At 37.9% G+C, this 282,698-nt stretch overlaps 1 protein-coding gene across 1 annotated transcript; it reads left to right on the top strand.

The window, feature by feature from the left end:
• Positions 1–110,209: 110,209 nt before the first annotated feature.
• skap2 (src kinase associated phosphoprotein 2) lies at positions 110,210–258,919 on the top strand. Its single transcript, NM_001114212.1, is given in 13 exon segments — positions 110,210–110,327; positions 122,234–122,339; positions 126,239–126,258; positions 147,267–147,368; positions 189,951–190,025; positions 190,580–190,663; positions 194,013–194,137; positions 194,949–195,009; positions 196,929–197,021; positions 220,673–220,744; positions 231,485–231,597; positions 257,597–257,698; positions 258,032–258,919. Coding segments are annotated over 12 exon segments (987 nt in total). The 5' UTR covers positions 110,210–110,284; the 3' UTR covers positions 257,690–257,698; positions 258,032–258,919.
• Positions 258,920–282,698: the final 23,779 nt, after the last annotated feature.

Genomic DNA, 282,698 nt, shown 5'->3' with positions numbered 1-282,698 from the left:
CAGCAGTAAAGTGAATTGCTGGTGGAAAGGCCTACGCATTGCTTTGGTTTTCTGAAGACGTGCAAAGTTTCCTCCTGCAGGCAACTTTGTGCGACTTCGGAAAACCAAAGCAATTCATAGGCCTTTCCACCAGTGATTCACTTTATTGCTAGTAGAAAGACTTTTTGGGGAGATAAGTCGCTTGCTGTAATCTCCCCATGGGGACATTAGGTCAGTGGCACACGGGGAGATTAGTTGCCCACGATATATCTTTGCTATTGTGGGCGACTAATCTCTCCGACATGCCATTCCACCGGCAAGAACATAAATCGTTGGTGGGATGGCATACGCCTCGCTTTGGTTTCCTGAAGTCCCCCGTATGACATCCCACCTGCGATTTGCATTCTTCTTGGTGGGATAGCATGTTGGGGAGATTAAAAAAAAGTCATGTTACAAACACGGTTTGCAGATTTTTTACCATATTTCAAATTTTATTGTTGTTCGCAAATTTTATGGAGAAACGGGACATATTATCACTAGCTAAAAGTAGTGATAACAAGTCACATGAAACATTATCCAGTCTGAAACATGCATCTGTGCATCTGTTTTTGCGTTTTTAGGCTACTGTTGAGCAGGCATGCTATACTTTTTGGATTCCTAGTTACTAAAGATAATTCTGAATGTTGGCCACCTCAACATTTTCAGAGAAAAGCCACATTCACAAAATGTTGACAAATCCCCTGATACATTCTTAATGCCTGTATTTGCTGTAATACTGAGCTATGAACCTAGATAGTCCAATTCTGCATTAACTATACCCTGATACTTTGCTGCCTTGTGAGAATAACTGCAAAAAAGGTCTGTATATAGTCTAAATATGTGGGCTGTGCTTTATACAATTCTGAATGTTATCGTATATACATCATGCAATGATGCTAAAAAGTTAAATTGTGCTCCATGCACCTTTAAACTCTCAGATCACAGGGCAAGGGGACTCCTCAATTGACCCTTTGCCCTGAGCCATCCCACTGAGCCCCCATTGTTACAAACCTTAATGAAACACCAGGAGACAAAAATGGGATAAAATGGCCACAGCATTTAACTCAAGGCAATATTCTAAAGCCAGAATTTCATTAGAAATTACTACTGTGCTCTGTTGTTCTTCACTGAAGACTTAACTTTCACTTCTATACTGCCCATTTGAGATCAGCACTATGTCATTATATCCACCACTGAGTATTAGGCTGCTTCTACCTATAGAGAGGATGGCCCCAAACCCCAAACAGGAGCTGCATGTCCCACCATAAGAGATGTTCAGCAGCCCTGCTGCTGCTCCTGAATCTGCAGTGTCTTGATGATAAAAAAAAATCCAAGCAGGCTGTCACCTAGCACAAGCAGTATTAGCATCTGTATCAATTAATCCACTGTGCAGTGACATGACAGAAGCATTGTTGGGACTTGCCCCGCCCCTGCGAACCAATCTCCCACCCCTCCCATTCTTCCAAAAACACACAGACACCAGTTTTGGGATGAAAAGGCCACAGAACATTTATTATCAACTGAAGTTTTAATTTAAAACATACCATAAGGAACAAATGGCATATCATAAACATATCATAAATATAGCCAATGTAACATAAATGTTTGTATAACAAACAATTAACTCTTGAACAACCATGTAACTGAGCAATGCAACTAGTACCACCAGCTGCCATTCTAATGATGTCCCTTTCCCTGCAACTTCCGAAACAACCAATCCCCCACCAACTAGGAGTGGCTTCACAACCCCCCATGACTTTGCCATGCCCCTGCTTCCCTACACTTCATTACGGTCATTGGGTTACTGGAGTGAACCTCCTTTCTCCCCTAAAATTTCGTGTGCAGTACTCTAGCAAGGTAATACCATTGCTATGACAAATTAAACTTAAAAAACATTATCATATATCCAATGTTTTTGTTTCAGAGAAAGTAAAAAAACCCAGCCTAAAGCCAATTCCAATTATGCCTCAAGAGGGAAAAATTTCCTTCCCTACCCCAATGATGATCGGAAACATTCCCTGGATCAGGCCTTCAGAATTAACATGACTGAATACAATACAGATACAAAAACCACAATGTAACAAGTGCATACAAGAAAACATCCACATTCAGTTATTATTAGATAAAATGAGAACATAAAAAAGAAAACTCCTGACATTTTTGAAAATGAAAACATCTGTATAGCACATGTAAGCCAATGATACAGGGGGTCTGAGTTTAAGCACAGTTGTGATCGAGAACTTTTACCACATCAGTGGTAGTGTATGGCACATTATGTGAAGTACCTGAAAAAGGAGAGGAAAAATATTGGGGAGCAATTTGAATTGACCTCTGCATGTAAAAATCCTGTCTGGGTTACTTTTCATGGTTGCTACATTTTGAATATGCATATTGAATAGTACAAAATTTCAGAGCATCCCACATGGGAACAAAGTTAAATCAATAAGCAGATGCATAATTCTCACTGGTTCACATACTGTATTCCTATGTGGGTTCCCTGAGAAAATGCATAGGGTGAAACTGAGGACAGGCTTTGGAACCATGAAAGCACTGTGCTTACTGCCTGGTTAACGGTAGGAGTAAACTACAGGGGTTTTTTGACCCTCTGTAAGTTGTGCCTTGTACCTCATTCTCTTTAATAGGTGTAACCAGACCTTGCTTTCATATACTTTCTTTTAAAAACTCAAATATTAGTTTAAGTATTTGAGCTGGGTGTTTTAAAAAATATCGTCAACACATATACAGTACATGTGCATATGATACATATAAAAGGTCTGGTCTCGACTGGGATTAAAAATAGATCCTGGGATTTCAAGTACACAGAGGCCCAAACAGCCTCCCACCAGCCCAACAAATGATTGCCTATGGCATCTAACAACAACCTCTCTGACATTTACCAGAACCACAGATTGCCAGTCTAGATGCAGCGCCTGCCATATGGCAGGCAGTGAGTTCAGGGCCCCACTGTAGCCTGCATTTGCCACCACTACTTAATTTGCATGTTCAAGTAATTTGCAAGTTAGGGGACATGTATAGGGCAGGCGGGGTGAAACCTATGTGCCCCCTACCCTCCTGCCCCCCATCAGTACAGTGCTGCCAATCATAGACAGTGATGTATTCATAGGGGAGGCCACAGAGTCCTGTACTAATTGATTGTGCTTGCAGGGCAGGTTGTGCCAATTTGTGCACCCTGCCTTGTACGTCATATATAACCCTGGTTTTTTTATGTTCCATTTATTTTGCCTTTACCTTCTTTTCTCTTTCACTTGAATTTTTAAACAACAAGATACAGACATCTTTAAGCAGCACTGTAGAAAATGTTAATGAATCTTTTGGATACACAGCAATGTTCCTTTTCAAGCCAAGAAATAGCGTTACCAGGGATGCTAATTAGTTCTTCTTGAAGGCATTGGCAAGCAGCATGGGTAGTTTCAGTTGCTTTGTAAAATGTAAGCATAAGCTTATTTAAAATGAAAATTATTGACTTTGTAAGTAAACAAAGCATATATTTTGATAAAATATTACTGGGGATAAAGCCTAATGCTTTTTTTTTTGGAAAGAGCTAGTAATCCACAGTATTGAATCAGTTATTTGATTTCTAACAGGTAAGTAGTAATTCTTACCCACTGTTTGGTTGTTATGCATTACTAGACTTTGTGCAAACATTGCAGCTTTTATAGCATAAATTCTTGTGAATCTATTATACAACTGGTGTAAATATAAAACAAATGTGTATTTTCCCAGCTAAACAGGTACACGTTTAGGGGTACCTACACATGGCTTAATAATCAGAATTAAGGCCTCCTTACTTACCATAACACAAATCTACACTTTGGTGCTCTCCAGCCTTGATTAATTAAACAAAGGCATGGGGTTAAACTACATTACACCTAATTCCCTCAGCAAGGATTCTGCAAACAATGGTGCAGGAGCAAGACAGCTTTACACTGAACTGTAGGTAGCAAAACTGCCAGGTAGGAAAGACTTTCTTTGTAATTGAGACCTTTAAATACAATGGTATAATCAAGGTATACTAGTTGGGCCTTTTGCTGTTTTCATCTAAAACAACTGTATTCCAGATACCATAATGGGTAGCAGATGTTGCACATCACTGCTATGCATGCTGGTTTAAAGAAGCAACATGAGGCCCAGTGGACCCCATCCCATTCCCCGACCAGTGGGAAATGCATACTGATAGAGAGCAGAGGTGGCGGAAGATGTGTGCACGCTTTATTATTTGCATAGTTTAAATCACATTGTCTGTTCTTTCACTGCAAGTGCTTTATCTTTATACATGTAGTTCATGGGCAGTAATGCATTTCTCTGTGGCTCATGGGCATCCATATGCATACCCTATTCATGTATCCTCCTTGCATGCCATTATTAATGTTAAAGTCCAAGTGCCTGAAAGCATATTTTAAACCCTGTACTTAACACTAGTTCAACTTCAGGGACCCCTTTTCTTTCTTCCTACCACTCTAAGGCCAATGGCACACAGGTTGTGTTTCCTTTACTAGCATATACATGCCAGCAGAAAAAAGCTGACCCACTACCTCTGCACCTTAGCAGGGCACAGGATCAGCTTGTTAATGCACACAGTGAGGATTTTGGTGCAAAAATGCATACTTTTACATTTCCACACCAAAATCTGTTCTGTGTGCACGCTAACAGGCTGATCATGTGCCTGTCAGTGCACACACTTAAAAGGTACAGAGGGCAGAGGATTGGTCCATGTGCCATAATCGATTGCTAGCAGAGTAATTCAACCTCTCCTTTACCTTCAATAGCAAAGCTCAAATGAAAAACTTAGTGATGCACCAAATCCAGGATTTGGTTTGGGACTTGTCAAAGAATCAAGCTTTTTCAGCAGGATTCAGATTTGGCCAAATCCATGGCCCTGGCCAAACAGAGTTCGAATCTTTAAACTTTCCCCACATAAACGCGTACATTAGTTTGCATAAAGAAATTAGGATTAGGTTCAGTATTTGGCTGAAGGATTCGGGGTTCAGCCAAATTCCAAAATAGTGGATTCTGTTTATCCCTAGTAAAATCTAACTAAACAATATAGAAAACATCTCAAAAGGACAAGCCTTACATATTTCTAAGCGTTGATGGGCTGGAACTATTATTAAGTGCCCTTCAAGGCAAGAAACATGCTAGGCTTGCCTTTTTGAGATATATATATATATGTATATATAATTGCTGATACACACCAGGACATAAACACTGATTTGTTGGATCAGTGTTTATGTCCTAGTGTGCATCAGCATTTTTTCAATATTTACATTTATTTTCTAATTTGCACCCGGGTGTTTGCCTTAGTAAAGTTGGCCATACACGAGCAGATCCGCTCGCTTGGCGATGTCGCCAAGCGAGCGGATCTTCCCCCGATATCCCCACCTACGGGTGGGCGATATCGGGGACCATTTAGGTAAAAAAAATAATAATCCGATCGTTTGGCCCTGGGGCCAGACGATCGGATTATGTGGGCGGCTATGGGGCAGTCGGATCGGGGACCGCATCAACGAGCCGATGCGGTCCCCGATCCGACCAGATTTTCTAACCTGGCCGATCGAGATCTGGCCAATTTCAGGCCAGATATCGGTCGGCCAGGCCGATCTGCTCTCCCCATACACGGGCCGATTAGCTGCCGAATCGGTCCAAGGGACCGATATCGGCAGCTATAGTCGGCCCGTGTATGGCCACCTTTAGCCTTATGTTGTTTCTTAGCTTGGGCACTCAGGTAAAGCAACTGTTTATGGTGTGCAACTTACTTCTATGTCTCTGTATGTATATATATATATATGTGTATAATTCCAATTATTATTTTTTAAAGTACTATTTTATTTCTCCTACTTTTTTTCCCATCTCACATGAAAACAAGGGTTTTTACCTCGTGTGTTTGTTCTGTGGAGATTGTCTGGTGACAGCCATCTTAGAAGAGCATGACCTGGGTATGACCCTGAGCTCAGCTGGTGGTGACATACTTCAGGCAATTGATGGACGTGAGATGAAGGAGCCTATGTAATGTATCCTGGGGATTTTAGGGGGAAAAAGCTGTGCATTATTCTTTACAGTTGTTCACAGTGCTGAAAGGCAATATTTGTTATATAAGTTTGCATGTGTTCACAGAGATTAAAGAGGCACAGTACAATACATCTCATGTTCCTTGCTGTATGTAACAATTCCCTTATTAGTCTTTTTGACAGTCATCAGGTGTAAGCTAATGGGCACAGGATACTGAGTGGATCAAAGTGCATTTAAAACCAATATAACTAATCAACTAAAAACAACTAAATTAGTAATTCCCACAGGAACCCCTCTTTTTGAACTATAGTTGAAGAAGAGATCCCTTGCCCCACATTTATATAAATTATAAATTATAAAAAATGTACTTCTATTTATATATTTCAGGTTTGCTTCTCGTCAAACTGGAGATACCAATACCATGACTGCTGACATCACATCCCTTCACAAATGCTATTGATGACAAGGAATTTAATACAAATAAATAATTACTAATACAGGGGAAAGTGAGACTAAAATACATGTAGAATATATGTATGTAAGTATAACTTTATTTATAAAGCGATACAAAGATACACAGTGCTGTACAATCTTACAATATACACACAGGAAGGACACGTGTTATAATAAATACAATCAATTAATAAATACACAGGAATACACCTGAGGAAGACACCCCACTGTGGTGTTGAAACATTGATATAATACAGAAAATGTTTTTACAATTTTGATGCAAAAAATCCTGAGTGCATCAGAATATTTTTTGGACTGTAAATACACAGAAATTAAGTGCCATATTTAAGTGCATATTTTGTTTTTTCATTTTTTTTTTAATCAAGTATGTCTAAAAAGTCAGAAAATTCTAAAGGACTAAACCATTTGGAGCAGAGGGTATTTGAGCAATACACATACAGATACAGGCAGGAAAATGCCCTGCCAACATGATCTTACATTGTACAATAGAGACATAACCAATGTAATGTAGAATTTTGAGATGCGCTTATTGTGGGGGAAATTAAGGACATACACTTTAATGTTCCTTTACAAATCATCAATTTTGACTGCAAATTTTATAGCACCAAAATGAATACAGCAAATTTAACTTTATTTTAACAAACTTATTATTTTTTGTAGGCAAGTGATGACAAAATGTAACGTTTGTAAAGCAACTACTACAGTAGAACCCCCCCTCCATTTTACATTTTTCAGAGGACCAGAAAAAAATGGTGTAAAATCTGGGAAATTGTAAAGTCCGGGAAACTCATTACACATCATATATTTGAGGGACCACAAAAACAGTGTAAAGTACGGGAAAACATAAAATCAGGGGATGTAAAATGAGGTTTCACTGTAAACAGTTATAAATAATAAAAAATAGTTTAAATAAAGTAATGACCATCATATATTGCCAAATTAAATATAACAAATCAAGATCAGTTTTTTCCTTTTCTATTAATGTCAGTCAATTCACTAATAATAAATTGAATATGGATCCTTCTTTTCCAGTTTAGACTAATGAACACTAATCATGTTAAATACTGCCATCACTTCTCACCCACAAGACAATTTTTAAAAAATTATTTACATAAAGCCACCCTCTGGGCGGTGATAACATTTGGTGGAAATGTAGGCATGGTTAGGAGCAAATCTAAATAAAAATGGATATGTGTGCCAAAAATAGTGGTGGTAGTTTAGTAAACTGGCAATATTCTTTTTGGCATTATTGTTGGCAGAAGTCATTTACCTAATTTATGCACTGTAGTAAATGGACACAATAGTCCTCTGGGATCTTCTGCTTAGATTTTTGTTGAACCAATTCCTTTCTGGAATGATGTGCGTGTCTATAACTGGAGCAGTGACAATGTGACTTTTTTGATTCACTGGTAATTCCACAGAATTTGCACATCCGGAATCACAAACATGGGGGTTGAGCTTTGTTCCTTTTTGACCTTCACATTCTTGATGGCACAAAGGACATGGCTATTTACCTGACTACCAAGGTCTAATATAGAATAGGTATCAGTGTACAGCAGCATACAGCAATATAAAAGATTACATTTGGAATTAGATGCAGAGCCAATTCATCCTAATGGTATAAAAGATCTAGAACTGTTTTAAATGGTCTTAGTTTACATAAAGGAACAATGTACTATAACCCCCCCAAGTCTATCATTATTGGAGCATCTGGCGACAAGATCCTACAATGTAGGATGGAGACATTTATGCTGATTTATTCCACTTACCCGTTCTTAGTCTAGGCATGTGTCATGAATCTGCATATGACAAAGACACAGATAAATCAATAAGTGGATCTGATAGATCATCTGATTGATCCACTGCAAATAGTCTGTGGATATTAAAAATATATATTGTTGGGGTGGAAAAGCTGAGCAAACCAATACTTCCATGTATATTCCCTATGGTCTTGAGAACAAGTCAGAGTTTGATTTCCTTTCTGCACAAATGGATAAAAGATAGCAGAAGCAATTTGTGATTTTACCCCAGTAACTATATATTTTCTAGTTCAATAGATAAGCAATACAAGGCAATATCTATCTTTGAAAATATGTGATAACAATTTGGGAGGCATCAAAGGGACAAAAAAGAAAAAAAAACAGTGAAATGTTCTGTGTGGCTCCAGAAACAATTTGGAAACCTAGAATACAAGGTTCTCTCTGGAGGAGCCACCTTCTTTACTAAGTCTCTACCAGGAGGAAGTATTTTTTTTTCTGTCGTTCTGTGACAAAGTGGAGCTCAAATCAATCTGGGAGTACAAATAATCTGTATTTCTTCAGCCCTGGACCCCGATAAGCAACAATATTTGCAAAGAACCAATGTTGTGTTTCACCCTTACTATTATATATAATACATTGATTGTACAAAACAAAAACAGAGTGTATTTTTGGCTGCTTAACAAAAGTATTTTTATTTGTATGGTGTTTACTATGTTTTTTTCTATAAACATCATAGAGAACAGAACAAAAGAAGAGCTCAGATATAAGTACATGATCTTCAAAAATGTTTATACTATACTACTCATCTAGAAACATAACCAATGGTTGGTGAAAACAATTAACTACAATATTGTAGCAATTCTCAGATTAGGTAATAAAAGAAATCGCGGAAGTTTCCTCTCAAGGCAACTTCCGCGATTTCACTGAAATCGCGCCGCCGCGAATGCCATCCCATCGGCGATTTACATTTTCGCCGATGGGATGGCATTTCGGGGAGATTAGTCGCCCGCGAACAGGGAGATTTGACGGGGGCGACTAATCTCCCCGTGTGCCAGAGCCCTTAGGTACATTATTTACTTATTCTGCAAAAACGCCCAGTCTCTTGGACTGATACTTTTTTTTCTTGCAGGCCAAACCCATTACCAAAATCCCATATTTATATTTATATTCAACCTGGGAAAAAGGCAATTGCATGTAAAACATCTTGGATCAAGTTGGATGCAGCCAATACCCTAGGTGTGCTCATTCTTTGATACATGGCATTTAACATAGCATGTTGAATTGTTAAAGTAATCTTTTCTTCCAGTGGAGTTTACAACAGAATTTATCTATTACATATGCTGAATGTTCTTCATGAGTTTAAAGGGGTATTAAACCCTGAACTGCTCCAGCTGTTGCTGGACTACAAATCCCAGAATAATGTAACATATAATAAAGTTGTAGCATGCAGGGCTAGTGGGTGCATTAAAATGTCAGTCAGTAGAATGCTCATTGGGGAATCTTCTTACATCTATAATTACATTTTTGCCAACTTCTATAGTAAAACTAGGAGGCACAGGGCAACAGTGTTATGACCAGGTGTACAACCCCTTGCATATATTGCAACCACAAAATATCTGTTCTACTTGTTTTTTTGTTTCTTTATTTAACAGGACAAAAAGGTACTATGAATGTACTTCATATCAGGTCCTCGCAGAGTAGTTAATCTAATAATAATAATAGATAGAATAATAGATAGATTACCAGTATATAAACTTCTCCTTTCACCCTAGAAAAAAAACTAACTAAATGAAATACACAGTGGTTATTTGAAGCACTGCATAAATATTTCTCTTCAGGGTTAGTTCATCAGAAAGATTTACTTACAAAAATACGTGCAAGTAGTCATTAAATGAATTCTGTCAAGAATTTTATAGTGTACTTTTATATCTAAAATCTGTTACATAGCAAATAATTCTGAGCTTTCAGAAGCAACCAGCACTACACATTAGAATTGCTTTCAGGTAAGCTATTGTTTCTCCTTCTCCCATAAAACTTGAGGAGTCCCAAGCTAGACTTGGATTTCTTTCTATTGAGTGGTATTCTAATATTTCTAATATCTACTGGGAGCTGCTATCTTGCTACCTTCCCATTATTCTGCTGATCAGCATATCTGTAGTAATAATTCAAATCAACATGGCTTGCTGTCCAGTTGATTTGACTTATTACTACAGATATACCATGACCTGGATGAATGAAAATCTTCACAAACACTCCAACATGCAGCTCAGCAGTAAAGTGTGACTGAAGTTTATCAGAGCACAATTATAGTGAAAATCCATGTGAAATTTCAAAATTAAATATAAAAAAAAAAATCTGTGGTTTTGAAAAATGAATTTCAATAAAGAATTATGTTGGAGAAGCTGTATTAACTAATCTTAAAAAACAAAACATGTTTCCCATTACAGTATTCCTTTAAAGCATTTGGGGAAGTATTTTGTAAATTCACAACTGCTAGACACATCACCAGAAATGTTTAAATCACCAAAGATCTTAATCCCAAGCTTGCTTTGAGGTCCTTTAATGAAGATATAGAATTTAATATTCTGATGCTTGGGACCTGCACCTTACTTAATGTCTGCTAAAAATCATTTAACCATGAAATATACCTGAATAACCTGCTAATCCGACATGGATTCATGCAGTTTAGTTACCACCAAGTACAAGTACTATTTTATCATGACATAGAAAAAAAAAATCTAATTTTTAAAAATTAGTTGTATTTTCTTAAAATAGACTTTATAGGAGATGGCCTTCCTGTAATTTAGAGTTTTGTAGATAACAGGTTTCCTGATATAAGATCTACCCATTGCTCAGGCTGATTTAGGTGTCAGTCATAATCTTCCCTTAATCAGCATTTGTTGTTCATTGGTCCCCAGGCATAAAGACTTTGAATCCTTTCTACCCAAGCACATGGACCCCCAGATCTGCCCCCTGTGTCCACTATAATTCCTAAATCCCCACATATGGCATAGATATATATGGCCCCTTCAGACCACAGGGCTCAACAGTCTAATGTTTTCTGATCCCTGAATATGCTGTGAATCAGGATTCTGTCATTTGGCACTGTACTACTCTACCATTGATCCAGAAGAGCATCAGCAGTTGCTATATTGGCTTGACTCTTCTGGGACTATCTGTAAAACTTGTCCCACAGGGGACAACTAGTCACATTTTAGTAGGGACTCTGCAATGCAATATTCTGCACAAAAACCACCTGTGTGACTTCAAGTATTTATTGTACAATATCCTTCAACACAAAGATGGTATCAGATCTACACAGTGACTAATAACAAGGCATTCTTTGACAAACTTTAGAACAAAATAACAGGACAAACATATTAAAGAATGTTTTTGTTTCAGACAGAGTTTTGTTTTTACAGTTCAGGTTATATTATATGAAGGTTTATTTTTCTCTTCAAAAACACCTTTTACTAGGATTTGGCAGAAATAGCAAGAAAAGGTCTTTTCTCTTTTGGAGTTGGTGCTAAGTGAAAATAATACTGTCAGTTGTGCTGTTGCTATGGTAATGAAAGTGAAATAACTGACCCTGTAAGGAACCTAATGGCTTTCACAGAAACTGCCTCTCATTCAGTATTATGACACCTTGGTACAGTATGTGCTAACTTTTGTTCATGGCAGGAACCGTGAGAAAAGGGAATTAAAAAAGAAAACAGGTGTTAAAAAGAATTTGCAAGAATTACGTCAAGGCAGGAAAATATTTGGTTTCTCCAGGTCCCAGATATATGTTCACTTTAATGTGACGTTTTATTATGGGTAAGATGAAAAGCCATTTTGTTTTTGTTCTAACTACTCTGCTGTCTACTAACTCTGCTGTCTGAAACGTTAAATGTAAGTAAAAAAAAAAGTACTTTAAAGCATATCACTTAGGTGTAATGAGGATTCTTACAAACAAGCAAATTTGCATGATATTACACATTAAAACAACCCTCTTGAACAGCCAGAGGTACTGGACTTTCATACAGCCCATTTCATCTGAAGTCTTGCATTCTCCTTGCTGCATGAAACACTGTCCTACTCTGCCTTGCTTATTAGATATGTGTTGTGTCGCTACTGGTTGCAGCATCTAAATGGGTGCATTAACTTCTCTATAACTGACCTGGCTATTGCTTGATATTATTATAGCTTCCATATACAGGACCAGGCACTTGCTTGGTCATACAGTAGCTTCTCTATACCAGAGCTGGCTATAGCTTGATCTTACTGTAGCGTCTCTATACAGGACCTGCATATTGCTTGGTGATATAGTAGCTTCTCTATACTGCACCTGTACTGCCCCTTAAAGGACCTGGTTATTGGTTAATTTTATTCTAGCTTTCCTAAACAGAACCTTGTCATTGTCACTGTAGCTTCTCTATAATGGCCCTGTCATAGACTGATCTTATTATAACTTGCTTCTTAAGCAATTCTTGTTCCATTTCATTTACCTCTGTCCAACCATTTAATTTTTCCACTGACAAAACTCTGCTGGAGGATTAAACACACATGTTGGGCAGTTAAATAATTTACATTTATTTTTGCTTTTTAATTCAATAGAAGAACACGGAGGTTGGTTTTGTGTATGTATGTTTTACACTTTTGTACAACATTCAAAAATCTAATTGTTCACATTAATAGAACAAGATTTGCCATATAGATTGTTAACAAAAAATGTGCAGCTGAGAGATATTCACCTCAGAATCATCCCTTGTTGTTCCTTCACTTCTGCACAGACACTGTGCTGGGGTGGGGTTTAGTGGTCCCTATAAACACTACAGTTGCTTTTTTACTTCACTATATGATGTCACACATAGGGGCCCATTTACTTACTCACGAACGGGCCGAATGCGTCCGATTGCATTTTTTTCGTAATGATCGGTATTTTGCAATTTTTTCGGAAAATTATCGCGACTTTTTCGTTACCAATACGATTTTTGCGGAAAAATGCGAGTTTTTCGTAGCCATTCCGAAAGTTGCGATTTTTTAGTAGTGTTAAAACTTGCGCAAAACGTCGCGCCTTTTAAGTTTTAACGCTACGAAAAAAGCGCAACTTTTCACGCAAGTTTTAACGCTACGAAAAAATCGCAACTTTTGGAATGGCTACGAAAAACTCGCGTTTTTTCACGCAAATCGTATTGGTAACGAAAAAGTCGCGATAATTTCCGAAAAGTCGTAAAGGCGCCGAAAAAATCGCAAAAAATACGAAAAAGTCGCAAAATGTTCGTTTTCCAATCGGAATTTTTCCAATTCGGTCGGAATTCGTGTCTTAGTAAATCAGCCCCATAGTATTGGCAGCAGACAGCCTATTGCCAGTCTGACACTGCTTCCTGTGCCTCTGACAGAGTGCATAACACTATGTTATATTTGTGCTATGCTAAGTCTGTTTGCCTATGCCATTGCACGGGAGAAATAGGCTACTCCCAGTCCTTCATAAAACTGATCAGAGAGACTGATTTAACAGGTATAAAAAATAGCTTTTACAGTGGCCTTTTAACTTTTTTTTATGGAAAATGGATTTTCTAACACTCTGAGAGCATTGTTGGTGTTTTAATAAGATTTAAACATTGAAAGTGAACAACCCCTTTAAGATCAACATCAAAAAATGAAGGATTCAGCATGGGCAAACATGGCAATATATAAACCTCACCCCTTTAAGATGATTGCTCTAACTTTGTTTAGTAACAAACAAAATGTCTTATTAATTTACCATAATATCGCACATACAATGTACTAAAACGTGACTTAAGATGGCCATACACATAGCACTTCTGATCTTTCCTGCGACAAGGAAAGAAACAAGGTTTCATACGATATCATGGCCAGCTTAAAAGGAGACGGAAAGTGAAAAAATGCTATATGTATATTTGTTTAGGGCATCAGCCCTCCTCCTGAACCGCCGCTTTACCAACTCACCCGCTGCTTGTGGATCGGTGCACCATCCAGCCGAAGAATCTCCTGTCTTCATTCCTTGGCGCCGACATTTTAAAACTGCTTACGTCAGTTCCCTCTTGCTTGCTTCTAATGTGCATGCGCCGTTTCATGACCCTGGTCCGGGCTGGCTCAGAGGGAGATGAATGGGGATCATAGACATGCGCATGCGCCGCCTCAGTTCCTAAGTCCTTAAATCTGCGCAGGAGCGAGGCATCATGGGAACTTTCTTCACACAGCTCAGCGCTTTTTTTTCCTGTTTGGCTTCTGAACTTCTAAACCATCGCTATATGGGGAGACTTAAGGGCACTATTTAGACAACGGATGGTAAGCCTGTAGATTGAGATTAACTCTTCCCTAGCCTTTCCTTCTCCTTTAAAGCAATATCACTTCTTTATTAGAAAACTCTTATCTAAAAAGATTATTAGAAATGAAAGTGATAGGTTGTCATTATCCTAGATCACATAGAAAACACTGAAACTCATTACTTATAAATGGGCATTTGATTTCCATACTAAAGGAAGAGCTTACAGGCCAGAGAAGAGATGAAACCGAAGCAGGCATTCAGAGCTATATTTTAGTGAGTGACACTGCTGCTTTAAGAAAAAGAGAATTGCATGAAATTAGAAAGGAAGAGCAGCACTGTGCGTAGTTCAGAAGCTATCTAGGACAGGCACTATTCAGGGAACAGGCATAGTTACAGTGGATATAATTGGGTCTCGGGTCATAAGGTTTAGCTGGAAAGCTATTTCTAATTTAGAAAACTATTCCACTGGGAGGGATTACAGCATCTTAGTATGTGGTGGGAAACAATGGTAAGATCGTGTTTTTATGTGATATTCCAAGCTGATCATAATATCATTAAACCCACACACAGCATTCTAAGCCACACAGAATATGGAATCCTGTTTATGAAAATAAGCAAGATGCCTACATATTACCATAAATCTGCTCCCACTTTGGCTGTCTATAAACGATAGGAATGCTAACTGGGAAACTAATGTACTAGAACTCCCATTAAGGTTAATAGCTGTAAAATTTCCCCCAACTTAAAACAAAACTCTGCGGCTTCACAACCAGATATTTTGTTCAGTCTATTAGGAATTTTTATTACTCTTTGACTTTTTATATAGTGCAGACTTTTTTTTCATGTTAAAAATTATATTGTTAAATAATATATTATTGGATATATATTTGAATAATTGAATTAATGAATAAACCAACAATATATATATATAGGAATATCAATAAATACAGGACATCCAGAGACTTCTGGGAAGCCAGGATTATAGAAGATCTAGGGGGAATCCTGACTAAAAGGCAAAATTAATATCTGTGTACAAATCAGATCAACCCAAGGTTTCAAGGTAGAGGCTTGTGCTAGAGCCAGTTACTTCAGTTACTCCATGCAACAAACAAACCTTTGATCAGAAAAGTAGATACAATTAATTATGAATGGTGGCCTGTATGATTGTTGCTCCTACTTTAATACTTTTAAGAAAACAAGCAGGTAGCAGGAAGAGTATATACTGTATACGCCATATACCCCTGCTTCTCCTGTATCTACTTTTTAAGTTAAAAAGTGTAGTTGATTCCATCCCTTAAAGTACTACCTATGTATAAAATCTTCTGTAGTATAAAGCCCTGCACAGACCACGTTAGACCAGAGTCAGATGTGTGACATTCTCACAGTGATTTATTTGTGAGAGGCAACGGCCTTATAGTGTGTCCAATAGAAACCACTGGGATTAGGAGCAAGAAATGTCATTAACATTGCAACGTTGATGGAAAGATGCAGTTAGCTCAGTGTAACAAGTGAGATACAAGTCTGAAATAATGCCTTCTGCTGCTATGCACTGATAATTTGATTTCACTGGGCAGGCATAGAGATATCTAGCTTTGGTCCAATAATGAGCTCCTTCTAGAACTGTTTTGCTTCTGTTTGCCCTAAGCTTCAAAGTAAATGTATTGTTTTGTCACACCTAATTTGTCCTATATATAATTCTTAAAGGGGATGTAAACCCTGCTGCTCCCAGCATGCCTTTGCCTTTACTATATGTTACATTATTCTGGGATATGTAGTCCAGCAACAACTGAGTAAAGTCTGGTTGAATAGTAAAATTTGGTTGAGCAGTGAGAGTTTACATCCCCTTTAAAACATTGGTGGTAAGGAAAACATCATAGCATCCATTTTAAATATAACTATGCATTTTTTACACATTTCTTGCTGTGTTTAAAGGACAACTAATGCCTATTTATTTTCCACTGTGTTATTGACTTATTGACTGCACAAAGAGCATGAGTGATGTATATGATGCTTAAAATGTATATGATTTAATTCCTCTGTGATATGGAATCATATACTATATAAAATCCGAGTGTCTGTGTCATATTTTAAAATTCTGCTTTAATTTCTACTGCACAGATGATTTTTATGTTTTAGTGCTTTTATCTTGCATCATATTAATGTAATAGCCTGCAGTTCACATACATGGCACACATTTGTTGATTTAAACAGAATATTTTATTTTCTCTCCCATCTGCAACTGCTGCAGGTGTTGATGTCAATTAATTTCTTCTTCTTAGAATGTTGGAATGTCATCTACTGGCCTCATAGTAGACAAGCACTGTCAAGTATCCTTCTTCATAAGAGCTTTTACTCTTGCTCAAGGCACTCAGCACATGTTAAATTTTTCAGGTAACTCTTTAGCATCTTCTGCAAATTATATTTAGTCTATCTATCTATCTATCTATCTATCTATCTATCTATCTATCTATCTATCTATCTATCTATCATCTATCTATCTTCTATCTATCTATCTACAGAAGCTTCACAAAGAAATAATCATCAAACCTTATAAACAGAGAGACCCTTAACTAGGTTTTTAATGGATAAATGCAGGGAGATGTTTCTTGGCAAGTGCCTCTGCTCTTGAAAACTGTCAACTGTGAAAGCACAGGACTATCGAGGTTAAAGTGATTCTGTCATGAGTATTATGGTGTACTTTATATTTCTCAATTACAGTGTTTACATAGCAAATAATTAATAACATTTAAAATGTTATTCTTGAACCAACAAACTGATTCTGAGCATTCAGAAAGCTACAAATTATAACTACTCTTCAGCTCCTAATTTGGAGCATTTGTAATTTTTCAGTCAGATTTACATTTTAGTTTTTGTGTAACATTGATCACTAATTGCATTCCATGTGTGCCACTTATTTACCGGTTTATTTGTTTTACTTTCCAGTCCATAACTGTTCTGCATTCTCTGAACATTCTTAACTGTCAGTACGACTGACAGATCACAACTTTCATTAGCTTGCCAGAAACCTGGCATATACTTTATGGCCAAAGTTATCTGGACATCTGTGTTTTTAAAATCTCATTTCTAAACCAGTGGTATTAATAAAGGGCCAGGTTGTTATTATAGCCTTCCACTTCCACTAGATTTTGGTACATTGTTGGTGGGATTTAGTTTCTGTTCAGCTAGAAGAGCATTAGTGAGGTTGGGCACTAATGTTGGGGATCAGGCCAGACTTGCATTCAGATTTCAATATATCCTACTCGTGTTCAGTTGTTGAGGTAAAGGTTTTGTACAGGCCCCATTTATCCACACCCATCTCAGCAAACCATGCTGTATGGACCTTGCTATTTATAATTTTTATTATGCTAGAACAGGAATGAGCCTACCCCAAGCTGTTGCTATAAAGTAAGAAGAACAGCTTTATCAAGAATGTCATTGTATGGTATATTTAAGTTTAACATTCATGGAAAACAGCCCCAGACCATTATTCCTCCACCATTTTACCATTGGTTTTATGCACTTAGGCAGGTAGCATTCTCCTACCATCTGTCAAACCCTAGACTTTTCTGTCAGACTGCAAGATAGTGACATTCCATTTATCATTCCAGAGGAAACATTTCCACAGCTCTGGGTGTGATTATCCTCTTCCTTTTAAATATGTATTTAAGGAAGATGGTGTGCCTATTAGGTGTTGATGTATATTGAGATTTTTTTGGGGGTGGGAATTTCTACAGTAGTATAGTGGCATAGTCTCTGACAATGTAGCAAAAGATTGCTTTAACTTCTGCTTTGAATCATGTGTTTTTAATATGAAGTAATGAAGTGTTATGTTAATAAAGAAGTGAGAGCATATTTTTTCTATGAAGCTTGATATTACATAAGCACACGATTTGGGTGGTATAGCTAAGACCTGTTTTAGTCTGGGGTCGATCCACAGTTCGCTCTACTGTAGTTTTTCAGCAAAGTAGAATTTGCTGTTTTTGATTTTGTCATTGAGGTAATATCTATACTGTATTAGTCAATTGCATTTGATGCAATTATAACATTTAAAATTGTCACATTTAAAATAAACGTTTGCTATTGTTTAATGTCTTGAATCCTGAAAATCATTTGACTAGAAACATACAGCAAATACACTATACATAAAATTGCTTTCTGTTCTGTATTATTGAATACAAATGGTGGCATTTGTACATTTATTAATGCCTTCAGAATGGCTCTGAGACTTTTTAATAGGACAGACAATAAATTTGATTGCATGTAAAACATGGAATTTTTCTTGTGTGTTACAGTTCAATGTATGTGTTTTCAAAAACCGACGTATTGTATTTTCTTTATGAGCAATCCCTTCCTCTATTGGACATTTCCTATTTTTAACTTTCCTATATGGCACTATCAGTTTTAAGTCCTTTGTGATATACTATGGTTGGTCAAAATAATCAAGTTTTCTTTCTGGGGAGCTTCAAAGGAGCATTATTATTATTATTATTATTATTATTATTATTATTATTATTATTACTACCAAAATATCCCCCCCTGCTAATTTTAGTTTACATTAAATTAACAATAATTAATAATAAAGCTTATATATTTTTTCTCAGTGTATCCAGTATAACACAGATTTGTAGAAAGAATGATATTAAAAATGACTATGTCAGGCAAGGAGAGAAGGTTGTGGGGGATAAGTATTTCCTGGAGGACAACATTCAGCCTATGAGCCTCTAGTTTGACATCTGTACTTTACCACAGTACATCTGTACTTTACCACACAGTGGAACATTGTGCATTTTAGTATTGTTATCCTTTATATGTATCAGTTCCAAGGGGGCTAGTATACTTATAGGCATGCATTTCACCTTCCTAAGCAGTCCTAAAGTTCCTCCATCCCTGCCCAACTGGAGTACACTGTTTAAGCTGTAAACAAGGCGCTAGTATCTGTTAAGAAACACATCACATTTTCAAAGGATACCACAGCAAAACTCCCTGGCATTTGGAGAAGACTGCTTGTTAAATACATTTACAAGGCAATTTTATAGGTGCCATCTCCTATCTTCATACCATCTCTTAGGGGAATATAAAGGGATCCTGACCTAAGACTGAATGCTTCACTAAGCCATTAGTCTGTCTCATATGCTCCACTGCAGCCTTTTACCTCTGCCATTTATTTGCTGGGTACAGACAGACTGCAGAAGTAAAATATTGTAAAAAGCATGGGAAACAATAGAGTCTCTCAAGTTGTGAGACAGAGCTCTCCCTGTAAAATCAAGGGAAGACACTGGGGGAAGGAGAAGTAAAAACTCTGGTATTCGAGTGAAATAAAAGCAGGGAAAGGAAAGGAAAATTTTGCCATACTAGGAAAAGGACAATTTTGCCATACTAGGAAAAGGAAACTAAACATAATAAGGTGCAAACTCAAACCATTAAATACATAGTAGGAAGGAGGATCCATCCAAAGTATACATATAGATGAGGCGACTAAATCACTCATTCAGACATTAGTCTAGGCAAACTCCAGCAAGTATTTAAAGATGTGACTAATGAATGCAGTCTGAAATGGGGATCTTAAGGTGTTTATTTTGAATTTTAAAATCAGATTTAGACTCTCACAAATAAAAAATCAACGCCTTTCACAATGCGAGACACTTAACCATAGGATAATAAAGTAGGGTAATAAATGTTGATAGTATTCTTTGGTTTTATCAGTCATATCTGAACACATACCCCACTGACTTCTTTAAAAGCAAAGTCAATTCTATCCGCAAACAATTTTCACAACCTTCAGATACCGGTAATCTTAAACTTCCTAAATCTCCTCTCTCCGTATTCAGCTCCTTCAATCTCGTAACAGAGTCTGAAGTCTCTCAGCTTCTCCGATCCTCTCCGCCTACTACCTGCTCACTGGATCCTATGCCCTCATCCCTACTAAAACAGTGTGCCCCTGCCCTTACTCCAGCTCTTACCCACTTATTCAATTCCTCTCTGGCTTCTGGTACTTTTCCCTCTCCCTTCAAACAAGCATGTGTCAAACCCATTCTTAAAAAGGCTACACTGGACTCGTCCTGCCTTTTTAACTACCGTCCCATCTCTCTCCTGCCCCTAGCCTCTAAACTCCTGGAACGTCTTGTCTTTTCTCGTGTAACTAACTTCCTCTGCACCCATAATCTGCTGGACCCTATGCAGTCTGGTTTTCGGCCTGCGCACTCCACTGAGGCGGCCTTATGTGGAGTGGCAAATGATCTCCAGACTGCCAAGGCCAAAGTACACTACTCAGTCCTCATTCTCCTAGACCTTTCCTCTGCTTCTGATACTGTCGACCATTCTATTCTTATGCAAATTCTTTATTCTCTCGGTATCCGGGATCAAGCTGCATCCTGGTTCTCTTCCTATCTCTCTAACCACTCCTTCTCTGTCGCTCTTACTAACAAATCCTCTACCCCGGTTCCGCTTAGTGTGGGGGTGCCTCAGGGCTCTGTGCTTGGTCCTTTGCTGTTCTCCCTGTACACTCTCTCTTTAGGAGACCTTATTTCTTCTTTGGTCTTAAATATCAATTATACGCAGATGACATCCACATATATTTATACACCCCTGCACTAACTGCTGATGTTCAAACCCAGATTGGTAACTGCCTCCTGGCTATCTCTGATGCCACCTCAAACTTAACCTAGCTAAAACAGAGCTCATGGCCTTCCCTCCCAAACCTGGCCCTCCTCCTCCTTTTACCATTACTATTGATGGCATGACCATCAACCCTGTAAATTCTGCACGCTGTCTTGGGGTTATCTTTGACCAGTCACTCTCCTTCTCTAACCATACTAATAACACTGCCAAAACCTGCCGTTTTTTCCTCCGCAATATTGCCAAGATAGTCCCCTTTCTTTCACAAGTAACAGCTAAAACACTAATCTATGCCCTTATCCTTTCCCACTTAGATTACTGCAATCTCCTACTAACCGGCCTCCCAGACTCCCACCTCTCTCCCCTGCAATCAATTTTAAACTCTGCTGCCAGGATCCTCATGTTCTCTCCGAGGGAACCTGTTCAGCCTCACTTAAGCTCTCTTGCATGGTTACCTGTAAAGCAAAGAATAGCTTACAAAATCCTTCTGCTAACATTCAAAGCCCTTCACTCCTCTGCTCCTCACTACATTTCTGCACTGGTCTCCCTGCATGTTCCTGGTCGTCTCCTCCGCTCCTCTCAGAGCCTCCGTCTGTTTACACCATCCACACCCACTGCGCTCTCTCGTCTTAAACCTTTCTATCTCGCTGCTCCTTACCTCTGGAACTCTATCCCTGAATCCCTCCGTAGGGAAAACTCACCCACTCTCTTTAAGTGAAAGCTCAGCTGTTACCTTCTGGAGCACTAAAACATTTTTTGCCCAGTCCTGCGCTTAAGGGCAAATACCCATGCCTGATGCACTCTTACCTTCCAGTTTGTGCCTCTATGTTACCCAACCACTTAGATTGTAAGCTCTACGGGGAAGGGACCTCCTTCCTACTGTGTCTCATACCACATGGCACTTTATATATATATATATATATATTGTATTTATTTATTGTATCACTTGTCCTCCCTGTGTGTAATTTTGTATTCTGTAAGATTGTACAGCTGCCACCCATATCCTGCATGCAAATTGTGTACTAATAAACTGTTTCTTTTGTTATACCATACCATGACTGTCTGATCAGAGACATAGACAAAGTACTTGTACACAACAATGTGAATGCAGATATCCACAGCATGAGCAGTTACCAAAAAAAGCCAAACCATTATATAAGATATCCATATTTTATGTCCTTGTGCTTGCAGGCTATGGGGAATTTCTCTTTGGTGTTATTTATTTTAAGATTTGACAGTTAAAGACTCAAAGATTTGCAACAATTAATTACTTAGCCATGATATGGCATCTGATACGTTTTGCAAAGAAAGAGATGGGAGGCATATGTGTAGTATGAATTTACAGAAAATCTATACTTTGATGGGATTATTTTATTGCTCTGGGGCAGGTAAGTCTTGTACACTGCATTTTGCACATTTTGTTTGAAGGCATGAAAAATGAAAAATGACAACTGTTATCCGCTGTCATTACCTCCTGTCAACAATGCATGGGAAAACACCAATAAGAGTGACTATACAAGGATTAGCAATGACAAAAAGCGTGAGGGGAATTACATCCTGTAATTTAAAAAATATCATTTAAGGCAATATGCAAAAAGAGGAGTAATTATTGCAAACTAGACATGGAGAGAGTATGTATGTATGTATGTATGTATATCTTTATTTATAAAGCTCTACTTATGTACGCAGCGCTGTACAGTAGAAAACATTAATACAAACAGGGTGTTAAGATAATAGATAAATACAAAGTATAATAATAAATACAGATAAAAAGGGCAGCAATAAGTTAAGAATCGAGGACACAAGAGGAAGGAGGTCCCTGCCCCGTAGAGCTTACAATCTATATGGGAGGGTAACTAACAGACACAAATAGGCAAATATAAGTGCTGTAGGACACAGTGGGTGACACTGCAATATAAGTGCCTGTTCCCAGATCAGGTGCTGGGCGAGTGCTCCAAAAGGTAGTCTTTAACCTTAGTTTTAAAAAGACTGGGGGAGGATTCTCTCTGGAGGAAATCAGGGAGGGCATTCCAAATGTAGGGGGCAGCCAGGCAGAAAGGTTTAAGACGGGAAACCGCAGTAGTAGTGGGGGGCGCAACCAAACGATTGCTCTGCGAGGAACGAAGGAGTCGGCCAGGAACATACGGAGACACAAGGGAAGAGATGTAGTGAGGGGCAGAGGAATGGGGGGCTTTAAAGGTTAGGAGAAGAAGTTTGTAGGATATTCTTTGTTTGATAGGAAGCCACGATAAGGACTTTAGCAGGGGAAGGGCCTGAACTCTCCTGGATGAGAGGAGAAGAATTCTGGCAGCAGTGTTTAATATAGACTGTAGGGGGGAAAGATGGGAGTTAGGGAGGCCGGTTAATAGAAGGTTGCAGTAATCCAGTCGTGACAGGATGAGAGCATGCATGAAAGGGACGGATTTTGGCAATATTGCGTAAGAAAAAGTGACCGGTTTTGACAGTGGAGTTAATGTGGTTAGAAAAGGAGAGACTGGAGTCAAAGATCACCCCCAAACAATGCGCCGAATCAACGGGGTTGATAAGGGTGCCATCAATAGAGATAGAAAAGGGGGGGGGTAGGACCAGGCTTAGGCGGAAAAATCATTAGTTCAGTTTTTAGAGATGATAAAATAAACAAATGTAATCTCAGTAACAACCTTTAGTGGAGGAGCAATGGCTGATAGCTAGTGATGGGCGAAATGTTTCGCCAGGCCGCGGAAAAATTCGCCGAACGTCCAAAAATTGTTGCCGGCGTCAAAAAAGAATAGTCGCGGGCGTCAAAAGAATAGCTGCGCGACAAAATAATAGCTGTGCGACGAAACAATAGCCGCGCGACAAAATAATAGCCGCGGGCGACGAAACAATAGCCGCACGACAAAATAATAGCCGCTTGACAAAATAATAGCCGCGGGCGACGAAACAATAGCTGCATGACGAAATAATAGCCGCGGGCGACGAAACAATAGCCGCGTGACAAAATAATAGCCGCTTGACAAAATAATAGCCGCGGGCGACGAAATAATAGCTGCATGACGAAATAATAGCCGCGGGCGACGAAACAATAGCCGCGTGACAAAATAATAGCCGCGGGCACAACATTTTCGCCGTTTAGCGGATCTTTGAAAGATTCGCGAATTTTTCGGAGAAGCGAAACGGAACAGATTCGCTCATCACTACTGATAGCATCTTAGTGTCCATAAAGAGGGGAATAGGGTCAAGTGAAGCAGTTTCCACTTATAGGCTTGGCCACACCATGATTTTCGAGGACACTTTTACACATCCTTCTATAGCAAATATGGATAGGAGACATTGAAAAAGAATCAGGGATGACAATAGGTAATTATATTTACACAGATAGGTAAATATATTTGAATAGTTTTATTTGAATAGTTTTGCACTTTTCCCCCTAGAATAGTGCCAGTCACAAAAGGACATCTCTTGAGATTGCAGAAGGGAAGCTTTACTATTACATACCATAAATGATTTCTCAAGCAAAACTGAGAAGGGATTTCACAGTTGAATTTAAGAATTAATTGACTGGATTTCTATTTCTTCAAATAAATATATGAAATAGAATAATTTGGTGTGCGGTAATAGAGTTCACTGAAAAAAAAATCTTATCTATACTGGCCATTTTAAACAAAGTAGGGCTCATTCATAAACAAGTTTATAATTACATCCATATAAATGCTATTAACAATTGTTATTATGTCTATCCACACTCTTTTTCACCTGCGTCTTACACCAATATACTGGCTGCTTATGAATTCTCCAGTGGAGGAAAAAAAATAATTTACAACCTACAACCACAGTTGTGATTGTGCTGTCATTGCTCCAATTATTGCCATTCATTAAAGGTATTTGAATACCTTTACCTAATGCGATTTGTCCTTTCTCCGGTTTTCTGTGCAACTGCATTCAATTTACATCTAAGTACAACTGAGCGTGTTTTGAGGCACAGCACTGGTTGTATATTCTTGCACAAACATAATTCTTGCACTTTCTGACATATCTACCTCTGCAAACGCTGGATTTTTTATAGGAAAAAATGCTTTATGGGCAAAAAACATTGCAACTTTTGTCCAATATTACATGTTGCACACTACACTTTTGTTGGTAAATGTTTTTCTATTGGCTACAGTGCAATCAAAGGTAAATGTTTAGAAGAAAAGTTGTATATAACTCCACAGTAGTCTGCATCATATTTATATTAATCCCATAAATCTCTTAAGCACATAAATATACATTAATACAGAGGCATATGTACACAGTCTAAGCAATAGGAAGCCTTTGCAGTAGTAGGAAAGATTTAGCTTTAAGAATTGTACAGTCTGGAGAGGTAGATCAGGGACAAGGAAACATGATAAAAGGTAGAGAAGTATTTCATACCTCTAACACACCTAGATGTAGTTTACAGCAAATACTCAGAAGTGAGGACAGATTGACAGCACCGATGTAAGCAGCCAGGAGGTGAGTTTGCTTGTACAGAAAGACAGCGTGTCAGATTGGAGATAAGCGTTTAGTGTTTGTCCTTAGGTAAAGATATTTCAACATACTGCAAGAAACCTTACTCTTTTATGAAAGGAGGAAAACTTTATTTTAACAAAAACAATAAACTGCTTAACTTCTCATCATGCTCTTCATTGACATTTTATCAGCAAGTGAGATCTACCCTATATCTAGGCCAAACGTCACATAGAGAAACTCTGCAGGAGATAAAAGAATGTTAAACGTTAATGGGCATACCTTTAAAAATGGTTTGATATGTTGCAGAAGTATCCTGACTACATTGTAGGAGAGATCTTGATTTTGTTATTTTAAAAAGAGCATTATCATGTTTAGGCAACTTAAATTCACTTTACAGTTAAAGTGAGGTGACATTTCAACACACAGTTCTTGATTTGTTGTTCATGTTCACTCTTGTTCAACTAATAAAAATAATAAAATGAGGATTCCAAATTATATAACATAATTGTTTTTTATCATAGAAGCTGTAAAATAGGCAGAAACTTAAAATGCTGATCGCATGCCTATGCACAAGAGAGAAGCAAATAATGATTCCTAATGATCTGCAAAGGAATTGCAGGTGGCCATATCACCGAAAATGATTTGTTCTCAGGAAACTGGGTACTGGGAATGAAACAGGTATGGACTTTTATAATGTGTCAGTATCCCTTTTAAATAATTTATAGGCACAGGGCAAATATACCAGTTGAACTTCCTCACCCTGCAAGAAAACATATTTGTTGGCATTGACCCCACATTACTAAATGAATATACCTCAGGCATTCAAATGCAAAAAAGTTGTGCCTTTTGTAAAATTCAGTACATAGGTTAGCACTGCTGCTTGGGTGTCTTGGGTTTGATTAAGTGGTGGGAGACCATTTGTTTGGTTTTTGTATTGTTTCCTCGGGTTATTGTGGATTTCCACATTTTATGTGCACAGTTAGAACAATTTGTTTTTAGTGAAACTGATTCTAGTGTGAGGAGGTTTTCTAGCATGAATTCAAACCAAAATTGTATAATTTGGCAGAAAATAACCAGTTGGTCCATATTATCTACCCACTAAGTGCTTAGCTTTAATTTTGATTTTATCATTTTAATACCTGCGCCTAGTATGTTTGCATTCCATGACTGTGTTCTTTAACATGTGCATACATGTTTATTACACAATAGATAGAAGTTGCAACACAAAAATCAAAGGTGGTGCTACTTTTTGGACACCCAGCCATGTCTTTATAATTACAGAAATGAAGCTGCATTCAGTGCTTAAGTGCTTAACTTATTTATCCAGTCTATACTTCTACAACATTTCCTGGGTCTCCTGTTCCCTTCATGGTTATCATCCATTCTGTTAAGAAGTGTTTTCCACTGTCCAACTTCATGCCGCATTCACAAGCTCTAGCCATGTCTCACCACTATAATATTATTTTATAATATTTATTTTCCTAAACTCTGCTGATCCCAATGATGGAATGTATGTATAATATGACTTATGATCCCTTTCACTTGTAATATGTACATGTTAAGCCTTAAAGCCATTCTTTAGTTATTTAGACCACAAGTCATTGTAGTTGCCCTCCTCTGAAGAGTTTCTATTTGAACCCTGAGCCCCAAACCTAAATGTGAGCTTTCACTAGTGGCCTATCAAGTGGGTTTGCCACTACTGTTACCTATTTCTGTACAGCATAGTATTTAATTGATACTCCACATTGTGCTGCACCCAGCCCTCTTCTTCTTTCTGGTTGAGCGTTAGCATAACTTTATTGTACATTTAGCCTAATATTATACACTATTATATTATACTTTTATTTTTATATTCAGAGCTCTATGGGGCAGAGAATCCCTTCTTACTGCATCTCTTACCAGGTGCACTTAATCTCTGTATATTTATATTTTTTATTTCTATTTATTTATTTAACATTATTATCATAATGCTTATTCTCCATGTGGTCTTTTTTATATCTTATAGAATTGTGCTACATATCCTATTAGCACTATATAAAGAAAAGTTATACATAAATATATTCCTGTAAGGACAATAATTGTTCCATCCTCATAGTAGATGTAACTTGGCATTGTACTTTGTCTTAGTTTTTGTGGAACAAATCAAACAACATTGTAACGGGCACAGTGTTCATTTTCCTCTATGGTGAAACTGATGTTGGTATAATCTTTATGAAGTATCACTGAAGGTACTTCTTCTATTTTAGAAGGTAAAGCAAAGGGATGTAATGTGTGCATTCTGTACATCTGACAGTGAAGGCCTGCTCCAGACCACCCAGGGGGGCAAGCCCACAGTTTGGAGGCATATATTACAAGTACAATACAAAAACACCAGTATACACATGCTTAAGATATCAACTGAAATGTTATTCTGGTCAGGTTATAATCAATTACTGTATATAGAATCTAAATCTTCCTGAGAGTGATACTTTACAGTATGACACAAATATTAGGCATTGCTGTGTAAGCAACTTGAAGAGAAATAAAAAAAAAATAAGTTTCAAACAACAATAACAAATGTTAATGGTTATAATTGTGGAGCAGTGATGGACACAAAAGTGATATAAATAGGACACCCTTACCTTAAGTATTTGCCAGCATCTCAAGTACCTGCTGCAGTACATAGGAAAGTTATACGGTAATATTGTTAAAATGACTCATGAATATATAATGTATGTATGTAATGATGCATGGAAGTGCAGGGTGTTGTAGTGCTTTGAAGAAAAAGCAACCTATGCTGGATACAGTAAGTAGTGGGAACCAAGTGAGAAATGAAGGGGTACAGGTACATGAGTATGGAAGAGGTTATATCTTTGGACTATAGGTTCTCAAACTGTAGGAAACTGTAGAACTGTAGAAAAGTGACAGGAAAGACAACATTTAGTGAGATAACTTATTTAAAGCTAATAGGGACAGAGACCTCTCCAACTCAGAATAGTCAATTAATCTGATTATGTTTAAGTGTTTAGTAGATCTGCAGATTCTCAAATTGGTATTGGTAGGCAGGGCAGGGAGCCCTGTACATAACATGCAACCCACTTAATGCCCACTTTGTATCTGGTGCTGCTGCATACAGAGTGAGACATCACACTTTGTACTCCATTCAAGGAACGCAAACAGTTGTGCCTCAGGGTCATACTTTGTAAATGAGGTCCAAGTTCTTTAAATAAACATTGCCCTTAGGCAGTCCATCTGTTCCCCATGCACCTTGCATAACACACCTTTTCACCAGATATCTTTCTATATTATAACAGCAAATATACCGCCTGCTGTTAAATATATGGTCATGTAGATGTCCCATTTTAATTTCAAGGCCTTATACCTTTAAAGGGTCACTGATCTACATCGTTTTTTTCTCCAACATATGCTCATAAAAACACTGCTGCTTTTTCTGGAATTTTATCCATTTAAAGCAGGGAGCAAAGGGTGACTTTGCTGAAGTTCTTTGCACACTCACATACAGTATATACTGTGAATGTATATATGTGAGCATATTTAAAGTTTAGAATTACAAAGTAAATATGAACTAGCACTCCCATTTGGAATTGGGATGCACAATATATATATATGTATATATATCTATATATACAGTATATATATATATATATTTTTATAATCTGTTGTTTTAATCTCCTTATGTTAAGCATCCAACAAAATCAGATGCTATAAAAAGCAATATTTTGACCCAGCAACTACATATATCTGCAGTATATATAGTTCCCTGGGTGGATAAATAGTTAATTTATCTAGAAGGTTTTAAATAACAAGTAGGTAGTTAAGGACTATGTACAGTTGTTTTCCTAAAACCTATTACTAAACTCCATGCCGCTTATCCTGATATACATTTAGCAAGTTGTTCTCAACATAAAAAGCTCCTTTATAAGTAATTGCTTTCCTATTATGGAGATCCATTGAGCTATTGATGTTCTTGACTTCAGCCAGTGGGGATGGGGCCTGTGTCTCTTGCATGAGTGAGATGCTCATTGATCAGGGAAGCTAGATCGATGACATAAAGAGGCTTATTGCTCAAATGACAGTATGTTCATCTTTTGCATTTCTTAACAAAACAATGTAAAGGACAACACAGAGCAGTGGTTTTCAGAGTTTCTGCAGCATCCCCTTAGCTTATAATGAGGTTACAATAGGGGTCATTTACATCACAAGTGCAGTGAGCAAAGTGCAATTTTGAATGCAATTGCCATATTTTTTTCCCCACAATGCAACATTATTTGCCAGAATTCTAGCATCATTGCAGTCACAAAGGAGCATTTGTGTCTGATCCAATTAGGCTAATTTTTCAAAAATGATCACAAATCAGACACAACTGAACAGAGGTTGGGCATAATTTTTAATGTTTGGCATGCGACTGACGCCAGTGCCCAATCCTTTTGGTGTAAGTGTGATAGCCTATTGGTGCTGGGCACAAAGGAATCCCTGGAGCTAGCACTTAATCAGGAGATAGCAGTACAGTACAAAGTACAAAGGACACATTTTGACAAAAGTAACTTTAAAAAAATGGAGTTTAACACTCATTGTGGGGAAAAGTATGTGAGTGCATCAGCTGTTGTGGTCATAATTGACTCCTATGTGAAAACCTTCCGGTTTCTTTGCTTTTCTGGCAAGCAGCCATTAAAAGGAAGGCCCCTAGTTCAAATCCTAGTGAAGAATGTAATGATTAACAATGGAAGTTGAAGTACCATGAACATATGCCATTTTGGTGAGTCATTTGGCTCATCAAGGTTTTGGCACTATACATACAGTATTGGAGGGATTTTAGTACTTACTGTATCTGTATATCACTTAACTCTTTGGCGAAGGATTATACGTGTATGTATTCCATCATCACAACACATACTACATTATTTATAATTTAGGGAAACATATGTGTTATCTATTATCTGTACTGCAAACCATGCTCTAGCGCTGACTGATATTTTCATCCTTAGATTGTAAGATGCACTGAAAATGATGTCAGCGATGAACAGTCTTTGTAAAGTGCTATTTAAACATTTTGTGGTAAATAAAGCCTGTTTTACGATGCACAGGATTTTAGTTGGGATGGAGAGGTGGGAATTTTAATAACCCTGATGCAGGCAACAGAGCATATTTTAAAGTGATTGTTACGACAAACAATCGTTTTACAGTTATGCAATAGTACATATCTCTATCATCAGTTTGTACTGTGGTTGCCAAACTGTGGGGCTTGAAGCCATGGCAGTTGGGGCTCAGCCTCAAGGTGGCTATTTGCTCTACTACAGTGCTGTCCAACTGGCGGCCCCTCTGTGTGGCCCCCCACCTGTCTGGCTGCTTTGATGGTTTACCTTTGAGTAAGCATTAAATGGTATCAGTACTGAGATTAACTGGCCCCCTGCATGGTTCTCACCTCAGATTCAGGCTGTAATCCCTCTGTATTGTTTAAATATGTAATCCCCTGTGTTGTTCACACCTTTTAATCTCTGCATTGTTCACCCCCTGCAGTGTTCACACCTCAGGCTCATACTGTAATCACTCCCATTGTTCACTTCTTCACACCTCAGACATACGTACTGTAGGCAGAGTATGGCACATACAGCCAGCATAGGGCAGGTAGAGTATGGCACATACAGCCAGCATAGGGCAGGTAGAGTATGGCACATACAGCCAGCATAGGGCAGGTAGAGTATGGCACACACAGGCAGCATAGGTCAGGGAGGGTATGGCACACACAGGAAGGGTAGGGCAGGCAGAGTATGGCACACAGGCAGGGTAGGGCAGGCAAAGTATGGCACACAGAGGCAGCATAGGGAAGGCAGAGTATGGCACACACAGGCATGGTAGGACAGGCAGAGTATGGCACACACAGACAGCATAGGACAGGCAGAGTGCTGCCTGTGTGTGCCATACTCTGCCTGCCCTATGCTGCTTGTGGAAGGTGAACCTGGCAGGGGTTTGTTGTGGGAGTTTGTTAGCAGTTGGAAATAGCCATTAAATGGTCCCAAAGGTGTGTAATTATGTGCTGGGGGTTGCTCTGCTATCCACAGGGGAGGAAGAGGCATATGGAATTTAAGGGTATATCTTAATATGACATAATTCTTTCACATATGAATGATGGTTGATATCCCCACAGTAAGGACTAAGTATTTGGGATTTTGCTGTGCTACCACCATTGTGAAAAAATAGGTGTGGTTTGAAGTGGGTGTGGTTTCAAAAAGGGGAGTGGTAAAAACTGGCTTCCATTAGCGGCCCTCCACCATGTATGCTAGAGAAATTCAGGCCCTCGGCACCGTAGAAGTTGGACAGCACTGCTCTACTAGATACACTTGAAAGCCCAGCTTAAAGATTAGATAGGGTGAGATTAGGGATGACTGTGTATTTGCTGCCCTAAATATCTCTTAGGGCTCTGGCACACGGGGGAGATTAGTCGCCCGCGACAAAACTCCCTGTTCGCGGGCAACTAATCTCCCCGAGTTGCCGAAAAAGACTCGCGAGTCTTTTCCGCCGATTTCGGGAAATCGCACCGCCGCGTGTGCCATCCCGCCGGCGACTTACATGTTCGCTGGCGGGATGGCGGGTCATGGCAACTCGGGGAGATTAGTCTTAACATGTATGGCCACTTTAACAGAAGGAGGAATTTTCAACTATCAAGTACACTGGTGTATTAGAGACCACTTGGAGAGTATATGTATATATGATATGCAATCATGTTTTAACATAATAGTATGTACTAGCTGAAAATATTTGTACTCCTTGAAATAAAATCATATTTAATGTTAAATAGCCTGAGGTACCTTCCCTTACACTAAGAACCTCCTCTGTAAAATGAGCGACATCCCTGGCAACAGGTGTAGCTGACATGTAGGTAAATTATACTAAAAGTAGTTTGCCTCAGCCCTTCTAAGTCAAATGATATCTGTATTGGTAGCACAAATATTTGGCAGTGATCCACTGACTACAGTAATGAACTACAGGAAACAGCCTCTGGCATTTTCTATTTTCCTATGAACTTGGATAGCAGATCTTGAATGTAAGTGAAGGTTTGAATTCCCCACAGCATCTACTAATCTTTGAAATCTCAGTGACAACTCACAGATGTCCTGGTATTCCCAGCATTATGGGAAAAACCATAAAAGGAACAGTATTTATTTATTTTTAAAGGGATACTATCATGATTTTTATGGTATACTTTTTATTTCTAAATCACACTTTTTACATAGCAAATAATTTACTCTACCATTTAAAAATGTTATTCTTGGACCACAAAATGTAGTTTTTTTTAGTTGTAATGTTGGTGTGTAGGAGTCATCTTAGTGCATTGTGCATTCTGAGTCTGAGCTTTCAGAAGGAGCCAGTGCTACACATTAGAACAGCTTTTAGGTAACTTATTGTTCCTCCTACTCCCATGTAACTGGAGGAGTCCCAAGCCGGACTTGGATTTCTTACAATTGAGTGTTATTCTGATATCTACTGGGAGTTGCTATCTTGCTACCATCCCATTGTTCTGCTGATCGGCTGCTGGGAGGGGGGTGATATCACTCCAACTTGCAGCTCAGTAGTAAAGTGTGACTGAAGTTTATCAGAGCACAGGTCACATGACTGTGGCACCGTGGGATATGAAGAATATGGCTAGCCCCATGTTGAATTTCATAATTAAATATAAAAAAATCTGTTTGTGTTTTTGAAAAACAGATTTCTATGCAGGATTCTGCCGGAGAAGTTTTTAAAAAAAACATGTTTTCCCATGACAGTATTAAAATTCAATAATAGATCTTCCCAGTTGAGATGTAGACTTACCTTGTGATTAAAAAGAACGTGGTCTCAACCTGGTACAAAATGAGTAGTAAAGTTCACTCTCTTGAAAGACAACTAGTTGGTGTCGCCTGGCTTTTTATCAAGTCAGATACAAGACTTTTAACTTATTGGTGTGTGCTGATTCTCAAAGGTCTGGTTCAGCTGTCATCTCGTAGACTAGAAATACTTAATTCATCCCTTCATTCATCCCATTGGGGCAAATTAGAAGCTACTTTCATTGGGCTTTCTTACCTCAGTTGCATCAACTAAAAGAACAAAATAGATTTTATGCAAGTGAAGGGTTGAACGCCATTATTATACTGACACGTATTCAGATAACAACAACATGTACTTTAAGGTAACTGTGTACAATGAGGGTAACCCTGAATCTAAAAAAAGATTGCTTCGAAGGTTTTGCTTGGCAAATCTGAGCAAATATTGGCACATTTTAAACGGGGTCGTTGAAAGTGACAGGCATCATTGCGTTTTTTCACAAGTCCTTGTAATGAGTAACTAGTAGGGCTGCTCACACTTATAAAAAAATGATAAATGTAAAGAATAGCACATGCAAGTATTAGTGGTGAACAATTATATGGAGAATTATGTATCTGCAAAGCGCTGAAATGCTTAACGAGAACGCGGAGGGACTGTGGAGCAAATTAATTATTTCATTCCCTCCGTGCATAAAGGGTTAACTTACCCAGGCTGATTTCCCGCGGAAACGCAGCCCCTCCTCACCCCTCCTCTTCCTGCATCGGCCGCACTGCGCCCCCCCCCCCCGCTGCTGCCAGTGTGCCCTGAGCCGCATCTCCCTCCCTCCCGCCCTCCCCTTTTTTAGGCATATTTACCTTATAAAATTTTAAATTCTGTCAACCACATATAAATTTCGGTAAAGCATTGTTTATTCTGATTGTTAAACTGTGTTAATGTTTTGTCACAGCATATGGCGGGTGATAGTCCTTGACCATTTAATCTATGGTGGTATTTGATGTCTTCCACATGTCCACTGCGTTCACAGTGACTGGCATTCGGATATAAAACAGTTATACGGTTTGTTAAATGTTGGGTAAAGGTGAATTGCATGATATATCCTATAATAAAGCTGTGGCTGAACTCCACCCCACCTAACTGTCTCCATGCAGTCCTCTATTGTTTTTATGATATTAGCAGGCACCTCATAGTTTCATGACCATATAAATAAATGAGGCTGCAGGTTATCCAGGTCATGCAGGAACCCACCTGTGCATACATTTTACTGGCCTCTGTCTTTATGTGCTGGGGTTTCCTACATCAGCACAGGTACAATGCAGGCATGTTCTCCAACTCCCTAACTCACAATGGTGCAAAAGCTCATGGCCTCTGTGACTAAAAGCATGAAATTAAGGGAAAGTAAACGGCTTACTGAATGATCATTTAGAGCTCAGCTTCATGAGTGCTATAGCTTTTACCAGCCTCCCACTCTGCTATTTGTACCTACATTGGGTGCCTGGATGATTCCTTTGGTAACATCAGCACAATGGAGTGCTGAATCTCACTGAATGTGGTTCCTATGCCAGGAGAAGCAAGATCTGGCATGCAGCACTTTTATGCATCTGGCATCACCCTTCCCTAGATTTTGGAGACTTGGTTAGGTGGTTGGGAAAGGCTATAACGCCCTTAATGTTTTAGTAAACACTGTGTTATACATACATAAATAGTGAGTGAACAGTGGAACGGTTTGCTTAGTAATGCATAGCTATCAAACATTTGCTTTAATCCCTTGAACTACACCAGACCAAGAAATGAAAAAATTTGGTTTTGAAAGAAAATCAGTAGATAGAGGTCATTAAAGTGATTCTTTAAAAGTAACTGCAGTTGAAAGTACTTACAGCGATGCACTTACTTGCAAGATCACACAGAACAGTGACACTACTATGATTTGTGTGGTGGAAAACAAAATAACTGTTTGAAACAATAGAGGTAATTTACATTGTGAAAGCCAGGGTGCAACATACATCAAACACGCACAATTCACTATTTTTTTTAACACTTAAAGGTGGCCATACACGAGCAGATCCGCTCGCTTGGCGATGTCGCCAAACGAGCGGATCTTCCCCCGATATCCCCACCTACGGGTGGGCGATATCGGGGAGCATTTAGGTAAAAAAAAAAATAATCCGATCGTTTGGCCCTGGGGCCAAACGATCGGATTATGTGGGCGGCAATGGGGCAGTCAGATCGGGGACCGCATCAACGAGCCGATGCGGTCCCCGATCCGACCGGATTTTCTAACCTGGCCGATCGAGATCTGGCCAATTTCAGGCCAGATATCGGTCGGCCAGGCCGCTGTGCTCTCCCCATACACGGGCCGATTAGCTGCCAAATCGGTCCAAGGGACCGATATCGGCAGCTATAGTCGGCCCGTGTATGGGGACCTTAACACCCTGTTTTACACTCTGCTGGTCTCTGTGCATCTCCATTTTGCAGGGACCTGAGGTCACCTTCATGAATACAGTGTTACCAGACGTAAGGGCCAGGAGGGAGGAGGCACTAATGCAGCAACAGACAAGCAAGTTAGGGAGTGGTAGGGGATGCAGGTCACAACAGGGTCCTGTTTTTTGTAATCTCTCAAAAAGGACTAATAAGGGTGCTCTTGTACTTCTCCTTGGGGTCTTAGCAAATAACTCCTAAAATAAGCATAAAAAGCATCTTCCTGCCGTGACAGATCATCGTGTCATAATGTATTGGGGGTTCTATGATGCATCTTTCTTTTTTAGCTCTCATTTTAAAGGCAAATTAAGTTTCAGTCTAACACTGACATGTTACATTTGTATTTTAGAATAGGGCTGCTGTGGAGCTTGTCTCAGCCTGCAGCTCTATGCCTTTTATGATACAGTCCCCTATTCCCCTGTGCAACGGTTCATCCAATGCAACTATCCTCCATAACTGGTGCATGATGGTATATTTTAAAACAAGGTCAAACAGGGCTGATTTATCCGCAGGCCAGGAATCAGTCATTATGCTCCAAACAGCCTTCTCATGTGCCTGCACCTGGAGCCACTGTGTGGGCCCCTGTGCAAGCACATGGAGCAGATTTTTGTGCTGAAATTTGCTTTAGGTGCCTGCAGCAGGCCAGCACTGTAGCTCCAGTTGCAGACTTATCCAAAAGCTAATTGTACCATAGGGGCTTATTCTCAGCCTGTGTTGATTTGTGTGGCTTAGGCCTAAGGGTGAAGACACACGCAGCGATTACTAGGCACTACTTTTTAAAAAGTTGCTGCAACTAATCCACGTCGGCAATTCATCAACTTATATTCAAACCTATGGTGGGAAATGCCCTGTGAAAAATCTTTGTTATCGCAGGTGACTAATCTCCCCTCAACGCCATCCTACTGGCAAGAATTTAAGTCGCCGGTGGGATGGCATACGCGTCGCTACGATTTCCCAAAGTCGCCTCTCAAGGGTTTACATTGTTGCTGGTGGGATGCCATTGCAGGGAGATTCATCGCCTGTGGTAACGAAGATTTGTTGCGAGGTGACTAATCTCCCCATGTGCCACTGCCCTTAGGGTGAATACACACGGAGCTACTAGTAGCCAGGGCCGCACGGGGGGACAATCTTCCTGGGCCCTGGCATTTTTAGCTTTAAAGGGGGCCCGGCCGTGCTAGAGTTTTCTTAGCTCGGGCCCCCTTTAATCAAGTCTGGGCCCTGCTTTCTCCAGCTCCGGTAGTGTCCTCCGCTATGTGCCGCGGCTCCCTGCTACTTCTGCGCTTTTATAAGGTTCACTTAGGGGTGGGAACTGGAAGATGCTTGGGGGGGGGGCCCTGGGGGAAGTTGAAGGATGCTTGGGGGGCCATGGGGAAGCTGAAGGATGCTTGGGGAGGGACCTGGGGGAAGCTGAAAGATGCTTGGGGGGGGCCCTGGGGGAAGCAAGAGGATGCTGGGGGTGCCCTGGGGGAAGCAGGAGGTTGCTGGGGGGGAACCGAAGGATGCTTGGGGGGGCCCTGGAGGAAGCAGCAGGAAGATGCTTGGGGGGGCCTGGGCGGAGCCGGAGGATGCTTTGGGGGGCCTGGGAAGAAACAGGAGGATGCTGGGGGGGAGCCAAAGGATGCGGAAGGAAGCAGCAGGGAGCAGGCCATAGTATGAGTAATTTGGGGAGGACCACCAATGTTTTAGGGGGCCCTGGGCTAGCTAGCAATGATTTAGGGGGGTACCTGCCCAGGCACCAATGCAAAACATAACCCCTGGCCACCAATGTTTTAAGGGGGCCCTGGCTACTAAAGTTTTAGGGGGCCTGGGCTGGCTAGCAATGATTTAGGGGGTACCTGCCGTGGCACCAATGCAAAACGTAACTCTTGGGCACCAATGTTTTAGGGGGGCCCTGGCTACCAATGTCTGTATGTCCTTTGTATTGATGGGAGGGGTCACTGGGGGAGGGGTCATTGGGGGTGTGGGAGGCGGGGGAGGCCCAGAAAACGTTGTTGTGAGGGGCCCCGTGATTTCTGATGGCGGCCCTGCTAGTAGCAGCTACTTATTGTGCCTACTAAAATAGACAATGCTGATCATTTACTAATAGCTGTCTCTACGTGTGTTTTAGCAGAGGCAATTCTCCATATTGTCTATGGCAGGGTATTTTCTGGAAAAAGGCATTTTTATAGCATGCAGATCTGGTGCCATATTTAAGGCTCTGGCACACGGGGAGATTAGTCGCCCGCGACAAAACTCCCTGTTCGCGGGCGACTAATCTCCCCGAGTTTCCTTCACCTGCCATCCCACCGGCGAAAATGTAAGTCACCGGTGGGATGGCACATGCAGCGGCGCGATTTAGCGCAAATCACCAAAGTTGCCTCGCGAGGCTTTTTCGGCGATTTGCGCGAAATCGCGCCGCCGCATGTGCCATCCCACCGGCGACTTACATTTTCACCGGTGGGATGGCAGGTGAAGGCAACTCGGGGAGATTAGTCGCCCGCAAACAGGGAGTTTTGTCACGGGCGACTAATATCCCCGTGTGCCAGAGCCCTTAAGCAATAAGCAAGCTTCATTGTTCAAAAATGGGAAGCCCTGAGCAAATAATGTATTTGTTGAGGTGGGGAACAAAACAAAGCATTGCAATCAGATTAGCTATTTCCTTATCTTGACAAATAGAAGCAGCTACGTCTCCACTGCTTATACTAAGCACACCAACCTTAAAAAAAAAGAAATAAAAATCATGGGGTTGTGCCACTGAACCTCTCTTCATCCCATTTTATAGGCTTTTGGGGTTTAATTACAATTCTAACACAGTGCAACTGTGCACACACCGTATAGACTTATATATACATAACCATGAAACATACATGTAGTTTGATTTTTTGCCGTTATGCAATCACTGCATCATAAAAAAAATAAAAAGGTTTAGTATATGGATCAAATAGCAACAAAGACGTTTCTATTGTTTACTAACTGGAGCCCGCAATTAGATAAATTCATCAATCATCACTAAGTCAGGCAGCAAAATGTACATCACACATTAAAGTAGAACTAAACCCTAAAAACAATATGGGGTAAAAATACCGCATTTCATATACTCCACTTATTACGCCAGCCTAAAGTTTAAGAATCTCTATAACAGTAATGGTTCAGGCCTTCAAAATTATGCACAGAGAGTAGGGATGTAGCGAACCTCAAAAAAAAATTTTGCAAACCCGTTCGCAATGTTCACGCGAATTAGTTCGCTGGCGAACAGTTTGCTACATCTCTAACAGGGAGTCACAATTTTGGATTTTGTTAGGAGTGTCAGTGACACTGCACTGCAGCTCTGGGCAGCTTTTAAGAATCTAATAGGGGTCATGAAACAGAAAATAAGGTTGACACCAGGGCTGATAATTCTGATCCAAATTGCAATGGTTTCTGAGCTGTAATGTAAAGAGAATCTAAATTAATATATATAGATTGTAAGCTCTATGGGGCAGGGACCTCCTTCCTCTTGTGTCCTCGACTCTTAACATTGCAGCTGTATTTATCTTGTATTTATTGTTATACTTTGTATTTATCTATTATTATCTTATTAACACCATGTTTGTATTAATGTACATAAGTACATAAGTAGCGCTTTATAAATAAAGATATACATACATACATACAATTTCTAAGTAGCCTTGTATTGTGACTATAAAGTCCCTAAACTGAGGTAAGTGTCAGCAGCACAGAGCATGTGCAGTAAATCAGCAGAAATAGTAATGGGGAACTACTTGGGACATATTGGATTGCTAAAATCTTTATTGCTAAAAGGCTGTAGTCTCCTTGGGCTTATACAGAATCTCAAAACATAATGGGCAGCAATTCTATGCTACTTCTTTCTTTAGTTTTAATTTAAGGCATATATGCAACAGGTTACACTGGTGAATGTTGTAGATATTTATACATCAATAAAAGTTAAACCACAGGAGTAGAGTATATCGAACTAGAAATATGTCCACCTTTTAGGGCTCTGGCACACGGGGAGATTAATCGCCCGCTACAAGGGAGATTTGCCGCAGGCGACTAATCTCCCCATGTGCCAGAGCCCTTAGATGAGGAGTTTAAAGGGGATGTAAACTCTGCTGCACTGCACTGCTCAACCAAACTTTACTCAGTTGTTGCTGGACCACAAATCCCAGAAAAATGTAAAATATAATGAAGGTAAAGGCATGCTGGGAGCTCTAGTCTCGCAACATCAGGGTTATATTTTTAAAGAAATATTACATAATAAAACTTGAAATATGTCCTCTGTGTCTGATTCCAGTGTCATATAATGAAGGAAAAAAATTACATAATTATCTCTATAAGTAAGATAAAGGCTAGATACCTGACATAGTGCTGGGAATCAGCATACTCACTGGTCTATTCTTTAGCATGTATAATTAAGTTTTTTATCAGTATAATTCTCATTGGTGAATTTTCTTGCATCTATAATTATGTTTTTGGCAATTTCTGTAACAAAACTAGGGGTACAGGGGGTCAGCATCATGGCGGGGTTTACAATCTCTTTATAGGGGTACTAAACCCTGGTGTACTGCAATGCTCAATCAAACTTGATTTAGCTGTTGCTGGACTACAAATCCCAGAATAATGTAACATATAATAAGGTTGTGGCATGCTGGGAGCGGTACACCAGCAACATATAGGGTTTCTCGTTCTGTGGGAGATTAGTGCAAAATAAAGTGTTATGCAGAAACACAGAGAAACTCTCCCCTTAGAAACATATGAAGTTTTGTCTTATCTGAAGTCTGATTGGAGCAAACATCTCATAAATTGCAATGGGTTAATGGACAGGGGAAATATTGTTTCAGCATTACCCTTTAGAACTTGTACTAGTTGAAACCCAAAGTCCATTAACTCCTCAATTCCATGTGGCAGGGCTTACATTTTAATGCACATTTTTGCTGTTTCATTGAGATGACTGAATTAGCTGGGGAAAGCAGCCTTTCTCTCTCCAGATGTTACAAACAACACCCCACTGTCAAGCAGAGCTAAGTACCATATGTTGACTATCCATGGATTTAACTAGTTAATGACTAACTCTAAAAGATAGAAGGTATTGGGCTATTATATTGATTATTATTTATTTGTATTATTATTGATTTCTTCCATTGTTAATGCCATAATCTGTCCTAAATCTGGTAAAATATTCGGCAGTGTAAGAACCACTAAAAAGAAATTGTTCCTTTATAAAGTTTCTTAAAGTAGAATTAATTTATCCTTCTTCCTCATGTATGGGAAAGTACCAGAATTATTTTCATACTAAGCCACTGGGTGTAATAATTTGCCTGCCAGCAAGAAACCAACACGCGTATTCAAGTACAGTTTACCTTTAAATTCCACCTATAAAATGTATAACAGTAATTGATAGCAAAACCAGCACAACTTGTTTCCCTAAGTTCCCTGGTAACTTATTGTTGTAGTCAACAGAAAATTGTTATTATACACAGCACAACCAACTACAGTTGTGTTTTCACCTACTTACAAAATGTCTTCTATATAACAGCAAACATATCAATAACAAATCAACATCTGCCCATAATAAATATTTATTGGCACATGCACCATCAAATAAAAAACACAGTTTCTATGGAAAGGCTCTAAAGTGCAGCTACTCAGCAAACACCATCTTGGATGCTAGTTGTCATTAAAATCAAAAGCTACATTTGAAGCAGCACCATAAGTGGAATTAAATATGGGCTCTTTGAGCATAGCCCAGAATCGTGGTGCCAAAGGGTCTGAAAGGGCCCCCACAGACTTACATTAAAATTGCCTGCGCAAGCTTATGCCAGCTTAAAGTGCCTAAAAGTGGCAATTACCCAAAAGGTAATGTAGCTTTTATTCTAATGACAGCATGCACCCAAGGTGGTGTTTACTGATAGGTGAACAATAACACAGTACAAATATTTGCCTTTGTGGTGAAACTGTGCTTCTAAACTGTGGTGGATGTGCAAATGGCTAGAACTACTTGCTCCCTTAAATCTGCAACACCTATATATTTTGCACTTTCAGCAGCCTCACAAAGTTTAGTTTGTGTATTTTCTTTTGGTGTATAACTTACTAAAGAACTAAGTGTGGTGTTTTTATAGTCACCCTTCCCAATTTCTGGCTTAATTGAGAAATAAGTGTTTTTAATGGTTTCATATCTTATTCTGTGCATTCTTTGCAACATAAGGTATGTCTCAGAATAGACTACTCCTTTATGGTCTTCTAATGCAATTGCTAGAGCTGTGTGATCCACGTGCTCCTGATAATGGATTTGTGTTCAGCTCAGCTGCGTCTAATGACCAATTCCCTTGATCCTCCAGCACCATTATTTTGGTAATTGGAATATAGCTCATGAGTAAAATTCATTGCTTTATTATTATAAATGACTGCAGTTGCTAGAATTATACATAAAAATCCAACCCCATTTTTAATATCTTGTACTTTAGAAATAGGACATTGCATGGGAAAATAGAGTTTTATAAAGTATGATTTTAGGGACCCAAATTCATCCAAAAATATCTTTATGCTAGAAGGACATTGGAGAAGCTTGGAAGTGAAGTGGATCCCCATTCTACAGATGGACCTACAAGTTAAAATTAAATCTATACAAATTTGGTAGCAGTGGTTTTTATTGCATCATCATTCATTCCAAACACCATATGCCATAACCCTTAGGGCTATTACAGACTTTTTTTGCTGAGTGTGTAAAAGCGCATATGTTCGTTTTTTTTTTTCAAACAAAACTAAGTGCAGTTTTGTGAGTTTAAAAGGCATCTCTCTATTCTATTGTTTAACAAATGCGTGGGAAGTGTGCAAAAAATACTGGATGTTGCGCTTAAAAGAAGGCATTGAAACTTGGCTGCAATAAAATGTAACTCTAAATGAACAGCAATCCCATCTCATGAGGGAGATAATAATCCTGTCCTGTTTTTTAGTCCTAAATTCCTCATCATGATAAATGATGAAATGAAAAAAAGGCCTCAAAAAGGCCTGGAGTGGATTGTTATCTCCCTCATCACATGGGGTTGGTTGATGGCTCTAGAACAGGAGCAAAATGTCTCAACCAAAGCCTGCCAAGAAATCCATGTTGGCTGTAAAATCAGAGTTGACGTGCATACAATATTGGAGGTTTGTAAATGCTATGTGTGCAAGTAATATAAAGGTACCTTTTCCTTATTGGCTGTAAAAAAAGTGCTGTGTGCCTAAGATTTGTCGTATATATTTTTTCTCTTTAATAAAAAGGAAAATTAAAGCATGGCTTACTTAACACAAACTATCCTATTATTATAATTTAAATTTAGTGGAAACTGTTATATTGCTTCATTGATTCATTGATAGGCAGTGTGGTTGCAATGTGCAAAGGCAAGTGAAAAGTATGGGTTTACATTATTGTTCAGTCTTAAGCACTTTCTGCATGCCATTTTAATGTGCTAATCTGGGCACATTTTTGCAGTTTTGCAGTGTAACATCATTAAGCACTGTTTACAGGCTATGGCATTGTTCTAAATTCAGTATTTATTATTTTATCTATTTTCTGTTATTTATATACAGTATTTACATTTCTACAGCACATTACAGAGATTATACATCATTCACATCAATCCTTGCCCAGAAGAGCTAACAATCTAAGGTCGCTATCAAATTTATATACACTGTGGTCAATTTAATCAGACGCCAATTAACCTGCCTATATGCTTTTAGAGTGTGGGAGGAACCTGGAATACCCAGAGGAAACCCCTGCAGACACCAGAAGAACATAATAACTACTGTGAACTTTAGGTAACCTTAGTGGAGTAGGTCACTGGTCTTCAGCCCTTGATGGCTACACAGATACAGAAGGATATCTAAAGGCAATGTATGCTGATGGCAAGGTGTCACAAAGCTACTGATAGCAATGATAGTAGCTTTCCCAGGCCATTGTACTTTATGTGAGGTTGTAGACCAGTCAGCAAAATGTAGACCTAAAAAATTCCTGGTACATTCTCTAGAACAAAATGTATGAAATACGCACAATTATTGGTCCATGTTTGGGGGTTCCATGAATTGTGAAAAACTGAAGGCTGTGTCAATAGGCACAGAAGAGTTGCCCCTAAATAATCCCATACAAATGCCATTTTAAGACTGAAACAATTACATTGGAAATTTGCGAAAATTGCATTATGGGTAAAAAAACCCCAAAACAATTAGGATTTCATCTGAAATTGCACTGTGTAAATTGTGGTTGCAGTTGTAAATTAACACTAACAGCACAACATGTTTTATTTTCACATTGCAGGCTGACTAGATGTACCACACTTTTAAAATATGAAAACACTAAAAGACACTTTATTGTTGCATTACCAGTATAAAAGCATTTGCCCTGTGACCTTGCGTTTTAATAATCATGGTGGAACTCTCAGCAACTTCACTATGGTGCTTTATTTATAGCGTGTATTGACATAATTCAAAATTACTCTACAAACAAAACATATATGTAATGGCAGTAATTGCCATACCTGAAACTTAAGCTGGCCATACATGCACCGATACTATCGTACGAAACCTCGTTTCGTACGATATTCGGTGCGTGTATGGCATGTCGGCGAGTCGACCGATATCGCAGGAAGCTGCTGAAATCAGACGACTCGCCAATCGGCCAGGTTAGAAAATTTTGATCGGGTGCCATAGAAGGCGCCTGACCAAAATCTGCCGTCAGGGCTGAATCGGCAGAAGGAGGTAGAAATCCTATTGTTTCTACCTCCTTATCTGCTGTTTCAGCCCTGGCGGTGTGTGGCAGATCTGACGATGTTTCATGCGACCGATGGTCGCACAAAACATTGTCAGATCAATTCGCAACGTGTATGGCCAGCTTAAAGGAACAGTAACACCAAAAAATGAAAGAGCTTTAAAGTAATAAAAATATAATGCACTGTTGCCCTGCACAGGTAAAACTGGTGTGTTTGCTACAGTAACACTACTATAATTTATATAATAAGCTGCTGTGTAGCCACGGGGGCAGCCATTCAAGCTGAAAAAAAGGAGAAAAGGCACAGATTACATAGCAGATAACAGATAAGTTCTGTAGAATACAATAGTGTTTTATCTGTTATCTGCTATGTGCCTGTGCCTTTTCTCCTTTGAATGGCTGCTTCCATGGCTACATAGCAGCTTATTTATATAAATTATAGTAGGGTTTCTGAAGTAAACACACTTCTTTTACCAGTGCAGGGCAGCAGCACATTATATTTTAGTTACTTTTATACACTTTCATTTTTTGGTGTTACTGTTCCTTTAAGGCAGAACTGAACAAAGAAGGTCAAGAAAAAATGAACTTGCATGGGAGAGATAGGGGGAGCACATGGATAACAGGAGGGGAGAATGAGATGCAACTGCATGTTGCTAATAATGCTAACCAGATGGCCAAGGGGTTTGGAACAGAAACATTAAGCATCCTAGGGTTTTTAGTTCTGAAACAGCTCCATTCTATTTGTTCTATTAGACATTAGAAATTGTATTTCCCTTTATTTTTCCATTCATGTATTATGAAGACCAGTGTACCATGAAATGAGTATTCTAATGGATATTAGAGGTCATCTTAGAGTTCTTCCACCTACATGAAGTCAGCTGCAATGTGTGACTATATGATCCCTTACCTTATGGTCCAAGGTCGTCTCATTCTGGGACACTCTGTAACGTTGTAATAGGAAGATGGCTCAGAGGGGCAAAGGAGTAGCTAAAAACATTGACAGGGGATGTACCCAGCCCTCTTATTAGCACATGGAGCGAGGGGTAATGCAGACGCAGTAAGCACTGCCATACATGTATGGGACCTGTTATCCATAATGGTTGGGACCTGGGGTTTTCCAGATAAGCGATCTTTCTGTAATTTACTTACCTTACCTTAAGTTTACTAAATGATCTTTTAAACATTAAATAAACCCAATAGGATTGTTTTGCCTCCAGTAAAGCTGGCCATACACGCACCGATACTATCGTACGCACGATATTCGGTGCGCGTATGGCATGTCGGCGAGTCGACCAATATCGCAGGAAGCTGCTGATATTGGACGACTCGCCGATCGGCCAGGTTAAAAGATTTTGATCGGGTGCCATAGAAGGCGCCTGACCGAAATCTGCCATCAGGGCTAAATCGGCAGAAGGAGGTAGAAATCCTATTGTTTCTACCTCCTTATCTGCTGTTTCAGCCCTGACTGTGTGTGGCGGATCTGCCGATGTTTCGTGCGACCGATGGTCGCACGAAACATCGTCAGATCGTCACGTGTATGGCCAGCTTAAGGATTAATTATATCTTAGTTGGGATCAAGTACAAGGTATGATGAGTTTCCAGATAACGGATCCCATACCTGTACATGTATAGGGTTTTATAGACCCAGATAGACAGAGGCTTCATTGTCTAAACCAGTGCTGTCCAACTGGAGCATGCGGCCTGCGACCCCCCTCTGTGTGGCCCCCCACCTGTCTGGCTGATTTGATGGCTTACCTTTGAGTAAGCATTAAATGGTATCAGTACTGAGATTAAATGGCCCCCTGCATGGTTCTCACCTCAGATTCAGGCTGTAATCCCTCTGTATTGTTTAAAAATGTAATCCCCTGTGTTTTTCACACCTTTTAATACCTGCATTGTTCAACCCCTGCAGTGTTCACACCTCAGGTTCAGACTGTAATCACTCCCATTGTTCACTTATTCACACCTCAGACATAGGTACTGTAGGCAGAGTATGGCACATACAGCCAGCATAGGGCAGGTAGAGTGGCACACACAGGCAGCATAGGTCAGGGAGGGTATGGCACACACAGGAAGGGTAGGGCAGGCAGAGTATGGCACACACAGTCAGGGTAGGGCAGGCAGAGTATGGCACACACAGGCAGAGTATGGCACACAGAGGCAGCATAGGGAAGGCAGAGTATGGCACACACAGGCAGGGTAGGACAGGCAGAGTATGGCACACACAGACAGCATAGGACAGGCAGAGTACTGCCTGGGTGCGCCATACTCTGCCTGCCCTATGCTGCTTGTGGGAGGTGAACCTGGCAGGGGTTTGTTGTGGGAGTTTGTTAGCAGTTGGAAATAGCCATTAAATGGTCCCAAAGGTGTGTAATTATGTACTGGGGGTTGCTCTGCTATCCACAGGGGAGGAGGAGGCATATGGAATTTAAGGGTATATCTTAATATGACATAATTCTTTCACATATGAATGATGGTTGATATCCCCACAGTAAGGACCAAGCATTTGGGATTTTGCTGTGCTACCACCATTGTGATAAAATAGGTGTGGTTTGAAGTGGGTGTGGTTTTAAAAAGGAGAGTGGTCAAAACTGGCTTCCATTAGCGGCCCTCCACTATGTCTGCTAGAGAAATTCCAGCCCTCGGCACCGTAGAAGTTGGACAGCACTGGTCTAAACAGTTAACAAATCTGTTACTCCTTAATTAAATTCATAATGGAGCTAAGTAGACACTTTGACAAACAACTGCTGTCCTTTTAACACCATCATTTGTATGAAAGCATCAATATACCTTTAACAACTACATTGTTAATTTAGGTTAGTGTCATTTATTGCATTCTAAGCCCTGTTTTTTTTTTTATATATAATTAGCTGCTAATAAAAATTAAGATTTATTCATTTACTTATTTTTCCACCAATTCAACATTCTCTGCTCCTGGCATAAGTCATGGTAAAGTACTGTGATCTATTAGGTCTAACAGTAACAGTGTGTGAAACACATTAAAGCCTGAAAATGCAGGGCAAATTGCAGTTGAATCATTAAGGCTGACACATAGCCAGGGCATGGGTGTTTGCTTACACACGTTTTAAATCTGTGCAGTTTTACAATGCGCAATGGGAGTCCTGTTAGCCCCTATTAAAGGCAGATGTAAAGGACAGGGCTCCCTTATCCTTCTGCATGTGCACCTTATTCACAGTACAAGCAGACATATTGCTTCTTGGTAAAAGAAAATTAGCAATTAGCTTTGTTTGGTATACTGCAGGAAGTATGTTGGTAGCAAATAGGTTACTGTGGTATACATGTAAAATAGCTATGTATGTTTAATTAAATTTATATAACGTTACTTCTTCACGCAGTGCTGCCCAGTATAGAAATGATAGTCAGTAAGCCCCACAATATAGTATAGTATAATATTACTTCAAATGGCCTTTTTGTAAACGCTTATCATAGTTTTCAGATTCAAAGAGAGAAGAATTCTAATTTATGGATCGGGCATTAACATATACTCTTTCACAGTAAGTGAAACACGTGAATAAAAGATGCATGAGCCAATTAATAAAAAGGTGTAATGCTTTTGGGATCTACACTGGCATTATCATTGTGACTTTGTATGCATTTGGCATTTCTATAAACAGCTGCCACTTGCATTTCATTTCACCAGAATTGCTGTTGATGGTGGATCTATGACTAATAAATTGGTTATGAACCAAAATTCAATAACAGCAAACTTAATTACATGTTTGGAATAACATAAAATTACAGCTAAATCAATATGTTAATACTGACCTTCAATGGTCTTTTTGGATTTTTTTTCATTATGGTTTGCAGTCCTGTAAATGAATTTTATATGCCTAAATAATACTCACTCAAAACATGTAGTAACAAAGTGTTAAGGTTAACCCATTAAGGTCAGGTGCCTTAAGATGTCTACATATCAAAGAAGTTGGCAGTGAGTCTGACTATGGGTGTGATTTACTAAAGCAGGTTCGGTTACTTATGGCAAGCAATGAGTAATTCATTTTGATCATACCATTACAATGTAGAATTTAAAGTAACTGAGGGCAAATTGATGCCATTCACAAAGCTATTTGTGGCGATAAATTCTCCTAGCATCTTGCGTCCTACAACCCTGCTATGATTAATCCAAGGTGAACCAGGCCCTGACTGGCAATCTGTGGATTCTGGCAAAAGCCAGAGGGGCTGCTGTAAGATGCCATAGACAGTCACTATTTATAGGAACTGTGGGGGGCTGTTTGGGCCTCTGTGTACTTAAAATACCAGGGCCTATTTTAAATCCCATTCCAGACCTGAAGGGTACCCAGATATAACCACTACTCTGGACATGGTGGTAGTTCTAGGATTCCACTAATGGGTTGCACCAATAACTGGCTTACAGCAAGCAAACTGGACACTAATGCTATTTTAAGTGTCTGCATTGTAGAGCTGGAAGTGACGCCATACCAGTAATGTACACATGATTTACATAGCGTGTTCTACTTTCTCAATAACTCTCCCCTTGAGATCTTTTGTGAATCAGTTCTGCCCTTGCTGCTACAGTAATTCCTTAAATGCAGTTATGTCTGCAGGTTTATGCTACTTCTAGTCCATTTTAACGTTTTCATTCCCTGCTCCAGTTTAGCACATTCTACATATCTCTTATAGATACTTGTTTTTGTTCAATAAATATATGAAAACTGCAGTGTTCTATCTGATTCCCATAGACAGGAAAGGGAGCAAACTGGGACATTTTGATGCTATGTTTTTAGTGATAAAAAAGAGTGGGCAAATTGCCTGAAACCTTTCCATGTGCCATTGCCCTTACTTTTTATAGTCTACATGGGACTCTGCTGAGGTTTTTTTATAATAATATCCTAAATATTTTGGAAGACATGACTGAACACATAGAAGTTTCCTACTTACTCTAGTTTACACAAGGTTATGATAACTATCAAACAAAAGATAGAATCTAAAGTGGATCAGTGATTAGGGATTACATCTCATTATTTATTTAAGATATATATCTCTTCTGCATTACCTAACCTATAAATGTTAATTGCTGTGACACCATATTGTAAGTATAAATTGTGAAAAAACAGCCTAACATAAAGGCTGTTGTATAACTTGAACTTCCTGGACAACCCCTGCAAAACTATGGGTTCCATGATTTCGACCATGCAGTTCAGCTTCCACCTTAACCTGTGAATACTATAAGATGAACGTGCATCTGGGAGAAAAGAGAACTGATGTTGTATTTTGATCTTTTGAGGTTCTCCCAGGGCTCCATCTTTTCCATGGCCCTCTGTGGCCTTGGGATCTGCACCACATATTATTAAGCTACTGTCAACACATAATTACCTTCATGTATTATAATACTATGTCATTTTTTACACAAGCATTGAGGATGATGGCACACATGACATATTCTCTACCTCTTTACTTTCTGCTGTTATGGCTGTCAACTCGAATGAATGTAACAATGGCCCACCTTATGGTTTCTACTTGTTTGGCCAACGGAACAGTTGATTTGATACTTTATGGAGTCACAGTATAATGCTTCCACCAAAATATCTCACTGTAGGTAAGGTAAGGTCATGTCAGGAGCACTGCATAGCACAAACCAATAAAAGAGTTTCGCACAAAAGAAACCACCAAAAAAAGTAAACGCATCATTCAGTTTCCCAAAAAGCATAAGAATATCATGTGTGGGGCTGCTTTTTATCCTTAGTAAGGGGACATGTTACAACAAAAAGAAGGCAGAAATAATGCAACAACAACAGGAGATTGGATACATTTCTTCTTTTACTAGGATATTTGTTAAGGCAAAGTTACAAAGGAGTGGCCCAAGTAAATAAAAGTGAAAGTACTACAATGGCCCATTCAAAACCCTTGTCAATCCATCTGAGAATCTGAAGTGGTGCATAATTGTCATCCTACTAAAGCTGGCTATACACTTGAAGATCTACTTGTTTCACAACATCATAAAACAAGCTGATCTTTCTTTTATATGGCCACCTTGAGGGCCCCAAACATGGTCCAATAAGCTGCTGACTTGGTTTGGAAGGACTAAATTGACAGCTATTATTAGTATGGCCACCTTTGATAAAGCACCCAAAGCTTCAGTGTTAAGGTGGTCATACACGTTGCAATCCACTCATTTGGAGGGGTTGCCCAATACCCACTTAAGGGCCATAGGGCTAAACAATCAAATGAAAATGGTAAGCATAGGTGCCATCCAACTGAGGACCACATCAATGAGCCAATGTGGCCCTCAATCTGATGGGAAAATCAAACCTGCCTGATCGAGTTGTGGACAATTTTAGACCAGATGTTGGTTGTGTAGGCCCATCCGTGGTGCCCATACATGAGCAGATAAGCTGACGAATTGGTCTGAAGGACGCAAATCATCAGTTGAAATCTGCCCGTGTTTGGCCACCTTTACTTTTCCTAGCAGTGCTAATGAGAGTACAGCATATGGAAATCTGTTATTTAAATAGCCCCAACATATTTCACAGCATTGTACAAAGCATGATTCTTGCCTTTTTTAAGATAAAAGTGCTGCCAAAGTCACATGGGCTACTGAAGCTGGGCATATACAGGAAGATCCATTTATTTGGCTAGGTCTTTAAATGATTGTATCTTTGCCTGATTTGGTTCCCTATGCCCATGGTGGTATCAGCCTTAGTCACACAGCATGCCTTTATCTGCTATAGCTGGTGAATAAAGGTGGCCATACACGTAGCATTGGTTGCATGAAAGATCGTTCCTACCCTCCACTGATGTTCAGGGCTGAATCTTCAGATATAGAGGTAGAAATTCTACCTCCACCTGCTGATTAAGCCCTGAACGTAGATTTCGCCTGGCTGGTTAATGAAACGACTGATATCCGCAGCCTTTTGTGATATCGGTCACCTCTATACCTCTATCCGCAGCTGCCATACACGCACCAAATATCTTATATCTATATTGGTGCGTGTATGGCCAGCTTAAGACCTATAGGCCCTTTAAACAGCACACTGATCCTGGGATCAACCAGTGATCTGCAGGGATATTAGTTACACTATCTCTACCAGAGGGTCTGCTGTAAAATGCAATAAATAGTCTCTATTTAGTGGTCTGATGGGGGATATTTGGGCCTCTGTGTAATTGAAATGCCTGGGTCTATTTTGAATCCCAGTCATTGCTGATATTGTGGGAAAGCTCAATGCCATCGGTAATCACAAGTCATTCTGAGTGTGGATTTAGGGTTCCCATGTTCAATAAGAGAGATCCTCGCAAGCAAGCACAATAGTGATTATAAATGTCAGTAAATCACCCTTGCCACCATTCCACACTATTTCCCTTATTTAACTGGGCACGTCCAATACATTTTCAAAGCTGCCCTTTAGCTCTGAAATGATGCCCACTGCAGTTCTTGCACAGGCAATGGCATCTACTGTACATAAGCACAGAACCTACAGCCAAGGGGGACAGAAATATTAAACTGTGAGTTGATGTTTGCTGGAAAGATGGGATGCCTCAAAGAAGGACTGTAAATCATCACTATGGAATTTGTTTTCTTCTCTCTGCTTTAATTTGTTTTTTCTGACTCAAGATTTTTTTGCAAATCCTTCTTTTAAATTGTTTGCAGCCTGGATGAAGTCATGAATATTATTTATAATTAGCATTCATATAGCATTCATATAAATAATGTATTTAGTACCAAAAATCTGCCTGATAATACTAGTCAGTGATCAACAGTGCTGCATAAATTATGAAATTATATGGACATTTATCTGAGCTGCCTTCAGATTCCTTAAAACCCCAACATGGCTTGAAAACAAAACAAAAAATCTCTGTAATATATTACATTACAAAATTCATCTTTGCTAAGCCCCTCCTGGTCGACTCGCCGATATGGCATACACGCACCGAATATCGTACGAAACGAGGTTTCGTACGATATTATCAGTGCGTGTATGGCCAGCTTAATGTTCCATGAGAGATTATTCGCCTGCAATAAATCTCTGCCACCATGGGCGGCTAATCTCCCCAAAATGCCTTAAAAAATTGCAATAAAGCAATCGGCCGGTGGGAAGGCATATGCATTGCTAAATTGCCAAAAGTTTCCTTCGCAAGTGTAATTTAGAATTTAGAAATAAAAAGTACACCATGAAAATCATGACAGAATCCCTTTAAATTTATCAACACTGAATCTCTTTTGCTACTTAGCTGCCCTGAATACCATTAACAAGGTACCCCTGCAATCCTAATGGATTCAATTCTTCTGCATAGTTATGTATTATCTGCAAACACAGATACATTGCTTACAATGCTCTCCCCAAGACATTAAATAACAGATTAAATAAAACTGGTCCCAGTTGAGATACAAATAAATGTATTTTGAAATGATCTGTACTTCCCAAAGCCATGATGATTACTACTTATAATTTCATTCTCTATTAAATATATATGAATATAATATATTTTTTTTTTCCCTGAGGAAGAGCACAGTTAGTGCTCGAAACGTTGGATCTCTTTTCTTAAATAAACTTATTATATTTTTGCCAAGTCCTGGTGTGTGCAGCTCATTCTCTTGCTGAATATAATATAATATATATAATCTAATATAAAATCAAATGTACCAGTGAGAAGAGATTGAGATAGTATATTTGAAAAAAGGGGACATATAAACAAAACAGGATGGAAATCTGTTATTTTCTACCTTATGTACAAGAAATATGTGCAGATTGGTACATATGCCTGATTTTTTGGATAACACCCATGATATTTCATAGCATACCTCATTTGAGTCCTATGTACAGACTTGTCTAAAATAACAATCCTAGACTGCAATCTGTAAGTACTGTAATTACAGGTAATTAACTGCATTACATTTAGACAACAAATTTATATCCCTAGCATTCAGCAATCATTAATTCAGTTCTGGATGCTTGGTTGACTACAGCAGATAAAGGAGAAATTAGTATGTCTGCAGCCATAATTCCTTAAATGGGGGCTTAGCGGGCTATAATTGTAACTTAAGGTGTTATTTTTCTATCCTGAGCCATAGGAACACCTTCTGTGTTAAGAAGGGCTTTACTGTATTTAATGTAGAGTGGTGACTAGCGATGAGCGAATCTGTGAAAATGGTGAAAAACTCACAAAATATGACTACCACCTGGCTTTTTTGACGTGACTGCATCTTTTTCCTCACTCAAGAATTTTTGGTGTGGCAAATTTTTTACAACAGGTTTGTGGAAAGATTTGCCAATGGCGAAATGTAGAATTTCGCAGCGAATCCGTGACTGGCGAAAAAGATCGCTCATCACTAGTGGTGACTTTTTGCCTCCTTTTAGCCTACATTATCATAGGCTAAAATTGAAGGCAGTGTGCAGCCCTTACAGCCCATAGAAGTAACCCTACAGTAACTCCTGCAATTGCTGACACTAATTAATACCTGCAATGGGCAGGACACTGCGCATAGAGAATAGGTTACCAGACATGATGTCATCACTGAACTATGGTATGTAACAACATCACACTGATGAGTAGAACTGGGCATCACTAGAACCAAGTATTAATAAGGGTTATTGTGAGACACAAGAAGTGGAAGCTGCAGTGATCGCTCCAGACACCCTATTACAGTAGGTAATTAGTACTTTGATCTAAAGAGCAAAAATATACAACTTAACCACAGACAAACAAGCTGACAATAGATTTTTTTGCATTGTGAAAGAAAATGTAATTCTAACTTTCAACTCTCCAATATATATTCATTACAAATTCTCAGTGGTTTTTAAGGCATGTGTAAAAGTAATGCCTATTGACAGCAGTATCTGTCTGGCTGTTTATATTCTCTGCACTTCTGGCTCTGAATCCTGAAACAATGTTGCAAGCCAGATGATTAAAAGATCTGGAGGAAACCTGGCTCCTGTTATGTTGTTTTAAGGGTAAGGCGCAATGAAGCATATTTTCAGCCTGCATATAAACCACAGAAATTGAGTATAACCCACATAAATGACCTACATTATTCCTATATACAAACTTAAGAAAGGGAAAGAATGGAAAAATACTACCACAACAGGTATCACATTTTCAGTACAGACTACCTGAGATAAAACTCACCAATGAAAACATAAATGTTGCTTCAGTGATGCTATTACCAATCTGCCTACATACATAACATGAAAGTGCATTATATAAGAAATATTTCATTATTTTCATGAAGTATTACCAATCTGCCAAAACAAATTCCTAAAGGTGTAGAGTGCATTTTGAGCATGTTAGCAACTCCGCCCCTGCCCCCACTAAAATCTGTACAAATGTTTTTTTGGGGGGGGGGAATGGAAGATACATCTGAACATTCCCCTACGTGTAAAAAAAAGGCACTGTTTGCCCAGTCACAGTTACCCATAATAACCAATTAACTAAATTCTACCTGCTTATTGGTTGCTGTTAGTTACTGCCCCTGGGCCTTTTATTACATAACCCTAAGACTGGAATGTTCATGTATGTACTGGTATATGTATCCTGTAACTGGAACAAATGGAAATATAAAACACAGTGATCTCCCATCTCCAAGAGAGGTATAGTTCTATCTTGATATTAATCAAATGCTGTATTCAGCACATCTTGAGAGATCACCAAACAAATCTATAAATTTACAGCAGTATTACAATACCAGTTTTGCCCCACAGGCATAGAGTGGGGTGTACATTAGCACAATACTACTCAACCACACAGTTGTTAAACCTACTTTGTGTCAGCATTTATTGCAAATACGTTTTTTTTGTTGGTAGAAGTAACAAGCCAAACTTGATTAAGTGCATATTGCCACAAATCGTATAATAAACTTTTAATTTTGTTTTATTGCTCATCCAAAACAATATGGTTGTTGGCAGGGGCACCATCAAGGGAAAATGCAGTCAGGGGCCCCTAGATGGTAAGGTGCAATTAATTGGAAAAAAGGTCAGTACTTGTGGGGGGTGGGTAGGGTTTGGTTGGATTATGGGTATAGTTTTATCATATCATTGGGGCATAGGTGGGTGGATCAGGGGCATTACCTTTCATGCAAGGGGCATTTTATTAATTGAGACTCCATTTTACTTGTTGGAATGGCCCATCATCCATAGGGCCCAGGTGTGCTAATTAGGGCCCCCTGGGGGGGGGGGGGGGCTTGCTAACTAAGCAGTATGGGGCCCAATGATTATTGATGGTGGTCCTGGTTATTGGTGTCAGATAATGCAGAAGAAACATTTTCATTTTAGGGTGGCTGGTTTGTCTATATTGTGGCTATTTGCAATTCGTTCACTACTACATTGGTATTCAGCTGTTTAATAGTTTTTATGTCACTCTTATTAGTGACATAAAGCCTGTTCATTGGAAGACTTTTGTATCATTTACATTTCATACCATGTTTGCTTCTGGTATTTCAAACAAGTTGTAAGCTTAGCATAATCTTCTTTAGAACAACATACGTTAATCCCTGTGCCTGGGAGCTAAACAGTCAGGCCTGCGACATGAGCAAAACATATTCACTAAATCAGTGTACAGTACACATTGCACTTTGCTTCTCTGAGGGTTTTTCATACTGTGTATTGGCTGCCTTGCCTATTTTTTTTTTGGACCAGTTGTGTGGAATTTGCAGCGATTTAAGAAAATTGCAATTTTGAATATTTTTTTCAATTGTAATTTTCATATTTTTAAGATTTATCAATTGAATAAAATCTCGATACTCTGAATGTAAAAAATTGCCAACAAAAACCTGGCAAGCTTTTTTAGAATTTAAAAGGAGGTGTTTTTGTCATTCAAACTATTTTATATTTTGAGTTTTTTTCAGTAACATTTTAGAAAATAACATAATAACATGGTGATCAGGTTTTTCTGTGAATCTAGTTTTTCCTATTTGAATTTTTTAGTAACTATGGCAGGGGGAAACACACCCAATTGGGAAAAAAAAACCTGATCTAGGTAATACAACATTTTTTTTATGATTGGGTTTTGGAAAAATTGGCCTCCCCATGTAGTTTTTAAAGAATTTGCAGATAAACACTTTGTTTTTAATACTGGTCTATTAAAAGATACATACATGTGCCCATTATGTACATTATTAGTCCCCTAATACACTAAACTTTTTAGGACCCTCTTGCAACAAAGTGAGTTAGAGGTAAAGTAAGTTCCAGCTTATATGCATAGAGTATTACAGTATAGACTTGTCTTGGAAAAATGAATTACCCCAGGTCCACTTAGTGTTTGGTATACAGGTATGAGACCCGTTATCTAGAATGCTTGGCATCTGGGGTTTTCTGGATAAGGGGTCTTTCAGTTATTAATTACAGTTTATATTGGTAAGGATCAAGTGCAAGTTACTGTTTTATTAGTACAGCGAAAAAGGAAATATGTTTTGAATTATTTAATTAAAATGGAGTCTATGGGAGATGGACTTCCTGTAATTCAGAGCTTTCTGGATAATGGGTTTCCAGATAAGGGGTCCCATTTTGAGGTGGGGGTTAATATTTTCAGTATGGAGTTATTTGATAAAATCTATGGTATGGTGCAATATGATCATTTTAATTTGATAGCAGTAAAATAAGAGTAAATAAATTAGAGAGTTTTTGCTTACAAACATAGCCATGATTATTTTGGTTAGAGGGTTCATATTATCCCCTGCCAAACAGACAGCTCCGGTTGGCATACATAAAGCTATTTTAACTAGTTCTTACAGCAGCAAAATGGTTAATTATCACTCATACTGTCAATAGAACCAACCGCATAGTGCAACCAATTGATTGGGTCAGTGTTCTTGAAAAAGGTCATAGGCAATGCACAATATGAAAGGATATGTCTAGGTTGCTCAGGCTCCATATGCTAATGCACAATCTGCATAAATCTAAAGCAAAACACTGAGGGTTGGCTTAACAGCACAGATTAAAACATAGCAAACATTAACAGAATAACAACAAGCTGTGGTGTTACATTCCATTTCTACTGTATCTTAGTGTAAAAGCAGAGAGCCTGATCATTGGGCTTACCTATAATGTTTGCGCTATAAATGTAATGTGAAGTCCCTGTGGGCTTTGTAATGACACTGCTGTCTATAACAGTATCATCAAGTCAGACATTGGCATAAATCATTGGCACTTTGCAAAGTGTCACTTCTGTCAACCTCTTAGTGATGTGATCTTTAGTCTTTCAAATCTATAGACTGGCATTTGGATCAGCTAAACACCCAACACCTTGCCTTGCATATTAAAACCTTTTAGCCAATATCAGCACGCTGAAGCGTTGTCTTTTGGAAAAGATTTTCAAATACTTTTTGAAACTCTGTTTAAGGTGTTAACACTAATTGTACTTCCCTGTATGGTCTTTATTGGGTAGAGCTGCAAGTATAATTCTGTTTGTGGGGCTAACAAACTCTTATTGGTGACTGTCACACTAGGAGATGATATGACCTGCCTCTGATTGTAAAGGGACTAATAAAGAAAAAGAAACCTCTTTCTGGTTCGTAGTTCTTCCTTTCACTGACAAGCTAATGACTGACGTTTACAAGAAGATTAGAGGTATTATGACTTCCCTTTCAGCTGTCAATCCTAAAGGGCAACAATGGCTTCAACAAAACTGCAATATTTTTTAGGTTTGGCGTCACAAGGCAGCAATACATGGGCCAATAAAAGCTGCAGACACTGCAGCTTCAGACCAAGTAGGCACCTTATGAGGCTTTGTATAGGCTGTGCCAGTTGACTTGTCCAATTATGTAGCTACAGTGGCTGGACGGAAATAATTCACTGACCTAGGGGTAGGCAGAAGAGGTATGTGCCTCAAGTTCAGCTGGAGTGGGGTACAATTTCAGGGGGAGAAAGTGGAAGCTGTGCATACAGTGTGGCAGGGGGTGGGATTTGTCCTGCAGAAAGGGCGCCAAGGGGTATGTCATAATGACTGAGCGGAGGCTGGAAGGTGGGGGAGCTCAAGCATGGTGCTAGGTAGTATTACCATGGGTGCCAATACTACTTGGCTCTGATCTAATATTTTATTTTTACAAAAACTTCCAGTGACAGAACACAGCAATGGCACTGGGCAATGCTATTTGGGCCCATTAAGGGCACTGATAATGGGCTTTAATTTAATGAGAAACCAACACCTACTGCAATATAATTTTCATGTGATTAACAATGAAAAATATTTCCTCCTCTAATTTTATCTGTGTGTAAGATTCAAACTGACTCATGAAAAATAATTTAAAACATAATAAATATTCAGCCAAGTGCATAACAATTCTACCCAGTTGTTAAAGTATAGCAGCTCTCTCACTCAAATAAAGCCAAATATGCTACGCAAATAAATCGTCCTGAGCAGATTAACCTTAGGCAACATGTTGTATTTAACATTTATTGAAAATTAAACACACACACAAAGAGATTGCACATGATTGCTTGTCCTGAAGCTTCATGAATCACAGGGTGCAGACAGGAAAACTGATATAATTCTATATATTATTTGCTTTAAACCAATTATTCCCTACTTAAAGTGATTACGAACTGTAGGTATAGTACATTATCTGTTGCCTCCAGCAAACTGGCTTCTTCTACTGCCTGCCTGCTCTAGTGATGTTTGGTCTTGATGTGGTAGCAATGAAGCTTGATGGTTTAGCCATAGTCCCCACATCCAATGTGCAATGTCCTGCTGCACAGCCATAGTTACCTTCAAAAGGAGGCAAGTTACATTTCAAAGATAGTAAAGTAAAAAAGTAAATTTTGCCTTGAAATACCTTTAAATCCCAAAGTATGTAGATTGCCACATATAAAACACTTAAGTTTGGATTTTTTCATTGAACTTTTTTTCAATGTGAAGTAAACAGTTTATAGGTAGTAATAGGTAATATACACACTCAGTAGAGGAAATAAAATGCCGAAATGATAAAATCTAATTTGTATTAAAACTAGTGAAAGGTGACATTTTTCACCAGGCTTGGTTTTGTGGCAAATTTCTGTGTCTTGCCATTGGTGGATTGTTTTCATAAAACAGGCGTCAAAATTTTGGTGCGGAAAAATTAGAAAAAAAAAATTAAAAACTAGAATTTAAAATTATAGTCTCTTTAAAAGTTGAAGCAAAAATGCCAACTGATGCACAATCTTCTGTATTTAGCCTACTGTCACATCCACTTATTGGGAAGGTACAGTATAGGTTTGGCTGCAAGGAATCTTAATGAACCTGCCTATAGAACCCATGCTTTTTCACCTGTAGGTTCATAAAGTTAAACTTGAACTATAATTATGCCCTGCTTGACTAGCTTGGGTATAGTAGAACAGTAAAACAAGCTAAAAAAGTGTCATAGCTTCACATGATTTAATTTAGATAAGTTTAGAAACCTAAGCACTAGCATATGTTTATATTTGTATCTGTAGTTAGGATTCATGTGCAGGCACACACCCACAATGCCTTGCAGCAGAGGTTAGCATGCTGCATGCTGTATAGGGTTAGGGCTAATTTTCCTAGTACCATTAATTGGTATTGAACTATGGCCATAGTTAGATATTTAAAGAGGCTTAAAGCTCCACCAAGAATAGTAAGTGGAGCTAATAACCCTGGTGAGGGCAAGGCCTGGTCACCCAGACTGCATCATTTGTGCTGATTCTCCATTAAGTAGCTACATCAACTCTGAAAGTAACTACACATGAAAGAGTTACCTGATTGGTGCCGGGCCGGCTGAAGGATTACCTACTCTTCCGCTCAGAATATACATAGGAAATATAATATCTAATAAAATCTTTGCACGTGGTAGTATCTTTTTATTTATAATACAGATTACAAGACAGCAGCAGATGATAATAAGACAATCCCATGCCAAAAATGTATCAAAAACTAGAAATTACAGAAGCCCTAAATATATTAGATAAGTAAAAGTTTTTTTGGTAAATTGACAAGGATGGTTTTGCTAGATGTTATCAAGTTCCTGCCAGATATTATTGTTAGTGTACCTGCCAAATATGATATTCATGCACCTTGCCAGATGTTACATTTGCTTTAAGGTATACTGTACGTCCTACAAGCCTCAAGGGGCTAAACGTTGTGCTATAGAATGCCTAAATAGTGTAGGTTTTTAGCATGTCAGCTCTAGTGAAGCTTGCAAGTGGTCTCACAGTTGGAGTGCCTAAGGGCCTCTCAGATCTCCAGAATCATTTTCTACACTATCATCTCTATATCTCATTTGTTTTAAACCAATGTACATAACTTAAAGTTTTGTTAATGTAAATCAACAACCTTAAAGGCTTTGCTTGATAAATATGCTTTATATTCAAGGCTACTCCTTGTCAAAGGATCTGAAGGAATTTACAATAAATAGGTGGTCTGCTACAAATACAAATTCAGCTTTTTTTAATAGTCCTGATTACTAAAATATTAACAAATTGGATTCAGTGTTAAACTCTATGTACTTTGTAACATTAGATACTTTGTAAGTTTAGATACCCTCAGCATTATTTCTCCTTCCTGTTTATAATGGTCCAACTTTGACTACCACATGTTACAGCAGTGATCCCCAACCAGTGGCTCAGGAACACCATATTGCTAACCACCCCCTTTGATGTTGCTCCCAGATGCCTCAAAGTAGGTGCCCATTTTTAAATTTCTGGCTTTGAGACAAGTTTTGGCTGTTTGGCTGTTGTAAAATTCCATAGACAGTCACTATTTATAGGGCTGGTAGGGAGCTGTTTGGGCCTCTGTGTACTTGAAATGCCAGGATCTATTTTAAATGTCAGTCCTGACCAGGCTGCAATGATGATAGAAAACTACTTAAATTCTTGCATTTCTTGTGTCTTTATACTTGTTTGTTCCCTTATTTCTTCTTACTGTTCTCTATAATCCAACATTAAGCAAAATTTTCAGCACCACATCTGCAAATCAACATTCATGCATGATAATCTGACTTTGATGCTGACATACATGTGCAATTGGGCAGTATAATTACATAGTTAATCTGGATTGAGAAAAGACCAAAATCCACCAGGTTCAACCCTTTCAAACGCTCCCTGATGCACATCTATGCACATACTTATACAGACCTACATAAAATATATGCCAATACCTTTACTAAATAACTGTACATCTTAAGATCCCAATTACCTTGGCCACAATGCTTGAAAGTTAGGAAATGTTTGCATGTTCCCCACAAACGACTGCTTTCTAAGCTAAGGTCTATTGGTCTTAGTGAAGTCATTTGCACATGGATAGAAAACTGGTTACAGGATCAGGTACAGAGTGTGGTTGTTAATGGCACATTCTCTACTTGGAATAAGGTTCTCAGTGGGGTCCCTCAGGGTTCTGTACTGGGTCCACTTTTGTTTAATTTGTTCATAAATGACTTAGGGGTGGGTATTATGAGTAATGTATTAGTGTTTGCAGATGATACAAAACTCTGCAGGCCAGTCAATTCTATCCAGGATGTGACATCCCTGCAGCAGGATCTTGACCAACTGGCAATCTGGGCAGCTAAGTGGCAGATGAGATTTAATGTGGATAAATGTAAGGTCATGCACCTGGGATGTAAAAATATGCAAGCCACTTATACCCTTAATGGGACTGCACTAGGCAAATCCATAATGGAGAAGGACCTTGGAGTCCTTGTAGATAATAAACTTGGCTGTAGCAAGCAATGCCAGGCAGCAGCTGTAAGGGCAAACAAGGTTTTGAGCTGTATTAAAAGGGGTATAGATTCACGGGAGGAGGGGGTTATTCTTCCCCTTTACAGAGCACTGGTAAGGCCCCATCTAGAATATGCTGTTCAGTTTTGGTCTCCAGTGCTCAAACGGGACATTATTGAGTTAGAGAGGGTCCAGAGAAGGGCAACTAAGCTGGTAAAGGGTATGGAAAGTCTCAGTTATGAAGAAAGACTGGCCAAGTTGGGTCTGTTTACACTGGAGAAGAGGCGCTTAAGAGGTGACATGATAACTATGTATAAATATATAAGGGGATCATATAATAACCTTTCTAATGCTTTATTTACCAGTAGGTCCTTCCAACGGACACGAGGGCACCCACTCCGTTTAGAAGAAGGGAGGTTCCATTTAAATATTCGGAAAGGATTTTTTACTGTGAGAGCTGTGAAGTTGTGGAATTCCCTCCCCGAATCAGTCGTACTGGCTGATACATTATATAACTTTAAGAAGGGGCTGGATGGATTCTTAGCAAGTGAGGAAATACAGGGTTATGGGAGATAGCTCTTAGTACTAGTTGATCCAGGGACTGGTCCGATTGCCATCTTGGAGTCAGGAAGGAATTTTTTCCCCTCTGCGGCAAATTAGAGAGGCTTCAGATGGGGTTTTTTGCCTTCCTCTGGATCAACTAGTAGTTAGGCAGGTTATATATAGGCATTATGGTTGAACTTGATGGACGTATGTCTTTTTTCAACCCAACTTACTATGTTTGCCTAATTTTAATGATCTTAAAATTGTGCATGTCGCCTTTTGTGTTTATTTTTGTTTATTCATTGTTAGTACATTTATTCAGTTTTTTCTTGGTTTATTGTTCTTTTGGAACAAGCTTGCTTGTTTGTGCATTATGAATGAGAACTTATTACAAATTCCAGAAAGGATATAGCATCATTTCATTAATCACACTGGGTGTTATATGCAAGGGTTAAACCAAGTAGAACCTTAGTGCATTGGAAATTTTATGCATGGCTAATTGCCACCATTGATGCTTGACCTTTAGCAAATGTTGATTTGTTGATAAAAGAAATTGACCAGAATGCATATCATCTTGGATGTTGTTTATAAGTCTATGCATTCATTACCAGCATTATATGAGCCAAAAAGTACTGCTAGTATAAGAACAGTCTTTAAAATGATATTTTCTGCTGTGTGTGGCTATTCAAACAATGTGCTACTGTTACTGATTTTCTCTGTGCCACTGAAGTCCTGTGAAACAAGTCTGGATGGAGGGTGAATCTGAAAGAGAAGAAGGTGAAACAAGAAGTAGATAGGTTTATACAGGCAATCAGGTTATTCATTTACATCAGTGATGCCAAACTGGAGGCTTTACATCAGTTGTGAAATATAAGTCCCAGATGTTGGGAGGCTTAGATCCCAACAGCTGGAGTGGCGTGAGATTGACATCCCAGATTTACATCATGTAACAATATAAGCACTGCACCCAAATAAGCTACAGTAATGCTAGAATAGTTGCAGTGGTATGCAATTTTTATAAATGAACATTCAACCATTACTTGAAATTCTTGTCTAAGACATTGTCTGCGTCTGTTCAGTTCAGACAATGGGAAAGTGGGCAGTCAATGCCCCCATTCCCCTCTCCCCCCGCTCTCCCCCAGGATCGTGCGCATGTGCATCCATTTAGCTCACATACAGGGGGTGGATGTGCTGGAGAGCCTAAGGTAGGTAGTACTCAGTAAGGAGAAGCCAGGACCCTAATTTATGGCCCAACCAATATAAACATCCTTAGTTAGAAATCTATTGGGCAGGATTAAAATATTTCCCATTTAAATTGTACTCAGGGCATAGTGCTGAATCTTGGGCACATGGGGCATTTTGTTGTCCATTCTAAATTGGCCAATCCTGAAATATAGCAAAAAAGGGAACTCCCAAAATACCTCTTTGCTCTGATCAATTACAAGTGTCTGTATTATTGCAAGCAAAACCTGGAACTACTATATCCCCGGTTCCAATAGTGAGTTCCAATTACCCCCATGCACTATTTATGGAAATACAGTGGTGTGAAAAACTATTTGCCCCCTTCCTGATTTCTTATTCTTTTGCATGTTTGTCACACTTAAATGTTTCTGCTCATCAAAAACCGTTAACTATTAGTCAAAGATAACATAATTGAACACAAAATGCAGTTTTAAAATGAAGGTTTACGTTATTAAAGGAGAAAAAAAACTCCAAATCTACATGGCCCTGTGTGAAAAAGTTATTGCCCCCCTTGTTAAAAAATAACTTTGGTTTATCAATTTCAATTTTCAATTTCAATATCAATTTCAATCAAGAAATCACTTAAATAGGAGCTACCTGACACAGAGAAGTAGACCAAAAGCACCTCAAAAGCTAGACATCATGCCAAGATCCAAAGAAATTCAGGAACAAATGAGAACAAAAGTAATTGAGATCTATCAGTCTGGTAAAGGTTATAAAGCCATTTCTAAAGCTTTGGGACTCCAGCGAACCACAGTGAGAGCCATTATCCACAAATGGCAAAAACATGGAACAGTGGTGAACCTTCCCAGGAGTGGCCGGCCGACCAAAATTACCCCAAGAGCGCAGAGACAACTCATCCGAGAGGCCACAAAAGACCCCAGGACAACATCTAAAGAACTGCAGGCCTCACTTGCCTCAATTAAGGTCAGTGTTCACGACTCCACCATAAGAAAGAGACTGGGCAAAAACGGCCTGCATGGCAGATTTCCAAGGCGCAAACCACTTTTAAGCAAAAAGAACATTATGGCTCGTCTCAATTTTGCTAAAAATCATCTCAATGATTGCCAAGACTTTTGAGAAAATACCTTGTGGACCGACGAGACAAAAGTTGAACTTTTTGGAAGGTGCGTGTCCCGTTACATCTGGCGTAAAAGTAACACAGCATTTCAGAAAAAGAACATCATACCAACAGTAAAATATGGTGGTGGTAGTGTGATGGTCTGGGGTTGTTTTGCTGCTTCAGGACCTGGAAGGCTTGCTGTGATAGATGGAACCATGAATTCTACTGTCTACCAAAAAATCCTGAAGGAGAATGTCCGGCCATCTGTTTGTCAACTCAAGCTGAAGCGATCTTGGGTGCTGCAGCAGGACAATGACCCCAAAAACACACCAGCAAATCCACCTCTGAATGGCTGAAGAAAAACAAAATGAAGACTTTGGAGTGGCCTAGTCAAAGTCCTGACCTGAATCCTATTGAGATGTTGTGGCATGACCTTAAAAAGGCGGTTCATGCAAGAAAACCCTCAAATAAAGCTGAATTACAACAATTCTGCAAAGATGAGTGGGCCAAAATTCCTCCAGAGCGCTGGAAAAGACTCGTTGCAAGTTATCGCAAACGCTTGATTGCAGTTATTACCATTGTTTAATGCTAGCTATTTTAATGGAGACATTTTATGAGCCACGTACCATGAATACTGTACCATATTTATTTGTAATATTTTAAAACATACCCTCATTTATCCATTTTGCATTTCGATTCATTGTGCCATAAGGAAAGAGAACAAGGATTATGTCAAATGCTGTTTCTCTTTGGAACAATGTGAAATGACATGTCAGCTCTGGCAATATAAAGTCTGCCAAAGCACTTCTTTATTTCTTGCATCAGCAAACAGCAAATATATACCTCTCACCACTTCTTTCCTCACCAGCAGCCATTGAAGGTCGGAAGCCCAACGCTAACCTTAACAGCAAAGGGCAACAGGAAATACAAGTTAAAGGCAGTGATGAAGGCTGAGTGTATTTTCATGAAAAGGTTTGAACCGAGAGGAAAGGGTATCAGAAGGGCATCTGGAGACTTGAAAGGCTTTGTCACCTAGAAATTTACTAAACACTAACTCAACCAGTGCTTAGATGGGATATTATCTTTTTTTCGGTCTAAGGATCTGACATTATAAACAGCACCTTTTGGTGCTTTTGTATTTGGTTATGAAAAGTACTTTTTATCCACCAAGCCATGCTTAAAGTTATATTAATGATAAAGCTCAGGAAGACCCTATGCATTAGAGCTTACTATTATTAACGTTATCATAAAGCTGAACAAGTCACTGTGACATAGAGATTACAATAACCATTCTTATTCATGTAATACATGCATATACATATATAAATATAATACACAAGAAGCATGAATATCTTATATCCCTATAAACTGAGCTTAGTGATGTTATCAGTTATAATCAGTGCTTAGTGATGTCATTTGATGACACATTACTCCACACTGAAACTCATGTATTATAATAAGTAATGTACCCCGTGTTGTAAAATATAAGGATATCAGAAGTCACCTCAGAGTTCCATCACCTGTGGAAAAGAACTTGGCCTTCAGCCTCCTGCTTTTATGAGGTCATGGAACTTCTCTGTGTCTTATAATATCCCTATACTTTACAACACGCGGTACAATATTCACTATATTGTATATATCATTGGGGTAATCTACAACCTGGAAGCGCAGTGTCCAAACATTGTCGGACTGGGGGTATCCAGGCCCCCCCCCGAGTTCAGAGCTGCTACACCCCCACTGCATACTGCACTTCTTCCTTGTGGCTGCAATAGAAGGGGGAGCGCTGGCACCCACAGTTATTGGCAGTGGAAGTGGGCTTTCGTCGACAGGAGCCACAGGGCCCATGAGGTCTGGGGCCCACTGGGTTTTTTCCCAGTGTCCCGCTGGCCCAGTCCAAACCTGTGTGCAAAGTGCAATTTTAGAGGCCAACACCATGTGTTACTCCCAATGCAGCATATATTCCCATTCCAACTTTTTATGCTGGAACAAATCAGATGCTATTGCACTGAAAGATTATTATAGTGCGGTTGCCATTATTTTATCAAAATTGCATACTAAGCTCAGTTTAGAACAGAAAGCAGGATGGACCAAGTGCCACTAAGTGCACTATGCATAAGTGCAAGGAGCACCTGTAGTGAACGGGATTGGGATAAATGGGACTGTGGTGAAATTTGTGGGACCACAACTGCACTTGCAGTCTTAAATAACCTCTTTTGAACATATTAGCCGACTGTGTGTGTATAAATACAAACAAAAAGTATGTGCTTTACAGTGTCCCAAACAAATTCAGTTCATATCTAATAACACAGGTAAGTGCAATGCACCACCCGCAAACACTGCCCAGTGGTGCAGCATGGGTTAACTGGGCTCTGCCACCAAGGGGAAGGCAAGGACCCAGATACATTTTTAAAATGTACATATTCATGTAATTTTTTTTAAAACAAAAGTCAAAAGCTTTCTCAGACTACCAAGTCAATGGCTGGGGATGTACAGTATATAGGAAATGTGCTCTACTCAAACACACTGCATGGTCAGTGTTTAAAAATACATTGCATACAGTATGTGAGGAAAACATTTCAGGCTCTGAGTATTTTTTATTACTATAGTTACTTTATTTGCAAAATAATGCTTATATGTTGTTTTTAATTTTACTCAATAGCAATATCAATATTTTCTTTTATTCAATTTTCTTTCAATCAATAATGGGTATTTTGCCAATAGTTGCTATATTAGTAGCATGGGAACTGTAGCAAACATGTTATAACAATCATGGGGCCACTCCTTCAGGCATAAAAGGCAGAGTTTATTGAAACGAAGCACAAATTCTTTGCAAGACAGTTTCTGCTCTCATTCCAAGGCACGTTCTGAAAGTGTTCGCCTTAAATGTCACAAGTGTGGGGCTGATTTAAAGCATATGCTACCGCACTGGGGAAATACTGTGGTTATAGATCCTAATTTATTAGCTTCCTGAGAAAATTTTGAAAGTGAATGGTGTACTCAGTTGTATGTATGTACAGTTTGGCTTGTACTACGATAAATATTCATTCATCTTATAGGCAAAACATTTCTTGTGTTAAAAAAACCCAATCTGTTGCATATGAAATATAGGCAAGTGATAAAACAATTCATAAAATTATTATTATTTGTTGCTGAGACCTTGAAAAATATTGTAAAGTACACCATCACATCTTGACTAAATATTGCCTAAAATGCACATTTCTTGTATTTATAATACATTATTTACATTGTTTTTCTTAGTTCTGCTATACACTAATACTGCTATATTCAGCTCTCTCTTATGCTAGACATTTACAACTATCCATAGAATGGGAGTGTTCAATATAGATTGCTGTAGAATGGGAAATCAATTTTCTGCATAATTTTTAGTGTATTTATATTTGATTTCATCTACCAGAAGAATGAGCCCTCTCTACAAAGCAGGCACCTTCCAGTCATAATAAGGTACCACCCTTTAACTTGTAATATTCCAAAACATATTATTTATTATTTACTGTGTATGAAACATCTCTGCTTCTCCAATGTATGTATATTGTTTCGAAAACTTTGAAAAACCCTAGTTTTATCTCTATCACCTGGACTTTGCAATTAACTGAACTCCGTAGAGTTCCTTGGTTATTCTTGAAGGGTTCTATATGACTGGCTACATAATTTCTGGAACAAAACTAAATTACTGTTTCTAGCATACTAATATTGTACACAAGTATACAAGTGATGCTGTTGCATCTTTTTTAGAAATCTAAAAGAAATAGAACATTTAGAAAAAACAGGACAGTAGACATATGTCCTTCAAGGCTATAAATGGTACATCCCCTTAGATTGTAAAATGTAACAGTGTTTGGTGCTACATGTTCTTTATATAAAGGATTCGCACTGAAATAAAAACTTTTAAAGAATAGGCCAAAGACTGGCTAAAGAAACTGGGCAAAGTAACTGTACTGGATGGTCAATAAAGTTGTGCATTGCAAAAGAATTTACGAAGAGCCTCATTTTGTGAATTTTTCTCTGTTTTGCTAAATTGTTGGCAGTTTCATGAATTTTTTGCTATATATATTTTTACAAGGATCTATGTTATGACATATTCATGCAAAAAAGGCATATCATAAAGAATATTTTGAAGTGAATACAACAAACCAACAAGTTCCAACTGCTGTCATCTTTTACATCACAGGGGAGAACTACAGGCCCTCTTGTACACTTAGGGGCTGATTTACTAAGACACGATTTCGAATCCGAATTGGAAAAATTCCGATTGGAAACGAACATTTTGCGACTTTTTCGTATTTTTTGCGATTTTTTCGGCGTCTTTACGATTTTTGCGTAAAAACGCGAGTTTTTCGGCGTCTTTACGATTTTTGCGTAAAAACGCGAGTTTTTCGGCGTCTTTACGATTTTTGTGTAAAAACGCAAGTTTTTCGTAGCCATTACGAAAGTTGCGCAAAGTTGCGATTTTTTCGTAGCGTTAACACTTGCGCGCAAAGTCACGCCTTTTTCGTAGCGTTAAAACTTAAAAGGCGCGACGTTTTGCGCAAGTTTTAACGGTACGAAAAAATCGCGACTTTGCGCAACTTTCGTAATGGCTACGAAAAACTCGCGCAAAAATCGTAAAGACGCCGAAAAAAATCACAAAATTACCGATCATTACGAAAAAAACGCAATCGGACGCATTCGGCCCGTTCGTGGGTTAATAAATGTGCCCCTTAGTTGTAGCCCTAAAACATATATCTATACATTGTATTACAAAGTAATCATTAATAGCAATTGAATTATTATTAAATCTGAAACAGCATTCTTTAGCTCTTTTGTATGCAAGAAACTTTTAATGGCATTATAGGCAAATCTCATTTATTATACATATTTAGCATGGTAGCATGTACTTTTGCTGTTTGTTTTTATTGATTCTGGTTTTCACTTGATTTGCTTATCCCTATTGATTAGGTTGCAAGTGTGAATACTTGCAGGTTCCAGTGGTCATCAGATCATCCAGAAAAGTCATGCATTAGTTATCTGGGTTAGTATAAAACTATTGTAATCCGGGATATTAATGCAAGCATGCAGAGGGAATTAAAGCTGAGAATGGCAGGAGCCTAAGTGGATATCTTGTAAAGAGGATTTCACTGGTTTTGTTCTACAGTTTTCTGTTTCTATTAGACTGAATTGTAATTCATAGTAATTAAAAATTCAAAGACTATAGGTCAAGGCACAATAACACTATTTATGGCACAGACAAAAAATATTTATTTATAATACAGTATAGAAAAATTAACTATGTAGGCACAATGGATTTATACACACACTCACATTAACACATATACCATCTATCTATCTATCTATCTATCTATCTATCTATCTATCTATCTATCTATCTATCTATCTATCTATATGTCTGTATACAACCCCCCCCCACACACACACAATTTGCAGCATTTTGATGAATATTATCAAGGGTTAAAGCATGATGGGAGCTGCAGTCCAGCAACAGCAAGTCCTCTGACTAGTGGCTCGGTGGCAAAAGCATGCAGATGAGAGCCATGCATACTATGTTTGCATTTGGCATGTTCTTGGTTTTAGGGCTGTAGCACACGCTAAGATCACATTCTCGCCAGTGGGATGTCATATCAGGGAGATTAGTTGCCTGCGACAAGGGAGATTTGTCGCAGGCGACTAATCTCCCTGATATGACATCCCACTGGCAAGAATGTAAATCGACGGTGGGATGGCATATGCCTAGAGAGGCAACTTCCGCGATCGCGGTGCCGCGTATGCCATCCCCCTGGTGATTTACATTCTTGCTGGTGGGATGTCATATCGGGGAGATTAGCTGCGGGTGACTAATGTTAGCGTGTGCCACAGCCCTAACAGGGTGGTCACCAATGGCATTAAACAGAATTTTTTTACTGGGCACACCTACAAAGCAATATATCTCCCCTTCTGAAGTTGAATTACAGTGTAATATTGGCAAGAAAAAGATGTTAGATAACAACAGGATAACTGACATTACCCTTTCCAAATCCATGTAAACCTGTAGTAGATTCTCATTACTGTGTTTAGTTTAGGTGCCAAGCCCCAAGCCATCAGCCAAGGGGAGCAGAATACCATAGAAACATTATAGGGCTGATACTCGACAAAAACTGCTGGAGCTGGAGGCATCCATTTTCTAAAAGGGGTGGGTCATTTTCAGGTAAATAAATGTAATAGAATAACCTGTTCTTTGCAATTTTTAATATGGTCCTCATTTTGTATAGCTTTCAAATGGGGGTCACTGACTCCCTCATTCAAAAAAAACAACATCATTTTATTGTTATTGCTACTTTTTATACTTAGCTTTTCATTCAGGCCTATTCATCTTCCAGTCTCTCTTTTAAATTCCTGCCTGGTTGCTAGGGTAAATTGGATCCCAGAAACCAGAGAGTTGCTGAAATTCCAAACTGGTGACAGTGGGGTTGCTGCCATGAGGTGAGTTGGGAAGCTTGCCTCAGGTGGCAGCAGCTCTCAAGTTACCGGGGTGGCAAAAAGCCGCTCCTGGTAACTTCAAGATCTAAAATTCTATTTTTTCAATTAAAATTTTGACTCTACTAAGAGAGCACAGCAAGGGTCCCTGGAATTCCCCTGACTAGCGAACTGCTAATCAAAACTTGTGTGGTGGGCACCTATATAGCACTACCTGCATTTGGAAACTCTGTATTCACAAGCAGTGGGATGTTGGTGGCACATAGGTGTCAGGTACAGTCAAAAGACTACTGGCAAACGGTGGCCTTCATGGGAGAGTAACAGTTTCCAGATCACTTCTTCCATAACAAAATAAGTGTAAATATATAGCATGGGCAAAAAAACAAAGTACATTCCCTGAGGACTGGAAGAAAGTCTTGTGTACAGATCAATCAAAGTTTTGTGGTTCAGTGGGAGAGCTTAGGTGAGGGAACGGACACATGACAGGTTCAAGCAACAGTGCATAAACTTATAGTCAAACATTGTGGTGGAAATATTCAGGTGTGGGGATTTCACCATTCAATCCATGGGACTGCTGCTTATCTACAAGGGAGCAATAAGAATTCTGAGGGGGGGGGGGGGGGTTCTTTCCTGTCTGCAATCTTTGCAGCAATGCAAAGATTTTAAGAAGAAAGTTTTAGATCTATGTCTAAAGAGAGAGAGAGAACTGCCTGTGTAAAAATATCTTGTAAACATTGTAAATAGAGACTTGTAGAGCTCCTTTGCAGAATATTAATTGAGGGAGGGAACTGGATATCAATTTGCTATCCAATATATGATTCACAAATATTATTTTAATGAATGGTCCTGAGATTCCAGTGGCTGTTCCCTTCAGCCTATGAGATTTGGCATTTCAGGCTAGTGAGAAGGGTCGAAGGTGCTCCCTGGGAAAATGTATACAGGACAGGGTGAAACACAGGAACAAACAGTGGGAGCAAGCACTGGAAGGTTTTTTTTCCTAGTGTCAAGCTATTTGTATGACATGCTTTTAGAGCTGCCCTTCTGCTCTCATATATTTACAATGTTCCTGCTTTTTAGCAGCCTGCTTACTTTAGTAGGGACCTGGAAACTGGAAAACGGTCCCTGAACCATGCTCATTCCCACCCTCCCAGGATCCTATAGAACAGAAAAAAAAGACATTTTAGGTGCTCAAGAGGGGAAGTCGGGCTTCTGCAGCACCTTAACATTCATTATGTGCAGCTCTTGTTTTTCCTCTGCCCTGCTATTCTATACTGTGATGGAGAAAGTGCTACCTCTATCAATTTATTGACATAGGAGGAAGGAGAGAGTTGAGACCCCTTTCAGATCTGAGGACAACCAATCTCCCAATGTATTTCAATAGCGAATAGAAGGCAGGGCAAACCACCAGATGGATCTCTGCAGGTGACTCTATATGAACTAACTTTCATTTAATAGGTTGCCCTTAGGTCAAACCTGTTAAGCTAGCCTATTACTACCAATACATATTAGACTGTAAATTGACATAAAAACATACTTGATAAATAATAAATAACATGCATGTCAATCAAAAATATTTGTCTTTACTGAGTTTTGCAATAACTTATTGTTTGGTAATGCTGTATACTGATTTGAATTATATCCCTTGGTGTCATTTTTGTAGCTTTGCACTCATCATTATTCCAGTGGCTTGGTAGGGTAACAGGAGAAATGTCTGCACAAAGAATCACAAGTATTACTCCTATAGCTACCAAATGGGACTAGCTAAGTAACTTTTATCTTAAGTAATGTTGTGTATCTAATACAGAGGGAAGGTTACAACACTGAGCATTGAGTACCTCAAATGGGATAAGAAGGAGATGGTGTTTTGTGCTTCTGCATTTTTTTAGTAAAGTTCCAATTTATGATGTAGTAACATGTTTTTTAGTTACTAAATTGTGCCATTCCTATTCCATTCCTTCAGTTTCTTGGCTGTACTTTCAGTTTATTGCCTTTGCCATGTGAATTTAGAACATTCCTTCTGCTTCTCTGCCACTTGTGCATATACAGTATATGCTTGGCTGGGTTATTCTTGATACTTTGAGGAAGAGAGGAAGAATCTTGAGAATATACAGAAGTGTTTTCTATATCTGTATTATTTTATTTTTGTACAATTATACTACATTTTTAGATTTTTCTAACAGTAGCTCACAAAGCCTATACAGTGCTGCTATACTCTCTGCTCATGCTGCCTAGTTTAACTTGGGGCAGTCACTGGCCATATTTCTCCCCCCTATAAATGCTATATACCCCTATTAATGCTGCCCAGCCTGATGCCTTCTAACTCACAGGTCTAAACATATTGCTTTGATCTTATTCCATTTTATTCTCTGGTCTGCTTGGATTTGCCTGAGGGGTTCAATAGAAAAAAACCCATGTCTAACACATAAATCATAATACTTTAATTACATCTGCTTTGCACCTCCTATTTCTTAATCATTGTTCAACCTGTGAAGAACAAAATGTCTTGCTTTTTACTGATGTGAAAGGGACCCCACTAATGAGTGATTATTGCTTGAAAAGGCAGCAATGTTTATTTTGTGGCAATGCCGTCCAATCTTCCTATTCGAGTAGACAGAGAGTGATCAATGGCAGGTAGCAGGTGTGCTGCTACAAAGCACACTATGTGCTACTGCCATCAGAGCAATTTCATGGCATCTTTATAAATGGATATGCTCCAGCACTTAATATAGATATCCAAAAAAGACACATATATACAAAGATGCACCCATAAAATGCATAGGAGGAGGATAAGGAAACTCTGGCTTTATCCAAATAAATCAGAAAAATTTGAAGTTACATATAATTACCCCTATAATAACACAAATGGAGGTCAGCCACTTTTAAGAACCACATGTTGAGTTATTGCAAAAGCAAACCATATTGTTTTATAATGTGCCAATGTGAGCGACGTCTACTTTTCATTGACACAGACATCGCAACAAAATGTACGTCTAAAAAAGTTAAACCTATTTTGTGTAATGTGAAGAAAACTGCTTGAATTGCAAGCTGATAACAAAAGCTTTGCCATAGTTACAGCTGACATGTATGCCTCCCCAAAAAATTAAATAATAATAACGGTAATGGCATCTGGATTTCAATAGCCCAGAGGCTTACAAAATGGCAAAATAAGTGGGAACCACCATCCAATGAAAGGGGCAGAAAAAGGAAAAACAAAAATCCGCATCGGCTTTGATGTTAAAATCCCAGAGTTGCTGGTGTTTGCATCAGGCTGCTGCTGAAATGCTACCGTGTTTATATCAGTCCTCGCTGTGTTAGTGTTTGGCATTTTAAGCCCAGGATGTTGCCTTTGATGGGGTTTTAAGCAGAGCAGTTAGTAGATGAATTCTAGGATGTTTAATAAACATTACATTACAGTCCAGGACAAGCACTTAGAACATTGGAAGCAGTGGAAGCAGTTACCGGTCTTAAAACTGTGTGGGGCATTATTAGGGAAATCAAAACATAAGTATTTCTTATTAGTATTAATATACAGGGACACATAAGGACATAGCTTTCTTTGTGCACAAACCATTCCCAGACCTGTCAACCCCCCCAAATTTCTGGTTTTCCTTTCTGCATGTGCAGAAACAGCAAGGGAGCAATGTCGCATGTGCAGTGGCTGACTATCGGCTCCAGAGGAGTTTGTGCACATGCGCAGTGACGTCACTTGCAGCTTATGGAATTTTGCAGCGGCATGCACATGTGCGCCACGAGTCCCCTGGTTGTAAACTACAGAAAGACAGCTCTGCATTCCTCCTTTGCTTAATTATTTCTGTATATATATACAGATGCACTGTATCATTTATTCACATCTTAATGAAAAGCAATTACACCACCATATTGTTGCTGTCTTTGAAAAAAGCTAGAATTTATTTAGAACAAATGTTATATACACAAGGTCGTTAACGCTTAACGCAAAGTTTTTTGCATTAAAAAGTGTTTGATAATTAAGTACCGATTCACCAAGTCATTTCGCATGCGTTACTACTCAAAAAAAACGCATTATCGCAAAGTGTTATTTGCATTGCATTGCAGTAATTATCGAATAGAAATAATACCAACGCATAATTCACAAACACATATGAAGTGTTAAACGCGTGAAATAATCTGTGCTAATATTAACACCTACTTGGAGTAGGTGGTATTTAAAAAACATTGCGGTTCGTGAGCGTTTGGCAAGACAAGATGGAGTTAGCAGTCAGATTTTTGTTGGCTTGTGAAGAAGAAGATTAAGTATGTGATCGCCCTAGAGTGCTGCATCCTAGAGTTTTTTAGAGGGAAATGGTAATTTTCAGAACAGTAGTTTTCAGAAAGTAATGGTTACGTGTGTAATAGTGTGCATTAATATTGCGTGCTATGAAATAACGCATAAATATATCGCATGGTTTAAAATATTGCTTAAAAAAAAATGTCATCGCCAGATAAATAACGACAATAACATCGCTTTTTAATTCAGACAAGTGTCCTTTTAGTGAATCGATCGTTAATTCGTAAAATATAAAAAGTGATAATATTTTCAACGCATGCTATAAATATCACTTGTTTTTTCGGACTTTAGTGAATCAGCCCCAAGGTGTGTTATGTCCTCATGTTGTCCATTATCTGTCTAGTAGATATAAGCACCTAATCACCCTTTTGAATAGGGTATATTTCATTGGAAATGGTCAAACTGTGAGATTACCTTTCCAAACCAGCTCAATAGCATAATTGCATGAATATGCACACTATTATTACACAAACCAACAGGAACAGGGGATTTCAAGATTTCTTGTTCAAAGGTATGCTGGAAATCTAGATCCCCTTGGCTGGCCAAATGCTTAAATATCAACGAATAGAAAAATGAATTAATTTCAGCAGAAGTTATATTTATTTTCATACTTTAGTTTTTAAAATGACTCTGTACACCCCCCAGAATAACACACCTTTCTCCCTGCATTGAGATTTATTTTAATTTTCTATTACAGCCAGTTCAACTACAGTTATTTTACTGACCCTGTCTAGCATGAAGCTCCACCCTCTTTTGCTTTCTAAACACTCCTTCTTTCTCCAATTATGATGACCTCAAAGAGGTGCCTATTGTGGAAGCCTGGTTTATTTTAATTGGAGCAAAGGCAGTGAGCATGCCCAGTAGGCACCTCTTTGGGGTCATCATAGTTGGAGGAATGCTCACAAAGCAAAAGGGGGTGGAGCTTCACTCTAGACAAGGAAGTAACAAAAAGAACTATAGTTAAACTGGCTGTAATAAAGAACAAAATAAATCTGAATGCAGAGAGAAAGGTATGTTATTTGGGGGCAGTTTAGAGTAATTTTAAAAACTAAAGTATGAAAACTTTGTGTACTTAGCATAAGCAAAATATATATAACTTTTGCTGAAATTAATTCATTTTTCTATTCAGGGACATTTAAGCATTTGGCCAGCCATGGGGATCTAGATTCTTACTTATCCTTTAAATTCACTTGCAGTGGGTACATGGGTGTTATGGCATTTTACAGCGACTATTATAAGCACACTTGCCTGACAATATATATATCATTGAGGTATGGAATATAACAGATTTGTGCAGAGAAATCAAGTACACCCATATTAGAAGGGTGCCATGGACATAAACTCAAAAGTGCTCATACACCAAATCTAAATATTCATATGCAAAAAGCCAGTCCCACTGGAAATGAAGGATTTTGCCTCGTTGCAGCTGAAATAAAACAAGCATGCATTTATGATTGATGTTGGAATTAACTTTGATTTTTGCTTAGTAAATTCTCTGGAGATGTCCATGTATTAAAGATAATTCCCAAGAGAAAGGTGATGCTTTAGTGATTTGCACACGGGCCATTTACTGCAATTTTAACTCATTTGAGTAAATGGAAATTTAAGTAAAAAGGCTGCATTTCGTGGCAGGGAGAGAAGCAAAATAAAAAAAATACATCAAGAGGCCTTGCATGTTATTTGACTGCAATTTTAGTTTCTTATGTAAAACTGTATCACCCCAAACTAAAAAAAGGAATTATGTACATTGCTACTTACAGTATATGCTCCAAGCTGATTTGATTACTTAACTTACGTGTGTAGCTCCACCTGAGTTCCATGACATTGATGGCCCTGGGGATTCCTGCTTGCGTTTCCTCTCATCTCTCAGCACACCTACTGTACTCCTAATCATTAATATTCTATGGGATTGCACGCTCATTGCATTTGCTCAACGCTTTTGATAGGTTACATTGGGAACACTATCAGTTCCTTTGGAAACTAGTTTGTACAATGAACAGAACATGTTTTGTAAATCAGTTTCTTATATAAAGGTTATATTTTCCATGTAATACCAGCTGCAGCATGCAACCTACCTGTCATTGGCATCATTGGTTAGTATATCCATCTTATAGTGTTTTTAAGAAGTTGTCACATTGGCTTTATATGGTTTATGAAATTTACCAAGGGGGTGATTTATCAATGTTCCAATTCAAATTTTTCACGATTCAAATATTTTTGTGCTTAATCTCCCCATATTCAAATTATGGTTCAAAATGTTTGAAAGTTATTAAAAAAAAACTCGAATGTAAAATTTCACCATTTAAAAGCTTGTCTATTTAAGTAGAAAAACACTGGGAAGGGGAGAAGGAGAGAAATCAGTTTTGTTTTTTTATTTGATTTGAGTTTTTCATATTCGAATATTTTCATAAATAAGCAAACATTCAAGTTTTTTAAAACGCAAATTTATTTGAAGTAGAAAAAAACTCTCAAATTCACAAAAATTGATAAATAAGCCCATTAAGCATATTGCAGGGTTCACTAACGCAGCCATGTAGATAAAAGTAAAGGGGAACACAGGATCAAACTTATGGAATATACACCCTTACTTGGTACAAGTGTGCTTTGAAGATCTCCAGAAAAGATCATGAAACCTAAATTTGTTAAAACTAGTTTTTCCACATACATCAGAGGGCCTAATAACTTTAGCGCTGGTGGATTTTTGTCTGCCTAGGAATAGGAATGTGTCTTCAGGCCATTGAATGGTGAGAGGTATTGGGCTTTAACAAACAAAACTCTTTTGATCATGGGGACTTACAGAAGTGCTCTGTACAAGGTGAACAATTACATGAAAAAGCAAATCTCCCAATTGTTGTTGTTAACCCACATAATACCAAAGATACCCAACCCTGTAATTATTATCTGTGTGTATATCTGGTTTTATGTGCAGGTGGATAAAGAAAAAAGCTGACATTGAGCAGAGAAGTTGGCCATTTGCATGTTCCTCTCTATAATCCTTCATTGCTGTGAAGCTGCTGTTTTTTTGTGGGATTCTGTAATGGAAAATGTGGATTTATCCCATAGAGGGGATTTTATTCTTTAAGGTGAATTAGCAAAAGAGTCTACGACAGATGATGTTCTTTGAAATATAAAGAGACTCAGCACAGTGATTTTATGCAATATAATCAATTTTTTCCTTGATCCAGGCACGTTTTGTCCTAATGTATTGAAATAAAAGAAGGGAGCAAATGTCATCTGGATTAGGCCTCCAAGCTCCCTTAGGAAGACACACAAGGTTGGATGTGTGTACTTGCCTGTGAGTAAGGAAAATGCATTCATTTTTCCTTTAGTTTTCAAGGCAAAGAAACCAAATATTGTACATGAAGCATTAGTTTGATGTATTCTGTTTTTAAAATATACATATTGATGTACAATTTCTACTTTGAGAATCTTTGGAAAAAGTCATTAAAGTTACCAAGGCTGCATTAGGTCTTTGCAACTGTGTAATCATCCATTTAGACACAAGGGTGAAAGCAACCTGTACAGTAATATTATTGCAATAACCACACACAGATTGATTGATTTTTATGGCATACTTTTTATTTCTAAATCACACTGTTAACATAGCAAATAGTTAACGCTACCATTTAAAATGTTATTCTTGAACCATCAAATGTATTTTTTTAAATTATAATACTGTGAGCCACATGTAAATGGAAAAAGTGTTGGGGAGCAACACAAGCATGGAAAAGGTTCCTGGAGGTTCCAATAAGAGCTATAATTGGCTACTTAATAGACCTTATGTGGACTGGCAGCCTACAGAAGGCTCTGTTTGGCATTATACTTGGGTTTTATGCAACTAAAACTTGTCTCCAATCCAGAATTTCAAAAATGAGAATCTTCTTTGAGGCCATGGGGAGCAACATCCAAGGGGCTGGTGAGCAACATATTGATCACAAGCCAGTGGTTGGGGAACACTGACCTAGATAGTGTTTGTTCAGACTATGTTTTTTCAGACTATAATTTCCAAGAGAATCACACTGGGACAATTCAATCTAAATGGATACTGGGGTTATAAATAATTGGCCATGAGGATCATATGATCTATTGTGAGAGAGATGGATGTGGTCTGATTTAGTTATTCAGAATCCTGAAAATGGACCTCAGTATGTGAGACCCAGCACCATGTCCATCTGTTTTCAGTTGAAATTATTAAACATAGGGCATGATTCACTAAAGGGCGATAAAAATTATCGCACGCTTTTTCGCGTTAAAAAACGCAAAATAACTTGCGCGCGGTTCACCATAGTATTATCGCGTGCGAAAAATCGCCATTTTCCCATGGGGTATTTCTCGCACTAGTTTTACCGTTTTGCGTTAATTTCCGCGCTGAAAAGAATACGATCGCATGATTCACTATAACTTTTGCGCGCTAAATATCGCATTCAGCTATACGAAAATTAACACCTACTACAGGCAGGCGAAAAATTATACAAAAGTACAGTAAATGATTTTTTGCAATAAAATATTGTCTGTGTTTCCCCCAGAGTGACGCAGCCGCCAGTTTGCAGCGAAATGTTCATTTTTAATACAGTAATTTTCCGCAAGTATTGGCGTGTATGGCTAACATGGCGTGCGTTCATTTGCGCAACTATTTATATTTGGCTACAAGTGATGAAATGTTTCGCCAGGCATGGATTCGCAGGGAATTTTTGGACGTGCGTTGAATTTTTTCGCGGCGGATTTTTTCATGCGTTTCGCAAAACAATCCGCCAATGGCAAAACGCATGAACAAATTCGCCACGCAAAAATTCACCGCACATCCACAAATTGATACAAGTGTCAAAAAATAATAGTCACAGCAACAATTTTTTTGCCCGCACAACATTTTTGCCGTTTCGTGGATCTTTCGAAAGATTTGCTAATTTTTCACTAAAGAAACCAGAACACATTTGCTCATCACTAGTGGCTACTATTTATAAGCATCTACTATTTATATGTGGCTAATTTTTATATACACCATTTATATGCTTCGACAATTTTTATACACTATTTCTATGCTACCATTCATATTCAGCGATTGTTCGCGTAATTTAGTGCATGTACAGGCAAATACCGCATTGAAATAGTCTTTCGCGAGTTAAATAACGCTTGCAATATCGCGCGTAAAAGAGTGCGAGTATGCTTATAGTGAATCGTGCGAAAAATCGCAAAAATTTAGCGGCGGTAAAAATTTTACCGCACAATAAGAATAGCGCACGTTTTATCGCCCTTTAGTGAATCAGGCCCATAAACCCCTATATGTAATAAAAGGCACTAAGTTTGGCCAGGAGCAGTAACACATAGCAACCAATACGATGTTTGCCTTTAAACAAGTGACCAGAAAATGCTACCTGATAATTGGTTGCTATGGGTTACTGCGTTTATTACATAACCCCTTAGAGCTGAGACTCTCAAGTGGTTACATCTACAGTGTAGTCCATCTAGTCAATATTTTTGCAAATGATCTGATTAAGTAAAAACTGATTGGTGATTTAATGAGTTTGGTTATTTTTATATACAAATATGAGAGTGTCAATACCTTGATCAAAATTGTTAAAGGTCAATTTGTCTTTTTCAAAAGTTAGCTCAGTCTATAATCCTACAGTATTAAAATATTTGTTAAAATGGGATTTCTAGAGAATTGATTTCATCTGTAGAAAGCAAGAGAAACAGGTTAGACCAAGACTTTATATAAGCAACTAGGGCATTTTTAGCCTTGGGGTGAATCTCTGGGTAAGCTCCTAGTTGCCCTGCCCTTGAAGAAGGTATAAAGCTTGATGCACTATTTATTTTTTGGTTGTCGAGAATACTTTGCTGAGCTATGAGAGAAATAAAAAGTAAAAATCTCTTGACTGGTGGGAGGATATTTGAGTAGATTCCTTGTTAAATGTTTGCAGACATTTTAATGCTCTATATAAACATATATGAATGATATATACTGAGAGGGAAAAATACAAGGGCAATATGGAAAGCAGGTTGTACGGTTGCTTTTAAATATAAGGGCATAACATTTTGTGAGTAAAGAACTGTCCACATAATTGTTTTCCCGTGTGCAGTTATTTGTATTGCCATGAGTGGGAATGGGTATAATGTATACGTTGGCGAGTGATCAGCTTTTGATGTGGGATCTCATGCTAGGGACCCTGATGAAGTGCTTTGAGCTCCACAGAAGCTCTATATAAATTATACCCATACACTTTTTTTTTCTCTACTTCAATTAATCATCACTTTCTGTTTATGACCACTAGTTGACGCTGTTTAGAATATGGAGAAAGGAACAGTGGGGGGGGGGGGGGGTATAAACGCAACTTAGAAGAATGTTATATCCATTAAATGTAGTATTTACATGGTACAGAAAGCATTGTAGACAGAACTCATTATTATTTTGCCCTGGAAAGTAGCATGCACGCATTCTGTCAGCGAAGGTTGCTTTGTGTATTGTAGCTGAAACATAAATCTTCACAGTAACATACCAATAACTTTTAATGAGTAAATCTGGCCTGTTTTGCTTCCTTCACAGGAAAATGCACAAAATGGTGAAAATTCACAAAATGCATTGAAGTTAATGGGTTTTTTTTCCATGGCATTTTTGTCACAAAATTCATTAAGTTCAAAGGGGGCTTTATTTGCAGCAACTAATTGTTTACTAAATTCACTGGATCAATGGGCATTTTTGGTGTAATTTTTTGGGCTATTTTGGAAAAGTTTTTTTCTGTGCAAAATACACTAATATCAATGGGCGCTGTGTCTTTTCAAGGCTTATCCATGCCTTGTGAAAATTCATTCAACACTTGCAATTATAAAAAGGTCTCAATTGAGGTTGTGCATACATCTCACGAACTATCCCAAGTGTCCTGTATTTTGCACTTTTAAGCAAAGAAAGAATTAGTTATATTACTGCTAACTCCTTTTAAAAACCCATAAATTCATTAATTTAAAACCAAAATGTAAAGCTGTCCCACTGCACCCCCTAGTTCTTTTTAGAAGTTGATGAAAAGCACATTACATAAGGAAAACAGTTCACCGGTGACAATTCTACTGACCAAACATGTTAAAGTTTCAGCCCTCTTAATATACAGAAATTATTGTTACAGCCACTGCTCAGAAAAATATGTATGGGAGTATATTCCAGTGACAGTAACCTCAATATACCTAACTCAGACAGGTTCTTTCCTTCTATTCTGTTTACATGATCTCCTGTGTCAGACTTTATTCTCTCAGTAAAATCCTTCAATGTACAGGCACAAGCCTGATCAGTTTGCTCCTCTCTCTCTCTCTTGTTCTCTCCCACCCCTGCTGTAATCTGAGCTGAGAGCTGTTCCAGGGAGCAGTGTGCAGACAGGGAAGTGATATCAGACCAAGCTAAAATGGCAACTGCCATCTTAAACAAACATATAAAGCTTCAATTGCTGTTTACTCAGGTATAGTAAAGCATTCTGCAGAATAAATATAGCATTCTAGCTTGCACAATTGTGACTAATTTATTGCAATAAATTGCCTCAGTAGCTTTCCTTCTCCTTTAATCATCATATTGTATATGGATTTTTCTTCATATTGTGCATGCAAGAGAATTTAGAGTGTATGTTGTTTAGATCTATTTAAAACTCTCTCATTCAAGTTTTAGGTAAAGGGCAAAAATTGATCACCCACAGGGAGCACTAAGGGATTACTCCAAGTCTGAACTGAGATTCAAAATAGACCCTGGCATTTCAAATACATAGAAGCCCAAACAGCCTACTACAGGCCCAATAGTGACAGTGTATGGCATCTGACAGCAGCATTTGTCAAAATATATAAAAAACAACCTACGGATTGCCAGTATGGGCCTGGATTACTCTGCTCCCATGATAGGATTCCTCTGGCACTTTATGGGCAAGTTGCCAAACTGTACTAGCTCAGTATTTGTAATTGTGTGCAAATCTCAGCATATTAGCTGGCTAATAAATTAATGTTGGCACCTAATAAATACTTTGCGATAAGTGAAGGAAAGTGTATCTAACTTTAAGTTTAACATAGTAAATGTAGCTCTTGTGCTATAGTGTGAACTACAGTGTAATAATACAGTGTACAGAGGCACAGGCAAGGGGCAGAAACACAGATAAATTATCCAAGACATCTTTACCTCTTTTAAACTCCTTTGTCATGTTCTGTTTGAAAGTCATGCTTTGTCTGCCAGGCCATGTTCTAGAGTACTGTCTGACTGGCCTTGTTCTAGATTACTGCCGGACTGGCCATGTTCAAGAGTACTGTCTGACTTTGTTTCGAATTTTAAATAGTAGTAGTATCCACTAACCTGTGTGTATCTTTTTGCCTATGAACATTTTTGTGGTATGTATTATCTTTCAACTGTATGGGGCTGATTTACTTACCCACGAACGGGTCGAATGGAGTCCGATTGCGTTTTTTTCGTAATGATCGGTATTTTGCGATTTTTTCGTATGTTTTGCGATTTTTTTGTATTCTTTACGAATTTTTCGTTACCAATACGATTTTTGCGTAAAAACGCGAGTTTTCCTATCCATTACGAAAGTTGCGTAAAAAGTTGCGCATTTTTCGTAGCGTTAAAACTTACGCGAAAAATGCGCAACTTTTCGCGTAAGTTTTAACGCTACGAAAAATGCGCAACTTTTTACGCAACTTTCGTAATGGATACGAAAAACTCGCGTTTTTACGCAAAAATCGTATTGGTAACGAAAAATTCGTACAGAATCCGAAAAAATCGCAAAACATACGAAAAAGTCGCAAAATGTTCGTTTTCAAGTCGGAACTTTTCCAATTCGGGTCGGATTCGTGGGTTAGTAAATCAGCCCCTATGTGTTATTTTCTGTAATTTTGTAAAATTGATTGTTGTTAAACCCTCTGTATATATAAAGGATTACTACTTTTTTAATACTACCACTGTGCTTGTGTTTTCTGTGTGCAAACCCTTATTCCATTTAAAATTATTGGCTTGGGTACCCTATATGGGGGTACAATTTTTGGGTTTTTTGCACCAAACACCTATATTGTTTTTTTGACTGTGAAGTGAGTGCCCTCCATTTATCTATATTTATTACTTGTTCCGAATTTTGCCTGGTTATGTTTCCAACCTGTCTGGTCTTACTGCACAGTCTGGCCAATCTGATTTTAGAATCTTGATAACCATGTTCCTGTAGCGATCTGCCAGTCAGCAGATCTGCAAGCTGTTTCTCATAAACTTTCCTGGTACCAGTTTCAAGAAATCTTTGTAAAGTACTCAACTTCAACTGTATCTTGCAACCTTGTTGTAGTACTAATACTGCCTCTAGTTTCTTCCCAATTTCTCTGTTCTTATTTTCACTCCTCGGACTTTGTGCCTGCCACCTGTTGCAGTGTGGAGGTCATCCTGTAGTACCTGTTGACAAAAGATTTTTCCCAGCCTTATGCCACTTAAGCCACTATCCAAATACCAGAGACTTTCCCTTCCATGTCTGAACCTGCCTAACTGTCTACATAAAGTTTTGTTTCTTCTTTTCTCCTACTTTGAAGAAGTACTAGCCGGCTCCACTAAAATAGAAAGGAGGCTGCTAAAGGCAAACAAACCCGCCGATTCTGAGGCTAACATTAAACCATTAAGTACTGGCTAGGGTTTTGTCCCTTTTAAGAGACTTCAAACAACTAATTAAGGCTGACAATGATATGTCTTCTGGCTGGTATTTACATGCTAAGGAATATTCAGGGCCTCTGCCATATGGAGGTTTGAAGGACTGGTATATATATATATATACTAAATATATTTTTACAATTTAATATAATATCCCAGCAAATTAGAACTATAACAGTCACAGTACAGCAGGGATCCCCAACCGTTTTTATCCGTGAGCCACACTCTAATGTAAAATGAGTTGGGGAGCAACACAAGCATAAAAAATGTTTATGAGGGTGCCAAGTAAGGACTATGATTGCCTATTTGGTAGCCCCTATGTGGGCTGGCAGCCTACAGGAGGCTCTGCTTGGCAGTACAACTGGGTTTTATGCAACCAAAACTTGCCTCCAATCCAGAAATTCAAAAATAATCACCTGTTTTGAGGCCACTGGGAGCAACATCCAAGGGGTTGGGGAGCAACATGTTGCTCATAAACCACTGGTTGGGGATCACTGCAGTACAGCCATAGAATATATCACATACCACAGTTTAGAAACAGAAACCATGCAGAAATTAGGTTCCCATTGTTTCTGAAAAAATACAACCCTTTATCTGTTATTAACAAATAATAATAACATGTAATACATAGTAAATAGGGAATATATGAATGATTATGTTGGCTTTAACCCATAGTAAATACAGTATATAGTATGATGGTACCATGGTGCCAAGTAAAATAAAACAGATCCAAAATAGCTAATAGCTGCACATTAAAGGTACCTAATACCTTAATAATATAGCCTGCTATAATGCTGAGGCCATGCATTGTAGAACAAGAGAATGTCTGCTATATAAAGCCCTGTCCTTGTAAAGTCATTGCATGTATCAGCTTAATCAGAAATAATGCCCCAATGGTCCATTTTAAAAATGCAGAACACTCCATGTACTTAGCACAGGTGTTCATTACAACCTGTAGGTATCATATGATACGGTATTGCTCAGTACTAGTTTCCATCCAAAGGTGAATAATAATTCACATATATGTGTTCCCTGCAACCTACCAACCACATTTGTGCAGACTTGTACTAATAAAAGGTTGTATGTACAACTGGGGTCACTCAAGACAAGATTTGTGACTCTAGTTTAAGAGACCATGAAGTACATGTGAGTGAAGTAGGAAATTCAGCAAGGAATAACATGAATTGGGTTGATTAGGAATGCAAAAAAAAAGGCAATTACAGCAAAAGTAGGAAAGCGTGTGACATGCATTGTTTAGAATGTCCTCAGAGTGAGTACTCTCATGTGGGAATATTGCTCTAACATGTTATATGAGAATTCACAGAATAGCCCCCAGGGAGCGCTAGGAGTAGGGCATACATTTTGACTAGTGTATTGCATGTACTAATCTTGCCTGGGGCTCATGCTTCAGGAACAAGCACATTGTTCAGTTTGCTCCCAAACCCAGAGAATTATGGGAATGAATGTGTCACACTTATGGAGATAAAATGGCGAATATAAACGTATTAAGTGATTTTTAATCTCTAGCATAACACACATAAATCTGTGTGTATTGTATGCAGACAGGAGAGCATATATTAAGGCCACATACATTTGGTACTATCATTTGGTTGTAATGATACAAATGCATTTTGAGTTTGGATAATTCCATTTCCCATTGTCTATTATTAAAGCATAGAATGAGGATAGTATGTGAAAATCAAAGGGCAGTATTCTAAGACAAAAAGGAACATTTACATTCACAAGTGCAGTGAGCAAACTGCAATTCATTATCACCACGTTTTCCCCAAAATTCTTGCGTAATTGCGTACCTTTAGTGAAAGTTATTTTAAATGCAACTGACTGGGGTAGGGGCAGAGGTGTGTTCTTTACTGCTGCAGTCCTCTCAAAAGAAATGGTGGGGATCACTACAGCCTTTCCTACTTCTATTCACTTTATAGTTTCCTTTATTTGGTAAAAACGAAATGTCTGCCATACAGCATGCTAAATTCCTGCTGAGCACAACGGTGGCTTAGTGGTTAGCATTGCTGCCTTGCACTGCTGGTCTCATTTGTATCATTGCAGCCAATGAGAAATGTGTATGTCCTCCCTGTTTTTGTGTGCGACATACAAAAAACAAATTGTGGTGCACACAAAAAATGTTCTACTTATTCTTGTCTACCACCTCAAAAATGTTTTTTTTTCACACACAGCCTAGAAAAAACTAGAGGGGACATTGCTTCTAATAAATTAGACCACTATGTTTGTCAGTGATAGGAGCCTTAAATTGTAAGCTCCACTGGGGGCAGGGATGGATGTGAATAATGTATAATCTCCGTGAAGTGCTGTGGAAGGTATTGGCACTATATAAATAGAGCAGTGAATAATGAGTGAAGGCACAGCCACAGTAGCTACTCAGGTGCCCAGAAATATAGTGGCCCTTGCAGGAGCACAATTTCAGTATTTCCATGAGAAACAAATAATCCTTTTGAAGGTTTTTAGAGACTGGAGCAGTAAAATTAATTTGTTGTGGGGCCTTATAAATTCTAGTTCCACCACTGTAAGATTATGTTGCTTGGGCGCACTCAATTCTGTGCTTCCATACTATATTCACTTAATGCCAATGCCATATGCTAAATAGCAATCATTTTTCCTATAGCTGAATAGAAAGTGGCTGTTGTTCTGGTTGCCTCCATTCTTCCTGAGTGGTATTTTGTGTGAAGAAGCACTGCACCACGTCTGTATTATGAACCAAAACCCCTCAGCGGTTGTCGTTATGTTTACCCATATGGAAGCAGGTAGGGTCTCCTCTTGTGTACCAGAGCAATGTCATAGTTTGTCTATGATACCTATAGTATAGTATTACACTGATATTTTAATGATGCAAAGGAGAAATAAAGGTAATGTATGTTTAATTTTATAAATAGTAAGTTCCTGTGCTAAATGATACAATTCCAGCAAAGGTGGTGTGACAGTATTAAGGCAAAGACAGATAGAATTCTGTCATCGTAGGTAAATTGCATGAAAATGTCAGGTGAATTGTAACCTGCAGCAGAGAAAATTTCCTGTGGGCGACAAGGCATCCAATCACATTTTCCTATTAAAGGGGAGACAGGAAAGTTGTTGTCAATCATCAGCATCTGCATTATTAGGGGTGCCAAATATGTACATTCTGTAAAGAGAATTAAGATATGTTAAAGGGACACTAAACCCAACCATAAAGCAGTCCCACTGCGCCCCCTAGTTCTTTATAGAAGTTGATGAAAAACATAATTATACATGGAAACCAATTCCCCAATAAGAATTCTACTGACTGAAAACTTAATTAAAGATGCAAGAGAATTGACCAGTGAGAATGAGATTCACAGCACTATGCCAGGCATCTTACTCTTATTTTACATATAGAGATAATTATGTCATTTTTCCCTTCATTATATGACACAGGAATCAGACATGGGGATAAAGGACAGACTTGTTCAGTGCTGGGAAACTGTGCTTAAAGCTCCCAACTCCAATTGCAGGAACAAAGAACAGGGAGCCAGAATTACACACATCAGCTGGGATTCTCATTGGAGGATATATTTGTATTTCAGTGCTGCCGTGGGCACTACAGAGCCTGAAAGGTTTTATTGTGCAATATTGCTTTAAGACTACAACCCTAATGTTGCTGGACTACAGCTCCCAGAATGCCACAACCTTATTATATGTTACATTATTCTGGAATTTATAGTCGAGCAACAGGTGAGTAAAGTTTGGTTGAGCAGCGCATAAGCAGCAGAATGGCTTCTGGAATGTAATGCTTAGAAACCAAAAAGAGATAGCCAGTGCTTATAAATAAATACCATGAGGGGCTATGAAAGACATAAGGTGGGGTCTGTTTTTTTATATTATGGCTTAAATACATTTTTCATTTTTAATTAAGTAATTGTTGAGAAGCAGGTCTCCATTGTTTTCTGCAATATATAACCCGAATAGCTACTGGGGGCTATGTGCAATGCATTTTTACAGTGCTTTTTGTACTCCCCTGTAGCACCATTTCTCTGGAATCAAATGATCAGGAGCGCTTTGATCTGGGGTGAGCAGGACATTATCCAGATCATTAGTGCGGTCTCCCTGGAATGTGGGGAGTGAAGTACAGAAGAGAATGTGAGGTGAGAAAACAACTCAGATCAGACACTATGAAGCCTGGAGCTATGCTAGTTATTAAAATACCTTATTTTGTTTAACATTTCTGAAAGACATTGACTGGAGTAGGCAATAAACTCACAACAGGAAATGTGAATTTTAGCAAAACTATAATACCATTTTGCACAAAAGAGAATACATGAATTCTTGTCTAGCAGAATGAACAGGTTTCTTAGTGCACAGTTATTTGTACCTCTATGTCTTGAACTAAAGGGTTTGTAAACCCAGCTATGATGCTGTCCCACTGCGCCCCTTAGTTTTGCTATAGAAGTTGTTAAAAAACATAATTATAGATACAAGAAAATTCACCAATGAGCATTCTACTGAATAAACCCTCATTATAAGTGCAAGAAAAGACACCAATAAGAACACTGATTCCCAGCACTATGTCAGGCATCTTGCTGTTATCTTACATATAGAGATAATTATGTCATTTTTTTTGTCTTCATTATATGACACAGGAATCAGACATGGGGATAAAGGACAGACTTGTTCAGTGCTGGGAAACTGTGCTTAATGCTCCCAACTCCAATTGCAGGAACAAAGAACAGGGAGCCAGATTTATACAGATCAGCTGGGATTCTTATTGGAGGATTTTTTGCATTTTAATGCAGCTGCTGGCCCTGGAGATTTGGGAAAGAGTTTAGGAAAAGTTCTATTCTGCAATATTGCTTTAAAGGGGTACTAAGTCCTAAATTTTGCACTTATAAATGAGGTTTTTATTCAGTAGAATGCTCATTGGTGAATTTTCTTGCATCTATAACAGCAGTTCTCAACCTAGGGGTCGAATGACCCTTTCACAGGGGTCGCCTAAGACCATTGGAAAACACATATTTAAATTACAGTTATGAAGAATTTTATGGTTGGGGTCACCACAGCATGAGGAACTGTATTAAAGGGTCGTGGCATTAGGAAGGTTGAGAACCACTGATATATAATGACGTTTTTTGACAACTTCTATAGCAAAACTAGGTGGGGCAGTGGGACAGCGTCATGCCTGGCTTTATAACCCCTTTAAGAATACAACCCTGATGTTGCTGGACTACAGCTCCCAGCATGCCACAACCTTATTATATGTTACATTATTCTGGGATTTGTAGTCCAGCAACAACTGAGCAAAGTTCGGTTGAACAGTGCAGTGCAGCAGGGCTTAGTACCTCTTTAAGTGTAATGCAGTGCAGACAGTACAGTAGGCACCTCATTGCACTGGGCCCCTAGGCTATAACCTAGGTATGTCTAGGCATTAATCTTACCCCACAATTATGCACCATGAGCCAAAAAGATTACCCCGCATACCAAATATTTGCAGAATGGGAATAACTTCACTTACAAAAAATGTAACCCTATCAAAATGTTTTAATGGATATATATGTTGGAAATTTGCATGCTTTTTTATGCAGAAAACTGTTTTTTGGTTAAGATCACCTTGAAAACATAGCAATTTTATTGCTCTTCATGGCAATGTATTTCCCTGTGGGGAAGCCAACACACCTTGTTCTCAGCAGAGAGATTGTCATCCCAGGTGCTAGAATCCTGAATTGGCAAACACATGGGTGTTCTGGCTCTGTCCCAGAGCAAAACCATTTTTGCAATAGAATGTATAACAAAAAGGATTTGTACAGGTGCTATGATGCCCCGGGGAGATTTTCGAAATAGTTTCCCATAGCAATAGTGAGGTCAGGTAGGGAATGTTGAAGACAGAGTCATAACTAAAACTTTAAAGGGGTTGTAAACCCAGCCATAATGCTGTCCCACTGCGCCCCCTAGTTTTGCTATGGAAGATGCCAAAAAGCATAAATTTAGATGCAAGAAAATTTATCAATGAGAATTCTACTGATAAAAAACTTCATTATAAATACAAAAGAATTGACCAGTGAGAATGCTGATTCCCAGCACTATATCAGGCATCTTGCTGTTATCTTACATATAGAGATAATAATGTCATTTTTTCCCTTCATCATATGACGCTAAAATCAGACATGGGGATAAAGGACAGACTTGTTCAGTGCTGGGAAACTGTGCTTAATGCTCCCAACTCCAATTGCAGGAACAAAGAACGGGTTTATACATCAGCTGGGATTCTTAATGGAGGATTTGGGGGGAAAGTTTAAAGTGGTACTTTACTTTACTCAGCTGTTGCTGGACTACAAATCCCAGAATAACATACAATAACATTGTGGCATGCTGGGAGCTGTAGTTGAGCAACATCAGGTTTGTATTCTTAAAAGCAATATTGCACAATAAAACTTTTCCTAAACTTTTCCTCAAATTTCCTGTGGCTGCATTGAAATGCATAAAATCCTCCAATAAGAATCCCAGCTGATCTGTATAAATCTGGCTCCCTGTTCTTTGTTCCTGCAATTGGAGTTGGGAGCATTAAGCACAGTTTCCCAGCACTGAACAAGTCTGTCCTTTATCCCCATGTCTGATTCCTGTGTCATATATAAAGGAAAAAAAATGACATAATTATTAGTGATGAGCGATTCTGTTTCGTTTTGCTTTGGTGAAAAATTCCAGAATCTTTTAAAAGATTCAGGAAATGACGAACATGTTGTGCGGGAAAAAAAATTGTTGCGGGCAAAATTTTCCAACAACAACAACAATTTTTTTTTTGCAACAATTGTTGCGCAACAAACTTTTCCGCGGCTGTTTCACAAAAAAATCCGACAATGACAAGACGCAGAAATTTGCTGCAAATCCATGACTGGTGAAAGATTTCACCAATCACTAATAATTAATTCTATATGTAGGATGTAATGAGGTTTTTAGTCAGTAGAATGCTCATTGGAGAATTTTCTTGCATCTATAATTATGTTTTTCACAACTTCTATAGCACAACTAGGGGGCGCAGCGGGACAGTTTTATGACTGGGTTTAAAACCCCTTTAAGAAAAGGTTTTTTTGTGCAATATTGCTTTAAGAATACAACGCTGATGTTGCTGGACTACAGCTCCCAGCATGCCTCTACCATTATTATATGTTACATTATTCTGGGATTTGTAGTCCAACAACAACTGAGTAACTGTGCAGTGGTGTTGGTGGAAGCGCATAAAAATGAAAGTAAAATAAAAATATAGTGCAAATCAATGTAATAAAAGGATCAAAAAGTTTTTCAACGTGAGTGCTTAGTCAAAACACCAATGCTAGGTAAAGTGACCCCAACTCTGTATATATACTAATAAAGATTCTGTATCTAATCTTTATTAGTATATATACAGAGTTGGGGTCACTTTACCTAGCATTGGTGTTTTGACTAAGCACTCACGTTGAAAAACTTTTTGATCCTTTTATTACATTGATTTGCACTATATTTTTATTTTACTTTCATTTTTATGCGCTTCCACCAACACCACTGCACAGTTACTTTGAGGCTCATCTAAAGGGGAGCTGACATCAGGAGGAAGCAGCATTTCATCCACATTGATTTCTACCACATCGAAGATTTACACACACGGATTTCTCATCAAGAAGCGCTGGGTTTAGGAGTGTTCATTCACTCCACAAATACAACTGAGTAACATTTGGTTGAGCAGTGTAGTGCAGTGAAGTTTACATCCTCTTTAAACCCTCTGCTAGTTGAGGCTCATGCTTCTTGTCCTGCATGTGGCACCAGTTCCAGCACAGGTCACTACATTGCATTATTATCTGATTTACTTGGTTCAAATCAGTAGCAGTTATTGATTCTAGTCACTACAGAAACGCTAAACTTATTGGCAGGACCAGGTGTACGGTAATTCCAGGCATCTGTAGCATTAAATCCTTGTACTTTGTAAGAGAAAACTAAAGGGTTCATTGATGCTTACAACAAGTTTAAAGTTTGGCAGAAGAACATTTCTAAGTAGCATCAATGTGCCCTCAATTTTATGTCATAACTAGTGCCCTATGCTTGCATTCATTAATTCTGACCGCTTATTTTATTCAACAGAATCAAAAATAAAAACAACTGCAGAAATGTCGCTTAAATGGGCAAATGCAATGTGCAATGGGAGGTTACAATATTTTATTATCATTATTATTGTTATTATTATTATTATTATTATTATTATTGTGCACATCAATAAATATTAAATAGAAATCAAATACATGTAACATTGCAGATGTTTACATTTTAGTTTCAGAAATTCTTGTAGTATTTATTTCTCAAAGACTAAATAGAATATATTTAATCCAGTATGTATATTTTAAAAGAGTATTACAAATATTTTTAAAGGGGATGTCAGACAGCCTGGCCTCATTAAGGTTTATTAGAAGAAACGCCCAAGGTCAACTGATCAGATCACGACTAGAACATCAACTGCAATGTTTGTCCAGCAGTAGTATCAGGTCAGTGAAAAGATGTTCTTCAGACCAGATGAAGCATCTGATTGTGCAATACTCAAATCAGTGTCATTGATTATTCACAATGCTGCACCGTTTAAAGCAGGGGAAGTAATTAGAGCTTTTTGTGTGGATTATCCACTAAGAAAAGGTCAAATAACTACAAACAGTGCCAGAAAAGAGGAGCCACTGAGGACCGATGTATCCGTGATCAGCTAAGAAATGCTAAGGCAGGCCTTGATAATGATGTGCTTATGCCAGGTTCTACAGAATTTGATTGTTCTGTCATAGAAATCCAATGAAGCATGAGTGATTACCACATTTTTCCTTGAAGCCTGCTGCAGGTCCCTGATGCCTGTCAAATAAACTAGTTTGTCAGAGAAACCAGACTAAGAGACTTGAAAGTTCAATTCTGGTTCTAACGGCAAGAAGTGTTTGCATATTGCACAGTGCAACAAATTGTCACTGGATTATCATTACATGTCCTTTTGATAAGCATTTAAGTGCAAATCTTGCCTTTCAGCAATGAGCACAACAAATGGTGGATTTTCTAATTTTTGTGTGTATATATTTATTGGAGCAACCTGAGCCAAAAAACCCCAAAACATGTGGCCTTGCATCCAACAATATTTACAAAACTTGATATTAAGGGATATCTGGGAAAGATAATATAACCAAATAAGCATTTCTACCCAAATTTCCCTTAAAATTATAAGCTGGGCTCGCTTTGCCACTGCTCCAGATCTCCCAAAGGAAGCCAGCCCCACAATTTTAAAACCACTGCTCCAGCCAGTTGACATATAATGAAGGCCATACTATTTACTCATCAGAGCTAGGACCCAAAAGTTTCAGCAAGTGGACTCTCACTTGCAAGACCTGACAGAGAATGCAGTGCTGTTTTCCATAACTTGGAAAGAGTGCAGAGACGTGTAACTAAACTAGTAAAAAGAAGGAACGATAAGAAATTAAGAATTAAACTATAAGGAAAGTCTGTCAAGGTTGAAGTTGTATTCTCTAAAGAAAAGGCACTTGTGAGGGGATGTGATTACTCTGTACAAGATTATAGACAGATAGTGGGGGATCTTTTTCCACATGTTGTAGAAAAGTGCAAAGAGGCCAGTACTTTAAATACTGAATGCTTTTTAACTGAATTTTCACTTGAAGCAGCATAGGTGGTTCTTTACAATGAGGGCACTGAGGTTGGGGAATGTCTTTGCCTGTGATGTTGTGATTGGATTCTATCACACTCTGATTAATACTCCCCTGGATTTTACGTTTTCCCTTAATTGACTGAATTCTGTTTTTGGGTACTGGCACACGAGGAGATTAGTCACCCCGATGGGTGCCTAATCTCCCACAAATGCTTTCCCACCAGCAAAGTGAGAAAATATACATCGTGGGAAAACAGACACGGCGCTTTGTTTTTCCAAAGTCACCAAAAGTTACCTTTCCAGGCAAAAATAGGCACCATGTATGTTTTTCCAAATTTAATAGCCGGTGGGAAAGCATTTGCAGGGCATTAAATCACCCACCATAGAAGAGATTTATTGCAGGCGATTCCTTGGGTGCCAGCAGCCATAGATGCATTTCTGCTTCACCTCTGCAGAAAAGTGCATGTTTTATCACATTTTCAAAGAATTGCACAGTAAATGATTCTGTTTATTTCCGTTTCATGACTATATTATCCTATTGTCAGCCTCAGCTAAATGAAGAATAAATCAATCCTTAAACAATTGAACCTTTGCAATGAACGCATGAATAAAACATTGCTAAAGGAGTATGTTACATTATCAGCGGTTAATCCTCATATATAATTAGAAAAGCAGTAAGCAAGGCAAGCTATTAGAAATGATAAAACGGTTAATATTCCTATGTTAACATTGTTGTCAGGCATTGTTATTTGGAATGGTAAATATCAAGGAAAACCAAAAAAATTAATTAATTAAATTATAATTCATATTTTAATTATTTGTATAAAAGACAATTAATGAATAATTAGCATTATCAGTGCAGGGCAATCATTATTAGTAATATATTACATAGGGATGATTTGCTTAGTCAATATAGTAAGGGATAGTTTGTTTTAACACTAATTCCAGCCTATTGATCATTTTAATTGGGGATTAACCTGCTATTCTTCCTCTTCAATGACTGATTTATTGAAGACTTTTTCCTTCAAGTACATTCTAAGTACAATGTACATCAACAGGTTCCTCTCCCTGGTGATAGCTGTGTTTGCCTTCTTTGTATTAATATTGACTAAAAAGATTAGTAGAAATACAGATTTCTGTCATAGGGTTAAAAATTAAAGGCACACTATCAGTTTCAACCTTTTTTTTAAAACATCCTACTCCTTGCAACAAATACCAGGATGATCATACAAGAGCTAAAACTGACCCCACATAATTTCTGACTGACCTTTATGAACAACTGATACCTGTGATGTTACACCTTTTTGGGCAGATTTACTAATGTAGGTCCAAAATAAAACACATGTAGCAATAATCAATTCTTTCATTTTCTGATATTCTGCCAAAACTAATTGCTAATTGGTTGCTGTAATGACAATGTTTTTTTTTTTCACAAAATAGCGTTTTTCCACCAGAATTTAAATATCATAAATGTCCTAAAGGGGTGATACATTTGGCGCAATTGAGCTGTGCCTACTTCAATTGTGTCTGATGGAGCCAAATTAAAGCACTTCCATGTGCATTTCGTCACAAATTGGACACAATCCTTCTGGTATAATTTCTGGTGAGTAATGTCTGCACCCAATTTCTTAGGCACAAGTGTGCTGCACCTTTGGACAGTGGGTGCGAAGGAAACCCTGGAACTACTGCCTGGTCAGGAGGTGTCGGTAACTCAATTGATACAGCAGCACTCAATTCGGAACGGAAGGCAGAAATTTCTTAGTGGAGCCAAGTGAAACTAAACAACTATACAAGGAGCACATTTTGACACAAGCACCTTTAATGAAAGTAGTTTTACATGCAACTGACTGCAGAGAAATTGGGTGGACCGCAACTACACATGCGGATGTAATTGAGCTCTATGTTAGAAAAGAGCCCTTGTAATTATTGGGCCAATGTAATGCAATTGGCTAAAACAAGGGGAAACATGTTGTACTGAGACATTCATACATAATCACCTAGTCCTTCAGTTGCACAAACCGGCACCTCTGCATTACAATTAGACTGTTCACTTAAGAGATGAGAACAGTTTGCGCATTGTTGGTGTATTTGTGAATGTATTTAGTTGGCCTGTTTTGCTAAATTTAGTGCTGTGGAACAGGCATTTGTCACTACTGAGTAGCTGCAATGAAAACATAATAAGGTTGTTTATTCCCTTTGACAGCAATCAGTGTTGGACTGGTCCACCAGGATACCAGGAAAACTCCCGGTGGGCCCAGGTGTCAGGGGCCCTCTTGCTTCTAACTATTTAGCCCACTTCATAGGCATTCCCTATTTCTGTATGGTACCAAGGAAGCTTGATAGATGGAAGAATAGAGTACAGGTATGGGATCCGTTATCTGAAAACCCGTTATCCAGAAAGCTCCGAATTACGGAAAAGTCATCTCCCATAGACTCCATTTTAATCAAATAATTTCGATTTTTAATATTGATTTCCTTTTTCTCTTTAATAATAAAATTGTTCCTTATATTTGTATATATATATATATATATATATATACTGTATATATATATAATGTTTTAGTGATTTTTTGGTAGACTTAAGGTATGAAGATCCAAATTACGGAAAAAACCCTTATCCGGAATACCCTTGGTCCCGAGCATTCTGGATAATGGGTCCTATACCTGTATAGTATGTAGAGAAACAAGACTAGGAAAATAAAGAGTTTAAGGGATGAGGGGAGGAATTAAAGTTTTGGGAGTGGGCCCATGGTCCAGGGTTTTCTGGGGGGCACCTGCTTTTTGATTGCCCGCCCCTGGTAAGTTTGGACAAACTGACTCCAAAACAATTTGTAGGCCACTTCACTGAAACCTACATTTTTGGAGCTCAATCACATAGCAATGGGCAATGAAGATAACAAACACTCAAAAATTCCAACATATTTCTACATATAGTTTATCAACAGACAACATAGATGAAACCCACAAAAACCAGAACTGCCGACTCCTACTCACTAAATAATCACTCACTGAACCATAAAGCCATAGGAAGATATAATCAAGAACAAATACTTAGAATATGAATAGAGAGTAACATGCCCCAGCACTAGAGCAGTAATGGCACACAGGGATATAGATAAAGAAGAAAAGGGAGAAGGAGGAAAGAATGGCTAATAGGGAGAAGAACAAAGTGGCAGATAGAGAGGGGTCAGGAATAGGTGAAAGGGCAGGATAAAATACAAGTGATGAAGGGTGTAAAAGATATGATTGAGCACATTGTAAAGATTATAAGTAAAAGAGAAGAAATATATAGAAATTAAGAGGAGGGGATAAGGAAGAAAAGGAGGACGAAGAAGATAATATGGAAAAAAATGGAGGAGAGATTGAAAAGTAAGATTATTCTAAGATTTGCCACTTAGTTCCTGCACTGCCTGCAAGGCAAAGTATGGTATAAGGGTAATGTCCCAAGGGGAGATTTAGCTGCGTTTTTTAAAAAGAGAGTTCTAGCAACAAGTAGCTCATCTTTTCCTAAAGAACAAGCGATTACTAGAGATTTCCACAACGGAGCGATTCTATTTCCCACAAATCCAGGTGTCGTATTCCCCGCCCACAATTAGAAATTACATTCGGTGCAATGGGGAAATTGCTCAGTGGGTTTTACTTTCGGCAATTCCAATATTTTTGAATGACAACACTTTCTTTGTAAAATCGCTCAAAATAGGGTCTCATTGCGATTCAGAGCGATAAGCGATTTCGTTTATATTCGTCTCTATGTAGAGACAAAATGACTAATCTCTCCATGGGACATTAGCCTTAAAGTGACTTGCCTTTATTTAGAGGCCAAAAACACAGGCAGTTGCCTTTATAAATTCCTTTACAGATGTTTCTTCATTTGCCTTTTTAAGAGATTATACTTTATGGTGAACTTGGACCCATGGGCAAGAGGTGTGTATGCGTGTATATTGCCTTTAACTTTAGAGAGATAATTATGTCATTTTTTCCTTCATTATATGACACTGGAATCAGACACTGGAGGGGATCAAGGACAGACTTCTTTAGTAATGGTAAACTGTGCTTAAAGCTCCCAACTCCAATTGCAGGAACAAAGAACAGGGAGTCAGGTTTACACAGATCAGCTGGGATTCTTATTGGAGGATTTTTTTGCATTTTAATGCAGCCTCTGGCCCTGGAGATTTAGGTTAGGAAAAGTTTTATTGTGCAATATTGCTTTAAGAATGCAACCCTGATGTTGCTGGACTACATCTCCCAGTATGCCTCAGCCTTGTAATATGTTACATTATCCTAGGATTTGTAGTCCAGCAACAGCTGAGTAAAGTTTGGTTGAGCAGTGCAGTTCAGCAGGGTTTAGTACCCCTTTTATTAATTAGCCTCTTCTAAGCAATTTATTTAACATCTGGTGTTAAAGAGACTGCTTAGAAGAGGCATGAGTGCACAGCACATTGAAGCATATAAATTAGCTGGAAAATTAATGCGTTGGTCACTTATTAAAATAAATCTTCATGGAACCAAACCACATTAAATGTGTACAAAGGAAATGCCAATTGTCAGTGCAGCAGAACAGCCCCATTTTGTGAAGGATACAGGAACTGATGGAGGTTTCAGCAACCCTTGATAAAGGTCCTATCACCACCAGTGTACAAATTAGAAAGGCATGGCTCTCGTGACTAATAATGCCTCCTGGGAAAACCCATGCAACCATATTTTGTTTTATGATTACTTGATTAATTTTTAAAGGAAAGAGGAGAGTAATACCAGAAGTAACTGAAACCATGTGTGAATTTACAGAAGGTAGCTGGAATTTAAATCTAAAGAGACAGTTTGTAATTTTTCTGTCAACATATGTTAGGCAACTTAATTGCCTAGCTTAAAAAATGATCCAAATAAGGCTGCAATATATAAGGAGCAATAAAAACACATTTACACCTACTTGTTAGTAGCCCACTTATTAACAAGCTAAATACCCTCGTACGTCAATTCCAATTGCTGTGTTTGTGTAACTGCTGCTTCCTGTGCGTGACACTTGGACAGATGCATTTATAAGAAAAGCTTAGGAAACACATTATAGGTGAATTTTGTGCAGAGTTCATGTTACCTCAGTGTAAAGAAAGAAACCTTTTGCATGCAGGTGGCATGTGACCAAAAAACAACCTTTAGGCACATAGTAGACTTTTACCTTCTGTGGGCCCATATTTCCAGTGTCATATAATGAATGAAAAAATGACATAATTATTTCTATATGTAAGATAACACCAAGATGCGTGATATAGTGCCGGGAATCAGCATTCTCACTGGTCAATTTCTTTGCATTTGGAATTAATTTTTTTTTTCAGTAGAATTCCCATTGGTAATTTTTTTTCCATCTATAATTATATTTTTTGGCAACTTCTACAGCAAAACTAGGAGATACAGTGGGACAGCATCATGGCTGGGTTTAGAGCCCCTTTAACACCCACATAGGTAATATATCTATTTAAGATTAAGATTTGTAAATATTAGGCCAGTTTCATAGAAATTCCATCTTTGGTACGGAATAACAATTGGATTAAAAAAAAAATCCAACATTCTTTTAAGAAACTGTTTGATAGAAACCGTGCTCTTTCAGTTAGTTTAGCCCTGCTATGCTATTAAAACAATAATGTATCCCTATCTGTTAAAATGCTGCTGATTACTAGGTAAATTGCAAGCCCTAGTCCTAGTCCTTCACATTTTCCCCTATTTATTAAATTACTCCCCGGTTATAATTTTTTCTCAGTGAATAGAGAATGTTTAGAATAAGAAACAACTGTGAGGTCAGCCTGGTAAGTACACTTTTTAGACTGATGGTAACATTAAAGATAATAAGTCAGGTGTTTCCACCCATTGGATAATAAAGCATCTGAATACATTTATGTGCCCATGAAGCCAATATGGACTGCACATGCTTTTATAGAAACCTGGTGACTGTGAAAGTGTGTGCATTGCAGCTGTGTAGCTACTTTATTTCTTAAGCTATACTGCCACCATCTCTGAATAGGCCTCAGTAACGGTATGGGGAGACAACTGCTAGTCTTGAGATACAACCAAATATACTGTTACCTTTTTCTCTTCACCTTTCCTTAAACCATTTCAGATTTATATTTACAGTAAGAGAGACCCAAACACACTGATAAAATTCAGGCAGAAATAATTTTGATTAAGAGATTAACTACACAAAAGATATTGTAAGATGGTGTTGGATCAATGCATCACATGCTAAAATTTGGATATAGTCACAGATCTAGTCACAAGGGTCAAAAAATAATGCAACTGGCTCGTAGCGTAACAGTTGTAGATTAAATAAAGTCTTACCCACAACACACAAACCCACAAACTCTCCAGTGTAGGTTAGCTCTAACTGTCATTAGACATTTGTCTGCATCTCAATCTAGTTAAATACTCCTAATTAATTAACAGCAGTAAAGCAGAATGCACCTATATTTATATACCTTGGTGTCCGTGTATTTCTTCGGGGAGTGGAGGGAGAGAAGGGACGGTGTTAGATTGGCAAAGGGTGGAGCAAGTCCCAACGTTGCAGCTGTCAAGCAGAATGCACCTATATTTATATACCTTGGCCTAGACAGATGTTGTATGCACACTCACATTGATATTAATTTATATTATATTAATAATATGATTCTTCCTGTCTTGTGATTACCCTGTGCCAGGCTCAGGAGCCTGTGTTTTTAAAAACTACAGCTCCATCCACCATATTATTATTCCGGCCGTGATGATGACAAAATGTATAAATATATTACCTGCATTTTGAAAGTGATGCATTATTGAGGCTGTTTTTTTAACCAACCTGTGACCTTTGTAATCACATGGGGTACCATATGATCATTTAGTGTAAACACTAGAAATACACAGATTAGAGTAACTGGGACTGGGCCAGTGGGACACCAGGAAAAGTCCCAGTGGACCAAGACCTAATCCCCACCTCCCTGCCCTCCGTTCTTCAGTTGCTCCAAAAGTAAGTATAAGTTGCATGCACAGGGGGGAAGGGGCTTGAGGTTGGTGAGTGAACAGGCGGCGGGGGCTACAGAGTGGGTGTGGGGTAGTAGTCCCATTGGGCCTTGCACACTACAGTCTGACCCTTGCCGATTTGGGCCCTTCAAACTGATTAAGCAGCTTATTTGCCCACATATGTGGCCCTCTGATGGGCCTACCAGACCGATATCTGGATGAATATTGGCTCACTGATGCGGTCCATGCTCTTTTGACTCTTATTCCCATCATAGTAATCCGATTGTTTGGCACTTGGCATAATGGGGAAAAGATTTTCTCATTTGACTAACTTGCCAAACGAGTGGATCTTATAGTGTATGGCCAGCTTAATTGGGTTGTAAACCAGTTATAACACTGTCCCCTTGTGCCCCCTAGTTTTGCTATAGAAGTTGTCAAAAAGCGTAATTATAAGTGCAAGAGAAGTGACCAGGGCAATTCAGAGTGGTTAGCTGCCCCTGGTAGCAGACACCTATCGCAGGCAACTAACTTACTCCATAGGACATTAGCCCAAGCCTGGTTTGCTGTTCTTATATAATTGAATGGATTAGTACTGTAAAAGGCCTGAAGACAGAAATATAAATCAAGTTCTGACACTATTTACATTTAGATGTTCTTTGGTAACTATGAAATATTTAATTACCTTTACATTTTACTGTGGTAAGTCCACTTTTGGAGGTGAAATACACATAAACAATGCTGATGTTTCTCCAGTGATCAAAACAAGAACCATACCAGTCAGCCAACATTTGAAAATATCATAATATGAAAACAGAATGAACACTGTGTACAGAGTGTGCTTTGGCAAATGCTAAACCACAGCTCCTATTTTGACCACAACCCTCTTCCAAATGTTTTCCTAGCAGCACAGAAACCATAGTAAGACAAAGGTAAGATTTCCCACGATGCACAGATGCAGGTGGAACTGGTTCAGTGCAAATGTAAATAAGTAGCTTTATTCATTATAATTCCACCCAATCAATCAGTTGTTTTTTTCAGTGTCATTTTAGGTTTTGGCAGAAGCCTGGGAAGCAGCTTCCCAATGTAATTACTGCTAGCAGTGAAAGCCATCAGTCCCTGACTCACTGCGGTCAAAAATTTTCTATCAACACTAGAAAGCAAAATGATCCCAAAAGGGCAGTTATCAGGTTATAGTCAATTAAATATTTAAATTGTAATGTATATTAAAGGGGTACTAAACTCTGGTCCTAGAAAGTACTAAAGTGAAACTGGCAGGCATTCTCTGGCTTGTTTAGTGCCAGAAATATAAAAAAACCAAACATATTTCTTAATTAAAACAATAGGCAAAAAGTATGTTTAGTATATGCCTTATTCATTGAGCACATCTTGAAAAGGGGTGTATACTGTCTCTTTAACGCTTTTTATTGATGCTTCTTGCATCAATTATTACCTTTTTTGACAACTTCTATAGGAAAACCTTGGTGGTGCAGGGGGCAGCGTTATGACTGTGTTTACAACCCCTTTAACTCATATAGATTAATGTACACACAGTTCCCCAACAGTGTAGAACACTGACACATTACTTACAGTCTGTGCCCCTAAATCACTGGATCACTTTGAGCACCCCAGCTGAAAGAAAAGGATTCGACAGCTCTGTCCAGCAGCAGGTGCAATCACCTGGGCCTCTGTGCAGCCTTCCAGCCTGGGACTTTCCTGCCAAACAGCCAGACAGCTTTCATACCTCCTAACATTTAAAACATGCAGAGATACAAAAACAAATGTAGTGCAGAGAATTTTTTAGCATGCCTAATTTGTGACCACACCCCTGAATTTGGTGAAATTGCCCTTTCAAGGAGCAGTTCAATATAGTTAGTTAAGCAAAAATGTTATCTATAAATGCTGGAGTGAGCAGATGTCTAACATAATGGGCAGAACACTACTTCCTCCTTTACAGCTCTGTAAGCAGTCAGTAACCGATCAGTGACTTGAAGGGGGGGGGCACAAACTAACTGGACAGTCATGTCCCATGTGCCCCCCCAAAGTCACTGACTAACTAAGAGTTTAGAGAGCTGAAAGCAGGAAGTTCTGGCCATTATGTTAGACATCTGTCCACTCCAGCCTTTATAGATTACATTTTTGCCTAACTAACTATATTACAAATATTTTTTATTTTATGCAGTCTGTCCATTTTACCCAGTTTAATTTTTGCACTGAACTGTCCCTTTAAGATGCAAGTCTCAGTTCCCCCTAGAGACCTGTTTATTTTATTAGTTACAATTGTATCTCAGTGCAGGTGTTGAGTATTCTGGGCTCTGCCAAAATCCTACTTATCTAATTAAGTCTGAGAAACTGTATATTTTTTTGACGTTCAGTGCAGGAGATCAAAGGAAAATGAGGGACTTTTTAAAAAGAATCCGGGACTGTGGGTTGAGTTGCTAAACTCAGAACTGTCCCACTAAAATCAGGACAGTTGGGACGTATCTTCCCTCTGAGGGAGCTCTTTGGCTAGCACTAATAGCAGCTCTTTTACAGGTGCTGTGATGATCAGCTTCTCTCCAGACTCCTTCTCTATAGCAGGCTTCCCTTGGGCCAGGATCTCTGCAGGCAGGGTCGGACTGGGGGGTGCAGGTGCAGGGGCCCTGCAGGTGCCCCAGCCAGCCGTGTCCCCTACCCCCCACAGGGCCCCCCTACCCCCCACAGAGCCCCCACCTGACGTCCTCCCTGAGCACGTATAAAAGGAACAGTCAGAAGGGGGTGTCCCGGTGACCCAGTCCGACTCTGTCTGCAGGTAGTACTCTCTCCTATAATTCACAAGTTGGATGAGGAGCCTGCAGTTTTAGGTTGCAGGCAGGAAGGGCAAGGAAGAGCTCAACCTGAACCTTCCCACGACCCGCAAGTGATGTGCCGAGGTCGACCCGCTGGTCCCCCAGGTATTGGGCCGGTGTGCACATCACTAATACACAGCTCTCTCTTTTTATACAGTAGTCAGAGAGGGCAGTCCTCCACAAACATTTTGAGCCATTTTTTGATGATTGGTAGTACCAGAATCCCAGCAGGGTCCTTAGCTCTGATGCATGCTGGGAAATGTAGTCCTGTTAACTCTCCATATAAACTTTGTTGCTGCATGTATTTTTGCCTAAATTGCTTGGTGAAAAAATGAAACTAGGTAAGTGAATAGACTGTGCAAAAATGTTTTCAATATAGTTGAAATAGTGAATTTTTTTGCCAGGCATGGATTTGCAGTGAAGTTCCGCATTCCGGCGTTGGCGAATTGTTTCGTGAAACTCCCGTAAAATTTTGCTGTGAAAAATTAGTGGTTGCTTCAAAAATAGGCATGGTCGTATCAAAAAGGGGGTGTAAAAAGAACCCTGCATGTGTCAAGAAGTCACGTTTCCCAAATTTTTGCGCTTTTTTGCAATTTTTTGGAAAATGGGACAGATTCACTCATCACTATTACAGTTATTATGGAGTGAATAAACCCTCCTGAACCCAGCGCTTCTTGATGGGAAATCCGTGTGTGTGAATCTTCAATGTAGTAAAAGGTCAATGCTGCTTCCTCCTGGTGTCAGCTCCCCTTAAGATGAGCCTCAGAGTATATGTGCAGTAGTGTTGGTGGAAGCGCATAAAAATAAAAAGAAATATATAGTGCAGATCAATATAATAAAGAAATCCAAAGATTGATAAAGGAGGTGTGTGCTTAATTAAAACACCAATGCTTAGGTAAAGTGGCCCCAATACCATAGGCTAATGTAGAATCTATATCTGCTCACCAGATCAACTTATAAAAAAGCATGTAGAATCATCCCAACCGGGCATTGATAGAAGAGGGATCCAATCCACAATATATATAGGATGGAGAACAAGGCAAGATATAGTGTAAAAACGTTTATTATATTAAAATCCTGAACAGTGCAGGCTACTTACAATGTAGTAGACATGTAAAAACATGGAACAGAAGAAGAGTCAATGGTAGCTCAACGCGTTTCGCGTGCTGACTGCACGCTTCCTCAGGAGCAAACAGGAAATGTCCCAACAATGGCCATATAAACTGTGTTATAAACGAGGTTAATCAACCCTAAACGGCAGCACCGGTATGAAACCGGAAGTGTATGTATCAGGTGGTAATAGTGACGATTATGTCGCACCTAAAGTGGGGGTGGTCACTCGCCCAAGAAGGTATACGTCACCTAGGAGACGCGTTGAACCCGGAACCCGGAAGTGTGACTCGCTGAAGCGAAGACACGTAGTCATAGCAACACTGACACGTGCACTACGTAGGGAGCCACTAATAAAGTAACGGACGCGTAACCCAGGAGACGCTTGGGCTGCAATAGTTGAGCGAGCTATCTATAGAGAGGGCCGCTCACTAGATAAGGAACGCGTAACCTAGGAAACGCTAGGACCGCAACTGTTAGAAGCGCTATCTGTAAGATAAAATACATGCGTAAAAATGACTTTAACATAGAACTAAAAATGCAAGTGTTGCATAAGAGAATAAGCATAAATGTGTGTCAGACCCATAACTAAATAGTGTAAATAATGTAAATAATGTAAATAAAGTACATTGAGAGTACTTCAAGATTAGTAAATAAGAAACCCGTAACATGGACCAATAATATATCAGAATTCACTATTGGTATTAAAATACTGCTAAAAAAGTATTATACAAGTCTAACCATACAAAAACAAAGGGACATGGGAAATAGTTGAACTAGGACATGTAATGGGACAGTGACAAGAATGAAAGTTATCTCTCTCTCTCTCTGTATTTAGAAAGCCGCCAGATCTAAGTCAATATTAAGACCCGAGGGTTGTAACGTGTTCAACTTGAAGATCCAATAAGGAACCGCCAGGAACATAAGAGGCACTTGAATCCATTTGGTCTAAAGGGCACATACAAGTGTGGAAAGAAAAAGTGTGCATCTTGCACCTTTGTTGCCCCCAAGAATTTTAGCATTACAGATATACCCCCAATCAAAATTTTTATTAATTGCCGTTCCATATATGTGATATACTTATTAATTTGTCCATGTAAAAAACTATACGTTGGGAGAACAATCAGGTCAGTAGGCACTAGGATTGGGGAACATGTACGTAATATTAGGGCAGGCAGAATTAATCATAGTGTTCCCCGACACTTTAAGTCAACACACAATTGTGATCCAAAGGGTTTGATTTTCATTGGTTTAGAACAAATACCGGCCAATATTAGGGGTGGGGATCGTTTCATCAAACTCAGACAACGTGAGACTTATTGGATCTTCAAGTTGAACACGTTACAACCCTCGGGTCTTAATATTGACTTAGATCTGGCGGCTTTCTAAATACAGAGAGAGAGAGAGATAACTTTCATTCTTGTCACTGTCCCATTACATGTCCTAGTTCAACTATTTCCCATGTCCCTTTGTTTTTGTATGGTTAGACTTGTATAATACTTTTTTAGCAGTATTTTAATACCAATAGTGAATTCTGATATATTATTGGTCCATGTTACGGGTTTCTTATTTACTAATCTTGAAGTACTCTCAATGTACTTTATTTACATTATTTACATTATTTACACTATTTAGTTATGGGTCTGACACACATTTATGCTTATTCTCTTATGCAACACTTGCATTTTTAGTTCTATGTTAAAGTCATTTTTACGCATGTATTTTATCTTACAGATAGCGCTTCTAACAGTTGCGGTCCTAGCGTTTCCTAGGTTACGCGTTCCTTATCTAGTGAGCGGCCCTCTCTATAGATAGCTCGCTCAACTATTGCAGCCCAAGCGTCTCCTGGGTTACGCGTCCGTTACTTTATTAGTGGCTCCCTACGTAGTGCACGTGTCAGTGTTGCTATGACTACGTGTCTTCGCTTCAGCGAGTCACACTTCCGGGTTCCGGGTTCAACGCGTCTCCTAGGTGACGTATACCTTCTTGGGCGAGTGACCACCCCCACTTTAGGTGCGACATAATCGTCACTATTACCACCTGATACATACACTTCCGGTTTCATACCGGTGCTGCCGTTTAGGGTTGATTAACCTCGTTTATAACACAGTTTATATGGCCATTGTTGGGACATTTCCTGTTTGCTCCTGAGGAAGCGTGCAGTCAGCACGCGAAACGCGTTGAGCTACCATTGACTCTTCTTCTGTTCCATGTTTTTACATGTCTACTACATTGTAAGTAGCCTGCACTGTTCAGGATTTTAATATAATAAACGTTTTTACACTATATCTTGCCTTGTTCTCCATCCTATATATATTGTGGATTGGATCCCTCTTCTATCAATGCCCGGTTGGGATGATTCTACATGCTTTTTTATAAGTTGATCTGGTGAGCAGATATAGATTCTACATTAGCCTATGGTATTGGGGCCACTTTACCTAAGCATTGGTGTTTTAATTAAGCACACACCTCCTTTATCAATCTTTGGATTTCTTTATTATATTGATCTGCACTATATATTTCTTTTTATTTTTATGCGCTTCCACCAACACTACTGCACATATACTCATCACTATTAGTTAGCCAAAATGTAATCTATGATGCCTGAAGTGAATGGATGCCTAACAAACTAGCCAGCTAGCCAGCCAGCTTCCTCCTTTGCAGCTTCCTAAAGCTGGCCCTATACGCACTGATAGTTTAATACGAAAACTCGTTTCAAATGATATTCAGTGCGTGTATTGGTGAGGCGCCATAAAACCACCTGTCAACTCGTCAATCAGGCGGTTAAAAAGGTTTTTTAGATTTTTTTTTAGTAAAATCTACGTTAAGGGCTAAATCAGCTGGTGGAGGTAGAATTCCTATTGTTTCTACCACCATTTCTGACGATTCAGCCAAGAACGTCAGTGGGAGAAACGAACGACCAATGCTTGCAGAAAAGATTGTAATTGCTACGTGTATGGCCACTTTAAACTGGTTAAAGTCAGTAACCAATTAGTCACTTCAGGGGGGTCATATCTTGGTCATAACTGTTTTGGCGACCTATGCACTGGACCAAATCATGCTGACTCCTTCATTTGGCCAACGATCAGATGATATCTGAGAGGCCTATGTAAGCACATTAGGAGAGGAACACATCAAAGCACAGAGAGGGTTTTAAATTTGTCTGTGTATAGGAAACTTAATTTAATTTAATTGACTGGTTAAAAAGGGTAAAGCTGGCCATACACGCACCGATAATATCATACGAAACCTCGTTTCATACGATATTCGGTGCGTGTATGGCAAGTTGGCGAGTCGACCGATATCGCAGGAGGCTGCTGATATCGATCGACTCGCTGATCGGGCCAGTTAAAAGATTTTGATCAGGCGCCATAGAAGGCGCCTGACCAAAATCTGCCTTCAGCGCTGAATCGGCAGAAGGAGGTAGAAATCCTATTGTTTCTACCTCCTTATCTGCTGTTTCAGCCCTGAATGGTTTGTGGCTGATTGTACAATCTTTTGCAAATCGCCTCATGTGTGGCCACCTTAACTGTACAATTTTTACTACTGAATAAGGGCTGGTTTTGTACAGAGGTCCTTAAAGAATTCCTAGGATAAAGCATGCAGCAGGATAGGTCCTACTTATATGTGATAATATATTAATATTTATTAATGTATGTTACTGCGTGGTAAAAGTAAAACAACAGTTAACACAACAATTATTACTGTAAATAGGGTACATAAATATTAAAAAAAGTCTTTTACTGTATGCAGTCTCTCAATAATTACACATACCTATCATACAGTTAAATGCATATATAGGTAAATAAATTGCCCAAGGTGACACAAAAAGCTGCCAGTTAACAACATAGTTATCCTGAGCAGCCCTCTGCCTAGTTATTGGTGCAAGCACTCTGCCAGAGACTCATTAAACAATACATCCTTTGTGAAAATACAGTTGTAAATATGTGTTCTTTAGCAGGTCAGTTGTGCTTTCAGCACTATGAAAAATGCATTTAAGTGTGCGGTATGACTGTATGCTTGTGGTGGGGGAGGGGGGAAGCTTAAACAGGGTGCTTTGTCCGGTCACTTCCTTAAACACTGCAAGCGCACAAGCTTTTTGTTCCCCTTTTGATAACTTCCCTGTTTTTATGAGCACTGAGAAACAGCAGAGCTACTGTGCAGCGGCTAGCTCAGTGCACCTGTCATCTGACTTTTTATAGGAATACTCCAGTCCTTTACAATGAATCCTGCTCTCCCCGAGGATGTGAAAACCTTGCTGACAGGTAACATTTGGGCTGGGTTTTCAGTACAGTAAAAGTCTCCTGAATCAACAGGTTTTCTGGCTGTAGAATATGATATTCATGGCTATATAGCAGCATTATCTCATGACAGAAGCTATACATAGGCTAGTAGGATTTTTAAAATCCAGTTTGGAGCTTGAATAGGTGGTGATAACATTTCTTGGATGGTGTATTATGTACCTATACAGAATTTAAAAGGATGTTTTCATCTCTAAGGAGCAGACTTATCAAAATGTGAGAAAAGAGCTCATCACAGAAAAAAAACACCCCTTTCTATTCATCCCTATGAAATTTTTAGAAGTGTATTTATCATATGATGAACTCTTTCATCCATTGACAAATACGTTCCAAAAATCCCATAGGGATGAATTGAAAGTGGGTAAGTATTTTTGTTGTGTGCTTTCATATTTTGATCAATCTACCCCAATTAGTACTGGTACAGCATTTTGCTGGAAACAAGGGCTCTTGGTACCCACTAATAACTGGGACCCTAAAGTGACTACTGAAGATGTATGTCCTGAATGCTGTCACTCTCGCTGTAATGGTTAATGAGGCAAGCTACAGGTGCAGGGGGGCTACTGCATACAGTGGGGCTATTTATTGAAATACAAGATTGTTTTAATGAAAAACAGATCATTTCCCCCATATTTTGTGGGCTTTTAAATACTTTGCTGTTGCGGGCCCAATACAGTAGCTTCTAGTTATGTCTTCGCCCAGGGATGCTGATGGCTTAAGGCAAGTTAAGAAACTCACCTCAGGCGGCAGCAGCCCATAACTTCCGGGAGCAGAAAAAGCTGCTGAAGAGCCACAATTCCGATTTTTAAATTGGAATTTTGGCTTTTCTAGTGCAGAGAGCGATCTCCTACAGAAACAATTTGTGAAATGTTTGATTTTGTAAAATGTGAAGCTATGCTACGTTTTGTCTCTCTTTCACAGTGAAGGGGTTTTACATATTGGCTCATTTGTGGGAAATGACATCTAGGGCACTGAACGTTGCGTAATGAAAATGTTAAGCAACAGGAAATGATCTGAGTGGTACTAAAGTATTTAACTTATTGAGAACATCAATTTCAAATCACATCTGCCACCCTAGCAGCTATGACATCTCTCATTGTGCCTGAAACTTAGCCCATATTTTAACATGGTCTAAATACGGGCCTGTGCAGTAGCCAATCAGCAAAATGTATTATATCACATCTTGACTTAAGAATTGTGTTAGTATCCCTTAGGGCCGTGACGCGGTGCCACGATTTGCCAAAGTCGCTGAAGTTTCCTCTCAAGGCAACTTCGGCAAATCACGGCGCCGCATATGCCATCCCACTGGCGATTTACATTCTAGCCGGTGGGATGGCATTGCTAAGTGACACCTCTTAGCTTTTTTTTAAAAAACGCACAAAACTTTTTCACCAGTGTTTGGATTATAAGCTTTGAGCGCATGGATTTCCCTTGATTGAATGTTATGGAGTATTAAAATGATCTGTTTTTGTAGGGTGGCATGGTGGTCAGTGTTCCATGCTGTTCCCTAGAAGCACTGGGGATCTTGACTTGATTCTTTACTGGACACAATATAAAAGAAGTTCTTCCTGTGTCCATGTTTGTTCCCTTTGGGTGTTCCGCACCCTACAAAAACATTAGGCAAGATAACATGAAACTTACTACTGCTGGCTACTAAGTTTCTTGCCTTACAGTCAGGTCATATACACCTTCACAAGCAAGGTGATGGGACAAGGTGGGACCTGAGATCACTGGGGTAAAAAAAAAGCTGGTGGTGGAGAGGCAAAATGAACAATGTTCAAAACCTGTAATTATTTGACTTTTACAATTTCATCCTGCCTATTATGAGGTGCTATTAGTTACTGCATGTCTTGCAATATAGAAGCATTTGATGAAAATCAAAGAGAAATTATTTTTCTCAGTGAACCTGGTACTTTACAATAAATGCCATGTATTAAAGGGCAAAGCTATGGCGAGAGACACATAGATATATGTTATTGTGAATATTTTGTGGACCAATTTACTATGCCTAGAATGTGACAATGACACTGTACACAAAAAATATTGTGCTACAAATAATACTACATTACTAAATTAAGTGTTGTAAGATGGATTTTGTAGTGATGGATTTTTTCTTAAACTCTCTTTACACACTTACATATTCTGTGGGATAAATTTGTCTGTGCCAAAACAATTAGTCCCCTAACCACAACTCTTTCTGTTTGACAGGACAGCACTCATGTTTTGCACATTTCTTGTATTGCCCCCTCCACATCTGAAAGACAACACTGCTTTCTACTGACAGAGACAAAAGTTTATTTTTAACTGAGTGCAAATGTTTAAGTGTCAGTGGCAGATTCTAGACTACATGACTGATGCTTGCTAAAAAGATGCAGAATGCTCTTGTTTGAAATACATGCTAAAACATATTTACTCTTTAACACGCTTTGATGGATAAAAGGTAACATCGTAACAAATACTGACACCGAGAAAAGATAAATGCTCATCAAATTCAAAATTTCGAAGGGGATCTCCAATGTGTCTAAAAGAGTAATTGTGCTGATATCTGCATTTAAATGCTACAAGATGTAATAATTGAAGTTTATAAATGTATTTTCTAATTTTGATAAATTGGTAACTAACTGTCTCCGGAAACTATCTGCTTCGGCTCTGCACAAGTACTTTAATATAACTGATGAGTTATTTGATATACTACATGATACTAGACCAACTAATACTGAAATCATGATGTCACACACATTTACTAGCATTGCTGAATATGCTTATTATCAGTGCCGGGCCAAGCCATCTGGGCGCTCTAGGCAACCTGGTCGGCTTGGCCCCCCCAACCTGCCCCCACCCCTCTCTCCGTGTGTACGCATGCGCAAACAAGGCAGGTGCCTCTTCTGCCTACCCCTAGTTCTGGTCCTGCTTATTATACACAAAATACATGGAAATACTATAAAATACTTTTTTATAATCCATATTAATATTTATGCTTTAATTTACAGTTCAGTCTATTGTTTTATGGTATTCATACACTAATGCCAGTTTTATCGGAAGCCAGCTAACCAGTCTGTATGTTTTTTCATGTGGTAGGAAACCTGCATAGATACAAAATTCTTGTAGATAGTGTCTAGGTCAGGACTAAATTTAGAAACCTAGATCTCTTAAGACAGCAGTGCTATCAACGCTAGCAATACTTATTTTCTTGGTAGAATTTTGATGCAGGGATTAGTCCATTTGACTTTTTGTCAGAAAGGAATTAAAAACTCCAAGTCATCATAGAGTATTTAAACCAATAGGAATATAACAGTGAAATTAAAGGGGATGTAAACCCTGCAGCACCGCACTGCTCAAGCAAACTTTACTCAGTTGTTGCTGCACTACAAATCCTAGAATATGTACAGTAACATATAATAAAGGTAAAGGCATGCCGGGAGCTGTAGTCCAGCAACATCAGGGTTGTATTCTTAAAGCAATATTGCACAATAAAACTTGTTCTAAACTTTTCCCCAAATGTCCAGGACCAGCGACTGCATTAAAATGCAAAAAATCCTCCAATAGGAATCCCAGCTGATCTGTATAAACCTGACTACCTGTTCTTTGTTCCTGCAATTGGAGTTGGGAGCAATAAGCACAGTTTCCCAGCACTGAACAACTCTGTCCTTTATCCCCATGTCTGATTCCTGTGTCATATAATGAAAGAAAAAAATGATATAATTATCTCTATATGTAAGATAACAAGATACCTGACTGGGAATCAGTGTTCTCATTGGTCTAATCTTTTGCATTTATAGTTATGTTTTTAGCAACTTTTATAGCAAAACTAAGGGGCGAAGTGGGACAGCATCATGGCTGAGTTTACAACCCCTTTAAAAAACCTGCATTGCTAGAGATAGCAACCAATTTTAACTTCAGAATTGAGTAAGGTAATACAATAAGAAAATGCTGGGTTTTCTATAATGACATTTATTAAAATCAATTTCACCTTTTAAACTGCGGCTGACTAACCTACTAATTAAGAAACTTAAACTAGCCATACACTGAAACATTGTTTGGCGAGATTGCCTTGAGTTAGGCTATCAGACCATCAGGGCAAGGACCACATCAATGAGCCCTTGTGCTTCTTGTGCTGATGGTATTTTTAAACCTGCCAGATATCGATCGGTTAGGCTTATCTGAGGGCCCCACATATGGGCCAATAAGCTGCCATCTCTGTGTGTCGGTAAATACCCACCTAAAATATCACCTAATTTATCTAATTATACAGTTTATTGCTAAAAAACAATTCAACACAACTCACCACATACAGAATCAAAAAATACCAATTAAAAAATAAAAAATCTGTATAAAAACATGTATGTAAAAATTCAGTTCAGTGTAAAAATTAAACTGGGTAAAATAGATAGACTAAATAAAAAATGTTTTCAATATAGTTAGTTAGCCAAAAATGAAATCTATAAGGGCAGATGAGCAGATGTCTAACATAATAGCCAGAACACTACTTCCTTCTTTACAGCTTGTTAACTTGAGGGGGGTCATATGGGGCATAACTGTTACGTTAGTTCATATTTTAATCTGACCTCTGTGCTCACAAACTAGCTGAAAGGTTTTGTCCCATTTGCCCCCCAAAGTTACTAAGAGTTTACAGAAGAGGAAGTAGTGTTCTGACTATTATGTTAGACATCTTCTCACTCAGTTTTATTGATCTAATTTTTACCTAACTAACTAAATTAGAAATATTTTTTATTTTGTGCAGTCTGTCTATTTTATCCAGTTTCATTTTTACACTGAACTGTTCCTTTAAAATGATGGCATTCTTAGCGGCAATGGAAGTTGATATGTAAAACTATATAGGCCAAAGTCACTTGATAGCATCAACTTGGATAGGTAGAAAATATCAATTCAACAATGTTACTAAGCAGCATCAATTTAAATACATTAAAACATACTAGCTCAGCAGCATACATTTATATAGATGAAGATTAAGAGACTGATAGTTCAGCAACCTCACTTTTAAGCTTCATTTATAGCCACTTGAAGTTTCTTGTAAGCAATGGCAGGTAGTTGGTTAGGGGTTTTGCATACTGAAAACATGAATCAATTAAACATTCACCCTTTTTATCACCTAGGGGCCCATTTACTTACTCACGAACGGGCCGAATGCGTCCGATTGCGTTTTTTTCGTAATGATCGGTAGTTTGCGTTTTTTTCGGAAAATTATCGCGACTTTTTCGTTACCAATACAATTTTTGCGGAAAAACGCGAGTTTTTCGTAGCCATTCCGAAAGTTGCGAAAAGTCGCAAAATGTTCGTTTTCCAATCTGAATTTTTCCAATTCGGTCGGAATTCGTGTCTTAGTAAATCAGCCCCTTAGGCTAACAGTAGGTACTGTTTATATCTGTATGACCCTGTAATGCTTAGAAACTGCTTGTCGTCACCCAAGTACCTCCATACAAAGGAGAGATTGATCCCACCCAATATTGGCACTCAGAGACTAATCTATTGCACAGTTCTCCCCCTCGGCACCACTCCTCTTTGTCCTTTGCTCAAGCTAGCCTCTCCACCACAGTGGCTGTGTGTTCCACCGTGCGCTCCAACACTGTGTGTATAAACAGACAGTGCAATCATTTCCAATTACTTTATGATAACCATATGATATAAAAAATATATACCATGCATTCACCCACATCTTTGGGCTTGTTTACCCACAACATTGGCACTAAAAAAAACATACACAACATTTCTATACATTACTTTCTTTATTCTGATTGGGCCATATTTACATACAAACAGAACCCACTCTTTTACTAACCCTAAGAGGAAGGGCACACAGGGTAGAACTACTGGGGGGTGCACCCCCTCGGGGCCTGCCGAGCGCTAATGTGAATAAGCCACAAAAAAACAATCACACCCCCCCCTGCTTCCCCGGTCTTTACACCACTGTCCTAGAGTTTATATAATTATGGAATTCATAAAGGGTATAATAGGGAGTATTATATACTCTGTGTATGGTCTCTAATGTTTTCTCAATATTCCATAATAAAGAGGAAAAAGTCATACATCTTTAGTTATAGTTCAAGGTTATCAGCAGTTCTAGTGGTTATTAATGAGTCTACTAACAAAGTCTTTCTTATATAAACAATCTCACTTTTCTATTTGCCTTTGTCCATTGTGTAAAAGAGACACACCCTGTCTTATTCTGAGCAGTTAGAAGTGCTCCCTTCAGACTTGGGCAAAAAATGTACCAGTATTTAAAGGAGAACTAGCGCACAATAATAAATATGGTTGGAAGTGCCATATTTTATATAACTTATTGCACTGCCCTAAAGGTTCAGTATCTCTATAGTAGGAATGATCAAGTTGTGATAAGCTCCCCATCTTGGGTTTTGTTAGAGATGTCAGTGACACAAACACACTCACTTGCTCTGGGCAGCTTTTGAGAATTTAAGCTTAGGGGTTGTCGCAAATTATGAAGTAGAAAATGAGGTTCATTTGCCAAAGAATTAATACTACAGGACTGATTATTAAATTATGGTGCTTATTGCACTGGTTTCTGAGCTGCCATGTACTAATACATTGTTTGCTAATCATACTTATATTGTGACATTTATGTTATATATATATATTTAGTATTTGTGTTGGTCCCTAAGAATCTGTTCATAGCTTGTGTACATGACGCCATGACAATGTACAGTAGGATGGGTTCACAGAGCTAGACTTTCCTGGTTAATGATGTACCCTGGACAATATTTGGGAAAACTGAATACCTACATAACAATAACAATGGTATTTATACTCCTGCAGATACAATACTTATATGATTGGCTTGTTTGTCTCATTTTGCAGTAAACAGCATAACAGAATTATTTGAATATACTGAATTTGATAGGGGCAAAGGCTGAAGCACAAGCTTCTGTAGATAACCTTGTAGTATTCTGCAATGTTACAAAACTTAAACATGATTTTCCTGCTTACTAAAAAATGCAGAATTACAAGTTTTTCATATACAGATATTTATGTTATGTCAGAGAAGCACCTCCCCCAAAATATCCACCCATGTGCTGGATACATACACAGTTACATTGAATACATCAACATTCGGATGAAAGACACATATCCGTCATGTTCATCCCTATATCCAAGTAAATCTGCCGAACTAGCTGAACTAGAGGAAGAAAAAATAAAACATTTGAAGCAGACTCAAATTTGTCTCAAGTGGGCCAAAGTCCAAACAGCCCCCCACCAGCCCAATAAATAGTGACTGTCAATGGCATCTTATAGCAGCCCCTCTGGCATTTGTCAGTATCTACAGTCTTCCCTGGTTTAATATTTTAATAAGGATATTATTAGCGGTCTTATATTTTCTCCCATTGCTTAAAAGGTATCCAGTTCCTCTAAACTATCCAATGTATCTGTTACTTCTACTACTCTGACGTTAGTTGTAATGGCTACTTGTTCATGTAATCAGAAACAGGTATATACATGGCACAAGGGTTTTTAGATTGATATAAACAGGGGTCCCCAAACTTTCTTACTCGTGAGCCACAGCCAAATGTAAAAAGACTTGGAGAGCAACACAAGCATCATAAAAAGTCATGGAGGTGCCAAATAAGGGCTTAGATTGGCTATTAGGCAACCTCTATGCACACTATCAGCTTACAGGGGGCTTTATTTAGTAGTAAATCTTGTTTTTATTCACCTAAAACTTGCCACCAAGTCAGAAATTCAAAAATAACTACCTGGTTTGGGGGCACTGAGAGCAACATCCAAGGGGTTGGTGAGCAACATGTTGTTCATGAGCCACTGGTTGGGGATCACTGATATAAACAGTATACCCCCTTCTTCAACAGGAGTTCACTTAATAGGGCTGATCATACTTTACGCCTATTGTTTTAAAACCAATGGCCTTTATTACTTCTTGAGCAAAGCAGAGAAAAGTTCTTGCAAGCAGCTATAGGAGGAGAAGGTAGTTAATTAGGTAAACAGTGCACAAATAAAGCTACTTTATGAACTTCTGAAAAAGGCCAAAACGGTCAGAACAACCGGGGCTTGTTATCTCATTTAACCTCATTTAGTTGATTACAGGAAGAGACAGCAGGAAGTGGTAGGTTTAAAATAAAACAAAGCAATTATCTGTAGGTGTTTTATGATGATATTTATTCTTTATATTTTATTAAATCATTGCCCTCACCGCGTAATGACAACTGGTGGGGGGAAATTACAAGGCAGCCCCCCAATGGTTGCGCCCTAGGCAGGTGCCTCTTCTGCCTACCCTAGTTCTGGCTCTGCTACACAGAGTGGAGATCAGCCCAAAAAATGGGCCAATCTCCACTCCATGCAGCCTCTCTCAGGCCAACGCTGTGCCTGTCAGTACCGCTACACAGAGCTGCGGATGAGAGGAGATCCTAGGCAGGCGTTTTGTAGACAGGGAGAGAAGTGTGACTGTGGCCTAAATTTGAAGTGGCGATAACATAAAGTCCTCAAAGGGAAACTGCTTTCCCCTAATAAAGCAAAAGTCCTTATGTCATTTTTAGATGTATGTGTTTTGCCATGATGTGTTATGGTGTACATATAAATGAGCCATTGCAAATTAACATAAAATATATTTTATTAATAAGTTTTCTTTAACTTTTAGTGCTACAGCAGCTTTAAAGCGCCAAATCCAGTCACCAAGAAAGCAAGGTATCTTGGGATTTGTAGTCTTGGCACAGAGGCAGTGCCAGTGGCTGTCCATTCCTGCTTTAAATCGCATGTTAAACAAAAGCAGCTTATCTGGTCTGTTTAATTCATCATCCACATCCTATTTCATTTTAAAGCATTTTTCCCCTGCTCTACTTTACCCAAGTGCTTGCGGTACATTTTATCTGTCTTTTCACAAATCATTTCTCTCTGTAATTGACACTAAGTAATTTGTAAATGGCGCATTATCACTTATCTCTGGTTGGATCCTCCACTGTGCATATTAACTGTTGCTTTAAGCACATGAGCACTTTTCTCTCTGGAGGGAACTTAAAGGCAGCTGAGCCTGTTAATGTAAACAGTAGCTAAATAAATATTGCTATCTATTTTAGGAAGGAATGTTTGTGTTAACATTTTTGATACCGTTTCCCCCTTATCGAAGCTAGACTTTCCTGGCTAACTTGATTCCTGTGCTAATTTTTCAGTTAATTGTTGAAATTAGCAGACTGATAGCTTTCCAACTGTTTTTTAAAAAAGGGGGACTAAAAAAAGCCTTATCAATTTTAAGACTGTAGTTCTGCTATTTATACAGTTATACAGAGCTGCTGTCAGTAATAGTGGGCCCTATACTACTAAGTTAGCAAGCCCTTCCACCCAAATGGACCACAGTTATTAGCAAAATTCACAAGCCACATAGTGTGAACGCTGAAGGGTTAACATATGTATGTATAACCCTATCAAACGCCACATAGTGTAAACTCCATATTTATTAGGTTGATGTCCCATGGATAGATTTAGTTGCCTATGATAGATCTCTGCTAATGTGGGAGACTAAACACTCCAAAATACCTTTCCACCAGCAACAATATGAATCAGGGATGGAAAGGCCTACGCATCGCTTCGGTTTTCCAATACAGGAGGAAACTTTGCACAACTTAGGAAAACCATAGGTCTTTTCACCTGCAATCCTTATTATTGCTGATTAAAAGGCATTTTGGTGTGATTAGTGGTGAATTATGCAGATTTTTTTCACTTTGCATTACTGTAGTAAACAAACCCTGACATATTTGTGTAGAATGATGCCTCCATTCAATGAGCAAGCAAGCAGCTTACACACATAGCCAGAATAGCACCTGTAGGGAGCAGTACAGCAAAATGTGCTCATCAACACATACCTCAGGTGACAAATCTTTCCTTATGCCATCATTTGCAAGGATGTTAATCCTCCATAAATCCGTGTTACCCCTTTCTCTAAGGCTAATGTCCCATGGGGACATTTAGTCACCTGCACTACCGCACTACCTTACTGTAGTGTTTTCAGACTACAGCGAATCCTCCCATTGTAATTATCTAAAGTATATACAGGTATGGGACCTGTTACCCAGAATGCTAGGGACATGGGGTTTCTGTATAAAATATCTTTCCATAATTTGGATCTCTGTACCTTAAGTATGAAATAATTTAAACATTAAATAAACCCAATGGAATTGTTTGACCACCAACATGAATTTATGCAGCTTAGTTACTGTTTTGGGTAATGTTTTATAATTTCAGAGAAAAGGTAAAAAACTTTAACAAATTTGATTTATTTGATTCAGTGGAATTTGTGGGAGTTGACCTTCCTATAATTTGAAGCTTTCTGGATAACGGGTTATTCAGATAACAGATCCCATACCAGTAAAATATATATTTTTCCTTGTCCTGTCCCATCTCTTCTCACTTACTCCTTACTCCTCTCCTTACTACTTATATTAAGTTTTAAGTTGTCTGTAAGCACAGTTATACTCCTGTACACTTCCCTGCGTTAGCTAAAGCGTTCCCTTGGTGCCCAGCATCAATAGGTGCAGCACAGTTGGGCCAAAAGTATCATGCACAGACATCCCTCACATGGCAAACACCAGAAAATATGCCAGGCATCTGATTTGCAAAGAAATGTGTGAGCAGTTGTGTTCATTTTGGGGAATTTGAATTCTGAGGAAAAACACTACACTGTGAGAAGAAAAATAGTGATTGCACTCAAAATTGCATTTTGCTCACTGCACTTGTGGATGTAAACTCCCTTCCTTGGACCCTCCCATAGCCTATTGTATTATAATCAACATTTTAATATCATTATTATTACTAGTAGTAGTAGTATTATTAGTATTATTATGAGCTCTGTTTAAGCAAATCCTTCCCTTCCCTAAGCTGCAGCCTGGGGCTTTGAGATACTAAGTAGATCACTATACAGTGGGCTTAGTTTTGAATTGCCAATTTTTTTCCAACTTTCGCTCTGATCAGCAGGACTAGTGACAGACAGTCAGAAAGTGAAAGTGGTTTCATTTTCTTGTCTAGTGCAAGGCATAACAAAAACCACAGTATTTAGAATACACAAAAAGTATGTTTAGCAATATTTATTGAGCTTATGTTGAAATAAAGGTGTATCAAGCTCCTTTAAAGGTCAAAACCCCCTAGGATCATAATGGATTATCTAGTCAACCTTATGGTACATAGGACTTTACCAATTACCAGCAACAGGAATGCCAAACTGGTTCTGGCTCTGGTTCTCAACACACCTTCTGTAACCAGCGAACAGAGTTTGTAGTGCAGGCAATGAGTGAGGATACACTAATCACAGAGCAGATCTTTTGCTGACTTGACTATAACAGCTGCCAGTGATAAATGTTGCTTCAACAGCTGTTATTTTTGCTGAAGCAGAGCAGCATTAAAAAAATAATAGAATGTGACAATATACTTTTAACTTGATAGTATTGAGCCTAAACCATTTCCATACATACTGCAGTAACGGTGCCTCTAGTGGTCGCAAGCAGATGTTGCTATTACCCTAAATTCATGTACAGGTATGGGACCCATTATCCAGAATGCTCGGGACCTGGGGTTTTCCGGATAAGGGGTCTTTCCGTAATTCGGATCTCCTACCTAAAGTTGGCTAAAAACATTATTTAAACTGTAATTAAACCCAATAGAATTGTTTTGCCTCCAATAAGGATTAATTATATCTTAGTTGGGATCAAGTACAAGGTTCTGTTTTATTATTACAGAGAAAAAGGAAATCATTTTTAAAATTTGAATTATTTGATTAAAATGGAGCCCATGGGAGATCGCCTTACCATAATTTGGAACTTTCTGGATAATGGGTTTCCAGATAAGGGGTCCAATACCTGTAATACCAGTTTCTGATTTGCTTGTTTTCTGCTATTTCTCCTTAGACTTGGAAACCTTTATATCAGATGTTCTAAAGGGGGAGACTTTATCAAAGAAAGCCAAAGAGAAGAAAGAAGTTCTGATAAAGAGGTTAAAGGACATCAAACACAGGTATGTTTGCATTCATAGCATATCCTATTCCATGAATAAAGGGCTTACTTGCTGGCTTTTCTATACGGAATGTTTCCTTTGGTAATTCCTGAGCAAATGTACAGATACCCACAAAGTAGATGAATGTAGAGGGGTTTCCTGTTCAGGCTGGTAAAGAATGTGTTTTGTGACTTCTAAGCATTATTATGAGCCTTGATATCACATTTCTTGAAACGTGGAATACGATTCATATACAGGTATGGCATCCATGATCCAGAAAATCCCCACAGGGCATGAAATGCATAGGGCCTTTGGAGATGTATTAATGTAACTTTGAATAAAGTCTTTTTTACTTTTAAAATGTTTTGATCCCTGTGGAGTATCCTGAGTACCTATATGCCCATGGCGGTTGTTGTTTTATGCACCTCATGCTGAGGGGCGGGGGCTGGTGCACCTGGACCACCACTTCTACTTGGTGAGAGTTTTGTTTACTATTGGTCATTTTGTGCCTTTATTTTTGGGTTTTGTATTATCCGTGATCCAGAAACCCATTATCCGGAAAGCTCTGAATAACAGGAAGGCCATCTGCCATAGAGCCCATTTTAACCACATAATTTTAATATTTCCTTTTTCTTTGTAGAAATAAAATAGTACCTGGTAACTAAGCTGCATGAATTCATATTGGAGGCAAACAATCCTGTTGGGTTTATCTAATGTTTAAATAATTTTATCAGAAATTTGACATATGGTAAGGTATGGTGATGGTGGTCCAAATTACAGAAAAATCCCTTGTCAGGAAAACCCCAAGTCCCAACACTGCAATAATAGATTTTATGGTATACTATAAAGCACTGTCCAGATTGAATTAAAAATGTATCCCTTGGTAGTTTATATTATGAAAAATTCAGTGAAGTCTATGGAGAACTTCAGAATCGAATTAGAAATATTTCTCATAAAATCGAAGCTGGCCCAATCTCATTTCTGGGTGAATTGTTCTCCCTTTACTTTGCTTTTTCCCCCTTTACATTCTTTTTTTTGCTGTCAATAAATGTTACAGATAGCAAATGTTACAGCGGGTTCTTTCAGATAAAAGCAAGCTGTAACTTTTTAACACCCAGCAAATACAGTCTCTGTTTACATCTGAAAGAGCAAGTTGTAACATTTCCATTTTGCAACACTCGACTGAGTCACCCACTGAGCAGAAAGAATAGAGAGTTGAAAGCGTTCCCTGCTGGAAGGTTTTATAGATATATTTCTCAGAATGCCACTAGATCTGCTCTGCCTAATAACATTTCTTTGCCATGGCACACAGCTAAGTGAGGTACAAACACCAGCAGTTTCACAAACACTCACATAGTGGCACGCATATTCACACACACAAGTGCTTTCTGTCACACCCACAAACACACACACACACACTCTGTTTTTGCTTTGGTTAATAAAGTGCCAGTGAGGCTCAGCCAGACCTACCACAGTGCCAGAAACCTTTAAACCTAGGAAAAATGTAATTAACCCTTTCTTATATGTACCATAGACCCATACAACTCCAATATCGTTAATCACTTGCTGCATATAACCTACATGGTTAATTTTGTCTTTTGGGATCTGTTTGATATTGGCAGTTGACTTGGCACCGACATATTTCACACTGCTGTAAAATGTTTGCAGTAATGGGATTCAAATGGGTTGTTTACCTTCAAATGAACGTTTAGTGTAGACAATTATATTTTAAGACAATTTGCATTTAGTTTTCATTTTTTAGTTATATAGCTTTTTAATCAGAATTTCGACAGATATCTGGTTGCTAGGGTCTTGTTTACCTTACCAAACAGGCAGTTGTTTGGGTGAGACTGGGATATGAATAAGGGATCAAAAGGAAAAGGTGCCACTAGTATCCAATGTAGATTGACTCACCAAATCCAATAAGTGGTCAAGGGCTTCCAGGCACTCTAGGAAATCCACAGAGCCTGTGTAGATGTACATTTTTTAATATTACTTCAATAGAGAAGATTTTTTAACTTTTAATTTTGTGGCCCATTGGATTTCTTAGACTGCTTGAAAGCCCTTTATTTATGAATGGAAGTGGGTCTGAATAGACTGAGAAGGAAAAAAAAGTAACAATAATAATAAAATTGTAATCTCACAGAGCAATAGTGTTTTAGGTGCTGGGGTCAGTGATTTATTTTTAAAATCTGAAAACATGTAGAAGAGGAGGGCAAATAATTCAAAAACTAACAATAATAATAAATAAAAAAAACAAATAGAAAAAAAACAAAGACCAACTGCGCACACACATGTACACGCACATACTCACACACTTCATATAAATATTTTGATTTATCCAGATATATTATTGCCTATAGATAACCCTACTGAGTGCAGGGGGACAAGAATGCTCGGGACCCTGGGTTTTCTGGATAAGGGTTTTTTGCATAATTTGGATCTCTATACCATAAGTCTACTCAAAAATAAATTAAACATGAAATAAACCCAATAGGATTATTTTGCATCCAATAAGGATTAATTATATCTTAGTACATCAAGTACAAGGTACTGTTTTATTATTACAGAGAAAAAGGAAATGTTTTTTTAAATTTAGAATTATTTATTTATAATGGAGTATATGGGAGATGGCCTTCCTGTAATTCAGAACTTTCTGGACAACAGGTTTCCGGATAACGGATCCCATACCTGTAAAAAGAAAATGATACAATTATACTCAGTTTTGCTAATGCATCTAATCTTTTGGCACAGTTTTCCTTTTAAACAATATTTGCTAGTGCACCCACAGCAGAATATGAGCCAATTGAAAGTTAGTAACATTCCTGTTATAATATTATTCAGCTGTAACCGGCCAAATCATTTGAGATCCCCCACCTGAATATAGTTCAAATCCAATAAATGATTGAATAGATATAAAAGTACATGGTGTTCACTTTAAAATTTTCTAAAATATCACCATAAGGACTGTTTGGTGTTTATTCAGATAATTTGGTTTGAGTCAGCCCACTACCCATCCAACTGCATATCCTTTGAGCTCTATAGGCTGACATGTATTTACATGCTCTCAGCAGAGACAGTAAATCTTGAATGCAATATGTGCTGTGACAGCGCCAGAGTGTGCAATGCTGAGCCGACTGCTGGGGGGCAGCCTCTCTCTATAACCTCAAGAAATTTGGCTCAGGGCTCCACAAGGCTGCATAATGCGGCCCCAGGCTTGTCTTTTTGCAAAGGAGTCCAAAGAGATTTATGTGTTCTGGTAATGACAAGCTTCTTTTAAATCACCAAGGAGAAACCAATCTGACATATCAGTAGAATTAGTTTTTGTCCTTTAAGTTTCAAACTTTTTCTACAAGGCAAAACAAGAAAAATTGACATTTTTCAGTGCATGCTGAATATATAGTGGAAGGCAGCAAAAAACGCAACACGCGACACTAGCCTTAAGTATTTAAAGTTGCTTATCTAAAAACTGCCCACATCCATAGTAAAATACCAACTGGCTTGCTTCTAAGGTTTACAAATTGTCCAAGCCATAATGCTATGCCCCTTGGTAGAGACAGACACCCATGGATCAAGATCTATTGCAGCATTAAGTTTTTTGGGGAATGCTGGGTTTGAAGGAACAAAAGGTTTTAAATTGCTGCACTGAAGGTTGCCTCTGTTGCTGACTATGTGGGAGACAATGAGGAACTGGCAAAAATCATCTTGGAAAAGCTACAACTAAAGACAGATGTTTATAACAGAGAACTGCTGCCCTGGATTGTACTTCTTACATTAGAGCTGAGGACACACACTGGTTATTGCCATGACATTAACTGTATTTCTTATGGGAATTACTATCTTAACCGTTAATGCATAATATGTAATGTTTGTTTTCCAAACTCATTTCATGTGATGATTTTTACTTTTCTATTTTTCAGCCATTCTCTAGAATTTCAAGGTAAGTGATGTGTGTGTATGTGTTTACTTGTGAATGTAAAGTCTATACCATGAATTATTCTTTCTAGCTCACTGCTCAACGTGGTCTTAGGATATATAAAAGGCAGAAATGTGGGATATAGCTACCCCTGCTGGAAAGAGAATAACTGACTAGACAGCTGCATTGTTCAGTTAGGGTTTTTTTCTGCCTGTATTAACCCTACATTTTTTGTTAGCATAGCTAAATGCAACATTTGAATGTAACTGGAGAAAGGGAAATTGAAGGTAAGTTAGACTTTAAAGGGAGAAATAAAAAAAAAACATACTAGAAACAGTATTTAGTAAATCACAATCATTTACTTAGTTTAACTTAGTTTATTCCCAATCAGTTTACTGGTAATAATTAAACTTGTAATAGTGACCCACGGGAGGGGAAGGAGTTAACTATAAGTTGCTTCCAGCTGTTGTCACACTACAAGTCACAAAACTCCCTCTTACATCAGATCTGTAGTTCTCTGGCTGTGATAATTAATGCTGGGACATCATCTTTAATTTATGAGGTGCCAACAAGTTATTCAAAGCGATACAACAATATTGAAATAGACAACACCCTTATTAAAAAAAAAACCCAGGCTATAAAAGGGCTCTGATTTAAAAGCTTACAATTTAAAGACACTTTCTGTTTCAGTTTGTTTTGTATGCACAGTTTTATGTGTGTAACTGCGCACAGATACCCACAATCCGTGGCTACCATTTTGGCCACAGCGCTATGACAAAATGATGAACAGTATACAAACTATGTTAATTAACTTAGATTTGGTGCCGGTGGGGGGAATAGTTGTGAAAAAAAAGTGAAAATATAAAAAAGGTGAATAGGATACACAGTATGTTACTTAGCATAGAACTGCTGCCTGGTATCTTTAGTTTGCAAAGTTTCTTTTCTGTTCCTGACTTATCTCCTAGCAACCTACATTTAACTGAATGTTGGCCTCTTTCATATTGTTTTGACTACTTGACCATCAGCGTCTCTATGGACTACCTTCTTAGGAAGCTTTATGACCACTGGCCTCTGTATTGAGTCTCCTACTAAGCAAACTGTATGATAGATTGCCTGTGTAGGCCCCCTATTAAGCAAACTTTTAGAACACTGCTCTTTGTTGACCTGACCAACCAGGCAGTCAACTGAGGTGCAATTAAATAGTGGTATTGGCAGAAAGGCATTGAATCCAGCCACCTTGTTAGCCTGAGACTTCATAGGCTGCACAAGAAATGTACTTTGTACATTTAGAATGGAATTACTGAAAAATTAACATATGCTGGTATATGTACAGTATAACAACCATTAAATATCCCCCAGACAGGGCTACTTTAGGTACTTTAACCCCTTTCAGGTAGCCCAAGAAAACAGTGCACAATTGCCTAAAACTGTCCCTTAGTAAGAGCACTTGTCAGGCGATTTTAATGTTAGCCTATGGGGGATAGTTTCAGGAGCTTTAGCAAATTTATTTCATGCAACTATGACCAGACAAGTGCTGGCATGAGCCTTTGTTAAAGGAACAGTAACACTAAAAAATAAAAATGTTTTAAAATAATTAAAATATAATGTACTGTTGCCCTGCACTGGTAAAAGTTGTGTGTTTGCTTCAGAAAGACTACTGTAGTTAATAGAAATAGCTGTTGTGTAGCCATGGGGGCAGCCATTTAAATTGAAAAAAGGAGAAAAGGCACAGGTTACATAAGAAGATAACAGATAAACTGTGTAGAATACAATGGGAATCTGCTACTTATCTGTTATCTGCTTGGTAACCTGTGCCTTTTCTCCTTTTTTCAATTTAAATGGCTGCCCCCATGGCTACACAGCAGGGTATTTATGAAAACTGTAGTAGTGTTTAAGAAGCAAACACACAACTTTTACCAGTGCAGGGCAATAGTACATAATATATTAATTATTTTTATACACTTTCATTTTTTTGGTGTTACTGTTCCTTTAAGCATTCTATGTTAGTTTAGTGGGGAAGGGGCTGTTTATGGTGCTTAGCATTACATTTTCAGGCTATTTAAAAACATGGTGCTTAAGGGCCTGAAGCAACCCTGGCACTATCACCACAATATGAAGGTGGCAATATCTTTCTAAAGTTGTGTAGTGTGGGGAAGTTTGCTTAGTTCAACTTTATCCTCATTCTTATATTGAGCCATGCTGGTACAAAAGTTGCAAGTGAATTAAACAACTAGGGATTTACTTTTTAATAATCATAGTTCCTTCTGGGTTTTGCAGGGGTTGTCATATTTCCCTCTACTCATGGCAAAAAGTGGCAAAAAGGTTTTGCACTTCAAATGTTGGGACTACCTGCACATGTATGTTTCCTGTAGGCATCAGCAGCACCAGTCCATTTTAGTTTGGCCTTAATTAGGGATGAGGGGAGCACATGGCTATTGATTAAATGCTTCAAAGGAGCCAGACTGTCCAGTTCATAACAACAATAAATAAGATTTTATGACTCTCAGCTTATATTAGAGTGCTACTGAACTTTGTATGGTATTGAAAATCCAGTATAAACGCAATAAGTTGGACAGTACTGTAATAAGGCAAACTGTAACTATTTTAGTCAGAAACCTACATTTTGAACCTACAGCATCCCCTTGAAAGCTATGAGCTACCATGGGGCACTTGCCGCAGGTTTCAGTTTCTTAAACAATATACGTAGATGACATTAGAAATGTGTAAGCCCCACGCACTGTAAGAAATAGAAATTATGATTCAGTTTCCAGTTTTTTTTACCTAGAATGCTAGACGTTGTAGTTTGTTAGGATAGTGGCTATTTACAACCTGCAAGCATGTGTGCAAACTGCAAAAAAATGGGGGCCCATTTTTGATATTTATTTGCAGACTGCCTTGCTTTCTTGCAGAATGGCCACAGGTTTCTGTGTTGTGTTTCAGAGTGCGGAGACTTGAGGTTATCCTAAAGGATAGAAACTGCCTGGAGGCATATGGACATCCCCCCTACCCACCTCCTAACAGATATGCGTTTTAGGGAGCAACAGATAATGCTTCCCTGCACCCGCTGATGTGAGATTGTTCCCCTTAATGCTCTTGCATGTCTTGTGTTTAACTGAAATGGATGGTACACTGAAATCAAGAGGGCTGTTATAATTCTTGTATAGCCACACGTCTCCTTTCCTTTTCCCCACTGTACAGAACTACAGAGCCCTTCATAAGTAAAGAGCGGTACTAATAGATTCACCAGAGCACAATTCCTCCTTCTCACTAAGCCAGTTTAAAGATGTTAGGATGCAATATTAGAAGTTACAAATTTGCAGCTATCAGGCAGAAATGTGTAGTTTATATTTCTATTAATCCAAGGAACAAAACTACATTGCTGTTGCAGGCATCAGCTCACCATTTGTGGATCAAAGAATCTAGCAACATGAAGCCATATTCAGCGCCTCTAGCTCTGGATTCCAGACACACTAATGCAAGGAATTCCAGCACAACCTGATAACATTAGAGAGTACTGACAGTTCAGTCACCTCCATATAAACAGTGGGATATCTTTTAAGTTTTGAGTTCTCTGAAGCTAAGTGGAAAAGGTGTCCTTTGTTGAAAAGAAGCGGCAAAGTCAGACATATGAAAAGTATATAAATATACATTGCCCTTTCCTTTTCTTCAGTGCCCTGAAGGTTTCTGATTTGTGGGATAACAGCTGTTGGGCTAGCGAGTTTGCTATTTAGTAGGAACATCACCTAAAAGGGCAAGTGAAACACTGCATGCAATTAAATACTATTCATAGAAGTACTTGCACTCATACATGTTTCTTCCAACTTGCCCCTAGCACCAGTGTGCCATGTCATCCTGCTTTGATAAACTGCACACAATTGCATACAAGCTGCAAAGTACAGGCCACACAGATGCAAAGTAGGATCAAAATTGCTGAGCCTAATGAATTGCATGCTAACGTCATTTTGATGCACTGTTACTCAGGCTGGTGCATTGGAAGTGGCACCATTCAACACCATTATGACTTGTGTGTGATCAAGCACATGAGCAGTAATTTTAGCTGCGAATGTTATTTTGCAACTGAACGATATAATGCTGGGAAAAAAACGCTATAAGTCTGGCAAAAATGCTGCTAAAAATATGGTGGTCTATATTCAGTTGGTCCCTGTCTTGTAGAGTTTACACTTGTTTTAGTAAATCAGCACTTTTGAGAAGACGAATATCAGTACAATATTGCAAATAAACTCATTTTCAGTTTCAACTTGCTGCTGAAATGTTAATCTTTCTGTACAGTGATGCATATAATTAGATATGATATATAAAAGCACAGTTATTTGTATTTCTCCATATGGCACAGGAATATTATACAGAGATTATTCATCCATTCAAAACAGATCCTGTCTCAGCACAGCATGTAATTTAATTTCCTTACCATGAGCAACATGATGATTGCTTAGGCCAGGACTCACAACCTTTGGGTTATGAGTTGAGTGAAGCTTACAATTTAAGGTTTACACCATAAACTATGGTCAATTTTATTAGGAGTCATATCCTCCCTGTGTGTTTTAGGAGTGTGGGAAGAAAACAGGCCTGGACTGGACTTCAAAATAGGATTGAAGTCCAGGACTGGTCTTTCAAGTGCACAGAGGCCCAAACAGCCTTCCACCAGCCCAATAAATAGTGACTGTCTATGGCATCTAACAGCAACCCCTCTGGTATTTGTCAGAACCCACAGATTGCCAGTTTGGGCCTGGAGGAATTCCATGGGCAGCACAGTGGCTCATTGAGTAACACTTCTGCCTTGCAGAACTGGGGTCCCAAGTTCAACCTCAGCAAGGGTGCTCTCTGCAAGGAGTTTGTATGTCTGCATGGGGTTCCCCTGGTACTGAGGTTTCCTCCCACACTCCAAAAACATATAGGCAGGTTAACTGGCTTCTGACTAAAATTACCATAGTGAGTGTGAATGTGATAGGCACTAGTCATGAGCAAATTTTTTCGTCAGGCATGGATTTGCATTTCCACATTTCGCCATTGAAGAACTGTTTAGCGAAACTTCAGTCGAGTCAAAAAAGGCACGATTGTGTCAAAATAGGCACGATCGCATCAAAAAGGTCCTGGTTGCGTCATAAAAGGCTCAGTCACGTCAAACAAGGGCATGGTTTCGTTAAACAAGGGCAAGGTCACTTTAAAAAACTTGCATGCATAAAAAAAAATCACTCAGCAACTGCATTTTGCAAATTTTGCGCCATTTCGCTAATTTTTCAGCAAAGTGAAATGGAACAGATTCGCTCATCACTAATAGGGACCTTAGAGTATATGCTCCTCTGGGGCAGGGACTAATGTGAATAATAAGTAATCCCTGTAAAGCACTGCGGAAATGTGTCACCGCTATAAAAATAGCAGAAAATAAATAAATAAAAATGCAGACATGGAGTGAACATACAAACTTCTTGCAGAAGTGCCCTGGCTGGAACTGAACCAAGAACCTCAGTGATGCAAGGCAACAATGCTAATGGCTCTTCTCATGCTGTATTAGATGTAATGAATTTGTAGTTATTACACAGACTGTGTTTGTTATATACTATGATGAAAAATCTGGGTCTAATTTGACCTAGAGAAGCCAGCAGAACCTTCTGTAACCAGTTATAAACAGCTCAAATGTTACAGGTTTCTATTATTATTGTGCTGAACTTTTTATGTAGATGAATTTTAGAACATTAATTTGCAGCATCTTCACACAGCACTTACTGCAGTATTATTCCAATAGTAAGTAAAATGAGGTTCCATGTGTTTCGGCTGGTGAGACATGCTGGAACTTTGAAGCATTTGAAGCAACAGCGCCACCTACATGGCTAATATTTATGCAGTAGGGACAGCTTTCTAAAAGCTTATTGTCATAATGAAGCTGATGGTTTTCAGGCTCAGATATCACTGGCAAAAGTTTGGCCCATCTATAGAGGGCTTGCATTACTTATTGGTTACTCTGAAATAATTAATTTGTTCTGCTGGCGTTCAGAAGGGCTGCAAATGGTTCTCAGGCTAGTAAGTGCGACAGGAGGATTTGTGCAAGTATCATGCACTTATACACATGAGCAGGCTTGTCTTTCATCTGGCACAGAGCTATACATACTGTTTAAATACCACATTTCAGGAAAACAAATCAAATCACAATTCCTATTTGGAAGAAAACATGTTATTTCAGTTCTGCCCTGATTCTTGTAGCCGTTACGACTGTGAACTGTAAATACTGTGTAGCAAAGTTCTGGTGAAATGTGTCAGTACTTGTTTAGCAGGCAGCAGCTGCTGGTATCAAAGGCAAAATGTAACGTCAGTGCTCAGCTTTTGAGCATGTAGTGTGAAATGCAAACAAGCTGCTACGTACATTGCATATGTCTTCGTTTGCAAAGAGGCCTGCAGAGTAATACTGACCCGAGCAGGAGAGCCACAGAAGTGTTAAAAACACATTTTCCTTTATGTCGTAACATCAATTAATATCATTGATGTATTTAACATAATTAAAATGATAATTTTAGCAACTTCAGTTGCATAATTATTATTTTTATGAAAAAAAGAACACACATATCTGCACACAGATTAATGTATATGTGTTAATATTTGATTTAAGTTGATAGAAAACTCAACTCCTTATGCAATTCTGAATGTTTCCATAGACTTCAAGTGAATATTTCAATGATAAGTTAAAGGGGTAGTTTATCTTTAAACTAACTTTTAATATAATGTTAACATTGATATTCTAAGACAATTTGCAACTGGTCTTCCCTTTTTATTTTTTAAGGGTTTTCAGGGTTGTTCAGCAGCTCTCCATTTGTTATTTTAGCAGATATTTGGTTACTAGGGTCTTGTTTACCCTAGCAACCAAGCACTGGTTTAAACTAGAGATAGGGATATGAATAGTAGAGGGTCTGCATAGAAAGATAAGTAATAAAAAGTAAGAATAATAATAAAATTGCAGCCTTACAGAGCAATAGTTTTTGGCTGCAAAGGCAAATAATTCAAAAACTATATAAAATTAATAATGAAAACCAATTTAGACAAAGTAGCTCTGACCCACCAGTTTGTAACTGAGGAACAAAATGCAGTTAGGAAAGCTCATCGTTCTGTGAGGTTCACAATCCCTGCAGACATACATAAGTTGATAAAGAGGTTGGGATTAAGCTGGGATTCATTTGGGGCATAGGGTAGAGGAAAGAGTTAGGAAAACTGAATGTTATTCAGTCTTTTGGACTGTGGGATAAAACCCACGCAAACACAGGGAGCACTTGGAAGCTCTATACAGACTGGTTGATGCCCAACCCTGCACCCCAGCTCTGCACCCAAGCGCTGCACCCAAGCTCTGCAAGGCAACAATGCTAAGTATAATAATACCAGCCCAATGTACAGAACAGAATCTCATATTCACAACAGAGTACATATATATACATACAGTGCCATATGAGAATTCAGACACATGAGATGTCACCCATATTTGCATATTCAGGCACTATAATTAAGATTTAAATGCATGCAGTTACACACACATTCACTGTAACAAAAAGCACACTATCCTCTGTAGCAGATGGTTGCCATTACTGAGCTAAGCAATGATAAATCAGCATGTCGGAGGCAACCTAGCTATGTTCTAGCATTTACTGTATGCATAGGACATGCTTTCTAGATGGTTCAAGAGGCTGTTGAAATGAGACTACTTGTTAACAAGGAAGAAGATAAGTGGGTGTGAGACTGACAGTGGAGAGGGTGATAGTCAGTTCAGCTTTAGATATTTTGCCTTTCAGACGTCTGGAAAGAAAAGGGCAATGGAAATATATTACCATGCGTCACTGTAAAGGAAAGAGGGGCAATTTATAGAGCATTTCTCTAATTAATAGTGCACAATAATCATGTTGCTACCATCTCTGGCCTTGCACTGCTAGTCCTTTGTAAAATCCACCATGATTTTTGCTTAAAGGGACAGTATACACCCTGTTTCAAAATTAGCTGAATGGCACTAAACATGAATATGGAGTTAGTTTCACTTTAGTGCTTCCTGTAACTTCTGGTCACAAAAGGAGTGGATAACACTAATTACTAGTCCACTGAAAGGCCCCCGATGATGAGCTGCTCAAAGGCTGCTGCTTAGGTTAGAGACAGGTTTGTTTGTTTAAAGGTAGATAGGGAGTTCTGAACATATTGCCCTGTTTATAATGGAGGGGGAGGGGAGTTCAGTGAAAATAGCCCAACTATTAACTTTTTTTAAAAAAATTAAAGCAATAGGCATAATGTAATTTCAACACAAATTATATTTAATGTGCTAATTTTTAGCCAAGGTGTTTTTAGGCGTACACGGTCCCTTTAATCTAGTCACCATCAGATATTAAGCAGAGAATTTAACCTTTTTTGTTCCACAGTCCAGGCCAATAAACTGTCAACATGGGCGATGCAGCCAATACCTCATGTGTATCTTGATTTAAAAAAAAAAATCTATAGTGTATCTGTAAACATTTGTACAATTACGCTGATATTTGCTTGGGTACCTTTGGTGAGGTTAGAGGAACACTACTGTATGTTCTGCTTTATTCTTTGGCAAGAGATGTAAGCAGAAGAATATGCTACACGTGTGCATGTTAACATATATCATAGCAATTAAAAGCAAGTATTTTGTGTTTGTTTTGCATTAGCCGGTCATGTTGCTGTGCTACATTCTTAATAGGGTTTGAAGAGGAAGTATAAGCATGTTTACTTTAGAGTAAAATTAAATGTCATTGAACTTTGCATTTTTAAAATGCTTCTTGTTATTCATCTTGCACTGAGTGACAGCTCAGCGAACATACAGTACCTAGCTCTCCTGTATAGCCAGAAAGGTACAGCTTTTAACTGAAATCATTCTGACCAATTTAATCACACAGCCAATTTGTATTGAACTGTGTGATTGCTCTTCTGTGTCTGAGACCACTGTCATTACAGTCATATAAGCGCCTTTCATTATTTGCATTAATGAGAGTAGTTTGGCATTAAAATATATTTTATTTATAAAAGGGTTCTTACTCTCTACTGTAAATGTTCAGTAATAGACTAGAGCTTATCTGCATAAATTCCTATGCTGTATTTAAACATTAACTAATAATAGAGGGAGCTGCAACATTGCTTCCTCTGCAAAATGAAACATCCTCTATATCCTCCATTAAACCACAAGCTTCAGCAGTCTGATGATGCAGGCAGTTTTATCAAAAGCTGGAAACTGCAAGTTGGACAGCCCTGACATCAACTTACTTTACTATACCCAGTATCCCTCAGTAGCAACCCCTTCTCATAATAAAGATAAATCTCTGAGACACAGTGATGTTTTTTGACTTGATCGTCATACAGTTTCAGCTCTGAAGAGCCCTATAAAGTGCGGTGCCTGGGGCAGTTGCCTGAGCTTGCACCTTCCATAAGACAGCACTCTAAAGGGGACATTGATTCCTTCTGATCTGTTTGGAAGCCTGTACAGTTATTGAAAATCAAATTTACTCATACTTAAAGAGAAAAATAAAATATATTTCTGCAGATAGCACACTAAACGGTACACAAAGGAATGGGATTCCCTTTTGCTAACTCTCTGCTTTATTTAGCTGACTACAGATAGTTTCATATTTGTTTCTGGCAAGCCCTTAGGATGGCAATACACTAGCTGACCTGCCAGGTGCCTGCATAACTGACAAGCTAAAGGGATGGATTTTGTATGTATGTATATATTTATTTATAACGCGCTACTTATGTGATTGTGTGTGATTTTGCCATCCATAAGCCTGGCCAAATAATATTGCTGCGTCAACGGCACACCCAAGTGTTTTAATTCCATGAAATCACAAAACATTGAGGTCACAATGCCCAATACTCAATGTGCCATAGGCCCAAGAAGAGATAAATGGATTAAAGCAATTTGATTGAGTTTTTGGTCTTTTTTCAGCCCAACTTATCTATGTAACTATGTGAAGCGCTGTGCAATATTTTACCTATGAAATGTTATTATCCTGTACATTAAGGCATGCACTCCATTGGTGCAGCTACCACTACCTGGCAAGACCATATCTTGATATCTGTCCAACCAACTATATCAGTTGTACCTAACCTGCCCCCAGGCACTGACACATGCTTAAAATTACTCCCCTGCTTAATAATACATGAGCTGCTGCCTTCCAATTTTAAAAACATGACACTGCTTTAGGCAAGAAGGACAGGTTTGAAACTGTTGTTTTAAAGTCTTCTCAGGTGGAAAAAAACAAACGGATCCTGGGTTAACATTTGGGTCTGTAACCTCTGCATTCCTATGGCAACATAGAGAAAGCAGAAGAGAAACATGGCAATTTCTATAAAGTCTATAAAGATGACCTAAAAGCATTAATAATATAAAACAGATCTGCAGGCTGATATGTGCTAAATGCAGATTCTTTTTTTTACTTGTCGCACATAATTTTGATCCTTCCCTAATAAACTTAAGACAAAGGCAACCAGTGCCATGCATTCTAGTGAGAACCAGCCTCACAGGACTGTGTACGGTTTTTGCACTGACAGTGATTTCAGTGTAAATAGATATAGCACTGAAAATACCTGTCTCAAACAGGTAATGAAATCTAGTGCCCTGTGCATAAGGCCAGGGGCATATGCACTAAGTTTTCAAGTATCTCACTAATTTCTGCAGGAACTGGAACTGCTTATGTACCCTATAACCCCACACAACCCAATCATATTCTTGCCCCAATGTCCATATAGGAAGACCAATAGCTGGATAAAAATAGACTTCATAGCTTTTTGTGGATCAGGTAGTGTTAGTGAGATGTCTGGAGTTATAGCCATTAAAAGGTGGAGGGCTAAAGATTTGACATACCATATACACACAATCTAATATGTACTTTACATTTTTTCAATTTTACCTCAAGGTGCCCTCTGCACAACCCTAGGGCACAGGTAATGGCATAATTGGGGCACTCCTGGCAACTTTTTTTAAGAGCATTTGCCACCAAACCTTCAGTAAACACTGAAGCTTTAATATGGTAAATGGAGAGAAGTCCCATGCTTGTATATAATATGCTGCAAGGGCACAAACTCTGTTTCTGTGATCACTTTCCCATAAATAGCCTATGCCACTTTAGAAATGTCTCCAAACCATCTAGTGCATTTGGTAAAGGCAAAAGACATTTAATTAGTGCTGAAGTTTAATTATCCTTCTGTGCCCACAGCAGAGATTCTAGCATTTCTTTTGTGCCATAACTGTTGCAAAGAAGTATTTTTAAACTGATCATTAATTTTATGAGCACAGAAATGAGATGCAGAATTTATGGTGTTGTCATTGGCACAGGCTCAAGGCACCACTGACAATATTTCCGATTGTATTGGAATGACTGTGAACTAATGGGGCTATAAACATTCTTTCGAACATACATTTCATTTCAACGTCTGATTAGTGTGTAATGTTCTTAATTATAATGCTCATAAACTTCAATCACAGCATAGATCTGCAAAATGCAAGAAACAGCTATAAGGGGCTTGGAGCTGATTTTCTGTTCATATTTACCTCCAAATACTAATACTAAAACAGGGGCTGCAATCAATTTGAAATGACACAAAATAGTGTGATTTAGACAAACAAATCTGTCTATTTAGTCTTGCATTTTTCTACTTTAATGTAATATAGATGTGAAATATTCTTTGTTTAAAGGGGAAGTGTAGGCTCTAATTTGATTCTGTAAATAGTATACTTGGTGTAAATGCATTTTATTTTAGCAGTTGGCTCTATATAAAAAATAATAATAACATTTCTCTGTATTGTTTCTGCCTGACACATGATCAGGCAGGTGATAGGTCTTACATCAGTCATTATCAGTCTAAAGAAATGAGCCTCAGAACTTTAAGGGAAGCTTTACTTACCCATTTAGACACAAATAAATGCTTACTTTTGTCATATTACAGCTCTGGAAAGTGAGTTTCATTCACTACTTTGTCCTGTGCAAGTTGGTCTAAAATTGCCTTTACCTTCTTTAGACTTAATGGATTTTTTTACTATATTAAAAAAAATAACAAGAGGAATACCACACAATATTTTTTTCGGTTAAAAGAAAACAGTATAAAAAAAAAAAATGCTTTCTTATTGTGTGAGTCTTTTCTATTTATTTTGTGCCACATTTTTGTTCAGTGATTCAAATCCTCTTACCACTAGGTACACTTGGAGGTAGTGACATCATTCAGACTCTGTTAGCACCTGTTATTCCGAGAGACACTGAGCAACCTTATTGTGCACGACAGGCCTCCGTCAAAGGCTCATAAATCAAGTTCTTGCATCAACAGAGCAACAATGCCAGGCGGCATTTAAAAACATTATAAGAACACCCAGCACAATGCAAAGGCACCAAGCACATTAAGGGCCTCACAGGTTGGGAGTTAAAAAACGAAGCTGGAACTAAATTGCTAAAAAAAAGTTTTAATACAATAGTTACTTATCTTTCCACTAAGGACTAGCTCATAGCTCCCACTTAGCTGGTGTAGAGCACCGATTACATTAGACTCTCAGTCTCTGCTGAGCCCTCCCATACATGGGCACAATTAGGATTTGTGGATTCTAGAAGTTTTTGAACCAAAAACAAATGTTTATTTAGCACACAAAATACCCGCATAGTTCAGTGAGTGATCTGAGGTAAAGTGGTCACAGGAATATACAATTGCTGAACAGATCACACCAACACACTTTCTAGTTCAACCTGTCTGCCTTACAAACTTTAGATTGTACTATGACAGGAGCTCACCTACCTCTACCTATATACCTCATTCACAGGGTCCCTGACTTCATTAAGGGCTCACCTCCCTTTCATTATTCGGGCCTTGCAGTCCCAGGCTCTCCAGCAGACATCCACCTTCCTCAGCAGCTGGAAGGCAAAGAGTAAGACTTTAAGACAGTATATTAAATTACCTGGGCCCACATCCGGAACACATCCCGCCCAGGTATCAAGGTTACAGGCACCAGGACTTCCTTTAGAAAATAGAGGGAAATATACCAGTAGGGGATTTCCCAAGCCAGTAGGGGATTTAACCCTAAGTGTCTCTACAGATTGTTTTGGCTGATCTTAAGAAATGATATTATCTGCACTGCACAGACATTAGGCAAACATTACTACTAACTTTAGTTTAAATGGCACGTATACTTAATACATACATCATGCCACCCTTAATATGCTACATCAATACTTACATTACATTGTACTTCTTTAACCACTGCTGAAAAAAGTAAAATGTGTTTTAAGCGTACCATTTCCTGGGACTATGGTGACATCAGATAGCTTTTTTTATTTGCACCTTTCCCAGCATCTTTGGATTAGAACATGTCTAGTTTTACTACTAAGTCCACTGATTCCCCATGGTGCTGTGTGTAAAGTTCATGCATCATCATCAACCTTCCAATGAAGAGAGATGAAGTTCAAAGGAGACAGATCTGATGAGACCTGTAGATGGAGCATCATCAGATGTTTTTTTTCAACACCCATGGTTTCTGGGGTTTGGAGAGAAAAAAATCAGACGCTCTATTAGAAAAAAGTATTTTATTAAATGTGTTAAAAGACTGATAACATATGGATTGGATCTGCTTTGTCTACTGACAGTACTAGTGCATGTGTTTGGCACACAAAGTATTTTGATCGCTGCTTATTGTTGGGGTAATCAAAATGTTGCTACATGCCCCCTTCTCTTTTTAGATTGTAAACTATAATGAGCAGGGTCCTGCACTCAGGTGCAATAACCCATACTGTGACCAGTAAATGCTAGATGCTGATTGGTTGCTATAGGTAATTAAACCTGAAGCAAAGTTTGCCCCTTTTATTACAAAACTCACAGTAGTAAAATAGTAAGGGCTATGACAATAATGCTTTATCCTATATACTGGGTACAGCAGCCCAATAACATTAATGATACATGACTTCAAAGCTGTCTGCAGCAGCTCCCCATATACCCATATTCTGCACATTCTCAGAGTGCTTGTGGCTGCTGTTGAGATGCTAAGCCTAGGGGTCAGATATTTTATGTTAAGCATTAACATAAAATAAGGTTACATATGTCATAGAAGCTAATGTTACAAGGCTAATCATTAATCAATTGTGATGCACAATACACTGGTATCTATGTTGCTATGTAATGTGAATCTTACGTAATTACTAATCACCCTTGTATTGGGAATTCTCATGTCCACAGTAACATGTCAACCAAGAAAGAGGTGATGATCCTAGTGTATGGTCATTAATGTATCAAGCTAGATGTCCAGGTAGGCTGGCCCACACTAACATAGGCTGGTTGGGTTAGGTAGGAGAGACATGATTGTTTCCATCTGTATATGACACAACTTGAACTTCTTTCAGAAATTTCAGAATAATAATAGATACAGCAGAGCTTGCTGTTAGCCCACTGTGGCCATCATTTCATTATTACTTTATTTTTATTTAAAACACAGGCCCACTGCAGTAATGCTAACAAATAATTAGGCTTTTTTTATTCATTGTGCTGTTTCTGCTAGACAGATTAAAGTTAATTGCTTATTGATTGCTATGTGTTACTGCACGAGTGCAATATTGCACCTGTGTTAGTAAATGAGTTAAAATGTAGTATATCAGTTCATGGAAAAAAGCAAGCTTGTCTCTCTCCTATGTAATAAACCCAGTGACATCTTCCCAGAAATAATGGAGAAAAAGACAAAGCAGTGGAGTCTCTACAGGATATAATCATATCCCCTAGCATGACCTTCCAGAAATGCACCCCAGTTCTTCTCACAAAAGGTTTATATAGACTACAACAGTAATTTGCATTACTGCAGATATCTTTAACAACAAGTAAACAATTAGCTTTGGTATTGTTGCATAACATTAAGCACAGATGCTATCACTGATTCTATGTCTTACAAATTCAGCCCTAAGGGGTTGTCCAATTGGGGTTAAACTGTATGCTTTATTGTTAGGTCCACATGGGCAACATGCTGTCCTCCGTCCTTTATGATTACCATCTGATTTAGCTAGCTAATTCACTTGGGTATGGTGCCATAGTAGCATGGAAGTTACACTGCTGTGCAGGCAAGTACTCCCCCCATAAGGTCACTGCAGATCGCCCTATCTGGGCTAAGTGCCATAGACTGCACTATGAACTCACTCAGTACATTCGGTCATTTGTTTGGCAAATATCCATTGCTGGAGCATGGCAATGGCATCACAGTGTTTCCTTGGAGACAAGTCAGCATCACTAAGGACATGTCTACTGTAGAATACACAAACAAATTCTTTTTCTAAGACCCTGGCAGATCATAGTGTCTGGCTCCACTATCGCTTGGTATGTTTTGACCTGGGAGTAAAATAAATGAAGATATACAGTATTGTATATATACAACCCGGATTCCAAAAAAGTTGGGACACTAAACAAATTGTGAATAAAAACTGAATGCAATGATGTGGAGGTGCCAACTTATAATATTTTATTCAGAATAGAACATAAATCACGGAACAAAAGTTTAAACTGAGAAAATGTACTATTTTAAGGGAAAAATATGTTGATTCAGAATTTCATGGTGTCAACAAATCCCAAAAAAGTTGGGACAAGGCCATTTTCACCACTGTGTGGCATCTCCCCTTCTTCTTACAACACTCAACAGACGTCTGGGGACCGAGGAGACCAGTTTCTCAAGTTTAGGAATAGGAATGCTCTCCCATTCTTGTCTAATACAGGCCTCTAACTGTTCAATCGTCTTGGGCCTTCTTTGTCGCACCTTCCTCTTTATGATGCGCCAAATGTTCTCTATAGGTGAAAGATCTGGACTGCAGACTGGCCATTTCAGTACCCGGATCCTTCTCCTACGCAGCCATGATGTTGTGATTGATGCAGAATGTGGTCTGGCATTATCTTGTTGAAAAATGCAGGGTCTTCCCTGAAAGAGATGACGTCTGGATGGGAACATATGTTGTTCTAGAACCTGAATATATTTTTCTGCATTGATGCTGCCTTTCCAGACATGCAAGCTGCCCATGCCACACACGCTCATGCAACCCCATACCATCAGAAATGCAGGCTTCTGAACTGAGCGTTGATAACAACTTGGGTTGTCCTTATCCTCTTTGGTCCGGATGACATGGCGTCCCAGATTTCCAAAAAGAACTTCGAATCATGACTCGTCTGACCACAGAACAGTCTTCCATTTTGCCACGCTCCATTTTAAATGATCCCTGGCCCAGTGAAAACGCCTGAGCTTGTGGATCTTTCTTAGAAATGGCTTCTTCTTTGCACTGTAGAGTTTCAGCTGGCAACGGCGGATGGCACGGTGGATTGTGTTCACTGACAATGGTTTCTGGAAGTATTCCTGAGCCCATTCTGTGATTTCCTTTACAGTAGCATTCCTGTTTGTGGTGCAGTGTCGTTTTAAGGGCCCGGAGATCACGGGCATCCAGTATGGTTTTACGGCCTTGACCCTTACGCACAGAGATTGTTCCAGATTCTCTGAATCTTCGGATGATTTATGCACAGTTGATGATGATAGATGCAAAATCTTTGCAATTTTTCGCTGGGTAACACCTTTCTGATATTGCTCCACTATCTTTCTGCACAACATTGTGGGAATTGGTGATCCTCTACCCATCTTGGCTTCTGAGAGACACTGCCACTCTGAGAAGCTCTTTTTATACCCAATCATGTTGCCAATTGACCTAATTAGTGTTATTTGGTCTTCCAGCTCTTCGTTATACTCAAATTTACTTTTTCCAGCCTCTTATTGCTACTTGTCCCAACTTTTTTGGGATTTGTTGACACCATGAAATTCTGAATCAACATATTTTTCCCTTAAAATGGTACATTTTCTCAGTTTAAACTTTTGTTCTGTGATTTATGTTCTATTCTGAATAAAATAATAGAAGTTGGCACCTCCACGTCATTGCATTCAGTTTTTATTCACAATTTGTTTAGTGTCCCAACTTTTTTGGAATCCGGTTTGTATATATATATATATATATATATATAAAATACACCTTTTAATGAAAAATAATAATACAGTTTACACTTTATTTGGTCATTTCCTCTTTACAAGACAGGCAGTAATACAAAGACAACCTGTTTCACCGTTATTGCTGTTCCAATTATTAACCAGATGTTTCAGGTTAGGAACAAGATGTGGCACAATGTGGCACAATGCCCTAATGCAATTTGAAGAGCTAGACGACAAGTGCAGGTGGATTCAGTTGTTGCAGCAATCAATAGCATGTCTAGTCTTTGGAGCTGTCAGGCACATTTCATGCACTCCCTTTATATTTCCCATTAAAGATATCTCAGGACTATTTTTTATCAGTTAATACATTTTTGGAATGAATGGGAACTGGTTTAAAAAAATAAACTTTATATTCCAAAAAAACAAAATTAAAATATATGAAAAAGCAAGGGTAGTGACAGTTATGGATAGGTTAGGGCAGGGATCCCCAAACTTTTATACCAGTGAGCCACGTTCACATAAAAAAAGTTTTGGAGATCAACACAAGCATGAAAAATGTTTGTGGAGGTGCCAATGAGAGCTATAATTGGCTATTTGATAACCCCTATGTTGACTGGAAGCCTACAGGAGGCTCTGTTTGGCAATTACACTGGGTTTTTATGCTATCAAAGCTTGCACCCTGACCAGAAATTCAAAAATAAGCACCTGCTTTGAGGCTACTGAGAGCAACATCCAAGGGGTTCATGTTGCTCATGAACCACTGGTTGGGGATCACTGGGTTATGGGAAGGCAAGCTACCATGGCAACCAATGAAACCAGTCAAACTGCACCTATGGTATCTATTGCCATTCTCTCTCAGTGTATATTGTGAGTTTCACTCATGTGGTCCATTAGTGTTCTCAGTTGGCCATTATGTCGATTGACAAAATCATATGAACCAAAGGAAAAAAGTGCAAACAATATTGGGGTGAATGAGAGAAAGGCAACTCCACAAGTAAATGCAATGATCAAACTTTTTCTCTCAGGCTGATGCTACTTTTACGGAACAAAAAATTCCCTATATTAAAGCACAGAAACCTGTGGCTGCCTCCATGAATACAGTGTGCCCTGTGTTTGGTAACACTGTATTCATGAGGGGCATTTGGGGCCCCTAATTTGTGCATCATTCAGACATGCAAGTTAGGGAGTGGTGGCAGATACAGGTACATGGTACCTAAACCATGTACTTCCCACCTGCAACAGACAAGGCTGTCCAGCACCCGAGGATGCCATGCTCTGCACCTCTGCCCCTTAGTGCTCTCGCACTTCTGACAGAGGTCTTTGTAAATGACCCCTAAAGTCTGAGCCAGGAATAACTGGAAAAGCTAAGATGGAGGCATGGAAATAAATTTAGCAACTGGAATCACCAATTTATTAGTAGCTGCAGAATTTTGCCTTTAAGGTGTTGGCTTCACACTATATCAAACAAAAACAATGTTACATTGTTGCTTTTAAATATCACAGAGAACAAAATTTAATAAAGGCACTGTATATATATATATATATATATATATTTAGAATTATTTTTTTTACGTCTATTGCTTTTTAGATTTTAACACAGGTGCTAAAATGTACATGCGAACTTGCAAATAGCAACCAGTGAGGCAATTGGTCTCGATTACCAGCTTGTAGACAACTGTTGCTATTGGCAACTGCATTAGTACTTGGCTTCTGGTAAGCATTTTGTCTGCAACCTCTCTAATTGCAAGCCCATAACTATTCTATATCTCACAGTCACATACAGGCAAACTATTTTTTTATAAGTAACACCCTGGATCCCATTGGAAAAAATAATTCTTAACAGACCTGTTGCAACTAAAAACAAAACTCTCTGATTATAGTACAGACAGGGGAGACAGGGGAACAAAAATAAAACTAAAAATCATTGTTAAAGTGCAACTGACTGTGCTTCTAAAGACTAACTGATGAATTTGTCACACTCCTCTAGCAGCCAGAAACCTAGCAGCTTGTTACCAAGATACTGCTGGGATCCTAATAGCCAAATGGGAGCAGTGTTACACTAAAATTCATATGTCACTGAAATAAATATGAAGTAGAAAGTAGAAAGTTAGCTTTGCATTACATACATTACCGTCTAATGTATTAGAATATTAATGCTGCACAACATGTTTCAGGTTAAGAATCCTTTTGCATATGATACACAGCTGCATGATATGTAGCATTTGACTATAAAAGAAGAAGTATACCTTTTTCTTCTCTTTAAAATTAATCTAAATAACCCCCAGAATAACATACCTTAGTCTGATCTGGTTTCTGATTTATAAGTTGAAATCTCCAGCTCCTTTCCTCTTGTTCCTGTAACAGCATGGAGCCCCGCCCCCTCTTCTTGTTCAGCTCTCCTCATTTCGCCATTGGCAAATTGCTTCGTAAAACTTCAGCGAAAATCCACCGCGGACAAATTTGCACAAATTCCCAGAAAGCTTCTTCTCTGTCAGGCATGCACAGAAGGCTCAATTCAAGATAAAAAAAGATAATTCGGATTATTTCCTTAAATATTTTCTTTGTTAAAAACCACAAACATTCTAGATTTATAAAACGTTATATGACTTTTTTTGACTGACAAAAAGTATGCCAGGTTTAAGCTGATGAGAACCATTGCGTCCTATTGAAACCTAGTATAGTAGAGAAGTAGAATAGTCAGTGACAGCCTGTCCTTGACACATTTTCAAGGGAAAGTTAATTCCATAACTGTTTTCTACACCCAGTTTCAAGGGAAAATTAATTCCATCATTGTTTTCTATTTCATCTAGTTTCAAGTGAAACGTAAAAACATTATTGTTTTCCAAGAATGAGCACCAATATGCTCCTAAAATGGCTGCTGGAGCAATTCTTGTTTGGGAAAAATAAAGAGGATTCATGGAAATGAACTGCCATTTAAATTTCACAGATTTCTTGATTTTTTTGTTCAACCCTACCAACATTATTGTGACAATTAATAAATTCAAGAATGATCGTGTTTTATTTGAAAAAATACCAAGTCAAGTTTATGCGCATTTCAAGGCCAGAAAAAATCTAGTTTTAGTAAACCTGCCCCAAAGAATTAGCATTCTCACTGGTCAGTCTTTTATCAGTAGAATTCTCACTGGTGAATTTTCTTGCATCTATGTTATTTGCCAGCTTCTATAGCAAAACTAGGAGGGGCAGTGGGACAGCATCATGGCTGGGTTTACAACCAGTTGAAATAGCTTTAGATGGCTAATAGCAAGATTGGCTCAACAGCTATTTTTGAAGGCCAAGAGGTTCAGCTTTCTTTGCAGTTTCCTGTTTTTGGTTACTCCTCAGATTGCTGACTATCTTTTGGGTCAAAATCCTGCTATTAGCATTTTTAAAATGCAAATATGCCGAAACCCCTAAAAAAAGTGCTCAGTGAAGAACTCCTAGTACCATCATTGTCTGTCAGAAAGCAAGTTCAGGATTCTTGACAACCTCTAGGAATTTGATTTGTAGTGAGCAGTTCTCTGAAATGATCTCATCGGATGGATGAACTAGCTTGTGATTTGGAGGTAAACTTAAGCAGCAATCTGCCAACTGTTTACCAATATGCACATGTTGTTATTTACCCTATGGCTGTTGTGGGTAGGTGAACAATATTTTGTCCTAGATCTGCTCCCAGATGAGAGGATGGTCCCTTAAAAGTTTGATTGCATTCCGTATCCAAATGGATAACATGTGGTAACATGAAATGACACTGCAGGAGGGTGTAATTTTATGGAAAACACACAAAATTGCCGGCAATCACATTGGGTGCAGTTCATCAAAGAGGAGTAATACTGAAGCAGGAATCTGCACTTCGCAGGTCTTATAGCTTTTCTGTATAAGACCTGTGACGTTCAGATTTCTGCTTCAGCATGTATATATATATATATATATATATATATATATATATATATATATATATATATAAGATCACTAACTATAGTAGCAGAATATTTTCTAAAGTTATTGCATTCTTTTATACAAATAGTGGAGCCATTTGTCATTCATTTATTTGGTTATTTTGCAGCAGAGACCGATGATCTAGAGGAGAATGATGGGTTTCCCCTTCCTCCTGATGCTGTGTCTATTGCCTCTGATCGTGATAAAGATGAAGAGTTGCCATATGATGGTAAGTTTGTATTTATGCGTCATTATATTGCTCCATCTCACAAATGAGTGCATTGGGATTGGCGGGAAAGTAGTGATGGAGATGAGAGACAGGACAAAAACAAAGGGCATCAGATGACATTCAGCTCATTTTGGTACTTTCAGCTGAATCTTACAGGAACCAAACAGCTCTCTCTAGTGGTTCCTACATAGTACAGAAATATTTCTTTGTACTTTATCCTAGGCTGCATTGTCTGTACTCTTCTCAAGTTTCTTTCATGCCACCAACAATTAAAACATCCTAGAAAATTAGAACAAACATCTATAATCTATTTTTATAATTTATCATTTTATAATAATGATACTTCATCCAAAGGTCTACTCGTAGGACACAGGTAACAAAAATGCAGTCTTTTATAGCAATAAAACATTAGTTGTCACTAAAATGAAAACAACATAACATTGATGTTAATCAGGAGGTGTCCATTCAGGGCAGAGATGTCATTTATGACACAATAGGTTATATAAAATGGCTATATGCATATATTTAATGTACAAATGCATTTTCTCTGTAACACATTTACAGACTTTTATACTGTAGCAATATCATCATTTGTATATTTACATTTCCATTACCCTAGCTCACTCACTCACTTGCCTTTTAATCATAAAGACATTATTTTTTCATTTTGTTTTACTTTTATATAAAAACTACTTTAAATGTGGTATTCACATCATTAGAGACCTGATTTATTTCAAAAGAATACACATAGGGCTTTATCCAAATATTTTGTAAGGAGTTTTTTCCCTTGCTTTATGTAAATACCATAAAAGTAATTGCTGAAAGAGCTCTATAATGAAGCCCTGCGAGTGGGCCGGCAAGTTGAATAGCAATACCCACTTGCATGCAGCAGAAACCCTGAGTTATCACTGTGCTGAATATACTTGCTTGCACTTTGTACTAAATATTTGCAGAATGGTTTTATGGACACAAAGCAGAAAGGTGATATTTTCGAAAGTAGCAATAATTCATGATTTATATGAGGAACCATTTAGGTAAATTTTGCAAATTATATTTTGCAGTACCTTCTCTGGGTTTTGTATGTGCATTCCTGTTATTTAATTACAATCATTGACTGAAAGCATTAGTAAGTTGGTTATAAAGTTATGAATGAGTAATGCTTTCTGACACAATATGATGATCAAGCAGTGCCTCTCTGTCTCTGAGTACAATTGCACAACTAAAATATGTTTCCTGCAACATAGCACTCAAGGTTTTATGTTATCTAGATCATTCCCGTTGGATTCATAAATTGCCTTTATGGGGTATAAAATTATGCCTATTGCAGAACAGGGATAAGTGAGATGCATACAGGCATAATAAATTTTCTAGGCAATGATACAGGGAAACATATTTTATCAACCTTAAAAACCTTACCATGGCATTTAGGAGTAATTTTTATATTCAAACATGTTATTCTGCAATATGATGTGCTCTCCTTAAATTAAACAGTTTGATTTTTTTTTCCACATATATACTTTAGCTTGTGGTAGCATTAAAGACATTGCGGAGAGAAAAAAAAGTTATTTTTCCTTACTGATTATAGCTGACTAACAAAAGAAATCATTTATAGTTATAGAACCTAATAAAACAATACGAGCAAAAATAAAGGTTGACACCACAAAACCAGAAATCCAATACAATATACCATGCATAGAATGGATTATTCCATTTCTAGTTTCAGTTTTAATGATTGCAGCTCCTTAGATGTTTCCTTATCATTTTAGAACTGAACTTAGAGCACTGTCACGTGACTTAAACTATATTAATGCTTCAATGAATAATAAAAAAAAAAAAACATACATTTATTAGAAAATGTATTAGAAAAAATATGTTCATTCCTTCACAGGGAGGCTGCTGTATTCTGCAACCCGCTTGCTAACCCCCAATGCTTACTGTGAAATAAGGCAGAGAGAATTTTAACAATGAGGGAAACTACATTAGTACAGGTCATGCTAAGGTCTGTGATTAAGGTTGTTGTGAAATCATCCTCAGTATTTATAAAAATATAAAGTATTTATAAAATATCTTTCTCTTTTTTTAATAATGATAATGTGTTTGGAAGGTTCCAACGCATGTATGTTTTTATATGCATTCTGGGTTTCTCTTTCCATTTAATATTTCTCTTTCTCGGTTCCTCTGGTTCAAAAGTTCATTCTGTTCCCCATAGACAACCTAATTTTCCAGTTATTCCCTTAAGCCATATGTGTTTTGGTTTCTTTATGGTTTATTAGGTACTGTAGGAAAGTAGAATAAGTTATATCTTCTAATGAAATTCAAGCGCACTTCAGCTTTGTGATGCCCTGGCTTGATTGCTGGCAGCAATTAAATCACAGCCCAGCAGTGAATCGAATGAATTTACATGGATGAGGACCTCAAAACCTAGATACAGTGGCTGCCATACAAATAACCTAAATGTAAGAAAATATCAGGCCCTTTTCTAATAGTGTTTTATCGCTCTTTAGCCTAGTGTTTCTGATTGATGGTAAGATCATCGGATCGTGCTTGCTATCAGGCAGAGTTCATATGCAGGTTATCCTGAGCTGATAAAGGTTTAGAGTTTGGATTCTTACATTGGACCTTGATGCAGGAGATTAATGGAATTTCAATGAGGGGCTGGAGTGGTCACCGATTTGTCAGAAAAACTGATGGGGATTCTATAGTCATGTCTTTTCATTAATACCAGTTGCTTGAAAGGTGTACTACTCCTTCAAACAAAAGAGGTAAGATAATTGATTTTTGAGTAAGGTTTCTTATTTTTCTATACTTATTGACGTGCAGAATGGATGACATACAAGTGACAGTTTTCAATAGCCACAGTATCATTACAATATTTGTGTTTTCTGTGCAGACATTGCATTAATAACTGGGAATGAATAATGGAAAGCAACAGTACCAGCACTAACAGACATAAACCAATCATAATTATACATTTACATTTTAGGTAACAGTCCCTTAATTGTACTCCACTTTATAATCTATGCAGACAAAATATGACTAAGAAATATATCTGGCATAGTTTCAAATGTTTAGCCTATTAAATGAGGTGTTTGGATAATGTTACTATTTTAGTGTAAGAAATGCCAAGAAAATTCTGTAAAAATGTGCAGTTCAGAGTCCTACCCATAAGTGAGAATTAAATATAGTCTAACTGACAGGATTTTGCATTAAGTAAAGCATTTGGAAGGTGGGTGCTTCCTCACTACTCAGAAAGTTTACATTTTATTTTTGCACTAAAGATCATTTTTCTGGTGTTACATATTGCACCAAGGGTGTAGCAAAAAAAGTAGAAGCCGTCATGGGTCCAGGAGTAAAGGGCCCCACAGGGGTAGCGACAAATGCTCAAATTCACTATTTGTGAAACATCATGTTACAAATGGTGAGAATACCCTAAAATATATTCCAGTGGAGCTTCCTTGCACACATTTTATAAATAGGCTTTTGTTTCAGGAGTAATCTATTAGCACAGATATTAAATACACATACAGTTCAATGGTAGATTAGTGTTTGGGCCCATCTGCCTTTATTAAACTCACATAGGAGGCTTCCCTAGGGACTTTCAGCCCAAGGGGTTGAATTGGACAGATTTGTGAAGTGATAAACATTACATGCAGCATACAAATATATACAAAAAACATTTCCTAACATTCTGCAACGTTGTATTGAAAAATGGAAAACATACTTTCAGAAGCAACATTTATCAAATTTTAGAGAAATTAAAAAAAAAAAGAACTTAAAAGGATTAATGACAAAAAAGAACATATTACTCTACTGCTTGAAAACATCCGTATTAGTTCAATGCAACTGTCTTGTTTCATGTTAATGCCATGGGGATCATATTATTGCACCATATCAATAAGGTTAATAGCAGCTATTCTGTCAATAGTAATAAGATTGCAGTGTAGGATACACAGTATAGTAACAAAATCCTTGATCAGTTGGGAAGTTCAATTTTTAATGAAACAAATGTACTTTCCACCTGACATTAGTTATTTCTTGCCCATTTCAGTGGTTTTAATTACTGATGTATTTGCTTGTGGTGAATGATTAAACCACATGGGACGTTACTGCAGGAGTAGCAATAGAAAATAGGAATACACGCTACATCGTACATCGTTAGATTTAGCAATGGGGACAAAGGGAATGCGGATTTATGTGCTAATGACGAGCCAATGTATGAAATGTAGTGTTCCATGTTTCTAATAATTTAGATATTACACCAATTGAGGATTTCCAGTTCAGCCTGGTAATTACTGTTGTGGGAAGTCTGGGCACTGGTGAAGAAACATCTAGTAATGTGTGTGCTGGGCCTAGCAGTAGGAAAGGGTTAATTTCAAAGTCCCTGAAAGGAGGGATTAAAATAGACTGGAGGAAAAGATGTGCAGACTAAAGTTTTGAGCGGGGTGGAGGTCTGGGGATCTCTAATGAGTGCCATGGGCTGGGAAAATAACTATTGTCATGTTGGCAAGGGACATTTTTTTCTGCTCTAAAAGCACCTAAAGTTGACAGAGATACAGAACGGGTTACTAAGAAAGGCACATAGTTCTTCTACCAAATGCTTCTTGGCTTTGCTTAAGCGGTTTTATTTTTTGTTCTGATGCATCTGTAGTCACAATTTCTTATACAAACATTAACAAAGAACTATTATATTGTAAAATAACATGAAACATTATAAAGTTAATAGTACACAGAGCTTTACACAGATTGTTCATCATTGCCATAAGCCCCTGTCCCAGTGGAGCTTACAGTCTAAGGTCACACAACACACTAGGGTCACTTTTACTCAGGAAGAAATATATATATATACTCCTTGAAGATAGATCCCAGCTTTGAATCAAAGCTGTTCTACTCCTAAGGATGCGTGGTATATGCCAATGCATTGAGCTTCCAATGTACAAAGCTAAACTTACATTGCCATTTTTGCAAGTTGCCTCTTTGGCAGAAAATATTTCTTTAATAAAACATCTGGAATATATGTTTCTCCTTCGTGTGTTTCTTATACCAATGCTTTCCTGAGTAATCAATGAAGGAAGAATTGTGGGAAGGCTACAGACATTTAATTGGCCATGTTCCATTGAGTAGTGCTCACTGGATGTTGATCCTGCATTGTCTTTTTGGCATCACTTTTTGGCACATATTTTTTGCACATGAATGTGTGGTTGTGAAATTTACATTGGTGCTTTATATGTTTTTTGCATTCTAAAGTGTGACACTGAACATGTAAGTGTGCTATGTATACCTACACGTTAAAGAAACATTGTCACAATATTTTTTTTTTTTATTTACCCCATAATAACAAAGCAAAAGTTTTGGTGTGTTCCATTTTCTCATGCATAATGGCAAACATTTTTAGTAGTCAGTAACAGAAAGTACCTGAGACCATGAGATGAGCTGTAGACACAATATGATAATCAAAACAGAGGAAATCAAGTGTGAAAAGTCCTTAAACAAATCTGTTTTTTTTTTGTTTTTTTTAAGTTAATAAACTTACCTTAGTTTAAATAGATTGGCTTATAAGTAAGGTACCAAACCTGGGCTAAAAGATGTATGGGCTTGACTGAGAATTATATTTTATAACCTTAATTCACTTTATCTTTGGGTGTCTCAAGCTACAAAAATTACATTATAAGTTCTAAGAGTCAAAAACTCACAGGCTGCCTTTGGAGAAACCTCAATGTATTCTGTGTCCTGGCATGTAGAAAATCTTTCTGTGCAAGAGAACATCTCAACAACCAGCATATATCACTACTACAATAACATTCCATAACTGTAGACTCATGTACTTCCCATGATGATAAATACATATTTAATATAATAATCATAATTTTGAACACCTAATATTAGTTTTATTGAACATAAAGGACAATGCTCCAGTAGTTTCTGAATAGGGACATTATATCTACATCATATCAGTGACAGAAACTGATGCTTGCTGAATATACTGCAGGTGGCCACACATGGGTCCATTCTCTTGCATTTATATTATATATCTATATACTAGATTTAGAGCTAGATATATAGCTGATCTGAAATATAGCCAGAGTTGTGCCAAAGAAAATACCCATTTAGTCAGACTGTAATCCATTTGGATCACACCACAGCCCTAAGAAACAGATGCCCCTGTGCCCCAAGATTAAGGGAAGGACAATCTTTTTTTTAAACCTATAAAAAAAACAGCATAACTTCTTCCCCCAAAAAATTAATCCTCTTTACCACAGTCTGTCTATTTGGCACCTCTGGTTATCCAGTCTAATTGCTTGAGTGCCTGCAAACATCTATTAGCTCATCTGAAATTTAGCCTGCGGCCTTCTAGCTAATTCGGAACTAAGACTCCCAGCAACCCTGCTTTCGATTACTGACAGCTAGAGGACTACTGTTTGCTTGCATGCATACATAGCATTAAATATTATAAAATGACCAAAACTCATAAGAAATCTATGAAAGAGGCATATGAGAAAGCAATGTTACAAGGTAAATTCATAATTGCACAGCTGCTGTATTCCTAAATCAGAGCAGTCTCCTGTGTCCTGTGGTCTTCTTAACTGTGACCCCTACAAAAGACCAAATTCTCAGAACCCATATATAATCCTGTCACAAACACAGTGAAATGAAATGCACTGCAAAGCACCATGTTTCATCTGTCGCAATGAAAGAGGAAAGAATGGAGAATGCATTGCACACATGTACATATCCTTTGTGTAATGGGATTCAGGTTACAAAGACTTATAAATGTAACGAATGCACTGTATGAGTAGGAAGACACAGTGCAAATCAATCACTGATACCCAAAAGAAATGTTTAAATCTCCAAATTGTACTGTGCTTGGTTTTTGTACGTGCCTTGGTGATTTTTGATTCATGGTATGTATTGAAGGTTCAGATCTGTGCCCCCTTTTCTTAGGAACCCTAATGATGCTATAAGGTCAATAATATTGACACAAAAACTGCAAATGGCACATAAACAACTAAAGCCCAGGGGAACTTAGCACATAGGTACCTATTTATAAACCATCCTTATGAATGTAATATTAATATTGGTGTTTTTTTCCTTGTATATACATTCTGTATGTTCTCTGTTGGATTTTTGTAAAAGCTGTTTATTTAGAAATGTGCAGTAATTTACACACTTATTTAACACTGCTATGGAATGTTGGAGGTCATTTAAACCAACCAATAAAAAATGCAAAAACAAAAATGTAACATAAACTACATATATTTTTTCTGCAGTTTCTATACAAGTTTTTTGACATACACATATCTTAAGAAGTGGTTACAAACAGCTTTATAACTTTGCTCCATGATATTGTTATTTTTTATCAGTTTTCAGTCAGGTTGCCAATACTCCTCCCTCTACAAGGGTAGGGGTACTATATATCTGTTGGTTAATTAATACAAACTACATTGTTCCCACTTGCCATTGAGGCCCGGGTCCACCTGTTAAGCGCCTGCACTAGAGCCTCTCTCTCTTGTGATCTCTGGGTCCATAGCATGCTTGGGACCTTCTTATGCCTCAAAACCTATTAAACAATAGAACAATGCATTTCACTAACCAATGAAGGAAGTATATAATTACAGAATATTTCACTTTAATAAGAAAGTTTTGTGCAGGTAATACATACAAGAAGCATTAATAAGTACTGGCTGCACAAATTACATCTAACACTTTCAGGCAAGCAAGGTGAACTATTTAAAACAAAATGCCATGGTTTTGCCCTAAATACAAATATTTTTTTCCCAGAATTTTAGTGTCATTTTCCTCACTACAAAATGTTATCGCTGCTCGCAGAAGCAATGCACTAATACAGGTGAAATTCGTGGGCCTTTTGGTATAATTCAAATAGCACAAAAGTACCGGCATAAACCCTGCTGATTTTAGTAGCAGACCATGTAACATTTCGGGGGCACGCCCCTTCGTCAGCCGAAGTCTAAATACTGTGCACCAGGTGGAACAGAGTGGAAAGGCCAGGGTGTGCTGATGAGTGTGATTTGGCCTTTTGGTATAATCTCACACAAGCTGAATGGGCCCAATGGAGGATGAGCATGGGTGTTAGATTTTACTTAAACCCAATGTTTGTGAATCAGCTGACTCTTGGCATGACATTCATGGGGGGAGCCCAAGGTTCCCTTTTATCTACAGCATTACACACACTTGGGGGTTACTAATCAACACTGGGCAAATCTGCCTGTGGGCTGCAACCGAAGCAACCAATCTAATTTTTGCATTCACTGTAGCATTCACTACCTGAAGCTGGCTGAATAAAGCCAATCACTGATTGGTTGCTATGGGTTACTGCCCACAGGCAAATTTGCCCAGTGTTGAAAAATTAATCACTGTGCCTTTTGTGTAAGTCACAAATGGTAGCAAAGGCAGTGTTGACACTAGGGGTTATAGTAATACGGTACATGTACATTTCTGTGTGATGGTTTTATGGGTGTAGTTTGGCCATCTGCATGTAGTTCTGTGTTCACTCTGAGTAATAAAGGTGGCCTTTTAAAGTGATGCTCCTTGCTGCTCAGGCAAAGACCATAAGTGTTTATACTCAAAGGGGATAGGGTGCACCTTGAGATGAACTTACTAATAAAAGACTCTCTGTATGGAGGGAGACTGTATCCTTAGTTGAATATATCCATATATATCATGGTATATTTAAGGATCTGTAGACAAATAAATGCATATGTTTCTTTCAAGAAATCAACCAAATTAATGTTTTTAGGTGATTTTCCAGTTCTCAAATATTGCTCAAATATACTTATTCTAATTAAGGCTGCTATTAATAATTAGCATTTATTAGCACGGCAGAGAAGCTTAACATACAATTGTGCCCCCCAATGTCCTTTTATCTGACACATAGACATTGCTAAAACCCCGTGCCACTGCCTTGGATAAAGTTTCAAGTGACATGAAATCATTCTGCTGTACCCTGGACGATCCACTTGTCACCTGGCTGTATTTATTATTGGCATGTTGAGATCCCAGCGTATGAGGTTTTAGAGATTGCACTTCAGCTTGGGCAGCTGTAATTTAGAAAGCTAACAAAACAGCAGCTACCTTTAATTACCCAGCATCAGGGGCGATTAGAATTTATGCATTTAGCCTATCGCATAATGCCTGTGATTGTTTTGCTGGCGTTTTCTCAGCTCAGAGATTTAAAAGGAGATGCTTCTCCATTTTTCTTCTGACTCCAAGGGAGTTCAGTGACCTTTTTGTGGCAAATTATGTAGAAAGAAAATATTTATATTCATTTAAAATAACCTCGGTGAAGAAATAGTCTCATTACCCTGTTTGATCAATTTCCTCTAGCTGGAGCTGCAGCATGCTGCCGTTTCCATTGGTTGATGGAATACACTGAGAAGTAGCTAATGGTGATGGGGCTCATCAGGATTGAGTTCAGCCAGCGGTCAGCAACAAATAATGCAGGACTGTTTCTAAGTTTGCGGCTGGTGGAATTTGCTTTATGCCCCGAGCCAACAGCATCACTGAATTTGGCTATTCGATTAGAACTCAGGCGTACTCGCTTCTTAGCAACTACATTTGCACAACACATAGATCTCTACCGCGTCCAAAAGTTTCCCTTTTGTGCCAGGGAATAATAACTATTGTCCGTCCTCAGACAAAGAAGTGCGGCAAAATGCTGCCCATCTATTTTTTTTTAGGCTCCTGCTTACATCGTTTCATTTACGTATATGGTTTCACAATAAAACAGAAAGAAAATCACTAGATAAGTTCACCACACAAATAGTTGTTTTCATTATTATTTTTTAGCTCTGTTTTTTTTTCTTTCACATGAATTATTTTTAGCATGAATTAAATATTTTATATGAGTTGTGAGCCAAAGCATACAGTCAGAAAAACAGAGTGTACCTTCAGTTTAGAATAAAATGCTTGAAAATGAAGATGTAAACATGAAGTGTTCATGGGATTTACAACAAAGCATTTCCCACAGGAAATGAGTCTGGAAAAGGGAAAACCTGTCTCTTTTATTGAAGATAAAGGTATTTACAGCCTCTGTAGCAAAGCAGTAAAGGCCACGATGGCTCAGTTTTATGGTATCTCAAAGCCATGGCTGGAAAAAAAAAGCAGGGTTTATTTTATTGCTTTATGGCTTCATGCTGAATTAGCAGAGTGGTAATGGGAAGTTCAGACGCAGACATCCAAGGATGATAGGGAGGCAGTTGTCTCTCACTATCGCATCCCATTTTAATTATTTATGAGGTATTAAATCTAACTTCTCATTTGCCTACATATTAATTGAAATATAAGGACAACAAATCTCGAAACAGAGGTTCTCCTAAAATCCCATTTGAAATGAAGGGCTATATGTCTTTATCCAAAATGCTTTTTTTATGAGCATTCGAGTTACCAATGCTATTCTTGTGCTTTGTGCAAGCTTATTAGATGTGCAGGCCATATGGTACATGTTTTGCAGGAATGGAGAGGAAAAGATGTTACAAATTATAGTGAGCAGCAGGCTTGTACGCCTTCATAAAGCTAAAGCCTTTATTATTTGTGCGCTAATTTCAAGCAAAATCAGATGGTACGGGATTTTAACTTGGAAGCTGGGGGTAAGGGTTAATAAAATACTTTTATGCTTCTGTGCAACATGTAGGACCATAATTAGTATTCAAAGGCTCCTGTACTTAGTGTTCAATAGTAATCACCAGATCTCAATGACTTTGCCAGAATTAGACTATGATTTAGTATAGTGTTGTCACCCACCATATCTTTTTATTGCTCCTATTATTTTCTATTAGACTACATTATGTCTGCCTGCGTGAGACTGATGTACATAATGGGCACTAGGGTCTACCAAAATGTTTTTATAATTATTTTCTGCTAAACAGGCAACAATAATCAGGATTTTATATATTAATGTGACAGGTAAGCACCCCCTCCTTTAATATAATGTCAGTTTGATATGCCAATACATTAATAGACAGGCATGTGTTGGTCAAAACGTTCCCTTTGACTATTTTTATATCAGTTTACAGAGATTATACACAATTTAAATCAGCCCCTGCCCCAGAGGAGCTTACAATCAAAGGTCCCTATCACATTCACATAAAGCATTTTATGCACTAATTACTATTAAAGACTACTGACTATGGATAGAAGGACAGTTATTTGTATGTAAAGTCAAGGCAAGCCATTGTTTGGTTGGCCAATTGCATAATTAGAATATGAGATGTAGTTTATTAAAATCCCTTGGTGAATGGGGATGATGGTAATGTGGGGCTGCAGAGATAGCAGCCCAGCCCTTCATGGGTTTATGAACTTAAAGGAGAATATTGGAAATTATGAAAATTAATATAAAATGAAAATAGACACAGCTCCTAGCTGACATAGTAGCTCAATCAAGCTGACCATCATCCATCATTAACATCTTACCCAGGAAATACCACATCAGTGATTTTATATTTTAATACTAAAGCTTATTTCATATACTCGCCTTGCCTGCCATGATTAAAGCTGTAGTCAATGATATGTTCATGGCAGCCTGGGCATTTTACTAGTAGAAAAAATGTGGGCCGTGACAATTAGCAATGTTCAGCCAACTGGTGTAAGAGTAATAAAAACAACATTTCATTGGTTGCTGTGCTTTTATTACATATGGGGTTAAGCATTAATACTTAGGGGCTGATTTACTAAGACACGATTTCGAATCCGAATTGGAAAAATTCTGATTTGAAACGAACATTTTGCGACTTTTTCGTATTTTTTGCGGTTTTTTCGGCGTCTTTACGATTTTTGCGTAAAAACGCGAGTTTTTCGTAGCCATTACGAAAGTTGCGCAAAGTCGCGGTTTTTTCGTAGCATTAACACTTGCGCGCAAAGTCGCGCCTTTTTCGTAGCGTTAAAACTTAAAAGGCGCGACGTTTCGCGCAAGTTTTAACGCTACGAAAAAATCGCGACTTTGCGCAACTTTCGTAATGGCTACGAAAAACTTGCGTTTTTACGCAAAAATCGTAATGACGCCGAAAAAAATCGCAAAAAATACGAAAAAAAATCTCAAAATTACCGATCATTACGACAAAAAACGCAATCGGACGCATTCGGCCCGTTCGTGGGTTAGTAAATGTGCCCCTTAGTCTAATACACAGTAATTCAATTGTTATGACAATGGCTGAAACTGTAAAATCATAATTAAACAAAGCTGTATTTAGGGGGAGCAAGTAGGTGAGAGTTTGCAAGCCCTCTAACCTTCACCTTTGAGCTGTAGGCTGGTCAGGATGCTGGGAGTTTCAGTTTAGTTGTTCTTGGACAGTTGTAGGTTGGATTATATATAATGGGCCCATACTCAAGTGTACCTTAAAGGAACAGTAACACCAAAAAATGAACGTGTATAAAAGTAACTCAAATATAATGTGCTGCTGCCCTGCACTGGTAAAAGTTGTGTGTTTACTTCAGAAAGTCTACTATAATTTATATAAATAAGCTGCTATGTAGCCATGGAGGCAGCCATTCAAAGGAGAAAAGGCACAGGCACATAGCAGATAACAGATAAAACACTATTGTATTCTACAGAACTTATCTGTTATCTGCTATGTAACCTGTGCCTTTTCTCCTTTTTTCCAGCTTGAATGGCTGCCCCCCTGGCTACATAGCAGCTTATTATATAAATTATAGTAGTGTTACTGTAGCAAACACACCAGTTTTACCAGTGCAGGGCAACAGTACATTATATTTTTATTACTTTAAAGCTCTTTCATTTTTTGGTGTTACTGTTCCTTTAAAAGGGACCCTTCCAACACTAATGGGCTTACTTATCAAGTTTTGGAATTTGAGAGTATTTTTCTAATTTGAATAAACTTGCATTTGTAAAAAAAAACCCCAATGCTTATTAGTAATATGGAAAACTTATTAAAATTAAACAAACTAAAAAAAAAAAACCCTCTCAAATTAAAAATATGGCTTGCCTTTGCCTAGAACAACCCCCATTGACTTTTACATAAACTCGCAAACTTTTAGATGCTGAAGTTTTACATTACAGTTTTTTTTGTTTTCTTATACTTAATTAATATCAGACATTATAGTTTTTGAAGTATAACCAGAATTTTGGGAGTTTTAGTGCAAAAAAACTTGAACTGTGGAAAAAATTTAAATTCAATTGTTAATAAATCACCCCCTAAGTAAAGCTCTGTTCATAAACAGTCCCTTCAACAGTCCGTCTGTACACAGTGGTATCCTAAATATTTCAGTGTAACACATTATTTTCACACCCAGGCTTTTATAGGGTTTGGACCTTATAAATCAATCATATAATACTAATAGAAGAACAACCCTACTCTAATTAATTAATAAAAGGTTCTGTAACAGAAAAGATCCCAAAGTTTCTTTCAATAACAAAGGCATAATTATAAGTATATGCAATTAGAATTTTAAACATAGCCCTTTATTAAGCTATTGTAAGATGGTTTATTGCTTTGTTACAGTTTAAATGTGACTACTTAATATTGCAGGTGCCTTTTTAGGACTTCATTACAAATGTGTTGATATTTTTATTTAATCCATTTATACTGTCAAAAGCGTGACACTTTTAAACAACAACATTTGGGCGATGGTTGCTTTCTATTAAGTGAAGAGCAAGCTTTTTTTCTTCACTGAAGAGTGGACTGGTTACACTATAAGAGTGAATGTGGAAAAGAAGGAGAAATGCTGCATACATGGTGGTCCTGTGATAAAATAAAACCCTATTGGTCTGCCATAATAAAGCTTCTTTCTGGTGTCCCCCAGAAATCCTTGCACAACATTCCAGAATCTTGGTTATAAAAGATATATCTGACCTTAAGAAGCAGATCACTTGAAATTCTTGCATTTCACGTTATAACTGCTAGTAAACATGCACTGGACTTTGAAAACACCACCAACAGATACCAACCCACATTCTTGACATAGGTGAACTCAAATAATATATATATAATTATATATATATCTATAACTAATATAACAGTGTGTAATGTTGTTTTCTTTCTCTTTTTTTCTTCTTTACATGACAATCTACATCAATGTTATTCTTTTTGGAGAACTATAGTAAAAATAAAACTGTGAATAATTGAATCAATGCTGGACTACAGATAATTAAGTGGGATTTTATCTGTTTGGCTACTGTTAAAATAAAAGCCCTGATGTTGAAAATTGTGGTTAGATATGTAAAGGCTGTAGATCTTTGAATATCTTAGTTTTATATAATACATAAGACCCATGAATAACATGTTATACAGAGTGCTTAGTCATTTCACTTTTGCTTGTGTCACGTGGCCTTGAAATTAGTGTGTTATAAGAAATAATAAACACTCTACTCAGCCTGCAGCCATGTGCCTATAATTGCCCATGGAATTCCTCTGTGATTTCTAATATCCTTTCATTTAACTACATGGATGGCACGCTATTCCCTGTATTATATTCCGTGCAGGAAGCTGACATATTCAGTAAGCTCACAAATTAACTTTGCTGCCTTCTGAATATTCTCATTTCTTATATTACTGAACATACTGATTACTTTGGTATCTCTTGTATTGCATGTTTAACTCTATTTTCAAATGGTTAAGGATGTTTAACAACACTCCACATAAGGGGTCAGACCCTAAAACCAGGGGTCTTTTTGGAGACAAGGTAGTGTCACATGGCAGTTGTTCTGTACCAGGGCCAATAAGACAGGCGACCAACTGGGGAAACCTTATGAAAGGCATCTATTTATCTAAAACAACCCATTATCTAGAAAGTACCACATTACAAGAAGGCCATCTCCCATAGACTCCATTTAAATTAAATAATTACAGTTTTAAAAATGATTTCTTTTTTTCTGTAATAATAAGACAGTGCCATGTACTTGATCCCAACTAAGCTGTATGAATCCATATTGTTAGCATAACAATCCTATATAGTCTAATACATTTCTTAAGGATTTTTTTATTAGATTTAAGGTATCTGGAAAACCCCAGGTCCCAAACATTCTGAATTACAGGTCCCATACCTGCACAGTATTGTGTTTTAAAACACTGCAATGTGGTAAAAAAAAACAGCAATCCTCTACAGATAATAAAACACACACATACATATACAGGCATGAGATCTGATTGGAACTGATGTTTCCTATAATGTGGCATTTCCATAATGTGGATCACGATGCCCATTCAAAAATGAAGAATTCTAACTGGGTACTGTGGTAATTGTCATTGCCGTATGTAAGTGCTAGATTCCATGTCTGTACAATTATATTATACAATTATATACCTCACAAAAGGTGTATGCCAAGATTATTTACTAAAAATAAAATCTACACATATTTTGTTCCTCTTTAATACCTTCATATAAAGTCTTCATTTTTCAGACCAAATGTATTTGTTTATTCAAACAGCTGCTCAAATATACACATTTCAGGAAGCAGAATCTTTGCCTGAAAGACTAAAATTCAGAAATAGTGCACAATAACGTATAGCTATAAAAATCTATTTGTTTCAGCAGGGATATAAATGTTGCAGTGCAGTGAGAAGAGTAATTTAGTCACACACAAATTGTCTCTCAAGATTCTACCAACAACGTTTGGTTAGAAGGAAAGGCCCGAAAGTGAGATTTAATTTGACTGATGCATTCTCTAGGAGATGGATATACTTTAGTCCTTTAATTTTACTAATATCATCAGTTTTACTATGCCATTTCATAGTCATCAACATTAAAAAAAATCCAATCCAGTTAAATGCTGCATTTTGTTTATTGGTTTCATTTACTCAAACTACAGCGGCATTTCCTTCTAAAAACTCAGTTAATCGTTGTTAAGTATTTTGCTCTCATCTTAATATAGCCGGCTTTACTTCCATCTCTTTACCCATTTCTTAAGAGCAAACCTATTTACAACTGATCTCCATTGCTATAGCTTAAAGGGTAAGGGGAATGGCAGATATCTTTAGTAATTTTGAAATAAATTGTACCTTCTGAGGGCCTCTCTGGTGCTGTGACCCAGGGCAACTTTTCTCTCTGCCTACCCTAAAACTGACCCTTTTTCTGAGAGTTTCTTTATTGCAGTTTCAATAGAATATTGATTGCTATATTACTTAGTACCACGTCTCATCAGTTTTGTCAGGAGTTATCTTGTTTTCATAGGCCATAACAGAAAAGCACTACAGGCAATTTATAATGCAGGCAATATAACCAATATAGGTTTGGCATCTGTTATTGAGAATGCTTGGGACCTAGGGTTTTTCATGATTTGGAACTCCATACCTTAAGGATACTAAAAAATGATTTAAACATTAAATAAACCCAATATGATTATTTTGCCTCCAATAAGGATTGATTATATCTTAGTTGGGATCAAGAACAAGGTACTGTTTTATTATTACAGAAAAAAAGGAAATAATTTTTAAAAATGTGAATTGTATTAAAATGGACTATGGGGCATGGCCTTCCCATAATTCAGAGCTTTCTGGAGAACAGGCTTCCAGATAACGGATCCCATAACTGTATATGATGAAGGATTATACTTAAAGGAGAAGGAAAGGCAAAGTCACTTGGGGGTGCCAAAATGTTAGGCACCCCCAAGTGACTTTAATCGCTTACCCCATACCCCGGGCTGGTGCCCCTGTACGGAGAAAACCGCACCAGCTCGGGGTAGCAGCGGTCGCTTCCTCCCCCTGGGTTCCCTGCGCGCGCATGCGCAGTAGAGTGAATAGTGGAACTTTAACAGAAAAGTCGGCTTTTAACTCTTCTGCGCATGCGCCGAACGCTGGCATTTTCAGAAAGGAAGCAGGAAGGAGGAAGCGCTCGCTGCTACCCCAGGCTGGTGCTGTTCTCTCCGTACAGGGGCACCAGCCCGGGGTACAAGGTAAGCGATTAAAGTCACTTGGGGGTGCATAAAATTTTGGCACCCCCAAGTGACTTTGCCTTTCCTTCTCCTTTAATTAGTGCATCTTCTGAGCCTGGCAGAACCGCTATCAGCTCTTAATCACATTTCACTTTCACAAAGTACATTATACTGCCCCTTTAACTGTACCAGAAATGCTAGATAAGAGTTTATTGTGGGGAATCAGCAATAAAAGAAGAATGTCTGAATTCGCCTTTCCCAAAATGTTTTCCTTATTCCGGTTCAGTGGCATCTTGGGATTTCTTTTTTTTTGGAGCAGTGATGAAATGTGCTAAATCATGTTTGTTTTTTGGGTAGGTTAAACAAGTCCAGAGCACAATATAAAAGAATGTTTAGCAGAGAAACTTCACTTTTATCCCTCCCTTTAAATACACACATTTGCACGCATTTTTTGTTTCAGCCACACAATAGACTTTATTGCCTCTTTAAGGTTTGTAGGTTCACACCTATTCCGGGCGACTGATGCATGTCTCACTCCTTTGCAGCAACAGAAAAAAGGAAGCAGGTAAACAAATTGGTATTCGGATGAAAAATGAGGACAAAAGTATTTGAGAATCATGAAATTCTAGGTCAGGTTCCCCACAGGCTCATATTCTATTAATGCATGTAAGCATATTCGTCATCACAACATGCAGAGGCCCATTCCTTTTGTCTTCAGCATAGCCCTTCTGTCTGTCATAGTTGGCCCCTTTGCTTTGAGTTACTTGAAAGCAAAGTCTGTATGTAATATAACCACAATACAGTTCTGGCATTCCCAAGAATTTTCTATCCCAGATGTATATGATACTCAGTCGGCAACATCCTAAGGGTATAGACATATTTGCAAAATGCAGCTATATTGGTAAAGCATCTATACGTCTGCATTGCCTTTTATATCAGAATGAATATTGCAGCTGTAGCAGAATTCTTCATTTCCCTACTCTGTGAAAGAGATCCCACTGCATATTCACTCTGATGTACAGTACATGTTCTGGTGATGGGATTTTTAGGGCCCATTCTCTTACCCAGAAGCAGTGAGCAAAGTGCAATTTTAAGTGTGAGACCTTATAAAATACACTTAGGCTGGCCACATAGACCATTAAATTTTCAATTTTGGATGACCAACTTTTATTAAAGGGATTCTGTCATGATTTTTATGGTGTACATTTTATTTATAAATTACACTGTTTACATAGCAAATAATTCATTTTACCATTTAAAATTTTATTCTTGAACCAACAAATGTATTTATTTTTAGTTGTAATATTGGTGTGTAGGTAGCCATCTCAGTGCATTGTGCCTGAGTCTGAGCTTTCAGAAGGAGCCAGCGCTACACATTAGAACTGCTTTCAGGTAACCTATTGTTTCTCCTACTTCCCATGTAACTGGAGGTGTCCCAAGCTAGACTTGGATTTCTTGCTACTTTCCCATTGTTCTGTTGATCATTGTGACTGACATTTATCAGAGCACAAGTCACATGACTGTAGCATCCTGGGAAATTAAGAATATGGCTAGCCCCATGTGAAATTTTAAAATTAAATATAAAAAAATATGCTTGTGGTTTTAAAAAATAGATTTCAATGCAGGATTCTGCTGGAGAAGCTCTATTAACCGATGCATTTTGAAAAAAAAAATGTTTTCCTTTAAATTGTATAGCAAGCCAATTGCACCATGTCACCAACTGAGTACCTGACATATGGTGATGTAACCAGCAAACCAGGTTAAAAGGGCTGAAGTGCACTAACAAATTACATAGCATGCAGTTTTACTCTGGCAAGACCTATAATAAGTACTAACCAAGAGCAGTATTTTGGGTCACACTTTTAAGTGTAATATGTGTAATAAAGTGAAATAGTGTAATATGAGTGACACAGAAAAATAGGACCTTTTGAAGTGGGGCTTGGGCAGACAGGTAGTTTGGGCTTCTAAGTGATCAATGGGATTTAGCGTACTTAACTAGAAAGAGTGTGGATTAGCTATAAAGATAAGTTGCTTGCAACTGACCAGTGATTTCATGATGCTGATGATGGATCTAGTACAGGGGTCCCCAACCTTTCTTACTTGTGAGCTAAAGTCAAATGTAAAAAGACTTGGGGAGCAACACAAGCATCATAAAAGTTCATGGAGGAGCCAAATAAGGGCTGTGATTGGCTATTAGGCAGCCTCTATGCACACTATCAGCTTACAGGAGGCTTTATTTGGTAGTAAATCTTGTTTTTATTCAACCAAAACTTTTGCCCCCAAGTCAGGAATTCAAAAATAACTCCCTGGTTTGGGGGCACTGAGAGCAACATCCCAGGGGTTGGTGAGCAACATGTTGCCCCCGAGCCACTGGTTGGGGATCACTGATCTAGTAGATATACTTTGCTGTAGCAAGTTATGCTAGTCTGCCACAGCAAGAGCCAACAAGATATTGATTTCTCTGTATTAAAAGGGAATACTGAATCTAGGGAAGAAAGCATAATTCCTTCTCTTTATAATGTACTGGGTAAGAACTTATCTTCAATGTGCATTCACTAATTGGTTTTTAAATAGAACACAATTGCTTGCCCTATGATATTTTCTTATAAAATATGTTTTTTTTCAAGTGCAGAAATAGTTTTTTGAACTAGATGTAATAAAGTTCTGGAATGCACACTAAATTAGTGGCAAGGTTAGATAAGTTAGCTACTAAATATGCTAAGAGAGTCTCTTATCTCCTCTGAGTTACTACCTGCTGAATGTTAAAAGACTGCACATAGGGCTACATGAGCAAAAACAGTCCTTGATACTTGCAGCCCATTGCTGTTAGACTTCCCATCTGTGCTAATGTCATTGGCATGTATTCTGCCTTTTCTTTTCCCTATGCTCCCTACTTCCTTACTGGAGCGACTTCTGCCATACAGGGACACTTGCACATCATTAAAAACATGCAAGCCTGGAGCAAGGTGATAGGGAGCCCTCATGTTGGTATCACCTGCTGATGGAAAGCATTAAGCACTGGGGTCCATTACGCTTCTTAGAGCTGCACTCAACATCTTGCACTGGACTGCACTGCTGGCAGGGACAGTGTTGCTTTGTGCACTTGTCTCCAGCCACCTGCTCCTAGCACTTCATACATGGAATAGATTGAATGTGTGCATATATATATAGATAGATGATAGATAGATAGATAGATAGATAGATAGATAGATAGATAGATAATACATGGGCCCTAAAATTGCCTGGATCACGGTGCTGCTGTTGCTACACCAGGTTTCTCCCTCCTCCAGTCTGTCAGCTACACTATTCTGCCAAATCTGGCTATTTCATTGAATTCCTTTGCTTCCCGAATAAACTGAGTGAATTCCTATACAGTGCAGATTTTGGTTAGCACTCTGTCAAATGCAAAACAAAATGTTTAACACAACTGCATTATTGTCATCTGCATTTTTTGAACATTTTGGCTGATTATATGACAAAAAAAGATTTGAAACATTAAACTGCACTGACTTTGATGACAGATTTAGCAATACAGCTTGAGGCAAAAAGAAATCACTTAGGTAACAGATTAGGCTGCTATATATTTATCATGCAGTTGGGCATATTTATTCGGCTTGCATTATAATCTCACAGGTGTTCCCCTTACAATTTACCGCACAGTGTATAAAATCAGGTATGTTTAGAAACTTTCCTACAGGCTGCTTTTGTAACACCAATTGCCCCCAGGTCATTCTGTTCTGCCCTAGTGCTCTCTATATGAGTTATGTCCAAAGAAAAAGGCAATTAAAGGGGATGTACACCTTCCCTATGAATTATCACCAGGTGTCCAAGTAGCCGTGCCAAGCTAAACTTAATCAAACTAAATCAGCAATCTCATTATCTTGCTTACAAGTGCTACACTGCATACTCAATATGCATAATCAAACTTGCATTCAGTGTTTTGTAGCGGTTTAGAGCTAGAAACATTTTTTAGTCACGTGAAATGTTCTTTTTGCTGCCCATTGCTTTAGTTTGCTTGACTACGGCTCCACTCATGCTTTAACCTTCCATGATATTCTGAAGAATAGTGAAAGTTTAGTCCAGCAACATTTGGGTAGAGAATACTGCAATGGAAAACATATGTCTCCATGAATGCTTTAATTTTGTTTACTGCTGATAGCAATGTGCCACAATAATTGTGACACACTGCTCTTCCAGGCCATAGATTATTGTAAATGAAAATAGCCTTGCATTTGCAGATCAGAGACATTTGCATATACTGCACTATGGATACTATTAGTTTGATGTTGGTAAGTTTTTCTGATGGTGGTAAGAGCAGCAATATATCCCAATCCCTCGAGGATATTGCACTCACTTATCATTAGGAAATAACAAGCAATGACACTGAACTATCAAGCTAAATCATATAACTAACAATTTTGGATGTCATCTTGATCGTGATACATTTTGAGAGTTTTCTGTATATATGTAGCAATCCAACGGAATTTTATTCAGTTATTATCCAGTCTCTAAACTATAGCAGTAAATTATTTTAAATCAATTAAAAGCACATGTAAATAGCAAAATTAAGTATCACTTTTATGCAGAGAAGCCGTGTTTCAATATGTACATCCTTTACACGTATGGGATTCTTTATCCAGAATCCTCAAAATTACAGAAAGCCCTATTCTACCTATTCTAATTTAAAAAAAAATGAATTCCTTTTTCTCTGTAATAATAAAATAGTACCTTGTAACTGATCCCAACTGAGATATAATTGCTTCTTATTGGATGCAAAACAATCCTATTGGGTTTAATTAATGTTTAAATAATTTTTGGTAGACTTAAGCTATGTTGATCCAAATAAGGCAAAGATCCCTTATCTGGAAAACCCAAAATCCCAAGCATTCTAAATAATAGATGATATACTTCTACAGGCAATTTAGTAGATTTCTGTTTTTTGCTATTCTAGATTAGTGATGAGCAAATGTTTTCACCAGGCATGGATTTGCAGCAATATTCCACATTGCGCTTTTGGCAAATTTTTTGAACACACTTTTGTGAACATTCGCCATGGAAAAATTCGCCACACATAAAAAAATAGTTGCGTTTGCGTCAAATTGGGCACGGTCTCAGCAAAATAAAAGTGGTCAAAAAAGATGCCTACAACAAAAAAAAAATGCGCGCCAAGCATGTTTCACTCATTTTTCGCTGTTTCGCAAATTTTTGCCGTTTTGCAAATTTTTCATCAAAGCGCAGATTCAAAGGCAGATCAAAGGGACAGATTCTCTCATCACTATTTTAGATAAGATAAATGAAACAGAAACATTAATTTTAACATATAATTTTACTTCTATATACATGTTACAAACCCACATTTGCAAATCACATTGCATTTATTCTATGTATCTATTTATTTATTACATTTATTTTCTCTACAACTACAAATACAACTACAAATAGATTTATATATCTGTAAATCTCTCTCTACTTCGGCCCCTTGTTATACTAGGTCATAGGTGATCTGTAGCTGTTTTAGTTGGTTTGGTTAAATAAATAAAGCATTTTTTCATTGGCCTGGTTGAAAAATGTACTAAATTACCCTTGGTGTCTAGAGGTCAGATATTTTTTTTCTAAATGGCTGTGCTTTTGTTTTGTTATTTTTAATTTTCCAGATAACTTATTGTAAATGTAGCATGAAGCCCATGCTCCAATTGAAAGCAAGGATTATTTGTACCCATCACAGTGGCTTGCTAAATTACTTATTTATATTGTTACTCTGTAGCTTGGTGAAGAGGAAAAATTGACATATGATGAATCTGGTGAAGATCAATAATTCAGTGTCAGTATTTTAATATTCACATGTAGTGCTAAGTAATAGAAATGATTTTATTGGGCACATGTGTAGGGGATATTTTAAGAAGAAAAATTAAACCTATAGTGTATTACCTGTAGGTACACAAATAATACAAACTCTTCTGAGAAGTGCTTCTTCCTTAGGTTGTCTCTGCATATACTGTTGATGTCTCAAAAACAAAATCCACAAATTTGATGATTAATTATTTGCCCCAGAAATGATTTAATTTTTGTGCTTGGGGTTTACAGACTAAGAAGGTTATATAGTCACATAGAGAAGTTTTCCCCCAGCAACTAATAAGCTAATCGGCACTTATGTGTTATCACTATTGCAGCTAGAGTAATGAAACTAAACATGTGATTGGATGTGGTCTGGGAATCACAGAAATAGGTAGCAACCTTCTAAGCCCTCCTACCAAGCAATTGTTTCTCTTAAATGAATAGTACATAGGGGGGTGTATGCATCTAATTTAAAAGAAACGATGGCCCTAAAATTGTTGTATTATTTTACTTGCCTGCTTTTTATTTATGATCTATGACATAATAACATAATAATTATAATAATTAGAAGGGCAGTAGCAGAGACTAGACTGTATTCAGTTAATTTCAACTCATTGATCCAAACAGAAAAAGGAAATGTGTGTGTGTATATATATATATATATATATAAATATATGATATATTTAGTGATTTGTTATATGTCCCCGTGAGTGTAATGTCCCCTGGATGCTGAGCTGAATGCACTTTAAAATATAGTTTCATAAATACACAATACAAGAAGCAGAGTTTATTTGCTATGCCTATTGTTTGCAATCTAAGATATGATGGGCATTTTATGCAGCTGGGAGACATGATAATTAGTCTGTTTAATGGGAGGGTCCGAAAATAGTCAAAAGTCAGCACAGCTGGGAATGGTTTTATGGCGGCAGCCCCTAGGTGCAAGGTCTTTAAGTCTTATTAGATTTACACAGGTTGATAGTGTTGTGTTGTGCTTCTGTCTTGATCAGTTGATATGAGCCAGCGCCAAGATCAGTCACAACCGTATCCAATTTTCTCCTAGACGCAGGTTCATTGCTGGGTCAGTACACTTTTTATTGAGTAGAGAATGAAAGGGCATGCTGCTAGACCGCAGGTAATAGGCTGCATTTTGTATCCAGGTGAGCAGGCTTTCAGACCTAAGTAATTAGGGGCTACGGCTCCTTTGGTAATTTAGCCAATAAAGGTGTTTAATGATAGGATGAACGGTTAGATGTGGTGATTAATTAGCCTGGGCATTTTGGTCTGGCTAGTGTGCATGCTGTAAAACATACTGGAAATCAGCTGGTAGGCATGCAGTCTTGTAAAGGGCTTTCTGCTGTGACACTGGTTATATATCATTGCAGCTGTGCCCTTTGATTACTGGGAGGGCTTGCCGAGTGATTAATAGCCAGGATCAATGTTTCTGCCCAGCACATGACATTTGGTCACAGAGCAACCATATACTTATTCCCCTTTGGCACAGCGCTTAGGAGAAATGAAGGATGATACCTGCCAATTTATAGCTGAGGAGTTTCCAGTTTATAAAATGAGTCAACTTTGACTGTACAAAATTATTCCCCATTGAAATAATTAGTGCAGCATTAAACACAATTAGAACTAAGACAACTGGAGCATTCCTGCTGAATCCTGGCCAGTTGACAGATGGTTAAGTTGTGCTATTTGGCTGGATATAAGGTTGTATATGTTCGGCTGATAAAATTGCCAACACCTTAAATAAACATATACAATTTTTTATGTAGTTTTACAGTGAAATCTGTTAAACCGATTCTGGAAAATTGTATTTGTGGATAAAAAAATGATCCTTATGAAAACACAAAACAGGAAAGCATTTGCATTAATGGTAATTGCCAGTTGGAAAATGATAATAGAGACAGATTAATTACAGTATATATTGCCCCTGATTTAAGATTCTATGCAGAAAAACTTCATAAAAACTATAAAAACAGTTTTATGTGCTAGAGGGCACACTATAGCATGGGCCATGCTAAGAATTTATAAATGAACAGAAACAACATAGTTACGTATTTATTTTGTATTCATGTGTCTCCCCAAAATCACTTACCCCCATTAGGAAATAGGGGGGTGGGAGCCTTGCTCTTTAATATATTCCAGCTTATGTCATATTCGTACAACCACTAGAACAAGCAATAATTTCTGTTCATTTTTATAGACCCGAATAGCCGAGCAAATCAATTAGTATTTAAATTGAAAGTAAATTAATTATATGACATGATGCCGAGGCCAGCAATTTGTTCTCTTTTTTTTCAGGACAAACTTTGCTACCGGCAATGTCATGTTGGCGAGTTCATAAATGAATGAATGATTTGCTGTTATTTGGCATGTTGCTTTCATCCACTGGTGATTCAGCCATGAAAACAGCAGAAGCTATTTTCTCCTCATTGCCTAAAAATATATAAATCCTCAGACAAGGGGGCTATCACCTGTCTGACGTTTCTAGAACCATTATTCTGCTTTATGTCATGTTCCCCAACCAAGATAAAATTATGCCTTGGATGCATATTGTATGGCTCTGGCCCAGATCCCTGAATATTTGTTCAACCAGTCATTTTCAAATCACCAACACTAGTTAATGGCCAGCATATAGTAATTTTCAGCTTTCATTTTATTACTGCTGGTTTTCCCAAGCAGTTCACTTCTTTTGTGCAAATTGGATGAGTTAGGGGTTACAAGTCACAACTAGGCTGGGTTAAGACAGACATGAATGCTTATTATTCCCTTGCTAGAAGTTAGCATGGGAGGAACCTTGCAGCCTAAGGATTTTTGTTCCTTGCAACCCTACTGAGGGAGTGGCTAGCTTAACAGGGCCTTAATTGAATTTCTGTTTAGAAGGGACAACTATTTCTATAGTGCTGTCCAGACTATGTGTGAGACGTTCTTATCCTTTATTTTAATAGATAAATATTGTACAGGTAAGGGACCTGTTATCCAGAGAATGTGGGTAATGGGGCTTTCCAGATAAGGGATCTTTCTGTAACTTGGATCACCAAACTAAAACTCATTTAAGCATTAAATAAGCCGAACACGATTGTTTTGCTTCCAAAAAGGATTCATTATATGTTATTTAAAGAGAAAATATGTTCTCAAATTTGAATTATTTTATTACAATAGTGTCTAGCAGATTGCCTTCCTGAGCTTTTTGGATAATGGGTTTCTGGACAATGGATCCGTACCTTTGTCTGTATTTGATTAGTTGCTTAAATAAATATTGCAGTTGTAGTTTATTAGTGGCTTCTTATAAGACTGATAAATCATGGTAATAATAGTTTAGCTAAATATTTAGTTATAAAAAATTCCTGAGGCCACAGCATGGCTGACCCCAAAGGAGTAACTTTCTTTATCTTCAATAGAATTCCTTAATGCTTCCTAAAGAATTCCATGAAAAACAAGGTAAAGCAGAATAATTTAAGGGAACATCTGACATAAAACATTACCGTATTTATTATCTTTCAAAAGAGAAAAAGAAAACCACATACAGGTTTATGAAATCGTCCGTAAACATGAGCCTTTCATAAACATATTAGCCGATTGCATTTGGCAGTTGCCTTTGTTAACCTTTGTAGTGTAAACTTTCTAATGATCCCACGACTGTTTTAAAGTGGCTTCTATCACCTACCACTTCAGTGTTGGTTACACACGGGCTTAAGTTATTATATTAAGTGCTCATAGTGAAAGTGCTGAAAATATACATTAAGCCCTGTATACTTCATAAATCTCAGCATGCACTGTACTGTGCATATAGGTATAAGGACCTGTGTTATCTAGACTGCATATTTTGAAAAACAGAAATAACAACAAAAAAGCTTTTATAAGCTTGTAACTGAGTATCCCTGCTCTTATGTTACAGGTAAAACAAATAACATCAAATGATTTTAAATATTGTGTTAAATATTTCACTGACTCTTAGAAGGCCAGACTCTACATTTCTGGTGTGCTGATTAGCATGTGCTAGGGCACAATAGCATGTAAAATGACAGACCAGGAAAGCTGGCTTCTACAGTACAACATAACATTATGAGGACATTATGGATATAAAGTATAATAACTGCACAGTGTGTCAAGGCCTAATGAGGTGCATGATAGTGCCAATAGGAAAGAAAATGTTCACAGGGTACACAGCAACATAAATCGAACAGTAGAAAAGACATTTATTTGTTTATGCAAATAGGAAGCTTTATATATTTGTCTTACTGAAGTTAATGGCTGTCATACACATGTAGGTTTTAATGATTTTTTTAATAACATAATTTTAGTGTTATTGTAAATACATACATTTATTTGTTTGTTTACAGTGTGCTTGAATGGATCAATAATTGAGAATTATAATTAGGTATTATGCATTATCATCTATATAATTGTCTAGGCAGAACAGTTTGTACCTTTTATTATGCCTTTTATTACATAACTCCCTGTGGCTCATTTAAAAGTGCAAAGCACTAAATTGGATTCAAATTAGATTACACATTAAGGCTGATGCCACACCAGGCGTAGGGCTGATTTTTTCGGCAAGCGGAAAAACGCTTGCCGAAAATTCAGCCCTACGCCTGCTACTTGTGCCTGCACCCGAATGAATGGGATACGCTCGGGTGCAGGCACATGTAGCCGATATACGCATGAAAACGCGAGACTTTGCATTTTCTCGCGTTTTCATGCGTATATCGGCTACATGTGCCTGCACCCGAGCGTATCCCATTCATTCGGGTGCAGGCACAAGTAGCAGGCGTAGGGCTGAATTTTCGGCAAGCGTTTTTCCGCTTGCCGAAAAAATCAGCCCTACGCCTGGTGTGGCATCAGCCTAAGACTATTCAGAAAGGTACTTGCACCCATACATACTCGGTTGCAACAAGCACCAATGTGCCCCTTCAGCCTGTTCTGATGTATTTAACACAAATGCACAAAATGACAGCAACTGGAGAAAACCCACATGAGCACAAAGAGAACACACAAGATGATGCCCTGAGGGGCATCAAACTTAGGGCCTTAGGGTTGCAAGGCAGCAGTGCTAACCCTGTGCCACTGTGTCTTTGGCAACATAATTTCAGTATTGTGTATCTTAAAATATTTGGCGCAACAGATAATTGTACTCTGCTTAAAAAAGGTTCAAAAGCATTGGTGGGGATAAAACTGGATTTAAAGCTGGCCTTACAAGCCCAGAATTGACCGGGCAGTTTGTAGTCTGATTTTCTGTGCATGTATGGCCAGTCATAAGGCCATTCAGAACGATAATCCTGTGATCCTGGTGGATTGATTATTGCATGTATGTATGTATAACTTTATTTATAAAGCGCCACAAGGGTACGCAGCGCTGTACAATCTTACAATATACAAAATTACACACAGTTAGGACAAGTGTTATAATAAATACAATAAATATATATAAATGCACAGGGAATAAGTGCCATGTGGTGTGAGACACAGTAGAAAGGAGGTCCCTGCCCTGTAGAGCTTACAGGTATTATTGCCTCTTACAGAATATTTCCATCATTCAGCAGAAAGCAGGTACAAAGTAGGCTCATCTCTGCTGCTCCTCTTTACTTTTTGATGTTCAGATGATTTGGACATTTGGCCTAAAACAACAGAATAATGCAAAAGTGGTCTTGGGCATGTATAGTATCTATTGTCTATTGCCATACATGGGCCTATGAAAGTTGCCAACAGACCGAGTCAGCAGCTGATTAGCCCGTGTACAGGGCCCTGTGATTGGCCTATCTGTACAAAAATCGTCCAGATGCCGATTTGGCAGGTTTGTTTTTCCTTTAAAATCGAGAACTGGATCTGCTAGTTGATATGGCCCTTGATCCGGCAGACTGCATAGCAGAGATTATGATCCAATCATTTGGCCCTCTCTTCTTTAGAACTTGCAGATAAAGACCAATTTGTCTATCCAATCAACATTTTACTTATATATTTGTTACATGTAAAGGGAAGCTTAATGTATATCTCAAGTTTTATCAAATTAATATTATTGATTACCAACACTGCTGGATGCTTATTCCAGTTATCTGCTACAGATCCACTTACCGTAAGTAATATTAATGAGTATGCACTTAAGTAGCGCATAAGTAGCTGAAAAAAAAAATTAAAAAGTCATCAATTTCACTTCAGTATCAGGTTAATACAGGTTACTGATCTCTGTACTCAATGCCAAGAGAACACACAATTTTCAACTTGCCAGTTTGTGCTATCTGCAGAAAAATAAACCTTCATGATAAATGTTGCATTTTTATCATGTGTAACCACAGAGGGGGTGGTAAGTTACATCCTGGAACATTGTTTATTTCCTCCTTGTTTGAAGCTTACTTGGGATAACATAAACAGTAGGATGTAACGATAACTGTGTAAGAGGAGTCACTCCTCTGGGGTCAGGAAGAGCAACTATGATGCCATTTCCTTTGATGTATTAAACATACTGAGGTCAGACAGCCAGTAAGTAACAATTGCATGACTCTGATATTCTCATTTTCTCAAAATACTGAAGAACTATCGCTGGAATCAGAAATATTTTGGCAGCAGTACTTTTTCCACTTCATATTTAAGGAAGTTTGATTTCAGAATTCTATCTCATACAGTACCCAGGAACATTCCATTCAGCCACCCGTTGCAGTTTTCAGTCGGTGGTTTATTGGTTAGGGGTATGATACATGAAAAGCTGCCAAATCTCTGCATACTTTTGCCATTTTCTCCAATATTATCATCTCACATATTTATAAAGCACCAACATATTCAGCAGTACTGTACAATAAACGTAGGGATAGGCTTACCGTATTTATCGCCCTATAAGACGCACCCAATTTTAAAGGAGGAAAATCTAGAAAAAAAAGATTCTGAACCAAATACTGTAGTAAAATATTTTATATCAACTGTATAAAGTTAATTGTCTCTGAGCTCACACATAATGAGGCTTCCCCCAAGGCCCCCCCCAAGCATCCTTCAGCTTCCCCCAGGCCCCCCCCAAGTATCCTTCAGCTTCCCCCAGGCCCCCCCCAAGCATCCTTCAGCTTCCCCCAGGGCCCCCCCAAGTATCCTTCAGCTTCCCACAGGGCCCCCCAAGTATCCTTCAGCTTCCCCCAGGGCCCCCCCAAGTATCCTTCAGCTTCCCCCAGCCCCCCCCCCAAGTATCCTTCAGCTTCCCCCAGGCCCCCCCAAGTATCCTTCAGCTTCCCCCAGGGCCCCCCCAAGTATCCTTCAGCTTCCCCCAGGCCCCCCCAAGTATCCTTCAGCTTCCCCCAGGCCCCCCCAAGTATCCTTCAGCTTCCCCCAGGGCCCCCTCAAATATCCTTCAGCTTCCCCCAAGGCCCCCCCCCAAGTATCCTTCAGCGTCCACCAGGGCCTCCAAGCATCCTCCAGCTCCCCCACGGCACCCCCAGCATTCTTCAGCTTCCCCCAGGGCCCCCAAGCACCTTCCATTTCCCCACCAACCTCCCCACAGCGGCCTCCGGCTCCTGTGATGTCTTCCTCTCTGTGCGTGTGACGTCAGTACGCACGGGTGCAACCTTATAAAAGCGAGGATGCGGCAGAGAGCCGCAGTACATAGAGGAGGACGCAGTTCGCCGTATAAGACGCACCAACTTTCCCCCCCCAGTTTTGGGGAACAAAAAGTGCGTCTTATACAGCGAAAAATACGGTAATTACTTGTGTACTATCTGCCATGGTTAGCATGCTTTCATAGGGTTCAACAAGTAAAGTCTGCCCCCGATGTTATTATTAGTTTTCCTGTCTATTGAGTGGAGCAAAGATATGACCCATGAGCTTCACAATAAAGCACAGGACAGATTTGCAGCCCATTATTTTTAATGATTCCCCTCAGCACCATTGCTGCTCATTGTGCCAGAAAAACTTCCAACATCAAACTTCAGGATTAAAACTTTTGGTTTATAGTTTTTTATTGCTTATTGGTCAATTCAACATTAACACTATTTTTCTCAAAACAAAATTTCAATTAAAGATTTGAGTAACTGTATCAAATATCTTCAGCTGAAGTTCCTAGCAAGAGGAAGACAGTCATGATGCATGTCAAAAGGCAAAAGGCCCCTTCCAATATGCTTTGAAGCCTTAAACTATGAGAAGTTCAACAAAAGTGCAAAGATATTTTATATCAGCAAAACATATATTTATTGCTGTGTTCTTCCAGTTAGCAATCAATAAATCAAAGTGCCTTTGCTTGCCTCTACAAATTATATAATTCCTTTTATGAAAGTAACATCGAAATAAATATTGTTGTAATTACACATGATCCAGAGAAAGGCTGGACACATCAATATCAAACCTTCCACTACTTTCATGAGCATTTCTTCTTTATTTGTCTTCTCTTTTAGGGTTTATCATTAAAGATTATAACAATTCTGAAAGGTGTGTTTATTTAAAAAGCCAGTTACATCTAAAAAAGGGGTGTGTGTGTGTGTACAAGTATGGGGCATGTTATCCAGAATGCTCAGGACCTGGGGGTCATATAGTATATGATGCATTTGCCTCTAATAAGGATTAATTATATCTTAGTTAGAATCAAGTACAAGATACTGTTTTATTATTACAGAGCAAAAGGAAGTCAATCTTCAAAATGAGAATTATTTGCTTATAATGGAGTCTATGGGAGATGGCCTTTTCGTAATTTGGTCATATACTTTGTAGAGACGATCTGACTAAATGTGTCTTGTTTTTAAATGAGTGCGTGGGTGTATTTGCCCTCGCTGCCTATAGGGTTGTAATTCATTAAATTCATTAAATGCATTAATGCCATTTTATATTTATGTGAAGTTATGTAATGTTATATTTAAGTTTAAATATATATAGCTTAACCAGGTCTTGTGCACCCAAACTTGCCCTTTAAACTATAGGATGAGTGGCATTACCTATGAATGTGTGTATATATGTATATATATATTTTTTTTTTTTATAAAAGTCTATTGCTTTTTACAGTAAAATATAGCTAGCATGTATTTATAAGAAGTGCATTTATAAAAAAAAAGTGTATTTGCTTTAGAAGCACTAGTTTACAACAACCAGCTCCTTTGTAGTGCATTAGGGCTGTAGGGTCAACTTTGCTCAGCAGATAAGAGAAAAGGTATTCATAACACTATAGTTTTAGCAATCAAATGTTGATAAGCAAAGGTCAAATGTCGTTCTTGGCTCTCTTTACAGCTATAGGATGAAAGCCTTTTTATATTAAACAGGACTTAAGAAATATAAATATTTTATTTGCAGTTGCTGGAGACACAGATATGATTTCTAAGGGTATAACAAATTTTCAGTTTAGAGTGTTACTTGCCTTTTAAAGAAAATCTATAATCTAACTGCACAGGGCATATTCTTCACCTGTGTTCAGCATGGAAGAGCCTAAGGCCGCCACAGCTGCATGAACCAGCAATGCTACTTCCTATTGAAATGAATACTTGGCAGTGATGAATTCCAGTGCCTCTTCACCAGTCCTTCTGTAAACTAGCAAACAAGCATCTAGTGTTTATCAGCTTTGATTGGCTTGCTCCATGATCCAATGGCTTATGTATGGATGGAACTACCAACAAAGATTTTAATAATGCATTATTAATGGTTTTAAGGTTTTTGTGCCTGGTGATCATCAGTGTGTGTATATATGTATGCAACCAGGAGGCAGTGAAGGAGATTACATTCTGGTGATGGTTTTAACAATGTTGGTATGAACTTTAGGAATAGCAAAACCTATTTCTGCTGTTTTGTAGCTGCAAATACTTAGTGAGTCATGATAGCTGTGCCCAGTAATATCTAGTTCTCTGATTATTGAAAAAGGGCATCAAAGTCACATTAACCAAGCATAAAGCAGCAACTTATTCTTTAGTGGGGTGATTTACAGTACATGCTTAGCAGCTAATGGTTAGCAACACTGGATATGATTCATATAGGCAAATGTAATAAAAGTCGTAAACGGAAAAAAAATCACACAAGAATAAAAATTTGCATTTCGCAATGTATTATTGTTCATTAGACTGTTATTGCATTGTGAATTTTAATTGCTTGAAGGTCGTGTAATCTTTGGAGCAAACTTAACAACTTTTTCATTAAGAAGTTTTATTACATACGCTGGACACTGTCGAAACTATAAGATTTGCAAACTTTTTTCCACTGTTGGAAGAGTTCGCTAAACAGTGTCCATGTTCGCAAAGCCCATATTAAATTCTTGAAAAAGCAAATTTAGAAGTTATATTTCTATGCATCAGATTTGATGCCACGTATAGTGATGGGCAAAATTCACTGCAAATTTTAGCCTTTCACCGTTGGCGGTTTATTTCGCGAAATGGGCGACACAATTTGCCCCATTAAAATTCACCGTGTGACAAAAAATTTACGTCTGCGGCAATTTTTTATTTTTTTTTAATGTGCTACATTTTTGCCGTTTTGCGGATCTTTCGGCGAAGTGAAACGGGACAGATTCGCTCATCACTAGCCGTGTATCCTAACATAGAATGTGTGTGCTAGAATGCTCGAGAAGAGAGGAAAAATAGATGGTAAATTTCACTGTGGTCAGAACTGATGAGTATAATTAAGTTCTCCATGAAGTGCTCATATTTTGGCACTAACAAAACAAGGATAATCATTTTACTTCTCTAATGATTTTGTCTATAAACAGGAAGCACAACAATGTTTGTGCCAGAAAAAGCTGGACTTTTTTATGCACTTCAAGGTTTTCCCACCGTGGCAGGTTTATAAAGTTAAGGGCAGTGGCAGACAGGGAGATTAGTTGCTCCACGACAAATCTTCGTTGCAGCGGGCGACTAATCTCCCCGCAATGGCATCCCACCAGCTAGAACAGGGGTGTCAAACTCAATCACATAAGGGGGCCGAAATCTAAAACACAGGCTAAGTCGCAGGCCAAATTTTTTTTATTAATATACTTAGTAAGATACTAAGGGGTATATTTATCACAATGTGTAAAAAGTGGAGTAAGACATTACCAGTGATGTTGCTCATAGCAGCCAATCAGATGCTTTGCTACTGTTGAAATCTGATTACTGATTGGTTGCCTTGGGCAACATTACTGGTAATGCTTCACTCCACTTTTTACACAGAATGATAAATATACCCCTTAGTCTTAGTTACTATGTGAGGAAAATGGAAATTGATCAGGGTGGATGGCCAGACACACTCACCAAGGGCCACATAAAACAGCCAGGTGGGCCGGATTTGGCCCCCAGGCCTTGTGTTTGACATATATGGGCTAGAATGTAAGTTGCATATGCGTTGCTGCGTTTTCCCGAAGTCGTCCGAAGTTTCCTCTCAGGCAACTTTGGGAAATTGTAGCAACGCCTATGCCATCCCACCGGCGATCTACAGTCTAGCTGGTGGGATGGCATTCTGGAGTGATTAGTTGCCCGTGGCAACGAAGATTTGTCGCGGGGCGACTAATCTCCACGTCTGGTGCCTCCTTTTCTGGCCAAAATACAAAGGTATTATTACTCATTTAGATTGGTAATTAGTTCTTAAATTGAAAACAAATAAAGGGGTTGTTTACCTTTGAGTTAACTTTTAGCATGATATAGAGAATAATATTAATAATAATAATTTGCAATAGGTCTTCAACTTTCCAGTTTGTAATTTCAGCAATTTCAGGTTGCCATGGTTTAAATTACCTTAGCAACTAGGGAGTGGTTTGAATGAGAGACTAATATATTTATAGGAGGACCTAAATAGGAGAGGACCAAAAAGTAAGAATAAAATTGTAGCCCTACACAGCATTTTTTTTTTGGCTACTGGGGTAGGTGTCCTCCATTTGAAAGTTGGAAAGAGTCAGAAGAAAAAGGCACATAATCCAAAACTATACAAAATAAATAATGAAGACTAATTGAAAGGTTGCTTAGAATTGGCTATTCTATAACTTAGTAACAGTTAACTTAAAGGTGAACCACCCCTGTTAGTGATTTTGAAATTGTATTTTTTTCAAAAGGCCATGATTTCTTTATTAAGATTAAGACACAAAGCATAGTACACAATAATAAATCATGCCTAAAACTGAAGAGTATTTTAAATGTAATTTCTATCAGTCAAAGTAGCAAATCCTAATATTCTAACATGCTTTGTAAGTAAGAGTAGTTTGTATCTGAGCAGTAGGGATGCTTTAATCATTTTACTTAATTGCTCTTGAAAATTAGTGCCTTCCTTTACCAAGGTCCCTTGATATCAACATGATTACCACAAACATATTATGCTTGGTGCGCATCTCTTTTCTTAATGATCATTTTAAAATAAGTTTAATGAATAAGTGCAAATTAAAATAATGATATATATGATGTTTGACTTGTAGTTATTAACCCCAATAGAGAGGGAAAGAATAACTGGAGTGATAATTTACAATGAAAACACAAGAGATCTGGGTTTCCTTAGTATGCACTTTACTTAACATTATATTATAAGTGTTGACATGGTATGTTTGTCAACCACATTCTTGCCACTGCCCTAAAGAAATGTTGACTTGGGCATTATTTATATATGAAAAATATTGTTTGGTCTCATTAAAACCTAAAGCAGTGCTTTTTGTATTTTTTTTATATTCACCACCCATTCTGTATAGGTCCAACATTTGCCTAGGGCACATACTAGCTCATAACAAGTTTACAAAATGCGAACAAATTGCTGCAGCAACCACTCACCCATAGTTCCAGCAATATAGGATATAGAAACAAATTAAGGTTCACCCCCAAATCTCACTCTAATTGACTTTCAAGCTAGAATTCCAGGAGCATCTGGGCCCCCTCCTCAAATCTCACCCTAAATGACCATCAGGCTGAGCTGTGCCTACCACTGCTCCAGGCCCCAGTTTAGGAATCTCTGCACTTGGATTTCTGTTCTGGAATTTTTCTGTGAAATCTTTAGAATTCTGTGAAATAATTGAACTGTGTTTATAAATGATGAGTGTTATTGGTTAGCTTTGAGTTTGATAAGGACAAAACAATCCCCAAGTGAAGTAGGTCTGTGAAAAATGAAGATCCACTATTTTATTTTTTCCCAGTTCCCATGTTTTAGGCTTTGTTGCCCAGGATAAAAAGAATCCCAACACCAAACTACTTTGAGTAGCACTTTGTCTAGTGGACTGGAGGAAATTTGCCCTCAAACAGCATTTCTACATAATCTAATGTTTAACCATTAATTTTACTGACATTTAACTAAATGTAACCAAAATTAATCATTTGACTTTTTTAAAGCAAATATTACATTACAAATGATCAAGGTTTATTAGTGCTATATAAATATAGGTTCTTGTCTACAACAAATAAAAAAATAAGAATAAAACCTATGCCACTCCAAAGACAAGCAACACCGCTGAATAATTTCCCTTATTGAGCGCGAGCAGGACATGTTATTCTAACAATGTAATCTCAAAGCACGGCTGTTTGTAAACTTATGATAAAAAAGTAGTTGACATTAGGCTTGGCACAAGTCAGGGTCAATGTTTACAGAGATTACCTTAATATCAATACGTTGTGTGAACTGTCAAGGCACACGTAACATTGTAAGTGGTTAGGATCAAGCAGATAAAGAGGGATTAACTGTGCAGATTGGGATGACTCTTAAATCACTGCAACAGTGATTTTACAAAGGATTAGCCACTTTTTTTAGTTTTAGTTTTTTTTTTTAACAAATATTGATCACTGATTTATTAGTCTGAAGGCAGATGAAAATGTACACTCATTTAGATCTTCCACATCTTTGCTTCCTCCATTTTTATTAAAGAAAATGACAGGTCTATTAAAGAATAATTTTTGAGAGTTTGCACAGTCTTCCAATTTTCATTTGAAAAGTTCAGTCAGCCTTTTAATATACATATCTTAATGTCCTAAAATGTATGCTTTAGCTTGCAAGCGAGTCTCCTTTTGATTTTTCTGAACTTAATTAATAAACCACCATAAAATCGAAACGATTTATTCAGTTGTGGAAGGTCCACTTTTGTTAATGAAATTAACAATAGTGATTATATTGTGTGTGTATTACAGAACTCCCCCCCCATCTGCTGATGGGTATATGACAGTTCTGTCCTTATTGCCTGGCACAGGGCAAGAGGTAAGGGCAGGGCCCCTTTGAACCGGCAGCCACTAGTGCTCCCTAACTTGTGCCTCTTTATTTTAAGAAAAATAGGGGGAGGGATGCTATGCTCCTCCTCTGCCCATCTCTCATGAATACATCACTGTCAAATGGAGGCAACACTGTATTTTGGAACCATTTTTTGCTTTTGTACCCTAACCTGCACTTCAGTAATGAGGGCCTATGTGTCCTGAATAGATGACATATGCAAGCATGAGAACAAACAAACCCCTTTCATATAGTGCCCTGGGACTGGGATTGAACAACTAGTGAACAACCCCAGTGAAACACTGATAATATTTTTGCACTAGTTTAGTGAAAGATTGCTGTTGTGACTGGTAAAATCAAATAGAGACTTAATATAGAGTGAATTTTTTTAATAATATGGGAAATGTTTCATTTGCTAAAAATTAGATGCATATTTTCATATCTACAAACAATATTAGCAGATAATTGTGCCCGTGAAGCAGTTTTGTTGGAGACCAGTACTGAGGCCAGTATTACAATATTACAGCAATATACAATAAAACAATAGATTTGTAATACCTAGGTGTTTAGCATCTGGCCTGCCCCTGTTCCACCCCATTTCTGCCCCCACTCCCTGTCCATTCTGCCGAATACCTCTTTTGCACCACTTTCTAGCTGATTCTCCCTCTCTTTTGCGCAATGGTGTAGCAGCATCCATTTTGTGCCACGGATTCGCCCCTTTTGGTCCTGCCCCTGCCTCCATGTCATCGGCTGGTAAGGGGCCCACAAAAAGGCTGGCAACCCTAGCTTGGTGCTTGGTTAGAAAGGGACCCCTTTCTAATTTTTCCAAAGCCTATATGAAGATGAAAAACCATCTCAGTAAAGTGAGTACAAGCAGGGATAACCATGTGGGTTTATTGTCTCATGATGCAGTGTATCAGGGCCCCAGAATGTTACAGCATGACCCAATAAACCCCGCTTGCACTCACTTCACTTAGCTGGTTTTCCTTCTTCATCTAGACTTTCAATGAAAGTAACATTAACAAACCAAATAATTACAATGAGTTTCCTGTTCTCTAGTGCAAACTCCTTTATTGTTGGTGGGACTGTGAGGAGAGTTCTGCAGCTTGCTGTCCATGAACAAGCCAAACAAACTTAGTCTGACTAGAGTAAATCTGCACTGAACAACTACCACTCCTTAACTGTATTAAATAGTAATTTAATAATTCATGCCACTGGCTTAAAAACACTTGTACATTTTCTACATGTACTCTGTTTATAATTGATGAAAGCTAATGAAAGCAATGACAGCACACTCCCTACAGACTGCTCTGTGCATAAACCCTGCACAAACTTATGGAGTTAGGCTCAGAAACAGCTGTACTGCTAAATGCTCTTTCAAGCCATGATAATTTTTGTCATACTGGCAAAATTTGTGCCTTCAAATATGTGCTTGATTCCAAACATTTTAACAAAAAAAGTATACAAACACATTTTGCTTCCCCTGTGTTACTTCCTCTGTATTTTTGTTGTGGCCAGAGTATAATTATTATAATAAATGTGATATTTAACAAGGATGAAATGATCGATTTTTGAAAATGTCAGGCATTGTGGAGACATATGACATTTGAAGTTAATGTGCATGTAGTGGACAAGTTTGACAAGTTATTGTAGACAGAATTCATAAAAATTATTTACATGCAAACAGCAAATAAAGTGAAGCTGTGTTTAAAGCAGCCATGAGCCTTCTGTTCCTCTTGCACTGACCACTCTTCAGAAACAAGCCTCAACTGGAACACTACCATACTAACACACTTCAATGGACATGTAGCACTATAGAAAACTGTTAAAAAAATCATGATCCTATGTCTTTCTCCTCCACTCAGCCTAGTCAGGTTTGGCCTAATTTACTTTACTTACCCTAGTGAAGGTATTATCATCACCTGATTCCGTATTGGAAGAAACTGTGTCCTAGCCTAGCCTATCCATTACACCATTTATGCACTCACCGCTTACTCTTCTTAAAACTCTGTTTCCTCAACACTATGCTCAATGCTGTCCAACTAATATATGTAGTGGGCCCAGCATTTCTTATACAGCATGTTCGACAGCCAAATTAAAATGATGATGCCACATCAGGCCCACAGTCCTCTAATTGGACAGCCCTGCTACAGAATATAAGCTCTTCAAGGCAATGACTTTCTTCCATTCATATCATGAATTTTGTTAATTGTGTTTTATTGTTATTCCTAAACATGTGAATATGTTCTGAGTGGTTTCCAATATCATTGGTAGTTTAAATGCCAGAACAACAGAAATTCAAAGGCACAAAGAAAATATAGTGCAAAGTATCTAATATAAAAAATATAGAAAAGCTTAATTGAAAGATAAACTTTTATTTTTATCTGCCATGGATACTTCCTTGATGTCTTCCTTTAGCAGTAGACAAGTAAAAGATAAGGGATGAGGGCCCTTGATGAACAATACAACACTTGTATGTATTATGTTTTCTTGAAATTATGAACACAAAGGAGCCTAACATTGGTGCAATACACTGGCCTCTTATGTGCAACATATAAATATGTTATTATGCCAACTGCAATGGTGTCTCTGGCATTTTGTGTTGTTTTACATTTTTAAATCCAAAAGAATAATGTGATTGTCCAACATATGGGTTCTAAAAATTATTCTATATACCTTTTACCACATGCAATAATTTTGCTCTTTAGCATGGTCTTGCACAGAAATGTATGCAATGCAACTTTCCTTCTATTAGGTATGTTGCCGAAATGTGGTACTTTGTGCTAAATGATATACTCTGTTTGTTTTAATATCCCTGAGGCATACCTTCTAATAGTTGCTTCACTTTCAAATTGCTTAAATAGATTATAAGGTAGTATAATATTGTAAAGCAAACAAATGGGGACAATAATGCAGTAAATGAAAAGAAACGATAGCAAATTAAAAACTATTAACGCTACATTAAAAGAATATTAATGATACTTGGACTGTAGACGGAAACCTATTTCCAAGAGGAAAAGATGCATGGTAAAAATAATGAATAGCAGTTTATAGAGGCTTATAGGGCAAGCAGTGTCCACCTATTTGGTGAATAACACAGCCATTATTAGCAATATAAAACTGTTTTCAACATAAATCCAACAGTAGGCTTGTATTGAAAATGTAGTTTATCTATTATTTTAATTACAAAATATCTTGGATTTTCGTGTTTTTTTTAATTTTTTTGATCACGACTAATCATTTCCACGAATGGCAGTGATTTATCAAAAAAACTGAAAAAACTTCTTCAATTTGTTGCATGAAAACTGCAATATTGTCGTACAAAAGCCAGCGTAAACCCCCCAAAAAACTCTTAAACCATGAAGCAAAAGAATGATCTTCCAGTTGTAAAAGGCACATCTGCCTTTGAGTTTACATGTACTCAACAGATTTTAGATGTCGTATTTTCCAATTCGGAATTGTTGCGGTTTTGTTCCATAAAAATTTGTGACAAAATCAAGAAACTTGACCGAAAAAACTGAACATTAGTAAATGCCCCCCCTAGTGTTTTGTTTTTGCAGTACATTACAGTAAAACGGACAGCTCTTTTGTCTCTCACTGGATCCCACAATAAAAAGTCCTTCTTATCGGTAAACCAGAGACACACGTATCAAATGGAGAAAGAAAGTGATTTGTTTATAAAACATTAAAAAAATGAATAATGGAGAGAATACAAAGTTCAAGGAGTTTAGATGCTTAAAGTAGATGGGATGGGAGTTTAAGAGGATTTGAGTCAAGTGTGGCTTTTTAAACTATTGTTTAGAACAAGCATGTTTGATGGAAAAGGGGAAAATCCAGAAATTAGGGAATAATGAAATGTTTGAGAAAGAGCTAAAGTACATTGAGCAGCACATTGAGTACATAGGATCAAATGAGTATGTTGTGAGAGGAAAGAACAAGCTGAGGGAACCTTGAAGCTATCACCTGGTTTAGAGGTGGTTGTAGCTCCAGGGTTCCCCTTCATTAATAGGCATAGCATTGTTCCATGAATTTCAGATGCATGGCCCTAAAACATGTTTTTTCATGATTTATTGTGCAAAAAAAACCCAAGACAAATTTGAAAGCAAAAATATTCCATGTAAAAACCTGTTGAGATCATGAAGAAGTCAATGGCAGGTGTCCCTTTTACATCTGGAAGATCTTTCTTTGCTTTGTGGTTTTAAAAAGTTTTTTTTTGTTTTGTTTTTTACACTGTCTGGCATTTGTGGGACAATATGAAAAAGCTGCGGTTTTCAAGTTTTTTCCACATCTTTTTTCATTTGTGCATTTCAATTTGGATCTTTTTATTGACATTCTTGGAAATTAGTTTAGCCATGGTTTCTCTAAAACCATAAAAAATCTGAACTTTGATAAATCTGCCGCTATGAATATGAACTACAGCGGAGACACTTGACCTTTTATGCAGAAATATACCCTGCAGTTTTATTAATAATGTTCTAACCAACGCTATGTCAAAATACCCATTAGGTGACTGAGAAGACCAAAGGTGCAACAGATGGAAAGATCATTCTGGGTAGATGTGGTGGGATTTGTATTCTATGTGTAGGAATGTCTCTGATGGGACAATGCAGTGATAGATCATTCAGCGAAGAGCACTTCCCTTAACTTGCCTGAGTAAGATGGATATTTCAGATATTCATTTTGTTGCTGCTGTCTTACTGATTTAAAAAAATAGGCCTTGAATTACTGTTTTCATTGCATTTCATCCTTTACTGTCATAGCTTCTGGTAATAAGGCTAATTTAGATTATGTGTCCTGTAGACCCCGTTGAACTCTTCGTCTTTTTTTTCTGTCAATTTATGAATCTGTTTTTCTTTTGCTTAAAGAATGTATTATTTAAGCCAAGAGGAGAACTATATGTTCTAGAGATATAAGTTCAGCATTTAGGATATTCTAAAATGTATTTGTAAACACATAACTATATTTTTATATGTGGCCTGGCCAACTGCTAGTACTGAGATATGGAATCTCATAGAAGGGCTTTCATCAATTAAACTTTTTCAAACTAAAAATAAAAATAGAAATAAAAAGGAGAAATTGCTAGAAAATTTGGGGCAGCTCAGAGATACAAAAAATGTAGACAGAGAAGGTTCTCCATTAAATCACAAGGACAATGCCAAAATAAAAGGTTATAGGTATTATTTAAATTATACAGTGGCTAAGATTTATTTCCTGAATTAAATGTCCATCTAATTAAACCACACACTGATTTTTTGCCCCCGTTGGTTACAATATGCTATCCCTCAGTGTTTTCCAGATAAACAGTACTCCTATTGTGGCCCCCTAGTTTATATAATAAGCAATGGAGGAGGCCCCTATTCAAATTATTCTGAATATGGTTGTCTTTCAGGACTATGAATTCACTAGTGTGAGCTCCACTACTGTATGTTTTATTCACTTCTATTTATTTATGATAATATCTGGATGTGTAACGGTGGCCATACGGGCCAATTCTAGCTGCCGATATTACTTCACATTGAACACTGGTCCTAGGTTCAGATCACCATGTGCATTTTATCTACTCTGAGTGCTCTCTTTACTTTCCACTATCCAAAAATATCAGTTCCTGATCATTTTGGTCCTGTTGTTTAGGTGCATATTAAGCTTTGTGCAATATGCTGGCACTGTATGAATCACAATAATAACATCAGCTCTTTTGTGTACATCTTCATTCCTTTCCTCACACAGCTCCTGCGTTGTCTGCTGACCATCTGCACCATCTTAAAAGCCGGAAGGCTCAAATTTATCACTTAGTTTTTGTGTCTTTTTCTTTCTTCCAGGGAGCTTCTATCCACTTGTTGCAGCACAAGATCTTGAGTATTTAAGAGCAGGATACCTGGAAAAACGCAGGAAAGGTAAAACTCTTTAACTGGATATCATTATTAAAATCTATTTATATAGCCAAGTTAAAGATGGCGCAGTCATGTGTAATGCGGCACCCCCTTAATAAATTGTCTCCTGAATATTTTAATAAACACATGCAGTGACCATAAAGTTTCCTCAGAAATAAATCTATTTTCACCCCATTTCTACTTTAGTCATAAAAAAGTTCATGCTGTCAACATATTAGGAATCATTCATGTTATTAAGTGATCATTACCAAGACAAATATTTGCATAAGATATCCTTTCATCAGTCAGATCTGTATTTTATCAGTTCAGTTGCCATGCTAAATAGGGAATTTATACCACAACAATAGGAAGAACTAAGTATGCCAATGAATACAGAGCTACTGTGCTTGCCAGCAGTGCATTAATGAGGGGTGTGAGGAGATATATATGCATCCCTCTTCCTGCTTTCTACCCATTTACTAACTTGCTCATCATCCAATAATATGTTTAATATGATTTATAATTATAAAATGCTGGGTTTTTTTTTGCTGATACAGTTTATTGTCCTCACATTTCAGATCACAGTTTTTTTGCATCTGAATGGCAAAAGCGTTGGTGTGTATGTACCAATTCTATGTTTTACTACTATGGCAGCGATAAAGGTAGGTTGCTAATGGACAGTATTTTTATTCTACCAAGAAATATTTATTGTTATTTATGTTCTGTAAACTTTCTCTGACTGAAAATAGTTTGGGTTGCCTTAATTTTTATCCTTGATTTATGTAGCATCCACACATTAGGGTTGATTCACTAAAGTGAGATAAAACGAGCCCTGTTTATAGCATGCGTTAAAAATTTTATCGCGTCTTATTTTTCACATCTTAACGCACGATTCACTAAAAGGATATTTGGGTTAATTAAGACGCAATGCTGTTTGCGTTATTTAAGTCGCGAAGACTATTTTCGTGCGGTATTTGACACAACACACGTTAATTAACGCAGCGCACTACTTGTCGCGCGCTAATTAATGCACGTGCGCTACTTATCGCTTGCACGCCGTATTAGCCATACACACCATTACATTCGTAAAACTATTGCTTTTGAAAATGACCATTTCCCTGCAAACTGGAGGCTGCATCACTCTAGGGCCAACACAGACTTGAATAAATCCCACTGCAAAGTCCATATTGTGTTGCCAAAAGCTCATGAACTGTACTTTTCTATAATTACCGCCTGCCCCAAGTAGGTGTTAATTTTCGCATATACTAATGTGATATTTAGCGCGTCTAAGTGTTTGTAAATCATGCGAAATCATGCGAGAATTAATGCAATGCAGTAAAAATAATGCATTCCGTTGCGTGCTATTTACCGCATGCAATATGCGACAACGCTTATCGCACTTTAGTGAATCAACCCTATTATCTTATAATATCCACACAGCAACAGAGCAACCTGGGCCAATTTAATCAGAAGCCTATTATTAATCTACATGCATGCTTTTGGGGTGTGGAGCAGGTCCGGACTGACAATTTGTGGATTCTGGCAAATGAAGGGCTGTTGTAAGATGCAATAGACGGGGGCTGCTTGGGCCTCTATGTACATAAAATGCCAAGACCTATTTTGAATCTTAGTCTAGATTGGATAAAGCTGGAGTATCCAGAGGAAACCCATACAGACACAGGGAAAATATACAGACTCCCTGTAGATGGGGCCCTGGTTGGAATGGTTGGTCACACCCCAAAACGGCAATGTTGCTTATAAGTTATACTCTTTTTTCATGCTTCCTTTGTTCAGAGTTTATTGGTTTTCAGCTATTCAACTCAGCACTAACAACCCAAAGGTGTAACATTCATTCAGTGATCCATTAGTGACGCAAAACAAAATCAATAACGAAAATATACTTCAGAATTCATTTCTGAACATTCTGCAATAACAACATCCAGTCCCTGGAGGCGTCATACTGCAAATTGAGGGAACAAACAGACAATATCATAAGCGCCTAAATTATCATTACATATTCTTTAATAGTTAACATAACACATAAAAGTAGATGATATCATAAAACATTGGATATATTATTAGGAAATGCTACAGTTCTAGTATGGGCTGGAAATGGGATTTGGGAAATGTTATACAGAATGCAACATTTACATTTTTAGCTCATTTATATAATATACAAGTTCTACTTTTTATTCACATTTCTACAATTTAAAGACTCAGACTCAGCTCTGGTCAGTCCCTAGTGATAATATGCCATATTTTCTGGGCCACACCCTTTTGTTCTTAGGGAATTATAAAACAATAAGAGGTGTATAACAAATTATAAGAAAAGTTGGCAACGGTTTTACAGACAATGGCAGCTCAGGCAAGGCTGAAACTAATTTTCACAAACCATTATTCTTCTAATGGAGAAGACAATTACACACTCTAAACAAGACCTTTCTAAATTAATCCCAGAAATAAAACTGTGCTGGTAAAGAACTTTTCGTGTCTTTCCTTAAACTATTTCAAATACGGTCGATTATCATCGATGGGAAAATAATAGTTTTTATTATAGAGTATTTTCCCTACAAACCCAAAAGGTCTTTTAAAAAAAAAAAAAAAACACAGAGAGACTGATTTAAGAAAACAGAGACTAGCTTAGAAGCCAGCGTTAATAAAACAATTCATATTTACGTGTTAAGATTACAGAGGCCTTCTTTATGTTAAGGCTGGTAAATATTCAGCCAACTTGCTATCATTAATGATTTCTATCACGATAACAGGGTGATTAATTATACTGGAATAAAATTAAAAAGGAATTGGATTTTCGATACCCCTGAATCTTAAGAATTGTTTAGGGTAAGCTTTCTATCAAAATGAATATATTCTGTTTTCAAAGCAATTGTCAAGCCATGTTCCCTATGCCACCAGACTCTGTGGGCTGCTTCTTAGTTATCATCAAGTGCAAGGCACTGTTTTATTACTACAGAGAAAAGGGATATCATTTTTACAAATTAGAATTGTTCGGAATTTGGATAATGGGTTTTAGGATAAGGGATCCCATAACTGTATTAGCTTTCTTTTAAATTAAAGAGTAGAAAACTATTTAGACAATGTAACTGTAAGTATAGATGTTAGGCCCTAGAGACATTTAGTAACGAATAAATACACTTTAATAAGGAATCAATATTCAATGTCAGTGGGGAGAAATAACAGTGCTACCCTTTCCAGTAAAAGAAGAGCCAATAAAGAGAATTGTTAGACAATGTCCTCAAGTAAAATACTGGAGTGTGAGTGGATTAGGAAAACTATGTACAAAATGTACTATGTATCAAAATCAGGCACCAAAATATATTTTTTTTTATTAAATGTGAGATGTTTATTGTTTTTTTACACCATAATTTTACACTTGGCTTCATATTCACAAAACTTTTTAAATGCATATAATTGTAAATGGAGCACTTTGGAATTAAACCAGTTATGTGTGAAGTATTTCAATGCAAGTTTTTTTTTTAATACATTTTTATAAATAATCCCCTGAAAAAATGGGATTGATATAATAAATGGGCCATACTAAAAGTGACATTTCTCTATATAAATAGATAAATTGACATCAATAGGAAGAAATAAATTGCTAGTATTAAATTACAATCTGAAATTTAGAATTAGTTATAGCATTGAAGGAATTGCAGTTTTATCTCAAGCCTATAAACAGTGGACATTACACTGTGCAAAATTACATGGGAAACCATTCCCTTGTTGCCATCTTAACAAACAAATTTGTATGATGTGCAATACCATCTTTTAACATGTGGGGGCAGGTTATTCACTGCAACACATGATGATGATGTCATACAAAGATACCCAAGTGTTCTGGGGCAGACAGGGACCATAGAGTAACACCAAGCCCATAAGCCTCCAGTTGGGAGCCCTGCATTATATGACTTAATTTGGTAGAAAATATATATATATACTTCAGCCACTTGCATAGCCAAATGCAATTTGCCTATTTTGCTTTATCATTGACAGACAAACAGCAGAAAGGTGCATTTTCTCTTGATGGATACAGAGCCAAAATGAATGATACACTAAGGAAGGATGCAAAGAAAGACTGCTGTTTTGAAATCTTTGCTCCAGATAAACGTGTCTATCAGGTAGGCATCTTTGTGTATAAATGAAATTGATAAAACCGTTACTGTGCCAGCCTCAGAGACAGGAACATTTGGGTTGAAACAGCTCACTAACTGGCACATCTGCACAGCATGCTCATACATATGGGAATAACATGGAAAACAAAACTGAGCTCATTTCCTTACACCACATATCAAACAGAATTTGCATACCGAAGACTATCATTTGGATTTTGAGATATATATGTGTGTGTTTGTGTGTGTGTGTATGTATATGTTACCTGAGCTCTTATGACCTGTTAATAACCAGTATTCCTAAGTGCAACAATTTATCAGCAAAAGGTCAAGTACTTCTTCCACTGGTTGTGAATACATATATAAGGAAAACTATTGCATGGAACATCAATACAAAGGAGAACTTTAATATGTTTTAAACATCTGAAATTGCATTTGAAATCATTTAATTAAGATGTCAGGCAATGTGCTGAAATCTGACAAGAACATTTTAAGAAAACTGTACCCAGCAGTCTAAAGATATTCACGGGTGTCTTCTAATTGTCAAGGGCAAGTTTCGTTCATCAGTTGTGGCTCTGACATTGATGAAGAGAAGCACCTTTTTTTCTGCACAGCTGCCAGCTGCTGATCACAGTTTCAAATCCATCATCCTCCGGTCCAATTACGTATATTTGTCAAAATTAACTGTATATTATAAGAAGCATCCTTGCAAAGAAAGTATCAGCAGACACATAAAGAATGGTTGATGTTTTCAGGAAGAAATGACAAGAATGCTAGATTAAATTTCCCCTCTTTAACAGAGATTTGTTTTTAAAAATAGTTTGCAGCCTCCAGTCCTAAAGAAGCAGAAGAATGGGTTAATATCATCATGAATTCCAGAGGTATGGCACTAAAGGATGACTTTTGCATGTCTGTTTAGTTCAAATATATAGCTAGAAATGATTCAGACTACCTTTTTAAGAATGAGCTAGACATGTGTCTGGATGTAAAGGGGGACAAATTGTGCTTCTAGTCCAAATTGTGCCCTACTACAAACTTTAAGCCTCTAGTAAAAGTTCCCACAATGCCTTAATGACCAGTTCCTACTATTTCAGAACCATGTATTTGTTATTATGTAACTTTGAAACACACTGTGATAAACTTTAATTTGCCCGTCTACATTAAAGCACACAATGAGGCTTCATTGACCGAAGACTTCATTGACCTCAGATCAGCATTGAAAACAGTCAGCCACTATGGGGGGAGGGGGCAGATTAAAAAAAAATTATCCAAGTATCCAGTGCTTTATAGTTACCTTGTACAGATGTGCTCTCATATATGCAGCACTGTATGTTTTTACAATAAAATAAAATAACACAGATTAGGTTCCATGTATAAATATAGGATTCTGGTAGTCTCAAGGCATGGCCACAAGTGGTAAAGTTTTTGATTTGCAGTTCAAAATGTCTTCAAACAAGGTTCAATATTTGAATATATTGCCTTACCACTCTTGCTGCCATCATTCCAGAAATATCTAGGAAAGTAAAGACCTGTTCACCATACATTTCACCCCACTTGGCATTCAGGTTTGGCCTTCCAGGAAAATCTAGCACTGCAAATAATGATTCACACCATTACTTGAGCCTGTGGTCCCCAACCTTTCTAACTCGTCAGCCACAGTCAAATGTGAAAAGACTTGGGGAGCAACACAAGCACCATAAAAGTTCATGGAGGGGCCAAATAACGGCCAAGATTGGCTATTAGGGAGCCTCTATGCACACTATCATCTTACAGGAGGCTTGATTTGGTAGTAAATCCTTTTTTTTCAAGTTTTTATTTAACCAAAGTCAGGAATTCAAAAATAACTCCCTGGTTTGGGGGCACTGAGAGCAACATCCAAGGGGTTGGTGAGCAACATGTTGCTCACGAGTCACTGGTTGGGGATCACTGAGTCTTAAGCTATAACATAAGACAAAGTGGACTTCAGCCTGGCCCCCATTAATTACCTAAGCTCCCTTAGTAGGGGAAGCCCAAATTTTGTTATCTAAGGGTAATGAGAGAAATATATAGACAAATACAGCTATGGGATCTGTTATCCAGAAACCTTACACCGATAATCCAGTTGAAATGCGGCCAATCCCCTACAGCATAGCATAAAATAAAGAATACAAAACAATACAAAGAATAATAATACAAAGAATAATACAAAGAATAAAAATAAAAAAAACTTCATTTTGTATTCTCTGTACCACAGAAATAAGAAAAGGTGCAAAACATAAATTCATACTGCAAGCCAAATAATTCTATTCTATATTATTCTAATATTTTTTAATGCTCAAATATATTTATTAGATATTAAGTATAGCTCTATAAGTTACAGTAAAACCCTCAATGTAAAGAACAGTACAAAGCAGGAATTTTAAGAGTTTGTTTTCATAGCCTCCTTTTGGGGCCCTAGATTTTGTCAGCATCCATTTTGCTGATAATGAGGTTATTGTCCAGGTCTAATACTTGTAATATAAGAATATATGTAAAACAGACATTGGTTAAGAAAGAAATAAAGTAACACATTGTATTCAGAATACAGAAAAAGAACCACATACTGGATTTTACATTAATAACAAGTAAAATATATCTATTCGTTTAATATATATATATATTACTATGTCTGTATTATCCATTGACTTAAATTTGTGTGTGCCGTAATGATATCACAGATCACTTTGCTATATATTTATTTGCTTGCTTATGTTGCCCCTTTTTACATACAATGAAAAGCTTGCTATTTTTGCCTCTGATTTTTCAACATTTCTGTATTTAGGAAATATTCCTACTGAGGACGAGGAGCTTTATGATGATGTGAATCAGGAAGTGGATGCTTCCCACGAAGAAGATATTTATGAAGAGCTCCCAGGTGTGTAAAAATATGTACAGTCTCATTTGTCTTTAAAAGAACCTACAAATGGCAACATGAAAATATGTTCAGCTATTGCATCTCTGTCTGAACGTCTTAAAAGCTTTAAACCCTTTAACCCTTTAAGTGCCAGCCGAATTCGTCATTTCGGTTCCCCCCAGTGCCAGACGTTTTTTAAGCATTTTGTACTCATTCACTTTAACAATGTTTTTTGGTAGGAAAACCTCCATGAAACTAGGGAAATTATATATCGTTTTTTTCGTCACTAATTGGGCTTCGACATACATATCAAATTTTATAACTTTTCTGGAGATATGATGTGTATTTTGGGTGAAATATGTAAAAAAAAAAAAAAATTATGAAAAATTTCTGTATATTTTGAGGTTTTTTTCCATAGAAAAGTTAATTTTACACACTTTTTTTTGTCGTTTGTAAAAGCCCTGATACTCCCAAGTCCAACGATACCAAATATGTGGTGGTACCCCACAGTTCCTGTCCAGAAGTAACCCCCAAACTAAAGCAATACTTAGTACAATATCACACCAGAACAAAGCGGAAAAGCGCTTGTAACAGTTGATGCAGCATAACTTATATGTAAATCTAAAATATCCCCTCATGTTCAGTATCTTTAGAAACTACAGACCTTCAGGTTTCTAGGTGCAATGTAGTTTTCTCTCAAAAGCCAAATACTTTTTGTCAGTGCATTGTGCAATTTGGAGCTTTTTTTGACATTTTTTTTTTTTTTCTAAAACGTAAACTTGGACGCATGATCAAATGTGGATTTGACAAAAAAAAATCTCATAAAAATTTTCTAACAAAGGCAAATTTGAAAGACAAACTTCTCCTGAATAAAATTATGCCCCATATGTATGGGTGCACATAAAGACATGGGCACCAAACACTCCAAAGCAGGGGCAATGCATAAAGGCAATTACAGCTAAAAATTTGGGGGCTGCGCTCTATGTGCACTACCTGCAGTTTTTCAGTGTTAACCCCCCCTACCTGTGAAATAACCCCCACAAACTATATATTTCTGAAAAGTGCACACCTTCAGCTATTCAGAGACACCACTCTTCTCTTTCTACATGGAAAATTGTGGATGCAGTCCCTTGCAGAAGTCAGCGCTTTGGTCAGAAATCAAGGAAAAAAACAGATACAAACCTAGATTTCTCCCCAAAATCTCCATGGCAACTACCAAAAACTTACTAAACATCAATCTGCAAGTTCCCCTGAATAAAACGATACCCCATATGTATGGGTGCACATAAAGACGTGGCCACCAAATGCCCCCAAAAAGGGGCAATGCATAAGGGCAATTTCAGTTGAAATTTTGGGGGCTGCGCTCTATGTGCACTACCTGCAGTTTTTCAGTGTTAACCCCCCCTACCTGTGAGATAACCCCCACAATCTATATATTTACGAAAAGTGCACACCTTCAGCTATTCAGAGACACCACTCTTCTCTTTCTACATGGAAAATTGTGGCCGCAGTCCCTTGCAGAAGTCAGCGCTTTGGTCAGAAATCAAGGAAAAACCAGATACAAACCTAGATTTCTCCCCAAAATCTCCATGGCAACTTCCAAAATCTTACTAACCATCAATCTGCAAGTTCCCCTGAATAAAACGATACCCCATATGTATGGGTGCACATAAAGACGTGGCCACCAAATGCCCCAAAAAAGGGGCAATGTATAAGGGCAATTTCAGTTGAAATTTTGGGGGCTGCGCTCTATGTGCACTACCTGCAGCTTTTCAGTGTTAACCCCCCCTACCTGTGAGATAACCCCCACAATCAATATATTTACGAAAAGTGCACACCTTCAGCTATTCAGAGACACCACTCTTCTCTTTCTACATGGAAAATTGTGGCCGCAGTCCCTTGCAGAAGTCAGCACTTTGGTCAGAAATCAAGGAAAAACCAGATACAAACCTAGATTTCTCCCCAAAATCCCCATGGCAACTACCGAAATCTTACTAACCATCAATCTGCAAGTTCCCCTGAATAAAACGATACCCCATATGTATGGGTGCACATAAAGACGTGGCCACCAAATGCCCCAAAACAGGGGCAATGCATAAGGGCAATTTCAGTTGAAATTTTGGGGGTTGCGCTCTATGTGCACTACCTGCAGTTTTTCAGTGTTAACCCCCCCTACCTGTGAAATAACCCCCAAAATCTATATATTTACGAAAAGTGCACACCTTCAGCTATTCAGAGACACCACTCTTCTCTTTCTACATGGAAAATTGTGGCTGCAGTCCCTTGCAGAAGTCAGCGCTTTGGTCAGAAATCAAGGAAAAACCAGATACAAACCTAGATTTTGGTCAGAAATCAAGGAAAAACCAGATAAAAAACCTAGATTTCTCCCCAAAATCTCCATGGCAACTACCAAAAACTTACTAAACCTCAATTTGCAAGTTCCCCTGAATAAAACGATACCCCATATGTATGGGTGCACATAAAGACGTGGCCACCAAATGCCCCAAAACAGGGGCAATGCATAAGGGCAATTTCAGTTGAAATTTTGGGGGCTGCGCTCTATGTGCACTACCTGCAGTTTTTCAGTGTTAACCCCCCCTACCTGTGAGATAACCCCCACAATCTATATATTTACAAAAAGTGCACACCTTCAGCTATTCAGAGACGCCACTCTTCTCTTTCTACATGGAAAATTGTGGCCGCAGTCCCTTGCAGAAGTCAGCGCTTTGGTCAGAAATCAAGGAAAAACCAGATACAAACCTAGATTTCTCCCCAAAATCTCCATGGCAACTACCAAAATCTTACTAACAATCAATCTGCAAGTTCCCCTGAATAAAACGATACCCCATATGTATGGGAGCACATAAAGACGTGGCCACCAAATGCCCCAAAACAGGGGCAATGCATAAGGGCAATTTCAGTTGAAATTTTGGGGGCTACGCTCTATGTGCACTACCTGCAGTTTTTCAGTGTTAACCCCCCCTACCTGTGAAATAACCCCCAAAATCTATATATTTACGAAAAGTGCACACCTTCAGCTATTCAGAGACGCCACTCTTCTCTTTCTACATGGAAAATTGTGGCCGCAGTCCCTTGCAGAAGTCAGCGCTTTGGTCAGAAATCAAGGAAAAACCAGATACAAACCTAGATTTCTCCCCAAAATCTCCATGGCAACTACCAAAAACTTACTAAACATCAATCTGCAAGTTCCCCTGAATAAAACGATACCCCATATGTATGGGTGCACATAAAGACGTGGCCACCAAATGCCCCCAAACAGGGGCAATGCATAAGGGGGGGCTGTGCTCTATGTGCTCTACCTGCAGTTATATAGTCTAAACACCCCCATACCTGTGAAATAACCCCCGCAAACTATATATTTCCAAAAAGTGCACACCTTCAGCTATTCAGAGACACCACTCTTCTCTTTCTACATGGAAAATTGTGGCCGCAGTCCCTTGCAGAAGTCAGCACTTTGGTCAGAAATCAAGGAAAAACCAGATACAAACCTAGATTTCTCCCCAAAATCCCCATGGCAACTACCGAAATCTTACTAACCATCAATCTGCAAGTTCCCCTGAATAAAACGATACCCCATATGTATGGGTGCACATAAAGACGTGGCCACCAAATGCCCCAAAACAGGGGCAATGCATAAGGGCAATTTCAGTTGAAATTTTGGGGGTTGCGCTCTATGTGCACTACCTGCAGTTTTTCAGTGTTAACCCCCCCTACCTGTGAAATAACCCCCACAAACTATATATTTACAAAAAGTGCACACCTTCAGCTATTGAGAGACACCACTCTTCTCTTTCTACATGAAAAATTGTGGCCGCAGTCCCTTGCAGAAGTCAGCGCTTTGGTCAGAAATCAAGGAAAAACCAGATACAAACCTAGATTTTGGTCAGAAATCAAGGAAAAACCAGATAAAAAACCTAGATTTCTCCCCAAAATCTCCATGGCAACTACCAAAAACTTACTAACCATCAATCTGCAAGTTCCCCTGAATAAAACGATACCCCATATGTATGGGTGCACATAAAGACGTGGCCACCAAATGCCCCCAAACAGGGGCAATGCATAAGGGGGGGCTGTGCTCTATGTGCTCTACCTGCAGTTATATAGTCTAAACACCCCCATACCTGTGAAATAACCCCCGCAAACTATATATTTACAAAAAGTGCACACCTTCAGCTATTCAGAGACACCACTCTTCTCTTTCTACATGAAAAATTGTGGCCGCAGTCCCTTGCAGTAGTCAGCGCTTTGGTCAGAAATCAAGGAAAAACCAGATAAAAAACCTAGATTTCTCCCCAAAATCTCCATGGCAACTACCAAAAACTTACTAACCATCAATCTGCAAGTTCCCCTGAATAAAACGATACCCCATATGTATGGGAGCACATAAAGACGTAGCCACCAAATGCCCCAAAACAGGGGCAATGCATAAGGGCAATTTCAGTTGAAATTTTGGGGGCTGCGCTCTATGTGCACTACCTGCAGTTTTTCAGTGTTAACCCCCCCTACCTGTGAGATAACCCCCACAATCTATATATTTACGAAAAGTGCACACCTTCAGCTATTCAGAGACACCACTCTTCTCTTTCTACATGGAAAATTGTGGCCGCAGTCCCTTGCAGAAGTCAGCGCTTTGGTCAGAAATCAAGGAAAAACCAGATACAAACCTAGATTTCTCCCCAAAATCTCCATGGCAACTACCAAAAACTTACTAACCATCAATCTGCAAGTTCCCCTGAATAAAACGATACCCCATATGTATGGGTGCACATAAAGACGTGGCCACCAAATGCCCCAAAACAGGGGCAATGTATAAGGGCAATTTCAGTTGAAATTTTGGGGGCTGCGCTCTATGTGCACTACCTGCAGCTTTTCAGTGTTAACCCCCCCTACCTGTGAGATAACCCCCACAATCAATATATTTACGAAAAGTGCACACCTTCTGCTATTCAGAGACGCCACTCTTCTCTTTCTACATGGAAAATTGTGGCTGCAGTCCATCGCAGAAGTCAGCGCTTTGGTCAGAAATCAAGGAAAAACCAGATACAAACCTAGATTTTGGTCAGAAATCAAGGAAGAACCAGATAAAAACCTAGATTTCTCCCCAAAATCTCCATGGCAACTACCAAAAACTTACTAAACCTCAATTTGCAAGTTCCCCTGAATAAAACGATACCCCATATGTATGGGTGCACATAAAGACGTGGCCACCAAATGCCCCCAAACAGGGGCAATGCATAAGGGGGGTCTGTGCTCTATGTGCTCTACCTGCAGTTATTTAGTCTAAACACCCCCATACCTGTGAAATAACCCCCGCAAACTATATATTTACGAAAAGTGCACACCTTCAGCTATTCAGAGACACCACTCTTCTCTTTCTACATGGAAAATTGTGGCCGCAGTCCCTTGCAGAAGTCAGCGCTTTGGTCAGAAATCAAGGAAAAACCAGATACAAACCTAGATTTCTCTCCAAAATTTCCATGGCAACTACCAAAAACTTACTAAACATCAATCTGCAAGTTCCCCTGAATAAAACGATACCTATGTCTGGTTGCACATAAGTACATGGCCGCCAAACCTGAAAATGCATAATATTGGGGCTGCACTCTATGCACCCCTTTTTTTTTTGCCTGCACCCGAATGAATGGAATACGCTCGGGTGCAGGCACATGTAGCCGATATACGCATGAAAACGCGTGAGAATGCAAAGTCTCGCGTTTTCATGCGTATATCGGCTACATGTGCCTGCACCCGAGCGTATTCCATTCATTCGGGTGCAGGCACAAGTAGCAGGCGTAGGGCTGATTTTTCGGCAAGCGTTTTTCCACTTGCTGAAAAAAATCAGCCCTACGCCATGTGTGGCATCAGCCTAACCCTTGGCAATAGAAACTACCAGAACAATCTTAGCCTTTCTAGAACAACTGAAATCAAATGAAGTTAAAATGGAATAAAACCACTAAAAGCAATCAAAGAACAATAATTGCAATGAAATCGGTGGTCAGAGCCCTGGATCCACCAATGTCACTGCAAAAGCAACCTTTTTGGGGGCACTAAACACACAATAAAGAACAATGCAAAGATAAAACACCATAAAATCAGTAAAATTCAATAAAACCACCTAAACCAACAGAAGAACAATAATTGCAATGAAATTGGTGGTCAGAGCCCTGGATCCACCAACGTCACTGCAAATTCAGCACCCAATAGCAATAAAAAAAGTTACAATACAATACAATAATAAAAAAACAGAAATCAATTATGAAAATGCCAAAAAAACACTAAAATGCAACCAAATAAATCAGATAATTATAGAGCAAGATCAGAAATAAAGTTTTAGTAAAAAAAAAGACTGCCAAAGAAAGCAAAGAAAGAAAGAAAAGAAAAGAAAGATAGAAAAAAAAAAAAAAAGTGTAAGTGTAAGTGTGTGTGTGAGTGTCTGTGTGTGCTTGGGAAAGTTGTAAATAAGTGTGTATGTGTACAAAAGTGTAATAATGACAAAGATAGAAGAAAAAATTGAAGAAAAAAAAAAAAAAATTTTAGACAGTTGAGATCGAAATAAGCAAAATAAACAGTGGTAGAGAGTTGTAGTTCAGCTTACCCAAGGCAGGCAGGCGATCAGGGGCGACCAATCTGGCAGGAAGGCAGCAGGGGAGCTCCATCAGGTCCGAAGTGCGCAGCAGGAATGAGGAGCCGACAGTAGGCGGCGCTATTTAAAGGGACAGCAGTGGACACGTCATCATCGCGTGTCCACTGCTGTCATTGGCTGGCGACGCGATCGTGGGACCGGATCGGTGAGTATGACTGTCTCTGCTCGTTGCCTAGGGGGTTGTGAAGGGTTTACAAGCGCTGCGCTGCTTTAAAAGCGAGCGCAGCGCTTGTAAACCTGATAGTGCTGTAGGACGTAGATTCTACGTCCTGTGGCACTTTGGTCCTTTGCTACCCAGGACGTAGAATCTACGTCCCATGGCACTAAAAGGGTTAAAAACTCTTGGAACGTGATCTTGCCTTTATTCATGTATATGAACACAGAAAATAAGGAGCATACCTGAAAATGATATGGTCGTTAGGTGCTATCTGATTTTCTCCCCTGGGAGAACATAGTAACTCCTTCTGGTAGTCAGTATCAGGAGACTATCAAGACCCACTGCTAACCACTGAGCCATCATCCAGAAACTTGTTTTCCAGAAAGCTCCGAATTACAGAAAGGCCATCTCCCATAGACTCCATTATAAGCAAACAATTCTAATTTTTAAAAAGGATTTCCTTTTTCTCCTTAATAATAAAACCGTACCTTGTACTCGATCCCTAATAAGATTTATTTAATCCTTATTGAAGGCAAAAAAACAATCCTATTGGGTATATTTATGGGCTTATGTATCAGTTTTCAAGTTTTTCTAAATCAAATAAACTTGCATTTTGAAAGCTCACTTATTTATTAATAAGGAAAACTCATTTTAATAAAAAACGTGAATTCCTCGAATTTTTCAAGTTTATAAACTCAAAAAACTCAGTTTGAAAATATAGCTTGACTTTGCCTAGGACAACTCCTATTGGCTTCTATGTAAACTCACAAACTTATAGATGGTGAATGTTTACATTCAAGTTTTTTGCACTTAAATACCAGAAATTTGATTTTTTAATTATAACTCAAATTCAAGTTTTTTTTAGCACAAAAAAACTCGAATTAGGAAAAAAAATCAAACTTGAACATTGATAAATCTTCCCCTTAATGTTTAAATAATCTTTAGCAGACTTAACATCTGCTGATCCAAATTATGGAAAGATCCCTTATCCAGAAAACCCCAGGTCCCAAGCATTCTGAAAAATAGATCCTATACCTGTACTACCAAATATATATAGCAATAATGTAGGGGGAAAGGAATTAAACGTCAACATATGTTGCCTGTTTTCGTCTTTCTGGTCCAAAACCTCAATATGTAAACCCAAATGTCTTTCATTGTACAGTATTTATATATATCATTCTGTCGTGTGCATGTAAAATCCCAGCATACCAAGGTGACTAATCAAAATGCAGATATCCAGGAAAATAAAATAATACTGAAGTGTCCAGTTAATATAACAGTTAATTGTAGTTATTGTTTTCTAATCTACAAAAAACCCCAAAAGGGATTCCCCTAGCACCCAAGGGGTGATATGATATAACCGCATGCAATATATTAGTGGCATATCTAGGTCATATTCCTTTCCAACCTGTAATCTAATTAAGTCAACGTTCATTCCATGTTTTGGTGATGCCACACATCAAATAATCTGGGCCAAATGTACCATATTTGCATACTGTGAAGAATACTAATTATATAATATTCCACAGGGGGAGAATTTTGGTCTGGCTTTGCAGTAAATATATGTATTTACCTACTTTAATTTCTACTCATTATATCAGTGATTGTAGGGAAGATATTTTTCCTTTACTTCATTGACACTTTCTCAAACATGGTTGGCCTTTTTCCAGGCACAGTCATCTCTCTCAACGGGCCCTTGGTGCTCTGTCAATCTCAGGCTTCACAGGTCTATTGGCTCTTCTTTTAGGCATCAATCTATCTATGATATGCAGGTTCAACGCTCTATAGTAACAGACCTTTACACACATGCCACTTTACTATCTGGCTAGAAGTCAACCCTACAGGAAAACTATACCCCCAACCAATGTAGGTCTCTATAAGAATATATTGCATAAACAAGCTCATATGTAAAACCTTGCTTCATCCAAATAAACATATATACATTTTCATAATATATCAAAATATACTTTTTTAGTAGTAAGTATTATCGGGTACTCCTAAATAGAAAATTGTCATTTTAAGAATTGAGAGCCGCCTCCTGGAATCATAGGAGTCACAGTGCACACAAACAAGACAAGGCACACACACTGCTAGGCCACATCAGCCAATTAATGGACAGAGTTCTGTCTTTTGATTCAACATTTCTTCCTGTTACAGTTAAAGCTGTATTATTTCTGGTCATGTGATCTCTAAAGGAAGCACACAGCCTATCACTAAATAGTGGATCAAGGGAAAGGATATAAAAGGGCAATATTGACTGATATATATATATTCCAGTTTGGCAAGATTCTTCAATAGGTCACTTAACATAATATAAACTGTTGGTTAAGTATTCCTTCTGGGTGTATAGTTTTCCTTTAACCCTATTCTCTTAAACACACAGCAAAGTCTGCTTAATAAAATTGTTATATCTATATAACTTGTTATATATCTATGAGATAAATAAAGTGCTTAATATGTCTGCTAAGGATAGAAGCAAAATGCACATTGTTCCACTGGAAAGTAGAGACAACAAAGAGACGTTGGTTTCAATACCTATGTCTATGTAACTTTTTTTTAATTACATTAAATATAACTGAAAAATAAATCAACAATACTCTTAGGAAAGACTAATCAATAAACTACTGCAAGAAATACATAATGTATTGAAATTCTGCATCCAAAACCCTACAAGGTAGGATATAAGCATCTGATATAAGCACCTTAGTGTTTTCCAACTTTTCCCAACTTTGTTCAAAATCTCAATGACCTCAAAATTATGATGTGAAACACAAAAGTCCTTAGGAAGAATTGGGGGGGCATAAAAATTGCTCTTTCATTAACATCTTTACATTATAACATGACTTTTAGGCATGCTTGCCTTTATCTATTTGAAGCTAATTAGCATGATACAGTTCATTATGTTATATAAGTATAGTGAATAAGAAGGGAATAAGACTGTGCTGATAATGGGATACCAAGAATAGTCACTGATTTCCCTCGCAGATCTCTCTGATTCAAGTTTACTTGTCAGCACATAGCAATTCCGATTGGACATAATGGCTCAGCAAGAGTCATTACAAGGAACAGGAACAGTCCTTAAGGGAATTCTCTGCCGCTTGCCTACTCTAATTTAATGACTTCCATGAACTAGTGGATGGCATTTGTCATCTTTTGCCTGTACTAGAGCATTCCTGGAAGCTTTGAAGATTAAAGATAGCAGTGGTCCTGCTATGTTAAATATTTCCACCAGGCAAAACAGTAGCCAATTTTCTTAGCAATCACTGGTGAGAACAAAAATATAATGTATGCAAGTAGCATACTGACCTCCATTAAGGCTCCACATAAGCCCAATCCCCTTTTTCTGCATAAAGTTACAATTCCTAATTTTCATGTGGCTTCCTCCGCCTTTTTCCCCTGCTAACACAGCATCTTTGTCATTTCTGGTAGATCACAGACCTTCATTTAGGTTTGCCTTTTCACAGCTGATTCTGTCAGTATGCACAAGTGTTATTTGTTGTACTTATGGACAGTAAAGTAGCAGTGTCAGCTATTACATTGCCTAGATTAAAGACCCTTTATTTAAAACAATGGCCTTATGGCCAGGCATCTCTCTGGGGTTGGCCTACCTAAGGAAAGGGGAGGAGGAACCAGTGGACATGGTGTTGCTTGCGTAGAGGTCATTAAGGATGAAAATTGAGATTGATTGTTTATACAGTCTTGGCTATAACAAGAAATACAGGAGTCACAGTTACAAATGTGTCTTCATATGTCTTCATCTTGTTATGAGCTAAGTGGGGCCTGACCAAATACTTGACCACAAAGGGAAGCCTATTGTGTTCAACCTAATAGAAAAGAGCATCTCACTTCTGAATATTTTATGGTAACTTCTATGTCTTGGAATTATAAAGGTCTCCATGCCCCTGGTACTTGAAGAAAACAATCCTTTTGCTGGTAGCTTTATGAAAATATATAGTTCATAAGTTTAAATATGTACAAACTCCACACTGCTGGCATAAAAACTTGAGGTATCCATTCATGAATACGATGAACCTTTATGGTTTTCATTGATCTACAAACCATTGATTATTGTGTGAGAAGCTGTGTGAGCCCTTGCTCCAAAGTAAAGTGGCTGAGTTAGGTGTGGCCAAAGTAGCATTATATTTATTGTTAAATATTCAACTTGGTTTCTAGATCTGGTTCAGAGAGTCTTATATGAGATCTTGTCATCTAAAGAAACAGTGCAAAAACCAGTTTCCTTGCCCATTAACCATTAACCCTAAATAATCCGAATCAGAAAATTATGTAATAATTCTGTACATGGTTTCTGCCCACTTCCTTGGAAAATCATGTATATTGATGTGTTCCTTCCAACTTAGACAAACCAATTGCTTCTGCTTAGTCCTGAGACTCACAGCATGACTGTTAAGGCTGAAAGAATATTGGGCCACATTCAATTCAGTGAGAAAAGGTTATCTCATGGTTTATCACATGAAAACCTATGGACCAAATTCAATTTTAAATGCAGTTCAGAAAAACTTCTCACTGTTTATCACTTAACTAGTGATAAAATAGAACTGAACTGGGAGAAACCCAACTGGCTATACTTCTGCTAGCTTGCATGTTGGGCACTGGAGAAGACAGAACTGTCAGCAAAAGCAAAATTAATTTCCCATAGAGACATTCCATAGATTTAAGTAGTTTGGTGAAGGAGAGAGGCCATGCAAATAGGAGTTGTAAAACCACAGGGGTTGAAGTAAGCTCAGATTCCCTGCACGCAAGGGGTGAGCAGGTCTGCAGCAAATGGACACAAATGTTAATGGTTTGTATGCATATGAGTACACAAACATAAACACTCAGTTTGCTGAATTGTAGATCCTTGAGCACAGGACCAGAACTGCATCATTGCCTCGGACTGACCCTCAGCCCTGTCACCATCCTTTAGGGCAAGGTCACACATACTGGATTGTCCCCTTTCCTGCATCTGTGTACAAAATGCAGGCGGAGAAAAGTGGACAATCTGCTATGTACCTATGCCTTTATAAAGCATTGAACTCTTTTAAAGTTGGAAACACATCTCACTTTAAATAATAATAACATATTATATTGCGAGGTAATATAAACTTCAAATTTCTTTCGGCTACTATTAATACTGGTTAGCAGTTAATGGTAAATGTAAATAAGGATGAGCGGATTTTGAAAATATTTCACTAACCATGTGTAAAATTGTGTTTTTTTTGCATGGGAAAAAAACAATGAGAAAAGCGCCCATTAACTTCAATGCATTTGGCACAAGAAAAAACTGCCATTTACTCCAGTGTTATTGTCGAAATAGGCCAGTTTCGCTTATCAATATTTGTAAATTAAGCATATTTTTGATACAAAAAGATATTGCAGTCTGTTGAATGAAGCCTAAGCCAAGATCTATGGCGCTCTAACAAAAGGCTTCTATATACCCCATGGCTTTATATTGTCTGGGTCATGTAGCCTATGATTAAAGGGAAACCCCACCCGAACACAACTTAAGCTTTTTGAAAAATAAACATAATATCAAGCAACTTTTCAATATACGCCAAATAAAAAATATGCAGCCTTTTCATGATTTTTAATGTAATAATATGTTTTGTAATAGTTACCTAAGCCTGGCCCCCTGTTCTCCTGCTGATCTGGCTGACTGCTTTGACACTCAAAAAAAAAAAAAATTAACAGAAGTCAGAAGTCAGCAGTCCTCAGGCTACCTTCAGCCTGTATTCTACAAGTCCCACAATTCCCTGCCCATGTGATGTCAGTAAGGAAAGAAACCATTGTAGTGCAATGTATTATGGGTTATGTAGTTCCTGCATGCTGTCTGTAAGCTGTGGAGAAGTTGTTACAATTTGTAACATCAATGTTTCAGCATACAAAAATGGTATATAGTGATAGGTATATTAGGGGTTTCTTTGTTGAGTGGGGCTATTTAACAAATTATGGTTCAGAAGTCAGAGTTCCCCTTTAAGTGCTGTGTGCTCAATATGCAGAAGGCTATGCTGTAACTTACATGTATTTAAAATAAAAGTTTTCATTTACTTCAGCTGATTGTGGAATCTGTGTTGCTTGCTATGTCTCACCTCCTCAAGTTGTAGGTCTGAGCAATGAGCACCCAGACCACTCGTTGCTGCTGGTGAGTTTTTTTTTTACTGTAGATTATTTTAATCTTTGCCTATATCATTTGCATTTATCAGTTTTTTAAGGGAGCATCAGGTATATTTTATTCAGTATGAACGTCCCCTTTTGCAGTGTGATCTAGTCCTTGTAACGCCAACCAAACAATTTAACCCATGCAAAATAGCCCAGTAGGCATCTCCATTTTAATACACTATATAAACAGAACTCTTGACCTTCAACCGCTTGAAAATTAAATGACACTGGGGACAATATTTTAAAATAGAAAAAGAAGGAGTTTGTTAGTTTTAGAGAACTTTTTTTGGCATGTGGGTTACCCATGCAGTAAGTGCAAAAAGACTGTTTTAAACAATGTTTAAGCAATTGTGGGATAGAAAGAAGCATCTGGGAGCCAGACTTTTCCTGTGGAAGCTGCCAAGAACTGTATTTCCTTTTTCTAAAGTGTGCTGTAGCGAAATGACTGTCCCCCTGTAGTCATGTTCTATAAATTACTTTCTCAGGCATAACTTTCAGCAGGGCCAAGTTTATATCAGTCTGCAGTAACCGCATGTTACCTAAACCATTCGCTGTAAATCTTCTTCTGCCTGTGTACATAAGAGAATACATTCTGAAACGAAGCACAGCTTGTAAATGTTTCAAATATCTCTGCTATTTAGAGAATGAAGTAACTGGTCCTGTTCTTTCTCACTGTGTCATCTGGCAGAATGTCCACAATTATATGAGACTTGCATAGTCCTGATCACTTTCAATTGTATCTTCAATTTACAGGTTGGATTAAGTCAGGAGCCTGTATGGTGAATTTTGGGGAATGCTTGTTTCAGTTGATACATGTAGTGATTTGAGTATTAAGATCACAAGTGTGGGAGTTATTTTATAGACATTTGATTAAGTGGGGAGGGGTAGTTCCCCTGCACAACAATATAATGCTCCTTTTCAAAACACCAAACAAAATGTTTAATCACCAATGGGGGGCCATTTGTTACCAACCCCCAAGTAATTACAACTGCTTACCTCAAACACAGGGCCAACACTCCTCTTCACTGGAAATTGGAACAACCCAGGGTGTTATTCCAGTAAGTGCCTCCATCTTATTGCCAGAGATTTCTTACTGCTGCTATTGGCTGGTGCATGCCTAGTAGAAATAAAATGAAAACTTGGACATAAAAAGCCAAATTTCTGTTCTATTAGGCATCTGCACAGTGCAGGGCTGCAACAAATATACCAGTGGCAGGAAGATGGTGCAACAGCACTCGCTAGAATAGTACCTCTGGCAAATGAGTTTTCAGCAAAAAGGAGCACCAACCTGAAGTCTAAAAGGTAAGCAATTGTGATAACTGTCCGAGCGTATTTTCTGCGACAATTTCATACCTTGTGTGACAATTTTGTGTCATGGTTGTACGAAAATATCATGGTACGATCCATAAGTTCTGAAATTTTCATATCCAAACAATCTTTAACGGCGCGAAAACCTTTTTGACTTTGATCCTTCAGTGCATGATTTTGGAAGCCTCCCGTTGGACTCAATGGCACTCTGCAGCTCCAACCTGGCCCAAGGAAAGTCACAATACCGAAACTTGAATGAATGCGAAACTTTCGTTCTTGTTGCGCCAAATACGATTTTGTTGTATAAATTGTTGCAAAGTATGAAAAAGTTGCGGAAATTAATAAATAAATCATAGAAAATACGCACAGTTCTAAAACTTAGAAAAAATACGAATTTTTAGTATTCGGACCAATTCGTACATTAATGAATAGACCCCTTAAAGTTCATTTAAAGGTAGCCCTGTGGGGGAATTTCCATATGGAAGTGGCAAATTAAATTCATTATGGGTATAAATTCATGGTAATGGTAGGAGAGACAAAAAGTATTGATATGTGTGTATTACAAGTCACAAGTACTGTATGTGCATTGATACAGTTACTTCCAACAGAAAAGGTGGAAACAAAGGAAATAATAGTTGTGTTTTATCAGTCTTTACTGATCAATGTAACAATTACATTAAAAACAGGGTGTCATTTGGAAGATGTTAATTTGTGTCAGGTGCTTAGGAACTAACTGCTTTGTTGGACTCACGAGTGTTTCTTTCTGCGTTTCCCTGTGGTGCATTCTACATTCCACTGCAGGGAAGAGCAGAAAGGAACGCATCCTGTTCTTCTTAGTGCTTAGTAGAAATAAAATAAAAGCCACATTTCTGTTCTATTAGGCATTATGCAGGGCTGCAACAAATATACTAGTGGCAGGAAATTAAGATGGTGCCACAGCATTCACTAGAATAGTACCTCTGGCCAATGAGTTTTCAGCAAAAAGGTGCACCAACAGTCTTAAAGGTAAAAGGAAATGGTAGGAGGGACAAAAAGTATTGATATGTGTAGCGCACCTGTACTCACACAGGCACCTGTGCACTAAGAAGAACAGGATGCGTTCCTTTCTGCACTTCCCTGCAGTGGAATGTAGAAGAATGCACCACAGGGAAACGAAGAATGAGCGATTGTAAGTACAGGCCCTTAGACATGATAAATTGTTAAGGAATTCCCTCAAAAACAAATATAGAATAGATCTAAGAGGTTTTTAATAAGTTTTACTATTGCATGTGTTTATGCGCTTAAATAACCCAAAAATCAAACTTTAATAGGGAACCAATATGGCTGAATAAGGGGGTATGAGGAACATTAAAACAGTAAAAATTATGCATTTCAATAACATCAGAATAAAAAAGTTAGAATAAAAGTAGAAATATAGATATGTAGTGTAGTAAAGCATAAGCAAAATCATAATTTTTGAATTCAGCTTCATACTCAGTTGGCCAAATACAAAACTGAATCCAAACCCTAATTTTCATTGGTAATCTCCCACACAGAAGAGATAGAAACATTACAGGCAGATGTTTAGATAGAGTTTAAAATAATATTGCCATTCTTTTGAAAAAATGACTAGTCTGCCTTAAGCAGAAGCAAAGATAGTGGATTTGTAGCCTCATTAGGCTAGTCATATTTTAGCAATCAGGAGCTGTGAGATTGAGGTGTATGAGGAGCAAGAGGGCTGCTGTGTAGCATAGCCTTGGGAAGCATGTTACTCAAATACAGTAGTTAGAACCACTGCATTACAGCACTGGGATCCTAAGTTCAATCCCAGCCAGGGCACTATCTCCAAGGAATCTATTTTCCCTGTGTCTGCACTGGTTTTCTTTGCATGCTCTAGTTCTTTACCAAAACCCTCCAGAAACATACAGGTAGGTAAGCTAGCTCCTCATAAATGTGACCATAGTGTATGTGATATGAGACCTCATCTTGTAGTCTCCACTGGACCACTGTTTTGTGTAAAGCACTGGTGCTATATAATTAAAATAATATCCATGATGGCTCTTACACACTTCCTAGCTTTTCTGTGATGGAAACGTATTTGAAATCTAAAATGTATTTACAGTAAAGATTAACCTATTTCAGCACTTCACTCCTAGAAATCATTTCTTTTCATTCATATACTGTATATGGATTCTTTCTCTGCTTTTATAATATTTTTAGAATGGCTTGACATTATGTGGAAAAATAATATTTCCTAATGAAAGACTGTAGTTAATATAAAACAGCACTGGATACCTTTTCTGCCTCAGAGGTGAGAAAGTGAGAGAAAGAATAATTGCCAATTTCTGGGGGCACTTTTAACTTAAGGACTGATTTAAATATTTAGGCAAAGAGTCTAATACAAGCTCAGTGCTTGCTTTGAAATGCTGGCATCACTACATTGATAATGTATACAGGGGAATAGTGTTTCCATCATTTAGCCTGGATCACATGGGTTAGGCCATCTTAATCCCAGTCTTTAAGAATTGCTGCATATATGGTGATAATAAATGCTCTCAGGATTGTTATGAAATTCAGACTCCACTGTGTGATTGATGCATTTTACTAATTCAGTTATAAATCACAATCTTTACTGCTTGGATTTATAGGTACAAGTAAAGAAAACTTTATACATCTTATTTGAATGCCTTTAAAGGAAAAATATCTGTAATCTGCTTCATTAAAGAAAGTACTGTCTACACTTTTTGATGCTTTAGAAAGCATCTTAGAAGTCAGTTTTGCACTGCAAGTATTCTACCCCCATATTGTGTTTGTGTGTATTCTATCCCCCCCATATGTTTTTGTGTTTCTTGTTCGTATGCAACTTTGACCGTTAGGAGAGAACTTAAGGTAGTCAGTCCTTATACCTAGTCTGTGACCAGGCAGCACTTTCAGCCATTGTTTTGTACTTTATCCCTGATTGTAATATTGTAACTGTGGGAAAGACACAAAGTTAGTGTACACAAAAAGATAGAACCTCCTGCAAAGTATCTTGATAGGAAGGTGAACACATCAGCAGCATTATTAGTAAACAACCGGTTCTTTTCTCACTGTTTCATCAAGGTAGAAGATGTTGTCTCAGGCACCACTCCAGACTGAAATAGTCTCTGCATATGGGTTATACTGCTGTCATGATAATCATTACTTCTATCCAGCTCATGGTGTAATTGTTATTCTGGGGATTAACCTTTTTGTTGGGATAAATGCCACCATACTACATAACAGAGCTGTCATAGGAAAATATATTATATAAATAATATTAATATAATAATAATATAATATATATATATATATATATATAATCTTATGTGCATTGAACATCTAGTCAAATGCTTGTAAAGGAGGTTAATTACTGCTCATTGAACCGCTACCTCTGTTTTATCTGCTTTACTCTAAAAATAGCATTTTATGTGTTCAAATGCACGTATACTGCATCTGTGCTATAGTTGTGTTCTCTCAGTAAAGATTTCATAGGTTGTACTTGATGGTACTGCCAGCTAACTTGCTACTTGACTAACCAAGATTTATAATATACAAAAATTTACCTTACCCTTTGAATCTTTTGAAAGCAAAATCAGCCACCTATATCTGCCTCTGAATCTGAATCTCTTTCCTTACCATCAAATACATCAGCTTCTGCATTATGTTCATATTGTAAATGGATATATTACTTTTCCAGTGGATGATTTTGGGGTCTCAGGAAAGCCTCATATAGTAGGGTCAAATGTATATTGACCTAATCAGTAGTGGATGAATCTGATACTGAATAACGGGATGCATTTTTTTTATTAATAAGGGATCTGTACCATGTGAATATCATGTGTTACAGTTGCTCACCAATAGCAGCCTTACTGTAATGTAGAGTGTCAACCAACAGCCCCACAATTAAAGTGAGATACAGGTATAGGACCTGTTATCCAGAATGCTCAGGACCAAGGGTATTCCGGATAAGGGGTTTTTCTGTAATTTGGATCTCAATACTTTAACTCTACTAAAAAATCAATAAAACATTAATTAAACCCAATAGGATTGTTTTGGCTCCAATAAGGATTATTTATATCTTAGTTGGGAACAATTACAATGTACTGTTTTATTTCTACAGAGAAAAAGGAAATCAGTTTTAAAATTCTGAATTATTTGATAAAAATGGGAGCCAAGCTTTCCGTAATTCAGTGCTTTCTGGATAACGGGTTTCCGGATAAGGGATCCCGTACCTGTATTAATAATGAGTGGTTAAGAACCAATTTAAAATTAAGGCAGGCAACTGATTTATTAGTTCTCATGTCAGCCTCTATAGCCTTACTCCTTCATTAAATAAGATTTGCCCCAAATACAGTATTTGCACCATCAGTTCTCTACTTCCTCTCTCAACCTCCTTGCCCAGATCTATAGAGTTTCTCTCAATAAAATCTCTTTCTCATTCAACCTCTCCCAATAAGTTTCCCTATTTCTCTACTTTTGCTATAAAAATGGTCCTTCCTTTCTTCCTGGATGTAATGTCACATCCTACAGCCATGTACCCAAATCTACACATCATGATGTTACATAAGGAGCAAGGAGTTTACTCAAGTCTCACTAGAACTGAAGACACTCCTACCAATTAAAACAGTGCTCCTAGGCCAAAAGACATGTTTCTTTCATACTCTTTCATACTTGGAAATGCCCCAACCACTTGCTTTTTTATCAATTTGCTTTAAATATGTTGATAACAAACTCCCTGTGCCCAACAGCCTTTTGAATCTATTTGGATAATGGCTCTTCTCCTCCCATTTGAACTGCTGGGTGAGGCTACCATTGGGATTAGCATCTTGATCTTCCAAACCAAAATATATACATAAAAACCATGGTCCCCACCATGTTGCTGTTTTACATTATATACAAGATATTTTAAGGGTCATTATCAAAAGTTGGAAGTACCAAAGTCACTATCAACAGTACACACTGACTCTTCATGGAACTGAATACAATTCCATAGTCGCCATTTACAGAGAAAACAAATTAAAATGAGATATTTTTCCTGCTTAATTTATCGAACATGTCTGCCCATTTTTAGATATTGTTTTAGAAGAATTCAGCTCCTACTTACTGTGTTGAATACCACCCCACAAACACTATAATGGAATGGGGCATGTTCTGGAGATGAGCACCTATATCCATTGTGTTTCATGGGTGAAAAAATCCCTAGAATGCTTTTTCATTTGTATATATATATATATATATATATATATATATATATATATGTGTGTGTGTTTATTCCATATTCCATTATAGTATTGTTGGTTGACATCCAGCACAGTAAGACCTGAATCCCATTACTATTGTTTGTGGAGTATATATAGAGCTGCATGAAGGCATGTAAATACAAGCTGCTTATTTGCAAGAATCTTCCAGATTTGCAGTTTGATTTCCATAGAAACCATATATTAAAAACTCCAAACCAGCTGTGTAGCTTGATTCATTATGTAGTGTGGCTTGCATTGTTTACTAACATAGGTTTACATTGTTACAATGTTGCTTTATTATAAAGAGCATGCCATATTCTGTAAGAAATTTATTTCTGTATACCTATATATTTTTTTTGTTTAAGATGTCCAAACTCTGGGTACCTTGTGAACAATAGGATTTAGGATCTAGTACTACTAACCTGACTTAAAATAAACCATCGGCTTATGGTGAATTGCACGGTAGAATAATAGAATTTATGAAGAGTTGCTGTTAATATGTACTAGTGCCCTTATTAGGAAGCTATTGTTCATCTGATTTGTTGCTGTTACATTTCGTTAATATGTTATATTCCTACATAAATTCTTGGGGCCTACAGAGTACAGTGAAAGAATGTCACCTGGCTGACATTGTGAAAATGTATTGCTAAAGTACCTTGGGGATGACGTGTATCACAGGCAGCTGCAGCAAAGTCTCTTGTGAGACAGAACAGTTGTTGGTTCTCTGATTTGTGGAGGATGGATTTTTATGAACAGTAATGGTATTTGTCACTCTGCTCACTAAGCATTTCTTAAGGGTTTTTCTTGTCAATTCCCTTATCTAATTTGACCCTACAGGTAGTATCTGGGTGTTAGAGAGTTGAGTGGTACTGATGGCATTAGGTTTAGCCAGGTATAATAAGAATAATATATAATAGGATATGTAATAGAATAATAATGTGCTGTACCATCCAGCCAAAAGCCTTTCAGTCAGTTTCTTTGTGCCCAGGTCCTAATGATGAATAGAGATGTAGCGAACTGTTCGCCGGCGAACAAGTTCGCAAAGTTTTCGCGTATGATCGCAATTTGGGTTCGCGTGGCATTTTTCCACTGCGTTTTATCTCGGCCTAAAAACTCTGCACAAGCCACACATGGCGTTTTTCAGCAAATCCCGTTTCCATGGTGCTAATAGTGCGAAATAGCAAAAAACGCCGCGTATTTCCGCTAGTTCTGCCAGCTGCCTTTGCGGTTTTACGCAATGCTGTGTCAACAAAGTATTTTTCAGAGAAATTTTTGCCCTTGATCCCCTTCCTGCATGCCACTGTCCAGGTCGTGGCACCCTTTAAACAACTTTAAAATCAGTTTTCTGGGCAGAAATGGCTTTTCTAGGTTTTAAAGTTCGCCTTCCCATTGAAGTCTATGGGGTTCGCAAAGTTTGCGAATATTCGCACTTTTTGGCGTAAGTTCGCGAACGGGTTAGTGAACTTTTTTTTTGAGGTTCGCTACATCCCTAATGCTGAACATATACAAGGAATGGGCCAATTGGGTGTGAGCTACTGTATAAAGCTATGGCTTTAGAGCAGGGGTGTCAAACTCAATCACATAAGGGGGCCGAAATCTAAAACACAGGCTAAGTCGCGGGCCAAATTTTTTATAAATATACTTAGTAAGATACTAAGGGGTATATTTATCACAATGTGTAAAAAGTGGAGTAAGACATTACTGGTGATGTTGCTCATAGCAGCCAATAGATGCTTTGCTACTATTGAAATCTGATTACTGATTGGATGCCCTGGGCAACATTACTGGTAATGCTTCACTCCACTTTTTACACAGCATGATAAATATACCCCTTAGTCTTAGTTACTATGTGAGGAAACTGATCAGGCTGGATGGTCAGACACACTCACCAAGGGCCACATAAAACAGCCAGGGGGGCCGGATTTGGCCCCCGGGCCTTGTGTTTGACATATATGCTTTAGAGTGCTTGCACTGAAATAGAACAGACAGGTTTAGATGGCAGCTCACAAATAATTGTTAAGCTACTCATTATCTTATTGTATATATTATCATTTATTATGAGGTACCATAATAATAATAAACATAACTCTGACTCTTAAGGCAGCACCTTAAACCTAGGTCACCTTAAATACACTTTTAGCATGCAGTTGAGAGTAGTAATCTAAGCCAATTTACAATTACTTTCCAAAAGTTTAGTTCTGAGCTGCCAGGTTTGAAATTTAAAATGCTATTTCATTGCTAAAAGGCTAATTTTCCAAATGGCAGAGGAATAGTAGAGGGGTTCAAAAGAAAAGCTCATAATAAATAAATAAAATTGAAGTCTTAAAGTCAGTCCATTTAGACAGATAGCCAGGTATAATAAGAATAATATATAATAGGATATGTAATAGAATAATAATGTGCTGTTCAGTTGCAGGCTTTAAAGAGACTTATTTAAAAGTAAACGTCCACTCTACTCTGTACGTAATTCTCATACCTCATAAATTAAAGGACAATTGCAATAACTGTATCCAAACTCGTTTTAAATGCCTGGTGCTTGACCTGTGAGGACACATGCTATCTGCATACAGCACAAAGCACAACATGCAAGCAGGTCAGTCTGATGGATATTACTTGATTTGCCCACACATATGGCTACACTGTATTGGTAATGTATGCGTAGATTAGTCATGGCCTCATGCTTTATCTGGTTAGGTGATAGGTCACATTGTTCAATCTTGTTTTCCTTGTTTAGTGAACAATACTGTATCCCAGAATTACTGCGCTGCTACTGGGCCTGCACACATTGGCTGGCTGTTGTGTCCAGCACTTTTGTGGCATCTCTATCTGCCACATGTACTTACCTTCTGCCAGATTGAAGTGCGGAATGGAAAGCCCATGAATGGATTTACTTACTAATTTACCAATTTAAAAACTTACACTTTGTATACTACACCCAAGATCAACCCTATTTCCCCATTATTTTAGTGCTTATATATACAGCCAACATATTCTACAGCACTGCACAATAGCAGGTTGGTTTTGTATGTGGTTTTTTAAATCCTATAGAAAACCTGACCAGTGCAAAAGGTAAAGAGTGGCCTGCTTGTTATAGCCAAACCCCATGCATAGTTCATAAGCCCTTTCTTTTGTCGGTGAGCGGTTGTTGTAATGTTGAAGGTTGAGAATTAAGGCTTTATGTGATATGTTTGTGATCCCTCTGTAGCAGTAAGATCTTTAGGTGTTCAGAAAGTATGTGTCTAAATCATGTTAAACTGGAATTTCCCTATGAATATGATCCTTGCAGAAGATGCTTTGTGCTCATTTGCTTCTATGTAATAAAAATGCAATATTTTGGCTCAGTTTAGACTTTTATATTGGCTCAGTTTAGACTTTTATATCATTGTCTCCTGGTGTTTAAGTCCTTCTTATCTTGAAAAGTCTAAACTGAGCCAATTCCAATAACTTTGCCAGCCTTTATTGCCACTCAGTGCTTCCCTCTCATTAAATTCAGAAGCAGGTGTTAATTTGTCCTCAAAAATCCATGGATTTTGGCATAATGTATGTCTCTGTTGGAGACTACTAATATATTTCCATCAGAAGCCTCATTTGTAGAAATACATTTTATTTTATGCAGGATTTAGTATTTGCTGTGCTTGTTCTTGCTCCAATGATAGCTTCCGGCCATTGATTTCAAGTGACCAGAAACATTGCCACTTCCTCTAAGCAAAACAAAATGAGTTAGTGGTTTCCATTTTTGAAAGTTGCCAATCTTGCTGACAATTTCGCAAGAAAGAGCAAAGATTGATGGGACAGGGGAAGCCGGGTAATCAGTCAACATGAGAGTAACAGATTAAGTCATATTGGCAGGTTGTTGTGAAAATGTTTGTGTTGCAGCTGTTCCTACTTTACCTGTTGTGTAGCCCACTTCCCCTCCTTTGTATAATGGGGCTAGGGAGGAAGCAATGTATTCTAACACCCAAGAGAAAACAAATGTTGTCAGCAATTGGCTAATGTTGTTTTTCCCTAAATAACCTGGCAAACGGTTACCCGCACTGTAATTATTTCACTATTAGGTGTCATTAAGTCCTGTACAGTATTCATTTAATGACAGTCTCTGTTATTTGCAAATCTAATTGCCTTTCATTAAATATTTTTACTTTTTCAGAGGAAAGCGAGAAACCTGTGACCGAAATAGAGACCCCAAAAGCAACTCCGGTGCCTGTGAATAATACATCAGGTAAATTGAATGTGTCTCTTGAGTTGTCTCTTTAATTTATTCACGTCCCTAAAAAGTTGTCTGGTTTGGCTGGATATCCTGTGGCAGCTAAACTACTTAGAACCATTTAGGATGCATGAAAAACACTTGAGAAGGATTTCTAAAGTAAGCCCATTTATACAAGGTATTCCTTCCTGAATTACTTTGTAATGACTCAATTAGCTTTCATTTCTGCACAAAGGAGATTTAGTTGCATAAATTAGCTTATCATCATTGAGGAAGTGTCACCGCTAAAGGACAGTTTATAGATACAACATGCAGTCGCTGTCACACCTATGAGAATGTAATATAGACATCTGTGTATACTTTGTGCTTGAACAGAACAGGCTTCTGCCATTCAAATGCTGACAAGGGACAACAAGTAGCCCAGGGGACTGGCAATGTAGACGTCTCTGAAAAGGTCAACTTGACACAGGCTCTGCCAATCGACCCGCAGTTCTGTCTCCTTTGATAAAAATCAGATAAACCTAAGACCACTAATTGATCTGCAGCCTGTTTAAATGTTGGCCATGCATATCTTCATTGCATATGATTACAGCAGAAAGCAATAGCAGGAAAAAAGAAACAATACTTAAAAAACCAAAGCAATAAAGAATATTTAGCTTTCTTTTGAAGCTTGGTGAGGAGCCTCTGTGTTAATTGGCGTATCACCAAAATGGAAAATAGATTTATAAATGACTATTATTGATGTAGAAATCTGCAATAGCATCAAAGCATTTCCAGTTGTCTTAAAAAATATTGAAGGATTGTGCACTTCAAGAAATTGTTTGCCAAAGTTTTTATGGAAGATGTGAGTCTTATCAGGACTTTACACCTCTGTAATGCGAAGGCAAGGTGGCCGTATCTCAACTGTGTCCTGTAAGGAAATGCAGTCTGGGATGCCCTCTTCAGCGTACGTGCTATATACATTACTTCTCTTGTCCTGTCAGAAGTAGGGTGGACATGGAGACCTTGCACAGGAAGTAGGTTTCCGGTGCGCTCCTACTATGACATGTGGACAGGAAACAAGGGGTTGATTTCAGGACCCACACAGGAAAGCAGGAACAGGTTGCCATAAGTGTTTAGGCTAGCTTTGTGTTTCGAATAAAGGAAGTATCCAAATCATGTGTCACAATCGCACTGCAAGTACATTGTGTGAAACTGAGAACACTTAGAAGCATTTCTTTACCCTTTGATTCCCTTTAAAGGGATTCTATTGTCAAAACTGCCATTATTTTTTACTCCACTCTATTCCAAAACATGATTTTTACATCAAAAAGTTAAAATAAAGCAATTTTATCAGTTTAACACCATCTTTCTGAATTTGACATTATAAATTCCAACAAAATTAAATTAATAAAAACGATCAACGCACCAGAGGCCACCCCTTTAGATTAGAGGAACGGAACTTCCATTTGAAGCAGCGTAGGTGGTTTTTCACGGTGAGGGCAGTGAGGTTGTGGAATGCCCTTCCTAGTGATGTGGTAATATCTACAGTTAGTACTAGTGGTTGTATATATAGTTTATGTATGTGAGTCTATAGACTGGTAAGTATAGGTTGTGTGTGCTGGGAAGGGTTGAACTTTATGGTCTCTGGTCTTTTTTCAACCCTATGTAACTATGTAATAGCACCAAAAAACTTACACAACTGACACTACTGAAATGACGTAAATTGTAGTCCACATTTGTATGGAGAAATTTGATACTCCAGTTTCAGTACAGTAGATAAAGAAAAAAAGGCTGCCACCTGACTGGTATTTTACTCGCCTGACAGGTAACAATGGTGACTGATGACAATGTTATTAATAGGGAAGAAAGAAAAAACTATAGGAAGATGCCCCAAAATGTTCTTGTATTTACCCTAGAGCTATCTTTAAGTGAGTATTCCTGCAAGGCTTATTGCTACTACTGCTAGTACTATCAGTCATCTTAGTGAAATGAACATAGTGACATTACTAATTTAATTTTGATTGCCAATATTACCCTCTAATCAAGCAGGACAGATATAGTTCTGTTTAAGTGTTCAGAGTTAATTGTTTAACCCTTTCAGTGCCTCTCAATGTAGAATCTACAGCACCCACATAGTGCTGATGCCATAGATTGCATGATTCCAGACAGCTCTTGGAGCTATAACTACTTGACAATGGTCAGTATAGATCAGTGATCCCCAACCAGTAGCTCAGGAGCCACGTGTTGCTCACCAACCCCTTGGATGTTGCTCCAAGTGACCTCAAAGCAGGTGCTTATTTTTTCAATCCTGGCTTGGAGGCAAGTTTTGGTTGTGTAAAAACCAGGTGTTCTGCCAGGCAGAGCCTCCTGTAAGCTGCTAGTCCACATAGGGGTTACTAAATAGCCAATCACAGCCTTATTGGGCAACCCCAGGAACTATTTTCATGCCCGTGTTGCTCTCTAAATCTTTCTATAGTTAAATATGGCCCATGGCTAAAAAAGGTTGGGGCCCCCTGGCATAGATAAAAGAGATGACCATTGGTACTAAAAAAGGTTAATGCCTTTAGGGATAATCATTTGGAACCAAGAAGAGAGGGTCAAGTACAACTGAGCAGGTAGAATCCTTGCTGGAAGATTTTATTTTGTATGTACTGCCACTGGCAATATAGGACCTGGAAAATGTGTAGCATGGCTTGGGTTGCTGGACTACAACTCCTATGATGCTTTAGGGCTCTCATATATAGGCTTTTTATGCAACACATGCTGAACAAAAAAAATGCATATATTGTTTTTATATGTGTTTTTTAGTCAGTTCTAAGTGCAGCCCTCTCTTTTATTCTGTTTTGAATTCATGTCAAGCACAAGAAAATGGTGAATTTTGCCTCTAAAAAAACACATTAAAACATAAATGGAATAAAGCACAGCTCTGAACTCTCATGAATATGACTAGACATAATGGAATCAATTAGCAGATCTGTTTGGGTGCGCTCAAACTAGTGTCCCAAATGCGTGTTAATCACATAAATTAAAAAAAAGAGCCTTTAATGTACTGCAAAATGCTGGGAATTGTCATTACTGCTATATAAATACATGTCCCTTTTAGATAGACAAAGTAACAGGAGGTCAAGTGACCATGGGCCTCATTTACAGCCTCTTTGTATGTATGTATATCTTTATTTATAAAGCGCTACTTATGTACGCAGCGCTGTACAGTAGAATTCATTAATACAGACAGGGGGTTAAAGATAATGGATAAATACAAAAGATAATGGATAAATACAAAAGATAATGGATAAATACAAAGTACAACAATAAATACAATAATACAAGGTGCAGTTGCAATAAGAGTCAGAAACACAAGATGAAGGAGGTCCCTGCCCCGTAGAGCTTACAATCTATATGGGAGGGGTAACTAACAGACACAAATGGGTACTCACTTTATGTGAGTTTGTGTACAGTAAAATGCCATACACATTAAAGTTGAACACAAAAGGCCTCATCTATCAATCACACGGGTGCAAGCACTGGCGCCCAAGAATATTATGCCAAAAAATCAGATGCACCCCGTGGTGCCTAACCAGGTCTAACATGTTAGAACTACTCCATTAAGTTTAACTTAAAGGAGAAAGAAAGGTAAAAACTAAGTAAGCTTTATCGGAAAGGTCTATGTAAATACAGCCATAAGCACTCACAGAAACGCTGCACTGACTTCTCTGTCAAAAGATTTGTTATGCCTGTAATTCCTGTGCCAGAGACACACAGCTCTCTGCTCTCTCCTGCTCCCCCCTACCTCAACAATGCTAAGAACTCACTCCATCCCCCCTTAGGAATGTGGATCTGAGCCAATCAGCAGGAAGCTTCCTCATAGTCTTACACACTAAGCATTATGGGAACTTTCTTTACACAGCTCAACGTTTTTTCTTCCTGTTTGGCTTCTGATCATCTGAACAGGTGAAATATGGGGAGACTTAAGGGCACTATTGAGACAACTGAAGGTATGCCTCAGCTTGAGATTAACTCTTTATTAGCCTTTCCTTCTCCTTTAATGTGGCATTTTATGAAAATACACATAATTGGGGCTAGAGAAAGATAATAGAGCTACCTTAAATGTGCATTTTTTACTTTAGTTAGGATCCATTAATTATTGTCCTGCCCTGCACTCTACAGGCCTGGTGGTGATCTCAGTAAACCACACTAATGGGAAAAAAAGTTTTTCGGTAAAAAAAATATATATTATTGGCATTAAACTGGAGCTAAAAGAATGTACATTTCACAAAAACCTTAATCAATTAAGGTGGCCATACACGTGGCGATCTGACGATGTTTCGTACGACCATCGGTCGCACGAAACATCGTAAGATCCGCCACACACCATTCAGGGCTGAATCGGCAGGTAAGGAGATAGAAACAATAGGATTTCTACCTCCTTCTGCCGATTCAGCTCTGAAGGGAGAATTTTGGTCAGGCGCCTTCTATGGCGCCCGATCAAAATTTTCAAACTGGTCCGATCGGCGAGTTGTCCGATATCAGCAGCTTCCTGCGATATCGGTCGACTCGCGGACATGCCATACACGCACCGATTATCGGACGAAACGAGGTTTCGTACGATAATATCGGTGCGTGTATGGCCACCTTTAGAGTTCTATTGCCATTCCACAACACCACTTAAGGGCGTAGTTCACCTTTAAGTTAAGTATTCATTATTTATTTTGTATAGTTTTTGAATTATTTGCCTTCTCCTTCTGAATTTTTCTAGCTTTCAAAGGGGGTCACTGACCCCCAGCAGCCAAAACCTTTTGGTCTGTGAGGCTACAATTTTATTGTTATTGTTACTTTTTATTACTTATCTATTCAGACCCTCTCCTATTCATAATTTAGTCTCTCATTCAAACCACTGCCTGGTTACTAGGGCAACTTAGTCCCTAGCAACCAGATAGCTGCTGAAATTCCAAACTTGAGAGTTGCTGCACAAAAAGCTAGATACTTCAAAAACCTCAAATAGTAAAAAGCAAAGGCCAATTGAAAATTGCCTCAGGATATTGCTCTCTACATCATAATAAAAGTTCATTTTAAGATGAACAACCCCTTAATCAAAAGTAACACGTTTACTCATACAATTTACAATAAATTGAAACTGGTGTTTTTTGCCGGAGTTAATAATGTCAGATTCAGAAATATGGATTTAAACTGGTAAAATTGCTTTACTCCAATATTTTGATTTAAAGAAAAAAACATTGATGAGTAGAGAGGAGTAAAAAAAATATTGGAGTTCAGATGATGATAATTTGGCATTTCATGTTTTTCTGGTCTTAAACATTTTACTGCAATTTGACTCCAAATTTGTCTTCACTCCACTTTTGTAAATTTTCTCACTTTGTAGAACTCCCAGTAGTCTTTTGGATTTACTCTAATATTGATTAGAATTGTTTCATAGCTATTGCTTTTCTATTTCATTTTCCAATGTTTTCATTGCAGTTTTGAAAAAAAAACATTAGCCAATAAACAAATTGCTGATGAGAAAAGAACTATTGCTTATTGGAAGAGCTGTATGAGTTAAAGAGGAGAATTGCTGGCTCTTTGCAGCCACTAAACCTGTGCTAATTTATCTGTGAACTCGGCATTCTGCTTACATTTTGCTAATGACATGCAAATGGGAGCTACAGAGTGCTGGGCAATCCACTGAGCCTGCTGTTCTAAGATCATACTGAGCCCGGCAGAGCTGATCCACAGTATCTCTGCCTCCCTTCTCTTTCCATTAATATGAATCAGTGCTATTATCATGCAGATTGCCATTGCCTTACACATGCTCTCCTGCCAATCTGTTTCACAAAAATATTGTTACCTTGCTCTTAAAGCCTAACTCCCTAGAAGCCAAGTAAATACAAACATAGGTGCATTTTGTGGTCACAAAGAGGTGCGGTGTGTCTGGGTATCTGCTGAATACTGATTTCAACCCTTGTATGGGGGGAAGAATGTATTACTGTGCTTGGGAAAGGACAAGTGCTAAATAATCAATCAGTTAATGGTGTGTATGGCAGTTTCATCACCACATTCATTGTCACTCTGCTTTTGCAAGGATATGCTCGCAAACAAACGCTGATTGCCTGTTGTCTTTACACAGGATACGGGCCTAGAATGGATTGATTGAAGCACATGAATAGGGGAGAACATGTACATATTGCTTTTGTCTGATGTACTCTGCCAGGGAAGAGTGAATGACAGCAAAAGAACAAGGCAGGGAGTAGAATGAGAAAGCCAGTCTGGTAGAGTCTGTAATTATATTATCACAATGTTCCTCCATGTTAAATTTTGGAAGGCAGGACAATGTGGCTACAGTGGGTTCATGCGTATTACATCTCTAAACTTGTAATCATTTTGGACCACATTTTTTTTACTTAATTAGTTGATTCCATTATAACACTAATAGGTATAAGACATAGGGATTGATTTATTAATGAATGTATTGATATTGAACAAATCTACCAAAAAAAAAAATAAACTCCATTATTTTTTATCAGTGTTCATAGTCTTCTATAGGACACACCCAGACTAGTTGTTCATTTGGATGGTCTGAGATAGCAAAAATAGCAAATTCTTGAGGCTTAGACAGTAATGACATGTGGGTTGACCTGTAACCAGAAGGTTTACCTTTAGGTCAGGGAGGTTAGGGTTGAAATTTGGGTAACCATTGATGGTTTGGGTTGGGAGTGAGTCAGATTGGAGAAGTACACTCTTCCTCTGCTCCCAAAGTTTCCCTGTCTTGGAACCTAATGTGTGCTCAGAAGTAGCGTGCAGAGTGTCGCTCATACAGGTGCGGGTCCTACAGTGGCAACATTTTGAGGGTTAGGGTCGGGTTGAGTTTTTTCTGACTTGCACATAAATATTGGACAGTTATAAATATTGATTTTGATTTTTATTTAACAAATTGGGCCCTGGGGCCAAACGATCGGATTACATTTAAGGTTATGGGGCAGTCGGTTCGGGGACCGCATCAACGAGCCGATACGGTCCCCGATCCGACTGGATTTTCTAACCTGGCCGATCGAGATCTGGCCAATTTCAGGCCAGATATTGGTCGGCCAGGCCGCTCTGTTCTGCCCATACCCGGGCCGATTAGCTGCCGAAACGGTCCAAGGGATGGGGGCCTTAAGATGGGGGGGGGAAGGTCCTATGACAATGAACACTGATCACTGTTTTGCCATTCTTTTATCTTACTATTTTACTTTGGCGTGTTACTTGCAATCCTTCAAAATGTTTCATGGATAAGGAAAACAGTGTGCAGGTGGATTTGTAGTTTGGCCTTTTTTATTATACAATATATTTATGTCCATAAACAAAGGTAAGATACATTCATGCAGAGTATTTATAAGGGTAAACTTGTAATAACAAATTTTTGCAGGTGAAATGAAAGAAGAGACCCCTTCAGGTCCCCTTGCCTCAGTCGCTTGCTCCCAAACCCACTTTGCACATTTGCTCTACCCTATCCCTATAAATGATTTTTCCCCAGACACAGGCATGATTCAGCAGGACTAAACTGGATTGCATAACTGGCTCTTCATTTCAGATAGTTCTTTAGACCACTGATATTTAATTTGTTGTAATGTAAAGTAAGTGGCCTGACACCTTTTCAGCTAGAACTAGTCACTTGGTGGCATACAACAGTCACTTGGTGGCATACACAGGCACAGGAGGGAGAAGGATCTATATTAATTACATACCATTAGTAAAGTACAAATCTGTCCTGTTGCGCTATGCTGTAAAATTCATGAAACTATGGAAAAATTCGCAAAATGGTGAAAAATTTGCATTGCGTGGGTGTTGTGTGTCATTTTTGACGCGTGCAAAGATTTTTGATGCGCACAACTTTTTGGCCATGACTGCGCCTTTTTTAACGCAACCACACCCTTTTTTGACATGACCGCATCTTTTTTGACACAACTGCAAATTTTGGGGGGAAAATTTTGTGTAAGTTTTGCGAAACAACTTACCAATAGTGAAATGCCAAAATTTGCTGCAAATCCATGCCTGCGGAAAAAATTCGCTCATCACCACATACCATGTGAGGAATCCCTTCATTCCGCACCAGAAATACCTCTTTTAACATTATATTTGCAACACAACATTTTTTAGAACTTGCCAAATCATTTTGCTTATATCTAATAATAACCAAGGTCCCAAAGGATCAAAGGGTAATAAATCATATTAATAAGCATTGCTTATCTTCATTCAGTTTTCCCTTGCAGTAAATAGACATTTAGTCTGAGGACATACAGTAGTTTATTATATGCACAGTTCATTTTTTTCTGTGCATAACTACATTTTTACATGACTAGGAGCTGCCATATTGCTTGCTTAAGTTGAATCATGGGTGACAACTGTTGACAGGGGCCAGAAATATTATTTCAGGGGGGGATAAAGACACCATGTTTTCCTATGTGATTGTACAATGCCCTTACATTTTAAACTGGCACCTGAAGGGTGGAGTAATTACTGCGGAACTGGGTCCATATGTGGCCTGTTTATATTTTATACTTGTAAGTTGCAATATGCAGATGTTCTTCAGAAATGCTTCACTAACTTATAATAAGCAGCAAATCAGTCATATAGAGAAAGGGCGATTGTCTGAATAAGGAACAAAATATCAGTAGTTAATGTCAGAGTTACAACAGTAAAATATACAGAATATGACTTTCTATGCTATCAGTATTTATACATGTATGTTTCAGCTGCCATGCTGCTTTTTAAGGCACTTATATAGCAGCCATAGTTATCATATAAGTACATGAACATGGTACAGTTTTCAGATTTACATCAGCCATGGAAAGCCATATAGCAGCTTATGCAAACAAAAATATAAGGATCAGATCACAGAGGAAAAAATAAGTCATGGATGTCCAACATTAGATGTCTTCAGCTGTTGGGTGCAGTCCAATTTATTAATCTAAACTATTCTATAGTGTACTAATAGGCAGTTGTTGAGAAGCCAAGATTATGGGGTCATTAAAATTATCTAGAAGAAAAAGAGGTTTCCCTGTGATAGAAGCTGTTGCTACAGGGCTGATAATTACATTCTGATGCCGATTGCACTTGTAAATGGGACATCTAATGAAAATCTGAATGGATTACTTATCCGCCATGTATTGTGAAATTTCTATTGCATATATACAGTTTATTGAGAGTCAGTTGCCCTACTTCTTTAATTTTTAGTTCTCCTGATTTACTTTTACACTAACACACACACATTTTTGGGGGGTAAGCAGAGGTGATTGTAGCCCATGAACCACCCTAAGGTGATGCTGCCCCCCCATTGTTTACTTTTCCTTCACTAGAGAGGGTCCAGGGGTGGTCGTTTGAGCATAGGGTGCAATTGCAGGTTCTGCACTAGAATAGCCACATTTCTGCTTTAATATCCATAAATACAACTCTTAAAGTTGCTTGGAGTGGGTTTTGCCGCCCCTGGTAACTTGAGGGGCACTCACTGCTGTCTGATGTGAGGTTCTCCCCTTGCCTCATGGCAGAACACAGCTGGGGGTGGGGGAGCTTTCTAACATTCACAGCACACACTACACACAATTTGACAGATGCACATACACACACATACGCACAATAAAAGGGAAAAAATACAACCATTGATAAATAACGCCCATAATGCTACAATAGCTTATATGCCACAGGTTAGTAACAGGCAAAAACCCAAGCTTGGTAGTAATGAATGGAATTTGAAAGCAGAGCTTGCTGTATTTATATTTAAAGTTGATATATGGGTTTGTAATAAAAATCAAGATGTGTAGCTCTTCCAGCTGACTAAACAAAGAAATCTGCCATCAGTGGGAAACAATTATTTTAAAATGTATCCATTCGAAAGCAGCACTTTCCGTGTAGTACAAACACACCATGAAGGGAGTTGGCTCTTTAGTGCAGCACTTAAACCCCACGTGCTGGATGGGAGCTTATTATCCATAAGGACCAGTCAGAGCTCTGCTTTTATCCCCTTACTTTTAGTAGATTGATCAAATTGCTGATTGGATGCTACTGACAACTGCACTTATGTTAGAAAATGAGCTCTAAGCCAATGCAGTGCCCTTTAAACCCACAGAAAATGCTTTTAAAGACTGACGTGTATATTCCCTTTAGCCAGTCAGGGGGTAAGACTAGTGCATGGGCTCATAGTGCAATAACTGGGACAGAGCCCTGAAAGGCAAATGTAATACAACCTGCCCCCAGCTGTGCACATATTTACTGTCTGTATTTACTATTTTAAATCAATGTGTACTTTCCAAATGCCCATCTTATTCTTGCACCTGTTATGTACGTCTGTGCTAATTCTCTATTGTAATTTCATAACCAACCCTCTACATTAGTGATGAGCAAATTTTTCCCATTTCACAAAACAAATGGAAAATTTGCGAACGGCGAAAAATCTGTGAAATGCAGATCTTATTTTGTCACCTGCGTCTTTTTTTGTCCCCCGCGTTTTTATTTCATTGTGTGCATCTTTTTTTGCCACGACCGTGCCCATTTTGACGCAACTGCACCCATTTTGACGAGCGACTAATCTTTCCGTTTCAAATTTTCGCTGTAGTTTTGCAAAACAATTCACCAATGGCGAAATGCGGAAGTTTGCTGGCGAAAAAATTTGCTCATCACTGAATAAAAAGCACTATAGCAATATAACAGCTTATTGCCCCCCACTTTCCTATACTTCCTACAAAATGCTGAATTAGTAAAGGCCAACTTTCTGTCTTTTTGTCACATCTGCTCTCTTCATTTTAGGAAAAGAAAATACTGATTATGCCAATTTCTACAGAGGCCTATGGGATTGCACTGGAGATCACCCAGATGAACTTTCATTTAAACACGGTGATACGATCTATATTCTCAGCAAGGTAGGTTACAAGGATTGTCTGCTATATAGACAGGATCCCAAGAGACAGCTATTGTTTGTACTGAATCATGAGAGGGGAAACATTTCCATCTTCAGCAAAGGCTCTGTACCATCTTGAATACTATGCCTTCAATATATTGTCCTTAGGGTCACAATAACAAATTGCTTTGCCACTGAAACACAATTAAATTTGAAAACATAATCTAATAACAGGAATCAACTTTAAAGTGTGTTTATGCATGTCTTAGGTTGTGGCTAGGTTCCAGGAGCAAGAAACAATTATTGGAGGAGGAATGCCCACATTGCCTATTACTGTATTTTACATTATACTTCCTTTTCTTACTAGATCAGGATGATTAGGATTTTTTTTAAATACAAACACTTTTCAGGTCAATTCAGATCACTATGTTAAACAGACATTCCTCTAGAAGCAGAATGCAGCAAGTGTGTTTCCTCTGTTTCTTCTCCTGTCTTATGTGATAATCCTACACAATACATCTGGGCATTTGGGCATGGTCTATTGGCAATGGAAATAGTCAGTTGGGTAGTGGCATAGGTAAAGGAACAGTAACACCAATAATAAAAGTATTTTCAAATAATTAAAATATAATTTACTGTTGCCTTGCACTGGTAAAGGTTGTGTGTTTGCTTCAGAAACCCAACTAAAGTTTATATAAACAAGTTGCTGTGTAACTATAGGGGCAGCCATTCAGAATGGAAAATAAAGAAAAGGTACAGGTTACATAGCATATAACAGATACGCTCTGTGGAATCCAATGATATTTTAGAGATTGTATCTGTTATTTGCTATGTAACCTGTGCCATTTAGCCCTATTTCAATAAACACTACATTACTTTCATACACTTTCAGTTTTTGGTGTTGATGTTTCTTTAAAGACTGCATCTTTAAATAATAAATTTCAATGAAACAGCACAGCAGCCACCATGGTGTTTTTTTTAGGAAACTCTTCTATATTGCTTTAGTCCCTGTATTTGAAAAGAATATAAAATATCTAGCATATGATAAGCATTCTACTAAATTGGGCATAAATATACAAATACATTTTTTAACAACAGAGAGCAAGTAAATTAGTTGTGGGCCAAATCCCAGATTCAGTCACACAACACATTTTTGCAGGGTTCAGATTCGGCCGAAACCATAGGGGCAGATTTATCAAAATGTGAGTTTAGAGGTTTATATATAAAAACTTACCCATGTTTTATTCATTTTTATGGGATTTTTAGAAGTGTGTTTATCAAATGGTGAGTTCTAGATTTCCCCCTTGATAAATACGCTTCTGAAAATCCCATAGGAATGAATAGAACGTGGGTGAGTTTTTCTGTGGTGAACTCTAATCTCACATTTTGATAAATTTACCCCTTAATGTTCAGCTGGAGACTTTAATGCACTTGAAAACAGAACAGGGATATTTAGATTAGGCAATTTTTTTTTAGAAAAAATACAAATTCTTAAATCTGAATATGTAATTTAGGTTCCATTATGGTTTGGTATTGGTATTGAACAGATTTTTTTTTTTTTAATGTAAATATTTTTATTGATTTTTTTAAACATAAAAAATGCTGTTACATACGATTTTCAGACTTTATCTTTCAAGAACATTACAAAGATAAGTTGCAGATGTACAAAATAGATGCAATTCTTGGTTGTTATTATTTATTAAACAATAGGATAAATTTGCACGTAAATCAGATGAATAGAATAATAACCAGTGTTAGGGTCGCATTTATAGTAAGTTTTTACACTTGACTTAATTAACTACATTTGTACATCGTATCAAGCTATCTTGGTTAGATTCATACTTTAGTGAATGCACTTCCATAATTGTTTAACCATGCCTGCCAGTGTTTGTAAACATTTTCAGGGTTACCCATATATTTTTTACCTTCCATTGCTGCTGCTACTACTACTTTCTAAAAGGAACAGTGCTAATAGTAAATATTTTATTGATTTACTACAGTATATATAGTCCTATTCTGTTAATGAAGGTTATTTTTAAAGAACCTGTAGCACAAATTATAAGGGGTTGATTTATCAAAATTCAACAAAATCGGCAAAAAGTCGCCAGAAAAAAATTGGCGGGGTTCAAGGGAAGTCAATGAGAATTTTCTGTAATTATTTATCTAACCAGTTTATTAAAACATTCAATTTTAATAGTCTCATTGAAAATGAATGAAGCAATCTGACTCGCAAGTGTGGGGGAATATTCTGTTGTGTTTTTTCTTAAATAAGCTAGCATTTGAGAAGAAAAGTCCCACGAGTTTTGTTGTGGTTATTTTTTTCTTAAATATGCAGCTCAATGGTAGTACACATAACCGCCAGCATAAGAATGGCTGCATCCTTGGGTGTCAGGGGTCTGGAGTACAACCCATGTTCTCCAAAATGCATTTGTAGGCCAAAATATCATTACACAAGTTAAAGAGTGCTAAAAATACAACCAAGTATAAAGCTAAAAGTTAAAAATCATTAAAGTACAGCCAAACACAGCAATTTTTTTCTAAAATACCTTAATATTCACAGGGTTCATATTTATCATGCAGTAAGGCACTTTATGGACTCTCTGGTCTAAAGTTATCTGGCTTAAAGGACCCTATAAACCTATAACCAATGAAATATCTGACTATTTAAGAGATAATATTTCTAAAACAGTCAAGTGCATCAGGTCCAGTAGCTTTAGATTTATCAGGCATTAAAGCTGATAGATTTTTAGTCCGAGACTTATAAAGTTGGAAAGGAAATAACCGTTCTAGGCTTATCAAGCAGTAAAGTACCTCAAAATGCAAAGGCCTATCATTAGTGTTAATCAGTCACTGCTAATGTGCCATAAGTTGTCTCCCAGATGCTATCTATAGGCAAGATAAAGGGAAGCAAAGACATAGCACTGCTTCGGAACCATTTGATGGGAAAGGAATGTGGATACTGATGTAGAAACTGGAATTGTGCACACTGGGATAGAGATGCTTAAGAGGGGTTTATTACAAAAAGTTTCAAGTCAAGCATTTTAAACGACAGAGCAGTGAAAATATAGATTGGTATAAATGGGCCTCATCTGTTACTTTTAAAGGACCATCAGAACCATTTTTCAGCAGAATTGTGCTTAGTACAGATGAATATCTATGCTGGCATAGATTTATAGTACCTCTCATTGCAGTTTGTGAAAAAAACTATAGAGATGCTCCCGGTATTATAATTGCTTTTTGTGCAATAAAGCAGGGGCATTTTGGCCCCTAGTGCCTCTTCCCCCTCCCCCCTCTGTGCTTAGTTTTATTGCATCAGAGGGGGGCAAGGGGGGAGGGGCAATAGTGCTCTCAGTATTAAAGAAGCTGAAATTTCATTTCAAAATCAGAATTTCGGCTCTATAAGTTACCATAGTGAATTTTTGCTGCCCCTGGTAACTCTAGGGGTGCTGCCGCCTGAGGCAAGTTCCTCAGCTCACTTCATACAGCACCCCAGCAATAAAGGCATCATATGATGGTCTTTCATTTACAGGGACATATACCTTCCAAAGCAGCGTTACTAGACCATAACAATTAGAATTATCCAACATATTACCAAGGGTTATAGTGTGACAGATATAGAATCCACAGGGATGAATTCTTAATGCAACAAGGCACATTAGTTCAGCGCCAGCATTTACATTTGACTGTTATAGGTTTCAAGGCATGTATGAAACATGAAAACATATTAAATACATGAGCAATCTTATATTGCTGATTTACATATATAAACTGTATGGACAAAAGTATATATGCACCTGTCTGCCCAACATCTCGTTCCAAAAGCAAGGCTACTAATAGAACATTGGTCCTTTCTAAGAGGCTTTAGGTTATGCTCTTCTGGAAAGGATTTTCACTAGATGCTGGAACATTAGTGGTGGGCTTTGTTGGCAATAGGGTGCTAGGGTTCAGATCAGGCTTGCAGTCAGTATTCCACAAGTGTTTAGTTCTGTTGAAGTTAGGCTATGGTTACCAGAACCCTTGAAAATGCTGGGGCACATCTAGAAAATCCGTCAGGTTTAGGAACTTTCAGTAACAATTACTTACACAAGCAGCCCTATCAGCCAAAAACAATCAACATGACCTATAGGCAACTTTTAATGCAAATTAATTTTGAATACTAATTTTTTAGTGTCAGTATCACTTTAAGCCAGACCAGTTAAGTTCTTCCACTCCCATCTCTGCAACCCGATTCTGTATGGATCTTACATTGTGCACAAGGTTATTATCCTGCTGAAACTGCCATTAGAAGGGGTGCCCACATACTTGTAGCCATAGAGCTTCCAAACAAATCCCTGTCTCAAAATGTTTAGTGTTTAGTGTTCTAAATACCCTTTTCTCGTAACCAGGTCTGTACTGGGATTCAAAATAGGCCCTTCAAGTATGCAGAGGCCCACACAGCCCCCCACCAGCCCAATAAATAGTGACTGTCTATGGCATCTTACAGCAGCCCCTCTGGCATTTTCCAGAATCCAGATTGCCAGTCCGGACCTGCTCAGAAGAGCTTTCAGAAACCTGCAGTCAGTCTTCCTCTTGGGTTTTCATATATGTCAGGGCAGATCTTACACAATCATTCATATTACCACACTATATTTCCACTTTGCAAAAATCTGGATTATTAATGTAGTTTAAACCAGGAAAATTATGGTGTAGCAGACATGGTGACAGGGCTCCAGCCATACCCTGCAAAATCTGCTTAGCAGATTTACATTTCATTACTGTCAGCATTGCTGTACGTATTGCATGTGCTTCTCTGTTAGTCCCAGTCACAGTTTAATAAAACAGCTGCAGCCGATTATATAACATGGATTTGCTGATATCATTACCCTATGAAAAATGTGCAGATTGCTTGCAGGGAATGCCTAAACACACCCAAAAAATGAAGATATATTATGTGGACAAGAGTAGTCCAGTATCAGATTTATTATCTCTTAAACACATATGGTTTTATACAAAGAAGCCTTGTGGGCTATGTATGGACACCAGGGCTTCTAGTACCCCCACCAATCTGGACTATTGTCTAAAGTTTTATAACCATGCATATGAAATAAATATGTAATTGATGACATGCTTTGTTGCTTAATTATATGATTTGTTTTACTGTATCTTTATAAATTATACTTTTATAATTATTTAACACAAATGTTATAGTAACTATAGCACAATAAGCGGTGGAGCTACTAATTTCCCATAGTAGAATAATTACAGGATATCCATATGGTGTCTTTAAAGAAAAACCTTAAATTAAAGCTGTCAAACACACATTTGTTTCATTAGCAGGTACTGTGTGTACAAAGTCCTCAACCTATACCAGAAAATGCATCCAGAAGCAATAATTCTATGAGAACGATACAGTGCCTTGCAAATGTATTCTTGACTCTGAGTAACATGTACAGCAGAAGGCAAACCTGCCTAGAAGAATGGGCCAAATCAAAAGCTGGTACCCTATACCAGTGTAAAATTGCTCACAGTAATTGTAACCACTTTGGAAATTTTCATAGCATTGTTTTTCTAGATTTCATGATATGAGCAGTTTTGCACTGCATATATACTGTAGAACCTGAGTGCTATTTGGCCTAGGCAAGGACCAGGTATGAAGGCACTTTTCTACTTGTGCACCCTCTTCTTTTGTGAGCAGACGCACGAAGGCACCGAGGGGGATGCACATAGTTTGCAGTGCACGCTTTGTGTGTGGGGGGCACCACATTGTTATGCTGCTGAAGGCAAAAGCTTATTTTACTGAAGCTGGAAGTGTCTCTTGCCTCTTCCCTGCTCAGTCCTATTGCTCAGTGTGACAGGAGTGAAATAAGTAGGGCAGCATCAAGGCATGTAACATAAAACAATGTCACAATAAAAAATAATTGTGGGTTTCAGTGCTTCCGCATAGAAATATCTCAGAAAACTACATTTCCTAGTATAGGTATACGACCTGTTATCTAGAATGCTCAAGGTCTTTCTTTAACTTGGATCTCCATACTTTAAATTTACTAAAAAAAAAATCATTAGTAGGATTGTTTTGCCTCTTATAAAGATAAATTATATCTTAGTTGGGATAAAGTCATGTTACTGTTTTCTTATTACGGAGAAAAGGGAAATCAGTTGGCCTTGCTGTAATTCTAAACTTTCTGAATAATGAATCCAATACCTGTATCTGCAATGGCTTCGGAAATATGAACTTTATAAGTATAAACTCCCATTGAATATCTGTGAAGGGAGAAACACACGCTGATGTGGAAGCAACTTATGTTTGTGATGACTTCTATTCTGCTTCAGTGATTGGAACCCATCACCCCCAACACTCACCCTCCCCACTTTTTTTGGCTATGGGAAACTTGCATGACACTAGGGGATAGAGCTGAGTAGTGTTGGCCCATCTTTCTGTGTGGTCGCTCACCACTAAACTGCTGATGTAGCATTAAACCTGGCGCAGAATTTATAAAGGATCTCCAGTGACTGGGACATGGGACAGCATCAATGTAGCTTATCAAAGGGTCATAAAAAGTTTCGTCATGTAGTATTATGGCCAGTAAGTCCAAGAAACCGTAAGGTTCCTCCTTGTAACAAATTTGTGTGGAAATTTTGTTTGTAATTTTTATCAGTATGAAGTGAGATGGTAAGGGGAAGGGAAATGTGTGCTGAATGAGCTAGAAGAAATCTTACAGGGAGCAGGAAGAGGGACAATTCTATGTTTTAAATAGGATTTCAAAACGTATCTGCTTCAGAGAGTCATTAGTCATGGTCGTGCACATTGCAGACAGGATGCACTTTAAGATACACTTGCAGGATATACCTCAGGACATTTTTTTTTAAAGCAAATGGGGTTATTGACAAGCAGAAAATACATTTGTGTATTACTGTAATTTCAGCTTTTTTCAAGAAAAGAAGAACAAAGAAAAAAATGGCTGCCAAGTTAGTGCATCTAGTGAATATATTTATTTGGCCATTTGGGGGTAAGGGTGGGGCATGTTTCCCTGCATTAGGTGAGGGTCAAGAAGAGCTGGTGAGAAATGGCAGCAACTAATATATCAAATTGTAACAGCTGATCTGCAAGGCAAACTGCTTACTAGATGATAACATATCAAACTGTTATAGTTTACAGAGTTGTGTACCATACTTACTAAGCTACAATCGGGGGAAAACTGGAGGAAGGGCGCATTTATTTGTAAAACATACTTTTTTTTCTTCGCCTGAGCCTTGTAACTAGACACCACCTATGTTGTTGGCTTCCTACAAAAGCTTGTTGGAGTCCCTTTTATACAAGGTAAATAGACAGTTGAATTATATATTTAATTCTATGCCTAAGCTTAAATAGTAGTAAATGGATTAATTAAAAGGCCTGTGCTTAATTAATTAAAAGGGCTTGTTCTGTCTTTGTGCTTTACCTTCTCTTTCTCATACTGGGGCTGATTCACAAACTTGGGTACCTCTGGTATTACCAGTATCAAACAAGAAGCAATTAGAGTTGATCAGTCTATTACTAAACAATAAAAGCATAGATCTGGTTTAAAAATATATGCTATTCAAAGCCACCCAGTGGCTGAGAGATACCTTGTTCCAAATATATTGAGCAAGCATAGAAAATTGTAATTTCATACATATCCTTGTGTTTCCTACCAAGTTCTTAGCAGCTGGAGAATTCTGGGATCTGTAGTTTAACTGGAGAGAAGTAGTTTAGCACCATAGTGTGCAATATGAAGGTGACATGCTGTGGCCTTTAAGGCAGTCCATGTTTTCCCTTATATATTAGAGGATAAATTGCACCAGTGAACCCCAACCAGTAGCTTGTGAGTAACATGTTGCTCGCCACCCCCTTTGATGTTGCTCCCAGTGACCTTAAAGTAGGTGAACATTTTTACATTTGTGGCTTGACGGCACAGAGACACAGTTTTACTCCAAGCAGAGCCTCCTGAGGCTAGCAATCCACATGGGGCTGCCAAATAGCCAATTACAGTTCATCTTTGGCATCCCCACTGAACTTTGTTCATGCTTGTGTGGCTCACCAACACTCCTTACATCTGAGTGTGGCTCACCGGTAAAAAAGCTTGGGGATCCCTTTCTTACACAATGCAGTTGTGATACTTCTGGCTAATGAATGCCGTAACTTTGACCATCTTTTACCTACTTTTCAGAAACTCCATAACCAATGGTAAGTACAATCACTATGACTACAACTTGAACTTGCTTGCCAGACTGTGAGAAAAAAATATAAAAAAAATAACACAACGCATTTTTTCTTGAACCTAAACTGGATACAACAATGTGCTTCTACATGACCCCACACAAGGTTTTTTGCAGATCAAACCAACTTGCCTCATTGCATGTGAAGTTGTAAAGCATTTTACTATGTTCTACACCACCTAGTGGCCAACATGAAGAGGTGTCCTCACTCTTTCAATACTGCCGTCCAAAGTCTTTTCATCAGATGTCAGCCATCTACTGAAATGAATCATTAGAAAATGGTGCTGCTGATAAGTTGTTACAAGTAATTATTGTGCGCTTAAGGTTGAATGCATCAGTAACAGTTCTGACAGAGCACACAGAGCATTTCCTTTCAGTACAACATACAGTACAATACAGGAGGGAATAGCTCTGAGCAAAGAATATGTGCAAATGATAAATGGGTTCCTCACTCAGTTGGAGAATATCACAGGGTTAGGCCACTTGAAACCCTTAAATTCTTGCAAATACATTATTTGTACTTAACAGCAGCGTGTATTCACGACACCCCTTCCAATGGGGGAAAAAGTCAGGCTCGATAAGAGAATGTATTTAGTATACATTACTCATACATAATTCATAAAGACACTGTTTATGAATACATGTAACATATATAATCTTTGTATTAAGTTACTTATATTATTTTTCACTTAATAAAAACATTTTGTCAGCGGCTGCAGCTTTTATAAACATTGGTGAAGGTTTTATTAAAGGAAAAGCCTGCGATTCATATGCTATTTATTTTACAAATCCGAAGCAGCCTATTTGTAATATTAGTCTTTAAAAAGCTGGTTCTTTTTCCAGAGTTGTCTTTTAGCCTGTGAATGATTGGCTTTCTTCAGGAATACTAAAGAATGCGTGTTTGTACTTGAACATGGCAGTTAGTAATTATGTCAGACTTTTTAACTCTTTCACTCACAGAGAGGGCCAAACTACCCATCATGCTCCATGTTTAAAAGTACTGTAAAAGCAAGTTACAAATGAAACACTGGATTTTATATTACAACAAAGTAGTACAGGTATGGGATCCCTTATCCGGAAACCTGTTATCCACAAAGGTCCGAATTACGGAAAGGTCATCTCCCATTTCCATTATAAGCAAATAATTCTAATTTTTAAAAATGATTTCCTTTTTCTCTGTAATAATAAAACAGTACCTTGTACTTGATCCTAACTAAGATAGAATTAATCCTTATCAAGGGCAAAACAAGCCTATTGGGTTTATTCAATATTTGAATGATTTTTAGCAGACTTAAGTTATGGAGATCCAAATTACGGAAAGATCTCTTAAACGGAAAACCCCAGGTCCTGAGCATTCTGGATAACAGGCCCCATACCTGTACTATAAAGAGTATTAACAATACATATTATATTGCAAAATAATTTCATATTTTGAGCATTTTAGTTTACCTCATTGGCCATTCTCCCCAAGATTTGCTAAAGGCTTTTACAAGGCAACTGTTACAATATATATTACAATGAATACAATATATATTATCAACAAATGCATAAAATGTTAACAATTTAGACCATCAGCTACTTTGCTTGCATAATACACTTTATGAAAATGATGATAATAATAATGGATTTACAGATAACAGATCTAATGCTTGTATTTGAAGATTATACATTTTGAAACAATGGGCTTCCCCTTTAAATCTTTTATTACCCTCTCATATTATCTCAGATACCTTAAATATAAGATATATTTTTCACCACTATCTAATAAAACAGTGCCATATTGTTGGGTGCAATGCAGCAAGCTTCATACACAGATCAGGGGTGTGACACTTATGAAGGGGGTGACATGCAAGAATTTTGTGTTCCAGATGTAAAGAAAATGCAAAATGTTCAAGGAAACTACTTGAAATAGTCTATAAAGGAATTAGCAAGAGATGTTAACAGCTCCCCTGGCAGTCACAGCACAACATGCTAAGTAAGTCAGAGTTGGGGAATAGCTATTTAAATGAATATTGCTCAATATGTTTATTTCAGTAATTACTGTATAGATTCCACAAAGCAGTCTGGAAACCATTCATCCCAGCAGTTTTTGTCTTTGCACTTTGAAGAAGCGGGTGTTTTGGAAAACTAAGCATAATAACATTTAATTGTATAAACTGCTCTGAAAGCAATTATTAACAGTGTCAGTGCAGAAATATTACTGTATATGATTTTCCTTATATTTATATTATATACTAAACAGGAGGTTATATAAAGCTACTCTATTAATGGTGTGCTATTTGTAACATGGAAGGCAAAATAGAACAGAAATGAAAATATTTATAGGGCTCACAGTAAAGGCAAAGTGTGCCCCACTCAGTAACTTATAGCAACCAATCAGAAGTTAGCTTTTATTTATTTTTACTAAATAAAATAAAAAAGAACATTTGCTTTGTATAAATATGAAACTTTTGGCCCTTTTACTACATAGCCATATGCATCCAAAAAATGGGGAAGAAAAATACCCATTGGCTCCAATACATTGACTTCAGTGACTATACATCTTACACATCAGTCTCTGCCCCAACATAGTTTACTGGAGTGGTGTAACTAGAATTTATTGCCCCCCCCCCAGACTTCCCCCAAAACATCTGTTTTGCACGTGTATATTGAATCTGCTCATCATTAATATACTTTTGAGTCCCCATAAGCTTCTAGGTCTTTGTATGTATACTGGCTTTGTTTTATACATTAGTATGCAGTCAGGGATAAGAAAAATCTACAAGAGGAGCCAAATATTCCTTTAAATTATAGGAGCAGTGGGAGTGAGAATAGCAACTCCAAGGCTCATCTCAAATATCTAAGGTCATGCTGATTATTTGAAGTGCAGAGCAGTGAGTAAGAAACAGCAATGTTATGGCACTGGGAAGAGCCCAGTAGATGTCTGAGACTTTACAACCCCAGTATAAACACATTCCCCAAGCAAAAGGCAGTAAAAACTGACACATCCCTACTGAGTCTATCTTCTCTTGGCTGTCTATCCCTCCCAGAAGCAACTAGAACGTTCTATTGTTTTGACAGTTGCCCGTGCGCCCTGACCCACAAGCAACAAATCCTGGCACATGTATGTATGTATAACTTTATTTATAAAGCCCCACAAGGGTACACAGCGTTGTCCAATCGTACAGTATACAAGATTACACACAGGGAGGACAAGTGTTATAATAAATACAATAAATAAATTTAAATACACAGGGAGTAAGTGCCATGTGGTATGAGACACAGTAGGAAGGAGGTCCCTGCCCTGTAGAGTTTACAATCTAAGTACATGAGGAACAAACTGTTGCTGATGATTAGAATAATTGTGTATCTGCATTTCTTTTATACTCGGTTTGGTTCTTTTTTCTTCCTTTTATACATGAATGGAAGCTATATAGTATATTGGCCTCAGCTGCCAGATCTATAAAGGCCTTCAACAGAATAGTACCATCTACTTGTTATTAATGGTCTAGTGCTCTTCAAGCCTTATCTGAGATAAACAAGACTAAAGGTGGCCATACACGCACCGATATTATCGTACGAAACCTCGTTTCGTACGATAATCGGTGCGTGTATGGCATGTCAGCGAGCCGACCGATATCGCAGGAAGCTGCTGAAATCGGTCGGCTCGCCGATCGGCCAAGTTAGAAAATTTTGATCGGGCGCCATAGAAGGCGCCTGACCAAAATTCTCCCTTCAGAGCTGAATCGGCAGAAGGAGGTAGAAATCCTATTGTTTCTACCTCCTTACCTGCCGATTCAGCCCTGAATGGTGTGTGGCGGATCTGACGATGTTTCGTGCGACCGACGGTCGTACGAAACATCGTGAGATCGCCACGTGTATGGCCAGCTTAAGAGGCACATTTACTAACCCACGAACGGGCTGAATGCGTCCGATTGCGTTTTTTTCGTAATGATCGGTAATTTTGCGTTTTTTTCGGCGTCTTTACTATCTTTGCGTAAAAACGCGAGTTTTTCGGCGTCTTTACGATTTTTGCGTAAAAACGCGAGTTTTTCGGCGTCATTACGAAAGTTGCGCAAAGTCGCGATTTTTTCGTAGCGTTAACACTTGCGCGCAAAGTCGCGCCTTTTTCGTAGCGTTAAAACTTAAAAGGCGCAACGTTTCGCGCAAGTTTTAACGCTACGAAAAAATCGCGACTTTGCGCAACTTTCGTAATGACGCCGAAAAACTCGCGTTTTTACGCAAAAATCGTAAAGACGCCGAAAAAATCGCAAAAAATACGAAAAAGTCGCAAAATGTTCGTTTCCAATCGGAATTTTTCCAATTCGGATTCGAAATCGTGTCTTAGTAAATCAGCCCCATAGACTCATTAGTATAAACTAGAATATGTAGAAAAATAATACTTTGTGGGTGTATTAAGCTGGAGTCACGATTTATTCAGAGCAATACATTAAAGACAAGACAAATTAGACTTATTATTATAGGCATTGTGTCTGGACTGAGATTAAACATAGACCCTGACATTTATTAAGGTCCAAATGCCCACTAGCTAGGGACTATGGCATTTGATAGTAGCCCCTCTGGCATTTGCCAGAATATACAGATTTATACAGATTGCCTGTCTGGGCCTAGTAGGCATGCATGAAAGAAAAATGCTATGTAATGGCACTGAATGTGTGTTGCCATTTGTTGGTACAATAATACACTGATTGATACGTGTAAAGTACAAGTTGAGCCTATAAGTAAGAAATACTGATTGCATGCTGATTTGCACTGATTCATTGATTTACTTTTATGAAACTGAACATGTGTAAATCCAGCTGCAAAATGTTTAGTCATGTGTATTCGAGATATCCCAAAACTTCAGAAATTTAGGAATTCATCATTTGATTAAAGAGACACTTATGTACCAACTGGTCACATTTAACTGATGCTCCCAGATCCCTTAAACTAATCACCCTGGAAACACATGCATGCACCCACACCCAAGAACCTCTTGTTCCTGTGTAATGGATTAGTATATCAGTGTATTTTTCATTTTTGTATAATGATGTTAAAAATACTTGCTTAGACAAATGAAGACAATAATAATAATAATTGGAATTGGAGATAGTGTAATGTAGAAGCTAGTAAACTGTGAAGGGCCAAGTTGGGATTTTTGTAGAATGAGAATGATAGAAGTGTGTGTGATTATCTGAAAGGAGCAATACATGTCCTAATAAGAGATGAAGAATTGGATTATGTAAAATCTGTGGATCAGATGGAATTTGAATTACCCAATGCTTCATGCAAAAGTTTTGGGCTGCAAATCACTTTACACACAACACCATTGTAGGAAAACTTGTGATAATGAATCACAAATTATCTTAGTATTCTGAATGATTTTTGGGCACATCCCCATAGACTTGAAATGGCATTGGAAGAGTGTCAAAGGGAGGTAAGAAGTTAACAAAAAGAAGGACATTCAGTCAAAAAGTCCTTTTTCACCCTATGTGTATAGTAATGGGCAAGGTAACAAGTTAAACCTACTTTGAGACCTGTGACCCTCAGCCTACCAACTACCCTTATTTTTGTAGGAAATTGTGGGTATCTGACACTCTGCGGGGCTTTAGTACATTCTTAGAAGTAGAAAACTCCATGTGAATGGCCAAGCATTCCAGATTATTCTCTGTTTTGAAGATGACATTGGGAGCTTCAGGAGTCAGTTTGTTGGCCTAAATGAGCCACTGCATGTCTGGTCTAAGACGCACTGCATGTCATTAGGCATTTTGACCCCCTCTGGCATCTGGGGAAGATAGTGGTAGTAAAAACATCCCTTTCTGCCTGTCACCACTGATAATTTTTATATATTAAAAAGTGCCTTAGCTGATGCATACTAAATGGGTAGGGGTGACCTCACAACTCAGTGACTGTGCGTCAGGAAGGGTGCTTTGCATGAAATATCTTTTGGAAAATACACAGACAGACGGTGTATCGTGCTATTAGGCTTAGTCCTACATGTAAATGTGTATGGATTTATATGGTGACATTTCAGTCCAAAACATTCTTTCTTACACATGGGTCATTTTGTCTGCCAGTTTATTTCAGCTGGCAGAGAAGCACCTGGAACAGCTTGTGCTGCATCCCATTTACTTTGATTGATACATCTTGACACAGGTCATACAGGCAGTTTTCATCCTGATATTGGTCTAGTGTGTGTCTATAAGCAGTCTATATCAGTGCAGTTAGTTTCCATTAAAGTCAATGCAGCTTGGGCAGTTTTGGGTGCATGCCCTGTGTGCCTTTAGCGGGATAATCCCGCTTAAACAAGTCCTGTTGTGCCGATATTTTGTGCTGTTTGGAATGTGGTGGAGAGTGCCGAAGTCTCTCTAAATACTGTGCACCAGGCGGAACAGAGTGGAAAGGCCAGGGTGTGCTGGTGTGTGTGGATTGGCTGTGTGCCTTAGACCTTTTTTGTTTTATAAATAAGGCAACGTGTCCCAATTCCCATAAAATATGCTGTTTTATATTAAGATTTATTTTCATCTCTGCCCTATTTTCTTTTTTAAATTGTAAAATGCCGCCATTAATAATATCTGTAACAGGTCATGGTGCAAGGATAAAAGCAAATTCTTGTACCCAACCCAATTTGCACATCTCCATTTATTCGGTGTTAGGAAACCACTGGTGTTGGCATTAGGAGTGGCTTTGTCTGAGTTTTGTTTATGCCTAAAACATAATTAGTATACGAAACTAACTTTAACAAGGTTTATTTTGCCAATTTTAGAACATGGGCCTGCTCGTAAGGACATCTGCTTAACATTTGTCTGTTTGTTTCATCTATAACAGTGGAGCGTCTGTGTGTATGTTCTCTTATGAATATCACATGGTTTTTACACCAAGATAAATATTTTAAGCCATTCTTCTGATCCTAATCTTTGTTTTATGATTTGTCACATGAGAAATATCTGCTTGTCTATGAGGAAATGCTGTAAATAGAAGAATGAAGCTGACTGCTAAATGGCTAGAGGCACATAAATCTTTTCAGCCTGGATACTGGGCTACCAGAGTAGCATTCACACTTCTGCTTTTTACATATTAAAGTAACAAAACTAACTTGTTCATCCATCCACGAGATTGTTATTAACTAAGAGAAGCATTCAAAAGCAAAAATACCAGAACTGTAAATTATAATGCGATTTATTTTACAAGCATGAAGAAGCTGTGAGGCAACCTTGGGAAATACTAGTAAAATGGCAATGCTGCACTTACTTAGAAAGATCCCTGGACAGGAGCCCTGGGGTGTGTCTAACATATTGGCAACCCAAGTGTATTACCCTTTCCTTGCTCTTTAGCTTGTATTTCAAGGAAATGCCTATTTGCACTAGAATTTGGGGTGGGTGCTTCAGATGTAATTATGCATTATATAATGTGTTGTTATGTGCTATTGCTCACGAATATCTTTATGTCAGGCCTAAGAAAGCCAATTTGGGTGTACGTGTGTTCACAAGAGGGATATGAAGAGCCAGGTTTAATTTGAGGAGACAAACTTTTCTCCTAATTCATTTGCAGATTTCCTCGAAAAACTTTCATAGAGCTTTTAGGTGATAAGCCATGCGTTTTTCTCATGCAAAGAATGAATTCTTAGTGCAGAAGAGTCAAATACAGGCTTATCTAGGTTGCCCACTGCCTCCACTAGGGATGAGCGAATCTGTCCCTTTTCACTTTGGCAAAAAATTAACAAAACTTCTGAAAAATTTGTGAAATGGCGGAAATGGCGCAACATTTTTATGTCATCTGGGAGAGCAGTTCAATCCAAATGGACACAATACGCAACTGAGTTAAAACATGTGTTGCTGTACAGGGAAAAACTCTAGAATAGGAGCTTCCCAACCGGAAATTCACAGTTTAGCATTCTTTAATATCAATATAGATAGCAATAATAATTAAAAAGTCAATTATATAAGGTGACACTCAAAGATCAAAAACCCATGCCTCAACGTTAAGGCTACATTTCAGAATTAATCATTTTATTGTGTTTATTGTACAGTATTTGAATTTTTCAAACAATATGATCGTTTTTGTCCTTGGCATGGACTGCAAAGCAAAACAGAGAGTGTATAACTACCTTTATCAGCATTGGGCTTATAATTGCCATTCAATGTAACATATCAAAGAAAAAAGCAATGTAATCCTTGAGCCAAAGCAGATGTCTCTTGACATGCATTCTTTTTCCTAGTTTAGAATGTAGATATACACATTCAGTAGTGTTATAATTCCTCCGAACAGTGCCATATCATTTACATTAAGCTCTAAAAAGTAACATATACTGTATATCTGTAAGTGTTTCAGAGAGCAGCTTGTAGACTTCTCATTAATTTACATAAAAAAAACTTATTTTAAAATATTACTGAGCCTCTGCAGAATAGGCGTCTTCCTGGCTTAACTGCCTCTTTGCGTCTAGTAATGTCTGATTTATTCTTATTTGCCTGGAGCTCCTCAAGCTTTAATGGCCCCTTCCTCAGGGCAACAAAGTCCGGATTGTAGAGGTCCCTAGAACACCTAGCTACTTCCAGTCTTGCCAGTATTAAAATAAAATGTCATTTTTATAGCTGCAGGGTATAGGGATTGCAATGTGGTTAGACTATGATGTAGCTGCACCCCCTGATATGATGGGTGCATTCCTGCTAGTTGTCCCTATTTAGGTAGGACAATCACTGAAGGAAAAAGGGGTGGTGCTTTATTATAATTTGGATGATTTTAGAGTCTGCATAACTGGTGTCCAAGGAGGACCCTAATTATGTCCTCTAATGTCAGAATGTGGTGCACATCTACACTGAAAAACTGAGACTGACTTTTGAGGACACGCTCCTCAAGCGGTCAGAAGCACTTGTGTCTGTATAGTGGGAAGGGACCGGTGCATGGAGTTCCAGTGAGATTAGTTCTGTGTCTGTGTAGCTTTAAGCTGTCATGCAGATAAAGTAGATACTGAAGTGCCAGCAGCAATATCTGTCACCACATTGGTGGTCAGGATAAAAAATCAAGGTCAAATGCAACTTTTTAAAACTGTATTTTCATGTGTTGACCTGAAAGAAAGGGCTGGTTAATGCACGTACATGTTTAGCTTGCTCCTGTCCATTACAGTAGGGGATATATATGGAATGGGAGCCATACCAGCAAAACCAGGTTACTTCCTAGACCAGATGTTATTTTACATGTAATAAAATTAGGTTTGCATGTCTGCTTACAATTTATAGGCAGGCATTCTTAAAGATTTAAAGTGCTCTGCCTTCTAAGATCTTCCAAGTGTGTGTTAGTGAGCTCTAGGCTATGTGCTTGAGCAATATAAATCATCAGCCTCAACTCAGAGGACAATGAGTGCATATTTTACATTCTAGCACACCTGCCCTTATCATGTTGTCTCGGTTTTCTTTGTGATAGGAAACATTAACATCAACATTATTTGTATTGCTTACAATATGATTTTATTTTTAATATGTAGTTGCATAATAATAATACCTACATGTATCCTCTCTAGGACTCTCCAAATGAAAGTTTTATATTTATTAGTTAAACCAAGCCAGAAGGTTTGATACTGGTCACTCTCCATTTTGCAACAAATTACATTAAAGGGTTTATGTACAGTGCAGGTTGGGTGCAAAAAATGGGCACAAACTTGCACAATTAGGGGCAGATTTATCAAAATGTGAGTTTAGAGCATAATACATAAAAACTCACCCACAATCTATTCATTCCTATGGGGTTTTTTAGAAGCGTATTTATCAATTGGTGGTAACACTTGGTAACATTTCTAAAGATCCCATATGAATGAAAAGAATGTGGGTGAGTTTTAAGTATTAAGCTAAACTTACATTTTGATAAATCTGCCCCTTAAAGGGACACTAAACCCAACTGTAAAGCTGTCCCACTGCCCCCCCTAGTTCTCTATAGAAGTTGATGAAAAACATAATTACACATGGAAACCATGTGCATCCAAAATTATAAAGTAAATGACATTTTATATTATTAATTTGTTGAACCCTTAAACTTTAATCTGCTGTAGGATTTATAGCGCGGGCATAAAAATATAATAGTGCCAACTTCTATTCCAGTTCCAGTTTTTCATTGTTCTGTGCTATGGTAAGGAAAGGGTAAAGTAACCCTAACAACACTGAAACTGCCTATTTAGTAATGCACAAACTGCATGTCTCCACACATTACAATTTACTGCAATTTTTCAAGAAAAAAAAAATACAAAATGAAAATCTTCAAATCAAATCTGTTAGATGGCATAGATGCCAAGAAAGCTGATTGAATTTTTTTTATATGACAACACAGGAACTTGATTGTCAACAAAATATATTGCAGGGCTGTCCAGTTGTTGCCCCGCAGCCCATTTGTGGCCTTCCAAGATATTGTGCCCAAGAGCTCCACAGAACTATGACCCTTTATTATCATTGTTTTATAATCATCCAGCCCCAAAAAAGTGGACTATTGGACAATATTACACTGATCTGTTGTATAACTATTTAATCCTTTTACTTTGAAAGGAATTAATAAAATACATCTACTGCCAATTTGTCTTATTACAGGCAAACGTATCAGAACATCAGTGTGTTCATATAACAACTAAATTATTACCAATGACCTAAATGTTTGCAGTGTTTTGCTTTCCAACATTTTTTCCCATGTGCTTCTTTGCTATTCCACCTCTCAGACAGGTTAAACACCAACCGTATAGGGACAGTTTCTCTTCACATTTAGTGCACATTCAGTGCATCTAATAGTATAGCCTGAAATTCACTAACTGTTAGCTATTCAGCTGGTCATGTTTCTATTCACTATTCATATTCATGGTCATTTAAAGCTGTGCTGGGCATCTTAAGTCACTCATTCAAAAAGAACAAGACCTCTATCCCCTATATGTAATATAAGGCACTAAGTTTACCCAGGAGCAGTAACCCATAGCAACCAAATAGATGTTTTCTTTAAACAGGTGACAAGTAAATGCTACCTGCTGATTGTTTGATATATGTTATTGCACCTGGGCAAACTTAGTGCCTTTTATTACATCACCCCCTATATTATTATAATTGAATTAGCAAAGAAAAAATGGTTGCTACAGAGAGGCCATCATCTGGGGGGGTGAGAATCCCATTAGAATATCAAGACATTATTAAGATGATGTTGTGGGCTACCTTTGGTATAAGTGATTTTAAATATGCCCACAAATGCATTGCTGAAACACTCTGAATTTCTGTTATATAAAAAGGAAGGCTGATACGAGCAATGCATTAAGCATCTCTATATAAGTATTAGTGCAAGGGAACATCGGGTGGGGTCTTGATAATTTAGGAAGGTGAAAATTAAGTTTTGGTTCTGCAATATAGAGGTAGACAAAAATAATTCTCCGCACTATGTGCTTGATTAGAGACTTTAAACTGTTATGAGTATTGTCTGGGCCATTAGCCCTCAGTGCTACTCAGTGCTTTGCTGAACATTGCTAAAATGAACATTGCACCTACTTAACATCTTGATAGCATTTACTGACAGGGCAACGTGGCATTGTGTTAGTAATTACCTAGCGTTGCCATGGACTGCAGGCCCTTGCAAGTGATAAAAGAATAAATGTGTGCTTCTTTATGGCTCATGATTAAGAGAAAATAATTACACATCCTCATAAGGGATGCAATATTTCTTGTAAATTGACTCAAAAAGGTTTCCTGTAGCTTCCAGGACTCTTCATTATTTTATCAGCCTTGTAGAAGTATATACAGAAATGATCTGCACCAGATGTATACTTAGTATCATGTGTTCTTTATGGGGTCAGTTTGATGGTGCATGTTACAAATAAAACTACAGCCAGCAGCCAGCAGCCAGCAACAATTCACTATTCCTCATAGCTAGTGTTGCATCATTGCATTATTTTAGAGCACTAGTGAATGTGTGTATATATATATATATAGTGTGTATACTGTATATAGGAACTAAGTAGTGTGACACATTTCAAAGAATAAATGGTCCAGGTGCTTCCAGAAAAATACATATCCATATTGTAAAAACAGGAACACTCAATAAATTATCAAAATTATTTGACAGTCAATGTTTGGATACTGCCAGGAGGACCTTTGTCAAGATATCCAAAACAATCTTGGGAAAAGTCCTGCTGGTGGGTTGCCAACTTTTCCAGCTTGGAAGTGGGGGCATAGGGCGAGGCCGATGACATGAAGTAGGGACCAATGGTATCAGGGGCGGAGAGAGTGACGTTTCAAAGGTGGGTCTATGACATCAGGGGGGTGGGGCTAGGTGTGGCAATCATTGATTGGCTAATGGGCACATTGTTTAATTCAGATGATGGGCTGTCTGGGTAAGAGCTGCGGTCCAGATTTCCAAATCAGGAAAGGCTGTCTGGGTGACAATCAGACAGGTGGCAACCTTATCCTCCTGGCAGGACTGAATTGCTGGCTATCAATAAATACATTTTTTATTTATAATTCTCATAAGTGCTTCTGTTCTTTGTTATATGGAGCTATATATGAATATATATATGTATATATATGTGTATGTTAACAGGAGGAGCACTCCTAAGAGTTAAATAGCAGAAGTACTGCACTCAACAGGACTTACCAAAAAGCTTCAATATATTAAAGTGATCAAATCACTGACTACACATGATTTCAAAACTGAAGCTTTTTGTTAAGTTCTGTTGAGTGCAGTACATTGTGCTTTTTATATATCTTTTATATATATAAGTATATATATAAATATATATATATATATATAATCTTATATGGATCTTTTAAGCAATTGTCAATAAAAGCTAATTTTTTATATAAGCGGAGTGGGAGTGGAAGATATATATATATATATACACAAAATATATTTTCAGAATGGCACACCCTTATTAAAATGTAATACCTTTATTATAAGCACATTGCACAAAAATGCGTCTGTCTGAAAATATATTTTGTATATAGTTGATTTGACTGAGCACTCCGCCTCGTGCAAATGTTTAGGCATTAGTCTGCAGACACCAGAAGGACTGTTATTTTATATATCAATATATCTCAAAAATTCTCAGAGTCTTTTTTTTTTTTTTTTAAATTGCCAGAAAATTCTGTGCTGCATAATCAATTTTACTGTTCAGAGAATATTCTTCCTTCATATATGGAATCTGCCATAGTGCTTGCCATGGTTGAATCAGTCATCAGAGAATGCCATTGAACAGCCCTGCCTGTAAAAGATTGCTAGATGAGCGGTTCTGCTGCTGTGAACAATGCATTAGCATTGGCAAGAAATACTGCAACTGCCACTAAGTGTAAATATAAATATACTGGCATGTAATGGTGCGTGCATACGCTAGGCTATTATGCCATATTTCTATATTTTCATTTAATAGGGTATACTCTAATGCTATTTCATTGGAGTTAGTTCAAGAAAAAAATACCGTCCCTCCTAAATTTTTGCTGTTTTCCCTATTAATCATTTTTTACCAGCCAGGACTATAAAATCCCATAACATGTAGAACAGAACATGCTAACAAAATATCACAGGGTTTCTATGGCTCTCCGTCGCCCTTATTGCCTTGCATTAGTGTGAGTTTGTTGAACGTTACACCAGATAAAAGGCACAAAGAGCAACACCTAGTGGCTACTTACAGCTCTGTTCCATGGAAATTTGGGGAAAATGCTGTGGCTAAGGCAAGCAGCATGCAAGCTCATGTTTGCTGTGTATGCCTGTGTGTTTATTTAATTATACACACAAGTATTCTATGCACACTTTAAGTGACATTGCCATATGCTACTTTACTGTCTGTTTAACAATTAATATATTGGCCACAGTGCATAAAGCCGTCATTATGGCTACATTCACTATCAGACACAAAGGGACTATATTACATTATTTATGACCAGCTTGTTTATGGACTGTTTTCATATCTCTTTGAAATGGCTCTATCATATTTTAACTTTAACCACGTGCTGGTAAGTAATTGTTATTTATCAGGAAATAGGAGACTGCGAAACAGGGTGAGCTGCTTGCTGTGTCCATAAAGGGAGATACACATCCACAGCTTTAGGGTATGCTGTGTAAGACAGCGTTTAATGAACTTAATGTACACTCATTAAGAGATGAATAAAAATAGGGCAACTTAAAACACGCACAGGCTTCATTTCATGCAGAAATCATAATGGTCTTTGGGTATTGAGTCAAATAGTCTGCTCACAAAACGCTATTTTTATATGTTTTTTAATATAGTCAACAAATTTGCATAGTTATTTGCACTGGTTTTTCTAAAATAGAATAAAGAAGGAGATTGTTTTTTAATTCAGGCAGTTTTTATTGAAGATTCAAGTACAATAGCATTCTCATGCAATTTATAATAACTATATTACTAACAAATTACATCCAAAGCATAGACATTCAATTACCATAGTCCTGCTGTATATAGGAAGGAACCAAGGGTGATCGCCCAAAATATTCTGTACCCAACATAAGTAATTACATAGCAACTACTAACGTGGTAACACTCCTGTGTATGAGGGTAACATGCTTTAAGCACTTTATGTAGCCATCTCTAGCCACCTACCCCAAATATTCTGGTGTTTTGTAGTGCTGCCCCTAGCTTTATATATATGACTTTCCAGCATACAAAGGTGCTTCACTAGAAAAATCCAAAACAGGAGATTTTTTACAAGCCCCTTGATAGCTATTTTGAGTGCAGTGAATGCTAACTTTCACTTAACTTCTTATGATTTACTTAGAAACAGATTTTTGCAATCATTTTTTTTCTACATACGGTAATTGTGATATTAGGAAAAATGAAATTCCTAGGTTTTAGATGGCAAGATTTCAAGTTTTTTTCCTTTTTTTATTAATTAAATTATATAGATTGTAAGCTCTACAGGGCAGGGACCTCCATCCTCTTGTGTCTTTGACTCTTAACTTATTGCAACACTACCTTGTATTTATGTGTATTTATTGTTATACTTTGCATTTATCTATTATCTTAATAACCCCCTGTTTGTATTAATGTATTCTACTGTACAGCGCTGCGTATATAATTGGCGCTTTATAAATAAAGATACACATACATACATACATACATACATACATACATACAATTAAATTGTTGGGAAAAACACTGTTGTAAAAAAACGCAAACAATGGCGTTTTGTAGCCAGCCTCAAATTGTGGCAAAGCACAATGGCAAATGTTAATAAATCAGGCCCATGTAATATAAATACACATGGGGAACGTTTACTGTAACACAATACTGACATCATTTATTTATGAAAATAACATTTTTGGCAAACACTTTTCATATTTCATGTATTGGCAGAATAAAGCTCATATCTATCTATCCTTATAGTATGTGATCTATTATGTGGAATGCTCGGCAGGAGTTAATGGATAAGGGGTTTTTCCATAATCTGGATCAGCATTACTTTAGTCTGCTATATATGATTTGCACATAAAATAAACACAACAAGGATTCATTATATCTTAGTTGGGATCAAGTACAAGTTACTGTTTTTTAATTACAGAGAAAAAAGGAAATCATTAAAAAACATGGCCTATCTGTAGTTTCTGGATAAGAGATCCCATACCTGTATAAGGAAAGTCTAACATGAAAATGTGTGACTGTGGTTCATCATTTCACTTCTGCAATGCCTTGTCCTTCAATGTATCAGCTTGAGTAAATGTACTCTTTTTATTTTACAGAAAGTGTATGTGCTACAAATAAAGTCTTTGTGCTAATAATACATCTTATTGCTTTCATAAACACATGGAGAAAAAGTTGTGTACATTAAAATATCAGCAAGTTAACATAATAGGTGGCCATTTATATACTGGGCAAATGCATGGCCATTACTGCCTTCCTTCCTGTAGTTTATTTAGGAGCTACAGATTTGTATACATTTGTCTTGCAGCATTGGATGAATGTTTGTGTATGTATGTTTGTGCTGTGCCTGCTTGTATGTATCTGTGCATGCGTGTGCATGCTTATGTGTGTTTTCATATGCGTGTTCATATGTACACCGGACAAAGGGACTAGAAGTCTAAAGTGCTATTTTATGTGATTTAGTGGTCAAGGTTCTGAATGAGTTCTAAGAAACATGAATAAATGGAACTTTGAACTGAGCATTAAATAAAATACTGTCACCTTGAATAAACTGACAGCGCCAGTAAGTCTGTTCCAGAGTAATAATAACTGCTGATGGGTGTCTCTGGCCTTACATGATAGATACATACTGTCTGCATGTTGTATACCAACTTTTCTATGAATTAATTGGACCTTCAGGACGTAACCAGGAAGGTAGCACTTTCCCTGTGAACTGATAGACTCCAGAAATAGCTCACTGAGGGGTGTATAACAGGGCAAAAAGATGTTTTCCTAATATCAGTGTTTCCTTCCAACAGCACATTCAACGGCAAAGAAAATGTGAAAACCAATATATATATATTTGTATGTGCTTCATTTCCTTTTGCATAGGCACAGTCTGTGTTTTCACTGTCATCATAATCCAGTCATGCTTAAATAGACTGATGGTGCTTTCTGATTGTAGACTCCTAATTTGCATGACATTCTTATTAATGAGGCTTTAGCTTCTTTACATTGAGAAATATATTCAGCCTTTCAACCCTTTCTGTTAGTTTGTGTTATGAACTGCACTACAGAAAAGCTTTAGCGTTTAACAATAAAATTATATATATTATTAATATCTCCCACATTGCTAAAATTCCTGTTCCTTCCCACAGCCTAAGGGAACAGAGCCTAAGGGAACAGAATGCCCTGCCCTTACGCTTAATAGAAAGAAATGGTCACAAGTCACTTGATTTCCTCTGTACTTAAAAATAATTTGTTGGGAGTGAGGCATTTACAGTGTGCTTATTCACTATTTACTGTTTTCTATTTATATCACTATTATTCAGTGTGTTTGTGTATGTACAAATTCTGGTGTCACAAAAATGCCGCAGATGTGCCTCATCCATTAAAAATCCCTTGTGAGTGTTTTTAAGCCAAGCAATATCTCTTCCCAGAATAATTAACCAAATCAAGGCTGAAAGATATTTTTGTTCTGGTAATGCACACAAAAATAGATTTAGCCCTTTATCTATCATCTATCTATCTATCTATCTATCTATCTATCTATCTGTCTATTTATTTATCTATCTAAGTATTTTGCTATTAATCCTTTTTTTATATACACATATTGTCTATCATCAACTATCTAGCCATATAGCCTCACTCTGTTCATCTATCTATCTATGTATTATCTATCTCTATCTATCTATCTATCTATCTATCTATCTATCTATCTATCTATCTATCTATCTACAATCTATCTATCTCTCTATCTATCTATCTTCATCTATCTATCTATCATCTATCTATCTATCATCTATCTATCCTCTTGCATTTGTCTATTTGTTCATCTATCTATATCTGTCTATCTATCTATCTATCGATCTATCTATCTATCTATCTATCTATCTATCTATCTCATTTGTCTATTTGTTCATCTATCTATATATGTCTGTCTGTCTATCTATCTATCTATCTATCTCTCCGGTGCTAAATACGGTTGCTCCATTGAGATGGCAGATGGGTTAACCTCTCTTTCTCCATTCTCATTCCATATGTTTATTACAGTGCAGTTAAGAATGTATGGAATGTATGTCAAGGCGAATCAGTGTAGGAAGCCCTACTATGGCTTGTACTGTTGCTATTGGAAGACCAAACATAGGGAAGAAACATTTAAGAAACATTTAAAAGTAGCTTTGCATTAAATGACATTATATCCGTGCCAGGCAAAAGGTTAATACTGCTTATTGTTTTGAATTAGGAGTACAATACATATGGTTGGTGGGTAGGAGAAATGAAGGGAACCATTGGCTTGGTGCCTAAAGCGTACATAATGGAGATGTATGATATTTGAGAGGCCTGGGTAAGTACATTTTAATCCAATCTACCATAATGGCTCATATGTTCTCCTGTTCTCTGTTTTATAAGCATTTCCTTCCTAAAACCTCTGCAGCAGTTATATTAACTTAAGGACTGTGGCAAAAAATAGCTTTTAAGCTTTAATTAATACCGCTCCATTAGTTGTCTGCATGCAATAGCATCCCGCGCCACAGCCACTGAGCTCAGCACATACCTCTGCGCCATCTTGCCACTCTTTTTCCCCTTTAGTCAAACAATTTCATTGGCTTCTACTTTCAATACTCAATGTTTCAATGTTTTATAGTCTAAATATTATTTTGCTTTTCTTCCCTGTCAGAAACCATCTTAACCCAAAGCACCTGAACATTAAGAGACGAGACTCGCAATATTTCTCCAACAATTGTGTGAAATTGCTCTGAATATATTCAATTGCCATTAGCAGCATGAAGTACCGTACTGTTGCAATATATTTACAATATAGGTATATGAATATAAAAATGATTGACTTTGTTCTTAAGGTGTTTTGACATTTATTCTGTGCCTATTAAACTTCTATTGCACCAGCCTGAGATATTATATATTCCAATACCGAAGCCATTCTTTTTCTTGTTCTCTTGACTGCATAGATATACATTAGATGAAATGTGAATTTCCTGCAGTCATGTATAGATTCTAGAATAACCAAAATAAATAAGAGCATTTAACTTTAACAATTTTATTACAGGTATGGGTTCTGTTATCCAGAAGGCTCGGGACATGGGGTTTTCTGTAATTCGGATCTCCATACCTTAAGTCTATACACCAATTTATACCCTATAGGATTTTTTTTCCTCCAATAGGACTTATAGTATATATATATATATGTATATATTATATATATATAATAGTCCAAGATACTGTTTTATTATTACAGATAAAAAGGAATTATTTTATTAAAATGGACTCTATGGGAGAGATGGTCATCCTGTAATTCTAAGCTTTCTGGATAGCGGGTTTCAGGATAACGGATCCCATACCTGTAATATGTTTAAAATGCAAATGTTCAGTGTGTTTTCTTTTTCTTCAGGTCACTTCTAGTTATAATTAGAATTTCTAATGTCTTTTATGTCACTTTATTTAAGATTGTTTAAATTAAAAAAAAAGATGTCTAGTTACATAAGCCTTTATTGTTAATGTGTGTGGCTATTTAAAAGGAGTGCTTTAAAAATAAATGTTGATAAAGCTTTCATTTGCACACTTTTTTTATCTGGGGACTATGCCTTAATATTCTTTTAAACAATATGTGTAAGTTAGGTTTAACCAAAAAAAAAAAAAAAAGATACAAATGCATGCAATGACCTGAGTGTCCAGCAGGTGGCAGGTATTTGATACAAATGATTAAACCGAAAATCCTATCCCCCACCCCCCCAAGAAGTTATTTTGAGTGTGCAAAGAATAAGGAAAAAAAAAGAAAAAGGACACAGACACATAGAGCTGCCTTTAAACATCTGCTTATAGTTCTTCCTGTGGCTGTCCAGGAGAGGGAGTCCTACACCAGCTGATAAACACACAGTTTGACCTTGGGTTACAGCTTAAAATGACAAGACTTAATGGCGAACCTCTCTTAATCTCCCCATCCCTAGACCTGTGCGATGCTAAGTATACAGAATATCAGAACAATATAGGCAGGTTGTCATGCCCCGCTCTTCCCTAACGCACTAAATACGCCCAACAACTATAGATTCCTCTCAAAATAAAACTCCTAAAATATTTCCTACACGATCCTTACATGATCCACAATAGAACGCAGTACTGTACCCTATTCGGCAGCCTCGGCGCTGGGAGATAGTTCCACCCTGCACATTTCTAAGGTTCAAATAAAGTTTAATCGTTGGAAAACCTGTTATGATGCTAATAATTCAACAGCCTGCTGTGTTACTAATGCAATGACTTTGTTATGATTAATTTGGAAAATAGTGTGTTGATTGTAGTAATTAAGCACAACAAGGTGAAGTAAATGATCCTAATGCCATCTGGCCTGCATGCACAATGAAGAAATACTGTTTTGCTGTCAAGTAGATTTATTCAGAGAAGTTGCATTATCGCAAAATATCATTTATTATTTCATCACGCGGGTTTTTTTTTTTAGAAAAATCTGAAATGAACATTTAAGAAACTGTTTTGAATCATGTGCATTTTTACCATACTTGGAAGCCATTATCCAGGAACCCTTTATCCAATAAGCTGCAAATTACGGGAAAACCATCTCCCTCAATTTTAATCAAATAATTCACATTTTTAAAAATTATTTCCCTTTTTTTTGTGATAATAAAAATGTGCCTTGTACTGATGGAAACTAAGATAGAATGAATCCTTATTTGAGGCAAAACAGTTCTAATGGGTTTATTTAATATTTAAATTAATTCTAGCAGAATTAAGGTATCAAGATCCAAAGTACATATGAACCCCTTTTCCAGAAAAGTCCAGGTCATAGACATTCTGGATAACAGGTCCCATACCTGTATATGAGTTAATAACAAGGCGTGTGTGTTCACTACATACACCTTTGACTTGGGCTGAATTTGGGTAAGGGCAGAGAATTAACCTCCCAACATTCCCATTGGGAACAACAGAACATATAAGCCCACTCCCACAGTTGGTCCTGACCAGACCAGGCGCTGGGAAGAAGGTGTGGGTAGTAGAATTAAGTAGGATGACATAATATAGTTTGCATTTCCCAGAGTAACTGTTGCTACATAATCTACAATAAGGTTTTACTACAGGGCCCCCAAACAGCAGCTACTGCCTAATATGAGAAATGATAATAAGTTTACTATTTGTGGAGTCATTTCTGCCCTAAGCCAATCTTGGCCTTATGCACTTTTATGTAGTCAGAAATAAGGGATCTGGCGTTTCTGCATCACGGGAAAGAAACATGTTTCCTGTGATAAATGTGTGCATGACACATGATATTGGTATTGTACAGCCTAGAGGCACGATATATAGAGTAGAATCAACCCACCACATGGAAAAGTTGGGCAGCATTGCTGTGTTTGAAGGCAGTCTGAAAGAATACACTGATCTCCTTTAGTTATAAAGGTATGGGACCTGTTATCCAGAATGTTTGATGCTTTTCAGATAAGTGATCTTTCCGTAATTTGGATCACCATATTTTAACGCTACTTAAGAATGATTTATTAATTAAACCCAGTAGGATTGTTTAATCTCCAGTAAGGTTTATTTACAGTATATTTTAGTTGGCATCAAGAACAAGTTACTGTTTTACTATTAAAGAGAAAATCAATCTTTTTTTAAAAAATTTGAGTTATTTGATTAAAATCGAGTCTACAATCGTCCTGTAATTCAGAGCTTTCTGGATAACGGGTTTCCGAACAGATCTTTATACCTGTACCAGAATGCTCATGCAGCTTCCTGGTTAAAAACATATCTTTTCTCTTTTCCCCTTAATTACTTACAGCATTTTTGAAGTCTGGGGGCATAACTGTGAGATTATATTAGGCATTACACAGCTGAGGGAGTCTTTGTCTGGACCAAAGGCACAAGAACTGAACCAGTGTCCTTAAGATTCCTTTTAAGACCAAGTTGGTTACAGAAAGGATATTAAAATAATGTTGTATTTTAAAAAGCCAAGGTTGGTCCACAAAAATATTATGGGCCCAGCCCCAATCTGCTTCAATGTACTTTTGTAGGGAAAGAAAGAATTGGAATAAATTGCCTGGGAGTTGTGTTCAGCCATGTGGCAGCCAGAACATGTTACAACGATGCTGATGGTTTCTAATTAGGAATCATATTTGTGCAAGGATTCCAAATGTCATTACTGTATGTGATATACACACTTCATTTAATACTCCTGTAATACTGAATACTGCATCTACATCAATGTTTTATCTCTCCTTATGACAGATTTAGTTCCTATAAAATTCTACACCCAGCCCTGCGGAGTACCTGCTACACGTTTGGGATTGGAAGATATATTGGAAACATTTATTTTAAAGCCACGATCTATTGCTATTTAAAGGGGGTATTTAGCAATGTTGCTCAATACGAATGTTCTAATGCATGATGGGAGATGTAGTCCAGCCTTCATAAAGATGCATGTTTGGACCAGGTCCTCCTGCCTACTCTGCCCACAACTGAACCTCCATTGTTAGTTCCATGTATTTGGTGCAGAAAAAATTCAATATTTATCTTATCTCTAAACAGCCAAACAGCATAAATCCACCATTCTGAAGTTTTATTTCAGTGTACAGTTTCTTAGTAAGTAGAAACTGCAGATTAATGTTAATATTAGGACATCTGTCCTGCATTTGTAAATAATCTTGTCTACCTTGGAGAGCTTGGGGGGGGAGCAAAAGGGTCAATTCTAATGCAAGTACATGGTCCCTTCTTTAAGGCTGAGCATCAATTTAGCCCTGTTAGGGCTGTGACAGACAGGGAGACTAGTCGCCCACAACAAATCTCCCCGAAATACCATCCCACCAGTGAGTATGTAAATCGCCGGTGGGATGGCATACATGGCGCTGCAATTTCCCCCGAAATCACAGAAGATGCCTTGAGATGGATTTGAGATGGATTTACATACTCGCCGGTGGGATGGTATTTCGGAGAGACTAGTCGCCCGCGACAAGGGAGATTTGTCGTGGGCGACTAGACTCCCTGTCTGTCACAGGACTGTAAGTGCTTTGAATTGTGTAGGAGGAAGATGCAATGAGGGAACAAAAGAGGTGTTCCATGATTTAATAAGTGCATTTAGACAAAGATCAACCAGACAGAGTGAATTAATGTGTATAGGTGTGACCTGTTGGAAAAGGTAAATACATGCACAATAAATAAAAATTCAAATAAGAATCTATGAATCCATGAAGTTACAGAGTGAGGCCTGGCACAATAAAAATCCTGATGGTGAGTATACGCGGATATTATACATGAGGTCAGCATTCCAGGGGCATTTAAGGCAGGGGTTTGAGACAGCTGTCCCAGTCCCATTAGGTACTAAAGAACAGCATGTTATATCTATGCACTCCATACACTCACCCTTTATCTCCTCAGTTGCTGAAATTATGTGTCCAAATGTTGCAGAATCTGAAGTAGAATCTGAAAGGAAAAGATCCCTCTTATATGAACATATTAGATGACAGATGTACTTCCCAGCAACTTTTCATGTTTTTTGTTAATTTATTAGCAGAGAATGACCCTAGCAACGAGAAAAAGCTATTTCAATAATATATTTACTAAATGGGTAAAGCCTACAGTGGAAAAGACAGACACAAAGATTCTCCATGAAAATTTTGCACCTGAACTAAACCCATTGTATTCTACAGAGTTTATATGTTATCATGATGCTGCAGCCTTTTATTTATATAAACTATAGTAGTGTATCTGTAGCAAATTCGGTTTTTACTATGGCAGAGTGACTATATTATATTTCAATGCAAATAAAACCATGTTATATTTTTGGTGCCACTGGTCCTTTAACAAATGAACCCTGTATCCAGTGTCAGACTGGGGTATCCAGGGCCCATTGGGAACCCAAGTCGCCTCTCTGCCACATCAAAACCCTGCCCACAGCCTTGCTGCCGCATATCAATGTTCCCCCTCGCTGCTACTTGCTGCCTGACATTATTAATTCTGTACCTCCAGGGAATAAAATAAATATGGATGTGCTTTCCGCAGTAAAACACACAGCCATTTTTATTTTTGTTTCCTTTTGTGTGTAGGTTGCTGGCAGGTGAAAGGCCCCAGAGGATTGGGGCCCAGCAGGATTTTTCCCGGTACCCCAGTGGGACAGTTCAACTTTGCCTGTATCTGTTTATTTACCTGAATGAGTCACAAGTCATGAGCTTATATACAACCCATTGAATAAATCAGTGGAAGTAAAACAGTAACAGAGATAAGTAGAATTGCCTAATATTGAGCAAATGGGCCACATTCATTCCTGGAAGTGTCATTAGGAGATTTCTCATTCTAGTTCTTATCCTTGCCCTCCCTCCAGCCATTTGCTGTGCCAGACTCTCCAACATCTGCAGCTCTTTCTGCAATGCATCACATCTGGCTAGTGGTGGAAATGGCAAGATTTCTTAGGTTTGGATGCCCTGTGAACAGTGTGCTTCCTGACCCCCCACTAAACTGAATGGCTGTATGTCTGGTGGCATATTACATGGTGAAGCAGTGTAACATACCAGGCCTGGACTGGGGGCAAGTGCTTTGTAGATGAGCACTAAAGGCAAGGGCACACTAAACACAAGCACACAGTCGATATCTGCCTACAAACGGAAAGTCTCATGTGGATATCAGCTGTGTTTGCCTATCCCCCATGCGGATTCAGTGCTTCCAGGCACAGGAACAACTAAAAGATTTTTTAAGTGTCGGGGTGCCCTTGCCCTTAGGGATGCACCCTTGTGCCCCTTAGTGCTCTTGCACCTGCACCCCTCTGGGGCCATAAACTGTATGACCCCTATAATGTTCGTGCTTATCAAATCATCTGCTGTACCATTTTTTACAGTTCCAGACTTTTAAGTTTTTCAAGCTTTTTTCTGAGCTTTAAAACTCACAAAATCGAAGTATTCACACTGTGAGTTTATTTGAAGTGGGAAAAAAACTCGAAAATTCACAAACTCAAAAATTGATAAATAAACCCATAAATGTATAGACTAAGGAGTCTGTCATTGCTGAAATTTAACATTGCTAACTTGGGGTTACAAAAGAAAACCACAAGGTTTAGGGGTCAAGTCTAAGAATTTACCCTCAAAAAAGGTCAGGAATGTACATGCAATTGTTTTAGGAATGTGTTTATTCATTTATAAAATAGCCTGGCTCTGTGTAAAGCCCTGTGTAAAGATGCTAGTGCTATATAAATGAAAGGTAATAATTATAGTAATTCAAAATGAAAAGGAGATTGAAAATGTGGAAAATATAACATGGCTGCACCTAACTGCTATTTTATTCATTTTCTACAAACTCTGCAGAGAATGCAGGAAATACAATATTTTTATAGACAACACTATTAGAGCAGCATCTTAGCCCAGGTATTATTAACAGTATTACTCTTATCGCCAGAAGGGTTGATATTAATTTATTGACTTAAACCAAATGCCCCAAGTCATTGTTATCTTCAAATGCAAGTCATCGGGCAGATGATAATCTTCTACAAAATAGAGAATTCTGTAACCATAATAAGTAACATAACTATCTAGTGCCTTTCTATCAGCCATAAGATCCTCTCTGATAGTGCAGGGTATTAACGGAAACACTTTGCTCAATATCATTTCTTTTTCATGTACAGTATATTGATTTGAGCTTGATGTTCACATCAGTTAGACAGTATTTTCTTCAAAACTGATTTTATTTTAATATTCTACATTCAGTATCCTGTTTCTATTGTGTTGGAAAATAAAGACAACCAAAGCAATGTGATGGCATAGGAAGATGTTGGGTTTAAAATAATGTTATATTATACTTTGTTTCTTTATGGAACACAGATATTCATTATCATACTCATTACTGCTGATTATTGTTCATTACTGTTCAGTTTTACACATTCTCAGCTATGGGGTCCCATTATTTCCTGTACAAAATAAGGAGTGGCATCATTCACTAGTGCACGTGGCTGAATTAGCCATACGGCTAAGGGCTATCGGGAGGACCAGTCCACTCTTGTACTGTATGTACAAAGTCTGGCATAATTAGACAGGCTGCTATCTTTTGTAAGTGCTTTACAGCCCTTGGGGAGTACTGTACATTGCCCCCTGCATGGGGAAATAACCTTATGGCAGCCCACTAAAAAAATATATGAGTATCCCTATATAAAATGTAGTAGGGTTAATTTATTAAGTTATATGACTTATTTATTTGCCAACTTTCCAGCTGGAGATACCAGAGATTCCCCAAAGGAGACTGAATGTATTGAAAGAGGCATAAATGCAGGCTTATTCTAGCTGTTCAACAGAGTTTTGTGTCCAAATGCCATTTGTGGTCACCCTTTTCCCCTTCCTTTTTTACTTTTGCATGTAATATGTAACAGACTGAATGTAAATGATTATCCAAGCTCGATAACGTGTCTAATAAATAATATGCTACGTTTGTAAAATATGTCAAAAATCAATAAAAATAAAAGTATATAAAAAAAATCTGACAACATCATCTTGTTTGTAAACTGCATAATTTTTATCTGATTTAGAATTTTTGTACCTTTGTGTATGATTTGCAAAGTCTTTACTGAGACTAAATTGTTTGCACCACAGTGTTATTCTGCCCCGTGCGCCACAGTGTTATTCTGCCCGGTGCGCCACAGTGTTATTCTGCCCGGTGCGCCACAGTGTTACTCTGCCCGGTGCGCCACAGTGTTATTCTGCCCGGTGCGCCACAGTGTTATTCTGCCCGGTGCGCCACAGTGTTACTCTGCCCGGTGCGCCACAGTGTTATTCTGCCCGGTGCGCCACAGTGTTACTCTGCCCGGTGCGCCACAGTGTTATTCTGCCCGGTGCGCCACAGTGTTATTCTGCCCAGTGCGCCACAGTGTTATTCTGCCAGGTGCGCCACAGTGTTACTCTGCCCAGTGCGCCACAGTGTTATTCTGCCCGGTGCGCCACAGTGTTACTCTGCCCAGTGCGCCACAGTGTTATTCTGCCCGGTGCGCCACAGTGTTATTCTGCCAGGTGCGCCACAGTGTTATTCTGCCCGGTGCGCCACAGTGTTATTCTGCCAGGTGCGCCACAGTGTTATTCTGCCCGGTGCGCCACAGTGTTATTCTGCCAGGTGCGCCACAGTGTTATTCTGCCCGGTGCGCCACAGTGTTACTCTGCCCGGTGCGCCACAGTGTTATTCTGCCCAGTTTAAGCCTCATGTTTCCTCTTCCCTATTACAGTTATTATTCTTCACTGTTCTTGGGACTGATCTGATCTGTCTTGTCCCAGTTCTGACCCCTGTCTGTTTCTGATTATATCTCTGTTTTCCACATGCCCTGATTGATGCCTGTTCTCTTGAATCTGTCTGCTTGCCTGTTTTCTGACCATACTGATTTCTTAATTTCCTCACTAAAAACTGTTCTTAACCCTGTCTTAGTGTTTTTAATGTGGCTTTCTCCCGACTCCTGCTTCTAGTTGTGAGCTAAGCTGGGGGTGTTATTTGACCCTATGTATTAGTGCTGGTGGCCCAAATAGCAGAGCACTCCATCAGAAGGTCAACATGGCTGTTTTATGGGAAAAATACAGAAACAATTCTGCATCTTCAGATATGTGTGGCTCTAAATAAGAAAAAGCATTTTGGTCTCTTGTTACTTTTGAATTATAGTATAATGCTTATATTATGAACAACAGCAAGGAAAGCATTTCTTGATGGTGACCAAAAGAACGGTACTAACTATGGATGTACATGATTAAGTCAAAACCATCAATACATTCAGCATTGCCATCTATTTAAGCTTTTCAATTTATTCTAAATCACAAAGAAATGTTCATTTAACATTTTCAAGCAAATTTTTCATTTTATAGACAGGTGCATAGCTACTAATTCTACTGTACAATAGTACAGAACTACCAAACAAGCTTTTGTAGGAACCATGAAAGTGGGGGTCTCTCATGCTTTAGTTGGGACAATTAACGTACAATAGTCACAACATTATAAGGGTGATCTATAGTTTTCTTTTTGTGGAGTTTAGATACTAAAGAATTCCTTTCTTTCAACATCCCCCCCCCCATGGGTCATAGGTTTCTTATCTCCCTATTGCAATATACTGAATTTTTTATGTATGTATGTTTTATTAATGGTTTTAAATGATTAAAACATATATACAGGTATGGGACCTGTTATCCAGAATGCTGGGGACCTGGGGTTTTCCAGATAAGGGATCTTTCCATAATTTGGATCTCCACAATTCGTCTGCTAAAAATCATTTAAATATTGAATAAACCCAATAGGATTGTTTTGCCTCCAATAAGGATTAATTATATCTTAGTTGGGATCAAGTACAAGGTACTGTTTTATTATTACAGAGAAAAATAATTATTTGCTTATAATGGAGTCAATGGGAGGTGGCCTTTACCTAATTTGGGAACTTTCTGGATAATGGGTTTCTGGATAAGGAATTTTTTTTTATGTAAAAGAGTGCTGATTAAGCTTAGATAGTGAATTGTACTGAATGTCTGGATATCCTAAACTTTATTAAGGTTGTTGTTTTTCAAAATAAAAATAGCCCAAAATTCACATAAATGGCGAGGGCTTTTAAACAGTCTTTCGAAACTCAAGAGCTGTGGCTGCGAGAGCAGACACCCCCATCATCCTGGATTAGATATCAGGTGTCAGAAGCCTCGGCTTATTACTGGAGCTGTGATGATAAACAGTTAAAACCATAATGATATTAAAGGCTAAAGAAATATCGCCATGAAAAGACAGTACCCATTTATTATTTATACAATGTAAAAGAAGTGTTTGGCACTGGCATCTTGTAAAAGTTAAAAGGTTATGTATATCCCGGTTTGCCATATGTCGTATGTCTTTCTATCTTTCTTTTCTTTCTTTCATTCTATGAACAGGAAATTAATGTTTATATATTGGATATCAATGTCTTTTCTTGCTTAGTCTCTCAGACTAAATGAAATTCTGAATGTTTAATTGTTTCTCGGCTTTACAAACTAAGAGAAACAATGCTAAATATTTTTTAACACTTTACTTTGAATTTTGACATGGAAAAAAAGGACTCGTTTTTCTCAAATCATACATTATGATAGAAATCTTACTACAATGAGATGGGAATACAATTATGTCATGGTTGCTTCATTTACCATGAATGTATCCATATATATTAACATTACCCCAGTCCAGATATAGCAGGAAGTATGAACTATTATTTACCCAATTCAGTTCAAAAGCTCATAGTATTAACACACAATTTTACAAATTTGGATAAAAAAAGAAAACAGAATAGGATATAAAAATGAAAAAAAACACTTCTAGGTTTTTTCATGCATTAAAACAATTGAAGACTTTAGTATAGAAGATTTTGCAGCTGGGAGTCTTGGTTACTGGTGTCTCTGAGTCAAAATATGTGATGAATAAAAAAATGGCTGATAGAATTGTAATTTTTCCTTCTCAATCCACAAGATAAATATGTCCAGGGACTGCTTAAATTACATTGTGTGGGAAAATCTTTACTAGAGCATCCAGTTATTTTAAATAATGGCTCATTGATAGCGTGTGAGTTGAATTTTGTAGGTTTTGGGATGGTAGAGACATTTTTTATGTATCAGTTATACTGCTTTGATCACTACGGAAAACTCCAGAGTATTTGTCAGTAAAACAGATTTCCAGCTTATTTACAGCGGATAAATGCAGCAATAATGCAGAATAATAAAAAATAAAGTCTGTTACATGCATGTTTCCTGACAAAGATACCTTGTTTAATTTTTAAAGCTAGTGTCCTTATCAAAATATTTATAATCGTAAACTATGGCAATATTTTAGGAATATATATTTTCAACTAGTCACTCTGCTATACCATATTACAGTTTTAATCATTTTTTAATACCAATTTAAACCAATTTATGTTATCGATAACCTAGAATGGTTGCCAGCGCAGAATGTACGAGCGTTTCTCCCTGATAATAATTAATATCACTACTGAAATGACGTTAGAGCATTTATTAATTAACATCCAGGTTGTAGAATAATCTTTTTGGTGTTACTTAGGAGAATATATGCAATACAATTGGAGAGTATAGGCAGAGCTTTATGATTATGTTCTAGGGAATGATAACACATTTCACTTTTTCTGCTGCGGACCCAAATTCCGAGGAGTTTACATAGCACAGATGGGGCTTCCAAATGTATTTCAAGATGCTGCTGTAGTTCAGTGAGTGACCATCACCAGCAGATTGGGATGCTCATTACTAGACTTTGCTTGACTGCACTCTCCAATGCACTGCTCTACTATGTGTTATGACTGTTTGTTTCATCTGAGATGTTACCATTACTAGGAAACCACAGGAGGGCAAAATGATATCTTTAGCGCTGAAAAGGTTAATTAATATGATTAGGAGAGGTGAGCGTGGATTTTCTTTTCTCAATTTTTTTTTTACTGCACTCAACAATCCTGTTTATATAACTGGTACATTAATATGAGAGAGCTGAAGGATAATCCATTCTAATGAGGCCTGGTCTGTTGGCTGTGCTAGAGTGGATGATTCATTTGTATGCTACAAAGCATTTAGAAATCTTTGAGCCTCCCATGGTGGACGCTTGAGGTGCGGATCATCTGTTCATACTTCAGGGGGTCTTCATTGCTCCAAAAGGCATCTGAGCTAGGAGAGAGCAGCTAAGCACTTTTATTCAAGTGTTTATTTCATTAACTATTCCATATTTACTGTTGGTTGCAACACATTGCTATTGCAATGTACTTATTAGACTGTCTGTTAGACAGCAGTAAAACTATTCCCTAGCTGCATCGCTTGCCTTTGCCTCTTAAAAAATGACAATGTCTCTGTATCCAGCATCTATATACATATTATGCATTTTTTGCATGGAAAATGTTGTTGGTCCAACGCTCCTTAATTATTAAACAAACTGTAATGGCTGGATTGCTGCATATTAACGAGTTCCAGATAACCCATTACGCACAGTAGGCACATACATCTGGGACTCTACTGAGCAGGAAAAGTATACATGCCAGCCAGGGCCAACATAAAGGATAATCATAGGAGCTTGCATCCTTGACATACGGTATACGGCTTTGTATATTTATAATATTATTAGCCCACAGACCTGCATGGTGCCACCTTGAAGATGTAGTGAGGAGTTATTGCCCCTAGGAGCCCAGTTCCCCATTCATAAAAGAATAGAGGCATTATTCTAGGGAGAATATGTAATGTATTGGCCTTCTGTATTGGCCCAAGGCCACTGCAGCCAATGAAAATCACTACATGCAACAATGCAGACTTATGTTGCTTATGTATACTGTCAGATACTTAATAGAGGGACCAGTACACAATACATACAAAGCATACAAAATATGAAAATCCCTTTACAGGTTAGTAATTAATTCAGATTCACATTACATGGCAGCATAGAAACAGTTCTGCATTAGAATTAATTAATAATTGGCTCCGTAGCATCAACTTCTATGACAGACATTTCCTCACTTTAGGCCAGTTTTATTTTGATGAGAAAAACATATCTCCTAATTCAATTCTTCCCCATAGAATTATATTGCATTTTCATAAAATAAATCTTAAGATAAGCTTTTCTCATGGAATTGAATGTGGTCCTTTGTGCTATTGTTTTTATGATTTGCTACAAACCCTATGCTTCTCAAGGGCAGCTCAAAGAACACTGAGCATGTGCAGTGCCACTGGCATTCCAAAGATGACCTAACAAGATCCATGATGCCCCCATCTGCTGTGAACAACTTTGAAGGCCTGGGTTATTATTGTTATAGGGTTGCTGAACCTCTGGGATTATACATTAAATGTAATCTATTAACTTAATATACTATACTTAATATAATATACACTATTCATTTTTAGGATTTTGCTCTGATTAACGGCTATGCAGAAAGCCTTGAATGATTAATATAGGAGGACTACACTGAATATATATTATTCAATATTATCTTGCTCACCTGAGGCATTCTGGCTTATCATTAGGTGCCAAGGCAGAAAGCATGTTAGGAAATATTATCCAGCAACCGCTGGGGATTCAGAGTTGAACAACGGTGCCCACTGTAATATTACAGGCCTATTGATATCACTATATCAGTAATATACTTCCCCCAACTGACTATTTGTAAGTTTTATGTACTATGTACTAACAACCTGAAATGCATGGCATAGTGGAGTTGGGAATAAACTTAGCATTTCTTTAATGAATTTAAATCTAATTAAATAAGAAAGCGTATGTATGGCAGCAGTGTCTGAGCTCTGTAAGGATTCTGCCTACTTCATATGGTGCTTAAAAAGCAGATTTTTTAGCCAGAGGACTATTTTAAAAAGTTCTTTTATGATCATTTGTCATAAACTTCAGGGGCATTTATACCTGAGGGTGAAGAAACCATAGGGTTGATTCACTAAAGTGCGATAACGCATATTGCATGCTTTTTTGCGTTAAAATTGACGCAAAAAAACGTGTGATTCGCGTGCGTTAAATTTCACGCTACCGCATGCGTTAATTTGCACGCCGAAATAATACTAACGCATGATTCACAAACACTTAGACACGCTAAATATCGCATTTGTCTGTGCGAAAATTAACACCTACTTGAGGCAGGCGGTAATTATAGAAAAGTACAGTTCATGAGCTTTTGGCAACACAACATGGACTTTGCAGTGGGATTTATTCAAGTCTGTGTTGGCCCCAGAGTGATGCAGCCTCCAGTTTGCAGGGAAATGGTCATTTTAAAAAAAAAAGTAGTTTTATGAAAGTAATGCCGTGTATGGCTAATATGGCGTGCGTTTTTTCGCACGTGGCGACTATTTGTGCGCGATGCGTTGATTAGCGCGCGTTCCATCAAATACCGCACGAAAATAGTCTTCGCGACTTAAATAACACAAGCAGCATCACGTCTAAATTAATGGAAATATACTTTTAGTGAATCGTGCGTTAAAACGCGAAAAACTAGACGCGATAGAAAATTTTAACGCATGCTATAAATAGCGCTCCTTTTAACGCGCTTTAGTGAATCAGCCCTCATATCTCTAAAACTGACAAGCTGGTGCATTTTTGTCTTGTCTCTCCATTATCTGGTAAATATTGTATATTCTATTAACTGTAGGTGGGATTTGTGCTAAATAACCTTTGAAGAAAACCAGTGACCATGGAGAATGTGGTATGTTTTAAGAACTCTGTCCATCTATCTGTCTGTCTGTCTGTCTCAACTCTCTATTAATATATCACACAGACTATTCCTTCTGGTTCCTTCAGATGACTGTATAGAGCAATCTCATAAAATCACAGTTTGTCTCTCCAAGCACACAGTGTTGTGCCAGCTGTGAATGTGGGAGGTAACTGGACAACATTACAGCTGTGTCTGTAACTATCATATGGATATATCGATATGAGATGTGTGTATCTATCTATTTTTCTGTCTATCTAACATCTATCTATCTCTCTATCTATCTATCTATCTATCTCTCTATCTATCTATCTATCTCTCTATCTATCTATCTATCTATCTATCTATCTATCTATCTATCTATCTATCTATCTCTCTATCTATCTATCTATCTATCTATCTATCTATCTATCTATCTATCTATCTATCTCTCTATCTATCTATCTATCTATCTATCTATCTCTCTATCTATCTATCTATCTCTATGCATTTATTTGCATTGTTACTGTTTACCAAAACTGATCACCAAATTGGTTTTAAGTCCCCTCCCCAGAACACTAAGAAAATGGACTGTTTTACACACAAGTTTTGAAACTTTTGCATCAGTCTTGGCTCCCAACATGACTGTATCTATTTTTACATCTATTATCTGTCTGGCTAAATATCTATAGCTTATGCAAACTATTCCATTCCATGTTCAGCTCTGTAGTAAATACAATTAAAGGCCCATTTATCCACATTCTGGTTTTAATGGTTTTTGATACCACGAATATACAAATTTTCATTAAAACCACAAATGCCAAGTAATTTATTAAAACAGCCTAATATAATAAGCAGGAACAAAAAGCCCACAAAACAAATCCAAAAACCTTGAAATCCTTATTTTATTAACTTTCATGCTCACAAATATATCTCTTAAACCACGAATTAAAGATTGTTACAACTTGCCTAGGATAGCTCCTACATGACCGAGACAGCTTCTAGATGTATTCATTTTTTAGAGTAAATAGTATAAGCCACGATTTTTAGTGCTAAAAAATACAATTGATGAGAACTAACAAAATATGAACATTAGTAAATGGGCCCCTCAGTGTCCAAGTAAAATTAGATTCAGTTCAAAAGAAAAGACTAAAGCCCATTATCTGTTTAGCCACTGAGTATTTTTTGTTACTGCAATACATTTAAGTTTATGATATTTAGCTGACTATCATTAATGAATATCATGTTTAACAAAAGGGTATAAACCACTATAGGTTTTCAAAAAATGAGGGCCCTAAAAAGAATTGAAAAAATATACAAAATTCATAAAAGAGCATTATGGACACATCTGGAAGAAAAGTATTTTATTTAGTTACCAGTCAAGTAGTTTTCCCCCAACATTTTATGGTCATTATTTATTCATATGGCACCAACATATTCTATAGCGCAATAGATTATGAGAGACAAAGGGAAGCAGCAGGCATAATGAAACATGCATATTTAATTGTTTCGCTGAGTAACAGCAGTATGCTGGTGCGGGCACGGGATTATTTGAACTCATTTTTTTCCCACCCATCCCTTTGAGGGGAAAATACAAGATACATGACTGCTTTGCTCTTTATAAAATGATATCATATGTCTGCATTCTAATGCTGCCGCGCCGCGGAACTCTTAGTAGAGGAACAAAACAAAGAATTCATTCTTTTTTTGTAAAAATGAACTTAACTGCAATTATTTCAATGAAGTGCTAGTATTCTGTATATGATGATCCTATTATGGAAAGCTATATTTCTCCAAAAAAAAAAGCAAGGATTAAAAGATTTTACTGAACTGCCATGTTTGAATTATCTGTGCAAAAAGGCGTTAGGGAAAGATAGCTAAACTTGTGCCAAACAGATGGCACACCCTGCTGTGTTTTTGATTGAAAAAGAAAGGTAACATTTGCAGCCATGTCAAGGAGACAGTGATCAGCTAAACAAATTGGTCTCAGACGTGCCCCACTGCTGGAACAAACCCTGCTTCGGGGTGTGACATGGAGGCTGTAATTCACTATAATGCCATGTTTCTCTGGATTGCTCCTGCAAGCACAGCCGTTTTGTAGGCAGGAAGGAAAGAGCTAAACAGGGTGTATTTTATTATGTGTAATGTACTTGTTAATTCAGCGGCTCAAAGACTAATGTCACTGAAATAGGCTATACGGTGTCAGCTTAACATTTAGGCGCGGCAGCAATTAATGCAAATAGCATGGCAAGGCACACCAGTCCCCACTCAGACTAATCTGCTGGAATAGGATGTGTACATCATCTGGCTATTATTTTCCTAGAGCAGCCCTCGGCACCAAGTGATTGGGGGTTTCCATGTCTGGTGTTGGTATATGTCAGCTCTTTGGGGTATAAGCTCTGAAACTAAAGACAAGGCCAAAGCACCGTACCAAGCTTTTACTCTTGCAGCGTGATTTCTCAAAGAAAGGCAAAATGGCATTCTCCTCCCTCCATTCTGCATGCAATACAAACATAAACCATAGCAGCAGAGGCAAAGCAGTGGGGGGAGCGTGGGGGGAGCGTGGGGGGTGGACGAGCCTGTCTCAGCTGGCTGTCCTATTCCGCTTCAGTAAAGACAAGGTACAGAAATGTCCTTTGGGTGACATTCAAAACTCGATATAAATCCTCTGCTTTATGAGACTGCAGTGCAATAAATTACTTAGCCTAATTGTAGATGTAATGAATTACCATAATTAGTCATGGGCTACATTAAATTAATCAGCATGGTACATTATTTTGCTAAATTACATCTTTGCCTTCCGAAGCCACCAGTGCAGCAATCAGTGTTTCTTGCAAGAGGAGAACGATGCTGTAATGAGAAGCCTTTCTGCTCTCACAGCCCTGACAGGATATGAATGTTGATGGCAAACAGGAAGGGCTGCAGACAGTCGAGCTGGGGTGGCGGGTGCCTCAAGTGCCTCTGCTTCTTAATGAAGCTCAGCTCGTCCTGCAGGGGATCAGTGGGTTACATGATAGGAAGGTGCTGGAAATATCTACGCGTAGAGCAAGAAACACTTAGTTGTTGCTCCCAGGCAAGCAATATAGGTGATAACATCAAGTTAGAAAGCAGCAGGGAAGCGCGCCTTTAATGTTTTCCAAATAGCCGAACATTTTCAATGTTGTGCCGCTGTGATTACAGTGTCCAGTCAGCCATTTTAAGAGCCAACTTTATAAAAAAAATATATATACAGTGTGGTCAGCATTGGCTTTGATGCAACATTGCTATACTGGAAACATTTTTCCAAAAATACCCTGTAAATTTGTCACTTATATATCAGTCATCTGAATCTAGACACAACTTTTTCCTTCATGCATTCAGCCAGGCCCGCTGTATGAAAAATGTTTGCTCTAGAACAGAAAAATTCACATGATGGGGGTAAACAGTGAAGGTAGGGTTAGGATGCCATGGTACGATTTGGGGAAAATGTTTACTCTCTGATCTGGGTGTCCATAGTACTAAAGAAGGGTTACTATTACAGCAATATTATGTTAAATAATGCTATAACAAAAGCAAAGTTTGTCCCGGGTCTAGTAACTGACAGCAACCAATAAGCTGTTTGCTTTCAAAGCAAGCTGGTAAATGTTCCCTGCAAACTGCCATTGGTTGCTAGAAATGAAGCAAACTAGGAACCTGTTGTTACAATACTAAAACAACATATTGTTTTAACCCACTTATAGAATATTCAGCATGAAAGGAATCACCTAAAATATTCCTCTCCACTTGCTCTCCTCCCTCTTCATATGACTTGAGAAGTCATGGGGTTAATTCCCTTACTAACTTGGGAAGTCCTGGTAACTTTAACCAATGCCTTGAGGGAGAGATGGTTTTCCAAAGGCCCAGGAGTAGTTGCTGCCCATAATCTATTTAAAGGATAGGAGCACATGGCTATCTCTCATTGGACTCCACTTCATGGGGGTTGATATGGGGGACCATGAGGGACCATGTGAATAAAGTGTAGACAGTGGACAGCAGATCCTATTATTGCACCATCTTAAGAATAGTGAGTTAGACAGGGTAGCCAGAAGATCTATGTGGTACTAACCAAGCATAGGACTCAAACAAGCAGGACTCAGGGAAATCTGTATGTAGTGCATTGGAGCACCCTTAAGACCGAGAGAGACAATAGTTGCAGTGTGTGAGTAATCTCAAAGGGAACCGGATGTGTGCCACTGTACCAGAACTATTCTATGTACAGAGTATTTGCTGCTCCCTGCTAATAAATTCCTTATAGGGTTCAAGAGCCACTGGCCCCTTTAATTGTTTCAAATCTTGTATGTTCATCTAAGAGGGTGTGGGGTCACATATTGGTGCCTGCCCGACAGCAGCAGAATTTAGGCAATACAGCTAAGAAAGCTTTACATTTATATCCTAATCTTTCTTTAAGCAGGTTTTACTATGTAGACTGTTTCTGAGAATTGTCCTTGCAGAAGCATATGTTCTTGTTCATCTTTTCAACCAAGTGTGAAATCATTACTGACCCATACACTGACCGGGGGGGGGGCTTTTCTGTAATCAGCACTCCGTGCCAGTGTCACAGTAAAGGTTACATTGCTCTCCTTTACAGATCTACCCCTTTACACCAAACTTACTAATTACTGCCCATGTCTCAAATATACTGGCCCCTACTATTGAAAAAGGGTGGAATCATTACATAATTTTGTATTTCTTATTATAATTTGGCATTTCTATTCATTTGTGCATCCAATCACATTTGCTAATGGGAAGGACAAACTTCTGTTCAATATACAAAGCCATTAAATATCATTGCATCTATCCTGACTCGTCTGCTGAATTGACCACAAGGCCACCTATTGACTTTAAAGGGAACCCTGGAAATACCCCCCACCCTGAACATGGAGCTAATCACCCAATAATAATGTTATAAACACTATGACACATACAGAGGCTTTCAGCACAGATTATGGCAAATTTAAGGAGTTGGGGCAACATGCCCCTAGCCAGTGATGTTAGACCATGCCCCTTTGCCAGCTGGCTTTTTGTAAGGGGACTGTAATATTTCAGGAGGGCTATGAGATGTGATAAGGAAGCTTGTGTTCTAACCCTATTTACTACCTTTTTACAGTATTAAACTGGTGCCATATGTTGAACTTGTTGAAATTTAACTGGTCTGAACTCTGTGAACATCATTCATATGAAGTAAAAGCAATCTAATAATTCTGAACATCAACATCTGAATGTATATGGAAGGAGAGATGATCACTCAGAGCAGAAAATACCTTCTGCTGATGGCTCCCCTCAGCTCCTATGTAATCCAGTCCATCTGCCTAAGGGACCAACAATCACTGGAGTATGTTCAGTTTGCACTCGAGTTAATCTTTCTGTCCCTGGGTCAATAAACAGAACATACAGAGATAGCATTGTTTGCGCCAGATTTAGTTCCAGTCTATATTTTGTTGGAAAGTCATTTCCGTGGCTTGTGCTCCAGACAAATAAAAATACACGTTGAAGGACTTATGAAGCATGGTTGTGAGCAACTGTGTCTACAGATTCCCCAAATATGCAGCTGATCTACACAAAAGAGTATCAAGGGAGCAGAACAGGTCACTGAACAGGTGCCACTGTTTCCATTGAAATAGATTTCTAACAAAGACCTTCATAAAGCTCAGTTCTGAGCAAAATCAATGAGGCAGTCAACCATCTTGCTCACCATCTTGATCACCATTCTTGCAGCACCAGCACTGCCGTTTTTCATTTGTAGTCTCTGTGCTTTTATTGGCCATATTGTTTATGCTTTACCTTCTTATTAAATGTGTTAAGGGTTATGTGCAAGAAAGATACTTTATGAAAGAATGCAAGGTAGCACTTTGCAAAGGGCAGCACTGGCAGGATTTGGGCAGCCGTACAACTATAGCATGCAATTCTTTTTGTGCATTGGCTGATAAGGTAATACAAGGTGGTAAAGTCTTTCTATAAAAAGATTCCTTAAACAATCAACCTGCACCTTTAGTGCTGCACTAGATCTGAGCTACTTGAAACGTGCACAGGTAAGCATTCAGCCAGGAGAGACATGGCTATGTACCCACCGCAGGTACTTCAGCAGTTGGCACAATTTTACTCACCCACATGTGGAGGAGGTTTAGATACTTAGGTTTAATCAAGATCAAGGGGAACAAGGCAGGTGCTCATTTTTCAACCCCCCCCCCCCCCTTTAATAAATGTAGCCCAAAACCTTTTTCCTGTTGTGTATATTAGATTTCCAAATACTACTTCAAGCGCCCAACTATTAATAGTTTAGTTAATGAGTGAAAGACGGGTTTTTGATCTGGGACAAATGACAATTTAATATAAAAAGCATGACTGGTGCACAGATGCAAACCATTGCTACTATAACTCTTTCAACACTCCATAATCATAAAGTCAAACTTAATAACATAGAACACCCTGCATTGAGTTAACAAGGCCATATAGTTTGTTTAACCAATGTTTAAGCGACCTTTTATAAACATTGGTGCCCTTGTCAGCCATCACTCCACTAATTAACCTAATCCATAACCATCCATTATGAGAGCCCACATGCTATGCTTGCCACCAGACATCCCTCCAACCCAGTGGGCATGTCCATCAAACTCACCACAGCCTTTGCTGTGTTCTTTATGCCTCCCATTTCAATGAAGCCCGTACCTATAGAGGCCCCTTTTCTTCCTCACAGTGAAATCCAAGTAGCTGAAAGGAAACACTAAACATGAAGCAAGAGAATATATTAACAACCTCTTAAGGGAGGTTCAGTAATATTTCACATCTAAGCCAAATGACTGCCTAATAGGTCTACTTCCTGTGGCTACTCTTTCCTCTCCGTGCCCGTACTGGTTTCCCACTAGTCGCTGTCATGGCACACACTTCTCTGCCTTCTTATTCTTTGTGAGCATTGTTCCTTGTACTTACAAACATTACTTTTTTTTTTTTTTTAGAGCATGCATTTTGCTTGCCTATTCAAGATATATTTTATATATTTAATTAAACTGATATTTTAATTTGCATTCAAAGTGCAATTTCGGATGAAAATGTTATGTTTTTAACCCATAATGCAGTGTTTTTCCCATTATTTCATTGTTACATGTTGAAACAAACTCAATTGCTCTTGCATTTTCATACAAATTGGGTGTAAGTTGTATCTAGCAACTTCAGAGTGTGGGTTAAGATAAGAACCCACGTAGTGGTTCAGTCACCCGTGATAGAGCTCTGGTATTGTGGGTGAGTTACTGCTCCAAAATGGCTTTCCCCCTCCAACAATAAGAGTAACCAGTGAAAAACCCTTCACATTGCTTCGGTAATCCCAAATTGCGCAAAGTTTCCTCCAGCAGACGTCTAATGTGGGCATATGGGATTAGGATTCAGATTCGGTTCAGTATTCAGGTGAATCTTTTACAAAGGGTTCAGTGTTTGGCCGAATCCGAAAATAGTGGATTCATTGCATCCCTAGTATTAACATTAAATACTATACATGATTGGTCATTGTGTTTCCTTCATCTTGTAGCTTATATTCCTGAGTCCATAGTTGCCAAGTAACGTTAATTAAGAAACATTTAGACAAATATTTTATTTTTCTCAACATGTAATTTGGAAAGCTCTCCTTTACACCTGCCTATGTAGGTCAGTTTGCAACAGAACCAGTTAATATATGATGGTGCAGATAAAAATACAAAAAAGGCTGTTTCTCCAGCAGGCAAGAACTGAAGACAACACAAAATAGAAAAGTCTGCTTAGCGTAGTCACTTCTTTATAAAAATGCATAGGGATGCAGAAAAACCTTGTATCGTAATTTGCGATTTTGTCCTGGTGGGAACCTATTTAATTAGTGCAAGGAGGTATTGAATTTTAGCTTATTATGCATATTGTTTTCCAGCTGTATAAAAGATTGCCAAGTTTCTAATGACCTGACCCTGTTCTGTAAATCATTAGCAAATTGCGGCATTTACACCAAGCAAAGGCAAAGGGCTCATCTTGTTGGGTTTGTGCTGTCACTAAAACCTGGCCTAAGATATAGGATTAATGGTTTGATGCTAAACATCTGTCCTTTTTCTTTTGGGGGGTGAAAACAGAGAGACAAAAGAAAATGGCATCCGCTTGAAGATCTTCCATGATAGGAAGTCAGTGATATCATTCCTATTCGGCGATATTATAGACACATTGCCTCTTTATGCTAAAACCCAACAGCGCTAAGGGCCCTATAAATAGTGTTCTTGTGACAGCTCAGTGGAGAAGAAAGGTTTCCTCCAGACATTAGTTGTGCTATGAGATTCATCATCACCTGGAGTCACAAAATAAATCTTTGATACTTACAACTGTAATAATCCATGCTCTACATTTTATTACGGATATAGATAGACGGTCATTATTTCTGACACTTTTTTAGCATTACAAGGAGGACTCTAGAGGAACAACTAGTGCACTGCATTACAGAAATGGATTGCTGTAAACAAATGGAAACCAGTTACTTAAGCCAGCATCAGCAGTCAATAGAATTTTCTCCTAATGTTCAGCATTCATAAAAGTTACAAATGAAGCGTTTACTCTCTGCATAAGAAATCTGTGTTTGCTGTTTGGTGACTTGATTAAGGACAAATGAGATTGTGTATTGCTCGCAATTCACATAATACTTTCCTGATTCCTGGCTGACAAGCGCAAATGCATATTGTGAATCACATTCCACGATGGCTCATATTTGTAAATGTTATAGAACAGGAAACCATGGGCAGCGCTACAAACCTGACCATGGGGGGGGGGGGGGTGTATATAAAAGGGATCTTAGACTATACAGTAAGTTTTGATAGGACAGGACTGATGTGAATGATGAGTAATCTCTCTATGGCTCTTAGATCTGTGAAATACTCTGTATTTGTTTATATCTTGTATTTAAGATATATACACATATATATATATATTTTAAATACAAGATATAAACAAATACAGAGTTATTATATATATATATGTAACCCCATCGACAAACAAGGTTACTTGTTAAACTTCATATGTGGTCACTCTGTAGTGGTATGGAGAGAGACTTTCTGGTATTCTTTTTGTGTTTTCACTCCACATGGGATTCAGGGATACAGGTGGTTCCGCTAAGAGTGATTATTACACAATAAACCTAATAAAAGAATGAATTTCCTAGTATTCACAGTTCCAAGCCATGCCATAAGACCTACTTGGAAGGCATGAGGGCTGAATGAAGGGATCATATTAATACTTGGCCTTGGAAACAAAATATACTAATAGCCATTTTGCCAGACTAAATTCTAAAAAATGTACAAAAGTTCATAGCTTCAAAGACCATTAAAACATTGTTATGTGAGCTAATTTGTAAGAAATACCTTTTCAGTGTTCCCCCTATATATATGAACAGACATGTTGGTAAAGGGATAGGCATTTGGGGCCTTGCTTAATTACACAGATGTGATTATTCATATGAAGCAGCCCTGACATTTGCTACGTTTACCAAGATAAAGTGTCTCAAACTCCAGTAAAACTGTACCGCCAGTAAACAAATTGTAATCTGAAATGGTAGATTGTTTGATTGAATCTGCTGAGCAATGTGTATATTAAGTATGCCTCCCATGTGGTTAAACTCTGGCCTCTCACAAAGAAGGACAATGATATCATTCCCTGTTGACTTAATCCATGATTATTCTGGGAATGCTCTATTTGAATCTGATTTAATCATTTTACCATGATATGTGTACATTATAGGCATTATTCATCTGCCTTCAGTAAGACTTGCATGTGCCTACATTGTTTAAAACCTTGGTAAGAGAATGTGGAAGAACGCTCTTGTGATTAGATTACTATTATAGAAAAAAGAACCACTCTCCTCACTACTCATTTCTTTTCCAGACAGAAACAAATTGATCTGGAGGTGACTCCACTGGGGCCAATAAAATAATTGTTTACTTGGTTCAGTAGATGGCTACTATGGCTACTATGACCTTGAAGGTCAAACCCAGTAATTACAGGGTCAGATGGTAATTGCACCAGATGGTCCTTTGCCTCTGGGTTATTTGCCAGTGGTAGGAAATGTGACCAGAATAATTGGCTGGGAATAGGAGTGAATTTTGATTGTTCCTGGATCAGTGTATGTTGCAGATTCATTTCTTACTTATTAGCTGTTACAGTTAATGTAGTGAGGGCAAGACTCATTTATTAAACA

Source organism: Xenopus tropicalis, chromosome 6 (assembly GCF_000004195.4).
Source record: "Xenopus tropicalis strain Nigerian chromosome 6, UCB_Xtro_10.0, whole genome shotgun sequence".
Taxonomy (NCBI): domain Eukaryota; kingdom Metazoa; phylum Chordata; class Amphibia; order Anura; family Pipidae; genus Xenopus; species Xenopus tropicalis.
This window is presented reverse-complemented; position numbering and strand designations above follow the sequence as displayed.